The following is a 260,883-nucleotide window of genomic DNA, read 5'->3' on the forward strand; positions in this document are numbered from 1 at the left end:
TAGTGATAATGAGGAAGAAAAGACCAGGAGGTACCGACGGCTCTGGGAGTTATCAGCTTTGTACACGCACTGATCAACACTGGGGACATGAGGGCTTTCAAGAAAGAGATGGAGAAGCTGATGGACGACCCTTTGGGGATGGCAGAAAGACAAGATGAATTCCTAGGAATCAGCATCTACACATACGAGGATCTCAATGCGATCCTGAGGTTGCTGTTCAACAACAAGGACAGAGAAATTTTCAGACAAGCTGGGATCAAGGACTGGGAACAGAGAAATCCCCAGGGGGAGAGAGGAGATCAGAGGTGGCTGGACCAGAAGCCATCTTGGAACACCCAGACAGAGGAAGTGAGACAGAAAATTATAAACTTGAGAAATATGTTAATACAACATATCAGGGAGCCGGTGCTGAAGGAACAGAACATGAGCAAAGTACTCAGGGAATGTCAGGGAAATGACAAGACCCCACAAAATGGCTGGAAAGGCTCTGAAAGAGTCTAAGAATGTATTCTGGGACAGACCCTGAATCCCTGACTGGGGTGGTCTTGTTGAAGACCCAATTTGTGGCAAAATCATGGGAAGACATAAAGAAGAAATTGGAAAAGATAGATGAATGGCAGGACAGAGAACTGCAGGAATTGCTCTGAGAAGCCCAGAAGATCTACAAGAGAAGAGATGAAGAAAAGCAAAAGATTCAGGTGAAAGTGCTAGTGGCTGCAGTGAGGGAGGCACAGAAACAGGAACAGGTCAGAGACTTGGCAAAAACAGCACCGGCGAAGAAACAAAATCCTTCCCAAGGGAAGGGCTCAAACAACCAGAAGAAGGACTTTGAGTGCTACTACTGCAAGCAAAAAGTGTACATTCGGAGTAAGTGTCCCAACAAGGTCAAAGATGAAACTATGTTTCAGGAAGATTAGGTGTGTCAGAGGCTTTCCAGTTTGGGGTCTGGAATACCAAGGAAGCCCTTGATAAAATTGAGAGTGGGACCCCACAGGCAGGAGATTTGGTTTTAGTAGACTCTGGAGCTGAGCAGACCATGGTGCAGCAGTTACCACGAGGGTGCTTTCTGAGCGATGACGCAATGATGGTAATAGGAGCAAAGGGGGAGCCTTTTAAGGTTCCAATCATAAAGAATGTCGAAATAGAGATGGAAACTAAAAAGTGTATAGCAAATATATTATTGATAAAAGATGCAGACTTCAATTTCCTGGGAAGGGATTTGATAGTGGCATTGGAAATTGGTTTAGCAGTGCAAGATTCCCAGCTCAAGGTGAGATTGTATCAACTCAGCACTCAGGATGAGGAGAAAATTAATCCGAAGGTTTGGTATGTCCAAGGGGAGGCCAGGAGACTGGACATAGAGCTCCAAAGGAACGTTGAAGCTGTGCATGTCCTGGCACAACATCCCGATTTTGGCAGTGCGAAAGATGGATGGTAGCTACAGGCTAGTGCAGGATTTAAGGGCTGTGAGTCAAAGGACTAAGACACTGTTCCCCACGGTCTCGAATCCTTACATCCTGCTGAACAACATCTCTCCTGAGGACATGTGGTACAGTGTGATTGATTTGAAAGATGCTTTCTGGACCTGACCTTTAGCAAAGCACAGCAGAGATTACTTTGCATTTCAGTGGGAAGACCCAGAAATGAACAGAAAGCAACAACTCAGATGGACATCGTTGCCTCAGGGCTTCATTGATTCTCCAAACCTTTTCAGGCAAGCACTCGAACAAGTGCTGAGTCACTTTGTACCAACAGAGGGAACAAAATTGCTACATTATGTAGATGATTTGTTGATTGCAGGTCCAAGGGAAGAGGATATGAGGATGAGCACCAAGTTTAAAAGCTCATTAAACCTTTTAGGGGAAAAAGGACTAAAGGTGTCTAAGTCAAAGTTGCAGTTCACAGAGCCCGAGGTCAGATATTTGGGACATTGGTTAACCAAAGGGAAAAGAAGTTGGCTCCTGAAAGGGTGGGGGGGATTATTGCCCTACCACCCCCACGGACAAAAAGAGAAGTAAGGCAGTTGCTGGGGTTGATGGGATATTGACAGCAATGGATTGAAGGATACAGTGAGAAGGTGAAGTTTTTGTATGAAAAACTCACCACAGACAGAATCAAATGGACAGAAAAGGATGAGGAGGAATTTAGGGGTGTCAAGAACGCACTCACAGCACCACCAGTGCTGAGCCTCCCTGATATGAGACGGCCATTCCAGCTGTTTGTGGACGTGAGCAATCACACAGCCCAATGTGTGCTGACATAGGACTGGGCTGGGCTCAGGAAACCGGTGGGTTACTTGTCAAGGCTTTTGGACCCTGTAAGCAGGGGCTGGCCCACCTGCTTGCAAGCGATCATAGCTGTAGCATTGTTGGTGGAGGAAGCCAAGACAATAAGTTTTGGAGCACCTTTGGTAGTATTCACACTGCATAATGTGCGGGGTATACTACAACAGAAAGCAGATAAATGGCTCAAGGATGCTAGGTTGTTGAAATATGAAGCAATTTTGATTCATTCATCGGATTTGGAATTGCAGACAACAACCATGCAAAATCCAGCTCAGTTCTTGTTTGGGGAAGCCTCAGAAAAGCTAGTCCATGACTGTGTGGAAGCGGTCAAATTGCAGATAGAAATAAGACTAGATTTGGAAGAATAAGAATTGGACAAAGGGGAAAAATGGTTTGTAGATGGCTCAAGCAGGGTGACTGAAGGGAATAGGAAATCAGGATATGCAGTTGTGGATGGGAGAACAGGAAAAGTGATAGAGGCAGGCCTTTTGAACACAGGTTAGTCGGCACAGGCTTGCAAATTGTACACAGATCTGCGAGCCTTGAAAGGACTGAAGGAAAAAAAGGGAACGATTTTTGCAGACTCTAGGTATGCCTTTGGGGTGGTTCACACCTTTGGGAAAATTTGGGAGGAAAGGGGGTTGATCAACACACGAGGATGGGGACTGATGCACAGGGAATTGATGCAGCAAATTCTGGAAGTGATAAGGGAGCCACAAGAAATTTCAGTTGTCCATGTGAAGGGACATGAGGCAGGGATGCAGTTTCGGACCCGGAGAAACAATTTGGCAAACCAGGAGGCCAAAAGCCTGGCATTGGTGACAGTAAGGTCCCCAGAGATTGAAGAGATCAAGGTCCCAGACAAGCCTCTTCAACCCTCCCAAAAGGAGATTGAAAGTTATGAGAAAATAGGGGGAAAATTGGAGGAAGATAAGTGGAAATTACCAGATGGGAGAGAACTAGTCTCTAAAGGTTTTACCAGGAGAATTTTAAAGAGACTGCACCAGCGAACACATTGGGGGCTCAGGCTCTAGGTGAACAATTTTTGAAGTTCTTTGGGTGCAGAGGAATTTATGAATTGGCCAAACAAGAGGTACAGGGATGCCTGATCTGCCAGAAAATTAACAAGACTAAGGCGAGACAGGCAATCCTGGGGAGTTGCCCCATTGCATACCGAAATTTTGAGAGAATCCAAGTTGATTTTACTGAGTTGCCCAAAGTGGGAAAGTTCAAATTTCTGCTTGAAATAGTGGACAAATTAACCCACTGTGTGGAAGCTTTCCTCAGTCCAAGGGCAACAGATCAGACAGTGTCCAGAAAATTGCTGGAAGAAATTGTGCCCTTATATGGGGTAGTGAATTACATTGACTCAGATCAAGGGACTCATTTTACTTCAAAGATTATTAAGCAGATGGCAGAGGCACTAAGCATTCGATGGGAATATCACACCCCGTGGCACCCCCAGAGCTTGGGACAAGTTGAAAGGATGAATCAGACCTTGAAAATGCAGTTATCTAAATTAATATTAGAAACTCAGATGTCCTGGCTGAAATGCCTCCCTCTTGCCTTGCTTAATATCAGGACTATGCCTCACCCAGAAACTGAGCTCTCACCATTCGAATTGCTATATGGAATGCCATATAAGCACGGGATGCTGCTGGGACACCCCAGGTTGGAGGACAGCCAGATTCAACCGTATTTACTAGTGATAAATAAAAACCTACAGGAACTGAGAAAACAGAGGATAGTATCTCAGAGCACCCCTCTGGGATTTGCTGTCCACAAAATTCAACCAGGTGACAGGGTGCTTGGAAAAGTATGAAAAGATGTACCCCTCTCCCCTCACTGGGAAGGCCCCTTTCTTGTCCTTCTGACAACGGACACGGCCATACAGATAGCAGAAAAAGGTTGGACACATGCGTCCAGAGTGAAAAATGTCGAGCATCAGGAGGAGGCTCCCAAGTGGAGGATCACCTCTTCTCCAGGCGACCTAAAGATCAAGCTTCATCGTCCACATAAATGACCGAAGGGGACCGGATAGGTTGTATACTGTCAGACTGTGTGTGCTACCCGTTTGAACACTTCAAGTGTGAATATTGTCAAGGGGTTTTTGTTGTGCATTGTAGAAGGGGGCAGAGACCAAACGAATTGTGCACCTATTACAGCGACCTGAGGAGGTCGCTGGGGTGAGAGAGAAGGACGAGAATCTTGTTTCTTGATCAGAAGGCTGGATTTATTGATATATGATATATAATACATTATAACTATACTAAATAGAATAAAGAGGGAAGTTGCAGAGCTGCTAAGCTAAGCATAGAATAGAAAGAATGAATAACAAAGTTCTGTATCCAGGGAATCTGTCCCCGAGCTTGCTTCTGTGATTGGCCCTTAATGGTACACATGGAAACATGAACCAATCACAGGTGCATCCTATTGCGTTTCACAGCAGCTGATAATCATTGTTTACATTCTTCTTCTGGGGCCTTTGCTTCCCAGAAGATGAACAAATCTGAAAGAAAGAATTTCTGTGAAAAAATGTCTGCGACATGCACCCAGTATTTGGAGGAGGAGCTTGAGCTGACTGACCACAATCTAACCCTAGTCACAACTTTAGGTATTATCGAATTAGACTCACAAGAGTGGTTCCACATTTTTCAGAACGGTGTGTGTGGAAAGCTCAAATCTAAGGCAGAGATATTGGATGTGGAGTGCCAAAAGTCAGTCAAGGTACCGTGCAGCTCACATGCTGTCAAGATATTGAGGTGGGGCGCCTATAAGAGGAGGTATGCGGCAACGTCCAAGAATGTATTCTCTGAAGAATACTCCTGCTGCCACAAAGATGGTCTACCTCGCTGCTGGTGGCACGCCAGGTGGCGGAGGCAAAGGCAGAGAAGTGCGCCTAGTGGGAATCCTGATTGGCCTGAGCCTAGCCATGTGCGGGACACAGAGTCTGCACATTGAGGCCCTAATCCATGATGGAAATCAGAGCTTCGTGGATGAGTGCAGTGAGTGTACTCAGATGGTCCTGACTGAGCAAAGGGACAAGGGGATCTCAGCATACCAAGCCCAAAAGGAATGCATCAGGGAGTCTGGCAAGTACTGTTTGACAAACAGCACTCAGGTAAAATTGTGTAGAATGGGCAAAAAGATCCTGTGTTTAGATCTGAAGGCTGTGACACAGAACAGACAGCCAGACAAGCACAAACACCGAATAATGAAAAGAAATGTGGAGCCAATGTCGATCCCCATTTGCAGTCAATGTAATCGGACAATGTGGGTCAGGGGAAAGACGGAATCGATTTTTGTCACATATCATCCAGTCAATCCATTGTGTTGTGACAATTCAAAGTTGAGAACGTGGGTGATGAACAGGAAAATGTACTGGGTGGGAAGAAATACAAAGTCTGATAGCAAATTCACCATGAATAGAGAGCTGACCATATTGGATTTAGCACAGGCAAACAATGATAGAGTTTGCCTGCAATATGATAGAGCTGTCTGTTTTGCGAGGAACAAAGATGGAATAGATCCTGAGGGAAAAATGAAAGAAATTACCCAGGAACTGAAAATAAGGGAGTCCGAATTAAGAAAGAAAAGGGTGGAGCAAGAGAGGATGAAGACCCTGAGTGAACAGTACAAGCAGCTTGAGAAACAATACGCTGATGGGGGATTACCTCCCCCAGATCAAAACTTATTCATTGATTTGGTTCAAGAGATTGCCACCGAATTGGGACTGTCAAACTGCTGGATTTGTGGAGAGCTGAAATCAGCAGAGAAGTGGCCCTGGAAGGGTGAGAGTTTAGCTCTGGAAGAGCTTTTGAAATGGGACAATCCAAGGGTCTCAAAATTGACACAGAGACCTGAGGGATGGGTGTTGGACCAGTGAGTGATGGGAACAATCTGCATCAGTCAAGAAGGGAAGGAATATAGTGAAAGGGTGGGATATACTCTGTGTATAACCATTTTGTCGGTAAATTCAAATAGTAGGACCAAAGTCTGGCAACCAGAACCTCCTACAGGATGCTGGAGTCAGAAAAACGAGAGAAATTGTGATTGGAATGGTCAGATGGGACTTTACTGGGTCAAGAGTCCCAGAGCTAATCCGTATCAATCCTTGGGAGGGCTGAAAGAGTATTGGGGCAACCCAGCGAAAATTAATATCAGGTGGAAAGATCCAGATGGAATTGATTGGATTTGTGGAAAGAAAGCGTACAGTGAATTACCTCCCAGGGGGAAGGGATCATGCACTTTGGGCATGATCCGGCCAGTTTTCTTCACTCTTCCTCGAACAAAAAGCAACCTGCTAGGGGCCCCACTATATGAGACCTTGAACAGGGAGAGAAGAAGCTTGAAGAAAATGATAGCTGTCATAAGTAGCAGGCAAACTTGAGGGGAGGAAGAATAGACAGCAGCAAGGCTAATTGATGATTACAGGCCAGCCACATGGGCTCAGGACGGAAGCTATGGATATAGGACTCCAATCAATCTGCTGAACTGATTGATCAGGCTGCAGGCAGTGGTGGAAATTGCGTCAAATCACACCTCAGAGGCCCTGGACTCATTAAGTCAGCAGCACACTCAGGTACGGGCTTTTCTGTACCAAAATTGAATAGCTTTAGACTATTTGCTGGCCGGGGAAGGGGGAGCGTGTGGAAAATTCAATGAATCAGAGTGTTACATTGAAATTTATGATTATGGAGAGACCATAAGAGGTTTGGCAGCCAAAATAAGAAAGTGGCCCATGTCCCAGTTCAGAAATGGAATTCAATGTTACAGTCATCTTGGTGGGACAGATTATTTGACGGGGCCTGGTGAAACAAAATAATGGTTTTTGTGTTCTGTTCAGTAGCAGGAGTCATATTCCTTCCATGTCTAACACCTTGTTTTATTAGACTGATACATTCCGTGGTGCAGGGTATGCAGATAGCAGTAGTACCTGTGGACCTGGAGCTGGCTTCCAGAAACAGCATGTCCAAAATCATGAGCCTGGGAGAAGGAAAGTGTGCAAGCAGTGCTGCCAAAGTACTGGCAAAATTTGAGAAACAGGTCACACGCAACGAGAACAAATATAATGGTTATCAAGGGATCCCGCAAGGACAACAGGGCGTGATGAGAATTTAATAAAGCCTTCTCCTTGTAGGAGACCCGTAGAGGTGGAGGGTAGATGTAGAAATTAAATAGATAATAGTAATTTGGGTTGTAGAGGGAGCATGAATTAATGTGTTGATGTAAAAGGGGAGGGATTGTAATATACGTTGGGAAATAATTCATGCTATAAAAGAATGTATTTTATAAAGATTGTGAAATCCAAACGAGTCTCTGACCACAAGCAGCCTGAGAGGCAGACGTCTGTGTCTATTCGAATTCCAAAATTCCTGAAGGCGGCAGGAGAGCAATCAGCACTTAGTTTATGAATAGATTCACCCTGCTCGATGATCACCACCATCTTGAGCCATTGGAAGATACCTAAGAGCGATCATTGCCCTGTTGATAACATAGATCAAGACAGCCAGAGTGGTCAGAAAGATACATGTGAATACGCGACTTCCCGGGATTCGATCAATGCCAGCTGTCAACCAGGAAACAGCCTTTGTCCAGCTCTGCACAGTGAAAGAACCAACTATGAATATGCAGAGTTACAAAAGAAACTTGGACTCCTTTGCCTCAGGCATAATAAACTGTATAAAACATCCCCACTAAAAGTGGCCCTCATGAACAAGGGCGTGTCTGATGTGATAGAGGTTGGATCCAGATTCACCCAGCACCAAACCTGGGCTCAACGCTTTCTCTTTGGCTCTGGTGGTTTTGAGGACCATATTTTGGTGGTGGAAAAAGATAAATAAATCTTTTCTAATTTTTGATAATTAGGCTTTTGATTGATCATTTATAACAGAACTATGGGGAGAACAGAGGACATTTAAACTACAATAACATAACTATACATCAATAAAGCTTCTCTTAATATTCACACAATATTCATCCCTTAATTGCAAGAGCCAATCATCTCATTATCCATCGATAATATTGTTGTAGTGTGTTGTGTTATGTTAGTTTGCCCAGTTGCTCTCCCATTTTGTATAATGGTTCTGTCCTCAACTGTTTTCCCGCCACTGTATTGTCACTGTTGCTATGGTTTCTCCTGCCCTATGCCCTGTCAATCCCCTTGTTATATAAGTTCTTCTCCCCCTGTTCCCTTATATGGGAGCATACTCCTCCCTCCCTGGGCCCTGCCAGTCACTCCCTACTCCACCTATTTTCCAGAATGTTCCTTACTTTGGGAGCTATGATTGGCTGTGGGACCAGGGCCCCTCCTTTGTTATGTATCGATTGGTTCCCTTTTACTGTCTATTACCCTAAGTTCACTCCCTCTACGCCCTGGATTGGTTCTGGTTGAACCCCACCCCTGGATTCCTCCCCCCTTTATAACTCTGTTGCACTTGTTGTTCGTGGTCAGTCCCTGTTGGACTTGTGTTGGGTGTGAGTCAGATTGTCATTCCCTGGCTGGCCTCCGTCTAGGCAATAAACCTGACCGTCCCCAGAGAGTGTCCGTCTCTTGTCTCGTCATTCCTTGCAGCTTGGTATTGGACTCAGCGACGATCTCGTCCCCACGGACACAGCCCAAAAGCCACTGCCACCGAGGGGCGTCCGTAGGAGTGATCCTGGGGCCCTGTCACCGGGATTGACTCCCCACTGCTGCAGTGGGCTGTTGGCCGCCCTTGCTAGCCGGACGGACACTATTTAAGGGCTGCTGACTGCTGCATAATATCTGTAAACAAGTATCACATTTCCCTCAAAAGAAAACAAAATGCCAGTAAAACTTTTATGCAACAGTCTTCATTATCTTTAGATGGCTTTGGAAGGGTAATAGTTCTGTATTGTGCATCTCAAGGCACAAGAGACATTTTCAAACACAGGTGCAGACCAACAAATCCTAATCTCTGCCAGCAGACAAGTTCTATAGAGCATTCCCTCATCAGAGAATACAGACAGTGAGCATATTTCAACTCATGGCTCAGGTCCATTCCTTACCAGTCACTAGGGAAATAAACTTCAAAATACTCTGCAACCGTTGTAAAATCACTTCTGCTGCCATCCTGGACTTGGGACCCTGACAGTCTGGGAGCCCCCCCAGCAGTTCTGCCATGTTGCCAGCCCGCTCCTGGCTGGCAAACCTGTGTCCTCTGCTGCCAGCCCTGCCACGGGTCACCTCCATGGATCGGTCCCTGCCGCAGCCACCGAGACCCTGCTGCTCGTAGGGAGCGGTCAGACACCTCCCAGCCTTGACAACCCCAAACTTGGCGTGCCCAGCTGCTCCTGACAATCTTTTTCTTTCTCTCATCAACTTATCCTCTTTCCTCTTCAAGGAGGGCCCGTTCTGCAAGGCTTTTCTGGACCCCAGTGCGGCATTGAATAACCTCTTAACAACAATGTGTTAAGATACTTCCCTGCCTTTCATGCAAAAAACCTTCATTCACACTTCTGGTCTCTTCTAGCACCAAGATGTCATCACTTCACATTCTAACATCTCAGAGTTTCCTAACTACTTCTCTACTTCAACTTCTGTCTTTCTTCTCTCTCAATTGTAACCCTTATGGGATCGATATTTAATCCTCCCCTATTTCCTTCTCCAGTCCTAACTTCTTTGCTGATTTTTTTTCTCCATCCTCTTGGTGTAATTTCAAATCTCTAGCTCTCATTTTCCTATTTTCTGATATAACTCTCATTCTTAATTGCACTTGTAAGACTCTTCCCAATAAATTGCTACCTGCCCCTGGGACCAATAACACATCTCCCATCTAAATTTTAGTTTCTTCCCTCAATTACCGCATCTTTAATGACTAGAAATGTAAAACTTTCTCTTCTTGCCCCTGTTACTTTCACTATATGTTTGCTCACACTATAACCTTTTGGAACGTTTAACAGGCAGGTTCTCTCTCTCCCTGTGTCTATTACAAATTCTAATTCTTCTTCTCAGGGACTCACTTTTAAAGTTATCACCAGCTCCAGATGGTATTTGTCCCCCCCAAAAAAAATTAGAGCCTATGACTTTTTTATTTTTTTATGCGCCCATTTCTTTAAAGATTTTCAGATCTTCTGCTTACTTAGAATCATTTTCCTTTTTCTCTCAAGTTTGTTTATCTATTTATTTGGAATTTCTTCTTTCCCCTCTAAAAGCTGTCCCTCAAAAACCTTTTGTTTTCATATTTCACCTTTGATATGCTGTCTCATTTATTCTCTTGGTTATGTAATTACGATAACTACTAATGGGTTTGCTCCCCTCCTCATTATTTTAACCCCACTCAGGAGGTACAGTTGGCATTTTGTCTTCTCTGGGGGTCTCCGCAGATTATCTTTTTCTTAAGCTTTTATTTCAGTTGCTCTCATTAATTGCTTTTCTTCCTGAGAAAAACATTATTTTCATTACCAACCACATCTCTTCTCAAGTATAAATGTTTGGACCTAAATTTGGTCAAATTGTTCAGCTATGCCTATGGGATCCTCCAAATATCCCTTTTAATTATTTCTTAAAATTTCAGACCTCAGACGAAGTCAAAGGAGCATTTACAAACTCTGATCTGTTCCCTCTTATGAGAACCTCTCTTAATGGAAATAGACCAATCTCTTTATCCCATTCTTTTTGGATTTTTATCTTCTATAGCCTTTCTCCCGTATTTTTAGGAAGAATCAGGAGAGGGCTTTTTTCTAACTGAACTTTTAGTGTTGGGATAAGGTGATTCCTTTAGAGAGTTTCCCGGAGCAGCCGGAGCTGTGGTTACCAAGGGAATGGAGCTCAGGGCAGGACGGGGAGACTCGGCCCAGCTCAGGGTCTGGGGGCTCCAAAGGCGGGGTCTGCAGCCGGGATGGCCCGAGGGGATGGGCCCAGCTCAGGGTCTGGGGCTCCAAAGGCGGGGTCTGTGGTTGGGATGGTCCGAGGGGATCGGCCCAGCTCAGGGTCTGGGGGCTCCAAAGGCGGGGTCTGTGGTTGGGATGGCCCGAGGGGATCGGCCCAGCTCAGGGTCTGGGGGCTCCAAAGGCGGGGTCTGTGGTTGGGATGGCCCGAGGGGATGGGCACAGCTCAGGGTCTGGGGGCTCCAAAGGCGGGGTCTGTGGTTGGGATGGCCCGAGGGGATGGGCACAGCTCAGGGTCTGGGGGCTCCAAAGGCGGGGTCTGTGGTTGGGATGGCCCGAGGGGATGGGCACAGCTCAGGGTCTGGGGGCTCCAAAGGCGGGGTCTGTGGTTCGGATCGCCCGAGGGGCCGTTCCGGTGCAGGCCGAGCTGGAGCGTGGATCGCCCCCTCACGGCTCACGGCGGCTGATCCGGCACAGACAAAGCCGGGACTGACCCCGGCTGCAGCGGCGGGAGCCGACAGAGTCAGGGCAGCCGGGGATGGGACAGACGGGACAGATGGGACTCTCTTTCGGTGCGATCAGCGCGGTAACCACGGTGCACACGGCCGGACAGACCCCCAGCCCCGGCACGAACTGCGGAGCGGCCGCGGGCCAGGCGGCCGGACTGGGACAGCCGGACTGGGACAGACGGACTGGGACAGACGGACCGGGACAGACGGACCGGGACAGACGGACCGGGACAGACGGAGTGTGCCGGAGCCGGCACAGGGGCTGGGGGGGTGCAGCTGCGAACGAGTGGGGGAACGAACGGCAATGGATGAGGTAATTTTGTTCTCAGCTCTATACTTTCCCCGTTTTTCTTTTACTGCCTTTCAAAAACGTTATTTTCTTACAGCCTCCCCCCTCCCCATATACTCTTTTTCTTCTGGATTAAACGGTTTTTACAAATAAATCCAGAGCTTAACAAATCTAAACTTCTGCTTGGATACTTTGAAATGGTCGACGAGCCTTCTCATATTGTTTTTCTCATCACCCTTTTATTTATCTGTTGGCAAATTATACATGTTTCAGGTACTTGCTTTTCTACTCTAAAAGTCTCAGTGCACCCATAGTTCTTTTAAAAAAATGATCACACAAAGCCTGAGTATCCCACCGGGCTTTTTGATACATGTCCTCTGCTATTCCCTAGTAAGCGTTTTATTATCTAATTGTCTTCCATCAAGACGTTTCTTTTTCCCCGATTTATATTGTTCGCCACCTATCTTGTTTTAATTCCCTTTTTTTGCTTCTCTAAACTTTGGAATTTCCAATTTTTCTTCATTTGGAGTTAATATTAACTCTTTCAGCTCTATTTTCTGCTACATCTTTAGCTTCTTGATCTGCCAATTATTTCTTCTTATTTCTGGGTCTTTACCTTTTGGTGTCCTTTAATATGTATTATTGCTATCTCTCTTAGGTAATTTTAATGCCTCTAAAACCTCGAAAGTAAGTTTCTCATGTACTAATCTTTCTTCTTTAATTAAGTAATCTCCCTTTTTAAATTTTTCTTAAGGTATGTGCTACTCTAAAGGCATACCTTGAATCAATATATAACTCCTTTCTTTTGTGTTAATTTTTCTAATGCTCTTTTAAAGTATAGAATTCACAAGTTTGCATGTTTTTTCTCATCAACTTCTGCATACCCTGTATTTTACAAGGAGTTGTATTTCTGTTTGTTGACATAACTCCCAAAGTGCTGTCTTGGGGTATTTCTGGTGGTAATTTTTTTGCTTTTCTTTTCCTGTATCCACCTTACTGGATTTCTGTCTCATTTTTCAATTTTCTATCTATTCATCCCCTGCTTCCATTTTTCACTTTTTACTAACAATTTAAATACCACTTTTCTTTCAACTACTTACACCCAAAAAAAACCCCTTTTTCTCACACTGCTTTTCAATACAATCCACCTCCCTCCAAGGAGATATGGTAAGGCTTAAAGTGCACAATCTACATTACCTATACTTTCATTCGTCTCCATTCACTCACTTTTATTTCTCATTCACTTTCACACATTCCTTCACACTCTCAAGACAGAAAGTGGATCCTTATTGCTAGAAAATCACAGGTCCTTGTGGCCCCCTCTTTTGCTTTGGGGTTTACCTCCAGGTCTCAGTGTCACCAGGCCCCCTAGAAGGGCCCTGTCTCTGGCTGCCTCTGGTGTCCATTCCCCTGTGAGGCTGTCTGCGTGTCTTTCACACTCTTCAGCTACGGCCCCTCACACGCCCAGGGAACGCTAGCCTGGTTCGCAGGTCACTCACTCCTCTTCGGCCCAGAAGCCCCCACCCAGCCGGGAGCTACAGCCTGGTGTGCAGGTCACTCACTCCTCTTTCCGCTGCCTCCCCCTTCCCACCCGCCCGGGAAGTTGAGGCTGACTTTGTGTGGGTCTCACTCTCGCACACCACAAAACAACAGTAAGGTGCCTTTTACTTTCACATCACCTATTACAAGTTTAGGTGTTACTGGCCAGTCCCGGTGCTATTGGATATCCCTCAACCCAGCTGTGTTATCCAACCTCAAATGCTCTTGGGCAATTTTTCCCTCAATCCTGCCATGTTGTCCAATCCCAGATGCTCTCGGGTATTTTTCCCTCAATCCAGCTGTGTTGTTCAACCCCAGATGCTCTTGGGCATTTTCTGTCCCTCAACCCAGCAGTGTGGTATAACTACAGATGCTCTTGGGCATTTAATTTGTTTTGCTGTGTTGTCCAACCCTGGATGTTCTTGGGCATTTTTTATCCCTCAATCCGGCTGTGTTGTTCAACCCTGGATCTTGTTGGGCAAAAATTTTTCCCTCAATCTAGCTGTGTTGTCCAACCCCGGCTGCTGTTAGGCAAAATTTTCATCCCTCAATCTAGCTGTGTTGTCCAACCCTGGATGCGGTTGGGCAAAATTTTCATCCCCCAATCTAGCTGTGTTGTCCCACCCTGAGTGCTCTTGGGCATATCCTCACTCGGACAGAATTCTGCTCAACCCTGCTCTTGGATGCTCTTGGAATATAAATCCCTCAACCCAGCAGGTTTTAGGGGCCCCTCCTGTCCTGTTTCCTAGTGGATTGGGCTAGGAAACCCTGCTCCCTACCTCCGAGGGGTCCAACCCCTCCCTGCGACCCAGTCCCAGTTACTCCGGGGGATTCTTTCACTCTCTTACCTAATTCGCTTCGTCTCTTTACTGGCCGCTTTTCTCGCGAAAAGTCGGAAACGCAGCACGGGAGACTCCGCACTCACTTGGCAGGTCTGGGACAAGCAGCCCGCCTCTCATTGACACGCATTCATCCCCCTGTACCTGCCCCCCCGAGAAATACTTACCAATCCTTTTTCCTTCCCGGGTTATTCGTGCGCACTACTAGTCCTAGGGGGCCAATTACCGCGGTTGTAGGGAGCCTTTTTCCCTTCTCTTTGTTTTATTGCCTCCTTTTGTCCACAGATCGTAACCTGCGTCTGTCCGTCACTTCAGGGGAAGCAGAGCGAGGCTGCCAAAGAGGGCAGGGCGCGCCTTCCCCACTCTGACTCTCCTAAAGCACCGGCAGCGAGGTGTTAGCAACCATCCTCTGCTACCAAATTGTGAAAAACACCAATCACTTGCTTTTAAAATTTTTAAAAGTTTAATCGTAATAAAATGGTTAAAAGGAATAGTAACACAATTAGAGTAATAACAATTTGGACAAATTGAATTAGGACAATATGAGACAATAAAAAACAAAGAGTTATGGACGTCCGGGTACCTTTTTCTGGGCATCACAAGCCCGAAAAAGGACACCTATTAACAAAGGATTAATCCTTAAGAAGAATAGCCCGTTGCATATTCATACACTTTATACATTATGCATAAATTCCATTCAAACACAGGATTCTGTCTGGGCAGTGTCAACTTCTTCCTTCCAATCCTAACAGTGCCTCCAAGGCGGGAAGAAGTTCATTTCTTCTGAAAAGGCAATAAATTCCCTTTCTCTCATAGATTTAGGTGTCCTGTGGCTGCTATCTCGCTGCAAGCCCTTTCTGTTAAACAAAGCATCTTACATAGCATAGTTTCTATTTTAACAATTTTTATAACCTAAAATTATATTTAACACAGTACTTAAGAAAATTAATACAACATTATTTTCTAACACAACACATATAATATTCATTTTAATATTTGCAAAAAGCCAATCATAAAATACATGCATTTTTCACACTCTGTGTTTATAAATTGAGACAGAGCAGAAGAATGACAGGACTAAGGCAGAGCAATGGGGGGAAAAAAACAATAAAAAGACAGAAGACAGCAACAGGCAGCAGGCCAGAGCAACAAGAAAAACCAGGAAGAGCAGACCAATATAGAAACCAAGGAGTGAGAAAGTGGGATACTGTGAAAGAGAGAAGGATGCTGGGATAGAGACAATGAGAGCAACAGAGAATAACAGAGATATGAAGAACAAGAAAAAACAGGGCCAGCTGCCTGGAGTAATAAATATCAGGGTTGGGGAAACAGCAAAAGGATCACACTAATACATGAACAGCAAATTGGAAAGGGAAAGTGTGAGAAATCAGTGGTCACTTTTAAAATTTCAAAGGTTTATTAAACCTTAACAAAAATAAAACAAAGGACTGAATAAGACAAAATTACAATGCTGGAAGTCTCTGTGACCAGCAGCCACGTGTTTGTCTAGAAAATGGATGGTCTGCTTTTTATACTCTTGGCCCTTCCCAAAGTCTTTTCAGTCAATTCCTTCTCTGTCGTCCATTGATGGAGATCCCTTTTTACAACTTGATTAGCGGTCAGGTGTTGCCGTGCCGCACCTCCTAGTAACAAGCCTGCCCCCCCAAATGCCCCGACCAGTGACTACAGTACAAGGGGGAAGTGAAAGAGGACTATGGGGAGAACATATAACGTAACTGTACATCTATAAAACTTCTCTTTACTTACACATAATATTCATCTCTTAATTGTGAAAGCTAACCATCGTATTGCTTATTTATAACACAAGTGAGATCCAGAACTGAAACAAACAGCAACAGTTAGCAAAACAAAAGGATAGAGAGAAATAAAAGGAAGGAGGAAAGAGATAGGAATGCAGGAACACACTGCAGTAGACAGAGGTACAGAGAGGAAAAAATGCCAAAGAACAGGCCAGATAAATTGTGAAGAGAAAAGAGGCATATTCACCTCAGAACAAATCAATGGAGAAGTAAAAAACAGCTGTAAGCTGCAGAAGAGAGACAGAGGATAAAAAAAGGAGACAGAACTGGTGAGAGACAGAAGCATAGAGAGAAAAAGGAAAGGGAGTGTGGTAGCGTGATAGATGAGTAATGCGATGATTGGCTCTCACAATTAATAGACAAATATCATGTATATAGGTTTACAAAAGTTTTATTGATTTTTTGTTATGTTTTACCCCCTCATGTTGTTACCAAGGGACAGCTGGGTTGGGACATCTGGAAGGGCTGGCTTGTCACTATGGGGACATCTGACTTCCAGTCAGGATTTGAGGAAGAGATCTCCACCACTGGACAGCAAAGAAGGGGATGATGGACAGAACTTTGGGAGAGGTTAAAGGGTTAAAAAGGGGAAACATCCATTGTGAGGGGGGCTGAGCACATGGTGGGGGAAATCTTTTCCTCCCAGCACCGTAACCTTTTTTCTCTATTCAGTCTTCTGTTGTATTTTTGATAAGGTTTAATAAATCTTCCTAAACTATGAAAAGTGAGTAGCTGTTTCTCACAGGTAGGAAGAGGAAGCAAGACAAATAAGAGACAAAAAGAGAGGTATAGGGAAGCAAAATAAAACAGTCACAGCAGCATGTGAAAAAAAAGCGAGTCAGGAGAGAAGCAAAGAGGCCTTGAGACATACAAAACGGAAGACAGGGCCCAAGGGACCTTAGACTTACCTCAGCTGTGATTCTTGGATGATTCTTGGCACTGCCGGGAAAATTTACCAGTTTGAATGCATCTTTCCCCTTCTCACCCAGTGAGGCAGGCTTTCACTTGTCTGCAGAGACCTGCCGGATGGCCTCCAATTTTTATTTGTCTTTTTTATGGCCTCTCCAGTCTCTGCCACAGCAGCTCCTGTCTGAGCCAGTAAGTGCTCATCCTGTCCCTCTTCAACCTACGGCCTGGAGGGAGTAAGGCTGGTACTAAGGTTGGAAATTATATACAGTTTCAGTTTTTCATGTAAAATTTTTAAATTCTAATGTAACTTTAGTCAGTTTAGCTCGCTGTTGCCCAGGGAGAAGAGAATTGAAGTTTCTTTTCAGGGGACTGGTTCACCAGGTGAGGTCTGATGAGCTTAAACTCAAGGGACTGGAAGTAGCTCAGAAGATACACAAAAGGAAATAACCATTAACAACCATCAACATCAGACAACACTCCTGGCATGATCAGAGACACCTGCTCTGAGAAAACAGAGATAAGAATGAAAACCTAATTAGCATTGAAGGTGAAGAAATTCGTATCCAACAGGAAACCAAATATTAAGAACTGTGCAACTTGGAAATAATTGAGATTGAACCAACTAATTTCTATGGGTTTTGACTGTATAAAATACGTGAAAAATCGAGTAAAGAGCTGAGTCATTGAATTATTTTCTCTGCACAATCTGGGCAATGTGTGGATGAAATTATTTCTGTTGCACATCCTGGCCAGAACAACATCCTGGCCAGAATAAAGTAATGCCTTGATTCTCTAACACTAAAAACTTTGAAGAGCTGTTTTTGTTTTTCCTGCAGTTTCAGTGACACTAATGTGAAAAGTCTGTTCACTCTCCTGTGAAAATTTAAAAAGTTTAATAAAGGACCAAAGGAGACAAGGACTGCAGAGCAAAGGTTATTATGGCCGGGTGCATCTTGGCACTCAGCCAAGACCATGCCTGCTAGTTTGGAAACACCCTTTATACACTATTCTATTACATCAGCCTGTTACATATTCATAGGCCCTTATGCATAGTAAACTTTTTCCCCAAACTAGTTTACATGTTCCAAGAACTGTTCAGCATGGTTCCTCCTCAGTTCCACATTTTTAGAGCATGTGTATTCCTTGGTTGGGGTTTTAATCCATTCTTATCATCTCCTGTTTTGGGCCTTGATCCACACTGCCTTCAGACAGTGAGTGCTGATAGTTGGCATATCTGTAGCAGGTGTCCTCATCCTGTGTTCACTGGATGTTATTTCATCCAAGCAGGCATTTTAACACAAGCATACTTATATCAGCTATTTCACTAAGCTTAATTAACAACAGAAATAAAAACAGTATCTTTGTTAGAAAGTTACTTTAACATCCCACATATAAATCCATTTTAATATTTGTGAAAAGCCACTATTATAATATGTATCTATAACACTAACGACCCAAACAAGCCCCAGGCGGGTGCAGTCACTCGCATCATTGCCTGGGGATGCTTCGGGGAAGAATGGACATGCAGATGCTCAGCTGCGGCCTCTGGCAGAGGGAAAGAAGCAGCAGCGACTGTTATTACCGTAGATACCTTGCACGAATCCCTCATTCTGCAGGGGCTTCTGGGGGACACCTCGACAGCCAACCTGCCGCGTGGGGTGGCTAGTGGACACAGGGCAGGTTTCAGGGGCGATGCTGGAGCAGAGGCAACGGCACAAGGCGAACAGGGGCGGTCGAGAGGCTCAGGAGAGCTCTGGCCACATGGAGAGACACCCAGCTCTGGCCTCGAGATGTGGCCGCCCCCGCCCGGGCCGGCAGCCGCGGCGGTGGGCTGTAGCTTCTTCCCTGCCATCCGCGGCGGCCCCGAGGCGGCTCTTCCTCACTCGCTGAGGCTTTCTGTCACCTCACCGCTGCCGCGACCTCATCCCTCTTCTGCCGCTGCCACCGCCCGGCCCCACGCCCAGTGCTCTGCCACACCGCTCCCAAAATCCGCGCGGGCACCAGGCCCGGCGGCCGCGAGGGGGACTCAAACGTTGGGCGACAGCAGCGCTCCGACAGTAACGGCGCCGCAGTTCCGAGCTTTACACTCCTAGCGGCGCCGACATGGTGCCCCTGGGACGGCAGCGGAGCGCGCTTACCGAGAGGCGGCTCCCAGCCCGGTCCCGCACACGCGGGTTTCGCTGGGTACTTGCAGTACGGCAGTTTGGCCAGGGGGCGGCAGCAGGGAGAAACCCCCTTTTGCGGTGAACGCGCATTCGCGGCTTTCTTGGCTGCAGGAGCAGCTACTGACCGCACGGTGGCGCCTCAGCGGGGCCGCCTTGGGGGCACTGAGAGCGGGAGGACACAGCCGAGGAGCGGGGAAAGGACACGGAGGGAGGCGGGGAGATGCACGAGAAACACACAGAGATGACATACACCAGATCCACCCGCGATAATGCTCAGCAGACAGTTCATTTGGGATAATCCACACGAAGCAACCTCATGCGGCTAACTGACCCACAGTGGATAATCCATTGCAATACCCACCTCCAAACTGCACACACTTCACCTCGAATTTTCCCACCTGTCGTTTTCATTGCCATTTTGGAATTTTTTGCTAGTATAACAACTGGGTTTTTCTTTCCCAAATATTCAACTTGCCTATTTTCTAAAGCTTTTTCACAACATAAAAACCAAGTGACATTTACTTTTGGCTCTGTGCATGAAAATGTGGGGATTTTCCCTACATTTCTAGCTGCTCACATCTGTGCATCACAGGACAGCCCAAGCACCAAGCCCACTGCCAGCACCCTGGAGATGCTGCTGCTCTGAGCCTGTGCAGCATCCAGAGGGAGCAGCACAGCAACACTCGAGGGAACATGGGCAGTGCCACAAGCATTCAGCTTTCCCAAGAGCATAACATGAGAATACAGCTGGCTGCAGACACTTCATGAGGCTCAATTACATTTCACCATGGACACCTGATGAAGCTGATAAAAGATGCCAATTTTGCAATCGTGCGCATCTGTGCCCCATCCATCTTAGAAGACAGGTGCTCACAAGGCTGACACAAGCAGGCACAGTGGGAGAGGCCCCAGGACTCCTCTTCCCCAGGCTGAGCAGAGCAGAGGTTGTGCCCTCAGCCTCTTCTATGCCTCCATCACTCCAGCTTTTCCACTGGCATTGCTCCAGTGCCCATACTTGCCTGGACCTGGTGGTACACCATGCACACCGTGCCCAGGCACAGACTCCCCTTTCCTAAATGCCTCTTTCACCCTTCCTGGCACAGCCCAGTTGTGCAGCTGCCCTTCCTGACTGGACGCACTGCCCACACCAGCCCACCTTGTCCTCCAGGGCCATTCCCAATGCCACAACCAGTCCCCAGCTCCTTGGCTCCTGAAGGCCAGGCTGATGCTCAAGTGTCCCCAGCAGCCCATTCCCCTCCCGCTTAGGTCAGGCTGTCAGTGTGATCACTTGCACCCTCCACCTCCACAGAAAAGACATGGAGGAGAAGTCCCACTTGGACACTTAGTGCCAACACCCTTGAAGCCAACAAAGCTGGGGTAGCCCCTCAAACTGATCTGGCACTACTGGCTACAGGAGAGCCCAGCTAGCTCTCCCCATATCCTTGCTCCTCCCGCACATCCAGAAGCATTCGTGCAAACACCTTCGCAGGGACAGACAGAGCAGTCTGAAGGCTCTCCCACCCTTCCTCCTTGCCCTTCTGGAATAAGGCTGTGGTACTTGCCCAGACAGGAGAAGCAGGACCTTCTGGGGAGCAGGGCCTGGCACTGGCAGCATGGCTCCCCACCCTAGCCCCAGAACACTCCCCAGCAGTCAGAGCCATGTAGTAAACAGTTTAATTAACACACTGACAGCACCAGAGCCAGCCTGAGCTGGACTTTATCCGCTGCTCTGCTTGGCCGCCAGTCTCTTGTCTCTCTCTTCAGCAATGGTCAGGCGGATGCCCTTTCCACGGGGCAAGGAGATCCATGGCTTGTTGCCCTGCAGCAAGGGAGAAGAAACCACTTCACATCAGGAAATCCAGATAGCAACACAGCTCTCTCTCTCTCTAAGGGGGAAAGCAGCACAAGCCCACCCCTGCTCATGCTGGGTCAGGTGTACATGGTGATGGCACTGGTGCAGCAGAGGCCCCTAAGGAAGGTGCCAAGGATGCACAGGTCTACAGCTGCCTTTCAGTCACATCCATGAAGAATGCGCTTCAGCCAAAACCAAAACACTGTCCCTCCATAACCTCAACAAAGAGTCTTCAGGGATGGCAAAACAGCAGAGGTTTTCTGGGGGGCACTCGGAGTCATAGCAGCTGCTCAGATCACACCAAGTCTGAGCACTGGTCAGCCCCCAGCTCTCAGGTTTCAGGGCTGCTTCTTGAAAACACAGTCATTGCTAAAGTTGCAAATGCTTCTTCCCCTTCCCAGAGCAGGAAAAATACAGGGAGCCGAGTCAGAACTGAGGCCAGCACTGAAGCTCCACTGTGTGGGAAGACAGCTGCCCAAGGAAACAGCAAGGCTCTTTGTCTCAGCCAGCAGCTCCTCACAAGAGAGAGCCCCTCTCAAGAGAACCCCCCCACTTGGCGCCTCCACAGCCTTACTTTGCCAATAACGAAGATGTTGGACAGCCGGGTGGCAAAGCTGTTGCCGTTGGCATCCTTCACATGAACCACATCAAATGACCCAGGGTGCCTCTCCCGGTTGGTGATCACCCCAATACGGCCCAAGTTTGCGCCGCCGGTCACCATGCACAGGTTACCTGAGTAAGGGAATACAGGTGTGATAAGAGCTGGCACCACGTGCTGTGAAGTCCTTCCACTTGGGCTCTCTGCCCATTACCAAACATTCCCATCCCACCCGTGCTAGCACTGCTCACAGCTCTGTGACTGAAACTGTCTCTCATCACCAAAAGACAAGCTGAAGCACCTCTCCACCAGCTCGCTGCTTCTACCTGAGGCCTCAGAACTGCCAAGTCCCTGTGAAATGCTTCCCACTGCAGGAAGAATCCCCTGCTCCACCTCCAGGTGGACATGCTCCTGGGAAACAAACCCCTTCTCAAGGATGACACCGCTGCCTCCCTATTTCAGTGCAAATATGCCTAGCATTTAACTTCAACTGCTCTCCGCAGTGGGGAAGGGTACAGTGCTTTAATGTGATGCAAGACCTACCTGTGTCAAACTTAATGAAGTCTGTGATCTTGCCTGTCTCCAAGTCAATCTGGACCGTATCATTCACCTTGATGAGGGGGTCTGGATAGCGGATAGTGCGGGCATCATGAGTGACCAAGTGAGGGATTCCTTTGGTGCCCACAAAGATCTTCCTCACCTTGCACAGCTTGTACTGCAAACAAAACCCAACATCTCTCAGCTGAGGCAGCGAGCAGTACCTTGGACTAGGGAATTCTTGTACTCCAAAGAGCCACCAGCCAGCAGAACACCCAGACACTCAGGGCTTACACATGAGCCCACAGAGTGACCTGTCCAGCTCCCTGCCTCAGTAACTACTTTTGAACAGCTACCAAGCAGCTCTGCTACAGCCCCACACCAAAACACCTTTGCTGTTGGCAGTAGCAGCCCATCTTGAGCTTCAGCCTCCCCACAAACACTGGCTGCACTTTCACAGCCAAATCTTTACCAGGACAGTTCCCTTATTTTTCCCCAAAGCCTGTGAAACACAACAGAGACAGAGGCTGCATTTCTCCAGGACCGAACAGAGATCTGTCCCCTCAAGGGCACTGATTTCTCTCCTGCCTATCACCCTAACTCCCTCACAGCCTCTCTGGACCTCACAGATCAACACAGAGTAGTCATCAGAGAAGAACATCACAAGGAGAACTACACCATAGTTGGCTCCAGCACAGCCAGCTCTGCCATCCACACAGCTGCGTGCCTGCACAGCCTGCCTTAAAGAAGGAGACGCAAACCAGAGAGCGGCATTGCAGCTGAGGAACACCACGCCTGGGTTAAGGGATGCATGAGGAAGTTGCTCCCCAGCATCCAGGGTGAGTACGCAGTTTTGTTGCTCTGGGAAGAAGTTCAAGGCTTTTTGCCACAGACAGTTCCATGTTTCTAGTCACTGTTAGCTGGCAAAGCCAAGACTCCCCTCCACCCCAAAATTCTCTGATGCCAACAGCATCATCTCCGGCACCAGACAATGACCCTACAGCCATCTGTGAACTACTTCTATGTAACAAGGAGATCTCCCCCCCCCACACAGGCTTCACCACAACTCTGAGTGCCCCAATCCCAAGTGCAGCATAGCCTCAACTGTCAGAGAAGAGAGACATCAGCTCTCATTCAGGAGATACCAAAGAGGAAGGACTGCCCCAACCAAACCCAAGTGGGCCCACCCTTACACCACCATCAAAGCTCCTCACCTTGGCCTCCTCAGGTGTGATGCGGTGAACAGCAAACCGGCCCTTGGTATCATACACCAGGCGGAAATGCTCACCTGTCTTCTCAATGCTGATGACATCTGATTGCAGATAGGGAAATATAACAGCAGCTGTTATCAGCTCACTACCCAAGACCCTAACTTAGGATGAAGTTCACGCTTAAAAAGAAATAGAAACTGCTGAACAACACTTAGGGTGTGACTGATGAGGCTGGGATTTACCCTTGAGCAAACACTCACAATCTTTTGCAGGCAACAGACTGCAAATTAGCAAAAACTGCTGAAGGCTGGAATCTGAACAGCAAGGTACTCAGGTCAAGCAGGCACTTACAGGCTACAAGTATATGAGTATGGTACTCACTGGAGTGCACAATTCCAAACGAAGCAACCACTGCTTATATTTTCTTTAACTCCAGCAGGGAAACCTTACCCCTCAAATAATGCCAGCCCCACAAAACACTCTCCTTCCAGTGTAGAAGAGTTGCGTAAGGAATTGCCCCAACCCTACTCACCCATGAAGCCTGCAGGGTAGGTGATGTCGGTGCGGACTTTGCCATCTATTTTGATGAATCTCTGCATGCAGATCTTCTTGACCTCATCCCCCGTCAGAGCATACTTCAGCCGGTTGCGAAGGAAGATGATAAGGGGAAGGCACTCCCTCAGTTTGTGTGGGCCTGTTGATGGGCGGGGAGCCTGCCGACAGAAAGTTTCTGCTGGAGGCTCAAGCAGCATCAACCACCCCACAGAAGGAAACCATAGCGCCAAGAGCTCCCGCAAGACCACGGAAGGGCAGCGGCACAAAGCGCAGCTGCCACGCAGGCAGCGACCCAGCGACCGGCTCAAGCTCTCTCTTCTTGGTATTCACAGTAGTCTCTTTAAGTCCTGCCAGCCTCACAGAGCACAGTCCCCAACAGAGCACAACCATCCATCTCAACTCGGAGGTGGAAAAGCACAGCAGACAGATTAAAAGAGAACATTCAACGACCCTATCACATCCTCCGCAAACGGGGGAACACGAACGCTATTCACAAAGACCCTACCTCCAGCCGCGTCCAACTGCCCTTGTTCACGGCCGCCCGCACGCAGCACCCGAACACTTCTCCTGATGTGGCTGCGGCTGCCATGACCCCAGGCTCCACCTCCGACCCCAGACTGAATCCCAAACCCACGCCCGACCCCAGCTTTAACCCAAACCAGGCCGGCACTCACGAAGACGCCTGTCAGCTTGTCCAACATCCAGTGCTTAGGTGCAGCCACGCGCTTCAGATGCTTCTTGGGGCCGCGGGCCTACAGGACGGGACGTGTTAAGCGGTGTGTTACGGGCCGCCGCCAGGCCCTGCCCCCCCCAGCCATCCCTCCCCGGCTCCCTCCAACTCCCGTCCCCCAGACCCAAGCGCCGAGCTCCCTCCCGCGCTTGTCGCGCAGGGAGGGTGGCCACAGCCCGCGATGAGCGGCGGATGGCGGCGGATGGCGGCGGGGAGCCGCACCACCGCGCTCTCACCATGGCTGCGCTCTGCCGAGAAAGGGCGGGTGCTTCCGGCCCGCCGCGGAAGTACAAAGCATGGCGGCAGTGACATGCGTCTCCCCCTGGAGGCTCGGAGGTCCCGAGCCGCTCGCGAGGCGACAGATCGGGACGGCTTGTCCCTTCCCGGCGACCCCGACGGGGACACCCCGCTCCGGGACACGGCTCTCCGGGACTCCCCTGCTCCTAGCCGGGTGCTGTGGTCATCCCGGTCATCGCTGATGGCATGGGACAGCCCGCTACGTTCTGGCCCTGCGGTTTCGGAGAGCCCAGCCAGGGATAACACACCTGTGTCCAGACCTCTCCCTGCCCACATCTGCCCGCCCACACCTGTGTCTCCCCCCTGCCGCGGCCCCTCCCCGGGTAGAGCTGGGACCCCACGCAGCCCCAAACCTGATGCCGGGCCTTAGCGCCCACTACTGAAGGCGGCTCGGGGGTCAAGCGGTCCCAGCTGCCCTCCCCAGGGCGGCAGACGTGTCCCCACGGTGCTCCGGAGTTCCCGGGACAGTCCCAGGCTCCCGCATCCTGCCAGGCAGCCCGGTAAGTGCAACAGCCCCACACCTAGCATGTCTCCACAGCATCGCTCCCGTAGCAGGGTGTGGCTGGGACAGAGGTCTCATTCCCCAGGGTGACTCTGTCACCGAAAACGTCGTGATAAATGAAACTCTACGTTTAGATTAGAAAGCAGCATTACTTTATTCAGAGTGCTGGGTGAATAGAGGGAGCTCCACCTATCACACACACTTGCAACTTACACACTTTGCACACTTCCAAAACTTTTCATTATTTATGCACTTTACCAAAGCAATTAATGTTCATTTGCTATAAAATACATAGTTCTCTTCATTAATTAGTATTTTATCTTCTACTGGTTACAGATTTCTTACTTCTCATGCTCGTTAGCCTACATTTTCAGTCGTTATGATCTGTGAAAAATCTGTTCACTCTCCTGTGAAAATTTAAAAAGTTTAATAAAGGGCACTAAGAGACAAGGACCACAGGGCAAAGGTTATTTCAGCTGGGTGCATCTTGGCACTCAGCCAAGACCACACAGTTATCTTTGGGGATACCACTTAAATACCTTTCCGTTACATCAGCCTGTTGCATATTCATAGGTCCTTATGCATAGTAAACATTTTCCCCAAACTAGTTTACATGTTCCAAGAACTGTTCAGCAGGGCTCCTCCTTGCATCTGCCTTTTTAGAGCACGCAGATTCCTTGGTTGTGGTTTTAATCCATTCTTATCATCTCCTGTTTTGGGCCTTGATCCACACTGCCTTCAGACAGTGAGTGCTGATAGTTGGCATATCTGTAGCAGGTGTCCTCATCCTGTGTTCACTGGATGTTATTTCATCCAAGCAGGCATTTTAACACAAGCATAGCTATTTTACTACTATGTCTAAGTTTAATTAACAACAGAAATAAAAACAATCTTTGTTAGAAAGTTATTTTAACATCCCACATATAAATCCATTTTAATATTAGTGAAAAGCCACTGTTATAGTATGTATCTATAACATTATCTTACTATCTTTTTCCCAGATAAGACAATTGCTGAATTGTCTTTGTTAGTTTCTTTATCTCTGGGTCATGCAAAATGTTCTTGCAGACTATAAATTTTGCATTCCATGAGTCCAGTTTCAGCACTATGTCTCTCCCATGCTTAGTCCAATTAAGTGTATCAAAGTTGGTTTAGCAAAACTTAAAAGTTTTAGTAATTTTCCTGACTTGCATTCCCACAATAGCAGTTTATGAAAAACCTTGCTAAGTGCTTGGCTACGGTGGAAAATTACACTGTTCATGATTGATTAAAACAATTCATTAAAAATTTTAACTAGAAAAGTTACTAGGAAAGTTGTATAATTTTCAACAACAAGGATGGGAACATCATAAGCCGAGAAGACACACTGGAGCTTTGGGGGGCCCACTCTCCTTCCATCAAGGGCTGCTTCACACAATGTCCTTCGCCGAAATGGACAAAAGGCACAGCCGTGGGAACAACGATCCTTCCGGATTTTATTACACGGCGGCTGGAGACGCCTCGCCCGTCGGGCCCACAGTGACGCCGGCGCGTTTTAGGACGGGCAGCGCGGCCGCAGCTCCTTCTCCAGCCCCGTCCCACACTCGGCCGGGTGTCGAGCGGTCCCCGCTGCCGCTGCGCTGGTGCCCGGGGCGGCCGGGACGCTGCTCACTGGTGGGGTGAGGTAGGAGGCCCCCGCCCCAGCCGCGCTCCGACCGGCAGGTCCGACCGGGAGTCGAGCTCGTGGTGACCAAGCCAGAGCTCCGGCAGCTCGTCCGCCCTGCTGAGGCCAAGCTCCACCACCAGCGACCTGAGCACCTTGTCGGCCGGGTCCGAGTCGATGAGACCGGGGCCAGCGGCCTGGAGGGAGCGGCTTCCCGCGGCTGCGTCCCCAAGCCCTAGGCGAGCGGCGAGCCGGGCTCCGTGGGGCTCCAGAATCTCCCCGGGACGCGGTTCTGGACGTGGAACTTCTGCAGGCACAAGATGGCCCACAAGGTGGTTGGGACCCGCCTTGGGGGGCCACAGGGGCGGGGAGCAGGCGCAGTCCCTACCGCCGGCATCTCTTCGGCCCCGAAAGGGTAGCAGCGCAGGATCGCCACCACGAGAGGTCCTTCGTGCCCCGGGGAGGGGACTGTCAACAGCTCATCTCCGGCGTCCACGAGGACACTGCAGCGCTCAGAGGAACGCGGGCTGCCCCAGGCGGGTCTGGTACAGCCACGTGCCCGGACAGGGAGGGACTGGAACGGCGCTCCGGCTTGGCTCCCTTGCGTGGGCGGCAAGACGGCCATCCCACTCTGGATAGGGAATGTGAGTATTTCCACCCAAGAGGCATCTCACCTAAAAGCCACAACCCTTGACAGGGTTTCCTATTGTTTATTTTCCCAACTGTGTTCCTGAAACAGCTCCCACAGCTCTCACAAGGGCAGTCTACCTGCTGTGGGGACAGAGCACATGGGGCCCCGAGGTGGGTAAGAAGCAGCAGTTGGCCAGCTTCTCTGCTCCCTCATTCCTCGCATTTTTCCCTGGATGGGCAGTCCCAAATCCTGACATCTCCCCAGGGCACTGGGATCCTTTGCTAGAGCAATGGCAGCAGCAGCTTTCTGCCAGTGGTCACCACACAAGACTGGTCTCACCACAGCACACCACACCAGGCGCCAGGGGTACATGGAAGCAGGCAAGGGGTCAGGAGTCGTGGAAGCCACATCCTGCTGACCTGTCTCCATACCAGATTTCCTGTTCTTTCAATCAGCAGCGAAAAACAACAGAGCAAAAAACAAAGCCAAGGCCAGGCTGGGAACCCCTTTGTCTTGCTGTTTCTTCCAGCATAATCTAATTAAAGCCACAGGAAATATGCTTTCCTCCAGTGACTAGGCATCTTTATAAAAAAACAGCACAATAAAAAGTCCATGGGCTAGGAGAATGAGGGGACAAGGGCGACAGAGGCCAGGCTTCATGGCTCCTGGCACTCGGGAGAGTTCTGCTCCAGATACCTGTATACCTGTTGCCTTGCTGAGACACCTTGTGGCAGCTCTCATGGGGCACCAGAGCATCTGGAAGTTCATCCAAGATCTCTCAGAAGAGGAGCTGCCACAACGCCCTGCATCGCCCTTGACATTCTTGAGAGGCTCTCCAGGCTCTGGTCCCTCTGTGCAGGACTTCAGGAGCTCACAAATGGCTTTGCAGTAGGTGGGAAGGGGGAGGGGGGTGTGCTGTGGAAAAGAGCACTGGCAAGACAGGGTGGGTGGAAGAAGAAAGGAAAGAGCTGGAGGACTATTTCAAGTATTTTATTTTTTAAAAATTCTCAGTTAAAACCACAATGGCTGTGCCTTTCTGTGGGTAAGAAACACAACCAGGGTAGCTCTCAGGCTCTACTTCCCAAGTGGGCAGCTCTGAGGCTGTGGCCCTGTCAAGTAGGTAACACAGCACTGGGCTCCAGCTGGGGAGGGCTCACAGCTCTGAGCAGCTGCTCTCTTAAAATACATTTAAAAGCAGTTGTGAGAACAAACTGTGGTGTTAAAAAAGGAAGGGGAAAGGAGCAAGGGAGGCTCTCCCAGCACTGGACGGCTGTGGCTGGAGGGCCCACACTCCTGCCTGGGAAGAGCCACAGAGCTTGTGGCATCCAGCAGCTTTTCTTCTTTAAAGAGAAAAAAAAATTAACCAACCAACAGTACTTTCTTTGAAAGATTCCCTGCAGCCACAAATTTCATCAGTTGTTCACATAAATATGCTGTCTTCCCCACAGGAAATGCTCTTGCCTGAGCCTTCCTTTTCTGCTAAACAACGTGCTTCAGATTCCCTGCAAACAAAAGGAAGCAAAAAAGGGTATTTCCACTGATATTTTAGCCTGATGGAGTGACCTGGCAAGGGGTGCCACTCCCACGCCTGATGGACTAGACCATGATATGGGAATTCCAGCCTCAGCACAGATCTCAGTTCCTGCTGACCCCTCACTCCCTCTGCAGAGGCTGCTGCCCTCATTTGAGCCAGGCTTTGGAAATTACCACAAGGGGACCTTGCCAATGCTTTCACTATGCTGAATGCTGCTTCGGGATTTATGGACCAGCATCCGAGATGCGCATGCTCACTCCCTGCTGCCTTGTCCTTCTTTCAGGCTGGATTCACAGACAGGAGTGCACAGCCCTCCCCCACCCCTTCCAGCTCTGGAGTGATGCTGTTCCTCCTGCCCTCTTGGACATTTTCCCAGGCAAGAGATGCCCTCTCCCTAGGATTGGCCTGTGCTTGGTAATGGACACCTGAAGGCATCCACAGCCACTGGACTTCCTACCCTACTTCTAACACCAGCACACTGCAGAAAAGGGGTGCCAAGCCCCATCATGCTGCTCTGAGCCCCTCTTGCAGAGAGAGACAAGACAGATGGGTAAGGGCATTGAATGAGTTTCAGTGCTGGAGCTGGCAGAGCTCACCGAGCTGCCTGTCCTGGACTTGAAGAGCTTCAAGTCCTGCCTGCTGGAGACCTGTTCCAATTCCAGAAAGCTATTTCCCACAGCCTCCTCCTGGACCAACTGGAAAGACACAGACTGGATGGGTCGTCTGCAAAGGGGATAGGGAGGGAGCTAGCTTACAGGGAGCTCACAATGGGTGGTGATCAAGGGACTTTACATTGTCTTGCAGCCTGTCATAAGTGGGGTCCCCCAGGGACCGATACTGATACATATTGCTCAACATTGTAAATTACCTGGGTTGAAAACAACCACAGAACCCAACTGGGTGCTGCGGTGAACAGGTCAGAAGGAAGAGGTATCTTAAGAGAGTAGGACAGGCTGGAAGACTGGGCTACAAATAACAGTTTTAAGTTTAACAAAGGCAAAACCAAGGTCCTGCTCTTGAGATAGAAGGTGGCCAGTTCAGGCTGGGATTTGTGTGACTGGGAAGCAGCTTTGTGGAAATGGATGTGGGGATCCTGATAGGCAGCAAGCTGAATAGGATCCAGCAGTGTGCTGCTGCAGCAGTGAAGCAAACTATATCCTGTGCAGCCTGTATAGGAGCATTACTAAGAAAAACTGGATTATCTCATTCCAGGTCCATCAGACAAATGATGAGTACTGTGTCCAGTTATGATCCCCACAAATCACGAAAGACATGGACAGAGCAGAGAGGGTCCAAAGGAGGACCAAAAAGGTGATCAGATGCTGGAGAACCTGCCCAATGAGGAGAGACTCTGCCTGTGGAAGAGAAGGCTTAGGAGGGACTTAATCACAGTAATCTGTACTTGAAGCCTGCTCTGTAGGCTTCAGAGGACAGAAGATCTCTCTTCACAAGGAGGCACATGGAGAAGACAAGGGACAACAGGTGTGAGTTGCACCAGGAGAAGTTTCACCTTATTTTAAGTGCTTTTTTTTTACAGCAAGAACAATCAATCACTGGCGGAAACTCCCCAGGGATGTGGTAGCGGCCTCACTGTCAGAAGTTTTCAGGACATGACTTGCTAGGTAATCTTGCCTATGATCCCCTTCCCACGAAAAGTTTGGACTAGATGATCTTTGAAGTCCCTTAGAACCTGGGCTGTTCTATGATTCCAAAAAGGACAAGGCCCCATGCTCCCCTACCCAGCCAGAGCAAAGGCAATGCCAACTTTTGCTACAGGAACCCATTACTCTGTACCACCAACCCTGAAAATCCCAAGGGATGTGGGAGGCCAGTGACACTGCACTAATGAGCAGCCACGTGAATGTGGTTCATCTTTCCAGTCAGTGAGAAAGGCTCCAACAAGCTTTTCTGAAGCCCTCTCTAAAAAAACCTGTAAGCCTGAAGCAAACACACCTTTGATAGAGTTCAGAATTTCTTGAATTCTCTGTGGCTCATTGCGGTCTGGTCTGCAGCTTGGTGTGATCTCCAGCACATAATCAGGACCATACTCTGTGAAGAACTGCAGGGAGGAGGAGAGGAAAATCAACAGAGAGGCCTCTGAAGGCTGAGGCTAGAGAGAGGGCTCTCCATGGGTTCCTGTTTGTAAAAAGGCAAAAAAACGTTTCTCTACCTAAGGGCCACGTGTAGCTTCACTACATCAAGGTGGTACTTCAGCAGTGTCTGTGTCCACCTGGAGTTTTCAACCGCTTCCCAGTTCAAGGGATGGGAAGCAGAGCCAGTGAAGCAACCAAAAAGCAGTCAAATGTCTATCCCAATGCTTTATTTGGGAAAGCTGTTGACACTCATTTTACACACAGTTACCTGCAAATGGGATTTTTTTACTACTAAATTTCAAGTGCTGTAATCACATATCCTACTTGTCACTTCCCATCCTGCTGAACACTGCACTGACATGACTGTGAAACACCTGGGAAAGGAAAAATCAGTGTGCTGGAAGGATACTGTGTCTCTCCTGGCTGAGTGCTCAGACAGCATGCAGGAAATCTGCAGCACATGGGGTCGATGTGCTAACGCAGAATCACAGGTTACTGTGAGCCACTGTGTCATGAGTCTGGCCAAGACAAGGGTCAGTTTTCAGAGTAGCTGGGAGGAGGCATGGCCAGGACACGGAGGTTATTCTACACCATCTCTCATCATTGCTGAGGGCAGGGGAAAGGGACTCTTCCAGACATAAGGGATTCCTTCCAGCTTATATAATGTGGCAGAGGAAGCCATGCGGTTTTGTCTATTGTCAGGGGGCAGGGGTGTTTCTATGTGAATTGTTTTTTGTTTTCTTGTTCCCTCTGTCATTAGTATTGTCACTGTTATTGTTTAGTAAATTGTTCATGCTCTTAGCAGAAGCACTAAATTGGAAAGTACCATTCCTAAGACAACTTTAATTGGTGCCCAGTATGGGGCACAAAGGGTTGAGATAACAACAGATTTGTCCAGAGTGGGTTGGAAACAAATTTGATTCTAAGCATTTGTTCATATTAGGTAGAGAACCACTGGTCACAATGCTGCTTGGTCTGTTCATGTGGGTGTGGTATGTATGTGTGAGCATATATGTGTTCCTTGTGATGGTATTTTTCAGAGCAGGAGAGGGATCAGGACTGTTTTGTTGCTGTACTCTGTGATACCAGTTTATGAAATTATAACAATGGCAATGAGGGTCATTTGGGATGTGTATTCAGTGTTCCTTCTCCTACCCTTACCTTAGGCACTACCTTTGTTAGTCCATTAATAATAGTACTCAGCCTGAGGGAGAAACAGGAGAGGATGATTTTTCCCAACTTGTCACTCCCTCTTCCTCCTTCAGGCCTGTTACAACAACTTTTCAAGAATTTTGAATTCTCTTTGGATGTTACAGAAAGTATGTTCTTGTTGCTATGGTTGCTATGTCTCTTATGTGTCTCCTCAGTACAGCTGATAACATGTTTAGAGTCAGCGGAGTTCAAACCATGTTGAGAGTCAGGACAGAGATTTCTAGGAAGGTCATTCAGAGATCTGCCCCAAGGGTGGACAGTCATGAGAAGATAGAAAATGGGAGGAAACGGGCCAGCTTCTGGGGAATTCTCTGCTCCAGTGGTTTGGAAGTTCATCCCTGTACAACTACAGGACCCTAATATAGTGACAGAATATTTGCAAGGTGCGTTCTGTGTCAACTCCAGAGAGAAGCAACTTATTGGAATGTGCTGGGCCCTGGCTACTCTTTACCAGACACTGCTGGTCACGAGACAGAACCCTCAGGGGGAGGAGGAGGAAAGCAGAGCAACAGGCACTGTGGTCACTCAAACTTCAGCTGAAAAACAAAATTAAAGCCTTGAGAAGGCAAAAGGCACATCCTAAAGAGCTCTTTGAGGAAACCACGTAATTCTTTTGCCCATCCTCTCTGTTACTATCTGAGACTGGAGTTTACAGGCACATTAAACCCCTCACAGAAAGCTGCAGACAGCCTCTGGTTTTGGGCACGAGCACCAACCATACTGCTACATAAATGTCTTCACAAAACAGGACTGTGTGGCAAGGATGCTGTGTGGATTAGGCAGAACAATTGGGTCTTCTGCAAGGAGACAGGTTTTTCAAAGCATTACCTCATGATCAGGGATCTCAGAGGACAGTGTTCTCCCAAGGATGACCCCAGTCAAGTATGTCCAGCAGCGAGCGGTGTTGGCAAGGTTGTAACCTCCTGTTTCCAGCAAGAATTGGGATTTGAGGAGGAAGAGTGAGGAACGGGAAAAGAAAAAAAGAGATTTAGGTGGAAGGAACAAATCATGAAACCACTGTGTACAGGTTACATGAGTTCAGCTTATTTCCTCCACTCAAGCCATGCCCAAAACCTGCCTTCTGCACCTGCTGGCTACACAAGGCCAAGTCTGAATCACAGTGTATGCAAGAGCAGACCACTCAAACTGAACCCCAGTTACAACCAGCGTGGCAGAGGCCAGTCCTCCAGCCACCATCTCAGAGTCAGGATGAGCTCACAACCCCATGTGCTCAACTCTCTCCTGGCAACAAGAAGAGCCATTCTCAAGTAGCAGGCTGCAGCAGAAATGGGGGCTTCCTGCTTTTTAATACCAGCCTTTGACCTACGAAGCAAAATACACATGCCCAGCCATACCCTGGTGAGCTCTTCAGCACCGTCATGTTTGAAAGGACAAATGTGAAACTCATCACTATAACTTGCAACTGTTTTACACTGAAATGAGATTTCACAGTGAGCAAGAAATGGTTACCTACATGGTAAAGGAACATGAGCCCACAAGGAGAAACCTTAGCTGAAAGCAATCCTGCAAGAGACTCAGGTATGTTTTTTTCCAGAACAGAGGACTAGAAGAGTAAAGGGAGAAAAGCACTTTGACAAGACAGACCATATTATTCCGATATTCCCTTCTGTCTGCAGTGGGGTTTTTTTCCCTGCTTTTTTTTTTTTTTTTTTTTTTTTTTTACTCCTCCCCTAATTTCCACTTCAAATGCTTCCACATGCTCCAGTGGTGGACACTCCTTTGCTGTTTTCACAAGTGACACATAGTTGATCGTCATTTTTTAACAGAAGTTTTGGGTTTTGTTTGACAGGTGACATCTCCGGCACACTCACAGACAAGCCACAGCAGGACTGAACACTGATAACCTTTCCAAAACAAAGGGCATCAGGCACATTAAATATTAGCCTTAATATGCTATACATGATTTCCCCCATCTAAAAAAGGACAACACCTAGAGCTGCTCCGGCTCCAGTCATGGAGCTCAGGGGCTTTCCCTGGCACACAGGGGCTTTTGTGGTTCTGAAATGCTCTGTTAACATAACACCTGTCCTGTGCTCTCCCCACTGAACAAGCAGCTGATTAGGCAACACAACAAAGTCCAGCTTAGCTTCTGAGCTAAGAGCCCTGCTGTATCTTGCAGGCCTTGTCCCAAGCCCCTGCTTGAATCTTAATGAAACCATTCATCACCAAGTGCCCAAGATAGGTTTGGGAACACAGTGCTCACTTTTAAAGTGAAGCACCAAAGGGCTGATCAGCAGAGATGGGAATCAGAGATGTCACTGAGAAGTCAGGGTCAGTTTGTTGGCCTCTCCTCTTCTCCAGAGGAGCCATGCAGCTTTTAACTCAAGATCTGAGTCAGTACTGAGACTTGCACCTGTCAGTATAAATGATTTCAGGTGTGAGAAAAGAGTATTATGCCACAGTGCATCCTCCTGACACTGCCCAGCAGTCACCCTGCTAAACCCTTGCCAGTCCTGAGCCCAAGGGCAGGCAGGCACTCGAGGCAGGGTCACAGGAGGACAAACACATTTCTCTGAGAACAGCAGGATGCACTCACCTCCTCCCAGGACAAGAGTTGCTAGCTGCCACTGCAGGACATACTTAAGGCACTTCCCCACTCCCTCAGGTGTCATGTTGAAAGAGCACATGGGGTCTCCAGCAATGGTGTCCGCCCCCAGCTGCAGCACAACTGCATCAGGGTTGAAGGCAGCATACACCTCCTTCAGCACTCTAGAGAGAAGAGAAGCAGTCCAGTTACTGCCAGCACAGCCCAGAGGAATGCTGGTGGCATGGCCCTGGTCACTCAGATCCACCAATGCCTCTCAGGGTTTCTGCATTCTCTGCTTCCACCCAACTCACACCAGTTACACTACCTCTACTCCCAGCCTCTGCTCTGAGCCTTGTACCTCCACAGCAATTTTAGCTCTCAGAGCACTTATCAAAAGGCTGATGAATGCAAAAGCACCACTGATAACATGGCAGAGGGGGATCTAGTCCTCACCAGTTTAGTGGTAGCATCAAACTCCACATTCACAGTCTGCCTTTTGGCTGCACGATGGTCCAGGGGCTTTTCTGCCCTGTGAAAGTTATAGTGGAGGTCAGGGTCTGGCAAAACAACCACCCCGAACTCTCAGACACCTCTCACCAGGACAGGCCAGGAGAGGACAGGAGAAACAGAGGAAGACTGGCTAGGGTCTTACTCTCCTCTCTCCTGTATGGCTCTTGAGGCAAAACTATGAGGAGAAGCTCTGTGCTGGATGTAGTCAGCCTGCAAAAACCAGGATTGGACAGAGCTTCATTCTTCAAGCCCATTGTGGTTTTGGGAAATACAGGCAATTACCCTCAAACAACAGCTGGATGAGACATCCATGGTCATGTCCATGGACTGCCTCCCAGCCAGGATAGATCTCAGAGATCTCTAAGTCTCTTTGCAGAAGCTTCAGCTCTACACAGCTTGAAACCTATTGTAAGTTATCATGTCCTTCAGCTGTGAATGCATGCAGCAGGCTCCTCCTGAATGGGTTCCTGACCCCAGAGCTGCCTTTTGAAAGCATGTCCTCCAGCACAAAGAGGGCTGCTCTGCCCCAGCAATGGCAAGCACCAATAAGCCAACAGGAGGCATGGCCCCCCGCATGACTGCCCTACCGGCCTACAAGTTTAGAGAGGTTTCAGCCCTCAAGTGTTAGAGATGCTACCACATCCTGCAGCCCTGCACTGAGACTCCTCTCCCCTGGAAAAGAACAAGACCTGCAGCCCAGTTTTGACATGGGCAGCAGCTTGTAAGGTCCACCATCATCTGAAGGACACAGGGGACTGCCAGGAGGCAGCTCTGTCACTGTCAGATATTCAGCCTTCAGCCTTTTATTTTTCCAGCACAGACAGAAGGTGCTAGGAAAATGCTTTTAGCTAAGCCCCAAACATATGTTCCACAGTCAGAATTCAGAGCACTTACTTGAAGAAAAAACATCTAGCCCTAAGTCCACAGCTAAAAAATACTTGTCACTTCTCAGTCTCTCCTTAGATAGACACCTGTGGAGGTGTATCTAAGGAGACAGGCTAACCCATGGCAGAGACCCTTCCAGCCACCCACAATGTCTCTGTATATTCAGTTTGTCTAAGGATTCATACGAGACCTCTGAGAATTTAAGAGTCCATGTTCATTGTAATCAAAGGCTGCAACAGGGGAAGGGACAAGGCTTAAGAAAGGATTGTAATTAAAAACACTAAGCTGTGTAGTATCTTATTCTCTCTCTAAAGTCCCATCCAAGCCAGCTGTATCAGAGCAAGAGGGCTTACGATTCACAGATCTGGTAATATTTTTCATCCTGAATGCCATCTTGAATGGGCACATTCACGCTGTAGTAGCGACCTTTTCCCAGGCCAACATCTGTCACATCACCAGTGCCTGCACAAGAGAAACACCCCAATTAGAAGGGAAAGTAAAGCAGCAGCAAGAGACGCGTGGGGTGTCTCAAAGGCACGATGAGAGCCAGGACATTCAGCATGTGTATGAAGAAGTCCACTAGCCACCACCAAGAAAGGTGGGGTGGAGTGACCCAGTTCTATCCTTCACCCAATTCTGCCATGCAGCATCAAAGGAACTCTGCCTAGAGCTCAGCTACAACCAGAAAGGGGGAAATGCAAAACATGTAGCTCCCCCTCTTTCCTTCTCCTGGGTCGTGAGAAGAGACAGCAAGATGTGCTTTTACATCTTGTCTTTATGGAGGCCTCACCAGTGATGTGTGAACCAAATGAGCACAAACCTCACAAGTTCAACTTGCCTGGGAAAAATCCTGGTGAAAATTTGTGCAGAGAAACAGTCATGACCTTCGAAGTGAAACTAAAGGCATCCTCAACTCCTATTAGGAAATTGAAAAAAAAAACAACTTTCATGCATCATTTATATAAATGACAGAGTCTGAACACACTGAGTTGGTTGATACACACAGGCAGCAAGCAGAGAAGGAGCACCATAAGCAAAGCAGAAATGCAGATCTGGCTCAATACGTCTTCAGTCCACAGAGACTGGAGTTCAACTGCAGCAAAGATCACAACTGCTATGAATCTGGTAGGTCTCATGCTAATCAGTACTGAATGGATCTGAATATCTCACGTCACTACCCATGGTAGCAGCACTTGCCTGTGCTGCTAGGCCTGTGAAGCTGGGAGAGGGATCCAAGCAGGGCTCACTTGGCCAGAGCTTGGCTGTGATCAGAACCAGTGCTACTGGGCTCTCTTGCTTTTTCTCAATGCTGCTGTGGTTCAACGTGCCTTTTCCTTAAAGACACTATTAAGACAGCGGGCATGGAGAGGGAAAAAAGAAATAATAGGAAACTTAACAGAAACCAAATACAGGGAGAAAATGGAACAAAATTAAACACGTCATAAAATTTAGGAGAGCAGGAAATGTTAAATGGGGTGGAAACAATGTCCCTGAAGGAGGGAGCAGTTTCGGCAAGGCCAGCTTTGCCTCTAGATTTATAGCATCAAGCCTACTTTTAAAAGCAGCACTTACTACTGGCTACTTCCCTCTTGCTATGGACACTTTAACAATTAAACCCTGACACCAACTGCTCTGCCAGGATGGGAGACTGGGACACATTATCTGTTGCTTTAGGTACAAGACTTCTGCCCACACCCACAAGAGAAGTCTGAGGAGAAGCATTGGGCAAGTTTGTAAAGCAGGACAAGGCATAAATAGATTGGGGGAAACTCCACTGCACCGAAAGGAGCCGAAGCCATGGCTGTTGCAGCAAGTAAACCCCTGCTGTGCAGATAGGCCTTGCCTTCTCCCATTCCCTCCTGAGTCTGTGCAGCTGTGCTGTTTGCAGCCTTTGCTGGGCCTTACCATCTCCATGATGCAAATCCAAATCAATATAAAGGATGCGGTCAAATTTCTGGCGCAGTCGCAGGATCCCCAAGACAGCGTCATTCAGGTAACAGAAACCAGAAGCTTCATCCCTGTGAAAACAATGCCTGTGACATTGAATATTGCCAATGCAATCACCACTGATTTCAGCATTCCCACTTTGGCTTTGCAAGTGTCCACCTCACAGGGGCACAGAGGAGTACAAAAACTCAGCCCAGTAGTGACCAAGAGACGGGTCGGGAACAGTTCAAAGCATGGCTGGGAAGCACAGAGAACAGGACTGCTTGCCAACTGCTTCTCAACTCTGGGCTTTCTGGCAGCTGGGTGAGCATCATTCAGGTCTGCAGAAAGACACTGGTTTGAGGAGGGTACCTCTGACCACTGCGCTGTTGAACAAATAAAATGTTAGCTTTCTGCACCTGAGACATTTTAAAGAAGTTCAGAGCCACCTGACTCAAACCCACTCTCTCTGAGGCAAGAGGACAGTCCCCTTGGCCATTTTCCTGTGAGTTCTGGACTGACATAGATAGGCAGCCACTCCATCCCTGCTGTCTGGGTCACAAGTCCTGGGATGGTCCTGGCAGTGAAAGGCAGGCCCAAGCCAGTCACAGGATTCTCCTGCTGTTTTAAAGTCTCAGGCTATGAAGGTTAAGCCTCTTGCCAAAGTAACTTCCTCCTTTCTCTTCCCAGGAAAATGCAAATGGCATGTCCCACATGCAGTCCTCACGATACAGCTCCTGGGCTCAGCCAGGAGAGAGTCCCAGCAGCTAAACAGAGGACAGGTGTACCATGTAAAGATATATCACTGACATTAATCAGGGACAGCTTAATTGCTGGCATCAAAGGAACAAGAAAGTTTCTTGACTGCTACTCCAGCCTCACTCCAAAGTGAAGTCTCCCTCACCACTTAGCACCAGTCCACATGCTAAGTTAAATCTGCTCTGGATAGCTATTTTAAAGCGAAGCTTTATACTTGGCAACAGGAGTACCCAAATTCCTTTTTCACAAATTATATCAGGATACAAAATACACCTCTGGGAAATTCCTCTTGACTTCCAGTCACAGCACTCAGCTCATTCTCTCTGATATTTCCTGCTCAGCAACAGCTGGGAACAGTGAGGAGCAAGCCAGGAGTGGCACAACCACACTCGCTTTCACTCTCTGCAAGTGCCATGGAGCACATGTGTTTTCCAGTGACTCTCTTCATTTATGGTAATGCTGAAAATGGAGGTGTTAACAGGTATCCTGAAAATCTGACTCAACTGTGATTATGTACTTCTCCCCTCCCTCACAGCCCACAAGGAAGCTTGTCTTGAGCCCTCTCTCCATGCAGTAATACACATCTCTGAAACTCAAAGCAGAGCAGGACACCAGTCAAAAGCAGAGCAGTGTCGGAGCTGCAGTTCAGGACCAGCATTTGGGATTCTCCTCTGCTGCCCTAAATCCACCCAGCAAAGTTCTGAGTATCACTGCCAGAACAGAGGGTGAGGCTGCCTTGAGAAAACGCACTTACTCAGCATCTTACTCTCAACCCCAAAGGCATCCTCTGAACCAAGAGCTTCCAAAGCTCCAGGTCATTCCTACCTTTAGGACCCTGGAAAGAAACTAAACCACCAGACAGCAGGTGTTTTTGACAAAAGGAATGTATTTTGGTTTTTGACAAAAGGAATGTATTTTGCTAGGACACAGGTCCTAGAATCAAGCACCTGCAGTTTGGAGTCAGTCTGGCTGGACTTTCACATTGGACTGGCATCTACCCTGAACCATCACACACCAACTTACTGGGGTGACTGGGAAGATTCCTTTGGGATTGGTGAGTATTAAATGCCTATTTTTAAACAGACTCTTTGCTTCCCAGAACAGTGCTAATAGCTCAGCAGCAGCAACACTGCTAAGACTTTTTCCATTGCAGGCATTTTTTAAGCCATGCAATCCAGACAGAATATAACAGAAGATTTCCCAAAAGACATCAGTTCTGCATAGAGCGAGAGCTCAGCTCTGCTGAGTGCAAGTCTCCTTCCACAGCAAGCTGCAGCTGAAGCCATTTGCAGCCAAGTGCCCACCAGGAAATGGGCTGAGATGTATGAGTACACCTGCCCCAGATCTGCTCTGCAGCACATGACAGTGACAGCACCAGCTCTGGGCAGTGACCTGCCTCCTCTCAGGCCTCTGCCCTGCCCCCTGTTTCCTTCCTCTCTATCTCCTGCCTTCCCTCACACCTTGCTTTCTCTCCCAGCTAGATCACTGCACCCTGAGGGTTCTCAGGGAAGCTGGGAGCTAGGAAGCAGGGTTCAGACACCAGATGAGAAACCACAACGGAAGAATTGCTTTCTTACTTCTTTGCATGATGCCACCCTCCAGGCCAGTTAATTGCTACTTTGCACTTGCCATCCAGCAGGCACTGGGCTGCAGTGATGGTGGCTCCTCCCACAGCCGCTGCATACTCAAAGATCCCTTCAGTGGCTGGACAGTCGTAACCTGCAGGTAAGAGTCCATGTAAGAGTTTGCACCTCAGACACAACAGGCCTTTTCCTCCAGGGGAAGCACATTCCTTTTGTTGGAGTCTTCAAGACAGATCCAGGCTGGAGCAGCCTGTTCCTGAAGAACTGACCCCATGGAGGACCCATACTGGAGAAGTTCTTGAAAAACTACTACCCATAGGAAAGACTAGCACTGGAAAAGTACATGGAAGAGAGTGTCCTGCAGGAGGGACCCCACACACACATGGGGCAAGAGTGAAGAGGAAGGAGCAGCAGAGAGGTGTGAACTGACCACAACCCCCATTCCTTGTCCCTTTACACTGCTTGAGGGGGAAAGTAGAAGAGCAGTGAGTGAAGCTGAGTCTGGGAAGAAAGCTGGATGAGGGGGATGGCGATTTCAGTTTTATTTTGAATTCTCACTATCCTACTCCATTATTAATTGGCAATAAATTGAATTAATTTTCCCATGTAGAGTCGCTTTTACTGGTGACAGTAACTGGAGACTCACCTCCCTGTTATTATCTCTACATGTTCTTTTCCACTGGATTTTCTTCCCTCCCTCCCAGTGAGGGGGAGAGAGACTATATCTTGGTAAGCACCTAGCAAAAAAAACCCCAACCACACTACAAAAATCAACCCACTACAAAAAGCAACAATCCAAATGTTTTCTTGCACTCAGTTCATTTAAAAATGTGTCCTGAATCAACTTTGAGTTGTGTTTCTGGGTTGCTGAACCTACTGGTTCCTCACACCAATCTCACAAAAAAAACTACTTTCAAGTCTCTGTCTACCTGACCAGACCCTGGCATGGTCACTGACATACCTCTTCCCTAAAAATGGACATCCACAAACTAGCCAAGCCTAGATAAACTGTAGGTCTATGTCTATAATACGATCTTCACTTAGTCCTACAGCAGCCTCCCTGCAGCTGTTGCCCACAAAGCATGATATCAGGGCTGCTTGTCTTCCTGTAGACAGAGCAGCTTCAGGAATGTAAAGTCTAAGGCACACTCATGAGAGCAGCAAAGAATCTGCAACTCTGTCTCAGTTTGGGTCGCTCTTCCCATTCCTGATACCAAAGCTGCCCATAGCCATCTCACCTGCTTTACCTGCTGCATTTCTCAAGCTGTCTTAGGTCCAGGAGGGCAAGAGCCCTCTGCTCCACACGGAAGTCACCAGATTGCTCTGCAGCTGCTCTGGTCACTACAGTTCCAGGCCACTGTTCACACATGCCCTCCCCACAGCAGGCTTGCAGCAGCCAGTCCCAGCTCCAGCCCGAGGGCAGCATCAGGGTCTTCCATCCCATTCCAGAGCCTCAGAGCAGCAGACGGACCCAGTCAGCAAGAGACAGGCCAAGCTATACAGAGCAGCAAAGCGAGGCTAGCTCTACCCTCAGCTGGCACCAGGGAAAGTGCCAGCCTGTCAGATGACTGCTGGGGTTCAGCAACACCCTGTTAAAGAATGTTTCCTTTCAAAACTAAGTCCAGCATCCCCCTGAGCTCACCCCTCTAACTGCAGCTTCAGCAAAAAGCATCCTGGCCCTGGCACTCAATTAATCTCTTGCCTAAGATGTGCATCCTTACCCAGTCCATACTCCACAGACTCCGGGTGGTCATCATCCCCCTCCTCACTGACCTTCTGCAGGTGCTGCAGGTAAGCATCTGTGTGGAAACTCGCCATTTCCTCCATGGAGGCCACTTTTGGCTTGACTATCCTAAGCAGAGAGGAAGAAGGGATCACATCGAGGCAAGAGGATCCAGTGTTCAGCTGGAATATCCAGCTTTAGCCTTTACAATAAGAGCCTTCTTTTGGCTGTTACTGTTGTAAAAGCAAACAAAACTCCCTCTTCTTCTTGCACTGGGCTGTCACTCAAGTTAGAAAGCCACCCAGCTGAGCTGGAGCAGGCCATGCCCCTGGTTTGGGGCGCCCACCCCTGTGAAGAACACTGCAGGTGCTGCCTGCATTAACCTTCCCACTTTGCTTCAAGTTTTTTTTTCCCTGTTCTGCATGTTCTCTCTGTTTGTGCATTCCCCAGCATATCCAACATTCAGTTTACACACAGAGGAACTAATGGAGGGAAATGCCCAGGCCCAGCACAGCCCTGTGGCAGGACCTCAGCCTAGATCAGGAGCTGTGCAATGCCTCTCACATGCTGTGACCTGCACCAAAGCAGAGACCGTCACTGTTCCAAGCAACTTGCACAGCACCTTCCTGGGTCTGGGTGCTTTGCAGTATGCCTAAACAAATCCTGCAACACACTGAACCCTCCCCAAAACTTGGACAGTGGGAGCACGCACAGGCAGTGCAGCACAGCTCCGTTGCTACAGGAAGAACACAGGAAGCTCCCAGCTCCAGGCTGGCCCTGATGCTTCCGATCCCATGCAAGGGCAAACAGTCCTTCAGGTCTGCTCTATAATGATGCCTGCAGTCATTTCCCAAGCACACTCTACCAGAAAAAAAAAAATCTTTTAAAAAAGAAGTCTCAAAAAAACCTTCTGGTTGTGCTGAACTGGAGTACATTTTTTCTAAGATTTTATGAGAAGCTTCACAAGAGGGACTGAGCTCTGCCTTTCTTATTTTTCCCTTCACCTTGACGCTCCAGCATCAAGAGCTGAATGAGGAAGCAGGTACCTCACTTCTCTGCCCCAGATCTCATCCGGTCTTCTCTCCTGAATAGCACGCAGACCTCACAAAAAGTCTCTCAGATATATTACAATGCACCTAAACAATATGGTCCCTCTCTGCATCAGCACTGACTGATCAGTGGATCTGGAGCAGCACCAAGGCTGTCACCCTACTCAGGAGTCTCAAGCATGGGGGTGATACACACTCTGTAGAGAAAGCACAAGGCTATAAGTGCTCCACCAAACCAGGAGGTAACCATAAATTACACCTGCCATAATTACTGTAATCGTGTCCATGTAGCAAAACAAACATTTTCCTTTAATCCTGCAAATACGCACAGTGAGGGCTCCTATAATCACACCACCAGCAGGGACAGTGTGAAACTTGAAGTTACTCAGCACCTTCCAAACCTTAGTGGAGACTAAAACATTCCTTCACAGAAACGGGAGCACTTACTTCATTTGGTCAAGCAAGCAATATGCTTCAATCAGTGAATGCACCATGCTGGCCTAAAGAAAAGAATAAGACTGTGAGAGCAGGAAACACAAAGCCAGCAACCAGGGGCCCAAGGACTCGCAGACGAGGTGTGGCTCAGACTCCTCCCAGCAGCGACTTTCCCTGCCCGGGTCCCTTCTCCGGCCCGTGCCCATACCGTGTGAAAGGGCCTTCCGGTGTCCCGGGCAGAAGCACAGCCGCGCACGGCCTCCCGGGAAAGGGAATTGTCGCTTCAGTGTCCAAGCCCGCGGTGCCAGAGGCGATGTGAACGCACAGACGAGCCATCCCCGCTCTAACCCCACACTCCTCTCGCCAGGAGTTTCCCCCGCCTTCTCCTTTCCGACCGCCGTGCCGGGCGCCGGCTGCCCGCGCCCGGGCCTCACCGCTGTGCTCCCCGCGCCCCCTCGCCCCCGCCGCGGCGCTGACCCGCTTGGGCACTTTGCAGAGGGAGTCGCAGAGGGTCACGTACTCCGGGCTGTATACGTAGACCGGCGGCGGCACCGCCGCCATGGGAGCCGGCACAGCCGGGACCAGCGCCCGCAACGCCGCTAGTCAGGGCAGGCCACGACCGGCAGTTCCGGCCCCGCGGCGTGCCGGGAGCTGTAGGCCCGCCCCGCCATTATCCTTCCTCCTGCCGCGTAAGAACAGGCAGCCTACCCGTGTTAGAGGCGTTTTTATTGGGGTCTCCACGCAGCTCGGGTGGTGTTTATTCTCTAAGAATATAATTTTAAAAGGCCCGTGGCCTGCACGCAGCCCCCCACGTGGCGCCCGCCCTGTTCAAGGAGCCGCAGTTCAGGAGATGCCCGGGCCCCCCGACCCCAGGCAGCTCCCACCGGGTCCCTCGGGTCAGAGGGAGGCGCCGGGCAGGGGCTCGGGCCCTTTAAGGCTCCCCTGACGGGAGCAGGGATCACCAAGGGAGGGATTAGCCATGATAAGAAAGATGTGTGCTAATGTCTTTACAAACAATTCCAAGGGTGAGGGTACGGGTGTTAACGTCTTACAAATGGGTCTTAATGTTTCTACCCACTTCAAGCCACAGGTTTGTTACAAAACGCAGACAGTTTGATTCCTGAAACAGACAAATGGGTCCACACGAGCCTGAGTTTCTGAACTTTGGGGGAAAATGACAGGCTCGAGGGGAGAATATGTGGTAGACCGTTTGGGAAGGCTGTACCTTCCCAGTATCTCAGCAAATGGGCTAAGGAGGAGGGCAACAAGCACCTGGGAGTTTAAGATAAAAGGAAGCTGCACTTTCTGAAACCTAGAGAGAGAATATCCCACAGGCTGATGTCCCAGTGGACTCTCTCCCTTTATTTGAATAAAGTTGCAGGACTCCTCTGTCTCCTTTATGGACACTGGCTTTTCATAGCATGATCTTCCCTACAACCACATGTACAGAAGAGCTTCTGCCCCAAGAGACCACCTGGCTTTGAGGCCAAACCAACCTGGACATCAAAAAACACAGGCCGGCACAGAGGAAAACATCTGGCTTCGGAGCCAGCCATATCCACAGTGGAGTGGCCGACTTTTGCCTGGCAGCCACTCCTGCACTCACAGCCAGCCCAGGGTGCACCACAGGCTACATGGGCTGAGAGTGGCGCATGACACAGGCACTGTCACCCTGCCAGCTCGAGAGAAAAGTACAGCTGCTGTGCATCACCCTCTCAGAAGGAGCTCAGGCTGTGACATCTACCTGGCAGAATCCACATCTTCTGTGCTTCCTAGAGTGGATGTGGCTCCTCAGACAGAGCTCCCATGAAACCACACAGCCATCCAAGCCTCTGGGTGCAGGGACTGCCAGAGCCTTTCACTGGGAAGCAAGGCAGTGGTGAGAACAACTGTGTTCAGTGTGGGCCAAGATCTGCCCACCCTCGGGGCTCAGCTATGAGAGGATGTAGAAAGATTAAGGGGCATAAGGGAGTCTGAGAAAGACTCGTAGAACCAGGCTCTGCCCTGCCTGACAGGGGAACAGCCACCCCAGAATACACAGGTTCAAGGGGATCCTGTATGCTCCCTTGCCAGGTGAAAGCAGTAACTTAAAAGGAGTGGGTGGAGGCAAACCCCCTCCTTGCCCACCTTGCTTCCCCACATGCCTCTGTACAGCAGGTATGAATCTCTCCTGTGGAAGGCCAGGCAATGGATGATCGGATGTTAGTCCATCTACACCAGAGGTGTTGCCATGGCTGTGATACCCCCAGACCATGTCCACCTCTACAAGAAAGATGGGTTACAGTTATAGGTGACTCCTTTCTGAGGGTCCAATGTGCCACACAGACAGTCCTCTTAGGGAAGTCTGCTGCCTTCCTGGGGCCCAGGTTAAGCACAGCACTAGGACACTTCCCAGCCAGGTTCAGCTTCAGACTGTTATCCACTGATGCTCTTCCATGTGGGTGGCAATGAAACTGCAACACACAGTCCAAGGGCAATCAAAGGAGACTTCAGGGCCTGGGGATGGTTGGTAAGGGATTCTGGAACACAGTTTCTTTCCTCTGTCCTTCCAGTTGTGGTCAGTGACATTGAAAGAGATGGACTCAGTCTGCTGAATATATGGCTTGGTGGCCGACGTCACTGCCACAATTTCAAGTTTTTTAATGCTTTTTCTAACAAAGCATGCTGCGGTTAGATGGGATCAACCTTTCCCAAAGGGAAAGAGGATCTTTGCTCAGAGCTTTGCTCACAGACAGCTGTAAACCAGTCTTGGAGGGGGACATAGATGATATCAGGCTGGCCTGTGACAAGCCGTGGGACACTGCAAGGTCAGGGGGTGCAAGTGAGAATTCTTGGCCTGTTGCTCAACATGCTGAGTGTACTGGAGCACACCTGAAGTCTTAGGGAGGTGAACTAGGGAGTCAAAAGGGAACCCCACTTCCTAAAACCACTTTGTGGCATGTGATCCTCATTAGTCCAACTGCACCATCCTCCTGAGTGGGGGCTGACCTGCATGGTAGATTAGAGCAGGGATCTGCTATGTCCCCATCCTTCTCTGTGCCAGGCTGTGGGAGATGGAGCAGAAGCCAGAGATGAGCATTAAAAGCATGGTTTTGATTGCAGAGCTAACACTGAGTAGCCAGCTCAGAGCTGCTACACAGGGCATGAGAACTCAGGAATCTGTCACTTGGCCACTAGAACCACTGCCAGGGATAGAGTAGATGGCACATAAGGGCTGTCACTGGCATGTCCCAGCTAGCCAGAAGCCCTGTACTAGCAGCTTGGAGGTAAAAGGGATCCTGGCTACCATAACCTCCCCAGCTCTGCACACAGGACACCCAGCAGGGGATGATGGGCTGCCTGCTACCAAGCAGCACAGCTGTGGCTGGGCTGGACCATATTGATTTTGGATGTGCTGGGAGAAAGGCTCAGGCACCATCCCCTATTCCTCTAGCAAAACTTTTCCATCAGCAGCAGGAAGAGCAAGAGCCTCAGCCTGCACTAGCATAAATCCTGCAGATTTGGAATAATAAGCAGCACAGAAGAGGTTAAAAACTGCAAACCTGTTAGAGACAGGGAGAGTTTGAGCTGGTCAGAGAGCATTGTAATGCCGAGCACAAGAGTCTGGTCAGGGGAACCCTTTCCAACTCCCTCAAACAGAGGTCTTTCCAGGGATGATGAATCAGGAGGAGTCATGCAGACAGAACCTTCTAACACAAGCACGCTTCAAAGCTCAGCCTTTCCTTTGCTCTGCAGGCCACACAGGCACAGGTCAGCTTAGGACACATGCCTCCTGTGGAGTTCCTCAGAGGGCTGCTCACCCACCAAGAGGCCAGGGCTGGGAGGAGAGATGCAGACTGCCTTGCAAACTAACCTAGTGTTCATCTTTACAAGCTGTATGAAACAACCATCCCAGAGCACCTGCAACCCAGTGAGGAGCTGCAAGAGCTACTGCATGGAGCAGCCATCTGTGGGCAGAAAGTCGTACACATACAAGGCCACCGACTTGGACAGGTAGGTCATGGTGCCAAACCGGCCGCTTGGTGCACTGTCATACAGCAGGCTGCAGATGCCTGTCGAAGGATCCCTCTCCAGCATGTGCTCATCAGCACCCAGGGCTTTCTGGATTTTGAACAGAGAAGCAGAGAGACATCATTAGGAAAAAGGGCAATCCCATTATCAGCTTCCATCCCAAGTATTTTCTGTTGCACTCAGTGTGACACAATGATGATGAGGAGTGGGAGGAAGACACTATTGCTTTGCTGTGCCCCATGAACACAACAGGGAAAACACGCAGGGCTCTCCAAGTGGGTGAGCCCTGCACAGGTATGGGGAATGTAGCCAGCAGCCCTGGGTGAGGCCTGGCCCCTACCTGCTCCTCATAGAAGAGGTCATTTGCTATGTGCAAGATCTTTTCCACAGCTATGATGCCACCAATGGTGTGCACCTCCATGTCCACCAGCATGGTGAGCACTAAGATAGCTTCCACCAGCAGCTGCCTGTACTCTGGCTGGGGCACACGGTTGAGGACAGATTCCACATGCACAGCAAACTTCATTTCCCCTGGGGTCATCTGTGAGGAGGTAGAAAGAAGTGTACCTAAAGCACTGTATCACCTGCTGAACTCCTGAGCTGTGCTGGGCAATCACCCAGGGTAACCAGCACACAGCAACCCATGTGCCCCATCCCCCATTCACATGAACCTCCTACCTCTCTGGTTGTTGAGGAGGGAAGAACAAAGCCCTCCACAGAGAGACCATGGCACTGCAGAACAAGAAGGAGAGATCATGGTTATGGCTTGGAGAAGCATCATGCTAAGATACATAGGTCCAGCCCACGAACTTGCTCCCACTTGAGCACTGGTGCATGCTGCCCATACACCTCAGCGCCGCCTCCTGACTCCATATAGCATCACTCCTTTGCCATCAGTTCAGCATCAGCCAGAGCCCCCTGCATGGGGCTCTGCTCCCTGCCTCACCATGCTGAGGATCGGCTGTGCCCAGATCACCTTCAGCTGTGGCTCCAGCCATGCATTTGTCTGCTTGATGCATGAAGCACCTGAGCAGTTCCCCTCTGCAAGGTACAGGCTGAGGCACGTCCTACAAGACTACAAGGCAAGTGCACGTCTTCTACAGCTTTCCAAGGTCAGCTGCAGGCCTTGTCCCTGAAGCATATATCTACATAACATCAGGGACCAGCCCTGAGTGCCCAAGTCCCCTTGGCAAGGCTGGTGCCTGGGACCAGAGGCTCACATGCATGGAGAGGCACCAGTCTAACTCACCTTCTGCAGGACCTTCCAGACTTTCTGGTAGAAGCCCACAGGGACACGGTTAAGGGCCCCATCCAGCCGGCGCCTCCGCTGCCACTGGCCCTGCCGGCTGTCCGTAGTGCCCTGGTCTTCTAGCACCCTTGAAAAGGAGTCCTTGCCCAGCAGCTCTGTGTGCCCAGCAGACTGGGCAGACAAAACAAGAACCACAGAGACTGCTGCAAAGTTAAATATCCCACAGGAATGCAGCCTGCTGCTGCTGCTCAAGAGTTTGTTGTTTGAAGTAAGTTCTCCAGCCTCATTCCCAAGACAGAGCTGCTACCCCTGCCTTCAGCAAAGCCCACCTTACAGCCCCAGTTCCCTGTAGCATCCCCCAGAGCACAGCTCCTTCCTGCAACCACAAATAAGACAGACCCCATGTGTGCAGCCAACAAACATAAGTTACCAGAGAGGACCTGAGGGTGGTGTCTCCGGACTGCAAACTGAGGGGCTGAAGGAGAAAGGGAGAGATGGAAATGAGACCATGCCAGAGCAGGGCAGCAGTCACAGCAAACAGAGCAGCAGCAGCACAGATCACAGTCAGGGGCCAGGGCTGGCTGGAGACAGAGGGAGTTTTGAAAGGAAAGCTGCAGAGGGCTGCACATGCCAGAGCCACAGCAGCAGTGGGTTTGCACTGGCCTGCACATAGGAATAGGACTGCTACTGCTCTGCTGGCTTGCTCGTATGGGCAGGGATTTAGTCTTGAGCAGACAGAAGGACCAGTAGGAAGGTCACTGCCCACAGACAACCCTGTGTGATGTCAGGTTTCACACTGCAGCAAGTTGGCCCTAGCTGCTGCATCAGCCTGGCCCCAGCAAGCTCTGTCCTCTGTCTCTTTGATGACAAGACATGTTCTAGAGCTCAGGACTCCTCCTGGACATAGGCACAAGAGGAGGTCATTGACATTTGTAGCTGACCACAGGCCTCCTTCCCCAGAGAAGAAATAGCTGGGGAAGCTGCAGGCAGGACCCAGTGAACTGTCCAGCAGAGTCACTACTGGTCATGGCACTGGCAGCATCAAGCCATCCTGCTCAGCAGATTTTGTGGGTATAATGGAATGTATTTGAGCACAGCTTCCAGCTGGCTATAATGGCAGTTGCTTAGAGGGGAAGCCAACTCATTGTTGCAGTAGCTGAAGGAACCTTATTGACTTGTGCATGCAAGGAAGCTGCCCTGGTGCATGGCATGAGGGGCAAAAGCTGAGGCTGCAGGACCAGGGAGGCTTCACCTTACTCCCAGGCAGAGACTGCCTACGTTTATCCAGTTGCTGCAAGAGAACAAAATGAAAGTTCTGCTGTTGGAAGATGCCCACCAAGATGCTGGCCACACCTGAGACACCACATGGTCCTCCTCACCCCTGCACCTTCTCAAGCACCCCTGTGCTCCCACTGAATTGCCAGAGCAACCCCTACCCACTACCAGATTCACCCCAACTTTCCCCTCAGGACAGAACTGCAGACAAAATTAGCTCCTGGAAGCATCTGTGTCTCCCACTCTTCCATCAGCTCTGTCTGGTTTGTAGCTGGTTTTCACCCACAAGACCTGTCGTGAGTGGCCTGCACCACCTGCCCTCACCTGTTTGATTTCACTTTTCAGCCTGACGAGGCCAGTGCGCTCAGGCCTGGTGGTCCCGACAGCTTCCATGTCACAGATGGAGACAGCAGTGGTGAGCGACGAGTCCACGGAACGCACTGGTGGGGAAGAGAGGTCTAGAGTGGGCAACATCGCTCAAGGCATGGCCATCCCTTGTCCCTCATTGCTGCCCGGGCACTGGGACCTCTGCATGACCTTGCCCTCAAACATGATAGCATCACAGATCCATGAGCACAGTACAGAACTGCTTCAATTTAGATCCAACCAGGTCAAGTGTCAAACTAAGCAAAACTCAAATAGCCATGAGATTCGGGACTGATCCCAGAAATCACTCAGCCTCATTCCTTATGAAAGGCAGAACTTCCTGCTGGACCCCTCCAGTACTGAAGCATCTGTGCTGAACATGGGGGAGAACAGGTACAGCGCTCAAAGGTAGGAACAGGTAGATCTGGCCATGCTGTGCACTCAGCTTTGCCCTGAGATGCTCTCTGCTGCAACTCACCACTCCTTTCCACCCCAAACTCCTTGCCAGAAAGGATGTGGTAGAGGAGACTCTTCATGTCTGATGGGCTGAGATTCATCAGGTTCTCCGTGGCTTCTCCAGCTGGAAAGAAGAGAACTGTGATTTTGTAGCCTATCTCACAGTCCTCCTAGGACATTTCTACCCTGCATGCCATTCTGTGACCAGGGGGAGCACTGGTACAGGAGCTCATCCGGCAAGGACATACACTAGGCTCCTGATGTTGCCTATAAAATGGACTCTTCCCATGGCCAGCCCAACACATGCTGGGATGGAGACTGCAGTGCAATCACTTGTTTGTACTACTCAAGAACATGTCCAGCTGCAGACACTGGCACTTCCATGCAGGGTCTTGTCTTAGCCTGAGCTGCCCACTTTTAACAGTACTACTTTCTGGCTGACAGAGCCCTAAGCGTCACAGCACCTACCCCAGCAAGGGTGTTGTCTCTGCCACATGTACCTGAACAACACAGGGAGTGTGCCAGCTCTGTTGCCATCACCTGGATGATGAGCCCAATGCGGATGCGGAACATCTCAGCAAACAGTGCAGGCTGTGTGCGTATGTACATGGCTAAGTACACCATGATCTCCTAGAGGGACAAAGGCAGATCACCTCACTGCTGCTCACCAGGGCAGATAGCCAGCTTTAGGCTCCCCTGACACCCCAGCCCCTCACCTGGGTAAGGATAGACACACTGAGGTTCTTCTCACTGGCTTCATCAATAAGGTGAACAAGTTCCTCATAGGGGATTGGGCTGGGGTGTGGACAAACAGCAGAGCAGGTGAGAGGCAGCAGAGCAAACTTTGCATACCCCCAGTCTGTACAGCCCCAAGAGAAGAGATATAGGCTGGGGACAGCCACCCAGGACCACTCCTGCCCATGGACCCCAGAGCAGCAGGCTCACATCCAGACCCAGCCCAGCATGCTTCGGGAGAGAGAGGTGCCACACTCACGTGGAGATTGTCTTCTCACGTGGCTCTGGGGGCAGCCCCACTGTCAAGTGTTTCTGGTGAGATAGGAGGTCAGTACAGGCCTGGGGACAGAAAGGCAGCTGCTGTCAACAGCTGAGGGTTTGGGGGCTCAGCACAAGGCAGAGGCAGACAGAGCTGATGCAGTCATGGTTCTCCTGCTCACTCTGCTGCCTCCTCCCTGACAGACCTCAGCCTGTTAGAGGCTGGCTGTACAGCTGTTACCTCATCCAGAGCTTCAACTTTCTTCTTGAGGATACCAGAGACGTAGCGAATCAGGGCCCACTGGCGTGTCTCCCCCACCCGCACATACAACTCAGTGAGGAGCTCCTTGATGGTGGGGCCAGGCTCACTATCAAGCCCTGTGTGCCACTCGGGTCCCCTGTGAAGATGAAGGAGGTGCTGCGTTATGTCCAGCAATTTGTCTGTTGCAGCTTCCTGGCAAGCCCCCTGGGCTGTGCCAAACTCCTCTATGCACAGTGAGCCCTCAGGACACAGAGATCATCCTACTTGAGGATGTGGAGCATGTAAAGGATGTCTGCTTGTTCCTGCAGTGTGGGGCAGATGCGCAGCTGGTCCACCAGTGCCTTGCAGTCCACATTTCCATCCTCATCACGTGGCAAGTTCATCTCTGCATAGAGCGCGTGGCTCTGGAGGAAGGGAGACCTGTGCTGATGATTAGCATTACCAGCACCCTGCACCAAATGGACCCATGCATATTCTCCCTCATCAAACAACAGGACTTCCCCTTGCAATCCTGCAAGGACACTCTGGCTATAGCTGAAAGGATAGCTCAGTCTGGGAGAGACAGAACTCACCTTGCCATCCAAGTCATGCTGGTGGAGTGAACTCAGAAGCTTAACTGACTGCTGCGATGCCTGGAAGATCCTGCTGGGGACATACATCCCAACATCTAAAAAAAACCCCACAGGTTGGCAGAGACACATCTAGCCCCAGTCACCACTACGGTGCCTCAAACTACCTCAGACACTGACACTGCTCCCCACCCAGTCCTTGCAGAGAAGTTGGCTATGGGAGAAGGAGCCCCTGTCCACCCATTCAGAGGAACACCGCAGGGAGCTGCCATCCTTTATTGAGTTTTCATGGGGCTGCCCAGGCACCAACTCCAAGACACTCCATGGCCAGGACTAACATGATCAACATAAAGCGCCTTTGCCCAGGTAAAGGCTTAGTTTCTCTGCAACCCACGGGAACCCTAGCATCATACAGCTGTGAGAGCTCCCAAAGCACTTCAACCTCACCCCTGGGCTCAAGGGAAGATGTGGAGGGTGTTGGAGTTACTCACTCTGGACATGCAGGTCCTTGGCCTTGGATGCCAGGGACATGAGGTCACGGGTGGTGTGGACAGCAGCCCTGAAGCGGCTCAGCCCTCCCCGCTGGGTGGTCGGAGGCAGGTTTGACTGCGGAGTCGTGCGCTGCAGCAGGTGATCCAGATACTGAGCAACCTCATCATCGGTGTCCTCTGGAAGGGAAAGCAGCAGAGCAGGAGTTCAGCCACTTTGAGTCATAGCACCAAAGGCCCAGAGAGCTCCCACCTGTAAGAGAAAGCTTTGCTGGCTGCACAAAGTGACAATGTAGGGCCAGTGCTGGCAGCCAGGTAGAGTAATGGACAGTGCCAGCAGCCAGACACACAAAGCACCCCTGTTCCTGCATGACTCCTGCCTAGGACACTGTCTATCCTAAACTGGGGCTCTCTCCATGTCCCACGTTGACAAAGGAAGCAACAGCATGTTGCTGCAGCATGTCTCTGATCCAAGCCTGTGCAAGGACAGGAACGTCCCACTCAAACCCTGCAGGAAAACCCTCACACTCCTTCTCTCCAGGGAAGAAGTGGAGAGGTACAGCCAGAGGCAGCTTGTCCAAGCAGAGACCACTTACAAGCACCCAAGCACAGCAAGGGCATCTTCCAAGTAGGACTCCAGCAAGGGAGCAAGGCAAGGTGGGTTTGCAACAGTTATTTGTAAATTGGAGTTACAGGAAGAGTTATGGTTCCTGCCTTGCTCTTTGCCCAGCTTCAAGCAGCTCCCAACACCACATCAGGATCACCAGAGGCACCATGCACTAACAGCAACATGGAAGATGGTGCTCAGAGGCCAGGTCTCTGCTCAGTCAGGAGACAAAAGTGAGGGAATGCCCCTGAGGGGGGAACTGCCCCAGATAAAACACAGATGTCAATGCACTAACAGTGGGCCAGGGCAAAGTTATGCTGCTCTCCAACTGGCAAGCTCAGAGATGTGTTGGGCCCAGGAGACAAGCTGCTGACTGCACCTGAAGCAGCATGGCATCCCCTTTCCACCCCTCAACAGCATGGCTTGTGACAGTGCCTGAAGGCTAGGCTGGAAAAATCCTCTAAGCACCACCCTTGAGAACATTAACCTGGCTGCAGCATCTGACCACAGGAAATCTAAAATTTAGCATCTTTGAGATGCTGTTGAAAGGCCAGGCAGATCCTCGCGCTGGAGCTGGGAGGCAAAGCAGACACTTTGGACAAACCCTGATGCAGCCTGTAAGGAGGCTGCAGATGAAGTGAGAGAAGGGCAAGAAAAATGAGCATTCAGAGTCCCAGCAGTGCATTCACTAGCTGCAGGAGCTGCAGAGGTAAAACAGATAGTGGGAAGGCTGATGATGACCAGTGCTAGGTCACACAGGAGATGTCCAGAGGCCTGCTTGTAAGGGGAACAGCAAAACTTGCACCCTGCATGGTCCCAGCACAAGGTGGGGGTCCCTTATGCTGTGATGGGCCAAAGCATTCTCAGGTACTCTCTATACAGCAGTGAGGCTTCAATTTGGCACTCATGGGGGTAGGTCTGCCAAGGGGAGTGGCAAAGGCTTTGGGAAAAAAACAGAGATTAATTAGGTGGCTCTTCCCCACCACCTTGGTCAATGTGCTATCACCTTCTGCACTGCCATTTATGCATCAAAGACCCTCAGACACATCTCCCAAGCTGAGGCAGGCTCCTTTATCTCTTCTCCACATAGCAGCTTATGAAGGTCAGAGCTGCTCATTCCAGACAAGGTTGACAGAGAGCCAGATGGGAACATGGTGAAAACCCAAGCACATGAAGAACACAGCGGTGTATGCTGGCAGGGAGGCTGGGTGTTATGGTTGTAAGGGTGAGTTAGGCATTTGCCACCCCACAGCAGTGACTGGCCTGTTCTCCCTTACCATCCTCTGCTATCTGCAAGCCATGCAGCACTCCTAGGTGTCTAGCTTCTCAAAGCTGTCACTGCTGAGCCTGTAACTCATGGCAAAGACCTTACCCTCTGGCCCAGGGTCCATAAAGCTGAGGTGCGTTCGGCATGATGTTGTCAGGAACTCCGACAATTTACCAGTCTGAATTCTGGGCAAGAGATAGGAAGGTCACATGGAGAGGAAAGGGGAGGTGATACCCTTGGCTTTACCTCCTGGCTCCTGCTCTTTGATGGGGAGAGACATGTTCACCGGGAGCATTCACACACTGGTGTCTACTTTAGCTGCCTGCAACTCTTTCAGCTGTGGGTGGGCATGGAAGGGCTGCCCAAAAGCTATTAGAGAAATCCTGTAGCCATGGATTTGATGACATGAAGAGCCATGTCCCCTCTTTCATCTCCTCTGTTGGGACTGTAGCCCTAGGGAACACTGATAGCCTAGCACACCCCAGTGTATCTTCCCCAGCTTGCTCCCCCACACCCTATGCTCTGCCCAGCAGGTATCCTCATAACCAGGCTCTTGGAGGCCATGAGCCCTCTCCCTACTGCACTGCAGGAAGCTGCACTCACCTTGCACCACCAAAATACCCATCCTGCAGCTTTTGAAGCATTGCCAGCACCGTGGGATGGACACTGCTGCTGGTTTCATCTGTGTGGAAGATGCACAGGCAGTCAGGCCCTCATGCTCAAACTCGCCCCCAGAATGTAACCCAGGACTAGGTGAGCATTCAGACACCCAAAGCACCATGGCCAGACCCTTACTCTGGGGTATGTGGTCAGGCTGTGGTACCAAAAGCACCACCCAAAAAGGGAAATTCTTGACTGTCCAGGCTGGATTCAAGGAAAACCATGCCAGGATGCACTCCAGGCTCCACGGATTTCACCCTTGGCTGAAGCAGACAGTACCAGACAGCAGCCCCTAACAGCCCCCTGCTCTGTCTCTGCCTTTCACATAATGAAGCAGAAGAGTGGGCTGCTGTCGAGGTCAGGAGACACCACAGCAAAAGGCACAGAAATTAAGGGGATTTTAAATACACAAGGAGAGACAGAAAGGCCTTAGAGCACAACAAAGTCACTTTCCTACACCGGGCTCATAGGGAACCTGTGAGCTGCTGCAGGCAAGCCAATTCTGCTCTGTGCCTTTGCTCCTTCCAGTTTACTGTTTTCCCCTCTCTGTTGACTAGGAAAGCCTTTAGCAGATGCTCAGTCTTAGGGAAGAGTCAAGACACAGAAAGAGCACCAAGAACACTTCTACAGAGAAATTGTGGTTTTGGTCTTGCTCCCAAAAGGCCTTTCCACAAGCCTATTTGCCTGGAGCCTGAATACGTCAATGCCAGCAAACAGCCCTTGAGCTGCAGGTACTACTGCCTGGCAGACAACCCTGTTAGCTGCCAGGCCAGCTGCCCACTCAACATGGCTCCTCTGAGCAGTAAGCTCTGCACAGGAAACTACTAGCTGCTCCAGCCTCACCATGTCCCTGTTATTGAGATGGTCACATATTTGCCCACCCCCTTCCTCCTGCAGAGCCATTTCCCAGGGCTGCTCTAAGCAAATGCCTTGTCACGCTGGAGCATCTATACCGAGCATGGTGTGGGAGATGGGGAAGGTGATGGTTGGTCGCCCAGTCATCCTCCACCGGCTGCACAGGTAGGAGAGGTCTGTCCTCAGCATCTCCACAATCATCTTGTTGTCAAGAGCCAGGTAGAACTGCTGCTGGTCTATGAACTGTGAGGACAGCAAGAGACATGATCAGCCCTACATGTAGTCACTAGGTCCTTATGGTGCCACCTATGTCTTCCCACAGGCACACAGTCAAGCTAGCCATGCGGTGCCCCCAGAGGGCACCTGCCTTTGCACCAACAGCTCATCCCTTACTTGGCATCAGCTAGTACAGCCCAGCAAGGGACCCTCAAACCCCAGGGCAGCTACTGGCCACTAACAACTACGGGGACATAACTAACACCATAGCTCAGCAGCAGCAGCATCCAGCACCACACAGTGAGTCCATGTTGTGCCTGTTTCAAGTGAATATGCACTCCCCATAGTGCTAGGTTTGGATTACTGCTTGTTCCCTGGACACACGTCCCTGGCCTGCCATCAGCATCTTCCTGGTGTTCTCGTCAGGGTGAGCAGGGATTTTCATCCAATACTGATCATTAAAAGGCTCAAGCTGTCCCAACATCCACACAGCCAGGACCACCAACTGTGCTGCCTCATGCTACAGAGTTGGACTACTCCACACTGCCAGGCTGTTTAGAGAGTGTATCTTAGAACGAGTACCCAGCCATTGAAGAAACTTCCTGCCCAGTTTCATATCACAGAATAGCTAGGAATGAGCCTCTGCAATGTCACTCACCTGTGGGGTAAAGGTAAAGATGCTCTTCCTGATTTTGTAGAGCTTGGAGGTCCCAAGGACACCCATATGCCGGTAGGGCCGTCCAGTAAGGCACATCTGCTTGTTGCGGCCTGGGAAGGCAGGGAGAGGAGTTTTTAGTACAAGCCTTCTCATGAAAGGGCTGCAGCAGCAAGTAGTGCCAAGCATCTTGTTACCAGCCAGCAGGGAAATGCTGGTTTGAAGTTGGGATATCCCAGAACTGTGTGTCAAGCTGGTACAGTTCTAAGGGACAGTAATTCTGTCCCCAGACCTGCCCAGAGGAGTAGAGACATGGTGAAACAGCGACACACAGCCTGTCCTGACTTCTGCAGTGTCACAGCTTCTGGTCTTCGGGCACGTCCGAAGCAGGAGCAGTGCTAGAGCTGCCCGTCTGCATAGGGCTGGGCCCCCTAAGCTGACAGCTCTATCAGCATTCCAATTGCTCCTGGATGACTCCCAAGGCCCAGGATGGTGCAGCAACAGCATTACCCCTTGCTTGTCAGCTCTGGCAGCTGCCAGGCTGCTCCCCCTGCCCATGTCACACTTGGCCTTTTGGTGGCCTAAATTAGCTGCCAAATTAAATCACAGCAGATCAGGTGTCTCCTTTGGCCCAGGCTAAATCTCTGGCTCCTGCAAAACAAACCCCATGCCCAAGGGTTTGCAGCATCAAGGAGCAAGCATGCAGAGGTGAGCACATCCTCCCTTCACACTCAGCCCTGCCCACCCACCAACAACAGCCATACTGCCTGAGCTCTGGGCCCTCTTTGCCAGGGACAGCCAGAGGACGCTTCCCGGGTTCTGGCTAGCCTCCCCCATCCAGATCTGAATACAGGAACAGAAGACAACTCCTGCCCACATAAGGTTCAACATCTATCAGTCTCTTGTCTCTTCCTGGGGTGACTATGCAACTGCAAGCCAAAGCTCTATTCCTGTCACAATCACACTTAACAGCACTGTCTGCCACTTTGTTCCCCTTTGGCATCAGCGGCGTTATCAGGCCTAGAAATGGGCAGCAGAATCCTCATCAGCCAAGCAGAGAGCAGGACATGACTGTCTATGAGCAGGAGTGCCAGGCGTGAGACAGAGCCTTCTGCACCCCATTTGCTGCAGGAGCAGGGAGCCCAGCTCACCCAGCCGGGCATAGATGTGGCTGAGGATGCGAGCAGGCTGCACTCTGATGGGGTAGACGTCGGCCACAGTCTCCACGTTAATGCCTTCCTTCTGCAGGATTGCCTTGATCTCCTCTGTTTCAGCCAGGATACACACTGTGGATGGAAGACAGTCTCAGTGCAACAGAGGCACAAAGGTGTGTGACAACAGTGCCCCATGCCTTTGGGACACATACAAGGCACCATACCACAGAGAAGAAGCTGTCTGGGTTCCCTTGGGAACCAGTTCCCACTGCAGAAGTCTGCTTTGCTCCTCCTAACACTCTATACACACAAGTCTTCCTCACCAAGTGGCAGTAAGACAATTTTCAACCTCTCTGCAGAGGAGGCTGCAGCAGATGATAGTTTTGTGGGTCAACACAGGATGAAACAGAAGGACTTGCACCCCATCTTCCACCTGCCTTGCAAGGGCTGAGACTGGGCTGTATTGGCAGCAACCCATCAAGCAGAGTCACCCCAGAGGCACCTCTGAATTCTGCCCAGCCAGAGTCCTCCCCACCTGCAAGACTCAGGGGTTTGGGACTGGTTCCTTTCCCTCACCTTGGACCACCACATCAGGTTTAGGGACAGTCGCGAAACGGCGGTTGAGGGGATCTATTTCACCAGGAGCTAGAAACCCCTGTGGGAAAAAAGGTATAAAGAGATTAACATTTTATGGGTAGGGTAGAATGGACGATGCCTATGGACAACTCACCTTTAAGAGGTCCTGGGGGGTGGAGGTGACAACTTCCCCATGGTGGGTGGCAGCATTTGCACCTTCCCAGCTCAGAGCCTGGTCCCACAGCCCTCCCCAGCACCCAGGGTGACCCTACCTCAGCCATCAGACAACCCAGAATGTAGAGGGACTGTCCCCACATGTGTGGCAGCTTGCCCATGGGTATCCTATCCACAGTGTGTGGATTCCTGTATTCTTCATCCACCTGGAAGACAAGTCAGGAGGTCAAGAAGGGATCTATAGACACAGGATGCTGAAGGAAGCATCCTCACTGCGTCTTGAAGTCCAGCAGTTCAAGGCTTAAAACAAGGTCTGACAACAGCATTTGTCACAGAGCCAGGTTACATTCCTCGTCTCTTACTATGACTTCCCCGGGCATCTGTGTCAGACAACAGAGCAGCTGCTCAAGCCATGTTTGGTTTCTCAGCTCAGGCCATCCCACTAGAGCTGGCATGCCCCAGGAGCACCCAGAGATGCTTTCTGATACTGGTGAGGAGCAAATCTCTCCTGGATAACCTGAGCATCAGGAGGCTACTGCTCTTAGCCCAGGCCCACACAAATTCCCTCACCACTGATCTGGAGCTCAGCACCACCTACTCAGCCCAGGTCTGCTTGTCCTGAGCTCTCAGAGCACTCAGTCTCTGAGCAAGCAGATTGTCAGCAAAGAACTCTTGTGTGTGGGAACAAGAAATGCTTTGGGAAAAAAACCCCAATTTTTATCACAGTTTCATAACAGCTCCAAGCCATCCTTTTTATACATGAGGTTTCCATGCACTACGTGTGCCCCTTCACTAACAATTTGGGTTAAAACTTAAAACTTAATTATCTGATAATAAGACCAGGAGTTTCAGCACTGGACTTTCATGATCCTTGTGGGTCCCTTCCAACTCAGAATATCCTGTGATTCTGTAAGACACTCCTGCTTTCCACCATAGCTCAGGTTCACTCACCTTATCTGGTGGGACACTGTAGAGCTCTGGCAGCAGGTGTACCCCATTCTTCCCCTTGATAAGAACCCCTTCAAGGGCTTCCCGATACTCCTGCACCTGAGAAGAGAGGAGAGGAAATCTGCTGCCAGCTACCTGCTTCCTTCCTCCACACACTGCTCCTGCCAGGGAATTTTTTTCAACTAGCCCAGCAGGTCTCACCTCTCTTACCTGCTCCATGTTTCCACTGAAAATCCCATCAATCATCAAGTATGCCCAGAAGAGAGGCCACTCACACTCAATGTTCTCAAACAGCTTCAGCTCAGCAGGTTCATAGTAGAGGCGTTTGGGGTCCTGTAAGTGACATCGAGGCAGGTGGTATGTGACAGGATCCCCTCAAACTGACAGGGCTTCTCCTCCCTGTGAGACCCTAGCCTCAAATGTCCTCCCAGCCCTTATTTGCAGATAGCCAAGGAAGAGCTGAAAAGCAATTTCACCTCCAGCCTCTGTTTTCTCCACTGGACTACCCCCTCCTGAGCCCCCTGCACTGATAATGGAGAGACTTACCCTTTCTGGGGTCTACATCCCCTGTGCCATGCTGGGTCCCCTCTGCCTTGCCTGCTCTGCCTGAGCCTCTCAGCATCTGTCTCCTCCAGCATCATCAACCTGGCCCAGCCAGGTGAGAGGGCTTGGCCTGGTGACACAGGGCCAGAGAGGTTCCTTCATGGCCCTCCTGCCATGTGGTGCCACTGTGAGCCCAACGCAAGGGAATCTGTCAGGATGAAGAGCTGCCTGCCCAGAGCCCTCCCACCACAGTTCTGTGTGGTGTAGTGCCCTTTCTTCAACCTTCCCTGCTAACTGCTCTGTCTGCTGCAGAGAAGGGAGAGTGCCTTAGCAGACTATTCAGGCAGAGAGGACAGAAGGAACAGATATCTTCTACCTGGACTCCAGCCATAAGCTTCCAAAATCCCATCTGACTCCAGCTAGATGCATGCCTCTGCAGGCCCTGCTGTCCTTTCCATGCCTCACAGCTCCCCAGAAGTAAGTAATCCACAACTCTGCATGCTGCCAAAGCTCATAAGCATTGGGAACACTGGATTGGAGATGCTGCTCTGGCTCTGGAGGAGAGGCAGCCACACATACTGCCTATTATGGGCAGGTCTGCAGAGGTGCAGCAAAGGAGAAGCATTCAGAAGTACTCAAGACCAAAGGTTACAGGCCCAGCAGCTGGTGATGACTTAAGAGCCTCTAAATATCATTTCCTAGTTCAGCAGTTAACAAATGAGACTGCTGCTTACAAAAATTTCCTGTTTTCTCTCCCCAAAGCAGCTAACTCTCCACTTGCTCCCAGGGCCATTCTGACAGTACCCAAGCTGACTGCTGGTCTAGGAGAGACAGAATTAGCTTCGTGACCTCCAGAGCTACCTCGCTCAGGGATGATGCAGCCCTGGAAGAGCCCACCTCAGCAGGGCTCCCATGCTGGGCACTGGTCCCACCTTCTACCAGACTAAGAAAGACACACCACCGGGTCTCAGGATACAGGCAAAGCCAGTCTCTGGCCATCTGCTATGGGCGTGGGTGGGACATACCACCTTCCCAATGAGCTCTGGCATTTTGGGAAGCGTTGTCCAGACCCATGACACTGCCTGGGGCTTCTCAGGGCTCCTGTCTTCCCAGTGCTCCCTAACACAGCCTTTGTGCTGCATCCAGGCAGGCTGCTGCTTGGCAGTCAAGTTGTGCCAGGCAGCAGGGCTGAGGAGCCTCACCTCTTTGGGAGTCCTGTATCCATCCCGGAGGAAGCGGCAGCAGCCATAGCGGCCCTGGAAGGGAGGGAAAGATTGGCTGAGCAGAAGGCACAGTGTGAGGTATCTTGTACTTTCAATGCAGAATCAGGGGCAGGGTGTTTCCTTCAGCCAAACACCCCCTTCCTCACTCATCCAGCACTCAGGTGCCACAATCACAGCCTGGGGCCACAGCACACAGGGCTGCTTCTTTGCACACCCCTGCCACAGGTCATGGAGACTGGGACAGGACATGCCCCAGCAACTCCCCAGAGAACATGTTTTTGGGAAAAAAAGGGCTACAGCAGTCTGGACTGCAGCTGTCTCCTGGGAACAGTGAGACAAGGGCAGAGATGCTCACCTGCAGCTTGGTGATAATCTCCTGCTTGGTGATTTCTACCAGCTCGCTGTCCTCCACAGCAAATGCTGGGTAGGAGATGACAGAGAGCACACTGGCATCCACCTCCTTGGATGTGGAGGCCCTGGGCAGCATTGAGTGGAGGATCGACTGGGCAAAGGGGAAGGCAAGGTGGTTAGGCTGTCAGGCTAACACTGCAAACCCAGTAGATCACAGTTCCTCTGACAACAGTGTCATGGCCAAGGGGGTCTCACCTGGCAGTGCTGCACTTCGTCTGACAGCACCCATATCACTGACTGCGGGCCTCCCTTGGCTCCAAAGAGATCCAGCTCATCCAGTGCCTCCAGGGCAGCCTGCAAGCAGGGTGAGACACAAAGAGACATGTCCTTTACCTTGCTGTTCATTTGTAAGAGCTCTCATTCCATGCTAGTCCCTCCGTGTAAAGCACTGCCCAAATTTAAAGGAATTTGAACCCTGCTGTGGTTGCAGAACATCTCTGGTCAAAATGGGACATCTCCAGACATCAAAAGGGTCCGGGACATTTCTGCCACACACCCCCAATTAACTTTTCACTCCCAGTTCAGGCAAAATCCAGGCTAGAAGGGCACAGTTTTATCCCAGTGCACGAGAAAATAGGTTCCTGGGGAACCTATCACTGCATTGAGCCTCAGCAGTTCAACATGCCCAGCCTGCCCTGTCAAAAAGCAGCTCAGGGCCACTGGAGCTCCTCATCCCACCAGCCAGCATTGCTTCCCAGCTCACCTTGGCCATGCCAACAGAACTGGCATTCAACTCGGTGATGCCCTGGTTTGTCTTGTCCCCACGCTCCCATATGCCAAAGTCCTGTGAAGCAGGCACTGTTTCAGAACATACCCAGAAAGCCTTTGAATCCCACCCATCCATGGTGCTTCAAGAAGGTGCTGGTGTGGCTCAGGTGGAACCCACAGCTGTTCCTGGACACCAGTGCAGTATCGCCACCATCGGAGCACACCCCGCCTCCTCAGCACATGCTACCCACCGCAGTTTTGTAGGCAGCTTCGATGTAGAACACAAGGTTCTGGATAAAGTTGACTTCATCCAAGCTGTGAATTATGTGAAGGCCTAAAGCAGAGGGAAGAATTCACATTATGCTCCAAGCCCACAAGCATACTCAGAATGGGGCTGCAGTAACCCAGGGACGATTCCTCCCCACTGCATGCCTGCCCAACGGGAGCTATGTCCTAGCTGACTCCATCTCCACTCCCACCCCTTACTGGGCTGCACTAGGGCTTCAGACAAACGGGCTTTTGGAGAGACCAACATCAAGGGGCCCAAACCCGCCTCAGGTACTGTGAGCATAAGGAAACAGTGGGGGTCACAGAAGCCATTGCAACAGCTTGGTACCCAGGACGCTGCATCCAAACTGAGACTCTGAAGAACCTGAAGAGTAGCATGCTCAAAGCTGCAATGGGAGCCGCCAGCATTACCTGAGGCCGTCATTTGTGCAAGCATGAGGAGGTAGAGGGAGGTAGCATCCATCTGTAGGTGACCCCATTCGTGGTCTCCTACCACGGTGGCACAGGTGTGGGTGTTATATTTGGCATGCAGGCAGTCCCTGGTGCTCTGACTGTACTTGAAGGCCTCTACCTTGTCCACCTTGAGAAGGGCAAAGAGATGCAGGCATTCATTGAACCCTGTCTACAGAGAGAACTGACAGCTCCTGAGCCAAGGGCTGCCCCATGCCATGAGTGGAGCACATGGAGTCACGCCTGGCAGGGCAGAAATTCTGCAACCCCTGGGCTGAGCCCCACTGCCACAGCTGCACCATGCAGAGAGAAAAGGGTTTACCCCAAATGCCCTCAGGGAGGAGGAGCTGTAGAATCCTGCCAGGCCTCATGACAGGGAGCAGCTGGCAAAGGCTCCACTGACTGCCAGCCCACAACTTCAATCACACCCATGACAGATGCTCACTCAGAACTTATTTCAAGACTTGCTGGAAGGGAGCCTTCCCTCTGCTCATCAAGGAAGGCTGGGGAGGGCTGGGGGAGCTAGGACAACAGCCTCTGTGGTACAGCAGGGCTTTAAGGAGACCACATGACACTCAGAGGTACTTCCCAGCCCCTACCTGTCTCATCATGCACTGGAGCAGCCCCTGCATCAGCTTCACCACGCTCTGCAGGAACAAGGAAAATAGGTTTGTTAATCTCCAGGAGAAGCCCTGACTCAGGATCAGCTGGCCGCTGACCTTTGTGGGGCTCAGTGTCCGTAATCAGAGCCCCTGCTCACATTTTCACAGCCCCTGGGTGACAGCAGAGGGAAGATTTCTTGGTCTGCCAGCAAGGCCAGGTTGCCATGCTGTGCAGGAGGACAGAGGGCATGGCTGCAGGACATGGCTCCCCAGCCCTTGAGAAAACGTCTGTGGCCCCAGATCACCCCAGAGTCAGAGGTCTAGACCCTCTGGTTGGGCTCCAGTGTGGTCTGGGAAGAGCAGGCTCTGACATCCATTCCCATTGCCTCCCGTGTCGGGGGAGAGCCGCGTCCTCGTCCTCACTGCACTGCCCCTGACCCAGCTGTGACCTGTGGCTGACCAGACCGGGGTGACTGCGGTCCCCGAGTGACACCAGCCCCGCCCCCGGCTCCTGCTCCCTCCTACCTGCTCCAGCTCGTAGGCCTTGGCCTTGTCCTCGTCGCGGTCGGCATTCTTGCGGTAGGCTAGGCCAAGACCCCACACCGCCAAGATGCTGTACACGTTGTCCCGGACCCAGGCGTCCTGGTGGTCGGCGCTGGCGGGGAGCAGCCCCGTCACCGCGTCCTGCGGAGGGGATGCACCGTTCACACACAACTCCCTGGCCCAGCGGCCGGCGGGGCGCGCCGGGGCCCCGGGTCTGCTCCCCATTCCCGGGCAGGGTCCGCACCTGGTGGCGGAGGATGGTCTGCTGCACCAGGCGCCCGTAGCCGTCCAGACGTACACCCGAGTTGCTCCGGCTCCTCATGACGGCGGCTACAGGACGGGAACCGGCACCGGCGGGACGGCACGGGTCCTCTCAAAGCCCCGCCCCGCTCCGCCCCGGGGCACCGCCTGCTCGCTGCCGCCGACGGCGCTACCCGAGCACCCCTACAGCCCCTGAGCGGCCGCCCCACCCGCGTCGCCCGGCGCTCCTCGCCAGCGGTGGCTTCGGTCCACGGGGCGCTCAGTCCCGAGTGGGCAGGACCTGAAGGACATGGAGGCCCCGAGGGCGGGGCGGCGGGGGCCTTCGGCGCCCCCTGCCGGGCCAAGGCCGAACAACCCTGAGTATGGATACACGGCTGCAAGGACAGACACCCGGACGGACACACGGATAATCACATACACGGACGGACGCGCGGACGCACGGATACCTGTGCCGGTGTGGAACACATACACGGACTGGTGTGTGGTGTGGCGCAGGGACGCAGGATGTGTTCGCGTACTGGTGTGAGACTGTACAGACACACAGGCGGACACACCGATAGGTACACGTACCAGTGTGCGTCTGTACGGACACGCACACATAAGCTAGGTGCAGAGACAAAGACACGCATGTGGACAGAGGCATGGAGACGTCCATAGGTGTGCACGTGCACGTAGGAGCATGGGCATGCACACACATGCACACTTACAGGTGTGCACTTACACACCTACCTGCACTGGAACACATGCACAGGCAGACTCGTGTGCACACATACCTCCACACGCACACATGTGTACACAGCTATGCTTTGCTTTTCTGTGTGTCCATAGCACACAGAAATACACACACACTTGTGCACCTATGTACATTCACAGGTGTGCAAACCTGTGGATACTCACAAGTACCCTCACCTATAAGCACACATATGCATAAGCACACAGTCACACTTCCCATGCACATACACAATCATGCACATGGGCACACACAGGCTTACACTGCATACACCTGCATGCACAGGTGTGGGCAGACACGTGCATCATACAGATGTGCACCCACACAGGTGCACCAGCAGCATTTGGGCACACAGTGGGCTCCTGAAGACCACAGCACGCCTCATCCCAGGGACCCTTTTGGGTAGGTGGGGGCCAAGTGGGTGCTGCATTGGACTCTGCAGCTGTTGGGCGAGAGACAGGACCCCGCAGGTGCCATGTGCCACCCTGAGGCACACATGATCCTGTCATCCATGTAATCTGCCTTTGCACAGCTGGGCAGAGGCAAGAAGGTGCTGAACGTGGGCAGGGTGCATTAGGTTTATTTTCTGTACAGAGCATCTGGAGCAGCCCAGCCACGGCATGGCCCCAGGGAGCTAAGCAGCACAGTCTCCCCCTGGCCCAGCCCACAGGACATACGGCTGCTGGAGAGTCCTGTCCCAGCAGTGAGTGCACACTGTCCCTTGGTCTCTGGGGATTCTAGTGCGCAGTGGACATTCCTAGGGATGCTAGTGGCTGTCGGCACTCATACTGTGGTGGGGCACACCCCCAGCCCTGTGGGGCAGAGCAGCCAAGAGCACTATGCCAGGGTGTGCAGAGGAAGAGCATCCCTGAGCTGGAGGCAGCTGGATGGGGGGCCAAAGCTGGGCTCTGCTGGGGGGTGCCTAGGCTGGAGTCACTGGAACTGGAGGACACCACAATGGTGGGCACAGGAGGTCCCTGGTGGGCAGTGAGGAATAATGGGGTGGGGGTCCTAGAGTTGAGAACTCCCAAAGTTGGTGGGGTTGGGTTACTTGTGAGGCCCCATGGCTGGGGACATCAGAGTACAAGGAGCAGGCCACAGGGCTTGTAGGGATGAGACACATTAAGAGTCCCAGTCATGCACACAAGCCTAGGCAGGGGGTGATGCAGGGGATGAGCAGGGGTCCCCAGTTACCACAGGCCCTGCTGACACACTGAGTGCTGTGCCAGCAGTGGGCACCCAGGGGTCTGCTGCTCTCCATCCTCTAGAAGGGTGTTGCATGGGCCATCTGGGGGGCCACATGCCTCCCACCCCCTGGGGCTCCTGGAACACCCAGAAGGGCAGATGGGGAAGTGAGGAATGTCCTGAGTCACCTGGCACCTGCCCTTCATGCCAAGACCCCCCTGGAGGGCACTGTAAAGAAGCAAGAGGAAGGACAGGAGTAGTGCTAGGCTGATGGTGATTCCTGGGGATGGTAGTGGGGACTGCACTGGCCCTGTCAGCCATTCTGAGTGCTGAGGCTTCCATAGTCTTGCAAACTCCATCTGTCAGGTGCCTCCTCTCAGGCACTGCTCCTCTCAGGTAATGGCTCTGCACAAATATTTCAGTGGCCCTGGGCAAAGAAACAGCCCCAGCTGGGGGCTGCCAGTATCTCTGCAGGGCACCCATAAGGCATCTGGATTCTGGCTAGCACCGTTTGCATCCAGCTACAGTCCTGGCAAGGTGCCTGGGGAGCACCTGTTCTCCACAGCTGGGTGATCTCCATCCTGGTGCCCCTGTACTGTGCCCAGCCTAGATTTACCCCAACACTGCAAGGGCACGTGGGACACATCCCCCCTCTGCCCAGTGCCAGCCTGCAGGATGTGGGGTGTGAGGTGTGCATGCCCACTTAGGAGGGGCAGCAGGAGGGATAGTGAATGGGCACCCTGTGGAAACAAAACAAAGCCTCAGTGTGGGGTGTGGGGTTTGGGGCAGGGGAAGGAGCTCGAACAAGGCAGAAGGGAACAGGGATGCACTAGCTGGCCTGGGGGAGAGAAAGGGGCTAGCAGCAGCTCCACAGGCAAGATCCCTACCTGAGGGTGGGTTGGGGCACATGTCCCCAAAGCCAGGATTCCTGGTGGTCCCCAATGGAATGCCAGGCTGTGCCCAAGAGGCTCACATAGCTGCGGGATCTGCAGGAAGATCATCCCTGCAAGGTGCACCCAGGCAACAGGCCAGGGTCACTGCACCCTGCACCTGGCAGTCCCAGCAATGATGCAGGCACAGAGCTGGGGTCATCTGGGGACAGTGAATCTTTCCCTGAATCACTGCTCCTCCATCTCTGTGGCAGCACCTTTCCCACAAACAGCACAGAGGTGATCCTGATGCTGGAGCAGCCCCTAGGCACCCATGGGTACTCAAGGAAGGGGCCCATCCCAAAAGACTCAAGAGCCTGTTGGCACAGTGCATAAATGGACACGGGGCTGGGGTGACAAACTCCAGTGCTCACCCAGGTGAGCACTTGGTCCAAGGGGTGCTGGCAGCAGGTTGGGGGTGAGGGGGGCACTGGCATCTAGGGGTATCCAGGGCTGGGAGCATGCCCCTCTCCATGTCTTTTATCATCACTTGTCTGCATGAATCAACAGAACATGGTTAATGATTGATAGGGCTTAGATATGTGAGCTTCCAAAAAAGCAGATGTTCCCCACTCATCACCAAGATGTGGCTAGCTGGGGACAAGGGGCAAGAGAGAACCTGGGGCTCTGTGGTTTCTCAGTCTTCCAGGATGGGAAAGAAACTTTGAGATTGGCAAGAAAGGGAGGGATTGGAGTTGACAGCAGCCCACCCAACAGCAAACACGGGAAAAATAAAACTGCTGAAACATCCCCATGGAGCTTGGGCCAGCAATAACAGATGGGGCTGGACCCCAAGCAAGAGGAGACCCTGGCAAAAGCATGAGCTGTGGAGAAACAGCACCCAGGTGACAGCACTGGTGCCAAGGATGATGGCTGCCACCTATGCCTTGCTGCTCAAAGAATGGAAATTTTGCTCCAGCACTGCAGACAGGGCATCATATCCAGCAACAGTCAGGTTTGTTTGCAGATACCTACCCACAATAGCAACAGCAGAGAAATGCCTTGGCCATGGTGACAGACAGCCCCAGGAGACCTGGCTCATTGCTCTTCCATGGTCTCCTAGGACTTGCCCCATACAGAGGGATGTGGGGCATCTCTCATTCCCAGACCCATGGAGGCAGCTGCCTGCAGCCACATTTGGTCTCCTCTGCACTAGGGCAGGTCAATGCCCCAGGGGAGGCACTTCTCATAGGCCCTGCTTGAACCACCCCCTCCAGTGAAAGCACAAAGGCAGGGCACAGGGATACAGCCTAGTGCAACCTATCCCAGGGTGCACTTGCTGCACCCTAGGGGCAGTGCAAGAACAGGCCAAGATGGTCTTTAGCAAAATCAATCAATTTATTTATTCACAGTCAAGAAATAGAGAAGAGTCAGGCAGCAGGGGTGCTGAGAGTGGGACTGATCCTTCTGAAAACAGGGACATGCCAGGAGCCCAGCAGAGCCCAAGGCCTGTGTGACAGCAAGAGTGCAAGAAGGTAGAGAGACATCTGCAACAGGAATCTGACCTCTGGGAACAAGACCTGAGCCCTGCTAGAGGGCAAGCCAAGGAGCCAAAGAACAGGTGTGTCAGAGGAAACAGCAGTCAGAGCCCAGCACAGGCAGCTGCCTTTGCCTCTAGCACCAGAAGCAGAGATGGCAGCTCAGGTCCCTCCAGTTTTTCACAGCCCTTCCAGAGCAGAACTGCAGGGGAGGAGAGAGGCTTCCTCACTCCAGCCCAAATTCTCAGCCTGGTGAGATGCCTCTGCAGCTGAGACTAGATAGGGATGGGGTGCACGTGAGTTGGGAAGGAATGCCACAGGCAGGGTCACATCAGATCCTGACACCACCAATATGTCAGATGCAAAACACAGACACCTGGACTTCCTACCCTCCCTGCCCTCCCTCCACCAGGAGACTCCCAGCCACCTCCCAAGAGCTTGGTACTCCTGTTTAGGGACACAGCTCATATCTGAGAACATCAGGCCAAGCCCCCCTGCCCACCAAAACCAGGCAGCAGCCATGGGGGCTGCAAGAAGGACAGATGCCATGGGGCAACCACCCCAGCACAGGCTCCTGCCTTTAAAAACCCACAATTTACATAAAACTGTCATTGTAAAACCTCCCCACTGAGCAGCGCTGCATGGGGAGGGGAGATGAGCCAAGTGAGCCTCAGGCAGAGCAAGATAAACCCTAAAGTCCAGATCTGCAGGAAGAGGCAGAGCCCAGGGGTGATGTGCTGGGGCAGTGGAAATTACCGGCAAGTGCAGGACTCTGCAATCATGTTCTCATACTCCTTGTACAGGATGCCTCCATTGCGCTCAATCATGAGGACACTGATGGGGCTGTAGCGATAGGGCACACAGGAGGGCCGGGGCACATTGGCATCCACAAGCTGATGAACAAAACTCTGCACCACAGCATGGTTGGGTGCATGGAAGTCATAGCGGAGCAGGTGGGGACAGGTGCCCTTGCAGTAGCGTGGGTTGTAGCGGTGAGGAGCGATGATCCAGTGGTCCCAGCCCAGCTGTGCAAAACTGACAGGGAAGGGGCGGAGGGAACAGTCACTCTTCTCCCCTCCCTGCTCCCGCAGGTACTTGGGCAGGTCATGAGCCAATGTCCCTGTATCACGTCGGTGTCGGTGGGGCTCTGCTGCCAGAGGTGTGAACCCTGCCTGAGTGTCGTTAAGGTAGAGAAGGAGGAAAGGGTGGCCGGGGGCCACAGGGGCATGGTGGCCTCCTGCTCGGCCAGCACGCACACAGACATGCCGCAGTGCCAGGCTCCCCATGCTGCTGTTCCCCAGCACCAGGTAAGGGGTGACATCAACTTCGGCCCAGCCATCATGGGAACGGGCAGTAGGGCTGAGCAGCACCCTGGGCGGCTCGCCAGCCATCACCAGCTCCAGAGCACAGAGAAGGCGACCGTGGGCCAGTGACAGACTGGGCAGGTAGACCACAGTAGCTCTGAGGAGGTGCTCGACCTCTGGCTGGCCCTCCATGTGGTAGGTGAGGGCCTGCAAGTACCAGCGACCTGCAGGGAAGCAGTGACCAGTACCCTGTTAGCATAGTGCAGGAGGCACTGTGGAGCACCCCTTTCTGTCATGGTGCTGCCACAGTCCCACACAGCACAGCAGAGCCTGTGACACCCATCTGCCCCAGCACAAGGCAGAAGCTGCAGCAAACAGAAGCCATGAGACAAGGCTTGCTGGTGGAATGAAGGGCAAAGAGTCTGCAACATTTCCTATCCTCTCCACCAACACCATTAGCCTGGCAGAGCATCAGGCAGAGTAGGAAGGAGAGAAGGGCACACAAGGGCCAGCTATGCGCTTGCCCATCTCACCCCTGGGGCACAGCCTTGGACTCCAGCCAAGTGGAACCCCACAGCCAAGTGCAACCCCATCCTTAGTGCTCACCGGTTCCTTACCTGCCCAGGGCTGACCCCCATGGGAGCTGGCCTGCACCAGGCGGATGGTGTTGGTGCCTAGGCTGCGGCTGCGGCGGGGTCGCCCTTCGCGGTCAGCAGCACGCCGGTACAGATTCAGCATGTAGCGCAGGGGCTGTCCGCTGGCTGGCCCCGCCTGCCAGCCTGGGCTGCCTGGAGCCCGCGTTTGCAGGGCCTGCAGGAGGGGCAGGGTGGGGACAGCAGGCAGGGAGCCAAGGGGCAGTGGGGACTGGTTCGCAGCTTGGGAAAGGGGCAAAACAAGGAGAAGGAGGAGGCTGGTGAAAGGGTAGGGCATAGCCATGATAGGTGAGTGTCGGCAGGGAGCAGGTAAGAGGGACAAGGTGGGTGGGGCTGGCCAGCAGAAGAATTAAGGAGAACGTGCAATCATGCTTCTCCTCACTTGGGAGGCAGAGCTGACTGTGGGCACTCGCAAAAGGATCCCAGCGTGCTTCCAGCTCCTATCAAGACAGGACAACCACACCGGCTGCTTCAGCTTGGCACAGGAACAGAAAGGTGGGGGGAATCTGTATGCAAAAAGGGGTACAAATTCCAGACTAAAATCCAGACCAGGAGCAAAGCTGGCCCAACAGAGCCTGGCTATGGGAGCTGTAAAGGTGCTGGGGTAGGGGCGTGGGGTGAAGTGGGGTGGGAGAACCAGCTCACTCAGCCCACCTGCTCTCGGCTCAGCCTCCTCCTACAGGGAGGAGGTCGTTGCCCAGGCCCATTTTAAAGGCATGGACTCAATCAGGTTTTAAAGAGGCAGAACCTCCCTGGGTCCCAGGGGAGTGGGGCCAGACAGAGCCTGAGAGGGTGCTTTCATGCAATGAGAGTTCCTCCAGCTACCTCCACTCTGTGCTGACACTCCATCAGCGGCTCATCACCTTTGTGCCCATTGCTGCATGCTGGTCTGCATTGCCCCAAGCAGGCACACAGCCTGGAGTTCTGCTCCCCAACAGCCCCGCAGCACAGCCAGGCTGCCCAGTGCCTCACTCTATCCAGCTGGCACTAAGACACATGGGTGAGCAGAGTGACCCTGAGCCCAGCAGCGGTAAGTATGTCTGGGTAAGCCAGCAGTACCCCACTGTAGGCATCATCCTGCCACCACCATCACCATGCCTGCAACTTTGCCTACCTTGACCAGTTTCCACGTCTTTCTGCCAGCACCTGCTCAAAGCTGAGAGGTGAGTGTGATGCTCACCCTCTCGCTGGCATGGGCCATTCAAGTCACTTTCTGTACTGGGGACAGTGCTTGCCTGGGAAAGACCCTCTGGGCACACCACAGTGTGGTGTGGGCAGCTGCAGCAAGTCCCACCTCCAGAGCCCCTGGTGCTGTGCCCTGACCCACAGTACAGTGTTGCTCTCCTGCTGGGATGGAAGTGGCCAGGGGGTGAGCACACTGCTTGGGAATCACTGGTGCAGACACAGGGACATGGGGAGAGCTGGAGGGATTGTACTGGTGTCTGCTGCCCACTCTTTCTGGTGCCAGCTGGGCACAGTGCTAAGGGCTTGGAAGGGCTGTGTAGGGGTGTGTGTGGTGCTAAATGTGCTATGGGGCCAAGTGAAGAGCCAGGGCACAAGAGCCCTCTTGCCTGGCCAGACAGCCCTTGTTTCTCATTTGGGAAAGCGCACAAGGGGCAGACGAGCCAGTGAACATTGGGAAGTCTGGGCATGGCAGCAGCCAGTCATGATTTGGGGGCATTACAAGGCATGTGGGGTTGGGGTGGTGGACATGTCAGTGGTGGACATGTCAAGGCTGTATGGGGGGAGCTATGAATCTCTCCTGGGTGGGCTCTAGCACTACAAATAGCCCAGGTACCACTCCCCCTGTGCCCTGTGACACTCTGGCTGTACTGGTCTGGCTGAAGCTGGGCTGCACAGGGAGCAGGCAGAGTTCAAGACAGGTGCTTGTGGACAGGGACTAGCAAGAAAAACTTGAGACCCTTCCAGCACTGAATGAACCAGCCTGGCACTGCAAGCTGACCCTCCCAGGCCGTGGCGGGCAACCAGGGCTGCAGGCACTGCTTGCAGAGCAGAGCTTTCCAGGCCGGTTGTCTGGGAAGGAGATGAGTAAGAGTCATGGCCCCAGGCGGGAAGGGAGGAGCAGGACTCTTGGGAATCCATGCCAATCCACTCCCACCATCCCTGGCTGCTGTTGCCGGCTCTTCCCCCTGCCTCAATTTCCCCCAGGTGGTACAGCTGCCTCTCCTGGGTGTAGCAGGGAAAAGACAAGGGTGAAGAACGGCCAAAGTGCTAGGTATGCCCTAAGGTGCCCTGCAGGATATGGACAGGGTGGGGGCTGGCATGGGTAGGTCAGACAGAAGCCAGCAGCATGTGCTGGCCTGCAGGCAATGGAGCTTGGGGCACCAGTGTGACTACATGGTGGGGAGTCAGGGGGGTTGCATCACCCTACTGCCACCCCCTTGTACCCACCTGAGTGCTGTTGAACTGCCACTGTGCCAGGCTAAACTGTGCTAAGCAGTCCCTACTGGTGTGCGTTCCCAGTGGCACCATATTGTGCTGAACTGGGTCATTTTGAGCTGAACCTGTGCATGGTAAAGCTAAGTCAAGCCAGGCCAGGCTCTGCTGACTGAACTCTGCCAGCCCTGCTTATCAAAGTCAATCAAGCTGAACTGCCCTGAACAAAATTGGGCCAGGTCAAGTGGAGCTAAGCCAGATGAGACCCCTGCTTGTTCTGTGCTGTACCAAACTTAACTTTGGCAGCCCTGTGTCATGTTGAACTGAGCTGAGACAAGCCACAATGTGCCAACCCAGCTGAACTACACCGAGGCATGCCAGGCCGAGCCATGCTGGGTCAGTTAACCCATGCTGGCCCCCCTGCCATCCCACGTTGAGCTGAGCTGTGATGTATCGTGCTGCACTGAAGTTTGCCAGCCTTCCATTCATGCCATGCTGGGTTGAGCTGGACTGAATACGCCTGCTGGGCTGTACCAAGCTAAGCCAAGCAGCTCACTTCAGGTCCCTGAGCTAAAGGACGGCATGCCAAGGTAGTGAGTAGAGAGGTGCTGTGCTGTGCCATTGTGTGCAGAGCCATGCCATGAGCTGTGCTGAGCCGCGCCGTGTTGTGCCGTGCCGAACTGTCCGCCGCCGTCCCCCCGCGCCTCATTGGCGGCGGCGGAGCAGTCCCGGTGCGGAGCGGCCCCGCCCCGCACTCGCCCCGCGCCGCTCAGCCCGGGCGGGCGGGGGTGTAATTTCCTCCACAGTTCGGGGCCGGGCCGGGATGGGGCTGTAGCTGTAGCCGCCATGGAGCGGGCTGAGGGCCGGCCCGGCGCCCCCCAGTATGTGCATGTGCAGCTGCAGGGGGGCGCGCCCTGGGGCTTCACGCTGCGCGGCGGGCTAGAGCACGGCGAGCCCCTCATCGTCTCCAAGGTAGGAATAGCCGGCAGAGCCCCGTGTGGGCTCCGCGACATCCCCCCGCGAGGGGCCTCCCGCCCGTGGCGGGGCGCGGGAGATGGGAGGACACCCGGGGCGCGGCGCCGTCGGGGGTGCGGGGAGCCCGGGCCGCGGGGACTTGTATCCTGGCGCAGCGGGACGGGGACGGCCACTCGCACCTACGATCTCCGCGGCCCTCCACTTAGAGTCGCAGTGAAGAGTGAGAGCGAGAGGGGCGGAGGGACAGCCCGGGCCCGGCGGCAGGAAGAAATTCCTCTGGCACATCCGTTGGGCTGGCGTCGGGGGCGGCCCCCACATTCTCCCTCACGTCTTTCCCGGTCCCGTCCCGCGGGCTGTAGCCGGGGGAGGTCAGGCCCCTGTGTGCCCATCCGTCGGTGCCGCGCCTCCGGGCGTTCCGTGCACCAGACTCTGCGGGACGTTTAGTGCCACGGTGGGGGAACCATAGTCCGTCCCGTCATGCTCTGGAAGGCAGGGGCAGGACCGTGCCCGGGACGGGGTTGGCGCCGGGGTGCGATGCCGAGCGGAGCCCGGCCGCAGTCGGGAGCAAATGGTGAGGGTGACCCCTGCGGCCCCGACGTCTCGCCACACAGAGGGTCACCGATTCCTGCGGCCCCCGCCAGCGCATCGCTCCGCGGGGAGACCCGCAAGGCAGCGGCCAGGGGAACTCCAATAACCACCCCTCCGGCGTGCCCGGACGGGGTCCTGTCGCCGGACGATTTGGCCGCCTGCCCGCCCGGTGTCGCCGTCCTGCTGAGCCGGGGTGCGGCGGGCCGGGCTGGCGGCCCCGGGGCTGCTCCGTGCCTCGAGCCGGGCCGACTGCGCCCCCGGGCCGTTCCACGCCCTCGGCGGGACGCGGCCAACGCGGTCTGGCTGGGGGAGCTGGAAAAGTGGCTCCGGTCCCAGCCCTGCGCCCTGAGGTGGCACCGCCGGCGGGTGGGGAGCCGGGCGCCGAAGGAGTAACTGCCCGCGTGCCCACTCGCTGCTGGCCTTCGGGGTGATGGGTCCCCGTGGGTCCGCCGGAGGAGGGATGTTCCTCACTCACCACTTTTGAGAAGGGGATTGACTTGCGGGCCGCGGGGTATCGGCCCCCGCGCTCCCACGAACACGCAGCCACCGCGTGTGCTCGGTAGACAAAAGGGGCTTGTTCCAGCGCTTTGTGCGTTCAGGGGAGGGTCCCCCCGGGGTCACCGCTCCGCCGCTGCGGCCGAGGTGTGTGCGGAGAGGGGGCGGCCCTCGTCTGTGGTGCGGGGGGTGCGGGCCGGAAAGAGGAAGGGCGTCCCACGATGACTGAGTTTGGCCTCTGAGCCCACTCCGGGCAGGATCCCTTTCTGTGGCAGAGTCCCACGGCGGTGCTCACATGCGGTCTTAAGCCTTCCATGGGGCTGCAAACGCCCTCCGGCACAGGTTCCCTGAGCACGTCAGGGGCAAGGCGGGAGGTTGGTGTGGCGCAGGGTGAGCACAGCTCTGGCACTGTTCTGCTTGTGAGTCCTAAGACAAGTTTCTCCTGAGACAGGCAGACATTCCCGTGAGCCATCTGGTGCCCACCATCGGGGCCCAGAGCGAACTCCAGGGATGGTGTTTGGGAAGTGTCCTGGGCTGGCTCAGCCAGGCAGGGAGCAGGCAGTGGCGTTTGGTTGCCAGTGCTGAGTTCACTGGTGGCAAAGGCAGAACAAGGGGCTGTTTGTGCCAAATTTAGCTCCTTGTGAGTGATGCCAGGGCTGAGCCTGTCCATCCTAGTGCATGTGATGGCCCAGACATGGGTGCAGACCTAGTGGTGTCCTGCAGCAAGTGGGGACACCTTTTATCTCTGGCTCATCCCCATGGCGGTGGCAGGCAGGGCTGGTGGGCACGTGTCTGGACAGAGGACTGAGGTGAAGGTGCAACCTGCCTTGCATGCTCTGCTGGTGCCTGGTGGTGGGCAGCAGCATGGCAAGGGGTAAACCCAGGTGCTCCACTGACTGCATGGTAGGACTGGGAGCTCTCACAGACAGTCAGAGTCCCCTGCCAGGAAGGCAGCCCCATGGCTGACATCTGGGTAGGAGGGCAGCCTGCCTGCACAGGCAGGCACATTGGGCTGTGCCCAGCCTGGGTATGGCATTACAGTGCTAAGATCCTTGGAAAAATGGAAGAGCTGTTTGTTCTGGGCACAGCTATGCCAGGCAAAGCCATGGGGCAGTGGTGCTCTGGGAAGGAGGCTTGGCTGCCCCTGCCTTTCTCCCTCCTAAGGTGACATTTTGTCCAGGGGTAGTGGAATACCTCCTGAGCCCTGCCCAGCATTAGGGCTGGAAAGTGGTGCCCAGGGGCACATGCACAATGACTGACCTGCTAGGAAGCCATGTGTGCTCCCTGGCACTGAGGTCTGGCTGCTGCCCAAACTGGTTGTGCAGGCACTTTGAGCAGAGGTCATTCCCTGGCCAGGCCTGGGAGCAACTGGGCAGGGTGAAGAGCCCATGGGCAGGGCGGGTGCAGGAGCCCCAGCATGGGGCCAGGTTAGCTCTGCCGTGCAGGTGGCTATAGGGTCTTGCCACATCCACACTGGGCATGGGGCACCCCAGGTCCTGCCCCATGCACCTACATGCCCTGTGCTACTTCCACCACGGAGAAGCAGCTCCAGTCGCCAGCCCGGTGGTGTGGAGTTGGCAATCCCTGGCCATTGCAGTGGCAGGATGGGCAGAGATCCGTGCTGGCAATGGACACTGCCTAGCCCAGCCGGGCACTGCTTGTCCCAGGGCTGCCAGGACTGCACCTACCAGCTAGGGCAGAGGGCATGGGCCAGGATCTCATGTGCTGGCAGCACCATGGCTATACTTCCTCTAAGCATAGCAATACAGGGTGCCAGGTTCATTTTGGCCGTGGGTGTCAGGGAGGGTAGGCATGTGCCAGGGCTCAGCACTTCTACTATTGTCTCCTATGTGCACATAGGGTGGGATAGCATCCTTTGGGCATTGAAATCACCACGGGTGCCCAGACAGGCTCTATGTGGGGTTGGAAGCAGCAGCAGGGGGCTGGCATCCATGCTGGACAAAGGGCCCTTGTGCTGCCTGCGAGGGAATCTGCTGGGATGGGACATTTTTCTTTCTCTCCCCTCCCTGATGCCCTTGCTCAGAAATTCACGCGACCAGAGAAGGGGGAGAGCCTGGCCCCACAGATCCCTCTGTGGTGCCTGGGGCTCAGGTACCTTCTCGGAAGCCTCTTTCTCCCCTGACACGCAGTGGCCATGGAACATCCCCTGGGATATTCTGGGGGCTGTGCCCCTGCCCCCCTTGATGCCCCTCTCTGTCACCCAGGTGGAGGATGGGGGCAAGGCTGCACTGTCCCGCCGGCTGCAGCCAGGTGATGAGCTGGTGAACATCAGCGGGACCCCACTGTACGGATCCCGCCAGGAGGCCCTCATCCTCATCAAGGGCTCCTACCGCACTCTGAAGATGGTTGTTCGCAGGTTGGCAGTGCTGTGGAAGGGACACAGGGAGGGCCAGTGGGGCTTCACCTGCCTGGGGGACTGGCAGGAACCTGGAGGTGCCCCTTGCTGGGACAGGGTGGGGAGCAGCCCCTTTGCTGCTGTCAGCACTCCCGCTAAGTGGGCGTGCCACATCCAGCAGAGCCAGGGTAGTGCATCAGGCTCACCACCCCCTCGCTGGGCGGTATCCTCAAGCGTGGCCGCTCCTCTCCCTTCCTGCCTGCTTGCCTGCCTCCTGCCTGCCTGCTTGCCTGGGAAAGGAAGGAGAGGCAGGGCTGGGCCTTGCAGTCCCTTCCCCCCCCAGCCCCTCCAACTGCATCCATTCCCTGGCTGCATCCTGACTGAGTCCAGCTCCAGCAGCACTCAGGGGCAGGGACGGCGCAAGGGCACTGCCCAAGGGGCAGGGATCCCACGGGACTGTGCTGGGGCTCAGCATCATCCATGGTGAGTTTGGGGGTTCTGGGAAGTCCCTGTGCTGACCTGACAGCTTGCCGCTCTTATCCAGTCATTAAATGTGGCAGCACTTGGCAGTTGGGAGGTACAGGAGGTGGCTTCTGACCATGTCTGTGCAGTGGCATTTGTTGGGTGGGCTGGAGATTCCTGTGGATGCTGTGAGGGGTGGAACAGAGACCAGCACAGGACCCTTCCTAGAGACATGACGTGGCTGGTGCTTGCTGCAGATACTGAGGGACAAAAGAACAAGGGGGAAGGTCAGGCTTGCAGTGGAGACAGATGTGGCCCCAGTGTCCCTTGGTGGAGCTAATCCAGTCCCAGCAGAGATGCTTGCCTTGCTCAGGTCATTGCCTATGGGCTATGCAGGGGCTGTGTCCTAGGTCTCCTGTTAATGCGGCAACAGGGATGCTGCAGTCTGGGGAGCCCTGGCCAGCTGGGTGAGCTGTGAGATCCCCTTGCCCAGTGCCGGGTGCTTGCAGGACTGGACCCTCCTTGCTGCCATCCCCTTTGGGCGGGCACTGGCCTGGGGGGGACCAGGAAACCCCGTAGGAAGTGACTTCAGCCCCGGTTCCTTGGCCTGGCTTCCTCCCCATTCTTGTCCTTTCCCGCTGTTGCTCTTGGCAGGAGGAGCGTGCCCGTCTTCCGGCCCCATTCCTGGCATGTGGCCAAACTTGCCGAAAGCCGCCCAGACGTCCCCACCATGCACTGCCCGGCTGATGCCTTCAGCTTCTCCTGGCCTTCGGGGTGTGATGTCAGGTGAGACCCTGGGGGCAGTTATGAGACTGTGCAAGGGGAGAGGGCAGACAAGGACACCCCTTGGGTTGTGGCAGTGGGGGTGGCATAGGGGGTCCCACGGTAGTTTCGGGCATCCCTCCTCATCCTGCACTACCCTTTCCCCGGCTGTTTACTCCCGGCTCCCGGCAGGAAGGGGCGGTGGCTCTGCTGGAGACAGCCAGGAGCTGCTTAGTCCCACTGTCCCGGCTGCCAGAGCTGGGAGGTCTCGAGTGGCTGGAGTCACACACACCCTGTGTTCCCTGTGCCTGTTCCCCTTGCCAGTGCCAGGCAACTTTGGTGGTGGCCCCAACCCGGGGGTGAAGGGCAGGTTGGGGTAGTGCTGCCCTGTGCTCCGTTGTCCCAGGGAGGGTGTGTGTGGGGGGATGGGCTCCTTGGAATCTCTGTGGAGCTGGATGAGGGGCAGCAGGTGCCTGTAACACTGACGTGGGGCTAGGCAGCAGCAAGCTGTCCCTGCAGTGGAACCCACTGTCCTGGCACTGCAGCACTGACCGGAGCAGCTCCATCGGGAGCATGGAGAGCCTGGACCATCCCAGCCAGGCCTGCTATGAAGGAGACCCCTCACCCGTTGACCAGGGCATGTACCACAGTAAGCGGGACTCAGCCTACAGCTCCTTCTCTGCCAGCTCCATTGCCTCTGACTGCACCCTCTCTCTCCGTCCTGAAGAGGCCGTGTCCATTGATTCCAGCCTCCAAGGCCCCCGCAAAGCCCCTGACAGGCACTACCTGACCACAGGGGCTGAGCCATCTGCCAGCTGGCACCCTGAGGCCTGGCGGGCACCAGTGCCCCCCCAGCCCCCTGTCAGGAGGGACAGCCTGCGAGCAGCCCCAGCTGGCAGAGGGGACAAGTGCCAGGCCTCAATGTCAGCGGATATGCTGCATGCCAAGGGCCGGTGGATCTCTGACACCTTCCTCTGCCAGCGGGATGGGGAGGCAGAAATAGTGGGCAGGAGGAAACTGGCGCCATACCCCACAAAGGACTGTCTCTCTGCTGACCAGTATTACATGCTGAGCTCCCACCCGGACCGTTGCCCAGCTGAGCCACTCCTGGGGGAGAGCATGGAGTCTGACAACCAGCCATACGTGGATGACAGCATGCACCAAGTGCCTGATGCCACAACAGCAGGTGACAACCCATTGATGTCCCCTCTCAAGGGCCACGTGTCGCACCGTCACAGTGCTCCCGAGCAACTGCTGGCCTCCCAGTTCCGCTCTCTCCAACTGGGCACCAACAGCGGGCGAGCCTCTCCAGCCCCCAGTGGGCAACACTGGACCTTGTCTCCGCTGCATCCTGAGGGCAGCCGAGGGGGAACCACAGGGGCTGCCCAGGATCCCCCGCACTGCCCAGAGCCTGGCTGCCGCCCACCGCCCTGCCGCTGCTGCCCTGAGCTGCAGCAAGCCTGCGGGCAGGATGGCCGGGGGACAAGCCCAGTACTCAGCACTGAGGGGCCAGTGGAGGAGGAGAGCCGGGGAGGGGCCCGGCGGGCTGGGGGTCCTCCCCACCGCTCTGCTCAGATGCGCCGCCGCAGCGACCGCTTTGCCACCAGCTTGCGCAACGAGATCCAGCGGCGCAAGGCCCAGCTGCAGAAGAGCCGGGGTCCTGGTGCACCTCTGCCTGGTGAGGAGCCAGTGGAGGAAACTGAGGAGCCCCCAGAGGGCAGTGTACTGGCAGAGCGACAGCCTGCCCCGTCTGAGTGTCTCAGCTCCGCACCGAGTGAGGAGAGCAGGAACTCTGGCCGCTCTGCAGATCGGGGCATCCCCACTCCTGACCCAGCCCCTAAAGGGCCCTTGTCCCCTGAGCGGGTGGTGCCAACAGCCAGGGGCCGCTGGCGCTGGTCTCCGGAAAACAAGCTGCAGCCACAACACTCGCCCAGCCACAGTGAACTGGAGGGCTACAGCCAGGGCCCGGCGGCCTGCAGCTCCCCACCACCACGGGGCAGCGACGAAGCAGTCCTGCTGCCCTTTGCCGACCGCCGCCGGTTCTTTGAGGAGAGCAGCCGACTGGCACCACCCCGGCACAGCAAGCCGCCAGCAGGTGATCCCAGCACCTTCCAGCCCCCTGGCCCTGAGCACCGGGATGTCCGCCGCCTCTCTGTGGACCAGCCCTACAGCCCACCCTCACCCAGCCGCCCTGGCTCCGCTGGCCCCTATGCTGAGTGCTGCCGGGAGCAGCCCCACTGCTACAAGCCACTGGGGAGGCCAGGGGAGCTGGATTACCTGCGGGGCTTTTCCTACCCCTACGGGGTTCCCCTGCGCCCTGAGCCCTGCCGCTACTGTGGAGGGGACCTGTGCCCGCCACCACGGCCCCGTGGCCACACATGCCGCTGTCACCCTGTGTCCTGGGTGCGCTGCCCTGACTGCTGCTACCCAGCTACCCATCCTGGGCGACAGGAGAGTGATGCCTGGCCCCTCCGGAGAGCTTTCGTCCCAGTGAGTAATGCCCTGTGGGACTGTGCTGGGGAGCAGCACTGACACTCCCTTGCACCCCTGGACTATGACCCTGGGTTGGGGTGGGGGGTACTGTTCCCCCATTTGCCCTGCAGACTGCCTGCAAGTCTTCTGTGCCTGAATGGGGATGGGACAGCGGTGCTGGGGGATGGATTTCACACTGCCTCCTTCTCACACAGGAATTTCCTCAGGGTGAGTGGGAACCACCTTCAATCACCAGGAAAGTCAGCCAGTCCATCAGGTGAGCCCATGCCAAATGCCACGGTGCTGGGATGTGTGTGCCACTCAGTGGGGACCTCAGGGGATGTGGGGACTGCCTGGGGGATGTGGGGACTGCCATGATTTTGACTGGGATGTAGAAAGTGCCTCCCATACTTCCTTGGCCATCCTTGGCTGGTGCTCTTTGAGGCAGAAGGAGGCATGCAGGGCAAGAGTGTGTGAGGAGGTGTCCACAGCAAAGGTGGTCCCTCCTTACCCTTCCCCAGGGTTCTGGGGCCATCTCTGGGGAACTGTGCCCAGCAGATAAGCCTGAGCTTCTCCCACCAGTGTGACTGGATGACTAGCTGGGGTAAATGAGGCAGGGCATGAAATGGGCCTGAACTGCCAGATGGGTGACTATGTATGGGAGGATGGGTGCCTCCTTCTCTTCCTAGTGAGCTCTCCAGCTACCCACCCGGTTTCCCAAGGCTTGGCCCATTCCACACCTGCCTTGAGAGCACCGAGCCAGAGTGGCCACCCTGCTACCGGGCCACATCCACGCACGACCTCTTGTGGGATAGTGACCACCTGGCCCACAGCCCTGATAGCCCCCCGGATCCGCTGCACCACCCACTAAGGGGCAGAGCCTTCTCTGAGAGCCATCTCAACCTGGAACCTTCCAGCCCCTGGGGCTGCGACCAGAAGGACCTTTTCCGTGCCAAGCTGGACCCTCCCAGCATCCCCAAAAAGAAGGGCCCTCCACCTCCCCGCCCACCTCCGCCCGACTGGGAGAAGTACAGACAGCGTCGGGCATCCCAGCACCTGCCAGATGGTGCTGGGCATGGCTCTGCCTTCTCTGCTGCCCCAATGCCAATCCACAGCATTGCTGAGGCAGTGAGGGAGCGGTCACAGAGCCTCACCGGGGAGCAGAAAGGCCAGTCCTGGGGGCACACTGCTTGCCCCCCTGCTCCGTCAGGTGCCTGGCCCCGACCTGAGGCCCCCAGATCACTCCGCAGGACTCCTGGGACCGATGCTGCCAACGCTGAAATTTGCAGGCAAGTGGTGCCATGGCATGGGGGTGGGCTCTTGTACCCTGTATCAGAGCATCCTAATCCTTATAGCACCATGTGGGATTTTTGTGTTGTGAACTGTCCCTGTCCCTGACCTCTTTCCCTGGCATGGCTGTAGCCCTGAGGGGAGCTGACATGCCCTGGGTGGGTGTTGACAGGGTGTCAGGAGCCGGGGAGAAGCGGACAAAGATGAAGCGGTCTGGGGAGATGGAGGAGCAGCCCCAAAGGCTCATCCAGAACCAGGAACAGGGCCATGCCAGTCCCCGTGGGGTGGGTGAGTGCTCCCTGTCCCTGCATTGTGGCTCTTGCCCTGCCCTGCCGGAGGCACTTAAGCCCAGTTCTGGGGCAGTGGAGGGGGTGAGCTGCCAGGGCAGCTGGCCCCAGCCCCGCTGCATGGACTCTGAGGAACGACTGTGGGACGTGGCTGTCAGGGACCATTCCCTGGCCAGTGTCCTCGCCCCCTTGGCTTCCCCTGGCACCGCCAGTGAGGTGATGGGTGAGCTGCTGGTGGCTGGGGAGCGACCGGCCTGGCGGAAGTGTCTCCAGCAGGACTGGCACCTGGAGGCCCTGGCACAGGACAGGTAGGGCTGTCACACCACTGGGCCCCATACCAAGGGCAGGCTGACACCCCCAGTGCTTATCGTTGTATTTCTGTCTCCCCAGGCAAGGGTTTGAGCCCATCTCGCTGCCTCCCAGGAGTGCTGCCAGCTCCAGTACCTTCCCAGTGCACTTTGGTGTTGCAGTGGGCAAAACTGAGCCACTCAACAAGGTAAAGGCACTGCCGGAGGTAGTGGAGGGGAGCTCGGAGGATGAGGAGGAGGAGGTGGACCATGAGCTGGTGGAAAAGAAGGTACAAGACCCTGCTGGGAACAATTCCCTTGTGGTTCCCCACTGTCCTGGCCAGGTGCTCATGGAGACTGGGTGCATTTCTGGATGCTCACGGGGACTGAGGCATCACTGGTTGTTCCTGGGAGCTTGGGACATCACCAGGCACTCATGGGCATGGGGGTAATTGCTGGACACGTGCGGGTACCAGGAACATTACCATATACTCACATGGGCCTGGGGCATTGCCAGATGTCTCCAAGGACCAGGGGCATTGTCAGGTGCTTGCAGGACCTGGGAGTCTCACCAGATGCTCGTGGGGACCAGTGGCATCTACAGATGCTTGATGTTTGCAGGGGCTGGGATGTTCCCAGATACCCACAGGGACGGGGGCATCCATTAGGTGCACATGGACTCTGGTACATTGACAGATTCTTGTGGGGACTGGGAATTGCCAGTAGCTCATGGGAACCTGGGGTACCACAAGGTTCTTGTGTACTGTCAGCCCCAGCACAGCGCCCCTACGCCTCCGTGCCAGTCCCCTGATTCCATGGGGAGTGGCCCCAGTTCCCCCTGACCCCTTTGCTCTGGCAGCTGCAGCTGATCGAGAGTCTGAGCCGCAAGCTGGTGGTGCTGCAGGAGGCACAGCGGGGGCTGCAGGAGGACATTAGTGCCAATGGGGCACTGGGTGAAGATGTGGCTGCTCGCCTGCAAGCCCTCTGCACCCCAGGGGAGTTCGACAAGTACCGCCTCTTCGTGGGTGACCTGGACAAGGTGGTCAACCTCCTGCTCTCCCTCTCGGGTCGCCTGGCCCGGGTGGAAACTGCCCTGGGCAGCCTCGGGCCACACACCCCTGCTGAGGACAAGGTGGGCATGGGGGAGGGGACCCTCGCCCACGAGGTTTTGGGCTGCAGGATGCCCTGCCAATGCCAGTTGTCTTTCCCACAGCTGGCCCTGCGGGAGAAGCAGCGGCTGTTGGTGGCACAGCTGGAGGATGCCAAAGAGCTGAAGGAGCATGTGGGGCGGCGTGAGGAGGCAGTGGGTGCCATGGTGGCACGGTACCTGCCCCCTGAGCACCTCCAGGACTACCAGCACTTCGTCAAGATGAAGTCAGCCCTCATTGCTGAGCAGAGAGAGCTGGAAGAGAAGATCAAGCTGGGCCAGGAACAGCTCAGGTGCCTGCGTGAGAGCCTTGGCCAGGCCTCCAAGGACTGCTAGCCCCCCTACCCAGTCTCCCTCTGGGATCCTGGCTGTGATCCCAGATTGCTACCAAAGAGGATCCAGCCCCTTGTGGATTCTCCCGGTGTCTGTTCATCTGTCCAGCCCCTGCCTTTTATTTATTTTTCTGATTTACCAGGCAGGGGAGGGGGTTGCCAGTCCAGGTGCTGACAGGAGTTGTGCCACAGAGCTGTCATGAGCTCTGGCCACTCAGCAGCCTGTGGCCCAGCAAGACCAGATGGATGGATGCTACCACCACTCTCATGGGTCTTTCTGTGCCTAAGAGGTCCCTCCAGCTTGTCCTGGACACCAGTGCCTGTCTTGTATCTGGTGCTGCATCACATGCCTTAAACATCCCCCAGCTACTATTCATGCAGCATCTGAAAGGGTTAAACCATGCTCACTGACTGTCCTGTCTGTTTGCCCAGCTCTGTCCATCTGTGTGGGGGGGGAGCTGAAGGAATTTCAGCCCCAGCATCCTCTTCCTCCTCATTGTGTCAGAAACAATGGTCCCGGCCAGCAGGTTCTTAACCCACTCCCTGCTGGCTGAGAGACCACAGGGGGCCGAGGTGAGTGCCAGTAGGTGTTGTGTACCTGTGTCTTGGGATGGTACCCTGCCAGGGCATGGATGCTGGGACAAATACACTGAGGCCTGCGCTACTCTCTGTCACCAATGCTGTAGGCATGGAGACAACCCAGCCTCAACCAGCCCTCACCTGTAGCTTCTAGCTCAACACCAGGAGCGATTAATAGAGGAAAAACCACATTAAGGACAAAACAGGGTACCTGTCCCCTTCTTTCTGCTGCAACCGCCACAAATAGCACTTAGATGTCACCCCTGCCACTGTCCACCTGTCTCCAGGGCATGAGCAGGTGCCTTCATACTGATTTTGCGCAGGGGTTTAATGCAACCAGCAGGAGCTTGAGGCAGGGGGGTAAACGTTTTGGGGAGGCATGTAGGCAGCAGCGCTTTGGTGTGGCCCCATAGCTGGACAACCCAGCCCAGGGTTCAGGCAGCATCCATGCCTGCCTGTGAGCTCCAGCAGCAGCCCTGCTGTGTTGTTACCCCTGCTCTGGGCTACCCTTTAACCTGTTAAACACTACACTTCACACTTGCCTGACTCTACTGTGGGATGGTGCCTGGCAGGAGTGGGGTCCTCAACATTCCCTCCATCTCAACCACCCCAGAATCATTGCTAGGACCAAAGACTGCACCCCCTGGGGGCCATGCTGCTCTCGTGGTGGGGTTCAGCAGCCCTGCCTGCATGTTGCTGCATGCCATTGTATCTCTAACAGTAAAGCAGCAGCAGGAGCTGCACTTCTGTTCCAGCTGTCTCTTGCATGGTTTGTCCCTGTACCCCAACAAGTGGCACTGGAGCAGAGAGAGGGTAATTGCTCCAGCTGGGATGAATCAAGGCTTAGCAAGCTCTTGGAAGCTGAATGCCCCCGTGGCACAGGGGGCACCTGAAGTGCAGCTGTGGGCAGGGTCTCTTCTGCTCCCAGTGCTCTTAGGCTGAGTTGGGGCACGGGTCAGTGCCTGGACTCATCCTACATGCCGGGATGCATGTAGGAGTCACGGCGCTTGGGTAGTGGATACAGGGTTTTCCCTGGCAATCTCTCGGGGCATAGCTGCCAGAACTTTTGGGGCAGCCCCGGGGAGGGGGTGGCCGTGCCCGGGGGGATGTTCCCGTGCTGCTGCTGCTGCTGAGCCTGTTCCGGGTGCCCCGATTCACCGGGGTGCCTCGATTCACCGCGGTACGGCAGGGGGGTGCCCGCTGCCCTCCCCGGGAACTGCTCTGCTCGCCGGGAGCGCCGGCGGCCGCTGGGCGGCGCCAGTGTTCGGATGGGGCATGCGCGTGCAGGTGCGTGTGGGTGTGGGAGCGCAGGTGCGCGCGAACGCGCGGGGGGGGGGGGGGGGTGTCTAGCGGCGCGCGCGTGCGCAGATGTTGGGAGGGGCCCGGGGATGCTCCAGGGTGAGCACAAGTGCACGGGGCCAGTGTGAGTGTAGGCGAGTGGGTACACACCCCCACAGTGCGTACACACCCCCACAGTGGGGTACACACCCCCACAGCGCGTACACACCCCCACAGTGGGGTACACACCCCCACAGCGCGTACACACCCCCACAGTGGGGTACACACCCCCACAGTGGGGTACACACCCCCACAGTGCGTACACACCCCCACAGTGGGGTACACACCCCCACAGCGCGTACACACCCCCACAGTGGGGTACACACCCCCACAGTGCGTACACACCCCCACAGTGGGGTACACACCCCCACAGAGCGTACACACCCCCACAGTGGGGTACACACCCCCACAGCGCGTACACACCCCCACAGTGGGGTACACACCCCCACAGTGCGTACACACCCCCACAGTGCGTACACACCCCCACAGTGAGGTACACACCCCCACACCGGTGTACACACGTGCATGCACACAGCAGCGTGTTGGCGAGTGGCCGGAAATGTGTGGAGTGCGAGCATATGGCAATGCAGGGGATACCGGCACATGTACGTCAGTGCATACAAGTGAACATGTACACACAGTTGGATGTGTGCACATACACGTGAGCACACACAGCTGAACTCTTACATAAGTGAATGCATGCACACACCTCTGAGCATGCATGTTCTCATAGTTGAACACATGCCATATGTGTGAGTGCACATGTACAGGGCACAGATCCATGCAGCTGCACACAAGTGTTAGTGGCAAGTGGCTGCACGTGCAGGTGAATGCATGCACGGGGGAACTTGTCCTATGTCTGATGTGCACATGTGAATGCATGCCCACGTTTATAAGTGCGAGTTCATAGGGCTACTTGTGCAAGCCCTTGCATGTGGATAAGTGCAGGCACAGGGAAACTGTGCCCCATGACCCATTCAAAACACCATTGTCCCTCCATGCAGCTCCAGCTGCTGCCAGGTATGACCATCGGCCCACAGCATGGCAGCATGGCTGGCTTGCTGGACACAGGGACCCTCAATGCTGGATGTGGCCATGGCATGGGGTGTCCTGGGGATTCCTTTGTGAGACTCCAGAATTGCAAACAGAACCCACAAAGGTAGGGTAGCCCCTGGCCCTGGTGTCTGTCTCCCCATCATGATGATCTCTCCAGTACACAGATCCCAGATTTGTCCCACAATGTCCCGTACACCTGAGCTGGGGAAGGATGAGGATATGGCAGGTAGTGATGCTTTAATGAGAGACCCTTGCCACATGAGGGAGATGGGGAATCCTGGAGCATAAAAGTCCAAACCCCATAGTATGGTACACATAGTAGACCCCCCTCACTCCCACAGTCCATTACAGCCCAAAAAGGAAAGCCATGCATTGGGAAGGGACAAGAGAGCGCTTCCTGTCCCTGTACTGAGGCAGAATGGCCCAGCAGGAAGGAAGGGATATGGGGCTCTGCCAGCATGGAGAGCCCAGAGCAGCAGTGGGTGAGAGATGAGTGCAGAAGCCCATGCAACACTGTGGGATGGAAAGTGAGGCCGGAGCTTCTCTCCCCAGATGTTTGGTGGCACACCCCCTGTGTGCATGCATGTGTGTGTGCTCCAACACACATTCCAGGGCATGCTCTATGCAATCACACCTCTGTAGGGCTATCTGCATGCATGCACACCACAGAATCACAGAAAGGTTTGGGGTGGGGGGGATTATTGAAGGATATTCTGTCCAATTCTTCCTGCCATGGGCAGGGTTCGGGTTAGGGTTAGGGTTAGGGTTTTAGGGCAGGAACATCTTCCAGGGATGTCAGGTTGCTCCAAGCCCTATCCACCCTGTCACTGAACACTTCTAGAGATTGGCCAGCCACAGCTTCTCTGTGCAGCCTGTGCCAGTGCCTCACCACACCCATGATAAATTATTTCCTCTTTCTGTGTAATCCAAACACACCATAAATCACTTTATAACTGATGCCCCTTGTCCTGTCTCTACATGCCCTGTGAAAAGCTCTCCTTTTGGAACCTCCTTGATATACTGAAATGCTACTTTAAGGTCTTACTGGAGCCTCGTCTTCTACAGGATGAGCAACCCCATATCTCACAGTCTGTTTCCACAGCAGATTGTTTTCAGCCCTCAGAGCATCTCTGTGGTGTTCTCTTGACCCCCTCTAACAGCAGCACATCCTCCTTGTGCTGGAGACCCCTGATCTGGAGCCAGCACTCTTGGGCATGTCACCAGAGGACAGCAGAGCAGATGGGGAGAAGCTCCCTCCCTCATCGTGCTGCCCACCCTGCTGGAGATGCACTCAGGACATGGCCGGCCCTCTGGGCTGCCAGCACATTTGTGTGTGCGTGGAAGTGTGTGGCAGCATCTGTGTATGTGCTCGGCCGTGCCTCCATGTAACGCCATATGCCCATATGGTTGCATGGCAATGGTGCACACGCTCACGTATGCGTGGGGTGTGCGTGTGGGTATGTGCACAAAAATGTGCGTGGCCACAGGGTGAATGCTCACCTGTGCCAGCCGTGTGCCTGCCCTTGTCGATGTGGGGAATGCACAAATATGTGCACAGTGGTAGCGCACGTGCTCGCCCATGCCCACAAAAATCTATGTGCAGGCACGGGGTGCATGTGCTTTCCCGTGCCCGGGGTGCGCAGGCCCGTGTGGTCTGTGACTGCTCGTGCATATGCCTGTGTGGAGGTACATACGCATGTGCGGCTGTGATGCCTATGCATGCGCTGGCCCTGCCCACGTGGGTGGCGCATACACAGGTGCACTGCAGTGGTGCATGTGCTCTCCCGGGCCCATGCATGTATCCATGCGAGGGGAGCGTCCGTTTGTGCACGGTGCAAGCCGTGTCTGCCCGTGCATGTGCGAGCCTGTGCACACGTATGTGCGTGAGCACACCCACCCGGTGTGCCCGCCGCGCCTCCGTGGGCGGGCAGCGCACACGTGCGTGCACGTGCTCTCCCGTGCCCGCGCGGGTGCCGCACACGGATGCGCGCGGGGGCGCGCGGGTGCCCGCTGTGCCCGCATGCTCGGGGCCGTGCGTGGGCCGCCCGCGCCGCGCAGCAGCGCCCGCCGTGCCGCGCAGGCCGGGGCTTGCGGCAGGGGCAGGGCCGGGGCCGCTTGCGGAGGCACGTCCTGGCGGGGCCGGGGGGCCTGCGGACGGCGGGCCGGAGAAGGAGCGACCTTGCACCAGCGGCGGCGGCGGCTCGGGTCGTGAAAGGTGTGTGCGGGGCGGGGGGCGCTCCGCCTTCTCCGTCCCGGGCGTGCTGCGGGATGCTCGGCGGGGATCCGGCACCCGGCAGCCCCGGGGCTGGAGGAGGCAATACACCCGGCGGGGGGGGGCGGGGGGGGGGGCGCGGGCCGCAGCGCTGCCCTCGCTCCCTCCCTCTCCCCGCAACGCTTCTTGCTGCGCCGAGAGACGGCACCGCGGTTGCCGGCAGCCGCGGGGAAGGGGGAGGGCGCGGCGGAGCCGGCCCGTGGTAGGTGCGTGGGGCCCGGCACGGCGCCGTGGGGTGGCCCCTGCCACCCCCAACCCCGCCACGGCAGCCCTGCTGCCGTCCAGGCTCGCTTGTCGGGGTAGGTGCCCCCACCAGTCCCTCCTCAGCCTTCGGGGCCGGCAGGGATGCCATGGGGACGGCTTCCCCCGCATGCGGGAGCCCCGCGCTCCCCCATCCATCCCAGTCCAGCCGCAGGCACCTGCTCGGGGCTCGCGAGCCATGGGCGCAGGAGGTTCACCCATCCCTTTCCAGCTGCCGGAGCCAGACGGATGGCGGGGTCCGGCTGCTGCTTTTCATGGAGATCCCTGTGCTGTCCCCGGCCACGCAGCGCAGCCCAGCACCTCGGGGGTGGGCAACAAGGAGAAATAGCACAGGCTGTGGGAATGGCTTCCACCCCTCTATGCACCAACGTACCAATGCCCGAGCATGGGGCAACCGCAGTCTCCTGTGCCCAAGTCAGGGACAACATTGGGATGCCAGGTAGGCTGAGGAATAGTTGGGACAGTGAAAAAAAAGGCAAGGAAGGAAAACTTTGCCTGCAAGGATGCCACCCTGAGTGTCATTTCTGGGCAAGGATGCACCATCTCTCTTGATTTCCAGGGCTGCACCTCCCAGCTAGCAGAGCCTTACAGGATGAGGGGGCATGCATGTCTCTTCAGGGCTTTTCCTCCATTCCTATGTGTCCTTGTCCTCTCAGGGCTGTCATCAGGGGCTGCAGAGCTCTGACCCAAGCCAGATTGGAAGATGGCTGAGAAGCTGGTGCCTGGGGACCTATTCTCGAGGAAGACCCGGGAATCAGTGTCATCTCTGGACTTGGACAAGTTGACACCCATCTCACCCGAGGCTGGTGGTGAGGAGTCATCCGACAGCGAGGGCGAGCAGGAGGACAGTTCTCACAAGCTCATCCGGAAGGTTTCCACCTCGGGGCAGATGAGAAGCAAGGTCAGGGGTGGGGGATGCCGGTGGTGAGGGGCTGGCTGGGTGTGGGGTCACTGCTGAGGACAAGGCAGGGGAGTTTATCAGGGTGTAAATGGGTACCAGGTTCTTGCTGCTGGCAGGCTTGACCCAGCCACAGCTGGGAGGATGTTGGCCCCCTGCGTCCTGTGGGAGGGCACATAGAAACATGCAAACCTCACAGTGGTAGTGTCAGCATTGGTCCCATGGGGCTGTGAAGCACGGATTTCATCCCACTATTCAGGAACAGGGTCTCTCCCATACCCAGAGAGCCCCTACCACATTGCCTTCATGCTGCATTTGTATCCCCTGGGTTCCCCTTACCTGTCCCTGGAAGAAGAGGACTCTTTTTAGGATGCTCCATGGATGCTCTGGGACTGAGATTTAGGGTCATGACAGTTTTGTAGGCTCCTCGGATCCCACACCCTGCTGCAGGCATTGTGTGTGTAGGGCTTGGTGGGTGGCAAAATGGAACCATGCATCTTTCCTAGTGCCCTAGATCAATTTGGCTGTGCCAGCTCCCCTGCAGGTGCCATTCCCACAGATCTAGTCCCCAGTGGTGGTTTGCTGGACAGATGGGAGCACCTTTGAGGTCAGACGTGACACTCGTATTTCCCAGCCATTAGCATGACAGCAGCTGGAGTATGTGTGTGTGTGTATCACAGTTTGCTCAGAAAAAGCTATTTTGATAGCTTACAAAATTTACGAGATTACCCCTACAAAATACAGGGTGTGGTGCCTTTAGCCAGACAGGAGTGCGTGGTCAGAGGTCCCAGGTCAGGACAGTGAAATGCAATGCTGGCAGAAATAACCTGGGCCGAGTGGCCAGGTAGGATGTGAGGAGAGAAGGAGGTTTGGGGGGACATTTTGGGGAGGGAGGATGCAGACACAGTGCTTGGAGGATGCTCTGGATGACATGCTGATCCTTTGCATCCACCTTTCAGCTGTGGGAAGGAGGTGGTGGAATGAGTCAAGGCAGTGCCTGCAGTGTTGGGCGGCACACGGGGGCTGCTAGAAATCCCCCTACAGCCAGCTTCCCGTGCCAGCCTCTCCTCAGTGGGGATTTGGTGGCTGTGCTGCTCCGGCACGGGGAAGAGCTCTGAAAACACAGCATAGGAACGTAGTTGTGGAAAAGAGGGCTATTACTGGACTCTGGTGTTGGGTGCTGAGGGCATGAAGGAAGGGGAATGAGGCAGTGTGGGTCTGGTGGCAGCTGTGGGGATGCTTGGATCTGGGGCAGGCTCCCCTCCTGCTGTCCCTGTCTTGGCTGTTGTGCCAAGCCTCGTGTACTGGTATGAGGTGGGGCAGAGGATACCTGCTCAAGGGTATGGAAATTGCATGCTCCCAACCTAGCACTGTGGGGTTTTTCCACTTGGTAGTAGAGACTTCTGGGGCATGGGGCACTGAAGGGGCTCTTATTGAGTCCCTCTGGCTGCTCAAGGAACATACCTCAATTTTCCCTTCTTTGAAGCGGGCTGGCATCAACTCTGCCCTCTCCAAGTTGGCTGCCAAGTGGGTGAAGAGGGCTATGGTGGTGCAGGGTGTTGGGGAGGAGGCACAGTGGGAAGCCAGGCCAGTGTGCAGGATCATGGGGATGCTTAGTTCTGTGTAGGAGCCCTCAGCACCCTTCTGGAAGGGTGCTGGAGTTTGCCATGAAGCACTTGCCATGCTGTGGGGCACAGGGACATCACAGGGAGCCATCAATGCCAGGAACCATGAGGGGAAGGGGCAGATGGCTGGGCTATGCCCATGTCCTACAGCAGCAGCACAGGAACACGAGCATGCTCTGAGCCACAGCCCAGTCGCCAGAGCCCCCCATACCACAAGCAGGTTCTGGACTCGCTGCTGACAGGCTGCACGTGGGGAAAGACTGTCTCCCTGCCTGCGGTGGTTGCTGCCCATATCCTGCTTGGCATCAGCAATTAGCCATGCAGGAGGTCATGCTGTGCAGCGTGTCAGGGGAGGCAGGTGGCATGATGGATGAGCAGGTGGAAATGACATGTCTGGGTTAACAGCCCATGGAGCTAGGGGAGAGAGTGAGAGCTGGCAGGGCTGGAGCTGAAGGGGCCTGAGAGTGAGCTGTGTATGCCTCCCCTGCCACTTCTGTGTTTTCAGTGTTGTGGTTCAGTGTTTTTCCCGAGGATGCCTTTGCCCTGGTCCAGAATGGGCAGGAGTGCACTTGCCAGCCTGGCATCTGGTTGGATGGACTCCATCCTTTCCTACGGAAATGAGGATTTTTGGATGGCATTGTGCAGTATCCGTGGATCTCTGGGTTTATATGAGTCCAAACCCAGCTCACTCAGGACCCAAGCCCACACAGAACCGCATGAACGAGATAAGTGACAAGAAGCGCTCCCTGCCACGTGGGTCAAAGTGTCCAATTTATTAGTGTGGGACAGATCACCTCTGGTGTCGGCGACCACCCAGGCAGCAAAGAGGGCGTGCCTCACCTGCAGTGGGGTTTTGTGCCCCAGGTGGTGGGGGCGGGGAAAGAGAACCACGGTCAATGGGAGCGACATCCGGGAGGGGTGAGGGGAGGGACCATCCGTGGGACAGACCACAGGCATACAGAACCAAGTTATGTGAGGGGAACCCATGTGAAAGGGGGAACATGCCATTCACGTGACCCAAAAACGTTTTTCCCCAACACCCAGTGTAACTAAATTCCTATTTAGTGCAATACAACAACAACATTGCTGCTGCCACCCAGGTCAGGCTTACAGCCCTGACACGGCACATGTGCTGCCTGTCACTCCAGCCACAGCCACAGGGTGTGTGCCATGGCAGGCACCTTCCTGAGTGACACCCCTGTCTTGACATCCTCGGCACCCAGGTGGGGCTGGGGCAGGGAGAGGGAATCACTGCCTGCACCCCAGGGACAGGTACCTAAAGAACACAGTTTATAAGGGAGAGTTCAGTGCCAGAGTGGCAGCTCCTGAGACAGCAGGTGGTGGGGTGTCAGGGCTCACTGTCATATTTTGGGTCAAATGTGGTGGGTGGGGTGCTTGAGAGGGTCTATAGGAGCCTGCTATGTTGCGGGGCTGGGAAAGGTCAGGACCCCCACCCCATCCACACTGACTGGGGAGGCCTTGGTCTCTGGTGATGGAAGCAGGCAGCTTCTCCCACTCCAGGGTGTTGTCCAGCCCCTGGGACAGGAATAGGTGAGGATCATTTTGGGATCTGTTGAATCCTTCTGATTGCTGCTCCCCAGTTCCAGTGCTTCTGCACTCTGAAAGCTCATGATCACATCCCTTCGTCAAGCCTCCACATCAATCACATCCCCCCCACTCCACACCTCCAGGCTGGAACTGTGCACACCCTGTGGGGTGCTTTGTGCCAGCATTGCTGTGGGGGCAGCGAGGTCATTGTGCTCAGTGACAAAAACAACTGCCAGATGCAGGTGTCCCTACTGGAGTGAAAGGCTCCAGGATGGATGGAGTCTTGCTGACATTCTCCCCCCACCCCCCCAATCCTCCTCAATGCATCTGGGGGCTGCCGGTTGCCTGTACCAGGTTTTAGGTGTGCAAGTGCAGAGTGGGAGGGGGATGTGATGCTGTTTCCCAGCACTGGTCTCCTTAGGGCTGGGCTTGTAGAGAAGGTGAAGGGAAGAGAGGGCCTGGTTCTGGGGCTCACCAACGCATTTGAGTTGATAGGGGTGGTGGGTCACATCCTGCTCACGTGTCTGGGGCATTCATTCCCCGGCACTGCCTCAGCACAGGCTCTCCCAGCAGCTGCCTCCCAGAGTGGAGGCAGAGAGTGACCCAGCAGTGCTGTTTGGCTCAGCAAGTGACAGGTCCTGGGGTGATTGCACCCAAGCTGGGAGGTAGGGGCATCAAGGGGAACACAGCGGGGTGCATGCCAGGGATCCAGGGTTGCCCGTGGCATGGGAACAATGTTCATGGCCATGGTGAGCAGGGGTAACCATGGCTTGTCTGCTGTTTGGAAAGGGGAATCCTGTTCCTGAATTCCTGATCTTGAGGTACATCACAGCTCTTTGGTGAAGCTGAGGGACCCACCAGAATCCTCCCATGGGGCTCAGGGAGGTCAGTGGGGTTATTGGTACCCCTGTCCTTGCTGCAGGTATTGAGCACCCTGCAGGCTCAGAGTGCCCCAGGAATGAGGTAAGCTGTACCTATGCATAGTGGGGTGTTGGGCAGGTGTAGGGAGCCTGGTGAGGCAGTGCTATAGAGCCAGGCTGTGGGGAATGTTGCCCACTGAGTGCTAAATCCTGGCCAAAAGATGAAGAAAGAAGGTAGAGCTGGCTGGGGCCAGGCCTGGAAACCTTTCTTCTGCAGCAGAAGGGTGGACCACAGCTCCTGGGCAGTGCACCCTCTAGACTTGACACTGGTGGGACACTGGAACATCTCTCATACAGAGAGAGCCTGGGAGAGCTGGGACTGTTCAGCCCGGAGGGGAGACTGTAACCACGGAGTCCCTGGTTTTTGAAAGGGAGGGTGCAGCAAAGGGGGAACCAGGCTCTTCTCAGTGGTGTCTGCCAATGGAGAGAAATGAAAAAATAGGAAATTGCACCTCAACACAAGAAAACACTGTCTGAGACCAGAGAGGCTGGGCTTGCTCTCATTAATCAGGGCTCACCAAGCTGGTGCCTGGGGTGTGAAGATAGCCCCACTGTCACTAGCTGGATGTTTGTGAGGTTACTCAAGCACTCTGCCCTCTCCATGCTAACTTTTTCTGTTATGTGAATGTCATTGTTGTCCATCAGCTCTTTCCCACTCCTGCTGGGCAGAGTGGGAGGGCTGTTCCCACCAGCATTGGGGCACAAGGTGTGGGGGTGAACTAGTAAAGGTTGGCCTGATGCAGGATGCTTGCACGCATGATGCTTGGGGACCGATGTGGCTGTAGATAGGGAAGGATGACCTCATTTCTAAAAAGCAGCTGCTGGATAATGTGCTCTAGGTTCTTCTAGGGGCTCCTTTCCTCATTCCTCTCCTCCTGTTAATTGTCTGCTGCCTTTTAATGGTCTTATGGGCACAATGTGAGGGCATGTCAGGACTGGTGCTAGAATCTCCTTTTAAGCATCCACCCAGCACAGGGAAGGGATATTGTGGTTGGTCCTACAGTGGCAGAAAGCTCCATCCTCTGGGAGCAGCTGAACTTGTGGGGCCATAGCACCTGTCAGGCACCGAGCCCCTTGACTGCCCAGTGCCAGAAGAGCTCTGCTGTGTCACAAAGCTTGATAAGGTTTCCAACTGACTCCTGCCTGTGGGGTGCCTAGCAGCTGGTGGAAGCCCTGCAGCTGGGCTGTTTGAAGTCTGCCAGCTTTGCTCTGCTGTCCTGGTGCCTGCTGGCTCAGCTGGGGGATGAGCTCTTATGCAACTGGACCCCAGCTTGTGCCCAGTGGGCTGCTGCACTTGGAGCAGGAGGGTGGCTGCCTGGAACGATGCTGGTGCAATGCAGGTCGGTGTGTTGACAAGTTATCCTCTTTCCCCTCTCCTCCTATTGGGTGAGGCATCGTGTGGTCACAGGGACAAGTATGTCCCTTCAGGAGTGGTGTAGTGGCCAGCTGTGTGGGCAGATAGTGTGGTGCTCAGGAGCCACATGTATGGCATTCCTGGGTAACAACCTTCCTGGCTCTTCTCCAGGCACCGCTTCGCTGTCCAAGCCGATCCCAGCAGGAAAACCTTCCTGCCCCAGCTGTGGTCCGACCTGGATTCACAATGGGCTCTTGCCAGGAACGGTGGTGACAGAGCTGGGAGAGGGGGGTGACGGAACAAAGCAGCATCCTGGGGCTCTGCTTTAGGGCTGAAGCAAGGGCTGGCATTTCGGGTTGTAGCCTGACCTGGAAGAATCCCTGGACTGCCGTTCAAGCCCCCTGCTTGTGCTGAGCACACAGGCAGCCTGTGGCATGATGGCCTCTGGAAACCTGCCCAGTCCTGGCACAGCACGTGGCTGGCCATCCTCCCAGGGCCATTTTTACCTGTGTCCTCTCTGAGGCTCTGCTGCCACTTCAGCTGCATCTGACCTGGAGGTGGTAGTTTGTCTGCAGACACTGTATGGTTTAATTCTCATCTTTCCCTTCCTGCCCTGTGCCTCTGGGATTCCCTCAGTGCTGGTGCTGAGCCCCCTGGGCTGGAGAGAGCAGGGAGGAACCTCGAGATGGGGCAGTGGAGTGCTGGGACAGAGCCCGACAGGGGAGATGGATCTGGCTGATGCTGGGCAGGTTATATGTGGCTCTGGGTGTGCCGCCTTGGTTGCTGAGGTGAGACCAGCTCTGGCTTTGCTGAGGCTCCCTGCAGTGCTGCCTGGGGCTTTCCAGAAAGAAAAGCTGTGGTTGGGGTGAGTGGAGTGGCTTGGGTTGGTTTTAGGGTGTGGGTGGCACACTGTGTTTTACAGCTGTGCAATGACTAGTGCAGAGCTCCCAGCCCAGTGAGCCAGCGCTCCCATTGTCCCCAAAACTCTCCAGGAAGAAGAGGCAGTCCCTGTGCTACAGGTGCTCAGCTCCAGCTCTTTTGAGCTCTAGGGTACCTAATAGCCACTTACTATACAATTGTGGTGACCCTGGTGCTCTGGACAGGGCTTTGGGGAGTTGGCACAGCAGGGGTGATGCCACCCTGGCATGGCCTGTCTGCCCTTGCCATTGTCACCCCTTTCCTGTTTGCAAAGAGGAAACCCTGGGCTCACCCAGCAATGCTGTGCAGCATGCATTCCCACTGTGTGGCTGGGCCTGCAGCTGGCCTTGGCCATCAGGTGCCTCTCAGGTGTCCTTCTGTTGTTCATTGCAAAAGCAGGGGTCCAAAACCGTGGAGCCACTTGGGAGCTGCTCCCTGCCCCAACAGCTGGAGCAGGTCTCAGCTGGCTGAGACCCATGGTCAAAAATGAGCTAGGTGGGTGGCTTACCACAGTGAGATCCCAAAACAGCCCTCCGTCACCCCAGACTTGTGTGCCTGCCCAGGCAGCATGGGACAGCTGGACTCCAGGGCTTATTTTGGAAAGGGGACCTGCCTTATTTTCCCCTGGGAGGGGTTGTCTGGCCCCATGTGGGCACCAATGGAACCTGTACCATGTGGCATCACACACCAGGGATGATGGAGCCTGGATGGGCAGCGGCTTACCTGAGGAGTTGTGCAGCAAAATGCTGCACATGGCAACACAGAGGGCTTGGGCTTTGATGCCCAAAGCAGCCTGAAAGGGTGGCTGTGGGGAGAGGTGCCCCCTGAGCTTCTCTGCACCAATTTTGCTGCCCCGTGTTGGTTTGGCTAGGGATTAGTCTGCACTGGTGGAAAACTGAGGCAGTCTCCCCAGCCGGGGTATTGGAAGTATTGTGGTGAAGGTGGGAGAGCTATCACGGGTGTGGTGGTGAAGGTGGGCGAGTCTGCTTTTTAAGGCAGCTGCATTCTGTCCCTGGGACGGCCAGGGCTGTGACATCTTGGGGCTGGGTGATGACTTTTTGCTACTGTCAGGAGCTGCTGCTGCTGCTGGGGGTGTTTCAGCTCTGACCCTCCTTCGCAGGAGTGGGTGCCACCCTCCTAGGCAGCCCGTCCTTGCTGTGTCCTACCCCCAACGTGGCCCTGGAGCCAGGCAGGGTGCCCATGCCCAGCTGGCCTCAGCCCCGGCTGTGATAGCCCTGAGGCGCCATCATGGACCCGCCCCTTCTTCCTTCTCATTGTCATCCTTTTCTTCCAATGGCCTCCCCGCCCTTCACCGTCACAGCTCCTGACACCACTGCTCGCTGTCACACACTGCCTGTCCTGTGCAACAACAGCGATGACTGCAGCAAACATGGAACCTGTGCCTGATGAGGGCAGCCAGGTGTGGTGGATGTGGTGGTTGGGGCTGGATCCCCCCGGGCTATGGCAGGACCCTGGCTTGTCCCCTGGTGTGGGACAAGGACTTCTGGGTGCATGATTTGTGTGCGGGTCTGAGGTCACAGCTGGACCCCCCTGGAGGGATCCCTGTGCGCTCTCACAGCTGAGAGGCCAGGACAAGGACTCAGTGGGGTGCTGGCACCGGGGACCGCTGGGCTCTTTGAGCCTGCACTGACATTCCGAGGCACCATGGTGATTGATTGACCGCAGCCAAACTCTGCAGCAGTCTTGGGGAGTGATAAAGGCTTAGAACATCCCTCTTCAAACTCCAAGCTGGAAGAGAGCAGGGAACAATGTGGTGGGTGCCCCAGGGAGGTTCAGGAGGGTTATGCATTTGGATAGTTGAAGCTCAGGGAGCACCCCAGGTGGGGTTTTAGCTTCTTTGTGAAGGCTTCTGCTATTCCTGGTGGTTTGGCCATCTGCTTCAGACCCATGGGGCAGTAGATTAAGGCTGAGACCTGGGGCTGGTGTGTTTGCAGGCTGATGGGTGCCTGGCTGCCACCTTTTGCAGCACATGGGTTGGCACAGGAGTGCAGAGCCCCGCCATGCTTCCCTCGCTGTGCCCTCATGCCCAGTGCTAATTTGCTGTTAAATGGGGCTTGTCATCATGTGCCTGGATTGGATACAACCACTGTGGCAGCTAATTGCAGAGAAGCAGCTGAACAGAGCTGCCGGTGGTGTTTAAAGAAGATACAATCATAGATGAGGCAGTGCCAGAGCATCTCTGCCACCTCTTTCAGGCTCATAGCCATGTTGCAAACACTAATTAATTGAGTCTTGTAAACACCACTGCAAGAAGGGTAAATATTGGCAGGTGCTCTGTTTCGGCAGGGGGCAGAGAACAGGCAGCCAGGTTGCAGCGATGCACTGGGCTGTAGGGGATGCTCTGCCTGCTGCAGGCTACCCTCAGCCCCAGGTTGTCCTCTCCAGGGGCTGTGGGGGCAAGGCAGAGCTGGCTGCACTCCGGCTCTGCTCCAGCTCTGCTCTCCAAGCCGGCTGGGGCCGCAGTGCCCAGGTAATGCCACTTTGAGGATGCAGTTGCTATCTCTGGGGCACTAGTCTCCTCTTAAAGGAAGCTCTGCTGGCTCCAGTTCTGCCCTTGGCTTCTAGGGAGCTGCAGCAGGGTGAGGATCTCCAGGCACTACCCTGGGGATGGAGAGGAAGAATCAACAGGGGAGCCTCTGCACTGCTGGAGACCTGCATCTTCTAGTCCTGCCATGCCCAGCAGCCTCCTTCCAGATCACACAGGCAGTGCCCAGTGCCCAGGCGATGGTAGGCAGGGAACATAATTTGCCCTGCTACATGCAGCAGAGAGTGAGCCCCAGAATGTCCAATCTGTGCTCCTGGGGACCTGGGGACTGGTGTCACAGGGGAAAATGGTGGCTTTGGTGATCCTGGGGGGCTACAGGAGCTCAGGACACTGTGGTCTCTGCAGAAGAGCGTAAAGGAGGGGCTGTTGCTGAAGCAGACGAGCTCCTTCCAGAGGTGGAAGAGACGATACTTCAAGCTGCGAGGCAGGACACTTTATTATGCTAAGGATGCCAAGGTAGGCTGGAGGGTGCTTCCAACATGCCCAGTTTGGGGGCGACCTGAGCTTGCCAGCCCAGGAGGGGACAGAGATCCCTGCCTGGTGGACTGGGGCTCTGGTTCCTCCCTCGCAGTCCCTGATCTTTGATGAGGTGGACCTGTCTGATGCCAGTGTGGCCGAGACCAGCACCAAGAACATCAACAACAGTTTCACGGTGAGGAAGGTGTGGGGCTACCAACTGCACCCTGTGGAGACCTTGGAACTGTGTGGGGAGGCACTACAGACCTCCCTCATCCCCCTAGAGCCACGGAGCACTCCATGGCATCGCCTCCTGCTGCTTGAGGCGGCACTGGTGTGCCAGAGATTGCTGGGGTCTGTGCTGGGTTCTGGCTGGCCTGGCAGTGGCCTTGCCAGAGAACGTGGGGATGGTGGCTGTTGCAGGTGATCACGCCTTTCAGGAAGCTCATTTTATGTGCGGAGAACCGGAAGGAGATGGAGGACTGGATCACGGCCCTGAAATCTGTCCAGAAGTGGGAGATACATGAGGTGATGTGGGCAGGGTGCTGAATGGATCTGTATTTCTGTGTGGAGTGTGTTTCCCTCTGTGTGCCTTTGATTGCCAGTAAAGAGCTGTTGGCCTTGCCATAGCCCCACAAGGAGGAGAGGAGTTGAGCTGGGGGGACTCAGGAGGCCGGGAGAGAGGGAGTGCCGGCTGAGGGTGCCAGGCACTGATGGGGCAGGGCTGTGTCTCCAGGCCACACAGTTCAACATGGAGCACTTCTCGGGCATGCACAACTGGTACGCCTGCTCTCACGCCCGCCCCACCTTCTGCAATGTGTGCCGTGAAGCTCTTCCAGGGGTCACCTCCCATGGCCTCTCCTGTGAAGGTCAGCACTGGCATCCTGCTGGGACGTGGGGAGGGGTTGGCATCAGGGCAGGGCAGCCTCTCAAGGCTGGGTCAGAGCAGGAGTGGTGCAGGGTGATGCCCACTGCCCAGATGCAGAGAGGTTTGGGACCAGGGATGTGCATGCTGTGGGGACCTTCCCTGCTCCTCACTGCTCCTCCCCATGCAGTCTGCAAGTTCAAGGCACATAAGCGCTGTGCCGTGAGAGCCACAAACAACTGCAAGTGGACAACTCTGGCCTCCATCGGCATTGAAATCATCGAGGATGAGGATGGGGTAAGCAGGGGAGTCCCTGTCAGGCATCCTGGCAGGACAGATCCTCCATCAGAACTAGCCTTGCTGTGCCCAAATCAGGAAGCAGGAAGAAACTGTAGCTGTCCCCTGCACTGTACGGCCTCTGGGCTTGGCTCTGCAGGGGCGTAGCTTGGGGACACCTCCTCTGGAACCCTGTATCAGGATCCCTTTTTGCTGTCCAAGGGGGGTCACCTCCAGACATTTTCTGGGGATATGTCTGCCCTGCCTAACATGCTGATGGCTTCAAGCAGCCAGGTGGGCAGGGGTGAGAGGACATGGGAGGGGTCCCAGACCCAGCTTGCCCTGCTAAATGGCACTACCTCCATGGTGCTTGTGGAAAGAGGTTGCCTATGATCTTTCCCTGAAGTGTGAAGGATGCTATTGGTAGCTGCTTTTCTCTGCAGGTGGCCATGCCCCATCAGTGGCTGGAGGGGAACTTGCCTGTCAGTGCACGCTGTGCTGTCTGTGACCGCACCTGTGGTAGCGTGCGGAGACTGCAGGACTGGCGCTGTCTCTGGTGCAAGGCCATTGTAAGGATATACCCACACACCCTGTCCTCACCCCTCTCCCAGCACAGACAGCACTGCCCCTCCTGTGTGCATCTCTGGGAAAGCCGATGCTGAGACTTTGGTGCTGCGTCCCCCTGCTCTGCTGATACAGGCATTCCTGCGTTCCCAGGTTCACAGTGCCTGCAAGGAGCTCCTTGGCAAGAGGTGCCCCCTGGGCCAGTACAAAGTGTCCATCATCCCGCCAACTGCCTTGAACAGCATCGATTCTGATGGTGAGTTGGGGAGGGCACAGGGCTGCTCTGGTGGGGGGGACAGGCTGTTTGGGATAGGGCTCTGTGCTTTCTGAGGTCTTCTGGAGGCTTTGACTTGTTGCACTGTGCCTGTTTTGTGGGGCAGCAGGAACGCTACCTTCAGTAGGCTCCAGAGTCAACGCCCTTCCCTTAGTTGAAGGCTGTTTGTTGCCTTGCACTCTGTTTCAGGGCTTGGTGGTGTTCTGTGGGCTTTGGGGTGGCATTTCTTGCCTGCATGTGGCTTTAGCTGCTCCTGCCAGGTCACCACTTGCAGTGGCTGAGGACATGGTGCCTCTGTGCTGGGATCAGCAGTGCCGACCCTGTACCCCTGAGGTGGGCTGTCCTCTGTTGCACCTCAATGGTTCAGCATCTCTCAAGGCAGGATAAAGCTCTTGCTTGGGTTATTTCTCAGTGTCTGAAGCTCAGCTGCTTTTTTGGCAGTGCAGAGCACAGCTTTGCCCTGGCACGGGACACTGCAGGGAGAAGCCATGTGGAGCGTGGGGGGACCGCCCCAGCTGTCTCCTTCTCTTGAGGGGCCCAGCTGGCCTCCGCTGAGTAAAATCTGTTCTTCTCCTCCGGATATTTCTTTCTTCATTCTTTACTGCTTTTCACCACTCAGCTCAGCCGGTGGCTCATTTGCCTTGTTACTAATTGGGATGCTGTCAGGGTAACCATCACGCGGCTGCTCCTCAGCTCCAGAGCCTCGGCTGCTGGTGGCTGATCCCTGGCAGCATCTCTGCCCTGTCCCTCTCCAGCAGCACAGCCATCCGTGGCTGTGGCTGTTGCCCACCAGACTGGGAACAGCTTAGCAAGGCCTCAGTCCCCCCTCGTCCTGCCATGCTGTCCTGCTGCAGCATATGAGTGCTGCTGGCAGCAAGCTTTTCCACTGCAGCCCACGCTCTGACTCAGCAGCTCTCAGTGCTTTGTGTTCTGCTGCGCTCAGCTGGGCTGGGAGTGGAGATGGAGCAATGGCCAGGCAGGAAGGGGGGGGCTGTGGGGATGTTACCTCCATGCTCCTGCTGTGGTGGGGGTGCTCATGGTGGCAGCCCATGGGGCTCTAAGGGCAATAGCTGTGGGGCTGGTGCCAGTGGCATGATGGCTGATATGGTCCCTGCTGCAGCATTGCTTGGTCTGCCAAGGGAAGAAGCCTGCAGACACCAGCCAGGGAACTGGGATAGCCAAGATGTGCCTGAGGCAGGTGCGGGCTCTGGGCCAGCTGTCAATCCTGCTCTGCCTTGGGCACATTTCTTTCCCCATCTCATTTCTTTAAAAGCATAGTGCTTCCTCTTTCCTCTGCCCCTCACCATCCCCCGGGCATCCCCATCACTGCCCCTCCTGCCCCAGCACCCCACAGATTGGGCTTGGCACAGATGGAGTGTTCATACTCTGCTCTCCTGAAGTGTGTGTGGGCAGTGAGAGCTGGGGCTCGTGTTTGGGCTTACTGCAGGTTTCTGGAAAGCCACCTGCCCCTCGACCTGCTCCAGCCCTCTCCTGGCCTTTGTCAACTCCAAGAGTGGGGACAACCAAGGTGTCAAGTTTCTGCGCAAGTTCAAGCAGTTCCTCAACCCAGCCCAAGTCTTTGACCTCATGAATGGGGGCCCACACCTGGGGTAAGCACCAGCCTGAGCACCCTGGAATTGCCTTGCTGGGATCCCAGTGGGCAGCTGGCACAGCACCTATTCCCTCTCTCCTTGCTCGCCAACCAGGCTGCGCCTCTTCCAGAAGTTCTCCACCTTCAGAATCCTGGTGTGTGGTGGGGATGGCAGCGTGGGTTGGGTGCTCTCTGAGATCGATGCCCTTGGCCTCCACAAGCAGGTGAGTTGGGAGTGCCGGGCATTACTAGTGCAGGTTGGCACCATCCCCACCACTGGGACACTCTGTGTTCCCCAGGTGCTGCCAAGCAATGGGCACAGCAGAGTTGGGGGTGTCACAGGTGCCCCTGGGGGCTGCTCTGAGCCCCCCCACTCTGCCTCTCTCCTGCAGTGTCAGCTGGGTGTCCTGCCGCTGGGGACTGGTAATGACCTTGCACGGGTCTTGGGTTGGGGCAGCCTATGTGACGATGACACTCAGCTGCTGCAGATCCTGGAGAAGCTGGAAAGGGCCACCACCAAGATGCTGGACCGGTGAGCAGGGCATGGAATACATGCCTCTTTGTCCCTCCTACCCTAGCATCTCTTGGGAAGCCTGTCCCAGTTCCTTGCCTGTCCCTGTGCTAGGGGCCCAGGAGATGACAAGCAGCCATGGTCTCTGTTTGGCAGGTGGAGTGTGCTTACCTATGAGGCCCCCAAGCAGTCCCCCTCAGCATTGAAAGAGGAGGAAAATGGGGACTCCGACATCCAGGTGGGAACTGTTGGCATTTGGGGGCTTGAGATGGGGAGGGCAGGCTGGAGGGCAAGTTCCTGTTCAACCCAATTCAGGGACACACAGGGAGGCGTGGCACAGGAAGAGGTTATTCTGGGGGTCCCTGGGGACTGGGGCTCTGAGGGGGCTGGAGTTAGCTGCATGCAGTGAAATGAGCCTGGCAGGTCTCAGCCTGGCATATGCAGTTGGGAGCAGGCAGAAGGCGAGGTAGAGCTAGCCTGCCTCTGGACAGCTGCTTTGGACTCTTCTGTGTGCTCCTGTTCAGCCCCTTGCCCCAGTTTCCCTCCTGATGTGACTGACCTTGCCTCTGCCCAGCAGCAGTGGTGGGGAGTGGGCTGAATAAGGGCTGATCATCCACAGTTCAAGGCTGGCTGGGCAAAGCTCCATCCCTGAGCGGGGCACATGGCAAGGTGGCAGGTGTCCAGCTGTCTCCACCTGTGTCCCCCAGGTCCAGATCTCCCATTACGCGGACTCTGTTGCCTTCCACCTGGCCAAGATCCTGGAGTCAGACAAGCACTCAGTGGTGATCTCCTCTGCAAAGTAAGGAGGGGGCTGTTGATGGGGGTGCCAGGAGCCCCTTTTGCTGGGCTGGGTCCTGTCCTCAGGACCACTGCACCCCCCTCGGCCAGGCTGTCTCAACTGGCCTCCAGAAGCTGCCGGCTGTGCTGGTGCCTGGCAGATAATGCTGGCTGTGCTGGCCTTCTGGAGCAGCAGGTGTTACCCCAGCAGGCGCCCTGGCTGGCATCTGTGCCTCACTGGCCATGCTGTGCCCCTCTTGACCTCCAGCCACTTCCCTTGGCAGGTTCCTCTGTGGCACTGTCAATGACTTTGTGACTGAAGTTGGGCGGGCTTACAAGAGGGCGACGGAGAACAAGCAGGAGGCTGAGCTGATGGCACGGAAGGTGTGTTGCAGGGGAGCTGGAGGGTTGGGTCAAGCTGGTGGCACAGCCTGTGAACAGGGGATGGGCTGCTCCGCAGGCCTATGCTCGTTGAGCATGTATTGGGGTGTGCCATGCTTGGGGTGCCCAGGCATGGGGTGTCCAGGTGCTTGGGGGTAATCCAGGCACTCATAGTGCCCAGGGAAGCACCCAGCACTGGTGGGGGGCAGCAGCTTGTGGCAGGTACTGAGTGGGGTGAGTGTCCCACAGTGCGCCATGCTGAATGAAAAGCTGGACTCATTGGTGCGGGAGCTGAATGAGGAAGCTCAGGCCATCATGGTCCCTGAAGAAATGGCACAGGCCACCCACGCTGATGTCAAGGACCAGGAGAAAGCTGGCAGCTTCAATCCCAACCCCCAGCCTCGCATCTTCAAATCCAAGGAGCAGCTCATGCTGCGGGCAAACAGCCTGAAGAAAGCCCTGCGGCAAATCATTGAGCAGACAGAGAGAGGTGAGGGAGTGGTGGGACGTGGCAGCTTCCCTGCTGCTGCAGCAACCTGGCAGGGGCTGTGAAGCCACACTGGGTTGGTGCTGGACCCATGTCTTTGTTCTCCCCTGGGATCCTTGGGATGGCAGCAGTGGCCCCACCCTGGGCCCTTCGAGCCCACAGGCCTGACACGAGGAGGGGCTACAGGGCTGCACAGACTCCCTGTCATGCCCCTCTTTGTATCCAGCTGTGGATGAGCAGAACAAGCAGACCCAAGCCTACCAGGGCAGTGTGGGCCCTAGCAAGGACAGCTCGGAGGAGTTCAACAAGGAGGAGGAGAAGCTCAGTAAGATCCCAGCAGGGCATGTGGCATTTTGTGGGGGCATGGGGGTGAGCTGTGGGATGGGCTCAGGGTGAGAACCCATGTGGCAGCTACCTCCCTGTCACCCTGGCCAGGCTCCCGGCGGGTGACGGTGACCTCTGCATCTTCCTCCATCCTCCTGGAGCGGCCAGACACCTTTGGCAGCTTGCAGTTCCCTGAAGACCCCAGCACCCTGTGAGTCAGGTGTTCTGCCTACCCCGGAGACCCTGGCCCACTCTTGCTGCCCAGGAGCAGAGCTGGTACCATGCTGCCCCTTTGAGGAGACTGCTGCTCACCAGTGTGGCATCCCTGGTACCAGGCCCTCCTTGGCCAAGCAGTGCCCATGCTGGGGGATCCTGCCTGTGGATGGTGTGGGATCTCTGGCTGATGCTTTGATCTTGGTGTTCCCACCTGCAGGCAGGTCCTGGCTGTGCCATGATGACTGAGGGAAACTAGCAGTCATCCCTGCTAGTTTTGTTCTGGCTTTCCAGTGCCAGCCACTCTGCTCCAGTGGGTGTTACAGCACATCCTCTGGTGCCAGCCCAGAGTCACCGATGTGTGGCTGCTGCTCAACCTGCTTTCCCTCTTGCTGATTTCAGACACTTCTTGGAGAAATGTGTCATGAATAACTACTTTGGCATTGGCCTGGATGCAAAGATCTCCCTGGAGTTCAACAACAAACGTGATGAGCACCCCAAGAAGTGCAGGTTGGCTGGAACCCCTAGATTTCCCCCAGGAAAAAACATGTACCCCTGGCTTTCCAGTGCCATCAAGTTGCTGGGAGCCATGGGGGTGACTCAGGCCTACTGTGTTGGAGATCCTTCCTGCAGCAGATTTTGTACCTGCATCCATTGCTGGGATGAGCACCCCTTGGTGGCAGGCTGCAAACACCTCAGAAAGGGTGAAGACCTGAGGACTCGGTGGGATTTACTTGCTCTGCAGCTGGAGAGAGGGACATTGCCATGCTGGCGTGGAAGGGTCGAAATCTGGGTGCAACATGCTGCACCTTTGGCTTTTCTGGGAGGTAGCAAGAATTGAGGAAACTAAGGTGGGGCCAGCCATCCGGGACTGTTCAGCACAGTGCCCCAGGAAGGGTGTGGAGCTTGTGACAGGCAGTGGGGAGCCCACAGCCCCTCATCTGTTCCATTTTGCCCCACAGCAGCCGCACCAAGAACATGATGTGGTATGGGGTGCTGGGCACGAAGGAGCTCCTGCAGCGCACCTACAAGAACCTGGAGCAGCGGGTACAGCTGGAGGTAAAGGGCTGGGAGAGCAGGGAAAGGGTGGGAGGGGCAGCATTACAGCAGATCCCCAGGCTTAGCCCTCTCTTGCAGTGTGACGGGGTGCCTATCTCACTGCCCAGCCTGCAGGGCATTGCTGTCCTCAACATCCCCAGCTATGCTGGGGGCATCAACTTCTGGGGAGGCACCAAGGAGGATAATGTGAGTGTTAGTACCATGAGATGAGTTGGGTGGCGTGATGTCCTTTCCCCAGTCCTAAGATACCCCAGGGCTAGGGTGTCCCTGCCTTGGGCACACACGGGGGAAAATGGATGTCTTCATGTGTAGTGATCCTCTACAGAACTTTGGGGCTCCATCCTTTGATGACAAGAAGCTGGAGGTGGTGGCAGTCTTTGGCAGCATCCAGATGGCCGTGTCACGGGTCATCAACCTCCAGCACCATCGCATTGCACAGGTAGTGGTGAGGTACCCTGCAGGGCCACAACTAATGCCTGAACACTGTTGGGGCAGCAGTGGAGCCTGAAGCAGTGTGGCTCTGCTCAGCCTGGCAGCTATTGATGCCACCCCTGGGCTGTGTGCCCCACAGTGCCGCGTGGTGAAGATCACCATCCGGGGCGACGAGGGCGTACCTGTGCAGGTGGATGGAGAGGCCTGGATCCAGCCACCTGGCATCATCAAAATCCAGCACAAGAACAGAGCCCAGATGCTGACAAGGGACCGGGTGAGATTGAGGAGCTCAGCAAAACCATGCTAAGGGACATGGGGAGGTATGACAGTCTCAGAGGGGCCATGTCTGTCCCCCGCAGGCATTTGAAAGCACCCTCAAGTCTTGGGAGGACAAGCAGAAAGGGGAGAGCTACCGAGCAGCCACACGGCCACGGCTCAGCTCCCAGCAGTCCATGGAGTACCTGACCGAGGAGGAGAGCAGCCTCTTGCAGCAGGTCTCACGGGTTGCTGAGACCCTCATTGCCAGGTCAGACTGTGGGAAGGGGAATATAGTGGGCACAGGAAGGAGGGAACTGTACTGTCGCCATGCTGTGCCCAGCCCAGGGGAGCCCTGGCAGCTCCAGCCCCTGTCACCCACAGGATCCATGAGGCAGCCAAGGCTCACAAAGCCATGGAGCAGGAGCTGGCGCATGCAGTCAATGCCAGCTCCCTGGCACTGAGTGAAGCCCTCTCCCACAAAGCTGCTGGCACTTCAGAGGTGAGTGGGGACTGGGAGTGTAAGGCAGCCTTTACCCAGGCCCCATGGGGGCCTGCTGCTCAAGGGGTTACCCCCTCTGTGCCCCAGTTTCTCAGCAGGAATATGGCTGTGGAGATGGTGCTGAGCATCAAAGAGCTGTGGGCTGAGACCAGGGCATTCCTGGATGGGAAGGCGGTGAGTGAGGGACTGGAGAGCACCCAAAGCCCCTCAAGGCTGCTACCTCTGGGGGTGGCAGCAGGGTTGGGTATGGGCCCTGTCCCCCACAGCTGGACTCACCGCAGGAGGAGGAGGCCCTTCAGGGCCCTCTGAGTGTGCTGGGCCAGGAGCTGCAGCGGCTGCTGGATATCCACTGGCTGGGCCCTATTGCCCACCCTGCCGAGGAGGTGGGTGCACAGGGACCGGGGTCTGGCACAGCCCAGCCTCAGGGAGCTGTAGCATCCCACCAAGCCTGGCTTCTCACAGGAAGGTGCCAGCAAGGGAAGCTTTAAGCTTCGCCTCAACATCCCCAAGCCCAGGAAGGAGAAGGACAAGCTGCAGAAGCAGAAAGCCAACAGTGCACTCCCAGGTAAAGTGAGCAGTGTGCCAGGGAGAGACAGGTGGTGCAGTCCATGCTAGAAAGGACCCCCCTGTGCTGTCCTATCCCTCAATCTCCTATTCCGGGAATGCTGGGGAAGAATCCTCAGGAAAGGGGAACGGGGCTGCTTGGGAGTGGCACCCTTGTCACCAAGAGCCGCTTAAAGCTTTTTCTGATTATCAGACATGCAGAGCACCCCAACCCCATAATTCCTTGGCTAGGGGGAGAAGGGGGCTCTGGTACAGCTCAGACCTTTGGGTAAGTCCCTTGTCCACAGCTGGGGGTCTGGTTGTGGGGGAGCAGCTCAGGTGCTCCATAAGTAAGCCAAGGAGAGGAGAGACCTCTGCAGCCCGAGCAGGCTGTGGCCTCTGGCCCTGCTGGAGTCAGGGGTGGGAGGGGGTATGCTGTCTGCTGACCACAGGCTGCCATCACTGCTGCCTGCGCTGCTGTGTCCCACTGCCTCCACAGGCCCCAGCAGCCCACCACTGTGGTTTTCCTCCCTGCTAGCAGACAAGTGGGGCTCCGAGGAGGTGGCAGCTTGGCTGGAAACGCTTGGTTTAGGGGAATACAGAGACATTTTTGTTCGGCATGACATCCAGGGTTCAGAGTTGATTCTGCTGGAGAGGAGAGACCTTAAGGTACAACCCCCTTGTGCCTCCTGAGGGACTCCCAGCCCTGGGGAGCATGGTGTCCTCCATCCCTCCTCTCCCTATCCTTCCTGGTGGCAGGTTGGCCCTGCATCTGGTCTGCAGAGTTGAGCTTGTGCAGCTTCTGCACAGGGGAGGGAAGCAGGGGAGGAGGGTGGCCTTGGTCCTCCCGCTGTATCAGCAGCACCCGACCCTCAGCTGCATTCAGGCATGGGGATGTGCTTTCAAGAGGACAGTGGGCTTCAAGCAAGCACTATGCTCTAGCAAGGGAGAGCATGGGGAGCTGGACTGTGCCTCATCCTACACCCTGTGGCTTGTCTACCAGCAAGGGCCAAGAGCTGCCCCCTGCAAATGCATCACCTCCTCTTTCTCTTTCCTGCAGGACCTGGGGATCACCAAAGTGGGCCATATGAAGAGGATCCTTCAGGCCATTAAGGAACTCAGCAACCTGCCTTAGGCTGACAGCAGGGCAGCAGCCCAGTCCAGGTGCTGGGTGGGTGCTGCCCCCAGAGAACAGGGGTTGGGTAGGGGAACAAGTCCCTGCCCTTGCCCCATATGTATGGAGCCTCCCCGCTTGCCTCGCTTTACCACTCTGTCCCGAGTGACCCTGGAGCCACTGCTTCTCCCCCAGCCTGTGGGGCTGGAGACACTGAAGCAGAGGTCTACCCTGATAGGTGTGTGGTCTGACCACCAGTCCCACCCCGTCAGGGTCAGATGGTCACCTGGGGCAACCCTCTGTGTGCTCAAGCTGGAGCCAAAGCAAAGTTTCCCCTTCCCCATGTGGGTATTTATGCTGTGTAAATATTTGGAGAGAAGATACTGATTGCTGCTGCTTGCATAGTGTCATTACTAAGGGGAAGGTGGGGAGGAGGGAATTGAGAATACCTTTCCAGCCTTCCCCCCGAGCTTCCTGCTCCCCACCAGTTGCCATGCTCTCACCCTCTGTCTCATCACAACACATGGAAGTTACATTGCTGGGGCTCCAGTGCCAGCATGTACAACAAACACATTTTATTAACAGCTACACATGACTTTTTTCCCCCCCCCGCCTCTTCCTCAGTTAAAATTACTATTACTTATGTACATGGTACCACCCTGCTTGAGGGTACCCCATTATTTACAGGCTTATTCACAGAGTAGGGCTAGGAGCTAGTGAGTGTCTCCTCGAGCTTGAGCATGTCCATGGGGGTGACTTTGGCAACCTCAAAGAAGACCCTGGAAGGAACACATTGGCTTAGAGCTCCAGCACAGCCCACACCCATCCACCAGTGCTCCCAGATCCCTGCAGAGGCCCAGGGTGCACGCCGGTGGTGCCACTCCCTGCAGCAGGGACAGGCCTGAGACAGAGCCCCATGACTCTCACCTATGTGAGTACTTGCTGCGCACAGCATTCAGCTTGTCACGGGGCTGGTATGTGAGCAGGAAATTCAGCCTCTTCACCAGGGGGTGCAGGTCCTGGGCACTGTACCCACTGTAGTACTGCAGTGTAGGGGTCTGCAAGGGGACAGCAGGGGCTAAGCTGTGTCCTCAATGACAGGACAGTCATCATCATCCCTGATCAGCATCCAGATCTGACCACAGCCCTAGTGCATCACCCCACTCACTTTCCATTGCAGTGCCTCCCAGGGTGCCTCGGCAGGGACAGTACTCACCCAGCCCCCAAGGTTCTTCATGGTAAGGGCCAGCAGCAGGCAGCTGGCAGCCAGCTTGGAGGGGCTCTCGCGGGCATAGTCGTACTCCTGCAGGGTCATCTCGCAGAGGAAGCGGGCCAGCGTCAGTGTCTCCATGGTGGCACGGGCACACTGCAGCCGGAGGGCAGGGAAAGGCTCAGCCTTTTGAGCAATGCTGCTCCCCTTCCCAGCCTTTCTAGGACCTAGAATACAGCCTTTGGGGCACAGGTCAGGGATTACACACACCCAGCCTGTCACAGACCACCATCCTCACACCCTGAACCCTTTTGAGGGGACCTGGACGAAGTTTCCTTGCTGCCAGCTGGGAGCCTGAAGCCCCAGTGATGTGAGTCACTGTCCCCTGCAGCCAACAGAAGGGGTGCCTGGGGACACCCAGCCCACCCTCTGAATGCACTCACCTTGGCAAAGCGCCGCAGGAAGCGGTAGGGGATGGGAATGTTGATGTCGAACTTGAGGGTGCTGAGGATGCTCATCTCCATAGCAATAAGCTCCTCTCGCTTGTAGGCATCATCACAGATATAGAGGAAGTCATCCACACATGGTGGGCACCGCTCCTGTAGGGGCACAACTGCTCAGCACCCCAATGGGAGCTCATCCTGGCCTCACTCAGGAGATCCCAGCCACCGCCACCCCGCAGGCCCTGTGAGTGTTCACGTGCTGCTGGACTCAGCAAGGACTGTTAACACCCTGTGGGACTTTTGTCATGTCCATACTCCTCCAGCCCTTGGCTTGAGCTCCATGCCTGCATTAAGTAAACTAGGGTGTCCTGATGGTCTATGCAGAGCAGAGAGAAGCTGGCTTTCCAGGGACACCAGGACACAGGTTTCAGCCCATCATGACTGTATTTGCAGCCCTTGGGACAGGAAGGAGGAACATGACAGACATGCCACCCTGGCAGCTCTCAGGGCAGTAACCTGGCCTTCCCTAAACCCCCTCCAGGGACCATAGAGGCACAGCCCCTCTGAGTCTGCACCCCAGGAGAGCACACAAAGAGTCACCTCAAATTTGGAGGCAATGAGGATGGCAGTGGAGCCGATGAGCTGCAGCTTCTCTCTCATGCTCACCACCTCCACCAGGTAGTGGTCTACTAGCTTCACAGCCAGGTACAGTGTCTCATGGTTCAGCTCAAAGTTCTCCTTCAAGAATGAGAGTGGGGGTCAGAACAGAGTGTCAGACAGAAGTTCGGCCTGGCCAGCCCCTTCCAGGCCTCACAGAGGCCAGGGGTACCTATGGGCCAGGCTTAGAGGGAGGGATGTATGTTCATCCCTAGCCCACACAGGAGGAGGATCAGCTCCACACTGGGAATGCTTGCAGGAACCTCTGCTAGCACAGAGGTCACACATGCCAAAGGCAGCACAGGGGCTGCTCTGCAGAAAGCTGTGCCCTCTCACCTGCACCTCCACCATCCAGTCCACAAGGATAGCACGCATGTCCCCACTGATGTCTGTCTGCTTCTCCATGTAGTCAGGAAGCATGAATTTTTCCTGCCAAAGAGCCAGCTGTCAGGGACACGGCAAATATCTCCACCTTCAAACAAGCCCCTTCTCACCCTGTGCAGTGGTCAGAGCCTCTGGGCAGTCAGTGGCCCTGCCTGCAGTCACTCCTTCCCTGGCCAGGGCTGTCACCCCCTGGACAGGCATCACCCACCTCTCTTTCCCGCATGTATTCAAAGATCTCCTTGGCATACTCTGCATTGGCGTAGGGGTCACCCAGCTGCTCCTTGTCAATGTCCTCCACTGCTGGCACCTGCTGGTATGGAAGAGGCAGCAGTAAGGGGGAGGCCCTGCAAGTGCCAGTCACCTTGCTGGGGCAAGGCTGCTGCTCCTCTGCACACCCCTTTTCCACCTGCCTTCATCACCCTGCAGTCCCTGCCCCACTCTTTCCCAGGGGATGATTCTTGAAGGAAGATGGTGGTGCACTTTGCTCTCCCCTCCCCAGCTTTCCATCACCCTGGCTGAAGTCTCTCCAAGGCCCAGAGCACCACTGGTGGCAGCCACAGAGCGGTGCTGTGATGGGCCTGGGGCAATGCTGCAGCCCAGGGTCCCTACCCTCTGCTCAGGGGGCTTCGGTTCCTGTACAGACACCGGCTTCTCTGGCACAGGATCCACTTTGGGCTCTGCAGGAGCTGTTGGGGGAGTTTTCTTCGTTGACCTGGGAAGGAAAAGAGCATAAATCATTGCTGGGAGAAGACCAAATTTCTTGGCTGAAAAGTGGCCTTCCAGAGACTCTTGCTGCTTCAGGAAGGGGCAAAACCACCCCTGAAATATCCCCATAGACTCCTACAACCACTTAGGTTGGAAAAGACCTTTAAAGATACTGAGGACAACAGTTCCCCCAGCACTGCCATGCCTACCACTAAACCATGTCCCAAGGGCCACATCCACATGACTTTTAAATCCTTCCATGGAAGGTGACTCTACAACTGTCCTGGGCAGCCTGTGCCAGGCCTGGACAGCCCTTCTGGGGAAGAAATTTTTTCTAATATCCAACCTAACCCTCTCCTGCCACAACCTGATGCCATTTATAGAAGATCTACTAGTTCCCTCCTGCATCTAGCTCAGCTTCCATCACCCAAGGGAAGCCCCTACTACTTGTCCCCATGGGATAAGTTTGCAGCAAACCCCTGCCCCCAGCTACTCACTTTTTTAGGTTGATCTCATTATTCTTGGCCACCCCTAAGGTATTATGTGCCTTCTGCGCCTTGGGTGGAGCAACCTTCGCAGACTCCTTCTTCCCTGCCACCACCTGGTTCTTGCGAGCCTGTTTGGTCAGAACAGGGGCATACAGGGGCTGCACAGCAGAAAGCAAGGTATGCCCTGCAGGGAGACCTCTCCTCTTCCTAATGGGCATGGGGGCATGCCCCCCACCATGGGGAGCTCACAGGGGGTACCAGAGCCCCCACCCTCACAGAAGCACTCACATTGGTGATGTCTCCAAACGCTGATCTCTTCTTGGGCCCGCCCTGGGGTGAGGACGAAGACCGCTTGGCATGACAGCTCTCCTCCTGCAGTAGAGGCTGTTAGAAGTTGGTGGTCAGCTGCCCCACAGGAGCCCCCCCTACAGCCCTCGCTTGGCTCCGTGCTCACCTTCTCAGGATTGACGTTCTCTGCAGCAGGCCCTGCCTTGCCTGCTCGGGACTGCTTGGTGCTCAACACCTTGGCATTGCGTGGCAATGGCATCCTTTCCCTCGGTCTCTGTGAGCAAGCTGGGGACAAAGCATGATGTGATGGAGGCTACTGCCCACCTGCCTCCAGGGATACCCTCCTAGCTTGGGGCAGCACAGGGGGAGGTTTATCCCTCCTGGGGGTTAGCACATCAGTACTGATCCCTTTCCTGAGCACGGCAGGTGGGTGGTGCCCCAAGACAAGCCCAGGCTCGGGACAAATCTGGCTAGAGGTGCTCCCAGGGAAGAAGGGACACAGACCCCAAAGACCACCACCGAAAGCACTCTGCTGGGTGAGATGGCAGGGGGGACAGGCAATTCCCAGATTCCTGCCTCCCAGAGAAGGATGCAAGGGCTTGCACTTCCTCGGAGAGCTGGAGGTCTTGGAGATCCCCACTCTCCCACAACCCTCAGGATCCCCTGGGGGAGTCGGGAGTCCCAAAGTTCCCCTCTCTCCTGCATCCCCCGGAATTCCCAGGGAAGCTGGGGATCTTGGAAACCCTTACTCCCTTGCATCCTCCAGGGTCCCCACGCCTGCCATCAACTACGGGCCCCAGCGCTGCCCGCTCTCCCGCAGCCGGGGGGGATCCCCCCAGTCACCCATGCCCGGGATGTCTCCTCCCCACTCACCCATGCCCGGTGCGCTGTGCCGCACCTCCGGCCCCGGCGCTTTTGAAAGTAGCAGTTCGGTAGCGGCCGGCCAGCACTGGCCGAGCCTCGCCCAATCAGTGCGAGGCGATGCCAGGCGGCGGCCAATCGGCGGGCTCAGAGGGATGCAGTTGCTAAGGGGCAGGGCGGCAGGGTTTAAAATTCAACGCCGATGACCAATAGAACGGCGAGCATGCGGCAGGGGCGGGGCGAGCGCCGAGCCGGGCGGGCAGCGATTGGTGGGAACGGGCGCCGTTTAAATCCGTTCTGCGGGGCCGTCGTGGCGGCCGGGCCGCAGAGTGGGGGCGGCCGAGGAGCGGCCCCGGCCTTGCCGTCCTTCGGGGCGGGTGGAGCGACCTCCGCGGGCTTCTGGCTCCACTGCGTCCACCGCCCCCGTCCGCAGCCGTGGGTCCGAGGCCTCGGGGGCTGCCCTTTCCCACCGGGCTGGGGGACAGGGTGTTTTGTGGGACAGGGTGTGCTGGCCGTGCACCTTCCTAACCCAACGTCGGGAACAGAGGGCTCGGATCGCTCGGATAATCACAGAACAGTTTGGGTGGGAAGGGACCAAACTGTCCCTTAAGCTTAAGCTCAACCCGTTCCACCCCCTGCCATGGGCAGGGACACTTTAGACGAGCTCAGGGTGCTCCCCATCCAGCCTGGCTTTGGACACTGCCAGGGATCCAGGGGCAGCCACAGCTTCTCTGGGCACTCTGTGCCAGGGCCTGCCCCCCCTCGCTTCTCACAGGGAAGATATTTTTCTTATGTCTCGTCTAACCCTAATTTCACTGTCTGAGGTAGCACAGGAGCAGCGTTCATGTGGTGTCGTACGGGCATGACTGACCAAGTTCAGGGTGAGGCTCACTGGGACTGCCCCATCCGCAGTGACAGGGTCAGAGTTACCAAGGCACACGCCAGAGTCACTGTGATATGGGCTTGTACGAGATACCGGCCGCTCATCGAACATCTGCTGAGGGTAAGAGCACTGCACCTGTATCAAGGACCAGCCTTGAGGCATTGCAGTTCCTGGGGAGAGCCGTGCCATGCAGCCTGGCTGCCGGGCAGGGAGAGCTCGGAAAAGGCTTGCTCAGGCTGTCAGTTGGCTTGGAGTCAACTTCATGTATCAGGAAAGGAATGCAGGAGACTGTCACTCACACCCACAGCTTGCTTTGTTCCTTGATAAACTAGTCCTGGAAAAGCCACCCACTTTTCATGGATGAGACACATGATCCATGTTTGTATCCTTGATGCTCAGTGTATCACTGCTCCTTTGTGAGTTTCCAGCACAGTTCTTTGCTTTCATGCCACCACCATGCAGTGGTCCTGTGCCCTCAGTAGCTCCTGGGGGCTTTAGCACTACACTGAACTCTAGCACAAGTGAAGCCCCCGCTGAGGTGAACTCAGCAGAGCACAGCACTGCAGCAGAGGAGAGCTTCCCTTGGCCACCAGATTCCCAGAAAAACCTTTCAAATTCCTACGTTTAACCAAAGAAAATCCTTTCAGATAAATGCACACTCACGTGCTGCTGTTGTGGGTGGAGCTGATGAACCCCTGGCTAGGGAAATACGGCAGTGCCAGCATCTGGGGGGATTTAAACCTGCTGCCCAAGGGCTACGTGGGCAGGATCAGGCACATGGCTTGGCTGCATGCGGGCAGCTCTGACACATCTCCAGCAGAAAGACCTGGATCATGGACAGCCAGGAGCAGAATTCTGCTCACAGGTTAAGTGGAGGTTTAAACCTGGGTCCCACACATCTTGGGTCCCTTCAGTCCCCAAAACTGGTCAGAGTTGCTGCAGCCCCAGCCCACCTTGTTCCCTTCTTGGCCATTTGTCCTCTCCAGACCCAGCTCCCCCTGTGTTACTGCTTCCCCCGTTGGCCTGGGGGCTCCCTGGGGCTTGCTTGCTGTTGGTTTGGGATCCTGTGGGATCCAGGAGCCTGCCTTTCCCTGTGCATGTTAAAGCAGTGCAGAGCCCAGTCAGAAATACAGATTGGGTGCATACTAGCCAGGCAGAGCCAGGACACATCCCACTGCCAGTGGTTATCCTGTGGGATAAGATCCTCAGCCAAAACTCCCCTCCAAGTCTGCCCACAGCCCTGTGGAGGCTGGGATGAGCTGCCTGCTTTGGGACAGGTTCACGTCTGCCTATCCTGCCCAGGCTTGGCCCTGGGAAGCAGGCTTTTCCAGTCTCCAAAGCACTGCCATGCTGGTGCTCCTGGAAAAGCTCTTGGGAATCCCAGCCCTGCTTCAGGGGTATGACTCCCACCATGAAAGCTGAAATTGCCCCTGGACGTGGGGTGTGTGGGGAAAAGATGAGGAGAGCAAGAAGTGCCAAGGTGAAGCCATGGGTGTGCAGCAGGAGCTGTGCCAGCTGTCCAAGTATTGAGGCAAGGCTGTGGCCTCAGTCCTGCTCACAATCTATGGATGCTGGGGGGCAGCTGGAGGTGAGACCTCCGCAAGCTCTGCTTGGGCTCCGACATTCCCCTAGCAAACCCCCAAATCAGGGAGAATGCAGGTCCTTGGCTCCTCTCGCTAGACTCCTGCTGTGTGCTGACTCAAGAGCATTTGTGCCTGGCATGTCCCTTTCGTGAGGAAAGCTGGGTTTCTGCTTCCATCGAGACTCTTCCCACAGCACTAAAAGAGCCTGTGCTGCCTTTTCGAGTTGGAGCAGACCCCAGCCCCAGCGTGGCTTCCTGGCACTGTAGGACTGCTGAGAAGCCCCTCTGCAGGGTATCTGGGGAGCTTTGCTCCAGGATTGCTTGCCAGAGAGGAAGCCCCAGGCTGAAGAAGAGCAGCGAGGATAGGGAAGCATCATTCCTGGGTCCCAGATGGACTGCTTTTCCCCTTTCCCTTCCCCTTATTCTTTCCTGTGGTAAAACAGGCCCAGCTTGTTGCCTTCCATGGCCTAGTGCCAGAAGTGCTGATGGGAGGCAAGGTACTTCTCTGCACAGGAGGGCTGAACTTTGCTTTGTTCTTTTTCCCCTTTTCATTATTAATGACCAAGGTCAGGGAGAGATATTGTGCCTAAAAGCTGTTGCATTTATTCACTGGAAAAAAACACAGCAAGTTAAAACTTGGGGTCTCCTGCCACTGGGGAAAATAGAGAGGAAAGCACAGAGCCACAGGGGATGACAGAGCTCCTGAATGCCTGCAGGTAGTGAGAGCCTGTGGTTATGCTGAGCTGCCAATGGCTCCAGCCTGGGGAGCAGCTCCCTTGGCACAGAGGGCTGCATGGCATGCACCCTGGGGGGCTGTGCTGGTGATGCCTGCTGTGCTTGCGCACCCACTCCACCTGCCTCTTCCTATGTCCTGGCCATTCCTGCCTCTCTGCTGCTGACATAGTGCCTAAGTGCAGGGTGTGTTTGCAGCACCAGGAGTGGAAGCCAGTACCCAAGGAGAAATAGGAGCAAGCAGCTTCAAAGGGCTCAGGATAGGCTTGGCACAGCTGATCAGGGTTAAACTCTAGAGCCAGACAATGCAAGCTGAGAACAGGGAGGTTAGGTTAGGGTTAGTGGCATCTGTGGCAAAGAAGCCCATGGCCCACAGAACCATTACACAGCCCCTCATCACACTGAGAGTCTGCATGTCACACCCAGCTGGTGGAGCAGTAGATTGATGGACACACTGGAGCTGCCATGACCCTGCTGCTGCTCAGGATGTCCAGTCACCCCAAGGAGCCTAAACTCTTATGTCTCTCTGATGTTGGATCCCATGGAGCCTGCACCCCTCTGCTGCACTCCAGCCATTTTCTTCCAGTTCTTATTTGGTGGCCGATTTGATCTTGTGTATGGCATATGGGCTTGACTCCTTGGGCATCCAGATCTCCCCACTGTGGTCCTGGTGCTCCACTGCTCCCTCCATCGCTGCCGTCAGCTCGGGGCCGAAGATGCTGTCAGTGGCCCGGTAGGTGCGGGTGAGGCGGCGGAAGGAGGAGTCTGAGGAGCTGTCATCAGGGATGTCTTCATCCTGCTCATCCCGCAGCTTGGTCCTGCCCAGCTCTGAGCTGCTGCCCAGCTCTGGGTCTTTGAGAGCCTCCCCCACCTCCTGGAGGAAGGTTGTTTTGGGGCTGATGATGCACAGCAGCAGCATGAGGCCTCCTGAGACTCCACAAAGAAAGTAGAGGGCAACTTTCTCTGGGACACCTGAAGGGAAAAGGAAAGAAAGACACCGGGGTACAAACTGCTCTGCAGTCTGCGGGGTATCAGTGCCTGCAAAGCCCCTCTGCCAGGCATATGGGAGTAAGAGGAGGGGAGCAGGGATGCCCTCACCACCCAGGCTGCAGAGTTAGGACAGACCCTGCCCCAGTGATCATGGAAGTGTCACCTAGACCCTCATCAGCATCCACCAGTCCTGAAATGGGCCTTTCCCCAAAGGAAACCTCCACTGGGATGTGGGGTAGGCAGAGCAGGGGAAAGAATAATCCCTTGTGGGATTAAATGAGTAATTTCCTCTGGCAAGGGAATTTTTTGCCTGCAGAGAGGTGGTCTCCATCAGGGCCTGCAGACAGGGCAGGAAGGAAAAGACCCACTGGGTAATGCGGCCTGTTGGAAAAGGAAGGTCCACAGGCAGGACTGTAGGCACACCGTGACTCTTGATGCTGTGGGTCTTTGATGCTTGTTCCGCCTCTGAGCTCCCACTCTACCTGTCCACCCCAAACCCAGCAGGGGTGCTTGGTGCCCTGCTCCTTTGTGTGCCTGTTGGCCCTGCTGGAGAGGTTTGGGGTCTGGCTGCCTCTGAGATGAGCCCTGGGTTGAGCTGGGGCCATCCGTGATGTCAGCCACCCCCCCAGCCTGTCCTGTTTCCTCAGGTACTGCATGAGACCCAGGGAGGGCACATACCCCAAAGGTGAGCAAAAGCTGCCAGAGAGCTAGAAAAAATCATGCGGTCTTCCTGGAGCCTGGAGAACCTGGGCCCTTTGTACCAGCCACCTGCAGTGACAAGGGGGTGCAGGCTCAGGCACGAGGTGCTCTCAGTGCCCCGTGTCCCGGGTGCCTGCTCCTGCCTGTCCTTCCCCATACCACACTCCATCCTTCCTGCACAAGTGTCTGCTGTCCACAGGGATGACCCTGTGTGTCTTCCTCTCCCCTGCTTTCAGTAGATGCCACCTCCATCCCCTCAGAATAGGCACTGACCAAGGGATGGTTTCCACCATGGGACAGGGATGCTAGGCTGGTACCAGGGATGCAGACAAACCATGGAAGGGCTGGTTCACCCCAGCACAGACATGGTGTCACACTGCTTGTGGTGTAACCTTCTTCCCCCCACATTACCGTGTATGTAGTCCGAGAGCAGGAAAGGGTCCGAGGTGTCAGGGCCCACCTCCTCCAGCAGCTGCTTGGGCACTGCAAGGAGAGCACACACCAAGCATCACCACCCTGCTCCTCCCCTGCAGTCCCTGCTTCCCTGGGGGGTCCCATACCCCTGCCTGCCTGGCATGGGGTGGGCAGAGACACTCCACCAGTGGCCCCCGGCTCTGTGGGGAGCTCTCACCACAGGTGTAAGAGACTCGCAGCTGCTTCTTCATGCCAGGGAGGCACGGGTCTCCGAAGGTGGCCTTGTCAGCAGCCACAGTGCAGTTCCCCTTGCGGTGGCACTTCTTGGAGACCCTGCGCAGAGCATCTGGAGCCACACACTCTGCAGAGACATGAGGCATGGACCCATGGGCAGAGCTGCTTGCCTCTCCCTGCTGGGCATCAGCCAGCAGAGGCCAAGGGACACAGGTACAGCCCAGTGGTGGACTTGTGCCACACTCTGCATGACTCCTGCCCCATTTCTGTCTCAAACCATTCTGGCATACCTATATGGTGTTCTCCAGTGTTCAAGACATCACATTCTGGTTTGCCCCGCAGGAATCGTCCATAACTTGCAGAATAAATGGCCAGGATGGATTTTGGTCGACACTGCAGCCTGAGCTTGTCATTCTCGCACACGGTCTTGACCCGATGGTTCCCTAGAGAGTGACATCGCTGAGTGCCCTGATGCATCCTGAATCACCTCTCTTAGGCCAAGGGAAGGGTTGAAATAGGGCTGCAGGGTGCAGGAGCAGCCATGCTCTCCTCCCTGCCCCTTTCTGAGCAGCTGAGGTCAGGGAGAGCCCATGCCCAGACTGTGCTCCACCTCACCTGGCCGGCACTTGTAGGAAGCGATGAGATACTTGTGTGTCCCAGGGCATGGGTCTGGCCCAAAGACCTGGCTGTGCACTGAGAACTGGCACCACTGCTGGTCCTGGCACTCAGCCAGCAGCTTCTGGAGAGCAGAGTGGAACACGTGTGAGTTGGGTGAGAAGTCCTGAGGCTGTTCTCACATCCTGTGCATCACTTTCATCACCATGCTCAGGGAAGTGGCCTCACCCTACAGAAGTGTCCCATAGCTGCTCCTGCCCACCCCTGATGCAGACATCCCAATTCCAGTGCCTGTTCCTGAGCCATTTCCCCTCCTGCACCCACTGACCTGTGTGTCCTACACAGCTGTTACTACCTGTGCTGGCATCCCAGTAACATAGCGTACTGTACCGTACCGTACCGTACTGTACCATACCATACCATACCATACCATACCATACCATACCATACCTACCATACCGTACCGTAATATACCATACCGTACCGTACTGTACCATACCATAATATACCATACCATACCATACCATATCATACCATACCGTACCGTACCGTACCGTACTGTACTGTACCATACCGTACCATTCCATACCGTACCGTACCATTCCATACCATACCATACCATACCATACCATACCATACCATACCGTACCGTACCGTACGGTACCATACCGTACCATTCCATACCGTACCATACCATACCATACCGTACCATACCATACCATACCGTACCATACCATACCATACCATACCATACCATACCATACCATACCATACCTACCATACCGTACCGTAATATACCATACCTACCATACCGTACCGTAATATACCATACCGTACCATACCGTACCATACCATAATATACCATACCATACCATACCATACCGTACCGTACCGTACCGTACTGTACCATACCGTACCGTACCATAATATACTGTACCATACCGTACTGTACCGTACCATACCATACCATACCATACCATACCATACCATACCATACCATACCATACCATACCATACCATACCGTACCATACCGTACCATACCGTACCGCACCATAACATACTGTACTGTACCATACCGTACCATACTATTCCATACCGTACCGTAACGTAACATACCATACCATACCGTACCATTCTGTACTGTACCGTAACATACCGTACTATTCTGTACTCTACCGTACCGTACCGTACCATTCTGTACCGTACCATACCATACCATACCATACCGTACCGTACCGTACCGTGCCGTGCCGTGCCGTGCCATACTGTGTCGTGCTGTGCCATGCCGTGCCGTGCCATGCCGTGCCATGCCATGCCATGTCGTGCTATGCCGTGCCATGCCATGCCATGCCATGCCATGCCGTGCCATGCCATGCCATGCCATGCCATGCCATGCCATGCCATGCCATGCCATACCATACCGTCCCACGCTATAACGGACCGCGCGTCTCTAACACCCGTGCCGGCGCGCGCTGACGCAGCTCCCTGGGCTCGCAATGTCCCCGCGGTCCGTGCAATGTCCCCGCGTGGCCACAAGGTGGGGACGAGCGTTCAGCCACGGGCCGGTCGGGCCCCGCCCGTGCCCGAGGCGGCCGCGGCTCCTCTCCCCTCCCGCGCACGGGGCCGGCCCGCGAGCGGCCGAGTTGGGCCCTGGGCTCTGCGGGGAGCCCCTGGGTAGCCCGGCCTTGGGTGGCTGTGGGACTCCCTGCCCCTCCTTTTTCCCTTTTTGTCCCCACAAGTCCCACAGCAGTGGCTCCGTAGCGGAGCAGAGGCTGCCGGCAGAAGTCAGGGGTTTATTCCCTTGCTGCTGTTTCGTGACTCCAGCCCGGGGATTCCAGCGCCCACAACGGAGCGTCTTCTCATCTCTCATTATCCTCCTCTGTCCCTGTCCCTCCCGCCCAGCTCAGGACTGAGCCTCCGCTTGGTCTTCACTGCCTGCCAGAACGGAAATTCACTAAGGAAATACAAGCAATCTCTGTTCCCAGTTGCTGCCTAAGCAGAGCTGAGCTTTGGCCGCAGCTTTGCTCTCTTTGCTCTCTGCTCCAGACATCCTTGCTCCTTAAGCAGCAGCATGTATTCCAGCCCCGTGCCAGCATGGCCACCCTACCTTTACCCAGTATAAACCTGAGCTATACAGACCTGCTCTCAGACCTGCCCTTCGGTTTCCAAGCACCTCTGCCAGGCCATACTCTCCATCCTGCAGAGGGGGGGATCCTGACTTGTGTTTGCAGGATGGCTCATAGGACCAGCCTGGTGCTGTGCCAGCATGGTCTGGCTTGGTGCTTGCAGAGCTCCTGGAACATGCAGAATCCCAGAAGGGGATGTATGGTTGGAGCAGGACCAAGGAGGAGAGCCCTGTGAGCTCCTAAGTAGGGCACTGGCTCTTTCCCTTTTCTTGTAGGCAGCTGCAGTCACTGGCTTTGCAGCAGGTTTGCCCCAGCCCTAGCAAGGAGCTGGAGCAGGGTCTTAGAAAAGCAGCATATGAAATGATGTCCCCATCAAGGGACATTGGCATTAGCTTTGGGGATGTTTCATCTCTTTTCTTTGGTCAGCCTCTGCTTTCCTACCCTTCCCCTGCACCAACTGCTGCCATCAAACTGGCACCCCTTTGGTCTGCTTCACTAATCCAGTCCCTGGGACCTGCCAGCACAGATGAGAGCTGCTTCTGGCAGCTGCCTACTGTGTGTGCCAACCCCAGAGGATGCAGCCACAGGGGTGAGTGCAGCATCTCAGGGGGTCCTGTCCCATTTCATGAACCCAACAGCCTGGCTATGGCACTGCCCCTCTCTCAGAGGCCAGCCCCAGATTCCAGGGCATTCTCTGAGCCTGCTGCTTCCTGTGGGATTGCTCCAAAAGCCATCTCAGGACACAGCAGTGCCGCCTGTGCCAGGCTCTACTCTGGAATGCATGGCAGAACATCTCTTTCACCCTTAACTTCCAAAAATGGTCTAGGAAAAGGGCCCCACAGTGAATGACAGATGATACAAAACTGAGAGGAACTGCTGACTCCCTTGTAGGCAGGGAGGTCCCATAGAGAGACCTCAAGAAATTAGAGGACTGTGCAATCACCAGCCACAGGAAATTCAACAAGGGAAAGTGCTGGATTCTGCACCTGGGAAGGGGCAACCCTGGGTGTATGGACTGGGTGTGTGCTGTGGGTCCTGGTCAACCACAACCTCAATATAAGTCAGCAGTGACCTAGCAGCCAGGAGGGCCAACCTTCTCCTGGGGGGGCATCAGGCTCAGCCAGGCCAGGGAGGGGATTGTACACATCTGCTCTGCATGGGGCAGACTCACTTTGAATACTGTGTGTAGTTTTAGTCACCATAACATAAGGAAGATATGAAACTATTAGAGACCATCCAAAGGAAGGCAACAAATACTGTGAAGGGCCTTGAGGGGAAGCCTTATGAGGACTGGCTGAAGATACTTGGCCTGTTCAGCCTGGAGGAGTCTTGAGGGGGTCCTCATTTCAATCTACAACTTCCTCATGAAGGGAAGAGAAGGAGCAAGTACTGATCTTTCCTCTGTGGTGACCTGTGACAAGACCTGAGGGAACGGGCTGAGGTTGTGTGAGAGCAGGTTTAGGCTGGACGTCAGAAAAAGGTTCCTCTCAGAGGGTGGCTGGGAACAGGCTCCCCAGAGAAGTGGTCTCAGCACCAAACCTAACAGAGTCCAAGAAGTGTTTGTGATTCTTTGATTCCATTATTCTATAATCCTGATGCTGATGAAAACCTCCTGAGGGAATGGTGAGGCTGCATTGCCTGCAGCCCCCCAGGCCAAGCAGGCAGCTCAGTGATGTGGAAACAGAGGGTTGTGCAGCCTGGCCCCGGGATCCCTCCCTCACCAGGTGGGCAGTGGCAGACGTGCACTCGGTGCTCTCCTGGGAGGCGTTGCCGGGGCTGGGGCAGAGGTTGGTGCTGGGCACTCGGCGCCCATAGAAGGCCCCGAGGATGCTGATGGTGGTTTTGCGAGGGCAGACGATGAGGAGCTGCTCTCCATCACAGGTGTGGGCAGTGTGGTTCCTCAGCACCTTGCGCAGGTACCCTGGAAGGGGAAAGCAGGGGTGGCATTGTCCAGAGGAGACACCAGGGCCACAGCAGTGGTGGCACTTGGGCACTCAAGTGCTGGTGGCAGTTTGTATATCTTGGGATGAGGCACTTATGGAGTGAACAAGATCAGAGAAGAACAGCAGCAGAGAAGATGGGCTTGCAGCAAACCTTGCATACAGCATTGCTGCCGGGAGCCTGGAAAGCAGCACAGAATAGCTGAGCTGGTTAGCAACAGGAAAGGAAAGATGGAGGCAGTACAGCAAGTCAGAGAAGATGGACAAATTCTGTAAGGAGTTATCAAGTGTTTAGAGAAAATTAGGCTTGTTATGGGGCCATGGTGAGGAGAGAACAAGTGTGAGCCAGAGATGGTGCCCCAGTGACGATCCCTGGAGTCCGGGTGAGGAGGATGCTCTCTGTCACAAATCTGTCACAAGTAGAGCCATGAGCCAGATGAGAGAAGGGTCCAGGGGCTGCTGCAAGCTCCCACAGCTGGCCGGGTCAGTATGGATGAGTGTGAGCCACAGAGTCATCACTTGAGCCCAGCTGACCTCAGGTCTCTGCTGAAGAAGCCCAGTGTGTTGCTGCAAACTATTCCTGGCCCACAACCCTTTCAATGGGAACTGGCCCTTCCCTCCTTGAATTCCCATCACAGAATGCTTCTTCCTTTCAATCCTGCCTAGTTCATGTCCCAAACTACTGCACCTGTTGTTTTCCCTACAGGGGACAACAAAGTGGGACTGTCTGGGGCAGTCTCTCCAAGGGCTTAACATGCAGCATTGGCTCCAGTTAGCATTGGCTGTACTGGATGGGCAAGGAGTCTGTTTTAGTAAGAGCTTTTCAAGCTGCCAGGTGCTCTGAGCAGACACCAGTTGCTGGAGAAGACTGAGGAAGCAAGAAAAGCTGACAAAATGTGATGTGTAGGCCCTGAATGAAGCACTTTGCATCTTTGAATAAAACAAAACGAAAGAGGAAGCATCATAACCAAAGGGGAAGCATTATTTTGAGGCTTGGGAGACTGCAGCAGGGCAACATGGGGCTGCTGAGCAGATCACAGACCCCAGACCCCAGCTCTGGAGTCTTTGGAGGAACTTGCAGCTCAGCCCCAGGCCAGTACTGGGGCCTAGGGCAGGACATGCACCCTGTCCCCCAGCCCCCAGTGTGTCAAACTCCTCCAAACCGAGACAAGAAGGTGGGAGCAACCCCCCCACCCCTGCAAACTGGTGCCAGGCTCAGCAGCACAAAGGGCCCCTTTGACCTTCAGTGCTGCCACTAACCCTTCAGCATCTGCAGTCAGCATCCCTCCCTGGGATGTCAGCGGGTGCAGCTGGGAGCTGCCTCCAGCCTGGAGTGAATCTCTCCCTTGGCATTATCCCTCACAAACTGGGATGAGCAAGTGGGTGGCCACAGCATCCCAGAAGCAAGCCCTCAGTTGCCTCTCTGCATGATGGAGGAAAGAAGAAAGGAGAAGTACAGGAGGGTAGATGGCAGTAGACAAGGTGCTCTAGCCAGGTCAAAGCTCCAGATGCAAAGATGCTCTTTGAATGGCACAGAGCTGGATCAGACCCTTGGAGTGCAGAGCTCATGAAGAGGGGACAGGACAAACTGTCCTGTCCCTCTCCTCTGGTTGCCCCATATCACTGGATGCTGGGGCCTGTGAGGGGCACAGGACCCTGCCCAGGCTGCCAGCCCCCATCCCCTTCCTCTGCATCAGCCCCATACCTGGCAGCAGTCAGATGCTCCTGAAGGTTTCAGAGCCACCCTGGCCTTGACCTCTGCCTAGCACTGACTCCAAACCCAACCCATACCCAACACTGCTGGATGTAGGGCTGTCTAAACTCCCCACTGCTGGGCAACCTTGGATGCAGAGGGCTCAGACAAATCCTAGGGATGGCAGGCAAGTCAGGGGAGAAATATGAGAAGAAATGGATTTCCCCAAATCCAGCCTTGAGGCAGCCACCCTATTCTGCTGTCATGCCAGCTGCAGGCACCAGTGGTTTGTATTTTAAAATTGAGGCTCAAACATTGCCATGGGTACAGAGGTTTCTCCATCACACTCTTTTGGGTCAGTGAGCAGTTGTGAAGATGGTTTTTGGGTGGAGCCATGTCAAGGAGGCTGTAGGCAGACTTTGTGAGTGATTCCTGCCAGTACAGCTGACTCAATCTCCGGTGCTGTGGTTGTGCCGTTAGCTCTGCCCCGATGAAATCACATCCTCCTCACCACAGCCCACACTGCAGCATCAGCCCTGCACCCACCTGGGCTCAGCTGAGGAGACGGAAGGCGTGCATGGCTGTTTTCAGATGATCCCTGGGGAATGCCTGGTACCCAGCCTGCCTGCACCTGTCCTGACTGTTCAAAGAGCTGGGACAGAAGGGATCCCAAATTTCTGCCTTGTCTACACCTATAAGGTTCACTGGCACAGCCCTGGGGAGAGCTTCTGCCCCATGCTGTATCCTCTGGCAGGGGACCCTGCAGCACCCCTGCTCATGAGTGCTCTAGCTGGGGCACAGCCACCAGCTCCATCTAGGGACCAGGTACAGCTTCAACCCAACTCTTCCCTCTCCTCAGAGCAGGGAAGGCTGGCAGGGTAGCCCTGAATGCTCCTTCAGCTCTACACACTGCCCAGCACCGAGGACATGAGCAGCGTGGCTGAGGGGATGCTCAGCAAAGCTCAGGGACTGGCTTGATGTTTGTTTCTTTGAATTTCTGCCTGCAAACCGTCCGAGAGAGCTCAGCGGAGCTGGGGAGCCACTCTCACGCACCCCAGGGCTGTGGGATGTGTGCAGTGTGTTTTCAGAGAACACCGCGGTGCGGAGATGAAGAAGTCTTAGCATTTTGGGGAAACTCACTCTGGCCTGCCATAGTTTATACCTCACTTGTCCCTGCCCCACCAAAGTGCTGTCGCTTGTCTCTCCCATCCTACCAGCACAGTTCTCAGCATCCCCCTCCCGCCCGCCTTCGCCCTGACTCACCGGACAGCTCCGGGCTGGCCTCCAGACGCACAGCAAAGCAGAGGAGGACGGCGGTCACTGCCGGCCGGAGCAGCCCGGCCATGGCCCGGCCGCCGTGTCCCACCGGCCGCTGGCACCAGCCGGGGCTCGGCGGCGGGCGGGGCTGGCGCTGCGCGGGGACAATGGCTCGCTTCTCTGCCCTGCCCGTCCCGGCGCTCGGCGGGCACATGGGCACTCGCCCTTAGCCTGCTGCCCAAGGCCAGAGGCTGCTCGGGACAGCTGGGTCACTCTCAGCGCAGGAACACTTCCCCCAGGGCACCCTGTTACGGGTGAGCCGTGCCTTGGCATCCCAGTGCTGGCAAAGAAACTGACAGCCCCTTCCCTCCTGCCTGTTCCCCCTGGGCACAGGAACAGGGCTTGACAAGGTTTCCAAAGTGCCCCCAGTTTTCTGCCAGACACGGTGAGACAGAAATCCAGATAAATGTGTGCTGTAATCTCAATCTCGGCAAATGTCCGGCCATTCACTCTGTGAGGAGGAAGGGAAAGGCTCCTTGAAGTGCCTCCCAGGCGGCTGTTCCTGCAGAAAAGACAAACACCCTGCACCCGACAATGTGGGAAGGGACCTCTTTGCTGCCACGTTTCTGCCCCCCGGTCTCTGTGGGGCCAGGTACTGGGCATCCTCACACCTTGTGAGGAGGGCACCGTGTCATACTGTGCCTCCCACCTGCAGGACTTAGATCTGATCCCTGCTTGCTGCTTCAGCTGGAGGGAAATGCCGTGGACTGACTGGAGCTGCTGGCTCTTCTCCCGGCTGAGATCAGCAGAGACAGCAGCAGCTGGCAGTGCCAGGAGCCATCACAGCTCTCAGAGGCTCAGCACTGCCCCGGCAGGGGTAGCTGGGGAGGCTGTGGCAGCAGTGGGTGCTGGCACACCTCACCTGGGGTGCACAGCACGAGCTGCGTGGTGGGCGTTGAGCTTGTGGTGGAAGTAATGCCATGGCCCTGGGGGACACTCACAGTGCTATCAATACATACCTCTTGATTATGGGAGTATGAGTCAGAGTGTCCTGTCCCATTGATTAGGGTTCCAAATTCTCCCAAAGTTTTGATGGGGCAGAAAAACATTTCCCACCCCCTGCAACCCCCAGTGTTAGCACCACTCTGGGCTGTGTAGCAGGACCAGGGGAAACATCTTTGTTGGGGAGTCAGCTCCAGGGGTCTGCAAAATAATTTCCTGTTCTAATTACCTTGGGGGAGATTGCTGTCTGATCAGGGGTTGATTATTTGGGGAAAGCTGGAGCTTATCTGAGCTGGGGGGGGGCTGGCTGAGTCAAGCATTGGGGATCCCCATTTTGTGCAATGGTACCAGCTATGTGGTCTAGGGTGCAAGACAGGTCTTGCCTAAGAGTTAAGCCTGTGTGTGCTGGGAAGCTATCTCTGCTGTCTCTGCAGCCAGGGTGATCTGACTGCAAACAGTTCCCTCCCATCCTGGGAGGAAAGCAAGCTGTTCATCCTTCCTGCAAAACAGCCCAGTTCCAGGAATGGGGCCCTGCTGAAGGTCAGCCCTGAAGACCTCCCATCCTACCATCCTGCTAAGCACCACATAGCTGGGCAGCTGCCAGGGGCACTGTGGGGCTCCCCACTGCTCCCCGGCATGCTTCAGCATCTTTTATCTCCTGCCTAGCTTAAGATTTTGCAGTCCTTCCCACCCAAGGGCTATGCCCCACCTTCAAAAAGTCAGTGACATGTGCCCAAACTGCTCCACTCAGCTTCCCTGAGCACTTGCCCCGTGCAGCCCAGCTCCTTGCAGCAAGGGGTGCTCAGACAAGCCACACAGGGATCCCCTGAGGGTGCCGGGCTGGGAGAGGAGCCCTACGTTTCCTCCGGGTGGCTGCCTGTCATAATGCAGCTGCAGAAGGCAGCGAAAAGGTCAGCCAGGTTCACCCCAAACTGATAAAGAAGCCCTGGGGTACTGGACACCAGCATGAGGGTGGGAGAGTGGCAAAGGGCCAGGACTGGAGCAGCAGGAGGAGCAACAGGCAAGACATTTCCTCTATAGACCCCTGCTCCCAGCTGGGAAGACTTAGCAGCAGTGCTGTGGACTAGAGTTGCTGGGGATGCCAGCCCACTGCTCAGAGGCACTGGAGGAGCACCTGGGTGGGTGCGATAGACTCTGAATGTGACCAGATAGACCCGTGCTGAGTCACGTCTTTGAGGCCCTGCAGCTTCCTCCCTTGCTGGCGGGTCCTGGCACACACCCCATTGCTCCTCCCTTCTCAAAAGGAAGAAAAGTGTGAGCTCCAGCCCTCTGCGGAGTAAGAGCAGCCAAGAGGCCCAAGGCACCGGCCCTCTGAAAGCCTTCCCCCATCAGAGCTCTGCAGGGCACAGATCCACTCACACAGCAGCGTGCGGCCGGCGGTCTCTCCCCACACTGCAGGAATGGACAGTCGGCAGCACAACACCCCCAAGGAGCCTGAGATCGAGCTGTTCGTGAAGGTGGGTCTCAGGGAGGGCAGTGACTCTTTGGCTCATCCTCACCAAGATCCAGCTGGGTGCAGGTTTTCATGTTCTGTGAGGCTGGAGATGGGTACTGATTTCAGTGTCACTCGCCACAAGGGCTGGCTAAATGGTTGCCCAAACAGGGGGACCACACGGTGGTGTGGGGACTGTGGGGACTGTGGGGATTGTGGGGACTGTGGGGTGTCACACTCAGCAGTCTGAGAGATGCCCTGGTCTTGTGATGGTTGTGCACCCCAGAGAAGTGGCACTGGTGGCAGCAGCATGATGAAGGAGTGGGAACACACATGCTTCTCAAAACCCAGATAAGACAAGCCCCAGCCTGGGAACAACAAGCAGGAGGGCTGGCAGCAGCCACTTCAGCCTCTTCTGAGGGCAGAGTTATGAAACAAGCATGGCTGGCTTGGGGAACTGGTGCGGGACTCCACATGTGGGCAAGATGGGGCAGCACCACGGAGGGGTATTGGCTGAAAATGGTTTCTGTTTTTTTTCCTGTTAAGCAATTTGCTGAACCCTTTCCTTGGAATAGTTTAACTCTCAAGTTCAAAATATCTGCAGTGGCCATGGGCAGTGCACAAAGAGAGGAGCCAAAGCTGGTGGCCGGTGACTGTGTCTGCCCACAGCGATGCCAGGGGCCCTGCTGACAATGAGAAGGAGGCAATGCCTCTCTGTGCCACCTCATCAAGGTTTTAAGGGTGGTTTCTCTGTAGGCACTCGGGCCCATGGGCTTCATTGCTCTCCTCCTGGGGCAGTTTGGTGCCCAAAAGGTCAGAGACACCAGCTTCCTTGGCACAGGCACCCAGCAGTCCTAGGCACTGAATGGTGCCTTCCTTGGGTAGTAGTTAGACATATTTGCTAGAAAGGATTATCTGAGCCTTCCCAGGAGAGTTCTTCCCCTGTGCCAAAATTGTAGCCACAGCACTTCTTGATGGACATTGAGCTTTGCTGAGCTGGGTCTGGACAAGTGTATTCTTGGTAAAAGTAATCTGCCTTGAATTCTCTGCTTAACACTTTTCCTTGAGACGGCTGGAAAAGAAAACACATGAGGTGGCTGCAATGGCAGCGGCACATTCTAGGGGATTTTCAGAGGGAAGTGAAACAGAAAACCAGCAGCATCATCAGGACTTCCCCTGTGCTGTAATTCAGCGTGAAAAAACCCTCCTGGTTTGTCTGTTCACAGAAAAGTTGATGCTGTGCCTCCCCCTCCCAGCACTCAGGACTCAGTTTTACTTTTAAAGACACGGTGGCTCTAGTTGCTGGCAGGAACCTTCCTTTGCCTTCAGCACCTCTCCAGGCTGGGAATGCCCCAGACACAGCTGTTGCTGTGAGCAGTGGCAGCTGTAAATCATGGGGAAAGCCGGTGCTCTCACAAGCACCTACTGGTACAGCATGGCATGGCATGGCATGGCACGGCACCCTGCCTAACTTTCACTTTGGCACACACTGGAGTTACAATGGTAAGGATGGACAGGTGCAGAGCAAGTCCCACTTTAGCCTGGGGTTGGGGTGGGTGGTTTCCAAGGGGCTGGCAGTTTCTCACCCTGCCATGTCCCTGGCAAGAGCATTGTCTTGTTGCCTGGGAGGCTCTCCCTGCCTGGGAGGAAACTCTGCTTTGGAGCTCTACCAGGCATTTAGCTGCTTTCTGGCTCTCGGGGTGGTTGTGGAAGCTGTGGTAGGTTCCATGGGGACTGAATATTTAGCAGTGCCCCAAGCAGGCAAAGCTGTTTCCTCCTCCCACTGCATTTTAAGATTGTTTCACCATGGGGAAACCACAGGAACTGTGAAGTAGCTTTGGGGTTTCAATGCCCTATGCAGCCTAGTGACGCCTCAGAAAGTTGGGGCTAAAAGCCTGCAACCCTCCTAGAGATTCTGTGCTAGTCCACGCTGGGTTTCTCTATCATCTGAGGGTAAAAGATTGAGGAATGTCAGTCTGTGCCCTCCCCCCGCCCAGTTCCTGCGGCAGCGGGAGGAGCAGCCGAGGCACTTTGGGGAAGGAAGTGCAGAGCAATGACTCCCCCTGCTCCGTGCTGCTCTGCGGTCGGCAGCGAGGGACGGCACATGGCTGCAAGGCTCCTCTGAGGGCTCCCGGATCCCTGAGGCTCCCCCCACGGCCCTTCCAGAGCCTGATGCTACCACAGCAGCTGGTGGAGCTCCCCTCCAATTCCTCCAGATAAGGGTTTTGGCTCTGAGCATCCTGGTACAGGCCTGATTCTTTCTTCCGGCAGAGGCCATTTTGATTTTCTTTCCACTCTAGTCCGAAACTCCTCACCTCTCTCTTTTGAAAAGGGAAGGGGGAAGACCAGCCTGACCAACTCAGACTGGAGACTGGAGCTACCAGACAAGCATGGGAAAACCTGAAGCAGGTGACCAGAGTCTATGCCCAGAGCAGGCCGTGCGACAGGCACCCCTCCCCTCAGTGACCCCCAGCCCACCCTGCCCCACCGCTGTCCCAATGCCCACCAGGGCTGTGTGCTGCCATGGCTGAGCACAACAGCTCCTGGGGGCACAACAGGACAAAATACGCCCTCTCATTCCCAGCCTTGTGACAGGCCAGGGCAGTCGAAGAGAGTGCAGCTGGCAGGGAGAGCAGGGAGGAAAGCATTGGTCCTCATGCTAGGCCGCCACAAAAGCACTGGCTGTGCTGTTGATTCTGGAGATGCTCCACAGCATGGCCGTAGTTTGGGTCGTAGGTGGCAGAGGTGCTGGGGAGGGGCAGCAGAGATGCCTTGTGCTCTTACCCATGGGCAGCCCTTGAGGCTCTTCTCTGACTCTCCCCTCCAGCTCCTTCAAAGGAAGATTGAGACCCAGTTACACTCCTTTCCAAAGAAGCTCTATTTGCTATCAATGACACAGGATGTTCCTGAGCTGTAGCCCCTCTGGGAGTATTTGCTATTAATACACACTGACCAGCCTCGTGTAGATTTCAGTTTTACTGTTGGGCACACGTCCTAGGGAATCAACGTTTTTCAGTTCCCATTTCGTTCCTCAGATTTCATGACATAAAAAGTACTTATTAAAAGTAATTTTTGGTCCTCTGGAAGGACTGAAAGGTCTTGGCATGATGGAAAAACAGAACCCCTGCTCCAGCTTACTACCTGGAGTATTGGAAGATTGTTTTGATCCTTTACAGTCTCCCTAAAGGTGAGTTTGATGTCAGTGTTCTCTTCCTGGAGAAGCCGTGCACTACATATTCCACAGGTTTTTGAGTGTCTGTGGTGAATTGTAGCACCTACCTCCAGCCCAGGAGAACCAGGCCCAGGTCTCTGTCTCTCAGCCATCCTGTCTTATGGTCCCAAAAGAGGTGTGAGCTCTGGAGCCATGTCCAGCTGCCCACCCTGGATGTTTTTGCTGCTACTTGACTCTGCCAGATCCTCTTAAATCTCATTGCCCTCCTGCTTAACCTCAGGGCTGCAGCTCACTATCAGATATCAAAGCAGAGTGCAGAGCTGCCCACTAAGGCTCATGTCTCACCACACACGGCTCCAAGGGAGCAGCATCCTTCTGTAATAGGGCTGGCATGAGCTGTGCTGCTCCTCCCTGCCAGGGCAGGGTGGCCATGAGCTGGAGCACCACACCTCACATGCAGCTTAGGAACCTGGTAATTCTCTTAAAGAAGCTGAGTTTCCTGTGAGCCATTTTACCTCTTACCACAGCACAACTTCCATCTCACAGCAGCATCTCAGCCAGGTTTTGTGAACAAGAGAACTTGCTCTTATCAAACTCCTCATAAGGTGTTTTGGTTGTTTTTGCGAAGGATATTTTCAGCTGCTACATAGCAAGGCAATGTGCTTCACTCTGCCTGTGTCTGTGCTCATGCAGAGGGGCTGCAAAGGGTTCCTTTAGCAGCTGACAGTCCGCTCTGTTTCCTCCCAGTGCTGTGTGGGATGCCAACACAAATTCTCTTTGGCACAATCCTCCAGCCTGGGGCAGGCTGCTGGGTGGCTCTTGGGCTGGCCACATAGTGCCGGGGTTTGTTAAACACACACGAGATGGGAGGCAGACATGATCAACACATGAAAACAAATTGCTATTTTCCTGGCAAACATGAGCTCATTTCCCTTCTCCCACTGTCTCCAGACTGGCGTCCTAGCCAAGAGGACCCTCCCTTCCTCCCCATCCATTAGCAAACACTTTCTGCCTCCTTCTCCACTTCCTCCCGGCTTGATCTCACATTTCAGGGAAGGATCCAACCCCTTGCATCCTGAGTATGCTCTTGGTGGCCCTCAGGGCCCTAGCTCAGGGTGGGTCCTACAGCTGAGCCCCCCGGAGTCGGGAGGGGCTCCCTGCAGTGTGCTGTACCCAGTGGCTCTGCAGGTCTGGGCACCCGGTCTGTGAAAGAGTTAAATCTTCATTTTTCTGCTTTCCTGGCAGGCTGGTCTGGATGGAGAAAACATTGGAAACTGCCCCTTCTGCCAGCGCCTCTTCATGGTGCTCTGGCTGAAAGGGGTCAAGTTCAATGTCACCACGGTGGACATGACCAGGTGAGGTGGCACTGAAGCCCTGGGCCAGCAATGGGGTGGGATAGGCCCTGCTCAGCTCTCCCATCAGCACTTCTTCCCCCTGCCTGCTCTGTAGCCTGTGTGTCACTGCACAGGGACAATCACTGCCCACACACTGCCCACCTCACTTGGGCAAGTGTAGGTCAGCACGGACTTGGGCCACCTGCCAGTGTGCATGGCCCAGGGACTCCCTGTCCTGCTGGATGTGAGGATGACTGATGGACCACTGGGCAGATCCAGAGGCTGGAGAGCACTTGTCAGCTCCCTGAAGCCAGCAGAGCTGGGAATGTTCCTGGTCCTGTGCTACCTCCTAGTCCCCACCTCTGCTGTGGCTGCTTTCCTTGGGGACTGGTGGAGGCAGATCTGCTACAGGCTCTGAGCCAGCTTGTTTTCTCTGCTCCAGGAAACCTGAAGAGTTGAAAGATTTGGCACCGGGCACCAACCCACCCTTCTTGCTGTTCAACAAGGAGCTGAAAACAGACTTCATCAAGATTGAGGAGTTCCTGGAGCAGACCCTGGGTCCACCCACGTAACTGCAAACTCACTCCTTCCCCATTTCGGGGCTGTCACAGTGTTGTCCAGGGCGTGGCAGATTGGGGAACTGAGGCAGGGTGCCAGGAGGTGCCCCAGGGCAGCCCGGGCAGGCGGATTCCCCCCAGCCCCTGAGCCTGCTCTGCAGGGCAGCCCTTTGGTGCTGAGGGGCTGGGTCCCCTGGGCAGGGCACGGGGACAACAGGAATAGAAAAGAGGGGGAGGAAATGCACCAGCCATTACACCCCTGCTCTGGGGGCAGAGGGGAAACATGGGGAGGTCCCTGCAGGCACCCTGGCACTGGTGGGTTTGCCACTAGCTGTGGCAACCGGTCTTGAGGTAGAGGGGAATGTGAGACCCCATTGCTTGTTTATGTTCAGTGCACTCAGCTAATGAAAGCAAATGCCCTTGCTTGACAGCAGCAATGCAGGTGACCCATAGGGTGGTTGGGGAGGTGGTCTTCCCTGAGCTCACTGGGGAGCCCTCCAAACCAGCCTCCCCAATGCTCTGGGTGGCTGCAGGCCCCCCACTGCTGCAGAGGAAGCTCAAATACATTTGTCACCTGCCTCCTTGAATGTGTCTGCCTTGCAGCACACCCTGGAACATGTCAAACAGAAGACAGTTCCTGAGGAAGTCATGGGGAGCTCCTGGCTTCCTGAGACCCCTCTGTGCCAATGTGTGTCCTCTGGGCTGGGCCAGAACTGCCTGAAGGCAGAGCTCTGCCCTGGGGTTCTATTGCCACCAGTGTTCCCAAACTGTGGAGTATCTGCCCTGAGATTGTGTCCTGGCAAACAACCCAGATAGAAGACACAGCTCACAGGGTGGCAGCTGCAGTAATTTACATCATCATGATTCTCCCACAGACAGATGAACATCCCCTGCATCCTCCAGTACCAGCCCTGGGCTCTGTGGCCCAGGAACTGACACTGCTGTATCCCTGCTCCGTTCCTGCCTGCACTGACATAAATGTCTTTTCCAAGGTATCCACACCTGAGCCCCAAGTACAAGGAGTCCTTTGATGTGGGCAGTGACATCTTTGCCAAGTTCTCAGCATACATCAAGAACCCACGCAAAGAAGCAAATATCAGTAAGGACTGGGGTTGTTGGACTCTTATCAACCATGCTGCAGCACGAGAAATGCTTTTGTCTGATGGCAAATCCTGCCATGGGCTTAAGGTTCCTGCTGCCTGCCTCACCAAAACCTCCTTGGGAAATGGAGGGGCAGAGGGGAAGGATAAAGGCAGTTCTCTTTTCCCTGCACAGGGATAACAGCAGAGCATAGGGTGATGCTGCTGTAGTCCCCTGGGATCAGAGATGGGCCAGGGTCAATGCTGTGTCCTGATAGTGTGGCCCCGAGGGCTTTTTCCCTCTCTGCAAAACCTGTGGGAGGCTCAGGCAGCCCAGCACAGCCTAAAGCTTGCCTGGGAATGCAGGGCACACACTCACTACTCTTGGTTTCCCACTCTTCCAGATTTTGAGAAGGCCCTGCTGCGGGAGTTTCAGCGCCTGGATGTTTACCTGAACACTCCTCTCCCAGAGGAGATTGACCAGGATAGCGTGGAGGACATCACCATCTCCAAGAGGAAATTCCTGGATGGAGACCATCTGACTCTGGCTGATTGCAACCTTCTGCCCAAACTGCACATCATCAAGGTAATACCATTGGCCCCCGCGGCCAGGGTAGGGGGGGTACCTGCTCCAAGAAGAGTGGACAGGGAGTCCCCGTGCCAAAGCCAGAGAGTGAGTCTCCCCCAGTTCTTGGAAGTTTCAGCCTCCTCCTCCTTCACTCTCTTCTAGATTGCAGCCAAAAAGTACCGTGACTTCGAGATCCCAGAGGACATGACGGGCGTCTGGCGGTACCTCAACAATGCCTATGCCTGTGAGGAGTTCAGTCACACCTGTCCTGCAGATGAGGAGATCGAGCACACATATGCCAGCATTGCCAGGAAGATGACCTAGCCATAGGGAGGCGTGGGGTGGCAGCATTGCCCTGGCTCAGCCCTCCAACTCTGCAGCCCTGACACAACCAAAACCAGCTGATGGAGAGACTGGAGAGGGTTTACAACATCGCTAGCTCCTGCCTTTCAGAAACAGCACCTTGCTTCACAGCCCCTGCCACTGCCTCCTCCTTCTGTGCTGCTGGCTGCAGCCCCTGGGCACCAGCAGTGCTGACCAAATGTATATACTGCTCCCATCTGGGTGTAGCTGCATCCCTACTCCCCGAAAATGTTTCTCACAGCCTGTGACTATGTGTCATGGGAAAAGCTGAGGACTAGCCTCCTGCAGTAGCACTTCCTCATCAAGACATGACACCCCCAAATAGCTAGGCCAGCCCAGCCTCCCCATTCCCATTTGTCAGCCCTGCGTGGTCCCAGCCATGCTGTGCTTGTCGCGGGATCCCGGTGCTTCCCCTGGGCTGGAGCTGTTTGTATTTGCCTCTTGCCAACCTGCTCAGCACCTGGGGCCGGCATTTGGACAGCCCTCTCTTCCAAGACATCAGCTCCCTCTGAAGACACGGAAAGGCTTTGCCCATCACATTGAAAATTGTGCTCACTGTTGAGGGCTGTGACATGGGTCTGACTCCCAATGGGACATGGGGGTAGGTGGGTGCTGGGGGTGATGCCTGGTGCAGCAGTGCCAGGACCAGCTATGGGCAGAAACAAAGGGTCAGGGGAGCTGCAAAGGGCCTGAGGATGAAGGGCTGAGGATCAGGGCATCCCTCCTATGACTGCTAGCACCCAGGGCCATGTGCTGCTAGCTGCAATGGCTCCTCCCAGCTCAGAAGTCTTTGTGCTTCGCCAAACCCTGCAGAGGGTGCAGCCATGCTCTAGCTCCATAGCCTCTAGTTCCCACCAACACTTCTGGCACCTGAGGCTGGGAGCAGCCACAGGGTAGGGCACACGTTTGGTTCCCACACTGGAAAGTCCAGGAGAACAGACAGCAGCTGTTTGGCAAAGTGCTGTGTCTGTGGAAAGGTGTGGGCAGTGCCCCTTGGCTCAGCTTGCCTTCACATCCTGTGTTGCTGACATGAAGCATCAAAGCTGCTCTGCACAGCCATGACATCCTATGTTCCCCCTCTGACACTTCCAGCTTCCCCAGGACTCCCACCAGACCTTGAGAATTCAGCCAGCCCTCCCTAACCAGCCCCAGGCAAATGGATACTGTACAGTGGGCATGGTGGGTTCTGTGGGAACTGAAGAAGCGAGCAGAGCCTCGTCAGCCCTCACTGCCACTTTCCTCTTTGCACTAAATGTGTGTCCTCACAAGCCTGCCTCAGATAGTGCTGGGTTTGGGGACTGGGTCTGTTACTAATGGGTTTTGGTTTGTTGTTTTTTATAAACTAAGAATAGCAATAAACTATATTTTAATATGCCTTTCTGGTGTGCTGTCAGCCAGGCACGAAGGCTGCTGGCATAGAGGGTGCTGTGCAGTGGTGGGGGCTTTCCTGCAGTGGAAACTCCTCTGAGGTTTAGCAGAAGTGAAGCTGTAGCTGCAGACTGCTGGCCTGGATCACTGGCTCAGATCAGCCCAATGTGGCTTGGTGCACGGGGCTCTTCCTCCCTGGGGGCAGGACTTGGCACTTCTCCTTGCTGACCTGCACAAGGTCTGGCTTTTCAGAAGCTCTGCTCTTCACTGTGGTGTGTTGTGTCAGTGGGAAGCGCTGTGGAAGGCTGGGCAGATTAACCCTGGCTCCAGTGGGGTTTGGGGGTTGATCAGAAGAGAACATGAGGCCAAGGTTTGGACAAAACACATGGATCCATGCTTTCTTTTTGCATGATCTTCCTTCCTGAGGGCTACCACCTGTCTTCTGCTCTTTTCACATCTCTGCAAGAGGGCAGTGACAAAGCCTTTGGGCACCTGGGCATCCCAAGCTGATTCTCAGTGCATGCTCCAGTCCCTGGAGACAGGGCTCAGCCAGTGGCAAGGCTGGTCCTCTGCTGCCAAAAGCTTCCTTGCTGGAGCAGTATTGGACCTTGCTGGCATTGGGAGGAGCCTCTCCTCTTCATCCCAGAAGCTGGCTGTGCAGTTCCTCCTGGAAGATGTGTCTGTGAGCTCCAGGTGGCTGATGTAACCCTCGGCTCCTCGGCTGGGGTCATCAGGGGACACTCCTGGGGTGGATGCCCCTGCAGACAGGAGAGGTCAGTCTGGGCTTCACAGCAACAGCAAAGTGGCACAATTCAGAGCAAGTGCCGGGGTCCGGGGAGTTTTGGAGAGGGAAATACTCATCCTTTCTCTCTGGAAAAAAGGCAGGCAGTGATGGAGGCTGGTGCTCCAATGTCCCAAAACATCATCCAGGAGACAGGGTCATGAAAGATGGCTTTTCTGAGAGAACAGCACTGAGTGGTGCACACTCTTCCCAAAGCTGCAGGTACAGAGGCAGCCCCCAGCCGCTGGCTCTGTCTGCTGGGACCTGGCCCAGTTCTCCTATGTTGAGGTTTTTCCAGTTCCCATTAGAGATCTTGTTTTTTTCCCCTGACTTCAGTTTCAAATTACCATGCTATCAGCCAACCAGAAATGCTTCTAATTACTTCTCTTCCCCTGGAAGGCTTTAATTCAGAGAAATCCAGCCAGAATGACCTCAACCAGGCCCTTCTTGTTGTGACTGCAACTCGTGCCCTACCTCACTGAGCACATTTCCTAAGGGCAGTGGGGAAGTGACTGACAGGCAGAAGAACATTTTAAACTTTCAAGAGCTTAAAATCCTGAGGTGTTATTCATGGAGGAGAGGAGACAGGGCAACTTGTTCTGTGCCTTTCCCTACCTGCACTGAGGCTGGGGCTCAGACAGGTTGAACAGTGCTTGCTCCTTAGGTGCCACATGGAAAGTCCCTCTGAAGTCTTGGCATGAGATCCACGTTTCTCAGTCTATTGTGTCCTCTCATCTTATGGGGTTGGACATCACAGTGGGACTTTCTTGAGGAAGACAGGACAGGATGATGAGCAGCCTGAGCCTCTATTATTTAATCACGAGGCTGACTGTGACCTGCTGACCACAAAACAGAGGCTCTCATTTCTCATGGAGTCGTTGAAGGTGCATTATCCAGAGATCATTGGTTACCTCTGTTTGCCAGTACCCATCTGTCAGGCATGGATACAACTGGAAAACAGTTGAGATGAATCTATCATCCATTTCAAGTGGGCATGCCACCCAGATGGGACTTTTCTCCTAACAAAAACTTTATCTAGCCTGTTTTCCATCCTCTGGAAAACAGAGGATAGAAAAAAATCAGAATCCTGCCAGGTTTCATGACACAGAATGAAAAATCCTGGAGACAGGCTCATGCCATTTGCTGTGGTGCCACGAGAAGGAAGCACACAACCCCCCCACCCCAAACTCAGAGTGTATCATGAGCCAATATGCACCCAACTCAGAGGGCAGCTTGCTGGTCCTGTCTGTCACCAGGAGCATGAATGATCCCAGGGGACAGAGAGCTACTGGAGCAGTGTCAGGAGGTGAGAAAGTGTTAAGCTGAGCTGCTGTTCCCATAGGCTGCAGGACCAGAAATCCCCTATCCCCGTGCATCTGAAGGATGGGAATCACAGGAACTGGCCCTGTGTCACAGACCCTGAGAAGAGCAGTGGTGAGTGGTGAGGACAAGACAGGGGAGGTTGGCCTGCAGAATAAGGGGACCTGGTGACCAAGCTAGATGGCAGAGTCTGTCAGGTGCCCTTGGCTCCTTCTGAGTGCAGGCACTTGCCACACATCCCCAGGTGAGGGCACACCCAGACCAGCACATGAAGTAGGACCAATTTTGCTACCGTCTCCTGGGGTGACCTGAATGTCCCAACCAACCTGCTTGGGTCCCAATCCACTGAATTGCAGGAAAGCTCCTGCATGGAGAGAAACCACACAGGTCTGAGCAACCAAATTCACTTCTCTGCAGCCTGTCAGCTCCGCACCCCTCTTCATGCATATCCTCTAAACACACCACACTCAGGCTCCAGCCTTTGGGGCTCTCACAGTCCCCACCCACATCCTGCTCATCTTCCCAACCCAGGCAAGCAGCTCAGACCACTGAAGGGAGGTGCAGCAGGAGTCAGCGGTCTGGAGGCTGCAGCTCAGACCTGTCAACCTACAAAGTCTTTTGGGGCTGAAGGATGGGGTCCAGCTGTGATGCTGCTGCTCTGTGCTGCTTCAGGGACCTACCTGGAGCTACAGACCCATCACAAAGGCAACTTGCACAGGGAGGCTGAGTGACAGGGCCTTAGCGAGGTCTGAGGTCTTTGCCATATACACAGATGGGCCGGACAGCACTTGAGGTGGCTGTGAGGATTTGGCACGGCTCTGGGCTGTCCCAGAGAAGTGGCAGGGCAGTTGCAGTGACAGGCAGGAGAGAAAGCAGACAGAGCAGAGTGGGCACAGGGTCAGAGCAGACCCTGCTGTTTGCAGCTCTGCCTCCCATGGTTTTCAAAGTCTAATGGTCCTGGGTACTGCCATCCCACAAAATATAAGAGCTTGATTTTCCCCCATCATTTCAGAGCCACCACATCTCTCGTGGCTGTCAGGTACAATGGTTCCCACTCAGTGACTGTGAAAGCCCCATTAGCCTCCGAAGAGCAATTTTCCAGTGTACACCATTTTCATAGGCTGGCAGCTCTGCTCTCTGAGAATTAGTAATAAGAAATACGCTCTTGCACAGTCCTAAACCCACTGTTTCTAATAAAGAGCTGTTTGCAGCGGCATCTCTCTTGTTGCTTTGATCTGGCACCAGCAGAATCTGAAAGCACCACAGAGAGAAGGAAGGAGCAGGGGATGGATGGTGGTGAGTCAGAGCTTTCAGCAGCCCCCGCAGCAGCAGCTGCAGGCACAGCGCTGTGCTGAGGGCCTGAGCCACCTCCAGAGATGGCATCTGACCCACGATGACAGTGCTCTGGGGTGGGCTGGCTGCCTAAGGCCCAGTCGCTGGCTCAGCCCTTTCCAGGCTGTGGAGGGAGCATGGAATGCTGAGGGAGGACCCTGCTGTGTGCAGGTGACTGAGGCTGCAGTGGTGATGGAGGGACTGCTCCAGGGTCCTGTGCAGACCTGCCTGGGGCTGGGGGCTCACTCCTGACCCACGTCCATCCTTCAGCACAGTCCAGTTCTGTTCAGCACACAACAACCTGCACCAAAGTGGGATCTAATTCAGACACTCCACCCAGGCCCCACGCTGCACACAGTGGTGACAGGTCTCTGCTGGGACATGCTGGGACCTCACCCCGCAGCGAATGTTGCACGTTCTCTCTGCGATTCTGCAGAAACCCACATGCTACTCACACCTCTGAGGCAAAGCAGAAACCCCTTCTTGCATCCACTTGGAAACTTCAGCTGCTGATGGCATCTTGAAATGTCACAACCTTTCTGTCTTTTTCCAGTCCCCATGAACAACTCTTTTATATGAGTGGGAACATTCCAGCTGTCCAACCACCCCTGGGCAAGCCCCTGCTGTAGTGAGTGACTGCTAAATGACCCATGGGGACCCCAGCACCCTTGTCCAGCCACAGAGCTGGTCCTCTTCAGACTTGCAGAAGTGTAGTAGATAGGGTTAGGCGCTCGGAAAATCTCGCGATGTCACGGAAAGCAGTAGAATTCCTCTCCCCCTAACGCCTAGTGATAAAGGATCACCCAAGAATGTAGTCCCCCCTAACATTAGTAACTTTCTACTCCTTATTAACCAATTACAGTAAAGTAAGACCCCCTGACGTAGAGAAAAAACTTTCCCAGTTCAAAACCCAACGAGACGGGACAATAAAGGTCTTGAACCATCCACCATACTGGTGTCTCTGTGTGTTCTTGGCCCGAGTGACCCTGGAGAGTTTGGGTTGCCGTGCCGTTTCCTCAGAACCACGTCGCCTCGCCTTGCATCAGAAGGCAACACAGAAGTCTGGCCAGCTGTGGCCAGCTGTGATCAGAGCAAGCTGTGATCAGATCGTGCCTCAGTGCAAGCCCAGGTCCCACAGCACAGCAGCTGTGGGAGCCAGTCTGGTCCCATTGCACTGGTCCAACGTCCTGGCAAACCACCCAGGATGGGGCTGGAGCAACATGATGGACACTGCTGGGCCTGGACAAGCTCCTGCTTGGGATGTGGCTCCTGCCATGAGCCTGTGGCACAAACAGCAGCTCTGACTGATGCTCCTGCTAAGAGGTGCCTTGCCTGGGACCATGCAGTAACCTTCCAGAGTAGCGTGGGGTTGGAGGCCCTGTGAGCTATGGGGGTGAGGCAATTGATCAAACAGGGCTGCAGGCATGTAGGGCTTCACCCCCATGACCTTGAGGCAGATCAGAGACTGTGAGGGACAAAGGAGATGGCAACTGGACACCAACTTCATAGGCAGAAAAAAGCATATGGGTAATATATGTGTTCCTCAAGTAACTCTTGGGACTGTCTCTTTCCTTTTTTTTTTTTTTCTTTTTTTTTTTTTTTTCTTTTTTTTTTTTTTTTTTTCTTGTGTGTGTGTGTGTTAATTCAGCTCAATTTCTTCAATACATGACATGTCCTCACATTGGCTGTGAGAGATTGACCTGGGCCAGATGCCAGACACAGCCCAAAGCTGCTCTATCACTCTCCCTACAAGGTGCTGATCCCCTGTAGCAAACCTGTTTCAGCTTGGTCTCCTCTTTCCATGGGGCCACAGGTCCTGCCTGCCAGGAACTTGCTCCAGTCATGATCTTTCCATAGAGTCATGGCCTCCTTTGGGATCCTCCCTGAACTGCACGTGGATTTCTGCTCCCCCACGGACCCTTGTGGGCTACAGGGGCCAGCCTGCAGTACGAGGCAGGGATGGACCATGGCTGGGGTGTCAGGAGTGACAGGGTTGGAACATGGCCCTGCACAGCCCCAAAGGCTCCCTCAGACAGGCAGCACTGTACCTCCATCCCCTCCACCAGCTGCCTGGACACTAGACACCAGTTTCTCACCTGTTCCCAGATCCAGAGTAATTTTGTGAGTCCAAGAGCCTGGATTTGTCACTGCATTTTGACTCCACTGATTCCAGCTTGCAACACAGCACAAGGAGGTTTCCCCTGACCTCTGCAGCTTCAGGCAATGCCTCAAAACACATCCCGGGGGGGGGGAAAACCGCAGGGAGGGGCTTCTCAGCCATAAATCACCCCAGTGCTAGCAGGAGGAATAATAAATGTATCCCATGGTGCTAAAAAACAGTCTTTTCCCACCGGAGAGCAAGACAGAGATTGTGGGTGCAATTTTCTGCCTGGAAAACCCCAAGTTTACCCTGTACTTTTCCTGACTGCTGCACAGGGAAGGGTTGTGCTGGGTCTGTAACACAGAAACAATGAATATAGAAGCCAGTTTTCTAGAATAAATTAGTGATATTTAAAAACAACTCCAGCACAGAACCAACATTTCCACAGAAGTAAAAACCCCAACATTTTTTCATTAAAGAGCTTTACAAATATATATGTATATATGAGTGTTACATTAGTATAGATACTGTACCATACATGCACACATACAGACAGATCTCTAGATAAGAGTTTTGGGGGTTCAGCGTTGCTCCATGCTCCTTATTAGGTGTCTCAAGAGCACCAAATCCCCAGAGGAAAGCTCTGGATCCCGCCCGTCCCTGGCGGCCGTGCCCGGAACGCGCCTGTGCCTGCCCTTGGAGCCTGCCCGGTCCCACCCGCAGCCCGCCCCAGCAGGCTGGGACAGACAGACAGATAGACAGACAGACAGACGGACAGACACAGACAGACCGCCGTTCCGGCCGGGGAGCTGCGGGAGGCGGCCTGGGCTCGGCTGGGCCCGCTAAGGCTCGCTGCCCGCCGGGGCCCGGGGCTCGTAGCCGGGGAAGGGAGCTGCCCGCAGGCCGCTGCGGGGCGAGGGGGGCAGCGGGCACGGACACGGCTCGGCCTGCCCCGGGGAGCCTCGCTGCACCCTGCTGTCCCCTGGTTCTGGGTCAGTCCCGCCGCCCCGCAGGGCCTGGGGAGCACAGGGGCGCTGCCCTCCCTCCGTCTCCGCGCTGGGCAGGAGCCTCACGGAGCTAAGCCGGATCCAGTGCCCAGCCGTGCCCAGACTCTCCTGCAGGCGCTCCTGGCTGCAGCTTCTGCTCGGCACGGGCAGAGGAAGGTGGCTGTTTGCTCCCAGAACTGGGCACTGGCATTTAGAATAAAGCTGGAGGTGCAGGGGGAGCCATATTTTAGGAATCTGGCTGTCCCTGTCACCTATGTAACTGTGTCCAGCCAGTCCCATTAGCACCAGCTGCTCTGGCAAATCATCCCCATCACCTGCCTCCTCATCCTTCTCCAGCTGTGAGGGGACCTGAGAACCTAAGGCATGCCCCAGCTGACTGTGGGTGCAGGACGGGTCCCTTCCCTCAATGCAGTCTGGGCCAAACCCGTTGGCACAGTAGCCACTCACATCCCGGACAAGGCCTCGCAGGAGCCGTGGGACCGTGGCTGATGCCTGCACAGCTGTGGATGGCCCGTGGGAGGGGAGCACAGTCTGCAGGAGCAGGGCCAGTGGGTCCTCCTCAAGCTGCAGTGGAGGCACCTGCATGGCCACATTCAGCTCGCCGTTATGGAGAGCCTGCAAAAACAAAAGCAGTGACATGGTCAGCCTCAGCTGGCTAAAGCCCTGCCAGCTAAGGGGTTGTGACAAACTATGCTGAACACCAAGGGCTCCACTGCCTGAGACCTCATCCTCTGCTGTGACCCATGGCTGGCCAATGCCCTCCACCAGTACGTTCTTCTTGGGGGACTGTGGTTCAGATGGCAGGGGAGACACCTGGGTACCAAAATAGGCTTGGTGATGTGAGAGTTGGAGGAAAGGAGGTGCTGAACCCTTGCAAATGCAGGGAACCCTGGCTTGGCTATGGCTACACACAAGGTGGAAGTTGGAGGAGGATCATCACTCACCAGTGCTTTTGGGAGGCACATCTCCTGAGGACTGGGAAAGACATGCAGCTGCACGAAGCACATCCCAGCCACACTCAGCGGCAGCAGCAGGAAGAAGGCACTCAGCACAGCAGGGACCCATGGAAAGCCTGGCAGGACATCACAGCAGGCTGAGGGATCACTCAAACACATCCCTCCCGCCCCACTCTCTGTCAGTGCTTCCCATCCATGTCACACTGGGATGTTTCAGGAGGCAAGCCCAAGGCAGATGACAAGAAAGCATCACCATGAGAGGTCCCCACTGGGCAGCACCGGGCCACAACCCTGACCACAGTGGCTGGGGGTGAGGTATTCACACCTCCACATAAGTTTGTGCTGTGAGCAGGATCTGAGATGCCACTGTGCCAGCTGAGTTGGTGAGAGTGCTCCCACCTGAGGGGGCTGCTGGAGTCACCAGGCACTGCTCAGCCTCCTGGCTCCGCTCCCTGGCAATGTCTGCAGCCACCGTCCGGACACAGTACTGTGTGCTGGGCTTCAGGTGCCCAAAGGTGCAAGGCACTTCCTCACTGCTCCGTTTGCAGGGCACCTGAAAGCAGATGGAACAGGTGGCCATAGAAGCTGGAGGTGGGGTTTGTGCATGGCTCCACTGCTCTGTGCAGCCTCAACATCCCACTTGCCCCATGGTCCCTCCTCCCAGGCATCTCCAACACTCAGTTCTTTGCCCCAGGAGGTGTTCAGGTCTTAGAGCATCTCCTGAAACACCTGTGGCATCACTTTTCATCTGAACAGAACCAGTCCAGTTCTTTGTACCCAGGGGAGGGAGGTGGTCTCCTGCCTTGCTGAGGTGGGAGCCCCAGACTGGGGTTGCACAGCACCTCACACCTGCATGTGCAGCCAGGTGTGGGCAGGGCTGCAGCACAGGCACCCCCACACCACTACAACCTGACATGGTGGCTTTGCTGCACCAGGAAAGCTTCTGCAAGCCCTGCACCTCTGGGCCCTGCCCAGCTAGCACACAGACCTGCTGGACAAGCAGGTCCCCCTCGTACAGGTGCAGCCAGTACCACAGCTTCAGCAGCACTCGGTTGACTGGCTTGTAGGAACCAGTCCTTCTCTTGTAGGGAGTGGGTGGTGTGATGATGTTTACGCTGAGGATTTGGTCCTGGAGCAGCCAAGACAGCTTGGGGGGGCCAACAATTGCTGTAGGGAAGGGGAAAAAAAAAAAAATCAAAAATTAAGGCCTTCAAAGGAAGGCAGAGATCTCGTTTCTCTAGGAATTATATTTTTCTGTCTGATATTCCCCTCTCAGAGCACAGAAGCTCCTCAGGTCTTGCCTGATGGCATTTTGTGCTCTGAAACCAGCTCTAGGAATGGCAGCCACCACATCTGTTTATTACAACAACTTCTCTGATGGAGGTCAGAGGAGGGTCCTGAAAATTTTCTAGCTCCAGAAGACTGCTAGGTTTTTTGGACAGAACAGCCAGTCTGACTGAGAAGAGGCACATTCCCACACCAGGCAAACACAATAGTCAGGATGAAAGGATCACCAGAGGGTCTGCCCGTGCTTCATCCCAGACCATGACAGGGGAGGAAGATGAGCCTTTCAAAAGCCAAGCCTGGAGGCATAGCCTCTCTCCTGCCCCATCTCGCTGCATTCCCCAGAGACCCAAATTCTCACGGTGCCTTGCTGGCCCGGGGGCCTCCTACCAATCCCCTCACTGTGCCTCCTCTGTCCTTCTGCTCTTCACCCAGCTATCTTCCAGCAGCTCTGCCTTATCCCTTTCCTCTGGTTAGGGCTCTTGACTCTTTTCCCTCCAGTATCCTAATGTGCTTTCCCACTGTATCCCATCAGATCTCTCCAAGGTCCCCTCTCCCCATTGGCTCCCCAGGAAGAGCCCAACTGGAGAAGCTCCCCAGTCCTTACTGTCTCTGTACAGCTGCAGCTCGCTGGAAATGGCCCACTCGGACTGCTCACCTCCGGCCACCACTCTCACCCGTGCCCAGTAGATATCATGAATCCTGTCAAAATACAGCTCACACACACAGGAGTTTCTGCTGTTCCCCCCATAGGCACCTGCCTTGGTCCAGTTTGAGGTTCTGCCCAGGGAGAAAGCACAGGGATTGCTTCTTTTCAGCATGCTCCCAGCCCAAAGGGAGGGCAGCCCAGCCACTGCCATCCTGCCTGGGTGGAAAGCGTAGGGAAGCCCAGGCATCAGCCAACAGCATCCCCAGGATGTGTGAGGAGGGGCGTCCCTCCTGGGGACAGATGGCATCTGGCACTGTGCCCTGACCTGTGCTCTCCACGATGGAAAACCACACAGCTGTGGCAGGGAGAGCCCCCCAAGGAGTTGGGGCTGTTGAGGCTCTGTGCTACAAGGGAAACTGAGCGAGGGGTGATAGCTTGAGCCTCAGAGAAAGGTGACTGTGCGTGGGAGGCGTCTTGGCAACACAAGAAGAAGATAGAGTCAGTGGTGCCCAGCAAAAGTACAAGAGGCAGTGGACACAAGTTGAAATACAGGAAATCCCATTTAGCATAAGGGGAAAAAAAAAAACCAAATCCAAAACCCCAGTCCAAAAGCAACCCCTTAGTTTGTTACTGGGATAGTGACCAGGAAAGGGACCAAGCTCTCCAAGGGTGTTGTCCTGAAGTTGTACAAAACCCACCAGGACACACTCCTGAGTTGACCTTGCATGTGCAGGGGTAGGACCAGCCAATCCCTGCCAATTCCACTGCTCTGTGGCATTTACTGCCAGATAACAGTCCTCTGGCTGCCAGGGGTCCCCAACAGCCTCTGCCAGGGTGTAAGAGGACCAGACCCCTTCACGCCCTCCTCCCCACCCACCTGTTCCTCCACTCCACCTCATAGGTGGCAGAGCTGGGTGAGCTGGGGTCTGGCTCCCAGCGCAGCAAGACGTGGAAGTTCTGTGCCTCCAGCCTGACGCGCCGTGGCCTCAGTAGTGTCCCTGAGGAGGGAGCAGAGGGGTATGAGGCAGTGTCCTGCAGGGTCACCTTGTGGCACAGGTTCCTCAGCTTCATCCCAGCACAGGCAAACTCTGACTTCAAAGCAGGTGCTCAGCAGCTGTATCCCCCCAAATTGGTCACACACTGAGAACACCCTCTCCACACTTCTGCCAAAGCAGAGACACAGCTGACAAAACAGGAGAGACAACACCCTGACACAGCTGCTGCTGACCTGGGGGTTTTCTTTCTCATCACTGCTTGACAACCATTTGGGCCTCTCCTCTTCACAGGTACCTTCAGTAGGTTTGAGAGGTGTCCTTGTGCCTTCTCCGGCCCTGCAGCCAGCCCCCCCCAGACTGTGGTGACAGCTTCAGCACTGGCTTACCCTGGAGCAGGGAGCAGCTGGCCAGGGACAGCAGCAGGAGCAGGGCAGGGCTCATCCTACCACAGCTGTGCTGGGGGCCATGGAAAGGGATGGGTGTGCTGGAGCTGTTCTGCTACCCACAGACATAATGTGCTGCTGGAACCTGGGATTAAAAACAGAAGCTTCAGCCAGTGACACTGCCCCATGGAGCCCACATGCCTATTGTGGCACAGAGGTGTCCACTGTGGAGGGCAGGGGACCTTCTGCTGCATTCTGGGGGTGCCACAGGGCAGGTACCCTCAGGGCTGTGGTGGTAAGTGGACCCACAGGGACAGTGGGCAGCTGCCACACTGCTATGGCACTATGCACATGCTGCAGCAACCTTCTGTTGCACCCACCTCTGGCACCCCGTGGTGAGAAGTCACACTGCCTTTGTCACCAGGATGTGGGTCTGAGAAAGCTCCTCACCTGAGGCTCACGCCACTGGGGAGGTGATTCAGCGCAGCTCTGGGCATGACTCACACTGGCACAACCTGTGACACCACTGCCAGGACACCCCCAGCCATCCCACAGACTCCCCGTACGGGGAGGGCACCATGCGCGACATCACCCACACAGCAAAATGGGGCACAATGAGCGCTGTAAGCAGAGACTCAGACTGTGAACCACAGCACAGGCTGGTCCAGCTGGGCACCTGTACCTGGCCAGTCCCTTCTTACCTTGGTCTTGCCCCACCATTCAGCCACCAGGAATCTTTCCCTGCTCTTGCTGGTCACGGAGGTAATCTTCCTCTCCTGGAGCGGACTGCAAGGGCTTTGAGGCTACCAACACCAACCTTGTGGTTGTGGGGACACATTCCCCCATGAAGGTGGGGAGCCCAGGGCCACCTCCAGAGGCAGAGGGGTGGGAGCACCCCTGACCAGATGGGACACCAGTGGGGCTGCTCACCAATGTCACTGCTTCTCACTCTTCCCATTTCACACCAACTTTTCACCATTACAAGCGCAAGCACCTCAGCACGTGAATACAAAACATTGCCCCCATGTTTTCTCTGTCCCTTGCAGGATCAAGAGCTTGAAACAAGGAGGAGCAGTCAACAAGCAGGGACATGCAGCTGCAAACTGTGGGTGAGGGCTGAGGCAAGACTTCTGAAACACCAGAGCTGAAGCACAGGCAGTTGGTCTAGTCCCCCCTCGCTGAGACCAACAAGAACTCTCCTGGCTTTGCAACAGAGCCCATTGAAGGAGGCAGTATTTCTGCCTGAAGGGAGAAAGAGCCTCCAGGGTTGTTCCTGGGGCTTACAGAGGCACAGAGCTGGAGAACTGATGGAGACCTGAGGACTGGCTGCCTGTGCAGGCAGGGACAGGGCTGCTCTCACTGCAGAAGGCAGCACAAGGGAGGCAATGCTTCCCTGAAGCAGCAAGGTGACTGCAGGCCAGTCCCTGCTAGCCCCCCTCTGAACCCCAGCACATCCGTTCCCCTTCTGCCATGGCCAGAGGAAAAATCCCAGCAACTCTCCCTCCATTGTGGCATTAACTGAGATTGTGGGGATTAACCCCCTCTGCTCTGCACATCCTCTCCTTTTCTGTATCCCTATCACACTACCCTGAAGCACCAGCATTCCCCCCAACCTTGATCCAGCATTTCCTCTCTGCCCCTTTGCAGTATCAGAAACCTACCTCACCAACCACTGTTAAACACAACACCCTCAGCTCAGCAACCTCACGTGTGGCTCCGAGTGTTCACTGGAAGCGTTACCACGGTCTGCTCAGCTGCCAGGCTTCCTCCAGATGGGGGACAGTCCGTGTTGTCTGTGCCACCACGCTGGGAGGCGTGATTTGACTTGGGTCGTTTGTACCTCCTTTGCTGAGCCAGGGTTTGTTTTTTTTCCGTCCTTGCTTCCTCATTAGCAACGTCCCAGCTGGGCACGGGTGCTCAGCAGTGCCCTCTGCACACCAGAGCCGAGGTACAGCCTGTCCCAGCACGCCATCCCAGCAGATGCACTACCCCGGCACGGACCATCAGTGGTGTGGGGACAGAAAGGAGCAAGGGCTCAGGACAGGGGTAACACATGGCAGGGCAGACACAGGTCAGGACATCCCAGCAAAACCAGTAGCAGGTTTTATCCTTGTCAAGAGCAATGCTGCGGGCTGGGCACACAGGGCTGGGCCCCCTTTTTGCCCTGGTGACCATGAGGGACCTGCACGTGGCTCTGCACCACCTCAAGAGCTCCAGGCCTCTGGCAGCCCACTGGGACAAAACAGCTGAACTTGTGCTTCCCAAGAGCTGTGCAACCATTGCAGGACTAACAGAGCCATTGGGCAACATTGTGGGGCTCATAAGCACCATTCAACTCTGCCCAGGGCCCAGCAGTCGCTGTCAGCCTGGGCACTCCAAAACAAGAGCCCTGGAGTGGCCAAGTGCCACCCCGGGGAGCAATGCCAGCATCTCCACTGTTGTCCCTGCACCACTTCAATGGCCAGCAGTGCTGGGTAGCCCTGACACATCGCTGGTAGAAATGGGGCTGGGGCCTGGCAGGAGCTGGAAGGCAGACAGCCATGAGGAAAAGGACACATAGCCACAGTAGACCGGACAAGCTCTTTAATACCTGGCTGAATACCAGTGCTGAAATGCTCCCAGCTGTGCCTGACAGCTGCACACACTGCAGAGCCCAGCATCCACCACCGCACAAAGCGCTGTTGGTGAGGCAGGCCTATGGCTCCTCCAGCCCCCCTCCCTTTTTGGTCAAAGGGTGGGGGCAAGCCTGCAGGAGACTGGGAGGACTGGGGGGCTAGCAAGCCTGGGTGCAACAGGCACAGTCCAGCCCTGTGGGCAGGGTCAGTCCAAGGAGGACCCCCACGGGCCCAGGCAGCCCTGAGGGGTGCTGCACGGCTGCCCTCTGCAATCTGGAAGCACGTCCTCTGCCCAGCTCTCACGCAGCGCTTTGAAAGCAGAAAGGTTACAGAGCTGGCCAACTCCACGGTCTGGAAAAGGTGGGTGGGTGCCCACTGCAGGCAGGTCTCTCCCTGACAAAGGGTGCCACAGGGATGAGGACTCGGTGGCAGTGGTCCAGCTGTTCCTGTGCTGGAGACACCACCAGCCGCTCCCAGCAGGGTGCAGGGGGATGCAGAGGGAGCAGGCAGTGCCATGATGGGATCAAGCATCAGCACTTGTCACTGCCTCTGTCCCTGTCGCCCAAGGTTAAACTTCCCCTGGCAAAACCCATCCTCCAAAGGCTTTCTCCAGGTACCGGGCCACCGCCAGCGTCAAGTGGTCGTTGTAGGAGGCCGCCACCAGCTGGATGCCCAGCGGCAGCCCCTCGCGGCCCAGCCCCAGCGGGCACTGCGTCACCGGCAGGCCCAGGACATTGAAGATGGCTGCAAGAGAGAAGGGTGGATAGATCAGAGCGAGCACAAACTCTGGGATACATCACTGCCTGGCTCTCCCACCCTGGGCAGGCAGCTCTGCCATACACAGCACCAAGATCCTGGGAGCTGGTGCTTCATGCAGCAGTGCAGAGACATGGTGACAAGGGACAGCACTGGCCAGAGATTCCCAGCGCCACATCATGTGTATAAACAGCATTCATGAGGGATGGCATACACTGTGGCATGCCAAATTTGGGACATTCCTGTGCCAGGCACCAGCTCTCCATCACTCCACAAAGCAAGGCAGCACTGACACCACATGGGAACCACACAAGGGGCCCCAAGCTGTACCCCAAGAGATGGCAGGCTTCAGGTTCCTGCTAAACCCCAATATCACACACAAAGTCACACCTGCCCTGCTGTGGACAGGCACCTTTGGCAAAAGGTAAAAGATGCCACATGGTATGAAGCACGACAACCCTCACTCCAAGAAAAGACACGTCTCTTTGCTGCACAGCCCACTGTCAGCAATGCAAACACTTCGGATACAACACCCCAGCTGCCACAAGGAGATCATTTTGGTAGCCCTAGCCGCAACCCAACAGGAGTCAGGGCTGCTCACCTGTGTAGGCAAAATTGAAGGGCATGCAGATTGGGGAGTGGTGCTTGGGGGCGATGGTGGGGTGTGAGGGGTAGAGGAGCACCCCATCTGGCCCCAGCAGTGCCTCCATCTCCTCCTGTAAGCTCTTCCCCATGCTCACCAGCTTGGCCTTCCCACTGAGGTTGAGGTTCACCAGCTTCTCTGTCAGCCCCAGGGCTGCAGCAAAGGGTAGAAATGGGGACAAGAGCATATGAGAGGACTGTGGTCTGTGTGGGGCAGAAACAATGCCTAGCCACATGCAACATCCCCAGCTTCTGGGGTGGCCCCCCAAGTACCCCTTCCTGCCAGAAGCCACAGCAGATTGCCCCTAGCACAGCTTTGTGGGCACCATTCCCCCAGCTCTGCCAAGGGACAAGCATTCAGCCTGCCCCTTCCTTCCAGCTTTTCCAGCCAGTGGAGCTGAGCAGAGCTGGCACAACGACCCCAGCACTCATTAGACAGCAGCACAATGGTGTTAATTAGGATTCTGTAGTACCTGCTGCTATAAAACAAGATCAGTGCAGACCCTGACTGAGCCCTCTGAGCCCCAGCAGTTCTGGTGTGGCTCACAGCAGAAGTGAACCCTGCCCCCAGCTCCATCATCCTCACTTCTTCCTCCAAGGTACCCACTCCCATCTATCAAAGATCCAGACTCTAGAGCTAGCCTTCAAAACTAGGCTGAAGCTGCTCAGGGCAAACCCCGAGTTCCTTCACTGGGCATTGGAAGGGCAATACCTGCATTTAACAACCTGCCCACCCCAGCACTGCCTGTGCACTTCCCAGGGCCCCTGCCAGCATTACCGATAGCCGGGAGAGTGTGAGAAGACATCCCCACGAGCCACTTCACCAGCTCCCACAGCGGCCACACTGGCTTCCCATGGTCCCCCAGCAGGTCTGTGAATCTTTGTGGCTCCTGTAACACACCCACTCCCCCTGTCAGCAAAGCCAACATGCAGCAGGGAGGCACAGGCTGGCAATGGACAGTGAAATTTCAGTTATCTCATCATCCCAATGTGAGGTGTTCTCGCTTTCACACAGGAGATGCCCATCAGGTGCTCCACAGCTGACACTGATCCAAGGCAGCAGCAGGAGCATTTTTCCCTCCCAGAGACAGCAAGGAGATGGAAGAGCCTCCCCAGAGCAGCACCCAACCGACACAATGCAAGGGATAATGTCCCAGAGGCATTTCCTCCTGTGATACGACGACTGGACCTGGAAGAAGGAGGCAGAGGAGCCAGACAAGCCCTCCTTGGTGTGGTGGGGTTGGGCTGTTTCATCACTGCCTCTGTGCCAGGAATGCATAAGTTATGACACTCCCAGAAGTTTGTTTTATTACAAAGTACTTTCCTGCATGCACAGATATAGCGCAGCAGCTGCAATGCCAGGGAAGAATTACACAAGCAGGCTCCTGCTGGAAAGCTGCTAGTCCCCTGCCTGTCTTGGCATCCCAAAGGGTGTTAATCCCAGCCTACAAGTCAGAAGACACAGCGTGCGGCAAAGAGCAAGGCAGGATGCCCCCTGCTTGGTTGACTTACCAACCTGCATGGAAAAGGTCAACGTGCCAAAACAACCTTCCCCCTCCCAATTACCACATTGCTCCTCTGCTGAGAGCCAGGGCCTCAACCCACAGGACAGCAAGGGAGAAGGTGCTGTGCAACTTTAGAAAGAGGTGAAAGGAGACCTGGGGGGACACATGGAGCAGGGAAAGCCCCTGGGTAGGTTTGGGAAGCCTACAGCTCTCCACAGCTGGCCCCGAACAGCTGTTTCTTCCCTGCTGCCTCCAAAGCTGTGCCTCTGCCAACTCACTCTGACACACCTGTCCCTCACTGTCCTTGGATGACATCATGGCTGACCAGATCTGGAAAGAATACTTCATCTTGTGGATTGCCACATGCTGAACCCGGACCCCAAGGTCACTTTCAAGGTGCTCCACCACCTGAAGGGAAGAGCAAGGACGGGTTGGTTTCCATAAAGATTTGACACCTGCCATCAGCCCATGGAAACTACAGAGAAGAGAGTAAGGGGACCTACTTGCAAGATCTTCCCCTTGTGTCTTCTTGAGCCCCGAAGAAGAAAAAGTTCTTTTTACTTTTTAACCCCTGAAAGCACAGGACTGGGATGCAAGGCTGCCTCCCCAGCCCTTCATTTTGCCAGCTCCTGCAGGAGCCACACACAGAGCAGCTCTTTCCCCTCCCCAGGGCTCCTTTGACTGGTCTCCCCAGGTTCTGTCTTCAGGCTCACCCCAGTGAGTACCATCCTCTGCTGCTTCCTACCTTCTTTTGGGCCTGCAAGATCTCCTTGTCCACAGGTGATACAAAAATAGACCCGCCATCATGATCCATGCAGTGGAATTTGATTTTCTCCAGCGACACTTTCTCATTCAGTTTCAGCCTGGGAAAGAAATGGTGCTTTGTCACAAATCCATCCCCAGCTCCTCTGCCGCTGCTAGAGGTTCTCACACGCTTGTTATGTGTCCTCAAGAGACCCTGCTCTGTGCCCCAGAGTGGCAAGGTGAGACTCTGAAGACACAGACACCTGCTGCCCACAACACATCCAGCTGCTCACCTGCCCCCTCAGTCCTATCAAGTTTCTGTTGGGAAAGTTCCCATTTCTCCAGAAGCACCTTGTGACTACAAACCCTGGCTGCGGCCAAGGTTGGGATTGCACAAGAGCATGGGAAAAAGCAAAGTGGTAATGGAGAGAGCAACAGTGTGCAGGCTGTGGCAAAAAGGAGGGGTGCTCCACGTGCCCCATCTCCGCTCTGCTCCTCACTGGCACGCAGCATGGCTGCACTTGATTGCACGGACCAAAATCTGAAGGAACTGAACTGGCCATGATGTGGGGATGGAAAACTCCTCATTCAACAACAGGAAAAAAGGTGCTGCAATATCCAGGAGCAAGGCCAGCCCTGGGAAGGGTGTATGGGACAGAGCTAGGAAGCAGCTCACTGGTGAAGGGGCACCTATCAGTCTGCCCACGGCTGCCAGTTCCTGGGAGCACGTGGGTGCTGGGAAGGGCAGTCCCAGAAGCCAAAGTCCTGCTGAAGCCAGCAGCAGAGGAAAGAAATCAGAAACAAGCAACTGGGCGGGGTGCAGACCTGTCTTGTTCAAAGGCCTCATACACTGTGAGGACCACAGAGCTGCTGACTCCAGCTCAGCAGCTTGGAGAGTGGGAACAACTCACTTGCTGACCCCAGGGCCGGCCATGACTCTCAACACAGGCTCCAGGTCCTCTGCGTAGCGGCACATGGGCCCCGTGCACAGGTAGCTGGTGCGCACCCCCTGAGCGTTGGGGAACTGGCCGTCGTTGGGCACCACCCCTGAGAGCAGAGAAGTCAGACACTGCCCTGAGTATTGCCTCCAGATGGGGACAGCCCTGCTGGGGGGTCTTTGGGTGCACAGAGACACGGTTCCCCAGGGACTGTACACCCCACAAGTGCTGATGGCAAGGTTCTCGGGGTGGGGATGGGAAGAAAAGCACCCAAGTCAGGACACTGAAAGACAGAGAAATATCCCAGCAGATCCCAACCTTGTGAAAACATCCCATGCTGAGGATGCCATACTTGGGTTAACCCCAGCCTGTCTCCCATGTGCCTGGCATTCAGCCATTGGGGTTGGCTTCCAAACTGCCAACCCCAGCTGTGCTTCCTCAACAGGCTTGTCCCATACAAGAAGTTACCTAACTCCTTACAGCAATCCCACCAGCGTCCAACATAGAGGTGTCCTGAAGGGGTTCATCCCACAGCCCCCATTCCACCTCATGGTGTTTCTGCTGGTGGGGAAGAGGAGGAGACCCCAGCACCCACCTTACCTGTTGTGGGTTTATGGCCAAAGACTCCATTGAAGAAAGCGGGCATTCGGATGCTGCCACCGATGTCAGAGCCGACACCTACGACTGAGCCGGCAGCTGCCAGGACACTGCCCTCCCCACCTGCACACGAGAAAACACGGCAAAACCCCACAGATTTATGGTGCAAATCATCCAGGAAACCAGGAACACCTCACAGGGAGGGTGGGGGCCTAAAAAGCAAGAGGGGTGGGGGGACAACACCTTGGCTTTAGTGATGGGTAGGGGATAGCTGGGGTACGTGGGCCAAAGGGATTTGCCTGCCAAAGTACAACAGGGCAGGCTGAAGCAATGCCAAATGAAACACCCAGAAGAGGCAAAGCAGCTAGACCTCCCAACAGCCTACAGCAGTGCCCAGGAAAGAGGCCTGTAAGCTCTGCAAGAGCCCAGGGACACGTTAATAGCTGTGTGCAGAGACTTGGAACTCTCCCTCACTGCATTTTAACCTGCCACTCATGCAGGACCGTGCCGAGGTGCTGGGGTTCACCTGAGCTGCCGCCCACAATCCTCTGCAGGTCGTAGGGGTTGTTGGTCCGCCCGTAGACCCTGTTGCTGGACTCGTACCACATGCAGAGCTCGCTGCAGTTGGTGACACCCAGCGGGATGGCACCTGCCTGCTTCAGCCGTGACACCACAGTGGCATCCGAGGTGGCGATCACATTGCGGCGGTTGACCAAGCCAGAGGTGTTGGGCATCCCTGTGGTGCCAAGGTCAACAGGAGGGAGGCATCAGGGCCAGTGCCCTGAGATGACCCAGAGCTGCAGGAAGCAGGTAACCAGTGAGGGCTGCTCCTCTGAAGCACCTCAAGCTCTGTAGCATCTGTGTGCTACAAATGAACACAAACGCAGAAGCCCAGGCAGAGCCTGGTGCAAACCAGGGAAAGGGAGACTACTTCCCTCCAAGCACCTGCCACAGCCACCCACCACTCTGGGGAGCACATCAAGAACTGGAGGCATAAAGATAAACCCACCATAAAGAGAAAAGGCCTCCTTAACGGTGATGGGAACTCCCAACAAGGGGAACTTCTCCTCCAGGCAGTCATCGCCAGGACTCTCCGCAAGCAGCTTATCGACCTGCCGGGCTTCCTGCAGGGCCTCCTCGAACCTGCAACAAAGCACCCGGCCATGTTCTGGCGCTGGATCAGACAGGAGCGGGGTCCCCGCAGGGCGGGTGGACCCCAAGTACGGCAGGAACTTGTGGGGGGAGTGAGACTGCCTGGTCTTTACCGGAGCCGGGAGCGGCATCCCGGCCCGGCGCTGCTGCGGTGGCGGCGCGGGGATCCCCGTGCCGCCGGCGGAGCGCAGCTGTCGGGCTGGGGCCCGAAGGGAGGCAGGCGGAGAGCCGCTGCCTCCTCGAGGGTGCCTCTGCCTCCAGCTCACCTGTCCTTAACCACGGCATTGATGAGGGGATTCACCTCCTTGATCCTCTCCACGTACGCCTCCACCACCTCCACGCACGCCACCTGGGCACGGGGCACAGCGGGTCCCGCCGTCAGCCGCGGGCGCTGCGCGGACCGAGACCCGCCGCCCGCGCTCCCCCTCCCCGGGCCGCGGGTGGTACGTGCCGCGCGCGGAGAGCGGCACCCCCGCTGCCCGCGCTCCCCCTCCCCGGGCCGCGGGTGGTACCTGCCGCGCGCGGAGCAGCTCCGCGAGGCGCCGCGCGGGCAGCAGCAGGAGCGCGCGCCGCGGCGGCGGGACGGCGCGCGGAGCGGCGCGCGCGGGGCCGGCGCGCGGCGGCGGCAGCAGCGCGAGCAGCGCGAGGCAGGCGCGCGACAGCAGCCGCAGCAGCAACACGAGACAGCGCTCCGCGCGCGACAGCGCCATGACGGCCCTGCGCGCACCGCCCCGCCCCGCGCGGAAGTGACGTCAGGGCGACGCACCGCCCGCGTTGCCGTGGCGACCGCCCGGCGCCCGTGCCGGTGCCCAGGGGCCGCGGCGGCCCGGGCCTCCCCGGGAACGCGGCCGGGCCCGGCGGGGCGGGGAGAAGGGCGGCCTCGCCCGCCTTGTGCCTCGTGCGTGGCGCTCAGGCCCGCTCTGCCCGCCCCGGGCCGGCCCGCTCCTCGCTCCGGGACAGAGGCAACGGCTCGGGGGCGCACACGGCAGGCGAGCTGCGCTGGCGCCAGGTGCCGGCGGCGCTCCCGACGGGCGGCGTGTGCGGCTTAGCGAAACGCGCCCCGGGCAGGGCTGCCCTGGCAGCCTCACCTGGCCGCTTGCGGCGGCAGTCCGAGGCGCCGGGCTGAGCCCAGCAGCCGCAGTGCCTCGGAGCTGCCCGCGGGAATGTCCCGTGCCGGACGGGGAAGGAGACGCTTCCCTTTCCGACAGAGGTTGCCCGTCCCCATCCAGAAGCCTGTCCTCTGGGTCAGACTGTGCAACAAACGCTCTCCTGGGTGTCTAACGTGGCTACGGGACATTAAGAACTATCAGTTTAAGGTTGACGTCAAATTATAATGTTCTTTTGCGGTACAAACACGAAGCCTCTTTCTTGAGCTTTTCCCTTATAAAATACAGCTCTTATCACACTTATTTTTAAACACACTCTGAGGTGTTCAGATGCTTGATTATGGAAACAGGAAGAGCACTGTATAATCCTCAACACTCAGGGCAAAAGAATTGGTAATGCTGGGGAAAAAAAATACTGTCTTTTAAAGCAAGGGTTTAAGCAGCATGTGAGCATTACCACATCTCTTCCCTTCCACACAGTTGGCAATTGAATTATCAGCACAAAGCAAGGCTACAAAGGGATACATTTCTTGTGAAATTCTTTTATGACCGAATAGTCAACATATCAGCATTTATAGAACAATCTGCAACACACACACCCTAGAAAGCCATCGGCCGACCTCTGTCCCCTAAAACCTAAGCTGACACCAAAGTCATCTTGATAGTAGTTCTTTTTTCACAATCTTATCAAGGATACTTTCTTTGCTCCCTGCCTGATGCAGGGAGAGGAGAGGAGAGGAGAGGAGAGGAGAGGAGAGGAGAGGAGAGGAGAGGAGAGGAGAGGAGAGGAGAGGAGAGGAGAGGAGAGGAGAGGAGAGGAGAGGAGAGGAGAGGAGAGGAGAGGAGAGGAGAGGAGAGGAGAGGAGAGGAGAGGAGAGGAGCTGATAGGGGCTCCCTCAGAGCTCAGGAGTAAGTCAGGTGTCCTCTGTCTTCCAGAGCTAAAATAGTAAAACTCCTCTGAACTACCCTCCTGAATGTAATCTCAGCAATTTTTGTCAGTTTCTTCTCCCTCAAACTCTTAGTGGATTTGCTGTTTCCCCCCCTTCAAATCCTGCCCAAATGTTGGCAAATAGGGGTACAAACCAAAATATTTCTGTCACGGGTCTCTGCCTGTGTTGCTGCTCTGCAGAAACCTTCCCTAAGCTCTGGCATTTTCTTTGCTGGAAAATGTCTTCCTTAATCTTTGTCTTTTTTCAAGAACAGAGTTTTGGAATTCACACTGGATCAGCTGCTGCACTGCTCTCTGTGAGCTCCTTTTGTCCCTGCTTTTCCTGTTGCTCACCAGTGCTGTCCCAGATAGCAGCTCAGGCTGCTCCTCCATTAGGTCAAGGTGAGGAGTTTCCTGGGAGCTGAGCAAAAAGAATGGCTGCCAGAGTTCATCATAGCCCAGTGGAGCTCTGTTTCCATGAAAAATGGAAAAAATAGGATACAAGGTGCTCTAGAAATAAAGCAGTAAGGTCTGGAAACCTAAGGTTGAAGTGATTTGGATTGTTTTTCAGTTACCATAACCAGCCAACCAAGCGAACACCACTCTAGATGCACACTTAGAAGCCAGTTAATTCCAGTCTGATTGCCAAGAGCATGGAGGCTCAACAGAGTGAAGCTCACCCATTCAGACCTGTCCCACCAAGGAACACCAGCTGCTTAGAATCCAGGTCTTCCACTCTGGGAGTTTATGCTTGTCATTATCCTCAGTCACTTCATTACAACCAAAGGCGTTAAAAAACACAAGAGGTTATCAAGGACACATGGAAAGCTGGAGTGGTTCTGCTGGCTGTGTGGATGTGTTGCAAGCACTAATTGCCTGGGAAGCCATGGAACAGGCTTTGGCAGCTGAGTGGGAGGCTGGCGGGAAGAAGAGGTGTGCACTGATTGGCAATACCACAGTCTGGCTGCCTTCACAGTGTTCTCCAGAGCTCCTCTCAATCTAGTCCCCCATGCACAAAAAATACCCTTTTGGAAATTAAAAGAAGAAAAAGAACCTGATAGCACAATTCTTTGTGAAAGGAGTCCTTCAAATCTTATCCTTAAAATAATGTTTCCAAAGAAACCTGGGGTTTGTGCAGCACATGGGGGGAGTGGGAAAGGATGTTTAAAGGTTCGGGTTTAAACACAGCAACTCAGATGCTTAATTCCTCGCTGATCCCAGAAAAAAAACCCTGAATGTGATGGCAGTTCCTCCAAGCCTGCCCTTAGCCAGATCCACCACGGAGGGATTCTGTGCTCTGCATTTCCATCAGCTGTCTTCTTGCATGCTGGCCCGGGATCCATAGCAGATGTTGGGCACCCATGCTGCTCACCTGAGGCTTTGCAGATAAAGATCTCTGACCTCGCCTTGCTCTCACTGAGCAGGGGGCCTGGTGGAACACAGGAGGTCCCCAACACCTCATTCCTGGAAGGGCAGGAGGGCATGGAAGGAATCCCATCCTGCCTGTGTGAGAACACAGCAGCTGGCACTGCCAGGGTCCTGGGCTCTCTTGTACAATACTGCCATGAGATCAGCACCCACGGATGCTGGGGCAGGGCAGCTGCGGGCAGGGCAGCTCAGGGCTCTCCCGGCTTGTCCTCGGTTCCGGCACGTCTGCGGCGGGACCGGGCCGAAGCAAGCCTTGCACAGCTGCCAGACACACTGCCGGGAAGCAGCCAGAACCTCCTGCAGCCGGGGCACAGCCTCTCTGCAGGGCAGGCTGCTGGGACTCGGGTGTCGCGGGCCTTCCTTGTGCGGAGCACCCCGGGGTCGGGACCGTGCCACGGGAGGTCGCTCTGCCACCGCCGATCGGTGTCGCTGGCCCTGCCCCGCAGGGCCGCAGCTGTTCCGTCTGCACGGAGCCAGGGTACACTGTGTTCACTCCGAGTCCTTGATTAAACAAAATGTTTATGCGTGCCTCTGCTCCAGAAAACATCTTGGCGGCTGCACGCAGCTTGTTTGCTGCTGCTGCTCCAGCTGCACTGGAATTGGGGCAGGGTCTGTGCGATGCTTCAGGAGCCAGCTGGCCTTCCTGGGACAGTCCCCAGCCCAGGAACACCCCATCTGTCCCCAGTGCCTGCACCCTTCCATTGGAGGGACCTTGTCTGCTGGAGACGGCTGTGCCCCACATCCCCTTGGTGCCAAGCAGCGCTGCTGCCCCTTTGGAAAGGCTGGGCGGGGGCATGCTTTGCTTCTTTACCCTGAAGGAGTGACACCCCCCTCACAAATCCACCACCCATTCCCCACTTAAAGCAGGGCTTTGGGGTGCATCTTGAAATGACAAGAGCAGCTAAGCCATTTCCTGGGCTCCACAGTGCCTCCAGCGGAGCAGAACACTCCGACACTGCCTTCCTGCCATCCGGCTGCTGCACCCACTGATGATGGCTATGTACAGCACCATGGAGTTGGGTGGGCACAGCCAGCCCCGTCTGGGGCAACCGCAGGGGCTCCCAGGGCCTGACTGCAACTCCATGTCCCCTGCCTGTTTAGCCAGTGTCGTCCAGGATGTGCCTGCTTTCTTCCCTGACTGAGGGGCCTTTGTCAGTTGTGCATATCTGGAGTTAACTGGGAACAGGCTGGCCCTGCTGTGTCATCTCTCAGGCATCATGCAACCGCTGGTCTGTGCCTGGAGGGCAGCCCTCAGCCAGATGTGCTGTCACCACAATTACTCTGTTGCTCCAGCTGATACCTCCAAACCCCTTGGAGGGAGTGGGCTATCTCCCTCCCCAAGCCACATACCCTGTGAGGATGGAGGAGCATGCCCTGGGTGAGTGGGGAACCAGCACGCTGAGATCATTTACAACCCTGCCAGGGGAGACCAAGGGAAGGATTCTGCAGGACTGAAAGAGGGCCAAGACCAAAGCTCACAGCTCTGTCCTTGAACTCAGGAGACCAGAAAGGAGAAGGTGTTGATGGCCACTCAGATGACATCAATCCACACCAGACTCCCAGCCTGGAGTGTTTCCCAAGAGCACAGGCTGTCAGCAGAGTGGGTTGCCCAAGCAGCTTGCGTGCCCCTGCCAGGCTGTATGCCATGGCTCTTGCGAAACGGTGTTGATAAACACTCCAGGGCATGCCAAGTCCTGCAGGATGACAGCTGATGTGCTTGGGCTGTAGTGAGTGCCAGCACAGTGAGAGGAATTTTCCACTCCTTTGTGGCAAATGTGCCTGACCCTGGTGGGGGACTGTCCCCAGCAAGGCAGAGATTGTCTGGTGTCCCAGCTGGCTTGTCAGGCTCAATAAACCCCCTATTCAAGGGCTGTCCTTAGGCACATGGCAAAGCAAGGGGTGGTTGGGTGGCCTGGTGGCACCCTACAGGGCTGGGTTAGGGCCCCACCATCCCCAAGGAGACCCTACCACCCCCATTTCACCATGGGGCTATTCCTGTGTCCTGGCAATGAACTGCCTCTTAGCTTCCCCTTTCCAAGCATATTGGCCAAGTTGGGTGAGCCATATGCTTCTCCATTCCCTGCCCCAAGGACTTGCGTTCCTGTGATTCTGGTCCTCTTTCCATATTCCCTGAGGGCAATGGGTGACCCTTGACAGGGCCCTCCAAGCTGCCTCGGTAAGTTCTGCCCAGATGTGTCTTCTAGCAAGCTGGAAATGCCTCAAAGACCAGCAGATTTGTGGTATGGTGTGCTCGGACCTGTGCTGGCCAATGTTTGGTAATTACCATATGAAAGCCCAATTTGATTTGACCAGTGTGTCCTGGAGCTGCAGTTCCTTTCATCCATGCTGCCATCCCACAGTGCTCTCAACAGAAGCATGAAAAGCTTGTGCCAGGCAGCACAGCCCAGGACAGTGCACCTGTGCATGCTGCTACATGTATCCCTGTCCCCCAACACAGCCTGCAAATGCTGTGCCCTCAATGGCAAAGTAGTGAAACATCAGCCAACACCTGCAGAGAATGGGGGCTCACAGGTCTCACAGGTCTCTTGTGAGGACGGTATGTTGGGAATGAGAGCTGTGGGATGATCCTTGCCTTGCCTTGCCTTGCCTTGCCCTGCCTTCCTCCGCTTCTATTTCTCTCCCTTGCTTCTCTTTTGCTGCCACCTGGCCATACCTCTGCTGCCACCCTGGCGCTCCCTTGCTTATCCTTCTGGTATCTGGGTTAGCAGCAGCAGAGATGGGCTGCTCATACCATTTCACATCTGGCTGCTGCCCTGTGCTATGCATGGTGGCAGTCCCAGCCCAGCTGGGCTGTGATGGAACAACACCACTGCTGTGACTGATCAGGGTCCCCATGTCCCTTCAGCCTCCAGGTCACTGGGTACTGGACCAAGGCACTGTGGGAGCCGAGACAGTGACAGAGTGATGGGATGCACTTGCTGAGGGTCCTTTTGGGAGCACATCCTGGGAACAGGCACATGCAGGGCTCTGCTGCTGTGTGGGAACCTGTGCTTTGGATGGACAAGAGGAAGTGGCAAGAGGAAGAGAGAGTTAGGGCAGCACACACGGGAACACTGCTGTCTCTTGGCCCCAGCTTGTGCCATCATGGCTTGTGCCTGTGGGCAGAGGTGACAGTGACAGCGCAGCTTTTGGTGCCTGCACCTCTCCATTCAGGAGAGACAGAGCTTGGGCAAAAGACGGCAGCAGCAGCGGCAGCGAGCCGCGTCCTGCCCCCGGCTGTTTGGGACATGCCGTTCTCTCAAGTGCCGATAAGAGCAATCAATAATAAAAGCAAGCAGATGGAACGCGAGCCCGGCCTCCAGCCAGCGACCTTCAGGAGCTGGGTTACTGGAGCAGGCGCAGGCGTTCCGGCAGCGGAGCAGCGCCGCGTCGGGAGCCCGTGCAGGGTAAACACGGCTGCTGCAGCGTTCGGACAGCGCTGCCCGAGAGCGTGGCGCGGTCCCCGGCCCCCTGGCATGCAGCCTGACAGCACCGGGCACCGCGGCAGCCCGGCACACGCCGTGCAGGTCCGTGACGAGCCGGGCCGGCGGCCAAACTCCGCGGAGCGCGGGCCCGGACGCCGCCGTCCCTGAACCCGGCGGCCGCGCGCATGCGCACGGGGGGCACGGCCGGCCGAGCCTCCGGAGTAACCCCGAGGGCTTACATAACCGTGAGGCTGCACAAACATGACCCACTCACCGCCCAGCTCGGCGAGATAAAGCAGAAAAACAGCAACCCCAGCCCACTGCCTGGACACAGCTGGCCCAGGCTGCTTGGGGCTGTGATGTGGGAGGGTCGGCAATGTCCTTGCCAAGCAGCTGTGTGGCTCTGGAAGGGCCTGGAAAGTTCGAGCTGGCCCAGCGCCAACATGGGCGTCTGCCTTCTAGCAGGTTCTGTCTCTTTCTGAGCTTCTTGGAGCTGCAGCGAAGCTCAGGGTTTTGCAATTTTCTGGGAGACAAAGGGCTGTGGGGCCACATAAAGTAACACCTCCTGCCCCAAGTGGAGAGTACTTTGCCCCCAGGGACAAAACAGCCTTTGCGGAGGGGATGCAGAGGATCCCAGCCTTTAACGGGAATGGCCCTGCCTGGTGCAAACACAGGCTGTTTCTTTGCTGCCCAAAGAGCACTTCCTTCTCCTGAGCATTGACATAACAAGGAGTTCGGGATGTGCTATCTCATGTCCTCTGTTTTGGGGACAGAACAGCATCACTCCCATCAGTACTCTCAGTGGGAGGATTCTGGCCATGGCACAGGTACTCCACAGTGCTGGCAGGCTCTGTGTCCCTCACATTCTTCTCTCCCCCTCATGGGGCCTCGTCTGTATCCCCAACCTGAATGTGACAGTGGCTGATGTCAGCTCTGTCGGCTCCATCTGGCAGTTCCTGCACTGCTATGGCCATGTGTGACCCTCTCTGGGGTCACCCTAAGCTCACGTCCTGTCCCATCAACTTCCCTTCTGCAGAAGTCCCTCTCTATGCCTTTGCACCTCACCTTGCCCAGGGCTGCAGCTGGACCAGCACAGGAACCTCCCCACTAGCAGCACATGGAGGAGCTGCCTTGGTTGGGCTCTGGAGAGGTGAATGCTGCTGCTGCCACAGTTGGGAAGATGTGGGCATCACAACTGCCTTGTGGAAGGCCAAGTCTTGCACAGCACAGGTGGGTGGGAGAAGAGGCACTTGCTTCTCTGTGCAACACGGGGCAGCAGGTGCTCCAAGGCATGTGCTTCCCCATCTGGATTGTGCCCTGCACATTGCTCCCCTTCCTCTGGGCAAAACAAGACAACTTTGCCAGCCCTTTGAGTGTCTGTGGCAAAGACCCACTGAGAAAAACCCAAAAATAACCTAGAAATAGTAGAGGAGGAAAATAAAAGGGGGAGGAAAAATAAAAGGGGGCTCTTTAATGCTTAGCCAACAGCAAAACCAGTCATTGCCTGGCAAAAATGAGAGAGGAACTGAGAGTTAAAATAAGATCTGCTTGCAGAGAGCCAGCCTGGGCAGCCATGTTCTCAGGTTTCCTGCAGGCAGGAGCAATGTGCTGCTGCCTGCGTGGGCTGAACGTGTGGGAACTGTATTCCTGAGCCACATCCAAGGTCTGCACTCCTCCAAGCTCCCAGTGGGGATGCAGGGACCCCTCCCTACACCAGCAGGATGCTCTCCACCACTGCCTGTGGTGGACAGCTGCCTGTGGCCCCAGGAGTCATTCCCCTGCAGAGGATAGTAGGATGGGCTTTCTCCTGATATACTGGGTATAGCTGGTGCCACTGACTGCGGGTTTGGGATACTGGGCTTCCAGCAGTTGCTGCTATGGGGAGCAGGGATGTGGCTGGCAAAGCCTGGGAAAAACAACCAGAGTGAGGGAAGCCAGGCTGTGCGTGTCCCCTTCCTGGGCCATCCCAGCTGTGGGATAGCTGGTAGGCTCCTTGTGTGGCAGTAATGGGAACAGCCTGCTCACTGTGCTGCTGCCCTGGGTCTGACCTGAGAGCATCGCTGCTGCCTCACCAGGTTTCACTGCAGGAATGGGCAGCTTCTCACAGTGAGTGCAGGGAACCAACCCCTTCATCCCATTCATAACAGCCAGGCATGCAGACTATGGATGCCTGTGGCTTTCACTTGGAAGGTGCTGAAAGCAACCAGAAAACAGTTATATAAAAAATCATTTACAGAGTCTAGTCAAGTGGATCCTGCATAAGCCCAGCACATCCCATCCCTCCTGTGGCATGCAAGGCCAGCTCTCTGGGGCAGGAGCAGCTTGCTTAGGACAGCCAACAGCTCTGCTGGGCCCTCCCCATCATGGATAGCAACCAAGACAAGTGCTCTCCATGTCAGAAGTCTCTCTTCTGCTTGACCTCAAACACACCTGCAGGCCTGGAGTAGCAGAGGTGGCTCTGATGAGCTCAGCTGCAGCAGTGATAGCTTATCTCTCACTCTGTGTCGTGGCCATGGCTCTGCTCCTCTGGTGGAGCAATGTGATTGCAAAGTGGTAAATAAAACACTCTGGGCTCTGCTCCTCCTCAGCACAGAGCAGCCACATCCCTTAGGGGACCTCTGTTATGATGTCCAACCGGCCAAGTCCTGCCTTTGGAAGCTGCTCCTGAGCCCACAGGGAGCAGTCTGGGTGGCTCTGCCCTCCTGATGCCAGGAAAGCCCAGAGCACTGAGCATCTTGACTGCTTTGGAGGAGTCCTGTGGGTGGGAGCATGGGGTCTTGATGAGAGTCTGAAGGACTGCGCTCCATAGGAGTCTGACCTCAGTGCTTTAAATTCTGTGGGCTGGAATATGCATCTGGCCTGTTCCTCTTGTGCTCCTGCCAGGGGCTTCCGAGGAGTGCGTGGCAGTCATGAGCGAGCAGAGAAAATCAGGTGGTTTGTGTCAGGCCAGAGTGTGTGAGAGTGGATGGAGGGCATGCTATGGGGATGCAGAGCAGAGCTGGAGTCCCAGGTTTGTCCCCAGAGCTGAAGATCGAACCTTCCCTTGTGTCAGGCAGGTCAAAAACTAGTCTGCCCTGAGCCTACAGGAAAGCACATGATCCTGCAGCTCTTGTGCGGCTTCTCACCCTGGGCATGGTATGGCAGGTGCACCATTTTCCAGGACTCTCTTCTAGGTGAGGGCAAACCTCACTGGCTGTCAGAGCCTGCCGTCCTATCTAAAACCTGTCAGGGACGTGTCCCACCCCATTCCCTCCATTGCCTGCACAGTCCATAGGGCTGTCCTTGTCAGCCCTGGGGCTCTCCCCAGCCCCTGCCCGTGGGAAGGCAAGTGAGCAGCAGGAGAGCTGCTTTGTGGGACCTGGTGGCTCCAAGCTGGCTCCAGGTTGTGCCAGCCCTGGGGCAGTTTATTAGGACCATGGTGTCACAAGTTGGGCACCCAAGGGAGGAAGAGCGCTTGCCAGGCTCCCAGGGCTGCCTGTGCCCAGAACACAAGCTCTCCGAGAGGCATCTGGACCCTGCCCCATGGACGCTCACTCACCTGCCTGTGCCTGGGCCACCCACTCCTCCTGCTCTGCCCTGTGCACAGGGACTGTGCCCTGAGTCAAGGCATGATGCCCTGCAGCACCCCTGGCTCCCTGCACCATCTCTGACCATAGCACACAGTATGACCAAAGCATCTGGAGCCCAACAGGGCTCTGGGTCAGTCCTGTTTATGTCCTCACCTGAGTGAGCCCCAGCCTTAACAAGTCTGCAGCATTGTCCTCTCTGTACCCAACTGGCTTCTGTTCCATTCTTGCCTGTCCTTTCTACTGCTTGGGTTTGCTGCCTCCCTCTCCTTCCAGGGCAGCCATCACACTGCTTTCCTTCCCCACCTCACCTGTGCCAGCTCCTGACTGGGCCACAGCACACACTGCTCCTTGCCTGCTGCTCAGTCTCAACCTGGGAAGATTTAATCCCCTGTGTTCCAGCACTGGGAGAGGGGTCTGAGCAGACTCCATGATGCTGTGCTTGTCTCCTGGTCCTCAGACAGAGGATCAGGCCCTCACCACACTCCCTTGGACAGAGGCAAAACCTGTGCTAGTGATTTGGCCTCAGACCAACCTTGCATTTCTCCCTGTAGTTTTTTGGAAGCTTCCAGTTGCTGCTGGGAATTGGGACCCTTAATCACTGGTTGGGAGGTGTGATGCAACCCAGTGAGGGATATTGGGACCAGCTGTGGCAAAATGGCCTTCCCTTTGATCAAGTAATGGTGCCTCCCCTTGTGGGGTGGACTTTGTGCAACTTGAGGGAATGTGAGAATTCTGTCTGCACAGCCCGGAGTCTCTATTCCCAGCGCTACCATTGCCAGGAACAGAGGAGCAGGGCACCCTCTCAGGATTCTCAGCATCGCCTGTTCTCTGTTCATGGCAGAGCAATGTGGGCCTCATGCCCTCGCTTCAGGTGGTCAGGAAAGTGAGGCAGAGCACTATGCCGCGGTCTGGACCCTCTCAGGCTCAGGTGCTGTTTGGACCATCCTGGTCCCCAAGGAGGTGACACCTCAGTGTTGCAGCCCCAGCTGTCCCTTTTACCTGGGGAGGTGAGGCTGCCTGTCCCTGGAGAGGCTCGGGTACTCAAAGGTGACCTGAACCCACTTCCCATCGCTGCCCTTTGGCACAGCCCTATGATACGCTCCTTGGAACAGGGCTCGCAGTGGCCTTGTCCCGTCCTGTTCCCTGTCCCAGTTCCCAGTGGATGTGTGTTAGGCTGCTACGGCTGTGCCGGGGGGTGGTGGTGTGGGATCCTTGCTCCTTCCCCAGCCCGAGCTGGGAGCAGGGGGCAGCCGGGAGCTACCTGTGCTGTGCTGTGCTGGGCTGTGCTGGGCCGTGCTGTGCTGGGCTGTGCTGGGCTGTGCTGTGCTGTGCTGTGCTGGGCTGTGCTGGGCCGTGCTGGGCTGTGCTGGGCTGTGCTGTGCTGGGCTGTGCTGTGCTGTGCTGTGCTGTGCTGTGCTGTGCTGTGCTGGCTGTGCTGTGCTGTGCTGTGCTGGGCTGGGCTGGGCTGTGCTGTGCTGTGCTGGGCTGTGCTGGGCTGTGCTGGGCTGTGCTGTGCTGGGCTGGGCTGTGCTGTGCTGGGCTGGGCTGTGCTGTGCTGTGCTGGGCTGTGCTGTGCCGTGCTGGGCCGTGCTGGGCTGTGCTGTGCTGTGCTGTGCTGTGCTGTGCTGTGCTGGGCTGTGCTGGCCTGTGCTGGCTGTGCTGTGCTGTGCTGTGCTGTGCTGTGCTGTGCTGTGCTGGGCTGTGCTGTGCTGTGCTGGGCTGTGCTGTGCTGGGCTGGCCTGTGCTGTGCTGTGCTGGGCTGTGCTGGGCTGTGCTGTGCTGTGCTGGGCTGTGCTGGGCTGTGCTGGCCTGTGCTGGGCTGTGCTGGGCTGTGCTGGGCTGTGCTGGGCTGTGCTGGGCTGTGCTGGCCTGTGCTGGGCTGTGCTGGCTGTGCTGTGCCGTGCTGGGCTGTGCCGTGCTGGGCTGTGCTGGGCTGTGCTGGGCTGTGCTGCCCGTGGGCTGCCCTGAGCGCCAGCCATGGCCAGGAGATGGCAGCAGCCCCTCACCCTGTGCCAGGCTTGCCTGTGGGGCTGAGACCCCTTCAGAGAGGCGTTTCTGCTGCTCTGTTTCCTCCTCTGGCAGCGTGAAGAAGCAGAGCTTGGCCCTGGGCTGGCGGGCAGCCGGGTTGGAGGGGCTCCAGGGACACTTTGGGGTGAAGATGAGGGGACAGGATGGCTCTGAGCAGCACAGCAGGGCTGTGGTTTAAGCCCTGCACAGCACTGAGGTTTGAGGCAGCAGCGCGTGGAAGTCGGAAAGAACAAACTGTTCAGCTGCCAGCCCTTCCAGCTTCTGCTTTCGAAGTTATCTAACAGCCCAAACAAACACGAAAGTGCTGGCTCAGCCACAGCTGGCTGGCCTGACCCGTTCATGTGGGACACAGCCCATCCTATTCCTAATCCTGCAGCCCAGCCTTGCCAGGTCGTTGTTTCTCCATGGGTGGGTAAGGGGGTCTGCTCCCCCACTCATCACTGCAGCTGTTCAACCCCTTCCAGTGCCACCACTGATGCCTCCTGGGCAGCTTCTTGGGATATTACTGCAGGGATGACTGGTGGTCACTTGTCTCTGCAGAGATGGACAACCCCATGGCTCAGAAGCTGCCTTGCACTCTGCTCGGTCCTGCTCAGGCCGAGCAAGCAGCACAGGAGTGCTGTGGAGATGCCATTTGCAAGGGGCAGGGAGGTAGGATTGACACAGAGGTGCCATGGTTGATCTGTGTGTAGAGGAGAGCACTGACCCACCATCACCGAGTGCTTCAGTGCACCCACAGCTCTGGAGATGAGCACAGGCTGCAAGACCCACATGGTTCAGCCATGCATGGGGACAGGGACAAGCCTTCATGTCCTCAGTCAAGCTGTAGGAGCAAGAAGCTGCCAGGTTAAAGGATGCAGGAGGAGGGATGCAGATTGTGCAGAGGGGGACTGAGTGCCTGGAGAGCCCAGAGCAGAGTTCTGTGGGTGACAGAAAGGGGAAGCTGCGGTCTGTGACCAGCTCTGACAAACAATGCTGGGCCGCGGTGTCTTGTCACACTCACCAAATTCACACGCGAGGGGCGGGGCGGGGGGTGCAGGTGGGAGGGGGAACGGGGAAGGGGTGGAGAGCTCTGTAACGCGGAGTGTCCTTCAGCCTTCCTTCCTGTGGCCACGGGCTGAGGGTATATAAACAGTGGAGCTATAATTATCTGGGGTGGTGAGCAGCACTCCCAGCTGCTGGCTGCCATGGGCACAGCTGGAGACAGCCGTGCAGAGCTCCCAGGGCTGGCACCCAGCTCCACTGCTGCCCATCGCAGCTCTCCCAGATTTCTGTCATAGGGTAACTGCTTTCCATTGTGTTAAGCAGATCCAGGATGCTCAGTGTTTCAATGGGCAAAATGGACACCTGAGAGTTTCACTGAACTTTAGGAAATTTGGGCCAGAGGCGCTCCAGGATGCTCTCAGAAAGCACTAATGCCCATATGAGTGCCTTGAGTCTCTGGGTGCAGGCAGATGGTTCACCTGAGCACACCAGTGCATGTTCACCATGGGTGGGAGGAGACGAGAAGCAGGAGAAAAGGGTCAGGGCAATGCTGGGAGCTGCTGGGGGGGGGGGGGGGGGGGGGGGCTAGGAAGGATGAGAGGGGGTTTTAGCAGGTCCTTGTGTTGGAGAAGTGCTGGGCCAGTGCTCAGACCGGACAGAAAAGGAAGGACCAGAGTGAGTTTGGAGTTTGTTCCCTGGAGCAGATGGAGATGTGTAACCTGGAGTGGAGATGGCTGTGTCCTCTGGGGCATACTTCACCTGGTCCCTTGTGTGGCTTACATCATCCAGGTCAGGCTGAGGTAAGCTCCAGTTTGGGCCATGATTTCTGGAACTCGTGGGAAATGGTGAGCAGGGAGTGAGGAACTAAGTTACTGTGTAAAGACACCTGATCATTATGAAGGGCTCAGTCCAGGCCTGGCTGGCATAGAAAGTAGTTGGGGTTAGTTTGTGCTTAAAATTTACAGCCCCTCCAGTGTCCTCACCCTCAGCTGAGCACAGTGTTTGCTTTTTCTTCCCTGCCTGGACTCCAAGACTGACAAGTGCTGGGAACATTCCATGTCCTACACTAAAAAAACCCCAAAAGACATGCAAGAGAAAACAATGTTCACATTTGGAAGCAAAGAAGGAATCCATCATTTCAAAACCAATCCACACTTGGCAGGGAGCTGGGTAGGGAATGGAAACAGCCACCTGAGCAAGCTGAATGGGTCACCAAAGACATTCTGGTGGCCCAGCTGGGCTGCCTGGTTTGGGGCAAGTGGTCTTGCTGGTCACCCTGGGAAGCCCAAAATATGCCAAATTGAGGGAGAGGTTTTGGGGTATTTTAGGTTACTTTGGAGCAGGCCATCAGCTCTTGAAGAGCTTAGCATTGGTGAACACAGGGCAGGAAGTGTCAGGCAGTGGCTCCAGTGTCAGTGGTGACTTGTCACAAAGAGGCAGGCTGGGTCAAGCATGGGCACATCTCCTCCCATGGAGGGTGAGCTCCATGCCACCGACTGGGGTGGTTTGGGCTGGCTCTGCCACCCTTCAGTCACATCCTCTGTCCTGTGACTGTGGATTCCTGGCTCCAGTGCAGGCTTGAGCCATTCACATCTCCTGGGGATCTCAGCCCCAGCACAGCACACTGCACAGGAGCTCCTGGATGAGTCCCAGGAATGTGGGAGGGCTGGCAGATCTCACCTCCTGCTTGCCTGATCTCTCACCCTGCTGAGCACCGGCTGAGAACAGCTTCAGCCAGGGACAGAGGGGAGATCCAGAGTGCTGCATCACAGGTTGTTGCAGCAGGGACACCAATGACAGGGAACCAGCAGTTTGGCAGTGACCACGTTCCCTTGCAAGGGAGAAGGGGACAAAGGATCGTGTGCAGACTCCAGCAGCGATTGCAGGCACAGACGTGGTCCCTGTGGAAGGTCTGCAGCAGGGTCAGGGTGAGGAAAGCCCCTGCTCAGGGCAGTGGCCGTGCTGCTGCTGGGAGGGCAGCCCATGCTCCTGCTAAGTAGCTTGGGAAGCCAGCCAGCACCTGCAGCCCCATCTCACCTGCCCTGCTCCTCCTCTCCTGTGGGGAAAGACAAACCTGGGGTTAGCTGTTCCTTACACATTCCAAATACTTACCTCCCAGGATTCCTGCTCTGAAGGACTTTGTTGATGAAAGACACAAAGCTGGAACAGACTGTTTGGCTGATGAAAGACACAGTGCAAGTTGCCAGCAGTGCAAGTTCCCCATGTGCTTGCATCAGGCTCCCAGGTTTCACTGGGGTAAGGCACAGGGTGCTGGCTATTATCCTGTTTGTTTCATTGACCTCCTGTCCCAAAAAGGGATGAGGAAGAACCTGCTGCCATTTTGTCCTTCTGGGGAGACTGGCAGGGGAGCTGGAGAGTACAGCTATATTCCATGGGTGCCCTGAGAACAGGTTGTTCCCCTCAGCTCCATCACTGGGACCAGAGAGGGGATTTGGCCCAGGGCTGTGCAAGATCTGTGGCTGGAGGGTAAGGTTTGAGGAGGATGCTGAAGCTGGAGTGGGAGCTGATGTGTCTCTGAGGGAGACAGAGGCATCACCCTGCAGCATCAGCACTAGTTCCTCTGTCCAGCACTGGTTCCTCTGTCCAGGTGAACACCTACCCACATAGGCTGACCAAGGACTTCTCCATGAGCATGGGCAGATGGTGAACCTTTCCCACTGCAGTGATGCAATCCTGGAATCACCCCTGAAGATGCTCGTCCAGACTCCACTTTCTGAGCTGACTCACAGTCTGCTTTCATCCTGGAACACCCCGTGCCTGCAGGGTGCCTTTCCCAAGCATCTGTGGGGGCGAGAGTTCCTTGTCATCCAGCCCTGCAGGTATCACACATCCCAGAGGATCCGGGGGCCTGCAGGGCCTGCATCAGCAGCTGGGGCACATCGGGGTGCAGGCTGGGCTTGTAACCCAGGGCATCAGCAAAACATTTGTCCTTTCCCTGCCCTGTGGAGACGATGGGTCCCCAGGGCAGAGGTGATCTCCAGTTTGTGTGAGCAGCATGCTACTGAGGATGAGGTGGTCTTGGCAGAGGGATCCCAGCAGGCATTTCACAGTCCTCATTTGACTGCCTCGGGCTTGGCTTAAACATGGGTTGTCTCCAACCCAGTGAAAAGAGCTTCCCTGATGAGATACCATCACTTCCTTGGTAGGACTTTGAAGATCATTGTGTGTCCCTTTCAGCTCAGGGTATTCTGTAATTCTACTCCCTAAGAGCTTCTCTGTCCTCAAGGACCTGCCCCTATCACTCTCTGCTGAAGCTGATCCCAGAGGGAGGTGTGCAGTGAACCCCACCTCTGTGCCTCTCTTTTACTTATGGGTTGTTTTTTCCCAGCACAAATACATCTGGGCTGGCTCATGGGCTCTGTTTTCTTCCCTGGGCAGAGAGTTGTGCCAACAAAGCAAAGTTTCTTCCTTATCCCTCCCCTTTCTAATTATTTCCCCATGAATCCAATTTCACTATGTCCCGGAGCAGGCTTGGGTTCCCTGTTTACATGAAGTTGAAAACAAGGGCTGAGGCACCAGCTGTTGGCAGCAGAGCATGTCCTTCCTGCATTGTCCTTGGAGCATAGTGCAGTTTCCTGGCTTGGCTCTTCCAGGCGGTGAGACTTGTGCTCCTTCCTCCAGTAACGAAAGACATAGGAGCACCCATGTTGGTGCAGCAGGGCCCCAGGCAGGGGCCATCCCTTTCCTGTGCACCCTGTCTGGCTTCTTCTGGGACAGCCCCTGCTTGGGGTTCCTGTGGTGCCACCTGTCCCCACTGCTGGCCCTGCCTCTGCCCTGCCACAGAGCTCAGATGGCCTGGGCATGCAATGGCCTTGGCAGCTTAGCACAGCCCAGAAGAGAAACAACAAGCCTCTTTGAAAAGAGGTTCCTTTGACTGGATCTTTTTCTGTTTCATGCTGGGAGGCCCTGGAGTGAGTCTTTGCAGAGGAGCAGCGTCACCTGGTCGGGGGAACTGAGAGACACACATGGCAGATTAGGGGGTGCAGCAGCCCTTGACCATGCATCCCAGGCCAGTCTGGCACTGTCAGAGGCAAAGATGGTCCCCACCAGCAATGGCCACACCCTGATGATCACCCTCTTGTTGGAAGGAGCCAGCTGAGAAGTGGTGACAGTAAGGACAGGATGGCTCTGGGAGGTGCAATGTCACATGCCATGGTTTCTCTGGTGTCTGGTGAGGCTGCTGCCCAAGCTTGCCTGTTCCTTGCCTGCCCATTATGACCATGGAGAGATTGTCATTCATCAGGTCATGGTCTAGCAACATCTGCTTGTTTTGCTTGTGTTTAAGGGAGCGCTGTGGTCTCCCCTAAATCTTGTCTCCAGAGAGGGGGATTGGTGCACCAGCCCTCTGCATCCTGACTCCGGATGCACAGCAAGAGCAAACTGCTGTCTCACCTTGTTGGTGGCCTCGTGCCCTGTTTGGCCAGTTCTGACATGACTGACATTGGAAGGCACCTCACATGGCATCTCCTGGTGGCAGAGGGTCTCTGGGTTGCTCTGTGCTAGGGAGCCCACCAGGTCTGAGCGTGCCCCAGGCTGGAGGGGGTGCTGCCTCTCCTGCTTGCCCACAGCACTCAGAGGCACCAGGGTGGCTCTGGGGTGCCCAGGCCCTTCCAGTGTACAGCTTGAGGGGCTGCATGGCACAAATCACATCAAAGGGAGATGGGACAGAGAAGGGCTTTTAGGATGGAGCTTTTAGGATGGAGCAGGGATTTGGTTATCAGGCAGAACTGTGGGAAGCAGCTGGCTCCTGTCTCCCTGGCTGCCTGGGTGCCATCCAGCCTCGACAGAGCTCAGCCAGTGCTCCCAGCACTTCCCACACACTCGGCCATCACACAGACTGTTTGGGATGGCTCTGGCACGACCTGGCTTCAGGGAAGCCCAGCCCTGTGGCTTGGGCTGTGCTTGGTCACCAATGGTGACTGCAGAGCTGTGGATGCTCCTGACTCACAAAGGCCTTTCTGTCTGAGGAGGGCTCGTACTGTGATTGTCCCTGTCCCAGATTCAATGCTTTTTCACACACTGCTCATCTTTCCAGGGCAGTGAAAGGGCCTTTGTATGCCAGCACAGTGGCTCTGTCCCCATGCAGAGTCTGCCTCTCACTCCTTGGATCACACTGCATTGTTTGCACTGGGTTTGACCAGACCATGAAGTATCTTCTCATGTTCATCTATCCTCCTGGCAGAGCTGTCTAGCTGGCACTGCCAGGCAGGGAAGGACACTTGTTGGCTGTCACCTCTGCAGGTAGGGCCTCTGTCTGCATCCCTGCAGCGGTGTGTCCACTGTGTTCCCACAGCGCCATGGGGCAGTGCCACTGCCTGTGTCCATGCAGGTCTGTGCTGTGATGTGGGCTGGGGCATGATGACTGTGCTGCTCAGGGGTGCAGACCTCGGGAGAGGTGATGTTCTGGCAGGTTGGGTGTCCCCTAACAACTGTGGCAGGGTAGGAAGGGCAGTGTGAGCCCTCAGGCTCTTGGGCTTCCTGGGCATGGAGCCAGGAAGCTGGAGCAGTTGCAGTCAGAGATGACAGCAAGGGAGGGCTGGAGCACGAGGCACAACAGGAGTGCAGGCTTGGGAGAAGGCCAAGGCACAGGTTTGTGCTAGCAGCAGAGGCTCTGAGTAAGGAAATCCCCTTTTATTGCCTAGTTTGTTCTGGCTGGGCTCAAGGACAAGGATCTGAAGGTTTCCCTTGAGCACCATCACTGGCCCCAGTACATGGTGTCCGCCTGCCACAGAGCCCTGTGCGGCTGGAGCCAAGTGGGGCAATGCTGGGCGCAAAGCTGTGTCTGACACCCCGAGCCCACCCAGCTATGCTGCCTGCAGCTGGATCCCGGGGATCTCACAGCCCTGGGAGGGTGTGCGTGCGCACGTGTGGGCACACATGCTTTGTGCACGCAGCTCGGGCGCACAGGATCTGAGTGCCAGCATGAGAGTGGGTGTATGTGTTTGTGCAAGCAGCTCCTGTGCACGGCTCCGCCCTGCGCCACTCGCGGTGAGCGCTGCAAGGCTGTTCTCTCTTCTGTTATTCCTTGACTGTTTTTTTCTCCTCAGATGCCAGCATTTAATCATTTCACACCCTGGGAACATCACTGCTTTTTCCTGGCAGCCACGCTGGTGCCGTGTGTGGGATGGGGGATCTGTGGAGCTGCAGGCACGTGGTCTCGGTGTTGTCCCCTCAGCGCAGGCATTCCATTGCTGAGGGATGTGACACGATGTGCTGGTTTGGAAATGTCCATCTGATGGAGCCATATGTCAAGACCGGGGCCAGGGGACACTGAGTTGTGGGCACCGTGGCTTTGCTGTGTCTGGGGATGGAGCCTGGGCCCCACAGCCCTGCCCACTGTCAGATGGGCAGGGCAGGACAAGGGAGATGGGATGTCAACCCTCTTTTGGACACTGCACCAAGTAGGAGAAAAGTCTCTTTCCCAATATCAGCCACATGCTGCTGTTTTCTAGTGGGAGAGAAAACCACTGGCTGCACACGTGTGTGCCAGCACATGCCTCAGCCCAGCTCATTCTGTGCCCCCAATCCTGCCATGGCCCCAGGCTACAGCAGCACATGTCCTTGCAGGTCACCTCAGCCATCAGAACATGTCCAGTGGCAATTCTGTGACTGATGGGGCACAGACAGGGACCCTGCTCATCCTGTCAGCCCCTCTCTGGGGGCCTCCTGCCACCTGTAGCACCTGTTTTCTCCCACCTCCCTGCCTCTTTCTTAAGGTTTCACCCTTATTTCAACAGGCAAAACCATCCACCTACCATGCACCTCCCCTCCCTCTCTGAATCCAAGCTATTCTTCCTCTTGTTTTCAGCCAGCTACTATCCTGGAGTTAAAAATAACAAGGAATTTACAGCCCTTGACCTTGAACTTGGCCAAGTGCTTCCACAGATTGCAGTGCTTCCATTTTGTGCAGTGTCAGCAGAGTGCTTGTTGGCTCATCCTGGATTTTTCTCCATCTCCACAAGTCTTTTCCCCAGGGCACAGTACTGGGATGCTGTCCAGACTGGCACCGGCCGAGAGGGATGCTGTGAGCTGGTATGTAAGAGGGGTGGGGCTTCACACAGTCAGGGTGTGATCCTGGAAGTTCAAGTCCCCAAGGTGTCATGGGATTTGGGGCTTTTGTCACATCTTTTCACATTCTGTCTAACGACATTTCCTTTGCTGATGTTATTGGTGTAGATTTAGAAGGGTTCCCAGATTTTCTCCTCCATAATTGGGAATGCAGGAAACTCAAAGGAAACTTGTTCAGTGTCATTGTCGTTAAAAGGAAAATCGGAATTGTCACTTAATGCTGGGATTCCTGCAGCCACAGGCCTCGACATGGACCCCCAGCCCATATTTGCAGATCATTGCTATTTCAGGGACATGACGAGTGTGTACGTCCCTGTGGCCCTTCATGTGCCTCTGAGGTGAGGCAGAGCTGCTGTGATTTGGGCAGGATGCTGTCATAAGGGGGTGTGATGGAAGCAGGGAAATGATACAGCTCCACCACACCTCTGGGTGGGACACAGATGCACCCTCTAATGCCCCAGCTGGTGTGAGACATCCAGACCCCTTGCTCTGCCCTTTCTGCCCCAAAAAGAGGTTGCGGACCATGGGCTGTGTACACACCCCAGGAGGGGATGGAGAGGGCTGACAACCCACCTAGGTCAGCATGGACCCAAGCAGGCAGCAGAGCTGCATGGATGGACCAGTCTTTGGGAGCACCAGCCCCTTGCCAGTGGTAGGGCTGGGACCATCGCCTGAACGGGAACGTCCTGCACCGCTCCTGGTGCTCCTGACACCAGTGTCAGTTGTGACATGAAACTAGGGGGATATGTTCACCCATCTGGATGGATGTAGTGGAGTGTGACTCAGCCTTCTGCTTCCCATGGTAATCCAGTTCTGATGAAGGGTTCTGCCAGGTCGCCCAGGATCGTGTCCCTGCTGTAGGACGGGGCTGAGTCCTACTGTACAAGGGAAAGCATGCAAGGTTGTGCTGTCCTCTCCCTGCCCCAAATTAGCACACAGCCCACTTGACTGTTTCCTTGTGGGATGAGTTTGGAGTGTCCATCATTTGAAGAAGTAACATTGATATTACTGCAGGCTGACAGCACAATCCTTTCTGTGACGGAAGCCCAGAGCCCCTCGGCAGCTTGGTGTGGGCTGGGCCAGCACAACCTGCTGTGCTCTGCCTGGAGATGGGCACACAAAACTGTTGTCTGCAGGTGCTGCTTGTGGCCTCCCTGCTGTTCACTGTTGGCTGCCAGTGTCCCAGCTGCTCGTGCTGGTGTCAGTCGTGTGCCAAGTCTATCACTGTGGCCTTGGGTGCCAGTGGGTCCCCAGAGAGCTGGGCTGGCTCTCGCCTGGTTTAAGCATCCCAAGAGGTAGCAGCTAAATTGGCCCTGCATTTTTCCATTGTGGCTGTTTCCAGTGCCTGCTGTCTTATTCCCCACTTGGTCTGGGGAGGCCAGGACAGGCGAGCTGGAGCTGTCTGGCTGTGGAATGCCACGGAGTCTGGGGATGTGGCACCAAGGTGCCAAGCAGCTCCCAGCAGTCTGCAGAAAGGCTAGGTGTGCTAGGCAGGGCAAAGGAACTGTGGGGAGAGAGCAGGCAGTGCTGCTGGTGTTGTTCAGGGGACACTGCCTGGGTACTTTTTGCCTGTGTTGTTTCCCAGAGCAGGGGCAGTAAGGTTTGGCTTTGGGAAGGGAGCCCACAGGGAGTGGGAATGATTCATTGACTGAATTAAGCAGATTTATGAGGTTATTTTTCAAACGTGTGTGTCATGCCATCCTGGCTTGGCTGCACCGCAGCACTGCTGCTAGGGCAGAGCCTGCCAGACCACAGCCCTTCCAGCAAAACAACTCTAGTGGGCAGCACAACTGGGAAAAACATAGCAGCACTGGCTTGCTCTGCACGGGAGGCCACGCATCCACACATCCCAGGGCCAGGCTGCTGCTATTCACAGTCACTGAGGAGCCTGGGCAGGGGCAGGGACAGACCAGGGCTCAAGGAGTTTGAGCTGCAGTTGGGGATTTCAAGCTGGAGAGTAACTTGCTGGGGAAAAGGTGCAATTTCTCCTTGTTCCCTTGTTTTGCAACATCTGAGTTGCCTTACCAGGAGCTGAGGGCCACTGTTCTGCAGAACAGATGTCCCATTGGGCACTGGATGCCATTGGGGCCACAATCCATCTAGGAAGGATGCACTGCAGAGCTGTGGTGTCTGTGAGAGGTTTGAGACTGACTGTGGGGTCATGCCAGTCCATGGGCCCCAACAGGGACAGTGGGAAGAACTCAGGAGGTGCAGTGCCTGTGCCCAGCACTGGGCTAGGGTTACGGGACCCACAGCTGGGGTTGTGCTTGGGTTATTCCAAGGAGTGTCCATGCCTGAGGAAAGGATACTGTTTGAGGATGGTCCAAAGGAAACCCTCATCCATTCCTTTGGATGCTCCAAAGGAGACCCCCAGGCTGTTTCTCAGGTTCAGTTTTCTACCAGCACTACCTCTTAGCCATGAGGGACCTTCCCATCAGCAGTGAGCTCCCCCAGAAAACATCACCCCTCCAGCTTGGATGGAACTTTTGGTGTCCTCCCTGCAGTGCCTGCCACACCCCAGAGCCATCACAGCCCTGTGGCACCCCCAACCAGGGACAAGCCTGTTTTGCTAAATGAGTATAAAATGAATCCTGGGACATTCCTGCCTAAGAGTAATTTAAAATCTACTAAAAGAGGTTACAACCTTCCAAGAAATATGTCTCTGGGAAGCTGCCCAGTGGAAAAGAGGACAGACCCAGAACATCCCAGCAGTGAGGGAAGATTGAAAACAAGCTAGGAATAAGAAAATGACTGTAGATATAAACATGCCAGGCAGGGCCTCAGCCTCTGTTCTTTGGTTGTTGTTGTTGTTTCTAAAGCTTTGATTTGGAAACTTGCTGCTATTTATAGCCCTCCCCTTTCCCCACAGTGGTTACTGTGCTGATCCCTTCCAGATGCTGGCTCCTCACAGACCTGTGCTTGGCGGGGCTATTGGGAGCTGGGGATTATTTTGCAGCATTGCAAATCTGGAGATATGAAGGGGAGGGGTGAACAGCCTCAGCACCTATGTGAGGGTGGGTTCACAAAGCACATGGCAGGAGTGAACCCACACAGGCACCACGGCTTCTGAGCTGCAAGAGCAGCTGCTGAGGAAAGATTTTTCCTGGATCCATTCTTCAAAAGGATGAAGGAATCCCCTACCATACAGCCCCCAAGGAACCCCAACATTCCTGTAGAGCGTGGATGTGCTCTTGGCAGTTCCTGGTGTAGACAGCCCTGGTCCCTGGGACATCCCTGTGATGTCAACATCTCTGTCCACCTCCAGCAACATCTTTCCCCATCTCAAAAGGTTGAATGAGTTGTAGGAATCCCATGGAAAATATGAGTCTGGGCTTTCCTGCCTGTGAGAGAAGTTTGGTGGTGACTCAGTGGCTGGTAACCAGGGCAGCAGCATACAAACAGGCAGTATGGAGCACGAGGGGGGCAAGGGGGTGCTGGATGGAGTAGGAGGAGTGCTGGAGACTCAGGGCAGCTGGCTCCTTGCCTGGCAATAAGGAGGCTCGGGGTATCTGTGCTGCTCCATGATGGCATGGGGGTTCAGGGCCTGCTTGAGAGCCACCAAGGAGAAGGTACTTTGTGATTCAGAGGAGCAAGACAAAGGTTTCTGGAAGCCTGATGCTGCTGTGTCCCGGTATGGGCACAACAGAGATTCCCTGGGATAGTCCAGGCCCTCCCAGCTGAGATGTTGAAGCCCAGGGAGAGTCAGGGGCTCTGGAAGCAGCTGTCCCTTTGTTTGGGTGCATTCAGTGGGTGGCAATGGGCAGCAGTAGAGCAGCTGTGATTTTGGGCCTGGTCTTTTCTTTGCCTTCTCAAGAAAACTGCTCCTGAAAAGCATCACAGCACAGCTCTGGTCTCACCTCCCTCAGGATTCCCCTGTTCACGAACCGATCAGTTTTAAAACGCCTTCAGCAGGTTCTGGGTCTGTGTGCTGGGACAAGCAGAGAGACCCTGGGGTGCCTGGCTGCGGGGGACACTCTCCCAGGAGTGCCCCTGTACACCCAGCTCTGCAGAGGCAGTGTGGGGACAGCCCAGCCGGGGGACTGGCCCGGGGCTGGAGCTGGGGAGTTGGGGGAGTTCTCCAGCAGAGCAGGGCTAGGGAGGGAGAACTGGGCACAGGGAGTTTTATGCAAGTTTAATAGAGGGGGATTAACATTCTCCAGAGATGCTGTGAGGATTTCAGGATGGCTGATCCTTGGGAGACATTGTTTGTACCCCCAAACCCACTCTCCTGATCTCTCCCCTGGCTGGTGAACCCTGGATGACTCCAGCTCAGCATCTCCCTGGATGGTCTGGCAGTGAATCAGGATTAACCTAAGGGTGCTGGGAAGCGTTTCACCTGTGAACAGGATGCTTAAGGGCAGCAGCGTCCTGGCCCTTGCTGGATGCCCTGGCGTGCTCAGGATGGAAAGCGAAGGAGGCAGAGGGAGCCTGTGCAGAGGTGGCTCTGCCTGAGTTACTGTCACTCGCACAGCGGGGACACTGCCAGGGGAGCTATTGGCTAATCCAGAACCGGGCTGGAGAGCGGGGGACACCCCATCTCCGAGCCTAAACGTGCTAATCGTGACCCAGGCTGCCGGATGGGCGTTCTAGGAAAGGCAGAGATGCCCAGGCATGGTGAGAAGGGGAGGTCGGGCAGCAGGCGGGGCCGGTGGCCACCTCTGAGTCACGGCCGGCTGATGACGTCGTGTCACCCGATTTTGTGGGAGGAAGCAGCAAACGCTGAGCTGTCGCCACAGCAACTGCTGTTTTCCTGCCCGCCTGGGGAAATGATGATCCCATGGGATGTACGTTTTTGGGCTGGTCCCTCTGCCTTGCACACACTCCTACGTCTATCTCGGGCTACTCGCTGGGCTGAGTGGGCAGCGGTATTTTAGGGCTTTTTGAGCTATTTTGGGCCGTGCTGTGCGGGCAAGCGGAAGTGACAGGTGTTGGTTCCTGCTCCCAGAGCAACGGCCGCAGTGGGGATGGGGCGGCCGGGGCGGGGCAGGGTGGAAGGCAGCCAAAGGAGAGCCGGGAGGGCTGGAAAGATGCTCATGGCTGGGCAGCATGGTGGGGAGCTGGGAGGGATGCTGGAGAGGCTCCTCAGCCTCCCAGGAATACCGCCCTGGTGCAGGAGCTGTGGGATCAGCTGCTGTAGTGCAGCAACTTGTTTCTCAGCCCTGGGGATTTTTGCACTGTGTTTTGTGAGGTGCTATTTCAGGCAGGCCAAGAAGCGGGTTGTTTTCCGAGAAACTCCCTGGCTCCAGCAGGCAGGCATGTATGTGAGGGGACAGTGCCATCTGCCTGCTGGGAGAGCCGGCAGTGGGGCGGGGGCACCGCCATGGCACTGGCAAGGGGCTGCAGAGCTTCAGCGTTAAGGACGGACAAAAGGAGCTGCTGGGCTGATCCTGTGAGGAGTGAGTAAAACAGCCTGGAACGACCCGCTTTGGAGCAGCACACCCGGGTCTGTTTCCGCCTCTCCGTGTGAGCCTGGGCACATCCCTCCCCAGCACTCCCTGTGCTTGGCAGGGGCCAGCAAGCTCCCACTGCGAAAGCAGAAGTTGGCCCTGGCCAGGCCTGGCACAAGAGGAGTGAGTGGCAGAGGCAGCTGCACGTGGGGGCACGCTGGGCAGCGCGGCCACCGCGCCACCAGCCTCATGCTTCTACTGCTCCCACCCATCTCGGTAAACAAGTCCCGGGAACAGAGATCTGAGTCATCATCCGCCAGCTCAAAAACACCCAAACATGGTCATGGCCAAGCAGCAGCTCCTCCGTGGGCCAGGCGTGGAAGGGGCTGCAGCAGTGGTGCAGTGCCTGGGCACAGCGGGGTTCTGCAGGACCCTGCAGTGAGGATGCAGCAGCCCTTCCTGGGACAGACAGAGTCATCAGTGGGACAGCCCGAGGCTTGAGGATCTCTGTTATCCCATGGCTATGATGCACCCAGCTGGACAAAAATGGGGATGGCCCAATCCTGCCAGCCCCCGGCATGTGGTGTGCATCAGTCCCTGCGGCACCAGGGGCACCTTCCGAATCTGCTCCTTGTCCAGGGAAGGATACAACAGACATGGCAAACACATAAAGAGACCAGTTTAAATAATTTTTTAACAAAGTCCTACTCTGCATGTATTACAGCGACCTGAGTGGGCCGCTGCTGGTGAGAGAGAGACGGTGAATCTTGTATCTTGATCAGAAGGCTTGATTTATTAATATATGATATAATACATTATAGTTATACTAAAAAGAATATAAAGAGAGGTTTGCAGAGCAGCTAGCTAAGCTAGGAAGAGATAGAAAAGAACCCACAACAAAGTTGTGGCCAAGGACTCAGTCCCCTGGCTTGAACTGATGATTGGCCCTTAATTATAAACATAGAAAATGAGCCAATCAAGGTGAATCCTATTGCATTCCACAGCAGCTGATAATAATTGTTTACCTTCTCTTCGGGGGCCCCTGGCCTCCCGAAGATGCAGAAATCCAAAAGGAAGGATTTCTGTGGAGAAATGTCTGCGACATGCATGACTGCGCTCAGCAGCAGTATAACCCTGCTGGGAACAGAAGCTTTTTGGGTGTCCTAAGGCATGTCAACTTGGAGACCCAGTTCATGGGGTCAGAGCAAGGTAGGGGTGGGTCTGGACTGGGATCCAGCTGTCTGTGTCCACCTTCTAAAAATACAGGGCATAGCACATCTGGGCTTTCAGCCCAGGGGCCCTCCTCACCAGACTCCATCTATGCCAATGAGGCATCATCTGAGGGATCTGTTAGACCTGAAAATTGGGAGATTCCCAAAGGAAACAGTTTGCAGAAGCACAGTGCCTCTTTCCATGTTTACGGTTCATTAAAAATAAGCACTCATTTCTGATGCAAAAATTAAGCTTGAAACGGGAAGAAAATGTTTTGCATTTGATGTATCTGGGAGTTGATCCTTCTTGGAAGAGGTTTTGGCTGGAAAGCCCCTTCAACTTCTTCCAGGCCCCAGTGCCTTAGTCAGTACATGTGAGGACATGTGTTCCCCACTTGCACATGATCCCTCACCAAGACATCTGGATGGGATGAGGGGGATTCAGCTGAGGGGGATTCTGAGGACTGCGGACCCAGCTTTAGCAAATACCCTGGAACAGATTGCCCTGTGCTGCTCACAGCCGGTGGCAGAAGGTGTGGGAGCTGGTGAACACACCCAGGCTGAGCAGGGCAACTTGCAAGCTCGTGGGAGGAAGAGGAGGAGGAGGCTGAAGGCTGAGCCCTGGCAGCATAACCTGCTAGTGATGGGAGCATCCCAGGATTGGGGTGCAATGAGATAGGCTGGAAGCAGGGGTACCAGGCCAGCCTCAGGGTTTGGTTCCTTCCCTCAACCTTTCCCATGAGCTGTACACCACCATCTGTCCTGCTGCCCTGTGGAGGTAGAAAGGGAAAGGCATTTTTGGCCTGGTGCCCTCTTGTCACTGCGATGGGAGCAGCAGGCAGAGAGCAGCTGTGCTTATTTAGTGCACTGTGCCTGGCTCCTGGCACCTGCCTCCTGGACACCACAGGGCTGAGTGCACTGTGGTGATAGGCCTGTGGCTCGGGTGGGGGTCAGATGGCCATACACCTCCAAGCTCTCTCTTCTCACGAAGCCCTGTCAGCTTTCAACCCCCAGCTGCTGGCCCCTCTTGGCCATGGGGACTGAAATGTCCCCAGGGTGGTGGCAGGGGCTGGTTCTTCCAGCCCTAGGCAGAAGTTGGTGACCCCAAGACACAGGGCACAGATGCAGCCTGAGGGTGAGCACACTGGCTGCCAGATCCAGGCCCTGGTTAGACACCCACCTCCAAGAGGGGAATTTTGTCTTCTTGCCTGAGTTCCTGCAGCCCTGGAAGGTCTATGCTGGCCCAAAGCCAGTGCCTGGATTAATTAGTATGTGGCATTCCCGTGCTGCAGCAGTGCTGTTGGCAGCAGCCTCTGGCTGCCTAATTGCGCCCAGTGTGTGTGCAGAGTGACCCTTGCCCCTCTCCCTGGCCAGCCCTGCCACGGGGCCTGTGGGTCGCCTGCCAGCAGGGTTTTTTGTGGGGGGCAGGCAGAGGGGAGCAGAGCCAGGTCAGAGCTGTTAAAATGATGCGTTCCTTCTCTGTTTCCCCAGTACAGGAATTCTGAGCGGTCACAGCCTCAGTGGTTCAGGTACTGCTGCCCCTCACAGTCAAGGCACAGGTTCTCCATGTGTGCCCGCATGTCCCCACACTCCTTCTCCTAGGCAGGACTGCGTGGACTGCAGGCAGACCTGCTGCTGCCACAAACCCCTTGGTGTAATGCAGGCCTGCCTTGGAGCAGGGATTTGCTTCTGAGCTGAGAAGGACCTTCTTCCATTCCATGCAGCGATACAGTGGCAGGAGAGGTGTGAGCTCTGTCACGGCTGCACTGGAGGTGGTGAGGCACAGCTGGGGCTGCTAGAAATGCTGCGGGTGCTCCCAGGGTGCTCAGCCCTGTGAGAAACAGGAACGGCCCTGCTCCCCCATGGCATCCTGAAGGAAGCAGGCAGCTGGGGCAAAGCAGGAGGGATGGGTTCCCTCACTGGGTGCAGGCTGTGCTGGGTGTCTGGGTGGGTGCTGGGTGCTTCTCTAAGTGTGAAATTATAGAAGACTGAGCAGTTACAGGAAGCTGGGGAATGTTTCCCTTTGTCCAGGACAGCTGCTAAGCTTTTGGTTAATATTAGCTCCCAGGCACTGCTTCACCACCCCAGGAGTTTTGGCGCAGCCGTTTCACTACCTAGGAGAGCTGGCAGTTCCAGCTGTGCAGCAGAGCCCCTCCAGGACCTGGAGGTTGAGAATGATCAGGTGGCATGGAGGGAGAGAGGTGGGCAGCATTCCTGCTTCAACTTCCTGAAGGAGCAAAGCCCGGGCCCTGTCAGCTGGGCTGGGCTCCAGCACTTTGGGTTTAGCTCTCTGGCAGCACCAGCTCTGGCTGGAGAGGGGCTGGCACCAGACTGCTGTCCCAGGGTAATCCCTGGCCCTCTGCAGCCCACAGCCCAGGCCTGCTTGCTACTCCAACCCTTAATTCTCTAATTCTCTAACAATCACTCCTTAATAGTAGCCTTTTCTGGGGTGGGAGGAGAGCTGGAAAGCCACGTGGGCCAGTCCCATGACCAGGGCATCCTCCCTGGCAGAGTTGTGAGCAGCGACACCCACTCTGGCTGTACCCCAAAGGACAACACACCAGGCTTTGGGGACAGAGCGAGCTGGTCCCTGGCAGGGACTGACCTGGGGAAGAGGCACAGCCCTGGGAAGAGCAGGGAGCTTTGGAACTGTCAGCTCATCTCCAGACCCATCTGTCCTCTTCAGTCCTGGAGCATGTGTGGAACAGAGCACAGTCCCGGGCTGTGGGCCCTGGGGCGAGGGGCAGGCTGCTGTGAATACCCTCAGAGAGGGACAGAGGCTTGGCCATTGCCTAAGGCACTTCCTGCCCTGGGGCATCGCTTTCCCACTCCAGTGACAATGGTGATGATGCCAGCAGTGATGCAGTGGCAGCCAGCTGTAGCTGTTGCTGTTATTGTAATTACAATAATAACAATAATAACGATAATTACCCAGCTAAGGAGCCTGCATCCTCTGCTGCTCAGTGCTTTGCCCTTCAGGCTCTTTGCCTGGGTCCTGGCCCTGCTCCCCTTGGTCCCTGAGCCCTTCTACTGTGGAGGGACCAGAGCTCTGGGTGGTGTCAGCACCAAGGATTTCTGCCCCATATCTGCCACTGGACCCAAATTCCCAAAGTGCAGCTGCAGCAGCTTGCAGCTCTGCTCTGTGTGCAGCAGGGTCTCGCCTGCACCTCCTGAGCCTTCAGCCACCCCAAAGGCTGCCTGGGGTACCTTGAGGCTCTGGTCCCACTGCGCATGGAGCCAGGCATGTGCCTTAAAGCACGTGTGTGTATGTGTCAGTGCCATGGCTGCAGCGCTGAGTATGTGTCCCTGCGTGAGTGCAATGTCCCACAGTGCTGGTGACACCAGGGCCAGCAGCAGCACCACCACTGCCATAGCCACAAAGGCTCCCTCTGCCAGGTAGCCCAAGCCCATGTCTTATGTGCCCCCAGAGCTGCCCCTGCCTCCTGGCACTGACCAGGGACCCTGGTGTTTGTCCAAGCACTGTCCCACTCAGCCCAGAACACCTTTGAGTCTGTCTCCCTGGAGTCACACCCCAGAAGTTTTCTGCATCCTCCTGGTTAGACAGCACGGATCCCTGCCACTGTGCTGTCTGTCTGTCTGTTTTGGGCTTGTGGGAGTGCAGCTCCTGTGTCCCGCAGTGACCCGCTCAGCCCGCCCGAGGCTGCCCTCATTCCTGGCCATCAGTGCAGGCTGTGCTTGTGAGCCTTGCTTTGGCCCCTGCAGTGCTCCTGTCCCTGCTCCACCCCAGCCACTCTCAGGCCTGAGCTCTGGCGAGGGAAAGGGGGCGCTCAGAGAGAGAAGGCACCTGACTCCCTGGCCCCAGCCCCATGGGGACCCCGGCCATGCTTGCCCGTCTTCCCTGCCACTCCCTCTTTCTCCCTCTTTGTGCCTGGCCAGGGTCGTGGGGACCTGAGGCAAGAAGGGCTTTGATGTGCAGCTCTGCTTGGTGCCACAGCTTCTGGGCACAGCGGGCTGGCACCAGAGGGGCCTGGGCCAGGCGGCCACTTCAGAGGTGCCTCTGGCTTACATCCCAGCATGGCGCTGCCTTGTTTGTGCCTGGTGAGGCCAGGACAGTCCCCCAGAACTTGGCTCCTGCTGTGATATGTTCCCAATAAGGCTTATGGAGAGCAGCAGGGCCAGGGGAAGCACTGCCCCGGGAGATCAGGCCTCATGTTACACAAGAGAGCAGGTGCTGCCCTGGGGATGGCGAGGGCATCGGGGGGACAGGGAGACCCTGGGGGTGGCCCAAGAGGCCGCACAACTACAAAGCCTCTGGCTCCTGCATTGCTGTAGCCATCCAAGAAATTGGTTTAATTGGGAGCTGCCAGGGCAGGAAGCTGGTCCCAGCTGGAAGCCACGGCGCCGACACGCAGCCCCGTGCCCTCGGCCCCTTCCTGCTGCCAGGCACGGGGCAGGGGCTGCTGCTGCGGCCGCGTGAGCGCAGCCCGGGCTGCAGGAGCTGCTCAGTGCTCTGGGCTCAGTGCTGGCCTGGAGACACCCACAGCGAGCTCTCCTGCTCTCTCCTCTCTCTGTAGCTGTCGTTAGGCTGATGGAGCCCCTTCACACCAAGGTGGGATTGCACTGCAGCTTGGACCTTATTGGGACAGAGACAAGGCCCTGCATGCCCTGTGCTCACAGCTGCTCACCCTGCACAAGCCCCTGTGCTGTGCATTCACCCACGGGCGTTCCCGGCCTGGCAGTCACCTCGCTGATGGAGGCCAGACAGACAGAGCCCAGCCTGGACTCTGCCTTTGCCCCTGCCCTCTCTGAGCCTCGAACCTTCCACAGTCCAAAGGTTCCCTCCTGGAGAATGAATTACAGACTGCTGGCAAGGCTGCAGCCATCAGCCTCACACTCCTCGGAGCTCCAACCCAGCTGCAATGCCCCTGCCACCACATCACCTTTGTCACTCATGGTCAGCCCATGCTCTGGGCGGCTGGAGAGGAGGCCAGGGCAGCTGAGGGCTTCCAGACCCACAGACAAACCTTCCTACACCCTGGCTCAGGCACCTTGGGAGCTTCTCCCAAGTGCACGGGGCTGTTCAGCATCACAGCAGCTCTGCTGTGATGACGCTTCTACCAGAGTTTGCTCATTGAAAATGGGACTATGCTGATGTTCCATGTTCCAGAGCACCAGAATGCTCCCAGCAGGTCAGGAGTCCCATTTCATGCCTCTAGGACCTTTGAGACAGGACATTTAGCTATGTTTGGCTCAGAGGTGGCCAAGGACTATCTTTAACTTTGACAGTGTATCTTCTGCTGTGGGCACCAAAGAATTACTGAATTGACTGATAGGAGAGTGCAGGAAGGTTGAGAGGGAAGTTTCTCCAGGGGTGGAGAGGAAGAACTGGAAGTGTTGTGCTGCTTTGCACTGTGCAAGTACAAACAGAGCCCATCCATTCTCCAGGAGAGCAGGGGCTTTTTGCAGCCCACTTTTTGCTATGTCTTCCAAGACCTGGGCACCCCTGGTGCCTGCTGCCGTGAGCCCTTCACCTGAGGTCCCCTTCTCTGAAATGCCAGGGTGGCTGCACAGCAAAAAGCAAAGGCCAAAAAATCGCTCTGGCTTGTGATCCCAGAGCTGGGAGATCTCCTGCCATGAAGCCAAGCCCCAGCCCTGCCGGGGTTACAGCCACCAGCTGCAGCAGGCCAGGCCCAGGCAGGGCAGTGCGGGGCAGAGCAGGGCTCAGACATGACAAATAAACTTGACCACTATGTGGCAGAACCAGCTGGAGTGGCCTTATGCCAGGGCCCTGACCTCCGGTGCAGCAGCCCGTGACCTGTCCCGTGGCAGGGGCCAGTGTCTCCAGTGGGAGCAGAGGGGCCATCACATCTGACTCCCAATGGCAGTAAGATCTTGCTTTTGCAGCGGCAGGGAGGGCCTTGGGGCCTTCTGGGGTTCTGCTCTGTCCCACTGCAGCAGACCACCAGCTGGCAGTGGGGTGGCCCCACACACCTTGGCTGTCAGCAAAAAGCTGTGCAGAAGTTGTCAGGACCTGGCACCCTGCCTCGGCCAGCATAGCCAGTGTTTACTTGGGGGTGTCATTTGTGTTCTGTTACTGTCCTGGTGGCTCTTGGGTAACCTCTATCCTGAGTAATCATTGACTGGCCTGGGAAGACTGGCAGGAGACACTTCAGATACCAGAGAGACCTGAGTGCTGAGCTCAGGGGAAAATGTCCATGTCACTGTCTGGAAACGGTGTAAACCTGGCACAGGGCTGCCCCCAGTGTCGCCCATAGCAAGATTAGGAGCTGTCTATGCCTGCCTCAGCACGGCCTGCAGGCAGCCCTGCGCTGGAGCGGCAGTGGGATTTGGAGGAAGTAGACGGAGAAGTTGGCCTTACCCAGGGTGCAGGACAAGCCTTGTCCCTCTGTTCTGCCCTCTGCTCTGGGAGCCAGGCAGTGTGGGCAGCTGCTTCTGCAGGCAGGGCACCACCCAGGCAGCTGGGGACTGAGACAGGCCATGGGCAGCCCCCAGATGTACAAGATAAGCCACTCATTTGCAAAGCCTTCTCCAATGGAGGCAACCCCTTTGTGACTTGTGTTCTCTTGTAAGCCCTGGCAAAGTCTGGAGCCTGGCGCCCAGATTTCCCACACTGATTTTCCTGGGGATTATGCTGTTTCTAATGATCAATTAAAGCAAATTGGCCAGGTCCCCCAGGCCCCTAAATCCCAGTTAATCCCTGGCACCTTCTGTAACTCCAAGTGCTCATTCATTAAATGGCAGTCCCATGGGGAAGTGTTTGCTCCAAGCGTGGCTCTTCCCACATGAAACCTTCCGGGTCTGGGTTGTTTGTCTGGGTTCGAGAACTTGCTGTTTCTAATTGTTTATTCTGGTGCTGTTTGCTCTGAACCAATCTTCCTTTCTTGGCTGGAATGAGGAAGTTCACTTTCTCAGGAACATTTTACTGCTTAGCTGCCTCCTTATCGCCACTAATGATCCCATTAACTTCCTAAGAGCTGTTGTGCTGGCTCTGGCATGGACAGGCAGGAGGCATCTCAGGTTGTTTGTGCCTTTTGCACTCTTGTCACCCTCCTGCATGACCCACCTGTTTTCCACCTGCCTCAGCAACTTTTGTCGACAGTATCTCCTGCTTTTCCCTAACACAATCCGACACACTCCATCCCCTTCCCTCTTCTCTCATCCTCTAAGCTTGTCTCTTTGGGGCTGTTTGACCTTGTTTCTACCTGGGAATCTGAAGTCCTTTTGCTACAGCAGTCCCACTCCCACAGCTGTCCCAGCCCTGGGGAGTGTCTGTCCCGAGGATTACACACAAAGCCACCTCACCACGGGTACAAAGCTGTGGCTCCCTGTGTGCTGACCCATGGCAGAATGGGGGCAGATGGCTCCTCACTGGGCTCCAGCTGGGTGGGGGTGACAGAGCAGCCAGCATGTCTGGCTCCCAGAAGCATGACACCCCTGTGCCACAGCTGGACCCAGCCAGACCAAAGTGTCACAGAGTCATGGAATCCCAGAATGGTCTGGGTTGGAAGAGACCTCTAAAGGTCATCTCCTTCCAGCCTCCTGCTATGGGCAGGGACAACTTCCACTAGACCAGGTTGCTCCAAGCCTCCTCCAACCTGGCCTTGAACACTTCCAGGGATCCAGGGGCAGCCACAGTCACTCTGGGCACCCTGTGCCAGGGTCTCACCATCCTCATCATAAAAAACTCCTTTCCTATATCCCGTCTAATTCTGTCCCACTTGTCCTATCGCAACAGGCCCTGCTGACAGGTTTTTCCCTCCACAGGACTTGACCAGGCTGGGGACACAGCTGAAGCCCACAGGGCACAGGCCATGGCATTATTTTTATTTTTGCCAATGGGAAAACTCATCCTGCAGCATAGGAGGATGTAGAAAGGACACCTGAGGACTGAGAGAATGAGCCAGCTGCTCTCCTTAGGCATCCCCAGCAGTGCTCAGGGCAGGGACAGGTGCTGTGCCAAGGGCAGCTGGTGGTGGTGAGGTGTCAGCAGGAGTGCAGTGCACCCTGTGTGCCCAGCACGCTGGGATGGCTGCGGTCTTGCTGCCAGGTTACTGCCTGCTGTTTGTTTCACTTCCTGATACCAACAAATGTCTGTGGCTGGGTGTCAGGGCAGGGTGCTGGGGACACAAACTGCCAGGGAACACCGAGTATCCATCCCAGCAGCCCTGCCCCGGCCCCTGCCCTGACAGGGAGCCCTGGGCACAGGCAGCCCCTGCCCTCTGCAGCCGGCTGGGCTTGCTCCAGCAGGTCCCCATCCCGCTGGGGCTGTGGGGTTGGCAGTGTTCCTGGCAGGGGGGGACAGCCCTGGCACCTGTGATGGGGCCAAAAGCCCTGAGGGGGCTGTGGCTGGCACTGCTGGCTCCTGGCCCAGCCCTAAGCAGAGGGCACAGGCCTGGGCTGGCTCCCCAGTTATGTAAGGGCGGCATGGCACTGGGACAGCACCAGCTGCTCCGCCAGGACTGCCTGTGCTGTTTTGGGATGTGCTGCCACTACCCCACAGGTGCCAGTGCCCGTTGGGCTGGCAGTTCTGGCAGAGGGCACAGTGCAGTGTGCCTGTGGTGGGCAGCCCTGCCAGCAGCTCCTGGCATGCGTGTGTGCTGGGAGCAGCTCCCTTGCCTCTGCCTGGGCCGTGGCCTGCCTGAAACCTCCTACCCAGCTGGGACTGCTTGGAGGCATGCTAGGGTCTCAGCCTGACTCGACCTTGGGAAAACCCCCTGTACAGGGAATGTGAACAGAGGGGAAACTGAGGCACGGCAGAAGGGTGGGTGAGCTGTGGGAATGGGCTGGACGAGGACCCTCAGCTCTGGTGCAGCTCCTCTGTGCCCTCCACCCACCCTGCTGCACAGGTTCTTGGCGGGTGGGCTCTGCATGCTTGGCTTGTTGCTGGTGCATCCTCACACTTGCATCTCGCCCTCTGCAGCTGTCCCAGCTGGGGCAGGGTCCCAGTGCTCATGGAATGCTTGTGCAGGTGTCCTGGGAGGCTGCTGCACACAGAGTCCCAGCACCGTGGCTGCCTGTGTAGGCTCCAGCTGGGTCTTGCTCTCACCATGCACCAACCCCCATGGCACTGAGCTGTGGCTCGCTGGGGCTGGCACCACGGCTTGTGCCACTCTCCAGTGAGAGCCTCCACTGTGCAGCACAGCTTCCCCTTTGAGAGGGCCCAGGCCTGGGCAGCTGTGGGGGGCTGAGCTGGATCCATGGGGGTGCGGGCACCAAGGAAAATCCCACACATGCATGTGTGGAAAATCCCACACATGCATCTGTCTGCACAGCTCCCGCAGGACTGGGCTGGGCTGGGACATGATGTTCGATTTGAGGAGCAAGGAAGCACACAGTGTTTGAGACACAGGGAGGGATGTTGCATAAGGCCCTTCTGCCTGGCTGGAGTGGAATCTCCCCAGGAAAACACAGTGAAGGAGTGAGAATATGCAGGGCTGGGGATGTCTCCCATATATCCTGGCCCTTGGGCAGACCCTCAAATTCTGCTGCCCTCCCTGTGCTGCTTCAAACCCCCTCCCAGGTGCTGCTCACCCGCGCTCGCTGCACTGAGCATCACCCACACGGGCTTCCCACCCTCTGCAGCAGCTTGCACCTCCCGAGCCCTTTTCTCTGTCATTCCCCTGAGCTGAGCCAGTTGAGGTGGACCCAGGGCTGGGCTGGGAGACCCTGGGGGCCAGGGGAGGCCGGGTGCGGGATGTCAGGGGGTGCAGGATGCCGGGGTGCTCGTTAACCCCTGCAGCACCGTGGGGCAGTGGGGAGGTGGGGGCCCTGCAAGGGCTGCCCTGTGCCATTGGCTGGCACTTTGTCACACCACGCCACAGGACGGGAAAGGCTCTGCCTACCCGTGGGAGGAAGGCTTTGCTCTGAAACAAGTGGTTGGGAGCGGGTGGCTGCAGTGAGCGCGTTTTGCCACAGCCTGTCCCCGTCTGCCTCTGTGCTCTGCAGGACCCCAAGGCTGTAGGGACGGTACAGAGGACGGGGAGAGGCAGCAAACGGGACTTCCAACACCATCACTGCTCCCCTTGAACACAGCTGGATTGAGGGTGCAATTAAAACAAATGTGGCACAGAGCTCATTGCTGCAGGCCAAAGCTTCCCCAGCCAAGAGGGGCCAGGATGGCCGGACCATTTCCCAGCACCCACCGTAGTGACCTGGACAGTGCAAGCACAGCTGGATCCAGCTGCCCTTCCTGGAGCAGCTGTAAAACCTGAGAGGCTGGCAGCACTTGGGGGTCTGCTGTGTGTGTCCCCTACAGGCTGCTGCAGTGCCTGTGTGTGCAAAGGATGTGTATGCACGTGGTAGAGGAGCCTGAACCTGTTTACACACACACAGAGGAAAAGTTATTAGACACACAGGGAAAGTCATCACACACAGGCACTCACAGGGCACATGTGTGTGCCCTTGCACTAGAGCACTTGCAGGGCTGCCTGCACAAGGCTGCTGTGGGGTCACCGTGTTGAGACAGAACAAGGAGGAGAAAGCCACCCAATAGTGATTTCAAGCCTGTAGCCTGTGTTTTGCTGTTTACCCAGCGTTTCCAGGGTGCCAACCACCCCCAGCTCTGTGACTCACACAGGGCTGGGACTGAACCTCCCTCACAACAGCAGAGACACAAAACTGTGTGGAGCTGTGCTGCTGCAGCACAGGGTATGGCCAGCTAGCTGCTCCCCAGCCCCAGGCACTGCTGGCCCAAGGAGGGCTCTGGATGGCCCAGATGTGTCTCTAGAAAACCCCACGGGAGGATACTGCACCTTGCTCCACACATCCTGCCAGCCTGGGGCTCTGCACAAACACCTCCAGGCTTTAACCTGCAGTAGCCATCAACAGCCCCAGAGATGGAAGGTTTGCACATTTTTTTGCCCTCCCTCACATACCCCATGGGGTTGAATCAAAAGCTGGCCGTGCCCTAGAACAGGGTTGGGGGATTCCCCACCTCTGTCCAGCACTGTCCAATCCAGATGACCCAGATGACTTACTCTCGTATTTTGAGATTATATCTAATGTCTTGAGATAGCCCAAAATGAAAAAAAACCCCAACCAAACAAAAAATATCAATGATGGCTGTGAGAACAAGAACACCAGAGGAAGAGCACAGCTGGGGGTACATACAGCTCCACACAGCCTGACAAGAGCCTCCTTTCTGCTTGTGCCCCCAAGTCGGCCCTGTACAGGTGAGACACAGGGAACAGAGACCTGCAGGTTCACAACACTTTTCCCTACCACACATCCAGCCCCTGGAAGGGGCTGCTGCCTGCTCACATTTCCAAAAACCCATCTTGGCTCAGCCAGGGTCATCTTAGGGGAACTAAACCCCACTGCAAAGGTGGGGAGCTGCCAGGTTTTCTCAGCTGGAGAACAGCATCAGCCCAGTATCCTCACCAGTCCTATTCCAGCAATTCCCAGTCCCTTCCCCACTGCCACCACCCTCCCGCCCCTTCCCAGCCACAGACACAGCTTGGGGCATGGGTATATATAAAAAGTAGAGTTTATTGCCATTTCTATCTAGATTTACACAACAGTGTCACCGCTTCTGACATCAAAAGCAATGTCCCGTCACATCCCAGAGAACGGGCCAGGGACAGAGGGGAGCCCAGGAACACGGGCTGGCTCCTCCACCCCGGTGGGTTAGAGCACAGCCTGCCTTGTGGCTCTGCCCAGTGCTCAGTCCAGATCCTCCCAGTGCTGCCGCATGGTTCTGTCAGGTGGGATGCCAGAGAGGAGTGAATCTGCCCCCTCCTTGGTGCCACTCTCAATAGCTGGCTGTCCACTGCCAGGTGCTCACCATCCCAGTCCGCCTTCGAATGCCCCAGATGTTGAGATGGGCATGGCTGACCCAGAGCGGGCACCCCACAGCCTCAGAGGCACCTCGTGCACATGTTCATACATAGATACAGCTACAGAAGATGCCCAAACTAACAAAACAAGCTTTTTTCCTTGTAATCTCCACACTGCTGTGCGTTCAGCCACGGTCTACGTGCAGCTGCCACCCCTGGTGCTGCTCAGTCTGGGTTGGGTTCCAGCAGGCTCCTGGGTGGCTCACGGGACACATCTGCTTTGCTCACTAAACATGGATTTCCCTCCAGTGCCAGGCTTTGCCAGAAAGAGACACCCCCTGCAGCATGCAACCACGGCCTGGGGCCTGGCGTGCGCTCCTTCCAACCGCAGGTTACCGTCATGGTGCCAAAGACTGCCCACGCCTGCCGGGACAGGCACCCCAGATCTCCTCCTGGCACCTGGGGGGCGGCTGGATGGGGAGGGGGGGCCAGCTGCCCCTGTCTTCCTCGCAGAAGAGCATCCTCATGACGGAGATGGCCACTGGCTCTGTGGGCTGGCCAGGGCTGCCCGAGGGGCACGGCGCAGTGCCAGGGTCTGGCAGTCCTTCGTGTGAGATGAAGGTGGAAACGATTTTGCAGGAGATTAAGTAGAAAGAGTTCTGTGGCTCTGCCCACCCCGAGGACAGAGCCACCTTACACCGCAGAGCCCCCGGAGTGCTGAGCCGGGGCAGCCACCCCGGGGCTCTGCTCCTCAGGGCACAGCACCTCTGCTGGGAGCCGCGACTGGAACTTCTCCAGCTGCTCAGGACTGGCCAGGGTCTTCAGGAGGCTGTTCTCACGCTCCAGCTGGGAGTTTTTCTCCAACAGTTCCTTGATTTGCTCTTTCAGGACCTCCACTTCCTCCCGCACGGCATACATTAGATGATTTTTCACGAGATCCTGCAAAAGGCCAAGGAAGAGACCAATTAATGGAGAGTTAATGCTCAAAGGGTTGATCCCTTCTGTTCCCAAGTGCTGGGACAAATGCCAAATGGTGCAGAAGCTTTTCTCAAGGACCATCCCTCCCCACCCCAGTGCACTCTCGGAACCCTGGCCAGGGCTTGGTGCTCATCCAGCATAGCTCCCTCAGCCGCCATCTCTTTGGTCTCTCTGCATCCAGAGGCACTTTCCAGCCCCCTCACCTACTCCGGCATTTGGGGGGGGCTGAAGCTCCCGAGCACCCAGGGAACGGGAACCCGGCTCGGGCAAGCCCAGACCCCGAAAGTTCCCCTCCACGTCCACCCTCGCTGCCGGCGCACTGCGGAGCCGCTGGAGCCAATGAGCTTCGCGGCGGTCGCAGACAAAGAGGAGCTGTGCCTGGCAGCGCCATGGGGAGCGGGGACCCCGGTGGGCAGAGGGACCCCCACCCTGGGCCGAGCACCCCCCGGGAGCGGGAAGATCACCCCCGCGCACAGCACCCGCGGGGTGACGGGGAAGGTGCGGGGAGGAAGGGGCAGAGCTGCAGCTCACCATCGCCTGCTCGATCTTGTTGTCAATGGCCACCACGCTGGCTCCGGAGGCGCTGGAAGAGAGCGAGAGGCCGAGGGTCAGCACCGAAATCCTCCCTTCCCCAGGGGTCCGTGCATCCGCGACACCTCGCCCCCAACCAGCGGATCGGGGCGTCCTCCTCCCCAAGGGAATTCCTTAATTCAGGCACCGGTCGCGTATGTCCTTTGCTCCCGGAGTAGCGATGCCCCCCCACCTCATCCCCGGGGGTCGCAGCAGCACCCTCGGGCACTGGGACGCCCCTTCCCCCAGATCTCCGCGGCGAATGGCGGGGACGCAGGGCGCACCGGGGCCGCCCCTACCTGTTGTCGAGCTTCACGGAGACTACATCCCCCCCGAGCAGGGAGGAGAAGAAGGAGATGGAGAAGTTGTGGAGCTGGTAGACAGCCACCTCCATGGGGGACTGGTACATGCCGGTGCTCATAGCTGCGGGCGCAGGGACACACACTCGCACAGACGGAGCAAAACGCACTGCCAGGGCCTTCCCGCCGCCCTTGCTTATATTGGCGGCGCCCGCCTTGCCGGGAGGGGCGAACGCGGCGGAGACCGCCCGTCGCCCGCAGCGCCGCGCCGGGGGCTGCGCCGGTACTGCCCCCTACTGCCCCCGGTACTGCCCCCGTACTGCCCCGGTGCGGCACATTGCCCCTCAGTACTGCCCCCTCACCCCGGGTACTGCCCCCTACTGCCCCCGGTACTGCCCCCGTACTGCCCCGGTGCGGCACATTGCCCCTCAGTACTGCCCCCTCACCCCGGGTACTGCCCCCGGTACTGCCCCCCTACTGCCCCGGTGCGGCACATTGCCCCGGGAACTGCCCCCTCACCCCGGGTACTGCCCCCGGTACTGCCCCCGGTACTGCCCCGGTACTGCCCCTCAGTACTGCACCTCTCTGCAGCCCCTCCGCCCCTTCCAGTTCAACCACAGCACAGCGCCGTCCAGCGCAAGGACCCTGCGCTTCAGCACCGTCCCCCCCAATCTGCACACCATTCCACACCCCTCGTCTGTTGCAAGCAGAGTCCTGGGACCCCCGGCACCCCTCGTACAACCCCCCATAGCCCACAAGCCTCAGCATCCCGTTCCTGTGCTCCTGGGCATCCAGGATGGGGATTCAGTCGGGGGGACACATGCATCTGCTTGGGGGCCGGGAGAAGGGGTGAACCCGGTCTGCATTTGGAGATGCAGCCTTTAGGTCCCGCACAGTAAGGCCCCGTGACTGTCAAAGAGAGGCAGGAGGGAAAGGGGAGCCATGGGCATTCAAAACAGAACCCGGGTGGCAAAATAGAAACGTGAGAGAAAAACAGAAAGGGGCTGCTAAAAACCGGGGTGAATAAGAGAAACAGGTATGTAAAACAAACGGAAACAGGAGGGACAAACAAGATAAACGAGAGCAGAGAAACAACCCAGGCGTAAAAAACAACTCCAGGAGGAAAAATGAAAGCCTGCACGCAGAGAAAACCCGGGATGCAGAACCAACCCAGGGTATACAGAACACACCCTGAAGTTGCAGAACAGCTGCGGAGTGCAGAACAGCCCCCAGATACAGAACAAAGCAGAGGTACAAAACGAACTCGGAGTACAGGGCAAAACAACCCCACGGTGCAGAGCCAAGCCTGTCTGCAGAACAAGAAATCTACGGTGCAACACATTGACCTTGGTTGCACAACAAATTCGGGCTACAGAACACGCCCTGGGTGCAGAACAACAACTAAGGGATGCAGAGCACACCTGGGGTCCAGAACAAAATCGGGCTCCGTAACAAACTCGGGAGCACCAAACACCACCAGCCCAGGGCGTCAGAACAGTCCGGGGTCACAGAACAGCGACACGGGGCGGGGCGGCCGCGCGGAGCCCCGAGCGCTCCGGGCACCGAGCGCGCCCTCGGCCCGGCGGCCCCGCCCAGCGTTGCATAACCGGGCTGCGGGAGGGCGCCCCCCGGCGGGCACGGCCGGCACTGCAGCGGCTGGGGCGGGGTCCGCAAGGCTGCGCCGAGCGGCGTCCCCGTGCGCGCGCCCTGCCGTGTGCACGACGGGTCCTTCCCGCGTTCACAGACAGATTTATACACAGAGCAGGTGGGTCTCCTCCGAGAAGTGGAAGCAGCGCCCCTAAAATGCCCCCAGCACCCTAAGGGCTGGGCTGGCACTGCCCACCCCGTGCTGCCTCCACTGCCCTTGGCTGCCCACTTATCTCTGCCATCTGGATCTGGGAGGACTTTGCTCAGTGGCTGCCTGCTGCCCCTGACCCCGGGACCTCATTCCCTGCTGGGCGTGGCGAGGCTGATGCTGGATGGCAGACCCCACGCACGGCACAGTATCCAAGAAAGAGTTAGTGCTGGCAGGGCATGTGCACTCCAGGGATGCTGCAAAGGACACTCAGCACCCCGATCCAGGGGGCACTGAATATGACTGGCACTTGGCTGTTGGGAGAGGCCAGCGAACCCTGACTTGTGGGTGTGCTGCTGTGCCCCTTCCTCGAGCAGGGAGGGAGAGCAGAGTGGAATTTCCCCATCAGAAAGGGAAACTGAGGCACAGCGCAGCACACCTGCTGCTGGGAGCAAGACCTAGCCAGGCAGCTCCCCACAAACCCCATCTCAGAGCAGAGTGAGGATGCTGTGCCATCTGTGAACTGCAGCCGGGGCATATGTGGGTGCCCTGGGACATGCGGGTTTGATGTGGGGATATGAGAAAGCATTTTCTCCCTGGTGGGCCCATCTGGGACCTGGGGGAGGAATTGTGCACATCCCCCTGTGTCAGCACTACTCCGGCCCCTGCAAAGCTGCTGTGCAGGGGCTGAGCAGGGTGCTGGCACTGAAGAGAGTAGGCAGGTGTCTGTCCCCCAAGCCCTGAGGCTGGCCTGTGCTCCTCCCCTCACCCACACCAGGCCCGACTTACCAGTCCCTCCGTCTGAAGAGGCTCGGGGAGTACGGTGGCTGGAAGGCCATGCCACCCTGACCCTGCTCCAGCCCCTCTGCTCCAGATGCTGGCTCTGCCTGTGGCTGCGTGCCCCCAGCTCGCAGTGGCAGAGACAGCCTGGGTGTTGGCTGCATCCAGGGGCTCCAGCCACAGGGTAAACACGCTGGGAGATGACCTCAGCTGCACTCAATTGGCCCTTTCAAGGCCAATGGCCAGTGTGCCATCCCGAGCTGCGCGGGTGCCCCCCTCCCTGGGGAGATGAAAGGCCTCTGTGTGCACTTGCCCCCAGAGTGGCCGGTGGTGGGCTTGGTGGCAGCCCCTGGAACATGGATTTGTCCCCCCGCTGGTACAAGTCCAGACCACCCACACCAGGGGATGTGAACTGAGTTTGCCACGGCAGCTCATGAACCGTGCTGCTTTCACAGGGGAGAAGACAGGAGAGATGGGGAGAGCATTTTCTCCTACAGTTGGGCCACCTCCTGTCTTCTGCAGAGAGCTGTCAACAGCAGGGAGCTGGGGTGGCTGGAGCCCAGCCTGCCCCAGCCCTGGCAGCTGTGCCTCTGTGTCACACCTCCTGCAATATTGCCCCCCCCCAGTCCTGGTTCAGCCTCCTTCCCAAAGGAAGCCCTAAATCATGAGTGGCAGGGACCGAGGGCTCCAGAGCCAGCACACCAGAGCCTGCCTGGCAGTCCTTGTCTCACAGCTTGAAGTTCCTGGTCCCTGCCTGGTATCTTTCTGATGCAGCACTCAGGCACCAAGGACTGAGAAAAAACCCCGGATATTTCTGCAGCTACTGGAGGGCAGCTAGAAAATGCTTTGGGGGAGATTACGTCAGGTCTGCCACCTCCAATATTTTTCCCATGGAGCTGGGACTACTGCAAAAATAAACTGGACTAAGTCACCGATTTCCCTGCAGTCCTCCTGGGTCTTTCCAGCCAGCACTGCTCAGGGCATGGGTTCTTCACTTAGGCTGGGCAGGATCTGTTGGCCTTCGAGAGGCCGCAGCAAGGGATGCTCTGGAGGATGAAGAAGCAGAAGTTTCTTTCCTGGCATTCAGTTAAATGGGGGATCCCTACACAGGCGATCAGGCTGGGCAGGGGGCTGCAGCCCCCTCGCAGCCCCACACCTCACATGGGGGCTCCTGAGTGTGTAGTGGGGTGCACACAACCAGGGTGCACCTTGCAGCCCCTACAAGCAAGTGCTGCCTGCACATGTGCGTGCACACACAGCACAGCCACACACCCATGTCCCCTGCATGCACACGTGTGTCTGCAGCCCACACGAGCGTGTGCTCTGCACACAGGGGCACACCCTGCACATGCATGTGCACCTTGGTGCACCCTGCTTGCACACATGTGTGAGCATGTTAGTTTAGTACCTGGAGCTGATGATCTTGAGGGTCTTTTCTGACCTGTGACTCTGTGACTCTGTGACACACACTTTGTGCTGCTGCTCTGCGTGAAGATGCACGAGCGCTGCTGGCACCCCCTGCACACGCTGCCCTGACTAACAGTGATGCCCAGCCCTGCCTGCACACCCTGCCAGCGGCACAGGGCACAGCGGGAGGGCACCCCCAGCGCTCAGGCATCACCTGCAGCCCTGCTGCCTCCTCCACAGTGTGAGCAGCAGGCTCCCAGCTCTGCTGCATCCTGCTTGGTGCCAGCTCTCTCCAGGAGTTCCTCTGAGCTGCCCCAATGCCCCCACAGCAGCAGGGTCCTACACGGGGCTCCAGCTGCACCCCAAGTGGTGAGGGGGGCCCCTTCCTAGCACACCACAGCCCTGGCCCTAGCCAGGCTGCTAGCAGCCACCTCCTCTCCCATCACCTGCTCCTGCTTCTCCAAGCACAGCAGGGTGGGCAACACCCACCTTGCTCTTCCCAAGGAGCAGGTCACCATGGACTCCCAGTTACCCCATGGCACCAGTGATGGGTGCTTGGAGCAGGCTGGGCAAGAGGGGACAATGGTGTGAAGTGCATCCCTGAGGCAGCAGCATGGCAGCTCCTGCATCTGCACACAGTGACAGGAGGGTCATCAGGCTGGGCCCAGCTTGTGTCTGTGGTTATTTTGGTAACAGCGACAGCAGCCGCAATACAGGGCAGTTGTGACACTAACTGTTGTGCTCTCTGGGGGAAAAAAGCACCCACAGTTGTCATCAAGCAGTGAGGAGAGGTGGTGACACCAGCCAATGATGATATCACCCCAGCAGTGGCCCTGCAGGACACCCCAAAGCTGCCAGCAGCCCCTCAGCCCTTACACAGCCTGTTCCTCAGCCCAGAAGGTGCCAGCCCCCCTACTGGGTGACACAAAGTGACAACCCCCTCCCCAGCAATGGGACTTGGAGCTCTGCAGCCACCACAGAGCTCCGCCAGGCTGGAGCAAGGGGTGACAGGGAGGAGGACGAGGGGATTATCTCTTGCTGCCTGGCATCCTGCACCTGCACAGTGCTGTGGGTCAGGGGACATGCCCTCTCCTCACAGCCCCGGGGACAAGCTGTGCTTTTGTACTGAGCCCTGTGTGTTGGACCTGCTCCAGGCATTGCAGAGCCACACACTGAAGGATGCTCCTGTCCTGGTAGTGGCCAATGGAGCTGGAGGGGTGGCTGGGGCTTCAGGAGCAGCCCTGGCTCCCCAGACTTGGCTCTCCCCCTGCTCCAGGCTGTGCTCATGGCTCCGTGGCACTTTTCCTGGCTTGCTCTCTCCCAAGGACTCAGCTCAATGGGAGGAAGGCCCTTCAGAGGGTCTGAGGCGTGGGAAATGTTTATAGCCTGGCCTCAGAGACACTGGAGAGCAAACTGGGAAAGGCGCAGAGCCAAGGCTGCCCAGGCTGCTCTGCAGAGCCAGATCTCCTGCTCCAAGGGTCAGAGCAGAGTGGGAGAGGAAAAGCTACTGCTTGCAAACACAGCTAAGAAAACTCTGCCTGTCACAGCCCCAAATCTGCAACTATGGTGGTACCAGCCAAGGGGCTGGGAATGCCAGCACCAGGGCATCCCTACCATGCTCTGCAGGAACGGGGGAAGTGTGGCTGGGGACACTGGTGATGGCTGGGGCCTGTGGGTGCCTCTGGCAGGAAGGGCTGGCTGTGGGACAGGGCCGAGGAGCTCCAGGTCTTGTCCAGCAGCTCCATCCTGGTTCTGGGAAAGGAGAGGTAGTGCTAGGGGCTGCCCAAGGGCAAACAGGCAGCTGAGTCTGCCCTGGAATCCCAGGATCCTGAACAGCAACTGCCTGCCCTGTGGCACTGGCGTGGGGCTTTTGTGCCAGTCCCAAGGGCTGTGGGCCTAGCACTGCCAGAGCACACCGGTTGTCCAGATCTTGGTTTCCTCCTCCTGGGGATTCCCTGGCTGAGCTGCTCCCTGCAGCCTGGGACTACCCTCCAGCTCAGCTGGTGCCTCCTGGGAACTGTGTGAGACACACAGGAGCCCCATGCAACCAGGAGCCCTGTGACATGGGGACCCAGGACATGCCCATCAGAGCCTTGGAGGGGTCACAAATCCCCCAACTCAGGGCACGTGCTGCTCCAGAACAGCAGGTAACCCCTTCTGGGCACACCTGGATGTGCCTGGGCAAGGATGCACCCCCTGCCTGCAGAGCTGGTGCTGGTGGCCTTGCCTGGTCCCAGTCCTAAGCCAGGGGACACCAGAGTCACGTGCGGCCCATACAGAGGTGGTGGCCCCTGCCACGCTGGGGAAGCCCAGAGACGGTTTCAGTGAGGGAAGGCCAGAGGGAAGCTACCCTTGGGAAGGCTGACAGGGAACATGTCCTCCTTCCCTTCATGCCCAATGGAGGCAGAATGAGCTCTGTGGCCACGGGCAGGGGACACAGGTGACCCACCCCACCAGGCAGCAGGCATGGGCAGGGATTGCGGTGTGGAGACTCCTCCAACCTGTCAGGCTGGAGGCAGTGTGGGGTGGTGGAAGGAGCCCTGGTAGGCTCCTGTGTCCAGCTGTGGGGCTGACTGCTTCCTCTGATAAAGGTACTTGGCTGTACTCCCAGTTCTGTTTTTTTCTAGCATGCGAGTGCACACCCTCAAGCCAGCCTGCTGAGAGCTGCAATTTTTCTTTAACTTTGTCTCTGGACCCTCTTCTTCCTCCTGTGCCCCTAGCAGGAGTTGCCTCCCAGCAGTAGTGTGAGGACGGGAGGTAGAGAGGACCCAGTTTCAGCCATGTTGGAAGCCAGAGAGGACCCAGTTCCCTTCTCACCATGTTGGAAGCCCCCAGAATCACAGCTTCCCCAGGCATGCTGGTATAGGAGAGGAAGAGGAAAAAAGGCTCATTGGGTTATTACCAGCCCTGGATCCTGTGGCCAAACATCCTACCTTGCTGGTGTTTGTCAACACCAGCCCCGTGCTGCGCTGCCAACCCAGTGCAGACACCCTGGTGGGTACCCTGCCAGGGACTGTGGGGCACCCTCGCTCCTCACTGCTCCCCCCAAAGGGTCCCACAGCTGCCAAGTGCTGAGGTGAGAGTGCCAGGCATAGCACAGCCCAGTGAAAAACTTGCAGCTTTCTCTGAGCACCACGCCAGCTGTTGGGGCAGTGCAGCTAACCTCCACCATGCTACCGGCTCCCATGGACCACAGATGCCCAGCCCCAGGGAGGATTGCAGGCTGAACCCTTGTCAGAGCTTTAATCCACAAATCTGTCTGCAGAGCAAAGTGTTTCACACCCAGGGGCCGGGCTGGAGTGCTGTCACTGAACTCAGTGTTATCGCTCCCTGCCTACCTGTGCCCTGCCCCGGCGCTCCTGCCAGCCACGGCTCTGAACTCAGACCTGTCCTTGCTTCTGAACTTACTGGGTCATCCTGGAGAGCCCCAACTGCATCACCTCCATGTCCTGGGTGCTCTTTTCGGGTCCACTTTCAGGGCAGTGGGGATAGAGCATAGGTGGCTGCAGCACTGAAGGGACGTCCCACAGCACAGGGGCTGGCGGTGCCCTCGCACCCCACAGCAGGCACGCAGGGGCTGCCAGCCCGGGCTCTGCCCCCCAGCCCCTCCTTCAGCTCTGCAGGGATCCTCAGCCCAGAGAGGAACCCCAAAGCTGGGCCTCTGGCATTCTCCAAAAACAGTCCCAGGCCCCTTTTCAGGCAGGAGCAGGCGCTCCAGAGCCCTGCTAGGTGCTGGCAGCTGCTGCCCTGCGGCGTGCAGGAGTGCCCGCTCACTAATTGGGAGGCAGCTCGTTATGTAATGAGGACGGAGGCAGGGGAGCTGCGGGAGCTGTGCAGCACACCCCACGCTACCCAAATCTGCTCTTCCAGCCCAGAATAAGCCCTGTTTATGGAACCCCTCAAGCCCTTCTCTGGCCCCTTCCGCAGGTGCTGGAGCCTGGTGCTCTCTTGCCTGGCCCAACGCTCGAGGGGAGCCCCAGCAGGAGCCCCAGCAACCCCTCAATAGCCGAGGGACAGCTGGACCCCAGCCCCGCAGAGCTGACCCGGCAGGGGCTGGGGCAGAGGAGCTGAGCTCGGCTGGCACCCACAGCAGGTCAGGCAAGGACATGGAGGGCAGCACGGCTCCAGCAGAGACAGTTATTAATACCCTGCCTGGCCTTTGCGTGGAATCCCGGGCATTTCAAATCAGGACCTTCACTGAAACCCTGCCGTCACTGACATTTCAGAACAATAACAACGTGAAAGACAATCGGTTCCTGGCAGGATGCATACCTGTGGTGCTGCCGAGGCTCTCTGTGTGCCCAACCTCAGCAGCCAGCCATCACCTTGCTTGTGCCAACCCTTGGGAACAGCCTGAGAACACCCCCTGCCTCCAAACCACCCGGAGCAGTCCTGCTCCTTGTCACAGGCATATCACTGTGATGGTCTCACTAAAGGACATGGAAATGTCTTGTCCTGCCCCATGGCATCTACCACCCTCTGCCAATCTGGACAGGGCTGCCATCCCCAGGGAATTGCAGGTGAGGCAAGGACTGGATCCCACCCTGATCCTGGAGTCTGAAGGGCCCAGAGTTTCTTCTCTGCCACTAGAGTTGTTCTGCAGCAAAAGCCCCCTCAAATATATATATAAAACTCAGCACACAGACAGAGGATGATGTCCTGTCCCAAAGCCAGCCACGCTCAGCACCTGGATAAATATAACTCAGAGCTCATTTGCAAAGCATCGGGATGGGTTGTAGCCTCTCTCGCCTCTCCAGCCCTCTTCCCCCAGAACACACCCTGGGGTAAAGTTGGAGATGATGACCTCAGGAGACTTTTCCAACCTAATGGGTTCTGTGATTCTCTGCCCTCTACCAACAGGGCCTCAGTCCTCCCCAAGGGCAGGATCCACCTGGAGCCTCACTGGCCTTGGCAGTGCACATAAAGCACATGGACCCATACATGGTCACGTCCCCTGGGCACACACACAGCTGCCAGGCTCTGACAACATATATCCCAAGCCTTTCCAAGCCCTTTGGTCCCATGCAGGTCACGATGCTCCCCCAAAGTACAGAGTCAGCTTTAACCCTCTTTGTGCTGGGCAGTGGCCAAGGAGGTGGCCTCAGGTCCCAGCACAGACGGTCCAGAATCAGGCCGTGTCTCACCAGGAAAGGATAATGTGATGCTGGAGAGAGGAGGCATGATGCTGGGATCAGGGCAGAGCCCTGCAGCCTCCTTCAGCTCCAAGCTCTTCCTCATCTTTACAGTTCAAAGCTGGAAAAAATCCTGTCCAGCCTTTTCCCCATAGGGCCATGCTGTCATCCCTGCCTCACCTTGGGACACCTACTTCTGCCTGTGCAGAGCCAAATGCCTGCCCTAGCAGATGGGTAGTGCTGGAGAATCCCCAGAGAACCAAGATGACAGGCTGCTGGGAAGCTGACGTTGGCATCACCAGACTGGCTCAGCTGTGCCAGCCCCCTTGGCCATAGCCTTGTGGTCAGGGGCAAATGATTCCCTCCCAAGGGGCTGGAGGGGCTGAGCATGGCTCTCCTGTGCTCCAGAGAGTACTGAGAATATCCTTCTGGAGGGAGCTGGGTCTTGCAGGAGCAGGCAGGGACGGGCATGGTGCATGGCATGGCACAGGCTGCTGCCAGCCCAGTGTGCTGTGGCACAGCCCCTGTGAGCCTGGTCTGCTGGGCCGTGGGGTGGGGGTCCCAAGGTATTGAGATGCCCATGGTGGAGACCAAGCTGAGCCAGCTGCCTGCCTGACATCTTCCCGAGGGTGGCAGCATTTGGGTATGCCAAAGTAAGCACCTCCCAGCAGTACAAGCTACTCCCTGCCACTGAAACAACATCTTCCCAGCACCTCAGTGGTGTGCAAGGCTTGCAACCAACACTGCAGGCCACAGGTCAGGCCATGTGCATCTCTGTCCTGTGGGAGCAAAGCAAAGAAAGCCCTGGTGCATGGCTCTGGAGGGCATGGGGACCCTCCTGGCCCCCTCCATGGCAGAGCTCAGAGCTGTCCCAGGGCCAGAAGAAGGAGAGTAGCACAGCTTGGTCCTACACCCACACCTCTCTCATGCTCACTCATGGCCCCTCTCCCCATCAATGTGTCCTTGTTGCTTCAGCCCACTCGACCAGCTGGAATGCTTGCCCTGGCCCTGCCACCTCGGGATGCCCTTTATGCCCTGGCTGCTCTCCTCCTGCATTGCTGCTGCCAAGTGACACCCGACAGACAGGAACAAGTGGTGCTGTGACACAAATGCCACGCTGCTACTGCTGCCCTGGCAGCTCTTGCTTGCTGGCCTGCCCTTAAATTGGGAAAGGCAGTGCTGCCCTTGCTTTGCCCAAATTTGTGCTTCCCCCACCCCTCACACAGAGCTTCCCTGCCTCCCCGTGACTCCCATGGCTTGCCCAGGCCTGGGAGAAAATTGCCCTCAGCTGCTTTCATGGCTCAGACCAAAGGATGGGTCACTGCCCAACCTGTTGGGTTGGGCAGCAGCTCTGGCAGTGCCTACAGATGCTGTGGCTATGCAGAGGTGTCCCCTCACAGCCTGGAGCAGGATGGGCACAGGCTGGCCAGGCTGCCACGTGTTGCCTAGGAGTGGCTGGTGTGTACCTCCTCTTCCCACCCAGAGCCAGGCAGGTCTCGCCTGGATCACAGGCTAGCACACATCCAGGGGGCTGCTTCCCTGCAGGGCCGACCTCCTCCCACCCCCCTGGCTCCCCTCAGCCACCTGGCCCAGGAAAAGGTGGTCATGGGCCTGCTCCCCTGGCCTGCACTCAGTTGGGCTTGTGTTTGGGTCTGGGATAAAGTTGGCATTACAAAGGGATGGCAAAGAGGCACTACAGAGGGACAGCTTTCTGCCCACTTCACTGGCACCTGCAGGGAGAAGGTGTGCCCAGCCAGGGTGGTGGCAGCTGCCCTCCCTGTACCTGGTGCTTCCCTGGCACTCCTGAGACTTCCCTGGAAGGCAGTTTAGGATGCCCTGTGTGAGGACACGGTAGGGAGAAGCCCTTTCTGCACAGGATCCTGTGCACTCCTGAAACAGCAGGGCTTTCTGCAGGAGCATGAGCCCTGGAGGCAATTGGTCCAGAGCATGCCTTCCTTGTGCATCCCTAATAATATCCCTCCTGTGAGCAAAGGGTATGGAGAGCCTGGCAGGGACCACCCAGCCAGAGAAATCCCCAGAGACAGGTTAGACATGCTGAAATGTGTGTTGTCTCAGAAGCCCAGCACTGATCTGACTCTAACTGAGTTGTCTCCAGCCAGGCCCAGAGCCAGGCTCAACTCTGGGTTTAGGATCTTGGGCATCCCATGCTGTCCTGGATGTCAGCTACATGTGAGGATGTGTATCCACACATCTTTCCCCTCCTCCTGTGCTACTGTAGGAGCACGTCAGCCAAAACAATGGGCACCAAATGGTTTGGGTTCCCTGGTGCCAGCAGCAGGGTGCCCTTATCAGGCATGTTATCGGGGTGTTCCTCTGGCACCCACAATCCTCCGCTGCGTATGCTATCTCCTCTTGGATGTGTTGGCTCATTCCCCAGAAGGAGAAAGTTCAGGCTGCAGCAAAACAACTGCAAACACAGGTGTGGGCACACCTAGCTCCAGTGCCCGGGGCCATGCACCCAGCTCCCCCATGCTGTGCCACCTAGGGGTGGCAGGGGATCACCCAGGCAGCCTCCACACCGAGGTGCCCGGACACCGGGCATGACAGAGGGACACAGCTTTGCACCACAGCACAGCACAGCCCGTGACAAGCACAATGCATGGAGCTTCTTGGGACGCATCACACAACAGGCAGCAAGGAATGCCAAGGCACACTGACAGCGAGAAATCCCTGTCCCTTGGCATCTCTGCTCACTCCCTGCCTCACCAGGAGCACCACAGGTGCTGCTCCAGCAGCGATGAGTTTGAAAGCAGCCTGCAGTGCCCGTATCAGTGGCCTCTGGCCCACAGGCACTGTCACCGACTGCCCCAGCAAGCCGTCCAGGCGCTTGGCTCTGACCCCAGCCCTGGTAGCCCGTGCTAGGGACAAGGTCTTGCTTCCCCCTTCACCCACGGTGCCAACTTGCTGCAGCCTCCCGGGGAGGAGGAGAACCTCTCGCTCCTGTTCCTTCTCAGCGGGGCAGGTTCGCTGCTCCCCGTCCTGGCCAGGCACCGGAGCCTTGGCAGGTGTCCCAGCTCCTCCCTTCCCACCTGAGCAGCAGCTCGGCGTTATGTAAGTGCAGGAAGAGCAGGGCCGGCTCGAGGCAGCAGCTCTCGGCGTCAGACGCTGCTGGGCGAGGAGGCGGGAGCGCGCCGGGGCGGCTCACACGCGTGGGGCAGCCACGTGGGAGCCCACCCGCTGCCGCGCAGCCCGGGAGCGCGCCCACGCCGCGTGTGCTGGGAAGGGGATGCTGAGGTGTCTCTGAACGCCTGGGTGCCGCTCCCCGTGCGCAGCACCCACCCATGGCGGAGCAGCAAGCCCCAGAGCCGCTGCCCGCCGTGCCAGCCAGGCAGACATCTGTACCCGAGGCACCGATGGGCCACAGGTCTCCTCAGGGTACTGGATGTGTCCCACCTGCTGAAGACACTGGAAGTCTCGGGCACCTGCGGCACTACTGGCACAGCTCAGCTCTCTCGGGCTGAACTGGGGAGACCCAGACCTGCTAGCCCTCACACATGCTGCTCCCACACAGGGTGTCACCAGAGCCAGCCCCATACTGCGCCAGTGCAGGACCTGAGACAGCTCTGTCCACTCCTCCCCTCTGGGGTTCACCTCATCAGGGCTGGGGAGCCTCCAGAGTGGCAGCCCCCAGGACCCCCCGTTCAGCCTCCTCTGTTCTCACTGCTAGAGGAGGGAGCAGGGCAGACCCCGCAGTTCTGCCTCCTCAGTCTGCCGGGGATGGATGGGAGCAGCCCCCAGCACGTTCAGTTGGGGGACACAGGCAGTCTGCCCAGAGCAACCCCGAGACCAGCTCGGATAGGGCAGAGCCACTTTCCAGGCACGGGAAGCACCACTCCAGGCCAAACCTGTGTCCACTCCGGGGGAGGGCCAGGGGAGCTGCTGGAAGGACAGGAGCTGACATTGGGACTCTCAGACTCCCTACCCAGGCTCTCGGTGACACTCAAGATGGCTTTCGAGGCAGCACAGCTGCTTCCCAAGGAACCTGCTGCACTCTCCACGCAGGATGGGGCCGATGCCTGTCTGTCGCTGGACACTATCCATGCCCCTGCGGGCACTGTCTGTGTGGACAGAGGTAGCCAGGGAGATGAGCACACGGTCCAGCGGCCAAGACACACAGCTGGGGGCTGTTGTCACTGCCCGGCAGACACAGGGCACCACAAGACAGGCACGGCAGAGCAAAGCCACCCGGACCCGCACCCGGGGACGGGCTGGCACCACGCACAGACTCCGTGCCAGACGCGGCCTCTCCCCACCCAGATTCCACCGCCGCCGACACCCCCGAGCCCGGGGGTCACACGAGTCCCCTTCTCTTGCCAGCTCGGAGCCCGCTGCCCCGGGGCACTCGGCCCCCGGCAGCTCCCGGGCTCCTGGCGGTGACACCCACCTGTGGAAGAGGAGGAGGATGGAGAGCAGGGTCTGGTCGATATTCCTGTTGCAGATACCCTGGTTGAAGAGGTAGCAGGGGTCCCGCACGACGGGTTCCAGCGAGTCCTGGCGCATGATGGAGCTCAGCTTGTCGGTGTTGAGGTTCTGTCGGACCAGCTGCTCCCGCAGCTGCCGGAAGCTGCTCACGGTGGGACTGCCCGGGTTGTTGTTCTCGCCCCCGGCCCCCTCCTCCAGCCCGCTCCGGTTGGCCAGATCCAGGCAGCAGCTGCAGCAGTCCAGCCCCACGGGCGACCGGCACTCCTCCGTGGGCGACGAGGACATCCCGGGGGGCCCCGTGCCTGGCCACGGCGGCGGCGCCGGGGCCGCTCCCGGGGCCGCGGAGGGCGAGCGGCTGCAGGACGTGCCCGGTGCCGAGCGCCGCGAGCGGCCCCCGCCCGCCCCGCTCCCGTTCCGCCCGCCCCGGCCCCGCCCCGGCCCCGCCCCGGCCCCGCCCCGGCCCCGCCCCGGCCCCGCCCCGCTCCCGTTCCGCCCGCCCCGGTTCCTTCCCGGCCCCGCTCCGCCCCGCCCCCGCTCCGCCCCGTCCCCGTTCCGCCCGCCCCGGTTCCGCCCCGGCCCGGCCCAGCGCATCCTGCCTCCGCTCCGCTCCTCGCCGCTCCGCCCCGAGCCGTCGTTCCCCGGCAGCGCACCCACCCCGCGCCTGGGGCCGGGAAAAGCCGGCCAATTGTAACCTGAGGTGACGTGGGGTGACGAAGGGCCGCGGTGCCCCTTTCCCGGTGGGGATCCTCGCCCCGCTCTGTGCTTTCCGGGGGTGGCGCGGGCGCTGAGGAGGCTTGCGCTGCCCGCGGCATCACTCCCTGAAGCATTGGTGCGGGCAGCCCGCATGGCCCCGGAGACGGGACAGGAAATAGAAAAAAGGGGATTAAAGGTCCCAGGATGGGAGGAAAAGCCAGGAAGGACCTGGCTTCACTGCTGGGAACGTCTGAGAGCTGCCTCGTCCGAAGCCAAGCCAGGCATGAGTGGAACGCACGAAGCCTGGGGGCTGTGGATGTTGGGCACATTGAGAGTCTCGGCAGATGCCTGGGGGTCGGGGATATCCCAGGGGAAAAGGGACTTCTAGAAGGAGGAGAAGTGGCTTCCCGGCACTGCTGCATCTCAAGGTGAACACTTCTGCCACCACTGAACCGCACTGGGGGCTAGTGAAGAGTGAAGAGTGATTGGGGCACATGGTGCTGTCCTGGTGGGGCTGGGGTATGGGACAACACCTCAGGGAGGTGGGGACCACTGGCCCAGGACCCTGGGAATGAGATCCGTGAAGGCCACAAGGTACTGGCTTTGAAGAAGTGCAGAGATGGGGTGAGAGGGAGGCCGCGAGGTTGGGCTGGTGGTCAGTGAGCCCCAGGGACCAGCCCAGGTAGCCCTCACCCTTGAGAGAGATGAGCAGCTGGGAGCAGGTGGGGAAGGGCTGGGCAAGGGTCCAAGGAAGCAGAGCTGCCAAGGGGAGGAGCAGGCAGGCTGGGGAAGCCCGCCAGGGGCAGGCAGGATGTAGGGACAGCAGGTGGGTCTGTACAGCAGGGTTGCAACAGGGCTGGCGGAAGGAGCTTCAGGAAGCAGCAATAGGAGGATTGCAGCATGTCTGAAGGGCACAGGATTGATAAGAGGTAAACCAGGTCAAAATCTGGCCGGGAAAGCCACTAGAGCACTTGAAGAGCAGAGGTCCCGGTGGCAGCGCAGTGCCCACCAGCGTTGTTAACGGGGTAGCTGCTGCCACTGAAGAAGTGGTGGGAGCATCCAACTAACATTCCTGTTCTCTGCTTAGCATGAAGAAGGAAGATGCATGCCATGAGGATGAAGCAGTTTCCAGGCCATTAGTAACCTGGAGACTCATGAGACTCCCAGATCCACCACAGATCCACAGCTGGGATAGCGGCCACGGCGAACTTGGGCAGGGTTTCCCATGCCAGACCCCATCGGACCTGGCGACCGGCGGGATCCGACTCCCGCTGGAGGTGGCACCAGCCTGGGCTCCAAGTGTGGGCAGGGGAAACTGTCAGCCCTGGAACGATGCTGAAAACAAGTGAATTCCTAAAGGACGGACAACCCACAAGCTGCTCCAGGAGTGTCCTCTCCTTCTATGCGCTGGTGGATGCTGAGGGCTGTTTTTGAGGTGCTTCCTCAGCCCTCCTTGTGGGCTATGAGGGAAGGAAGGGAATTGAGTCATACCCATCTGCCCTGTAGCAGGGGCTAGTGATGTTCCTGGTGACCCCATTGTTGCGAGGACCCAGGGAAACAGGAGGGCGCTGAGATTTCTTCCATCCTTTGGGTTTCAGAGCGGCCCCCGCGAGCTGCGCCCCGGGCGGAGCGGAGCCCCACGGTGTGGGTGGGTGCCCGCGGGCCCGCGGGAGGCTGCTGCCATCCCGTGGGCACACAGGGAAGGGCGAGCTCAGGGCTGGCACCCCTTCCTCGGCCCCAGCTCCCCCAGCGGCTCTGCCCCGGGCCCCGACAGTGCTGGAGGTGGCTTCGGCACAGGTCGGTGACTCCTCCAGGCTCCTTGTGCCTTCTGGCTGTGCCTTCTCGCCCACGCCCCGCCAGCTGCACCAGAGCTGCCACACAGGGCTCGGGGCTGCTGCCCAGCCATCAGCTCCTTGCTCCTCATCAGCAACCAGCACACAATCATGGGCTACCACCTTCTCACGTGCAAGCCACGATGAGCTCTCTAAAGCCCCAGATCCGGGAGCCACATCCTGGTTCAAGGTGATCAGCTAGTGGTGGCAGCTGGAAAGTAGGTTTCCTATGTTTAGCTCTGGCCTTTTTGGGTCCTGCTGTTCATGGGACTGGGACAGTGCTAGTTTCTGCACACCTGCTTCCCTCAAGGGCACCCACGGTGCTCCACACTCACACATGTCATGGCAGCCCTAAGCCACAACTGGCACAGGGTAGCATGCTGGAGAGAGTGAGGACTCAGCTGGCTCTGGGGCAGGGCAGGGACAGCTTTAGCCCAGAAGCCTATTGCACTCAAAGGGGCTCCATGTTAACCCCTCAGCTCTGAATGGGATTCCCTACCCCTGGCTGAAATGCAGGGTGTTCTGCTCCCAGCTCAGGGCAGGGACTCCAGTCCTGCCTCAACTTCTCCTGCAGCCCCCTGGACAAGAGGGGGTAGTGGACTGGGAAGGAGAGAACAGGGGGAATGTGTGGGGCTGTGGGGGCCTGGGTGCAGCCAGCCCTGTGCCAGCCATGTCTCCAGCCATGTGCCATCTGTCTGTCTGGTGCCTGTCCAGGTCCCCCAGCCACAGCCCCTCTCCCCAGTGCTCACTTTGGGAAGGCCCTCCCAGTGGAGAGAAGAGGCAGCACCCTGCCCTGTTCTCAGGTGGTATCCAGATCACCTCTGCTCCTCAAAGACCCTGCTGCAGCTGGCTCAGAGCCAGGCAGGGCTCTGGGTGCAATCTGCCTTCCCTGTTCCTTGCCCGTTGGTGAGGTGGTGAGAGCTGGCTCATGCCGCTGGGCCATCTGCTCCAGGGGAGCCCACCAGTGCCAGGCCCCCTGCCAGGCGAGCCCCCTGCGCCTCCACGGGTGCTAAGAATAACCAGCGCCGTCAGCAGCCTCGGTATTTGCAGCACCGCCAGTGCCACCCCCATGCCAGCCTGCTGGGCACAGGATCCATCTGCTGCCTGACGTAAGTCACCAGCCGTGGGGGAGATGGGGGGGCAGTCTTGGGGGCCATGTGTGGCTCTGAGGAGGGGTCCTGTCTGCCTGCCCCCCCCCCCCCCCCCCCCGAGCTCAACAGGAGGCTGTGTGGGACATGGAGGTATTGCTGCCCAGCACCCAGCATGGGGAGCTGCCTGCCTTTCTTTAGTCCTGCTTTTCCCAGTGTTCCACAGACACCCTGTCCCCAGCTCTGCAGCACCCCTGGGAGATTGGGGCAGCCCCCAGGGCTGGTGCCAGTGGCTCTGCCTTCCTGCCTGCAGAGGGATGGGGAGCCAGCAGGCTCAGTCACCTGGAGTCTCCATGAAGGGAGATGAGCCGGCCCAGAGGTGGTGCAGAGCAGTGTGTGGGGCAGCTCCCCTGAGCACCAGAGCAGCTCTTTCCCCTGTGTGTGGGGCCACATGAGCTTCATGTGTTGGGCAGAGATCTGCAGCTGGCAGAGGAGTGGGCTGGGGATGGCTTTAGCTGTGGCCACTCTGTTATTGGGGGGTCCCACCTGGACTATTCCCCAGGAATGCAGAGCTACTGCTTCTCCTCTGGGACCTATATGAGCTGCATTTGCCCCTGTGCCCAGGCTCTGAGGAGAGGATTCTGCAGGGACACTGTGCTCCTACCAAGGGCAAACAGTGCAGAGCCTTCTTCCCAGGCAGTGATGGTGAGCCATGCAGAACCAGGCTGGGATGGTTTCTCTCTGTGTGACACTCCAGTAAATCATATAGGATATGCTGACAGCCTGGGCCAAGGCAACCTGTGGCATGTGGGGCTCCTTGCTCTCCTTTTGGCACGGGGACTCACACAGCCCCGGGAGTGGCCCTGGGCACAATGGTAATTGTCCAGGGGCATTGCCTACTGAGACAGAGGGTAGTGAGCTATTCCAACACAAGGCTTTTCAGCTCATTGAGGAGAGATTAAAACCAAGCTGGCATTTCCACGGGATTGATGAAAGCCTGGGGTTGTCTGGCAACAAAGCGGTAAAACTTGCTGTTCATCCGCATGGCAAGCACTAATTGGCATCGAGAAACCATCTTCAAGCTCTGTGAGGAGCGCAGCAAAGGGTCATAGGAGCTGCAGGGATGCACTGGGGGAGTATTGAAATCATTATGGCACCCAGGAGTGTGGGTGCTGCTGGGAGAGCATGGGGTGGGCAGGCAGGGCTCAGCTCTGTGCCACTTCGCCTGTTTGGAAATTGGGGTTTGGAGTTGAGCAATCTCTGCCCGTGGTTTGAAACTGGGGGCACTCCCTGCAAAGGACAGGTGAGGTTTGGGGTAGAGGTTCAGTAGGGATGGAGCCACACTGGTCGTTTGGGCATTTTCAGATTTAAATTTTTTTCTTTTGTAAAATAGCCTATGCTTCCCTCTGGTGGGGAAGAATTGCTATGCCAGGGGAATAAAGTCTATGGATGCAATTAGACATGTCATACCACAGTGAAAAGCCCTCCCTGGATGCCCACAGTGGCTGTGGGTGATGAGCCACCTGTTGTGCCACCCACAGGTAATGCCCCTGTCTCCTGTGCCTGGAGCTTTGCACCTACCTACTTTCCTGCCTTCATTCCTAGCCTGTGATTCTCAACACGTTCCCAGGCGTCAGGGAGGTTGCTCCCCTCGCTGGTTTTTTGTTCCTGCTTGGCCCAGGTGAAATGAACCCAGAGGGCCCCAGAGCTGTTGGCTCTTGCACCACTGGAACAGAGGACACGGCATGGTGGAAGCTTGGGGAGGAGGTGGGATGGCAGGGTGTGGGATGTGGGATGCTGGACCCCACTAGGATCATCCCAGGTCAGGTGCAGATGGGGCAGCTGAGTTGTTGCAGAGGATACACAAGGTGGTGGGAGCCATCCCTCCTTCCTGCAGCGGACTCAGGAGCACACAGCCTCCCAGGCACGAGTGTATGTGTGTGTGTATGTGTGTATGTATGTGTGCATACTTCCCTTCCTCATCCTCACCTCTGGGGGGCTTCTCTGTGCTCCAGCTGGTGTTGGCAGTCATGGCAAGTACCAGGAATATATTATTTTTGAAAGAATGTACAAATATTCAATGAGACATTACATCTTTCCTCCAAGACTCGTTACCTGCCTCCCCACAGCAATAAACTCCAGTTTTGAACGTTTTGAATTAAGAAGTGCTTTTGGCTGTGAGTCCCTCTTTCCAGCCCTTTTGGGGAAGGAGGAGCAGGGTGTGCTCAGGAGGTGAGTGCCTCAGGGCTTGCCAACACACCCACCCTGCCAGCTCAAAGCAGCAGCAGTGGATTTAGCCTGAGGTGCTGTTGCCTGGCACCTGCTGGTCCTGCAGGTAAACCCATTACTGGTGCCACCACAGAGTGGTGATGTCCCACTCCTCTGGCAGGGCTGCCTGGCATGTTGCTGGAGGTGAAGCAGATACATCCCCCTCCAGGCTCATCTCTGGGGATTGAAGGGTCACAGGATGGGAGCACAGTGGGCTGCAGGTATGTTTGTTTGGACTGTCCTGGCTCCTCCTGGCTGGGTACCAAGCAGGCCCTCAGACTCTGAGCCTTGTCTGGAGGGATTTTGGGGATGCCACCGTGCTCAGACCCTTCCCTCAGCCCATTTCTTTTGCCCAGCCTCCTATACCTGTCCTCAAATTCCCATGGTGGGCATGCAGCAGGTAGGGAGACCTTGGAGACCTTCTTGCCCTGGAAATCTGTGGCAGTGTCTCAAGGAGCAGTGCCTGATTTGGCCCTCACCTGTGGCCACCCTCGAAGACACAGGAGCTTCTCCTTCAGTCCCTCTTCTCCATCTGCCCCGTGCTCACAGCATGCTGGCACCAGGCAGGGAATGGTGTTTGCTCAAGGCTCAGTGTAAAATAATCCCCCCCACCCCTCTCCTGGGGTTGATGAGTGCCTCCACCTTCAGTTTGTCCTGTGAAGGTGGAAGAGCCTCAGTGTCAAAAGTTGCTGCTGGAGGAGGTGTGACACAGCAGCTGGGCTTCCAAAAACACCTAATTTGGGATATTAAAAAATAATCATCCCTGCAAAGCAATTCATTTCTCTGGAAAGCCCCTGCAGTTTTGGAATCGTTTCTTCCCTACACTTGTTAATTTATGGGAGACATTTTAAGTGTTAATTTACAGGAGAGATTATAACTTATCACAAAGCAGAAGCAGAAAAGCCATGGTTACAATTTCCAAGTCTGACTTTAATTAACACCACTGATGGGCTGCCGAGCTGTAGCAGTACCAGGATCTGCCACACAGTAAATCCTGCCTGAAGCACTCACTCGAGTGACCGCAGAAATGTGGGCTTTATTAATATCAATAAAGTTGCTTTATGGCAATTTAACAATTTAGTCGTGCTCAATGCTTATCCAGTGGATGGCCAGGTGAGTGGAGAAAGTCTTGCCCGTGCCAAGTTTTCTGTGGCCAAGGATGAAGATGGAGGCTGGCCAAGCTGTGGAGATGAGCTGGGCCTGTTCTGGCTGCAGGAATCGAGCACTGACCTGTGGCTCCAGCTGCCTGCCCCAATGTGTCTCGGTGCTGGGGTCTGTGGGGACGGTCCCACTCACAGCCTGGCCAGGGAGAGGCAGCACTGCCTTGCTGTGGTCACAGGGAGATGTTCCCTGGCCGCTCACTCCCTGAGACGCAGCCTCGAGAGGGGCAGCCCCGGGTGTGTGCAGGGACCTTCTCGGGGGGCAGCATGTACAAGGGGCTCGCAGCTCCCTGCGTCTGGCGGCTGTGCCCTGGGTGGTTCAGCAGCAGCACAGCACAAAGAACCAAGGCAAAGGAATAGAGAGGAATCACTTGCTTGAGTTCCAAGGAAGTTTATTTCCCCAGGGGAGTCAGGGACAAGCGACCTCAACTGAGGCCAAAAGAACTGCTTTTAAGGAAGGGAGGGAATAAGGGGAGGACACAACTTTTCACCTACAGGAAGGCATTAGGGCAGGGGTGCACGGTAAGGGCTATCTAATAGAAGCCAAGAAGGGGAAGGAGCAAACCTTACAATCCAATCTTACTTTGAGGAAAGGATGAAGGACAGGGAACATCCAGAGTAAAAAGGTGTGCTATCTTTGACAGACAGGGGTAAGACAAGGGAATGAGGGAGGTACAAGCAGACTGACAGGGGGATTGACATACACTTGGTGGGAAAATCTTGGGGTAAACAACTCAGGATTGAACCATCAGGGAAGCCAAATGGGGTACGAGGAACGAACCATTACAAACTTATAATAAGGAATATTACAGAAGAACAAACTGTAAAATAACAGACTACCACAGAAAAGTAAACCTGTCACCCCCAGATCCTTACATGCTGAGCTGGCTGGCGTGGGGCAGTGCCATGGCAGAATGGGGGGCCTGGCTGCACCAGGGCAGTCGGGGGCTCCGAGCAGCAGCAAGGGTGGACAGTCCTTCAAGGTTACATAGAGAAGGAGCTGTACTAATTAATGATGTCCCTGTGCTGCTTTTGGGGAGGGAATGAGTGGAGCTGCGTGTCCCATCAGTGCTGGGGCAGTCTCCCACTGTGGAGATGCCTACAGTCATCCTGGGACTAGAAACTCTCTGCCATCTTCTTGGCAATGACACCAGAATGCACCCCTTGGAAGATGGGTAGGTGGCAGGAGCTAGAACATGATACACACACTGAGCTCTCTTCTGGAGGGTGCATCCCAAACCCTGCATCCAGCTGCAGAGTTGTTGTGGAACCAGCTGTGCTCCAGTGACACCCACATGGCTGACCTGTGCTGTCCCCCACCCAGATCCTTCTGGGAGAGGACATCCTGCTCTGTACAGCTCACCTGTCCCCAGCTGCAGGTGGTGAGATGAGCCGGGACCCGTGACGGCCAGCAGGTGCGGCAGGTTCGGGGCAGGTCCCTGTCCCTGCTCACAGCACAGGAAGAAGCAAAGACGCCTGTGTGCAGACACTGAGAGGCGTGCGAGAGCAGCGGCACACGGGGACACGGACACACGCGGGGGTTCCCCGTGCTGGTTCCCCGTTTCTGTCTCCATCCCCGGGCAGCAGCCGCGGGATGGCAGCAGGGCCCAGCGCTGCCGCCAGGGCCGTGGCTGCAGGAGCGGCCTGTGGGGCCCTGGGGAGCCTGCGGGGACCAGAGGGGGGGCCGGGCAGGCCCAGCGGCAGTGTCCCGGAGCCAGGGTGTCCTTCGTGGAGCCCGGTGGGATCTGAAGGGGAAGGATGACTGCTGGGCAGCGATAAACTGGCAGAGCCGGGGAGCAGAGGCAAGGAGCAGCCTGGAGGCCGGACCAGGTGGGCAAGGACGGGTCCCAACCTCCCCAGGGGCGGGGGCACAGCACCCACCTGCCCAAAGGCGAGGGCTACGAGGTACCACAGTGTAAGGGATGCGATCATAGAATCATAATTTTTGTTGGCAAAGACATCTGAGGTCACTGAGTCCAACAATTAGCCCCGCACTGCCCTGGTCCTGTTTGGCCCACAAAGCCTCCTGAGCCTTTGATCCCAATCATTATAGACGTAATGAAAGCACTCCGGCTGCCATCCCTCTGGTGGCCGCCTGTGCAAACACCAGGGGGGAGAGCAGCCCTAAGGAATTAAAGTCTTCCCACAGATTCTCTAGCAAACGGCTTCTGATCCTACAGATGGCCTTTGCACAGGAGGATACCTCTGCACAGGCATGAGCGCAACCCCCCAGTCTGATTCAGGTGTTTCACACCTCTATCATACTTCTGGACTTGGCAGAGAAAATAAGGTCCCAGGCTGTTGGCTGCTGGAACCCAGGAGAACATGGAGCTCTTTTGGAAATGCTTCCAGTGAATGAGGGATGCTGCTGGCTCAACTGCAGAGGGCTCTTTGGATGAGAGAATGAAGGCTCTTTGCATCCATTGAAATGTCCCAGAGACGGTTCTGGGGTGATGACGTGCTCTCACAACTGAGAAGGGTTGGGAAAAGCACTCAGGGCAGCTGTAGCTGAGGACAGCAATGACAAGAAAGATCCGGGCCAGCATGGCAAGGTTGGTCCTGCTGGCAGCAGAATCCCTTGTTCCCATGCTTTTGAAAACAGGAAGCCAGTCCCAGGGAGATGGTGGGGAGGAAACCATGAGGGAGGAGCTCTGTGGACCCCTGGACCTTTGCAAAGGGCTCCTTGTTCCCACCTGGATTTCTGGTTCTGCTTGGACTCTGTGAGCTGCTGAGCTCTTTTTCTCAGGCAATGTCCCTAAGCCTCAAACAGGAATTAATGGGCTCATGAACGGAATGTGAGTCTGAGTGGTTTAGGGAGAATGTCACTTCTAACAGCTGGCGTGGGAACCAGGTACATGAGTGGCTGCAGGAAGGTGGTGGGTGGAAGAGCAGAGTCCAGCCTGGCTGCAGCTGTGTGGGATTCACAAACAGCCCCAAAGTGCTCATGAGGTAACTGGGGCACTGATGGGATTGGCACACTGTTAGCAGTATGGGGATTACAAACTCCAGGGCTAAGTAAACCAGGTAGCACAGGCTGTGCTGTGATGGGCTACTATTCAACCAGCTGGGAATTGCTCATCAGAAGCTGGTGCAGAGCAAAAGAATAAACAGCATAAATAACTTTAGAATGAGGTAAAAGTTTGTTATAAGTTTAATGTAATTAAGGTAAATTAGTCATTACATAATGGTGAGACATGGACATGTAACAATGCCCTTTGGGTCAGTCTTATTTGCGTGGCCTTTATGAGTAAGAGCTGCTGGGATCCCTCTGTGGTGTAAGTGGGTGCACGATGAGGGGAGCACCTGCACCCTAAGTGATTGGACTTGTGTTCCTGAGCACAGCCTCTCTCACTCTCCAACATCCAGGCTGGGTTTCCTCAGGGACAGGAATAGTCTCAGCACAAAGAGAGAAGACAAGGCAAAATGCTTTCCTGTCAAAGCCTCATTATTCAAATTCAAGCTCCTCTTCAAAAACCAGAATGTCAAGAAACAGCACAGCTCAAGCACCAGTGCTCTCGTGGGAGAAATGTTAAAAGTGGGATCTTAAGTATCTAGTTTCTGTAACACAGGAAAGCCTTAGGTTGGTTGTGCCCTGATGGATTCCCCAGGATGACTTCAAAGGAGCCTCCCTCCCCAGCCCCCAGCTCATCACCGGTGTGGGGTTTCATCTGAGGAGCCAAAGCCCAGGAGACAGAGAGGAGCCCCTTAGAAGCTGAGGTCCTGGGAGGCCTTGGAGGGGTGGTTTTGGTTTCAACAGCACATGGTAAACCTCATGCTCAGCCCTTTCCATTTCCATGCTGTGTAACAGTCTCCCTGCTGCTCGCCTGAGTAGCGCAAAGGTGCCTGGCCAAGGTAGTGCCCCCAAGGTGGGGGGGGCACAAATGACCTTCCTTACCCCAAAGAACTTCTTTCCTTGAGCACTGCTTTGGGAGATGTGTGAGCAGGGAAAGACAGACCTGGTCCCTGGAAGGACAGCCCTGGTCCCAGACCCTCTCCTTGGAAGAACATCCTGCCTGCTCCCTGTTTGCTCCCTGGGGGACAAATAGCCCTGTTTGTCTGCTGCAGCCTGGCTTGTGCTAGATATCTTGCAAGGCCTCAATTTAAACAATGAGGGACTTCTGATCACAACCTGACACCAAATAAAGGACAAACCTCATACAGCTGAGCTGGGCTGTATGTCCATTGGCAGTGTCGTGCCCTTGGGAGGCTGCTTGGGAATGCGGGCACTCCAGGGACAGCAGGGAACAGGGTGGCTCACAGGTGGATAGTTGTCTCCACGGGAGGACAGAATTCCCAGACCCAGACTGGTGCTAGGGCTCTGGCTGTCCCAGGGCTGTGTCTGGACTCAGCACTGCTGTTGCCCACAGGAAGGGCCTTGTTCCCAGGTCTCTGCTCCCATATTTCAGAGCTGGGGTTTTAAGCCCTTGCAATTTCCCAGTGAAGGAAATCCCTTGGCACCCTGATCTTTGGCACCCTTTGAGTGCTTTGCGGCATTCCTGGGAAGAGGGGTACCTGGCTGGGAAATGAAGATGATTTTTCTGCACTGTGTTCCTGTGGGCTCACATAAACCCATTCTAAACTCTCTGAGGATCCAGAGACAGGAGTGAGGAAGAAGGGCAGAATTCAGCCCTACCATCAGAAACAGCCCTTGCTTGGATGTATTGTCAAGCATCCTCAGGGCTCATCAGGGGTGGGAATAACCTGCTTTTCCTTCTCTACTGCTTCCTTTCCATTAGCATCAAGTTTCAGCAGTGTGCTGGCACCATGAGCTTTGGCTGCTGCTGTCTGGGACACTCCTGTGTCCATGTGAAGTCCTGCTAAGGCTGACCTGGAGGGGACTTCCTGCCAGAGCATAAGGACATGGACCTGAGGTGACAGCAGACATCTTGCTGGGTGAGAGCTGCCTTGGTCAAGGTTTGTTCAGCACAGATTGTTTTGTCCATTAATTGCTGGTGCATAACCAAGGCACATTCAGCATCAGGTGTATCCCACACAAGGGGCCTCAGGAGATGCTGATGGACCTGACACATTGAGCAGAGTCAGCCTGGTCCCTCTTGCCCCTCGTGATGTTGGTGCATGCTCTGGGTATGCCTTCCCAGTCTAGGACTCCTCCTGGCTCTCCCACATCTTCTGGTGCTAAGGAGGGTGTCAAGGGCCACGCTGAAGCATGGGGCAGACTCCCAGTCACCTCTGCCTCAGAGCAGTCCCTCACTATTGTCAGAGTGCTGCTCCGGTGTCGCTCCTGCAGAGCTGCGTGCCCCAGCTGTGTCCAGCTCTGGGGGCACGTGCCCCCCGGGGACAGGCTTAGGAGGAAGGAGCTGGTGATGCCAGGAGAGAGACACCAGCTCATGCTGCCAGCTGGATGCCTCAGCATAGCCAGAAAATGGCACCAGCTCCCAGCATTGGGCCCCCACCCCATCCTGGGGCACGGCTCCAGCCATCCTTACAGTGTAACTTTCAGGCTTTTAATTAAATGTCCATGAAACACTCATTCGAGATGCTTAATTTAAAGTGAGAGCTAATTAATTTTATGGGCCTTGGCCACCTCTGTTTCATTTCTGAGTTAATTCCTGGGCTGTGCTGGTGGAGGTGCAGAGAGCAAGGAGTCTCTGGCTCCTGGGACAGTCTAGACAGCCCTAGCTGTGAGTGTGGCTGGTAGCCCAGGCAGAGCCTGGTGGCCCTGTGTGGGGCTGGTGGCCCTGTGCAGGGCTGGTACCTCACTCAACCTCCTTGCCAGGCTGGCTCTCACTCCAGCTCAGCTGAGCAGGAGGAAAATAGGGCTGAGTTGGGCCCCTGTCCCAGCTGGTCCCACAGGGCTGGACTCACACCCAAGCACCCCATTCCAGGGACAGGCTCTGCTCTGCAGCAGTGTCCCTGCTTCCAGGGACTGGCTCAGCATGGCCTTGCCTCACGCATTGTTTGCCAACCATGCAAGAACCTTTTCCCCCACTTCAGAGCGGATTTGCTTTCTCATGGCTGGCCTCCCCAAGACCCCCAGTACCTTTGCAATGATTCCCTTGGCCATGGGAGCTTGGAGGAGCTTCTCCAGCAGCATCTGCTCAGCTTGGGGATGCTCAGAGCACTCTGTCCAGCCTCCCAGTCCCAGGGTGTCCCTGATTATGATCTCATTGGGAAAAACATAGAGGGGCAGCCAGCCTCCACCTGCTCCCTACACCTGTAAGCCAAATGGCCACCAAGGGGGACAGCAGTGGCACTTGGCAGAGCCCCTTGCTGCTGGCTGCAAGGACGCTGGGAGCCAGCCCACGAGACCTGGAGAGCAAAGCTCCCGCCACGAGCAGCCCAGGGCTGAGGAAGGGACAGAATTCCCTGCTAGAGCTGACACCATGCCTGAGGCATGGGAGGAGAAGGTAGGAGGAAGGGGTGGCCTGTCTCTCCCATGCTTCAGACCCACTGGGAAGGGGCTGTGGGTGGCTCTGGTGAAGGTGTCCAAGTATCCAAGTACTGGGGTCCTGCTGGAGCCGCTGGCATGGTGACCCCATGCCTGCAGAGCTGCATGTGCTGGTGCCTGCACCACAGGGAACACAGATGGGTTGTTTTTGAGGGCCTGGCAGACCTGCAGTCTCCTGCTTTATGGCTGACTGTAAAGGGCCTGCTATAAACTGTGATTGAAAACATGAATCATCTCACTAATTAAACAGAGTTAATTCCATGCCAGGAAATCTGTCTCCTTGTCAGGATCTTTGTTTTCAAATGGGAATAAATCTCAGGCAAAGCTAAAGATTGGCTCCTGAACGCTTTATCACCAAGCAGCAGTGATTTATCCTGCGATTTACCATGGCACCAGAGAAAGAACAGAATTAATAATAAATATTCATTTCTAAGCCACATGTGATAGTTTGAAAGACAAGTATCTTCTAGCGAAGGCAGGAACCTCCCTTGGAATGGAGAATGTAAAACCCCCCTCTCCGAATTATTATAATTTTGAAATTAAGGGGCTCTTAGGTAAAGATATGAGCATAGGGATAATAGTTCTTTACTAGTATGTATAACAAGGCAAACAAGAGGGCATTCAGGGTTCAGGATTCCCGGGCACTCAGGGTTCGGCATTCCCGGGGCACTCAAGAGTTTGGGATTCCCGGGCACTCGGGGTTCGGCATTCCCGGGGCACTCGGGGTTCGGGATTCCTGGGACACTCCAGGTTCGGGATTCCCGGGGCATTCGGGGTTCGGGATTCCCGGGCACTCGGGGTTCGGCATTCCCGGGGCTTTCGGGGTACGGGATTCCCGGGGCACTCGGGGTTTGGGATTCCTGGGACACTCCAGGTTCAGGATTCCCGGGGCACTCGGGGTTCGGCATTCCCGGGGCACACGAACAGATGTTGCTCGGTCCCTCAGGGCTGAGCTCCAGCAGTGACGGTGATTTCTCCCCGCAGTAAGCAACAGCCTGCCCGTCCTCCTACGCCGAAGAGCAAGAGAGCAGCTGCCCCAGCTCTCTCTTTTTACCTGCTCCCCATCCTAGCGGTACCTCTGCCCCTCAGAGAGAAACTTTCAGAGAAAAAAAAAAAAGGTATAGTCAGATGCTCTATTCTTCTTCGGACTTCAGACACAGTCTTTTGTCTTTTTTAATTACCCATAAGTATCCGTAAGTACCCACTAGTTAGTTTCTTAGCAACTTATAGGAAAAAAAATCTCTAAGTAAAATAAAAAGAAAAAAAAAAGGAGGCAAAAAAAAAAAAAAAAAAAAAAAAGAAACTCAACCCCCAACACCACACCAAGCCTGGAAATGTCTAAACACCCACCAGAGCAGCATTACCATTCCACGTTCGATTTGGCTCTGAGAGCAACTCGCCAAGGCCAGCCTGGTGTGGTGAGGAAGATGAGGGCACTTTGGCCACTGCCCTGTCTGGCAGGCTCGGTCAGGGGGGGTTGCAGGGGGGGTTGTGTGCTCCTCCCACGTCGGCTGGTGAGGATGACAAGGAGGGCCACAAAGAGAGCTATCTGTGCTTTAGAGCTTGTAGCAAAGCATCAATCGATGTGCTGCCCTACTCTGCATTGCACTGGTTCCTGCTGAGAGCAGTTTGGGTAAGGGGGGCTTGATGCTCATATCCCCTCTGAATCACCAGACTCTGGGCATGGCCTGATTCAAGGTGGGAAGGAGATTCTCTGGATAGCCTAGGTTTCAGGAGAGGTATGCAGGTAGCCCAAGTCCCCATCCTGACCAGGTCTTTGTTCACTGTGGCCATGAGCCTCTCTCCTCCTGTCCGAGCAAGCTGGGACTCATGCTGTCCTCATGGGGCATGGTGTACCCACGCTCTTTGCAAAGAGCCTTGGCACTTATGCATGACAGTAAATCCCTGCAAATGCTGCTTGCAGATTTCTTTCCAGTGCTGGGAGATCTGGAGGACCACATCACAACGGTAATGTTAATATCACAATGGTAACATCACTATGGCTGCAGCACTGTGCAGGTACAGCAGCCTATGGTGGGCTTTTTCTAGTGGGGTCCTGTGGTGGGACCACAGGTTCTGCCAGCCCCCAATCCTAAGGCTGTGCCTGGTCCCACCAGCTCCCATTTGCTTGTAGTGCCTCATTGGTATTTACAGAAGGTTTCCAGGGAGTTACCTCACATCCACCAGTTAGTGTCTCAACAATGACAGAGGCTGCATAAACACTGGAACAAGGCATGAGCAAACAATGACAAATAGTGCAAGGTGTTCACCTAGGAAGATCCTTTGACCTGTGTTAGCAGCATCTGCACAAGGCAAGAGAGGATGTGGAGCAGCTCAGAGCAGTGGGTGCTGCAGCTGAAGCCAGATGTTCATGTTACTACAATGAGGGGGAAGGAACCCCAGCCCTGAAGGAACCTCCTTCTCCTCAGCCTGCGCTCTCTGAGTGGATTTATTTGCATTCATGTCTTTGCAGCAGCTCAGCCAAGCAGCCCACAGCATGCTTGCAGTCATGCAGAGTGGACTCAGCAATGGCAGCAGGAAGGACCATTATGGTGGGATGTGACTCTGTGTCTTAGGTTGGAAAATGCAAGATGTGGCTGGGGGTGTGTATTCTATTACCATCTGTATTAGACATGGGGCAGTTATCCTCTGTTAATTGGGCCACCTGTTAAAACCAGGTGGGGCAGTTTTCTTTCTCTCTCCCACACCAACCCTCCCTGCAGGAGATCTCTGCTGTCCATGGCCACTGAGTGTCCCTGCAGGGCTGATCCAATCCCAGCATCCCATGGGGAGCTGCTCCGCCCAGGGGAGGAGCCAAGCATTCCTACCTGGGCACAATCTGAGCCTGGCACAGCACAGCAGCCTTTGCCCCCTGCATTGCCAGAGGAGCAGCTTTCTGCTGCCCTGCATGGCCAGAGGGAGCCCAGGCCCATCTGCAGCAGCCCTGGAGCTGCAGAGGAAAACTCCCCCCTTGTGCAGGATCCCTGCTGCAGCAGAGCCACAGCTGGCACTGCAGGAGGGCTGAGCCCCCCTGGTATGGGGCTGGGACACCGCCCTGGCACACAGGGGGCAGGGCATGGTCTCACTCTGGCAATGTTGTCTTGTATTACTCACATATCTTTGCCAAGATAGAGAGCTCCTTAATTTCAAAATTGTAATAATTTGGAGAGAGGGGGCTTGCATTTTCTGTTTCAAGGGAGGCTGCTGCCTTCCTTAGCAGACACCTGTCTTTTCAAACCAAGGCACTCTGGGATGCCAGAAGAAGCTGCTTACAGCTGGGGCTGTAGTGCAGTTGTCGTGGAACATCCCCAGATTGGCACATCCCCAGATTGGCTTGTCCACTGTAGATGTGGCCCCAAGCCCTCATCTGGTTTATAGAGGGTACCAAGTAGGGATGTCACTGCCTCAGGACCATAGGGCTCACCAGGATTCTGGTGGTGCATCCTTGTGCACTGCTGTGCCTGTATCCATCACTGCTTGAAGGCTGTGGAGAGACCAAACCCCTCTCAGCTCTGCCAAAGGCTTGGGGCTCCATGGAGGACCTGCAGAGAGGACTGGGGGACGTGCTGTGTCCCCCACTACCTGTTTGTCCTGCAGCAAACCAGGTTGGGATCTCTTCTTCACAGCCCAAAATCCCAGCACTACCCCAGTTGTTTTCTGCTGCCTTCAGAGCACTGGGGGGAAGGATGGGGGCTTGTCATTGTCAAAATGATGTTAATTGCCTGCTCAGACTTCCTTCTGCAGCCCACTCAGACTTCCCCTGAGCCACTCCAGTCCTGACAGAGTCTGCAGGTGCACTCAAGCCCGCTTTGGGACCTGGGGTACATCTCCATCCCATTCCAGAAGGGAACTGGGGAGCAGCCCCCTCTTGTCACTGCCCTGGGTATGACTGGGCACCTCAAGACTCACACTGAGAGAATGGGAATCAGGGAAGGGTTTGCACCCACATCCACACCCATATCTACACAGATGTGAGTGAGTGTGCTGTGACCCACCATGGCCAGTGCAGGGACAGGGATGTGCCACTGGGCACGGGGACGAGCATGTTTTGCTGCAGAGCGTGGCTGACATGGGGCTCTGCAAACCAGCTCTGCCATTCCAGGTGCTGGGTTTGCTCTGAGTGTCTTTATCCAGCAGCAGCAAACAGCAATGAGGTAATTAGAGCTAAACCATGGAGTGCAGCAGGAGAGCACTGCCCTGCGCTGCCGGGAGCTGTGCTGTGCTTGGAGTTGCTCTTCCCACAGAACTAGGCCTTGTCTCCTGCACATGTGCTGATATAAAACCTGCTCCCTCGGTGATTCTGAGTGACAGGAAGAAAACAACTTTATTACCTTGAAAAACCACCAGCACTCATCACTTCTGCTGCAAGGCAGATGGGCACTGCCAAGAGTGAGAACCAGCTCAGGAGCAGGCAGTGGCTGGGGGCAACTGGAGAGAGATCTGGCAGTGCCCTGGGGCAGCAGAGCTGTCATCAGCAGTGCAGGGAGCTGGGGGGCTCTGAGTTGTGCCTGGGCTTCCCAAAAAGCCCTTTCAACACCTTACTCCCTTTCAGCTCAACTACCTCCAATCTTCAATCCACAACTTGTATCACTGCCAGATGTTTTCTCCTGCTTTAAACAAGGGATTTTCAAGGAGATGATTTTCAAAACCCATTTGTATAGTGAAGAGCAGTAGATGAGAATATCACTGACAGTACAAAAGGCCTGGGAAGGATGTGAATGCTGCTGGAAAAGTTTTTTAGGTGAGTAGATGCTCAGGATTATTTTGCCAATGTTTTCAAAGCATATGCCATTTATGCACAGGGTGCTCTAAGTCACCTGTGATGGCCCTGAGGGGCTCAGTTCTTGCCTCCAAAACACACAGAGGGACTTATTAGAGAAAATTTTAACAAACACTTTTGATGGTTTCAACAGTTTCTTGCTGTCTGGGAGACACATCAGTGTGTCCTGGCCAGAGCATCAGGCAATACAACCTGCATTTTTTGTTGGCTACTACTAATAAAACAGCTTCAGAAACGGTTCAAAGGGTCACAGTCATCAAGAGGTCACTTGTGTTGTTCTAACATAGGTCTGGGGTGAAAAGGAAGGTTTGGGACCCTGGGGATGATGACATCCTAGTGTGCTGGTGAGGACTATGAGGGCTGTGGGCCCTATAGGTCCAGGGGTAAGTACAAGGATGATGCTGTGTGTGGCCAGGATGATGCTGTGCATGACCAGGAGGCTGCTGTGTGGGGTGCAGGGGGGGATATGGCTGCAGCACCAGTTAGGCTGGGCTCTCTGGTCTCAGGGTGCTGGCAGAGCAGGCTGACCAAGTGTTCTGGGGACCTCCACAGCCCTGTGCTCACTTTCCCCCCTTCCTCTGCACCCCATCCCATCCCTGTTCTGTTTCTGTCAGTCTCCGGCTGTTTCAAGCTCTTTTCCAGGGTGGGCTGTCAGGCTGGCTGTGGTTTGAAGCAGAAGCTCCTGACATACCATAAGCACGTGGTGAATGGAGAGAGTCTGCAGGAGCAGTGGGAGATGTGGTGAAATGCTGCGGGAGCAGCTTTGAGCTGGCAGCAAGGTGGGAGCCCCTGGAGTGAGGAGTGGGCTCTGTGCAGTGGCTGCATCCCCTCAGCACCCTGAGCAGGAGCCAGCTGCTGGGATACTGAGAGGCTGGGCTGGGGCTTGTGGAGGAACTGCAGCATTTGTAAAACCCTAGCAATGTCCTTTCTGTGGTGAGAGCCATCAGCCTTGCCTTCACCCTGCACCCACTTGTACCTCCATGGCGACTGGTGGTAGCTGGGGACAGCTTTACCCTAAGACCAGCCATGCTGGGAGGCAAAGCTCCTGCACCTACAGTGCTGGGAATGTTGCTGCCCTGTTTCTGTGCTTCCAGCAGGCACCATGGGCTCCCTGCAGCAAGAAGGGTAGCTAGTGGTTCTTCTCATCTCCTTCCTGCACAACAGCATGGATTGGCAAAAGTGGGTCAGTAAGGGGGTGAGATGTGCTGGTTCCTCTCTTCTGGGCTTTAGCTCAGCAGCTGGGAAGCCCAGCACCCTCCGGCAGCCAGAGCCTCCCGTGGCTCCTTGTGGGCTGGGGGAGATGGAAGAAGAGCAGCGAGTTCCAGATTAATTGCAAGTTCAATGACTGTGTACATGAATATTTAATTATCTACATCTGCCATGAATATGCATGATATGGAGATGTGAATGGGAGTCAGCAGAGAGGTGGGTTTAGGCAGGAGAGCAGAAGAGGTCTGGAGTGGGAGGAAAAACTGGAGCCAGCAGCACCAGTTCCCAGGGAACCCACTTGTCCCTGCACTCTGGCACACAGGGACACCAAATGGGTGGAGCTGTGAGACTGCAGGGGACAGCCTGGGGCAGGCAGCATGGCACCAGGGTGGTGTTGGCACCAGGAGTGGTGTGTGGCACCAGGGTGGTGTGTGGCACCCAGGGTGGTGTTGGCACCAGGGTGGTGTTGGCACCAGGAGTGGTGTTGGCACCAGGGTGGTGTGTGGCACCCAGGGTGGTGTGTGGCACCAGGGGTGGTGTGTGGCACCAGGGTGGTGTTGGCACCAGGAGTGGTGTGTGGCACCAGGGGTGGTGTGTGGCACCAGGGGTGGTGTGTGGCACCCAGGGTGGTGTGTGGCACCAGGAGTGGTGTTGGCATCCAGGGTGGTGTGTGGCACCAGGGGTGGTGTTGGCATCCAGGGTGGTGTGTGGCACCAGGGGTGGTGTGTGGCACCAGGAGTGGTGTGTGGCACCAGGAGTGGTGTTGGCACCCAGGGTGGTGTGTGGCACCAGGAGTGGTGTTGGCATCCAGGGTGGTGTGTGGCACCAGGGGTGGTGTGTGGCACCAGGAGTGGTGTGTGGCACCCAGGGTGGTGTTGGCACCCAGGGTGGTGTTGGCACCAGGGATGGTGGGTGCCCGCGCTGGTGAGACCTGCTGGCTCACACACATCTGCACTGTGCAGAGCAGGCTTATTCCTTTTGGCAGGGAGAAGCAAGGACACATTGAGAACTTCCCTTTGTGTTTGAGAATATATTTATATTTCCCAGCCCTCCTCAAGGACAGGATCTCTCAAAGAGCTCCAGAAGTGCCCCAGGTCACCAACAGCCAGCAGATGCTCCACAAGCCAGGCACCCCAACACCCCAGCCCAAGGCATTGCTGCCAGATAAGAATAATCTTCTCACAGGAAGGAATTCCTCCCTGTGGGGATGCTGAGGCCCTGGCACAGCATGCCCAGAGCAGCTGTGGCTGCTCCATCCCTGAAGTGTCCAAGGGTGGGTTGGATGGGGCTGCAGTGAAACAGATGCAGAGCAAGGTATGCCAGGGAAAGCCTCATATCCAGTTCCTGTGGGATTGTTATGGGGATTGGTGTTGCTGGGGCCAGGCTGACAGAGGTGGGTACTGGGGTGCTGTGTATCTGTCAGCATGGAGCTTTTTATTACTTGTAACTACAGCATGAAATAGCTTTGTTTTGGAGTTTTTTCTGGCATTAGGAAAAACTATTATGATATGGGGACGAGGCTGTTACTCTCCTTAATTTTCTCATCAAGAACACTGTTGGTGGCTCCTGGGGCAGAAGGGCCATGGTGGGGGCACATCTGTCACTGTCCCCTGTCTCTCTAAGACCGCCCAGCACCTGGGCATCCCCGTGAGGTTGCTCTGTGCCAGCCAGGTCTGTGCCATGGGGGGTGTTACATCTCTTAAGCTTTCATGAGAACAGCTCAAGAGGAACAAAATATACTGCCCCAAATTCTCTGGAAGGATTATTTTGGTTTAAAACAGCATTTCACATCAAAATACATGAAATATATACTCTAGCTTCCTCCCAAAGAAGAAACAAATGTTTCCCCCAGCCCAAGCTTTGGTATGAATGTGGTGGTGAAGAGCCAGTGCCTCCCCAGTTCCCAGCAGATGGGGATGTGCAGGGAGAAGCTGGCTCTGGAAAGGGCTCCCAGCCGTTCCTGGAGGATGGGAGGAGAGCTTGTCTACCGACACCCCAATGCTGCTGCTTTTCCTCTCCAGCCCCTGTTTGAAAGGGATTAGCTGAGAACATCAGAAGCATTTGCTTTCCAGGACTGTTTGATGTTCCCTGGGGCTGGCTGTGTGTTCCCTCTGGAGCACACAGAGGAGGGCACCCGTGTGCTGCCTTAGCTCCTCACAGGGGCCCTGCTGGGCCGCGAATTCGCTCTGGGGCTGCAGCTGTGGCCACATCCACTCCCAACCAACAGAGCCATGAGAGGGTTGCAGTGGAACTCAGGGCTCACTGGTGGCTGCTGCTGTGGCAGAGGGTCCCACCAACCCCACCATGGCCACTCATGCCATCCTCCAGCCCCTGTCCCTCCCAGTCCCACCAGGGAAGGCATCTGATGGGTCATTGTCAAAGGGACTCTTGGGTTAGGTCTCCTTTTCCCTGCTGCTTTTGCCAAGGTGTAGTAGGCAGTATTGATGCTGAACACAGTTCTTGGATTCTTTTAAGCATTTTGTTTCCCTGCACTGCACAGATTGCAGCACTAATCTTCTGTTCTGAAAAATCATTTAATATTTCTGAACCCACCATTCCCCCACATTTCTTCTCTGGAGTCCTTGTTCCTCATGATGTCCTGTCACATGCACATCATTTCTGTAGAACAACAATCTTTGAGAAGGAAATAAATTACATCCTTTCAGTTCTTCAAATAACAGGAGTTGCTCTGAGAGTTCCGGGATTATATTTCCTCCTTCAAGGTTTCTATGCAAAGTGATGTTGCTGAGGGATGGACACAAAGAGGAAAAGGCATTTGCCACAGAGTGTGCACCTGGCTTGGGGCTGGCAGCAGCAGCTCACAGGTGAGCCCCAAGGGGTTTAGAGAGTGCCAGCAAGCCCAGGGACAGGGCAAGGGCAGGACCACAGCTGCTGGCAGCTGCATCCATCAGCCCTGTGCCATTACATCAGCCCTGACCACCAAAAAGCCTGGAACCTTGCAAAACTCCTCTGCTGAAGGATCTGGGGCCACCTTCCCCCAGGAATGTGCCTGTGTGACCTTGTAAGGACCCAGTGCCAGGACACACTGGGAGTAGAACTTGCCTTTCTGCTTTGCCCAGTCAGCTTTAACCCAAATCCTCTGCAGTGTGTTTGGGGATACAGCTGCACACCAATGCTGCAGCAGCAGGGCACAGGGAGGGGACAGGCAGGACATTGAATGGAGTCAGTCAGACTGAATGGACAATGCTCAGGGGGAGACCTCTGGCCTGAACCAAGGGCTTGGACTTTGCTTCTGTGTTTGATCTTTCGCCCAGGGAATCAGGGAGGAAGGGCAGGATTTTCTCTGGCTTTGGCAGCTTCTCTTCCTGCTTTTACAGATCTAGGTTAATAAATAAATCAGTGCAGCTTATTTTCCAGCCCAGATCTTCTGGTGCCCTGGTTTGCTACACTGATGGGTTTGTTCCCATCAGTGAGAGGTGGTAGGTGAAGGGCAGTGCACCCATGGGAGACCAGATTCCCTGTGTGCCCTTGGGCCAGACCAGTGACTCGGGATGTGCTCAGGAAAGTGTCACATGGATTAATGGCACAGTGGCCCTGGGGTTGTGTCTGGAGCGGTGCTGTCCTCTGCACCCCTGCCTTGGGAATGAGGGTGTCCATGGAACCCCTCCAGCATCTTGTAAACTTGCAGCAACAGCACCTCTGGTGCTCAGGTGTGGCTAAGAGGATGAACACACCTGCTTCTGCCTCTGGAAGATTAGGGAAGAGGAGGACAGGTGCTCATCACCAGTCCCTTGAAAGTGGCGGGTGCAGAACTACCTGCACTGGTGCTGCAAAGAGCCCACCTGCAGCACAGAACCACTGGCCCTGAGGAGCTCAGAGAGCTCAGCACGGAGCCTGTCCCCCTGTTGGGGTGCAGGAGAACAGGGCTCCCCCAGGGGTTCCCTTCCATGTGCCCAGAGCCCAGCTTCCAGCCCAGTGCCACTGGGGTACCAAAGACCAAACCCATGAGACCTTTCTCAGCTGGTAGAGGCTGCTTGTGAGCCAGAGGGGATCACACTGAGGGGACACATTGCAAGGGGACGCTCTCCTTGACTCAGTGCTGTCCGAGTGCTCTGTCAGTGGGCTGCAAGGAAAGAGGGGGGGATTTCAGGCTGCTGGGGTTTCAAACATCAATAGAAACATGGCAGATGTACAGAGTGGTGGGAGCCAGAGGGGAGCAGGACTGGCCAGGGTGTGGGTGCAGCTCCACTCTGTGCAAAGGATCCAGCTGCTCCTGCCTTTGCTCCGGAGCCAGGACGCCTGTGCCTGTCCTGTGCACGGCAAGATGCTGAGGGGTTGGGAGAGGCTTGAAAGCCAGTGACAGGAGGGTGGGCTTGTCAGGAGGACTCACATCAGCCTGTGAGAGCACAGAGGCACGTGGCAGGGTTGCTGGGCTCAGCTGACCATGGGCATCGCTGCCTCCAGGCTGCTGCCGCCGGCGTTCCCAGCGCTGCTCCTGCCTCTCGGGCTCCCTCCCGGCTCCGTCTCCTCACTGGAGCTCCTGGGGCCGCCTTGGCTGGAGGAGCACAAACCCTCGCTCAGGGACAACAAGACTCCCTAGAAACCCATCCTCTAGAACACAGGAGCTGTACGTGGGGCAGAACTGCTCCCTGCTCCCAGAAAACTCACCTGGGAGGAAGGAACAAGCAGCCCACATGACCTTGGTGCAGGGAGAAAGGTTCTGCCGGGTCTGGGAAGGGGCTGACACATGAAAAGTGCATCTCTGGCCCCCAGTAGCATCATGTTCTCTTACAAAGGTCTTTAAGACCTTTTATTCAGAGATTGGAGACAGATGGCTCAGTCCACTGTGCTATCAGGGAAGGCAGCCCGGGGGGCGGGGGCCAGGACACAGACCCTGGTGCCACTGGTGCTGTTGGTTCCAGGCAGTGACGTGGGCAGCAGAGGAGCTCAGGGGGCAGACAGCTGCTCTGAGGCTGTGCTGTGCTCTTTGTCTCACAGCAGCACAAATGCTCTCTCTCTCTCCTGCTGCTCTCTCACCGGTCACTGACATCAGAGCCATCAGCACTGAGAATATCAAAAGTTTGGGAAACTGCTGGGGTGGGAATGTTGGGGATGCTGGTCGGAAGGGTGGGGATGTTGTGCAGCACAGCCCTTGCTGCCAGGCTCAGCTGCTAACATGCCCCAGCAGTATCCATCAGTGATCAATGGGTTACTTCAGTGTCAGGTGAAGGAAGAACAGGATGGGACAGAGTGGAGAGGAAGCCCCACACTGGCCTCTTGTGCATTAAATCATGCCACGAGTCCTCAGCAAACCTCTGCTCCACTGAGCATGGCACCTGGGAACCTCAGTGGGTAAATTGCTGCCCTAACACTGCACATCCCATCACTTTTTTTCAGGAGCAAGCATCTCTTGTGAGAGGTCATTCAGTACCTGTCAATGCTGAAAATGTCTCTCCTCAGAAGCACACAGCACGCCTGCTTGCAGATCCCACCCAGGAATGACTGCCAGGGGATGTGGTGGGAGGAGGTCACAGATGACCAGGACTGGGCATCTGTAACCCATGAACTGTGCAGGTAATTGAGTTCCTTCACAGCTGCCTCTCCCTATGGACAGGGATAGAGGTGACTCTTGGCTCACGACCTGTGCTAGAGTTTGGCTCAGCTCCAGCCTATGGGCAGCTCCTGGCTCCAGGCTCTGGGCTGTGAACAGTCCAGGAAGGGGGAGAACGGGGTCAGTGCAGAACAAGCCCTGCTCACAGTCACCATCTCCTCCCTGTCCTTGGACCCAGCCAGTACAGATTGAACCAAGCTGAGAAATCAGATGGCTGAAAAATAACCTTTCTTTCTTGCCTTTCTTTTTCTTTTTCTTTGGGTTATTTCTCAGCTGGGTTTGTCCCTGCTCTGGTTCACAATGCTTTGCCCCTGCTGTGGGTCACAAAGGATTGGGCACAGCAGAAGAACAAACTCCTCAAACTGTCCCTGGAACCATGGGAGGTCTGTGCCAAGCTGTGTCAAGAGGAACAGGCGCATGGGCTGGGGGCCAGTGTGATAACCCCAGAGCTTTCCAGCCCAGCTGACACCCTCGTGTCCTTCAGACAGCACTGAGGGAATTCCAGAAGGGATAGGAGGCTCTGAATCTGGGCTGCAGGCAGAGGCAGAGCCAGTCCTTGGGGCACAGACAGCAAGCTTTGGGGTTTGTACCCTGGGGTATTGGAAGCTGTGGCTGCCCCATGCCTGGAAGTCTTCAAGGCCAAGTTGGACAGGACTTGGAACAACCTGGTCTAGAAGACAGTGTCCCTGTCCATTGCAGGGAGGTGGAACTGGATAAATTTTAAGGTCCCTCCCAAACCAAACCTGTCTGTGATTCCATGATTCTATGATTTGTATAATGGGATTTGTACTCTGTATTATTATTTGTACCCTGGGATATTGCTGTCTGAGTTTTTAGACATCCAGCCTGAAAACAAGGAGAATACAAGTGCCCACCATCTGTTACCAGCAGCATCCTTCCCCTGATTGTTTGTGGTTGATGCCAGTCACCAGTTACCCACTCGACATGTAAGTGACTCTAATTGAAATTTGATTCTATTTTATGGCTGACATAATCCATATGTGGTTTAATTTTCTATCTTCTTTTTCAGCTCCAACGATTAAGTCAGGGCTGGGGAAGATTTGAAGCAAAGTGGCAAATATTGACCCTTCTTTCCTAGAGCCCATCCTGCCCTGAGCTGGGTCCCTGCACGGCCAACCAGGGACCTCAAGCAGCCAAAGGAAAAGAAGGTTTTTGTTACCTGAACAAAGTGTCTGCTCAGCTGGGTGTGCGGTGACCGGGTTTGTCTCCCAGACACAAGGGGACTCCAGCAGCCCTGGCTGAGGGCTGATGACCATCCTCATTCTGCTCCTGCTCTGACAGCGTGGCCAGGCTGGGGCCCATGGCACTGTGGAATTCCTGACATGTTCCCAATGTTTGTATTTTCTCAGAGAATTCAGTGAGGGCGTTAGGTGTGAAGAATGGATCTGCCTTGGAAAGGGAGGTGTTACCAGGATGGTGATCTAAAAGGAGTCAGCAGAAACATAATCAGAAACCAGACTGGAACTAAGCTGAAATCTTTTTGGTTTTAACCCTGGGGACTGCCATGATGCTGCAAAGCAGCTGCTCTTCCTTGGGAAACAAGGAGCCAGCTCTCCTGTATCCTGATGGAGAGGGATCAGTGCCAGGATCACAGCAGCACCAGTAAAGAGGGCTGGTTTTTGGACTCTCACTCAGTTCTCTGATACTCAGTGTTCCTCTAGACCAGGGACATGTAATCTGGAGACAGGGGCAGCATTTCCAGCGGGCTCTTTGTGCATGGTTCCCGGGGTTCCCTGCCTGGCCCTGGCCCCAGTGCAGGTGTGTGGGATGGCCAGTCTGACACAGCAGCTCCACAGCCTCCATCTCGCTGTGCCATGGACCAGTGTGGAGGGAAACAAACCCAGTGTGGGCGAGCAGCAGAGCCAAGGCCAGCACTCCTGGGTTTTGCTTTGATGTGTGTTTATTTCCAAAGAACCTGGACTGAAATTAAAAACCTGGATGGAGGAGAAAAGGTTTTTAATAGCAGTGGGTCTGCTCTCTTCTGGTATTACCAGCACTGGCAGAGATTTGGCCTTCCACACAGGCTGCCCAGCAGACTCACAGCCCTTCCTATTCCCCGCTGCCATGAGATATTGCTCTGGTTCCCAGTGCCACATGCCAGCCCAGCTGTGCCTGGTTATGGTGGTGGCAGCTTTCTTTGGGAACAGATGGCTGACTCCCTCAGCCCTGGTGGCATTAGCTCCCCTGTCCTCCTCACTAATATTCACGTGTTTTCCCCTCTCCTGGGGCTGCTGCCCCTCCATGCACTCCAGTGAGGGCTCCCAAGGGCTGGAAACATTCACAGCCCACTAATGAGGACCTTTGTCCCTGGTCTGGCTAACAATTAGATCTTGCTTCAATTAGTGCAAGAGAGGTGACCATAGCTAGTCAGGCCTGAGTCCTGACGGCAATTTCCCTGCTGGCCAAAGGAGAAAGGAAACAGAGGTGCCAGGGAATCCCTTCTCTTCCTGCACACCTTATCCAAGCAGCCCCAGCCACATTGCCCTCCCCAGACTTACAAATCATTGAGCAATGGGCACAAATTCATCTACTACATCAATTAAAACAGCACTTCCTCATATTTTTTTCAATTGCAGAGAAACAAAAACAGTGCTAGGAAGGTATATAATTATGGCTTATGATGGCAAATTTTACATCTCTAAATTGGAGTGTTTAATTCAATTAGCCGTTATAAAGCTCTCATTTTGCCCTTCAGATATTAATAAACTCAAGAACTTACAACTCACTGTATTTGCAGCTCTCATCACCCCAAACTGCTGTTATTTATATGTTTCTAAGCTGTTTCTAAACAGAACAGATTTTTATTGCTCTCTGGCCCTATGCCCAGAATGAATGGGCAAAATTTTGGGGAAAAAAATTGAAAACTGAAAACTTCTCTTTCTGTTTTTATCTCCTTTGCCCATTTCACTGAGGGGTGCATGAGCTGTGATAAAAACCCCAGAGGTTAATGCAGTGGGGTTGTGTCTGAAACCATTTGGGAATGTCAGAGAGGAGCATCCTGTGGGAGCTGGACAGGAGCACTGCCCTCACCCCGTGTCTGCCATCATGACACTGCTTTTGGGAGCTGCTTCTGGAAATGGGTTTTCTCTGACCCCTTTAGGTTGTGTGCTGTGGGGCAGGGCTGCAGCACACATGGACACAACCCAGCCCTGCCAGCACAGGGGCCGAGGTGTGCAGGCAGAGTTCAGCAAACAGGGTTGCCAAAGTGTGTGTTTGTTCACACTCTCTGGGGATGTTGGCTCAGCAGCCAGGCCCCAGAAGGATTTTATTCCCAGGGCTCCGAGATGACCACAGGGTGATCTCTGGAATGACTCAGAGCATGCTTGGCTGAGCTCAGGCAGCTGTGCCCAGCTGAGCTGTGCTGTCATGAGATACAGTCCTGGAGGTCTTGTCAGCTTCTTGTTTTTACTTGTGGGAAATTGGGATAACTGGGGGAACCCAGGCTAGAAACCATCCGGAAACCATCTGTGATGCTCCTGGAAGGCTCCCTGCCGTTCCCTGTGGCTCACCATGTCCAGTCCCCGGGTGCCCACACAGCAGGATGCTCAGGTGCAGGAGGTTTCCCACACACACTGGTACAGTCAGGCCCTCTGTCGCCCCTGAGGAAGGCAGTGCTGCATTAAAACGGAAAGAGGGAAAATTCAGGTTAGATATATGGAAGAATTTGTTCCCTGGCAGGCCCTGGCACAGGTGCCCAGAGCAGCTGGGGCTGCCCCTGGATCCCTGGCACTGCCCAAGGCCAGGCTGGACATTGGGACTGGAGCACCCTGGGAGAGTGGAAGGTGTCCCTGCCATGGCAGGGGTGGAATGGGATGAGCTTTAGGGTCCCTTCCAACCCAAACCATTCCATGACTCTCTGTCCCCAGAGGTGTGTGGATAATGGGGGTTTTGGAGATCACCTGCCTCGCAGAGGTTTTTGGAGCCTGGTTTTGCCTGGTTCCCAAAGCTACAACCCTTACTGGCCACGCTGAGTCAGTGAGGCCCCTGGTTTGATCTGTGCCTTACAACTGAGTCGAATGGTGGCACGTCTCAGGTCACTGTGGCTGTGGGCAGGTGTCAGGGCTGAAAATGGGGGCAATCTGCTGTGTGCCAGTGTGGAGCCCCAGGCAGGCACTGCCTGCACAGCCCCACACACTTGTCTGGGAGCAGCGCCTGGCAGGGCAGAGCAGGGGGTGGAGATGTTTCATAACCAACAGCAGTGGAGGAGATGAGGAGTTGGACACACATTGCTTCAGACATGCTTCTGACAATCCTCTAGCTCCAGACTCTTTCAACTTTAGCTGGAAAAGGTTGAGCTATTAGTTCATGGTGCAGAAGAGAACTGCCCAGGGCTCGTGGGGCCAGGAGGGTGATGTGAAAGTCAGAGAATTCTTTTGTATAAATGTTCTTTATTTTCCACTCTTTCCCTAAGTCCCTGAGGCTTTTCAACTTTTAAATCTGTACTCTTGTGTGGCAGCTGCATTGACCAGCTCTGTAGTGTCAATAACCCATGTCACACAGCATTCTGGAGGGCTCATTGGCATTGGGGAACACAGCAGCTCATCCTGGTGCTGGGATCCACTTCCAGAGTTGTCTTCTAACCTAAACTGACTTGCATGCATAGGATGGGAGCAGTGGGAATGCTGAGGACTGGAAAGAAGGATCAGTGTCAGACCAAGCTGAGGATCCAGGTGAGTTGGAGCCTTGTGAAAGAGCATCACTGCTGTGAAAACAAGCTGCAGAGAGGGGCTGGGATCCAGAAGAGCAGAGGAATATGTCAGTCTTGGCACAGTGAGCTCTGAGATGGGCACTGAGTGTGCCCTGGAAAGGCTCCTTCCAAGCAGGAGGCACCTGTGGCACTTCTGTATCCCTGTTTGAGAGAGGCAAGTGTTCTGAACCAATGTTGAACAGGTTCAGTAAGAGTATCAGAAATGAGAAAGCACATGAGGACCAGTGATTTGTTTGAGGAGTTCAGGCAGTAATTCTGTCGGCAGGTTATCAGAAAAAAGTGCTTTGATTTGCAGAAATTCCTTCATGATTCTCAGTTATTCAGAGCGCATTGTGCTGCCTCAGCACTGCGGAGGGAGCTCTGTGCAGTGCTGGCTGTGGTGGTGCCCTGGTCCCATCCTGGGGGCTCAGATCATTGCCTGACATGGTCCTGTGCAACAGCTTCTGACCAGGACTCCAATGCAGTGAGGGGAAGAGCAGCAGCATCCCATCCTGCCTGAAGAGCTTTCCTTGGGATTTCTCACACCAGGGATGTGTGACCAAAAGTGTGACAAATGATTGAGGTGATGCATGTCTGCTGTCACCCCAAATGGTAAGCTGGTGCGGCTTTCTGAAGTGGGAAATTACCTCTGAAGTGGGAAAACCTGCTTTTACAAATGTTTCACAGAAGGAGATTAGCAAGTAAGCTGGGGACATGAGGTACATCCAGCTGTCAGAGCAACTGTGGCTGCCCCATCCCTGGCAGTGCCCAAGGCCAGGCTGGACAGGGCTTGGAACACCTGGGGACAGTGGAAGGTGTCCCTGCCATGGCAGGGGTGGAACTGGATGGACTTTAAGGTCCCTTCTGACAAAAAGCATTCTGTGATTCTGTGACACCTGGGAGGGGCTTTTTGCCAGCTGCATGGTGGGTCCAATCAAAGCTGCCAGCTACAACCTCAGCATGCACAGACCAAGGAATTTTTAAGAAAGCTGAATAAAATGTGCAGCATGACCATTGCCATTCCTGAGTCACACGTCAGTAGCACGGCTCTGAATCCCAGCCTCTGCCAGATGGATGCTGGGCAGTCTTGGTCAGCACCACAGCACTCACCTCTGTCTCCTTCCTTAGCACCTATCTCCACATTGTGTGAGATCCTGGCATTGTTTTTACTTTGTTTGCAGAGATTTTGCTAAGGAATCCCCAGCAGTCGAGTGCTACACAGAGCACTGGGGTGAGCAGCTCATGGGCATCAACTCCAATTGGCCAGGCCAAGACACCCATGAGGGCTTAAGCTGCCAGCCCCAGCTGCCCCACAGAGAGCTTGAGCCTGCCCCACACATCCTCCTTGAGGGCCAGACTTTTCTGTTGAGGCCCACTCACTGTCTATCATTTTTGACACAGCCACGAGGACATTCAAAAATGCTTTTCAATGAAAACAAAACCCAGCATTTTTGTTTAATCTTTTGGTGCTATCAAAAGCTGCTCACTGCCCTATTTTTAGCTCCCCCAGAACAAGCTGCATGAGCTGTGAAAGGAGCAGCATGTTGATGAGGGGCAGTTATTGAATGCCAGCCTCCCACTGCTCCCCCACACAGGCTGAGCCCAGCAGGGCTCCACACTGGGAATCCCTCACTCACAGGGCCCCAAATGGGGGTCTTGGTCTCTCCTTGCTGTCAGCATGAAGGGCGAGTTGGCAAAGACCTCTGAGGTGTATCTAGAGCTCTTGGTTCCTCATCAGCATCTCCCTGTTGGCAGAGAGCAGTCCAGTGGAGCCCAGCATGCCAGGGCATTCATGGATGCGCTCAGCCCCTGCTGAATTCATTCTGCCTTTGGCTCAAGGCTTGAGCTTAGGTGTGCTGGGAGAAATTCCCATTGTGAGTCCTTGTTTGGGAAAGAGCTGCTCCCTGGAGAGTTTTGTCCCAGTGAATCACCCTGGAAGGAGATGGCAATGAAGCACAGCTGGATGTTGGGGAAGGGCAGCACTTTCAGCTCCCTCAAATATGCTACTGAAGAAGGAATAAGCTTGACCCAGATACATGAAATAACACAGTCCCTGAAAAAGCACTGCAGCAAGAGCTAGAATTCCACATTTATTAAAAAACCAACTTACTTGCTGTCCACAGATACACACCCCAGATCTAGGAATGCACTGGGATACAATGGCATCAGCATGGGCTGAATCCAGCTGATGCACTGCCATGGCTCTGTGCTGGGGCTGTGCCAACACTGCTGCTCCACTTGCCCTCAGCATTGCATCTTTTTTTCCTCTTGAAGTCCAGTTTGGGCAGAAAACACAGGAAGCATCTCCTATGCCAGACACCTGACAGCCCTGGATTAGTGCTGGGGATGCAGACTGTGCACTGGAACTGGAGACAAAAAATGCCTCAAATTAACTCCTCAAAGCCCAAATCCTGGAGTTTGCAGCACCATAGGAACAGTGATGATAATTCCTGAAGGTTTATGCTCCAGGTCTGGAAGGGATGGGCTGCCCATGGCACAAAGGATTTCTAAGTGTTTCATGCTGGCCATCCATGTCTGGTGTATTCACTTGCTGTGCACATCTCCAGGACACCTACTTGCCCTTACCTGGGTGTGTTTTTTCTTCTTTGCAATGACTCTTCCCCTAATTAGGAGCCATAAATATGATTCTACAAAAATTTAGGTTAGGCTCCATGTGTGATGGAGGGAGGACTTTGTACAGACAAATCAGCTTTAAAGCTGCAGAGTGGAAAGGGATCTTTGCAGGGGTTTTAATCCCAGAATGTTTCAGTTCTTTCCAAAGAAAGAAGAGAAAAATGAAGAGACAAGGAAAGAACCATCCACACATCTCTTTTAAAGCCACTAATGGAAGATTCCCCAAGGTGCCCAGTCGAGCTGGAAATCCTCCTGCATCACTTCTTGATAGCTCCTGTCTCTGCTGGAGTTGTTATCCCAGACACGTCTGTGTTTTGGCACTCAAGAACTGACAGACATTGCTGGCACCCAGCTGGACCCAGGCTTGGGGGTCATGCAGACCCCTGTCTCTGACCCATCTTTTCCCTAGGTGTGCCCAGGACAGGTGAAGGTTTTCTCTTTTTCTCTTTTCTCTGACTGGCATGGTTAGTGATGGAGCCAGTCCAGCTGAGACCTGTGCTCAATGCAGTGGCCATCGGGGCCAGGAGGGACAGGTGGGTCTTTGCCATCCCCGCACACCTGAGCTGACACAAAGGCACAAACCATGTCCTGCTCCTGCCTTCCCCTTGCCACGGGCTGTGGGGATGTGTGATGTGCACCAACAGCTCTCCAAATTTCCAGAGGGCTCATTTTATGCCCCTTCTGCATTTCCTTGGAGGGGTGCATTGATCAAAGTGTTTTGATCAAAAGGTGTCGGAACACTTGCAGAGATCAGCTTAGAGCCTTTTTGTACCGTGGGTACGGGAGAGACCCCACAGTGCCATGCTGCACCCACAGGACATGAATACAGAACAGCCCTGTGAGCACCAGCAGAGCAATGTCTGGCACACTGAGCAGGGGTGTGTGTCCCAGAGCACTCACTGCACCACAAGCAAGTTCATTAGCAAGCAAGTGGCCCATCACTTAATCACCTGTGTGGTGTTATTGACCTTGTGTCCAGGCACAGGGAGGGAGGTCACATTGTTCCCAGCACCCTGCTCTGGGACAGTGTGTTTTTGCACTGGGAGAAAGGTGTAAAAGCCTGTGGTTGCTCATCTCAGGCACTGCCAGCCAGCCCCAGACAAGCAGCTTGTTAGTTCTTATCTAAAACCAGAAATCTGGATGGAAACCTGAAAGCAAAATACCCCAACCCTCTGAAAAATGTCTAGAACAGCATCAGAGTGTTTCCCTCTCCAAGGCAGCAGCCACTGGTAAATGAGTATATCAATAACAAATGGAAGATGCATCAAAAAAATGAATAGTTGAAGTTTCTTTGCCCCGGCAGGTCTGCCTCATCCCCTCATGAAGCCAGGACGTCACACGAGGTGGCTGGTGGTACTGGCAGGAGATGCCCACAGTCTGCACAGAACTAGCATGGGAAGAGCCAGTGGTGATTAATGCCTCGCACTTCACCCTAGAGGTCCCTAAAGCCTCCTGTTTGGTGAGTGTTCCAGCACCTTTGGTGTTGGTCTGGCTTTGTTCATGTCTAAGTTGCAGTAAAACTGCCAGAGGGGGTACTGGAACACTGTACAGCTCTGTAGGCCATGTGCAGGGCTCTGGGCTCTGTGGGGAGGCAGCATCCCTGTCTGCCCCCAGGACAGAAGCAGATGTGTCTCCCAGGCAGCTGCCATGGGCAAGGATATCATCTTCCCGTGTATTTCTGGTGGCTCTAAAAAATAATTCCAAAGAGATCTTGGCATCATCCTCACTGTTTTTCTGAGAGGCGTCCCACAGCAGGGACCCCTCCACCCCTGCAACCAGTATGGTCTGACCAAAGGGTGAGTGTTGTGTTGTGTTTGTATTTGGCATGTTTATTGTTTGATTTGTGGTTTGGTAGTCCTTTTGGGTTTTTTCTCCCCCTGTTTTTAGAGTGACACAGACCTGCCTTTGTTGTTTAATTGAGCCAGGTGTCGTTTATCTGTTTGTTATTTAGCTATTCCCTGCCAAGTTTCAAATCTGCCCCCGCTCCATCCAGTTGTTAACCCCTCCTATCCCAAGCAGTTTTCCCCCCTTGAAATCCTTCACTGGTTTATCCATTGTATTCCCTGCCCTGTGTTCCACCTGCAGCTCCCCTGATTAGCTGAACGTTGTATCCTCCCTTGAGACCTCCCCCCTTTATGAGCTGCTGTTTGCCCCCAGTTTGGGGCTGGGACCCCAGCACTCGGGGAGTGTCACATGAAATAAAGCAACCCCGAGCCCCCAGCCCGTGCCGTGCCCCTGTGTCCCTGCTGTGCCTCCGCTGAGAGAGGGGGACTGCCACCCTCCCTCTGTCACCATCCAGCCGGGACACGCGAGGAGCGGTGACATTCCTCGTTATCCACAGGCACAGGACTCCACCTGGGATCCATCCAGCAGCTGTGGCAGGTGGTGACCATTCTCCTGGTCCCTTTTCCAAGGGACTGAGTTGATTCCTGTGAGCCATGGAACACATGGGTTCCTGCTCCCCACGGCTGGTCTTGTGGCATAACTCCCTGCTCCTGCCCATGCTGAGGCTCCTCAGGCAATCTCACAGCTGCCCTCCAGCCTTTTGAAGAGTTGAGGATTTGGGCCAAAGGATTTTAACTGCTGAAGGCAAGTCATTCAAATGGGACCACAGCTCCTGGCCAGGGACAGGGAAACAGCACATGTGCTGCCTCTGGAACAGGCTATGGAGTATCCTCTGCCCACAGGAGAGCAGCAGGAGGAGGAGGATGCTGTGTAGAGTACGGGATGAGTCCTGGTGGAGCCACAGACACTGAAGTTAACTCCTACACTGGGATGTGTGGCTCACTCCTCCTGCTTGGCATCATTCCCAGAGGTTAACGTGCCCTTCAGGAGGCCACATTGACCCCTGCTCAGCCGGAGGCAAAGAGCACCCACTGCTGTTCATGCTCTAGGGCTGCTGGAGACCCTCTGAGCCCCACATGCCCCACACACAGAGCTGGGAAGGGAGGGGAGGGACGGGACTCACCACAGAGGGATCAGACTGTGCTGTGGCCGGCCATGAGGGTGCTTTCCAGGAGCAAAACTCCTGTGGGCAGCAGGCTGACGCCAGTTTCGGGGCTGGGAGGTGCTAGAGCTTATCCTGACTTGCCCCACACAAAGCCAGGCAGTGATCCCACCTTGGTTCCCCTCAAAGCACCTTGGGTCTGAGGTATGTAGGGTGTCCAACTCCTCCCCAGGGTGCTGAAAAAAGAGATGAGCCAGTGCTTCAAAGGCAGCCCAGAACTCCCGGGGTTCTGTAGGTGATTCACTGCATGTAGGAAGCCCCTCTCCTGCTCCAGTGCTGCGACAGATTGTGCTGCCAAGCCCAGCCAGCCCAGCTTTGGCAGCAGGACTGGTGCCAAGAATGGGGAGCAGAACCATGGCTGAAGACAGGATCACCACAGGCTCCCAGGGGCAGGGCTTAGGCCAAGTGCTGTTGCACGGCCACTTATGTGCTGCATCTGGCCACTGAACAGCAAAATGCCTTGAAAAGGCACTGGCTGGGGACAGGCAAACTGCCACAGGAATGCATGTGTCACCTGGAAAACACAAAGCAATGTCCCTGCACCCACATTGCTATAGCTGGACAGAACAGAGCAAAATTATCTGTAAAGGCTTATCCACAGCTATCCCAGCATTTAGGGATGCATTGTAGACTTTCCTGGGAAAACATGCTTAAAAATTCTAATCTGAGCCTTGTACTTATCTGACCTACTCAGCACCACATGATCTGTGCAGCAAATCATCTGGATACCAAGTAATTACAGCCTGGTGTTAATAAATGAGCAACAAACTCATAATTATCTGCAGGAGTTTTGATGAATGATTTTTGGAAAACCCTCCATGACTCTTGCTAAGTTTGGAAGGACTCAGATCCATCTGTGCCTGTGGGATGAGGCAGTGGGAAGGAGGGTCACGCCTGGCACAGCGCGGGGCTGCCGCTGATGTCCTGGCTTACAGGGAGAGTTCTGTGCCCCTCGAGGTCTCTGTACAGCCCCAGCTCTTGGTTCCTGTGGAGCAGGGCAGACAACCCGTGCTTCTGTGTGCAGAGCACAGGGACAGTGGCACTTGGGCTGGCCCTGGGTGGCTCTGGTGGCCATCCAGTGCATCCACCTGGTGTCCATCCAGCCGGAGGGGCAGGGCAGGCACCAGGGTGAGGGGCTGGCAGGGAGCTGCCCTGCAGTGCCCTCGTCCTGACTGGCTCCCAGCATGGCTCCTGCCGCGCTGCAAAGCCAGGAGAGCTGCCTCACACCCAAAAAGGGCTTGGCACCAGCTGATCCCAGCCAGAGATAATGGCAGCACCGGGAGGGAACCCAGCCAGGGCTGATCGTGGCGCAGGCAGCGGGCAGGGCTGTGCAGCACTGCTCTGCAGGTGTCCAGGGGCACTCCCAGGGCCTCTGGGGGATCCTGCTGGGGAAAATCCCACTGGTGACATGGAGGGGGTGAGGCCACCTTCAGCCAGACCTTCTCCTGCAAACATCCCTGTGCTCATCCCCGCTGTGCTCAGCACTGGGTTAGGTCCCCCTCAGGTGACCCTGGGCTCTGGTCCCCCAGCCCCACATCTCTCTCTGTGTATGGGGATGGAGATGGAGATGAAGGCTGAGGATGAGGCCAAAGCACACATCAGCTCAGCTCCATCGCCTCAGTCTCCCATCCGTGGTTTGTGCTTGGGCTCAGCACACACCCAGTCCCTTGGGACTTTTCTGGGTTGTGCTGCTGCTCCCATCAGGACAGGCAAGCCCTGGGAGCATGTGGCATTTTGTGGTGATGCCCTGCAAAGGCTATGGGCAGCTCTGGAGCTCCTCTGCCCACTGCAGCCCACCTGAGGTTCCCCCATCTCCTGCAGAAAGCCTGGGGAGGAGCTGAGTTCAGCCCAGCCCATTGAGCACCAACCCCTTCCAACAGCAACATCCCCCAGAAAAGCAGCATCCTGTGCTCTGAGCCACTCTTCTGCCCTCCTGAGCTGGTGGAAATACTTTTTGCTAGACCTGTAAACCTTTGTGAGTGGCTATAAAGTTGCAAAAACTCACCCAGGGCACTGCAGTGGCTGTGAGGACTGACCCAGGCCCTCCCTGGGGCTGCCTGCTGGAGGGGGCACCAGGCAGCACAGTTCTGAACACTCTGCTCGCTATGGAAATGAATTGAAAGCAATTTTTCCCTCCCTCTGTCAAGCCAGCAATGTGTTCCCCAAACACAACTCTCAGTTGGCTGATGGGTGTCTCAGAGGGCTTCTTCACTGACAGAGTGAAACACCTGAAGCAGAAGTGCTCTCCACAAGTCCTCATAGCCCTGATTTGTGATGATTTATCCTTGGCAGTGAGGCAGAAGCCATTAGGATGGATGTGCCTGTGAAGGAGCACATTTCTCGTGAGAGCTGCAATTGCAATAATGAGCTGTGTGAGAAGGAGACCAACTTTTCCAGCAGCAGCAAAGCAGTTCCACAAACCTCGGGATGCAACCAGCATGAAGGGACTGTGTTGGGAAGTCTGCTTCCATCAAACAAGCATCAGATCTCCTTAACACCTCATACTGACATTCTCTTTGCAACTGTGAGTTGCTGGGAAGGCAAGAAACTTGCCTTACTTTAAGTAGGTGGTGAGGTATGACAATCCTGCTGGAGCTTTAAAAGTAACAAAAATAAGTGTGAGTGCCCTGCTCTGCAGGAATTTGGTGCTGGCTGAAGACTGAGATGCTCAGATAGCTGCACAAGGGTTTGGTCAAGCAGGAGCCTCTCTGGAAAACAAGGAGATAAACCACCTCCATAACAACTTCTGAGCCCTTAGATGTGAAGTTTTTACCCTTTATCTCCATCCAAAAGAACAATATTTTTGTTTTGCCATGTCAGCTGAGAGTGGGGGCAGCCGGGGTGACCAGGCAGCTCCCCACACTGATCAGCTCAGCTCTGGGTCCCATCTCTCTGGAATGAAGCACAGGCTGGTGGTGCTCAGAGCTGGTGGTAGAGATCCCACCACAATCCTCAGCAAATGGTTTGAGTTACTAATCACCCTCCTAATGAGCTGAGTGCATTGTGTTTCCCCTCTGAACTGCTGGTTGATGCTCCCAGCTCAGCTTTGTGCCAGACCTGTGCTGGGTGAAAGAAGCTTTTCCCACTCAGTGTCAGCTCCCCTCGCAGGTTTTCACGGGCTGGACTGGTGTCACTGTGTCCTCTGCTATAGGAAGTAGCTGAAGTTTTGAAGCTTCACCAATGCTTTTCAGCTTCTCTGCATAGTTTCGGCTCCCATAAGGGATGTCCCTTCCCTTCACCAGCCCCAGCACCAATGCAGGAAGCAAGACAGTCAGTGTATGTGTACACCTGTGCATGGTTCCATCCTCCACCTCCTCTTCTTCCTCCTCCAGACTTCAATTTCCCATCAGGCCTGAACATCCCTTTAATTTGGAGCCGGCACACACAGCTCTGCTCCCGAGCCCCATGCCTGCCGAGGGAGGAGCAGAGCAGCAGGCACTTGCACCCTGTTGGACCTGCTGGGCCTGCAGGTGCCTGTTCCACAGGGAATTCCTCTCCTGACACCGGGGAGTCACAGCTGGCTGGGGGAGGAGAGCGGAGGAAAAGGGGCTGGAGCTCAGGGAGGCTTCACTTGAACCTCACACGTGGACCTGAGGGCTGACAGCCTGTCCTGAGGGGGCAAACACACTCATGGGCAGGGTCCTCTCCCACCAGAGTCAGCCACATCCATCAAGGTCCTTGTCACCTCATGCAGCCTCACTTACTGTGCTTTCAGCATCAGTTGCTCTCCCAGCTCCTCTCACTGAACAGCAGCACATCACGTTATCCTTGAGATGAGCTTCTCTTGCTCTGATTTGCATTTTGTTCTGTTCTGCATGGCCTGCCCCAGTCTCATCTGACTGGCTTGCCACAGCTGGACACAGTGAGGCAAGCTCCACTCTCCAGGCTGCCCAGAAGCTCTTGGCCTCTGTCCTGGCTGAAGAGGAGCCAGCTCCCTGCCCAGGGCTGTGTCCAGCTCTCTCCCCGGGTTTCTGCTGTTCCTAAGGTTGGCTGCCTCCCGGGAGGCCTGCCTGCTCCTGTTGCCCAGATAAACATCTGGGCTGCAGGCTCGCCCTCCCCACAGGGCGCCTTGCAGCAGCTCTGCCTGTGCCCCTCTGTGAGAGACTGTGGGCAGCCAGCCACGCTCATGAGCCAGTCTCGAGCCTCTGTTCCACAGCCTGATTCTGTAACTGCCCTCAGTGTGCCTTCTGCTCCCTCCTCTGCCTCAGTAACAAAGACAGTGCTGTTTAGGACCATGAGTTATTTACTGAGGGTGGGCAGTGGGCACAGGACAGCCTCATGGGCCCCCCGCATAGGGATGGGCACCTGCTCAGCCAAAACAGGGATCCTGCTCTGGCAAACCTCAGCCCTTGTCTTTCCAGTTCCCTGCCCAGCATGTGCTCCCATCCAGAGGTGCTACTGTGAACCCCAAGGGAGGATCTGCTGTCTTTTGTCCCTCCTTAAAATCCCTCAAGCTCAGCATTCATTTTTCTTCTCTCTACTTCCAGCTCATGAGGTGTGAACAGGGAGGAGGAATCACTTGCTGGGTGCTGCAGGCAATGGAGTAGGGGAATATATAAGCTGGAAGAGCACATCTTTCCTTTTTGGAAAGTCTTTGATGTCCTTTGAGTGCAGATGATGACTGTTGAGGAAATTCTGAGTGCTCTGAATTGAGCATATTGCTTTTTTCTGGTTATAAGCCTGACCTAGGTCTTACTAAGTGCATATTTACTTTGTTTAATTGCTAAGATAGCCTAATGCTGGGGTGAAAAAACTATAGCAGTGGAATACCTGTTACCTGTCAGTGTGTGAAGCTCAAAGAAAGTGGGAGGTTCATGCAAACATGGAAGGGCTGCCCCGAGTGTGTGTGAGCCGTGAGCTGGGAAGGGGGAATGCTCCTTGCAGCATGGTGAGTCAGGGCAGCCCTGGTGATGCCGGGAGCTGGCTGGGGCTGAGGAAGGCTGGTTTGGCTGCTGAGAGCTGGCTTCTCTTTTGCACAGCACAGGGGTTACCTGAAACATTCCCCAAGCCAGCGTGGTCACTGTGGGAGCCTCGTGACAGCAGCCTGAGCTATCCTTGGCTAGGACCTGGTGAATGCAGGCGTGGTGTAACCTCCCTTTCCCTTTGTGCTATCACAGGGATATGTGTGCACAAAGGGACATTCTCAAATGCAGCTTTGGAAATATGTCAGAGGAAGGAGAAATTCTCATAAAAACGCATTAGAAATCTCTGGGCTTTGAGAGCCAGCATTGCCCTTGGAGGCTCCATTGAGCAGGTCCAGCAGCTGAAATCAAGTTCCTGGGGAACACTCCAGCAGGGCTGCCCTGCTCCTTGCAGTGCATGTCCCACTGAGAGCAGTGCTGTGCTCTGGAGTGCGTGCCCTTGGGAGTAACTCCTGTACTTCCTTCTTGTTTTATTTCCTACTCAATTGATTGTTTGGGGGGTCAAAATCGTGTCCTTGGGTATGGAGGCCAGTAAACCATCTGGGAAAAGCTAACCCCACTCCCCTGGAGGGACAGCCCTTAAGCAACAACCTCTTGGTCATGGCAAAGAAAAGAGGCTTCCTCCAGAATGCATTGTTGTCGTATGTTGATTCCATGTATCCCATTGGCCTTTCCCCTTAGTTCTGCTCCTGTGCCCTCATCTCGTTCATTCTGATGTCCTGCTCCACCCCTCGCTATCCCTGTATAAACCCCTGCTCTCTGTGCCTGAATGGGTTCTTGGGGCCTCGACCTCTCTGCAGTAAGAGCTCAATAAAGACCCTGTGGGGAGCCCCAGAGCAGGGCTCCATCCCTCCCTTCTGCCTGTGGAGCCCCAGAGCAGGGCTCCATCCCTCCCTCCCTTCTGCCTGTGGAGCCCCAGAGCAGGGCTCCATCCCTCCCTCCCTTCTGCCTGTGGAGCCCCAGAGCAGGGCTCCATCCCTCCCTCCCTGCTGCCTGTGGAGCCCCAGAGCAGGGCTCCATCCCTCCCTTCTGCCTGTGGAGCCCCAGAGCAGGGCTCCATCCCTTCCTCCTGCATCACTCGTGGCTGTGGCAGCGAGACGTGCCTGTGTGCCCAGGATGTCCTTTAAAGCCTCTTCTCTGGGAAGGTCGGGGCACTCGGCCACCTGTGCCCACCACAGCCCTTGGGTGCAAGGCTGGACAGGCTTGGGCCCTTTCCATCCATGGGCTAGTGCAGGTGCAGCTCAGGCCAGCACAGCCAGCTTTGTGCATGGGATGTTGTGCGGAATGCAGAATTACAGGGGTGTGGCACTGACCCCTGAGCTCCGCAAGCATCATGCAGGTTTTTCCCACATGAATGTGTGACAGTGGGGACCCAAAGCCCAAGGATGCCAGGGAGAAGTACAGGCAGGGTGTCATCCCTCTGCATGCCTGACCTGACTTGGGAGCCTTTTCCTTGGCACAACAGGTCTTTGTGAGCAAATCTGCTGCTGAGCTCCAGCATGGGAGAGTGCAAATGGCATTGGCAGCACAGAGATGTGCAGGAGATGGCTGGAAACCTGGCTGGATAGTTCTCACCTATCAAAGCCTGCCTCCCTTCCCTCTTGAGGGTCCTGGGGGACGGAGGCAAAGCAGGGGATTGCTCACAAACAGGATGACACAAACATCCTGTGACCCTTCTGAAAGAGCTGGACTGGATTAGGGAGCATCCAGGGTTGGTTTGAATGCAGAAGAGGGATGGACTTGGGAAAACAGACTTTCCTCTTCAGAAATCAACCTCAGAGCCTGTGAAATAGCTCATCTGGCTGCTGGGGCTTTGGCAGGTCTGTCAGACCACGGGGCCTTCATAAAGGTCTTAACGCTGCCACTGAGCCCTTGCGTGAGGATGAGGCATCGCTGTCATCCAGCAGAGTAAATTCCGGGGCGGGTGAGCGCTGCACCTCCCTCGCCATGGGAGAGGTGGAGCCGGTGGCAGGCTCTGAAATTCCAGGCCTCAACATGAGGTGGTGCACAGCATCCACTCCTATCCCTGCCCTGCCGCTCCCTTCGCAGCAGGATGCCTTTGGGGAAAGCTGGGGATAAAGGAGGTGCTAATGAGAACTGGAGAAAAGAAACCATCAAAATGTATAAAAGAATCGAGAAGAAATTCTTCTGGGGGAATTCATCCACCCAGCCCTGCTCATCTCCACGCTGCCTGCCTGCTCTTCAGAGGGAGTGAGAAGATGGATACAGAACTTAAAAGGATTTTTTTCTTCTGTGCTTTCTACTGGAAGAACAAATTTTCAAGGGGGAATCCTGCTTTATAACCTCGTGTTATTTATTCAGTCGGCATCCCAGGCACATGGCACAACTCAAGTGTTTCCATTCCTGTCTGTGCAATGAGGATGTGAGTGCAGACCAGCCTTGGGCGGGAAAATCACAATTCCCTGAGTCCAAGCAACACACTCACAGCCGTGTGATGCAGGAACTGAGGTGGTCCCTATTCAGAATGCACAGGTCCTAGAAGGGCTGCTGAGCACTTGCCACTCTGACAACGACACTCCTTTGCAGGCAGATGATCCCCCCACCCTGGACTACTACATCAGTGTGAGGAGGTCTACCCTCCTGCTGCCCTGCAGCTCATTAAAGAGCCATTTGAACCCTACCCCTTCTGTGTTTTGAGTACATGCACAGACACGACACCACAGCAATTGTAAATATTTTCCCAAGGTCACCTCTGCCGATTAATGCAGGATCCCAGCTAATCCAGTACCCATCAGGCCTCGAGGGAGGCTGGCATCTGCAGTGATCCATGAGGAAAACTGTCTGAGGGACTAGAATATACTGTGTCTCTGAGCTATGATCTGATGTGTCCCAGCCCACTGTGGGCCTTGGCATTGGGTCTGTTGGGCAGCTGGAGCCGCAGCTGAGCACACCCAGCACAGCCCTCGCCTGGGGAGCGCCAGCAGCAGCCACATCCTGCAGGGCAGAGCAACCACAGGGGCTGGTCTGCACTGGGCAGCCCCACAAGCTGGTTCCCAGTGTGCACAGGAGACTCTGAGCCTGATCCCTGCTGTGACACCCCTGCAGCTGCTCCCTGGCCCTGCTCACGTTGCAGTGCGGCTGGCACTGGAGCTGGGAGCTAGAGGGACGTGGGCACACCATGGAGCTGGCCAGGCCACCCCTGCGCGGTGCCACCATCTGGGCTTTGTGGCTTTGTGGCTTTGTGTCCCTGGCTGCTGTGGGAAGAAGGCTGAGGCTCTCAGAGATCAGGGCTGAGCTGCCACTGGTATCTGACTGCAGTGAGTGCTGGGCACTCAGGCTGTCACCCAGAGTCCCTTGGTGGTGGGACTTTGTTGTGACCTCCAGCCATCTGCTCATTGTCACCAGTCTCAGTTTCCTGCAGCCTAATGTGCCATGTCTGGGGGCTACATTTCTCTGCTGTTGCCCAGCCACGGGCTCCAGCTCTGCTCAGAGCCTGAACCCACCCTCGGCTACCTGCTGTGGGCTACGGGTGGCTCTGAATTTGGAAAAGTGTCTTTAATTTCCTGCCTGTCCAAGGGCCAGAGGATGGGGCTCTGGTCAGACTGTTCACTCACCTCTGCACAGGCACATAGACAAAGGCCGGTCCCAGGACAGCTGTAGATTCTGTGATTTGGCCACAGCTGCCTGGGCTGTGCTTTCACTGCTGAAAATCAGAGATGGGGTTTAATGCAAACAACATGGTGCATATGAACTGCCCTGTTGTCAGACTCTGCCGGAAGCAAGCATTTGTGATCTCCCTGCACAGTGAAGCAGGTGAGAACCGGGCCAGCCATGGTGCAGGAGGCAGCCTTGGCTGCTCAGCGGCCTTGCACGTGTCCTGTCTCACTGGAGAGCCGCAGCAGGAGAGCTGCCGTGTGCCCGGTGTGCCCTGCACAAACACGGGGTGTGCGTGCGCGCGCGCGCGTGTGTGTGTGTGTGTGTGTGTGTGTATGTGTGTCTGTGTGTCTGTGTCTGTGTGTATGTGTGTGTGTGTCTGTGTGTCTGTGTGTGTGTCTGTGTGTCTGTGTGTCTGTGTCTGTGTATGTGTGTGTCTGTGTATGTGTGTGTCTGTGTGTGTGTGTGTGTGTATGTGTGTCTGTGTGTCTGTGTCTGTGTGTCTGTGTGTCTGTGTGTGTGTCTGTGTGTCTGTGTGTCTGTGTGTCTGTGTGTCTGTGTGTCTGTCTATGTGTGTGTCTGTGTGTGTGTCTGTGTGTCTGTGTCTGTGTATGTGTGTGTCTGTGTATGTGTGTGTCTGTGTATGTGTGTGTCTGTGTGTATGTGTGTGTCTGTGTATGTGTGTGTCTGTGTATGTGTGTGTCTGTGTGTATGTGTGTGTCTGTGTGTGTGTCTGTGTGTCTGTGTCTGTGTATGTGTGTGTCTGTGTATGTGTGTGTCTGTGTGTGTGTGTGTGTGTGTGTGTCTGTGTGTGTGTCTGTGTGTCTGTGTCTGTGTGTATGTGTGTCTGTGTGTCTGTGTGTGTGTCTGTGTGTCTGTGTGTGTGTATGTGTGTCTGTGTGTCTGTGTGTGTGTCTGTGTGTCTGTGTGTGTGTCTGTGTGTCTGTGTGTGTGTCTGTGTGTCTGTGTGTCCGTGTGTGTGTGGGGGGGGGTGTGTCTGTGTGTGTGTCTGTGAGTGTGTGTCTGTGTGTCTGGGTGTGTGTGTGTCTGTGTGTGTGTGTGTGTCTGTCTGTCTGTCTGTGTGTCTGTCTGTCTGTGTGTGTGCAGTGACGGTGGCACTCAGGGCTGTGTCTGTGTCTGTCTGTGTGTCTGTCTGTTGGTGTGCAGTGACAGTGGCACTCAGGGCACATAGCAGCCCCTGCTGCTCCCGGCTCTCTCCCGGCACCTCCCCCAGCACCTGCCCGGCCTCACCTTCAGATGCACCAGGAGCCTGGATGTATTTTTCCTCAGGTTTATTTTTAAAAGACGGCTCATTTTACACTCTGGGCAGTCTTCAAATATAAATAACCTGTGCCACATGTCTCCATATTACGAAGGAATAAATTACAGTTCTGATTCCCCCTCCCATGTTTCCCTTTGATGTTAGTGCTGTGGGTACATATATATGTGCACTTCGCAAGTAACAATCCACCCAGAGCTGGTTTGCTGTATGGAGAACACTGGGCGGGACGTCCCTTTGTGATGCTGAACCAGGTGGTGAAAACCCCATTTAATTCATTTTTCACTTTGAAAAAAATAAATGTGTTGAAAGACCCGCTGTCAAGGTAGCAAGTCTCACCATAAACACATGGACATACAGTGCCATCCATCGCTTGGGAACTCACAGCTCCCCACATCTCACAGGGACACACACTGCCCCCCATCCCATGGGAACACGCGCTGCCCCCACCCCATAGGGACCCACACTGCCTCCAAACCCACAGGAACACCGAGTGCCCTCCATCCCACGGGAACACGCTCTGTCCCCTGCCCACAGGGGGCACACAGTGGCACCGATCCCGTGGAGCACACAGTGTCCCCAGCCCACAGAACATGCACTGCCTCGAGCCCAGAGCGGCACC

The 260,883-nt window shown here is 55.4% G+C and overlaps 13 protein-coding genes across 23 annotated transcripts; 3 read left to right on the forward strand and 10 right to left on the reverse strand.

The window, feature by feature from the left end:
• Nucleotides 1–20,862: 20,862 nt before the first annotated feature.
• On the reverse strand, nt 20,863–24,938 carry RPS4X (ribosomal protein S4 X-linked). The gene is made up of 7 exons (XM_058814036.1): nt 24,925–24,938; nt 24,633–24,710; nt 23,936–24,116; nt 23,407–23,504; nt 22,199–22,370; nt 21,632–21,789; nt 20,863–21,024 (listed from the first exon to the last, which is right to left on the reverse strand). Exons 1-7 carry the CDS (start codon nt 24,925–24,927, stop codon nt 20,923–20,925), a joined length of 792 nt encoding a protein of 263 aa, XP_058670019.1. The 5' UTR covers nt 24,928–24,938; the 3' UTR covers nt 20,863–20,922.
• A 3,257-nt stretch (nt 24,939–28,195) lies between these two features.
• HDAC8 (histone deacetylase 8) lies at nt 28,196–44,634 on the reverse strand. 2 transcript variants are annotated; one of them, XM_058814034.1, is made up of 11 exons: nt 44,495–44,634; nt 44,030–44,082; nt 42,532–42,662; nt 40,805–40,946; nt 38,448–38,560; nt 37,381–37,458; nt 36,896–37,004; nt 35,157–35,329; nt 33,428–33,522; nt 31,248–31,353; nt 28,196–29,262 (listed from the first exon to the last, which is right to left on the reverse strand). In XM_058814034.1, exons 1-11 carry the CDS (start codon nt 44,576–44,578, stop codon nt 29,240–29,242), a joined length of 1,107 nt encoding a protein of 368 aa, XP_058670017.1. In that variant the 5' UTR covers nt 44,579–44,634; the 3' UTR covers nt 28,196–29,239. The 2 variants fall into 2 exon arrangements, with proteins under 2 accessions (XP_058670017.1, XP_058670018.1); XM_058814035.1 differs by lacking the exon at nt 44,495–44,634 and adding an exon at nt 44,226–44,338 and having other exon boundaries at nt 28,198–29,262.
• A 2,006-nt stretch (nt 44,635–46,640) lies between these two features.
• PHKA1 (phosphorylase kinase regulatory subunit alpha 1) lies at nt 46,641–65,958 on the reverse strand. Of its 2 annotated transcripts, XM_058814033.1 has the most exons (34): nt 65,811–65,958; nt 65,549–65,707; nt 65,021–65,068; nt 64,383–64,551; nt 63,935–64,017; nt 63,679–63,759; nt 63,171–63,269; nt 62,920–63,066; nt 62,544–62,597; nt 61,009–61,131; nt 60,802–60,897; nt 59,949–60,056; nt 59,677–59,755; nt 59,098–59,232; nt 57,950–58,059; nt 57,174–57,318; nt 56,164–56,242; nt 55,666–55,745; nt 53,690–53,866; nt 53,202–53,296; nt 52,894–53,033; nt 52,609–52,765; nt 52,369–52,448; nt 52,091–52,169; nt 51,875–52,004; nt 51,397–51,498; nt 50,877–50,992; nt 50,530–50,568; nt 49,708–49,752; nt 49,278–49,448; nt 48,707–48,760; nt 48,369–48,569; nt 47,991–48,118; nt 46,641–47,061 (listed from the first exon to the last, which is right to left on the reverse strand). In XM_058814033.1, exons 1-34 carry the CDS (start codon nt 65,886–65,888, stop codon nt 47,034–47,036), a joined length of 3,615 nt encoding a protein of 1,204 aa, XP_058670016.1. In that variant the 5' UTR covers nt 65,889–65,958; the 3' UTR covers nt 46,641–47,033. The 2 variants fall into 2 exon arrangements, with proteins under 2 accessions (XP_058670016.1, XP_058670014.1); XM_058814031.1 differs by having other exon boundaries at nt 46,641–48,118.
• Nucleotides 65,959–70,563: 4,605 nt separating this feature from the next.
• Nucleotides 70,564–72,715, reverse strand: BMP15 (bone morphogenetic protein 15). The gene is made up of 2 exons (XM_058814310.1): nt 72,071–72,715; nt 70,564–71,677 (listed from the first exon to the last, which is right to left on the reverse strand). Exons 1-2 carry the CDS (start codon nt 72,387–72,389, stop codon nt 70,902–70,904), a joined length of 1,095 nt encoding a protein of 364 aa, XP_058670293.1. The 5' UTR covers nt 72,390–72,715; the 3' UTR covers nt 70,564–70,901.
• A 2,592-nt stretch (nt 72,716–75,307) lies between these two features.
• Nucleotides 75,308–87,214, forward strand: SHROOM4 (shroom family member 4). 3 transcript variants are annotated; one of them, XM_058814074.1, is made up of 10 exons: nt 75,308–75,475; nt 78,787–78,938; nt 80,034–80,165; nt 80,687–82,631; nt 82,829–82,890; nt 83,303–83,902; nt 84,076–84,498; nt 84,581–84,767; nt 85,337–85,609; nt 85,691–87,214. In XM_058814074.1, exons 1-10 carry the CDS (start codon nt 75,350–75,352, stop codon nt 85,958–85,960), a joined length of 4,170 nt encoding a protein of 1,389 aa, XP_058670057.1. In that variant the 5' UTR covers nt 75,308–75,349; the 3' UTR covers nt 85,961–87,214. The 3 variants fall into 3 exon arrangements, with proteins under 3 accessions (XP_058670057.1, XP_058670058.1, XP_058670059.1); XM_058814075.1 differs by lacking the exon at nt 78,787–78,938 and having other exon boundaries at nt 75,337–75,475; XM_058814076.1 differs by lacking the exons at nt 75,308–75,475; nt 78,787–78,938 and having other exon boundaries at nt 80,053–80,165; nt 80,661–82,631.
• A 1,512-nt stretch (nt 87,215–88,726) lies between these two features.
• LOC131564090 (basic proline-rich protein-like) lies at nt 88,727–91,553 on the reverse strand. The gene is made up of 4 exons (XM_058814349.1): nt 91,350–91,553; nt 90,827–91,234; nt 90,430–90,522; nt 88,727–88,732 (listed from the first exon to the last, which is right to left on the reverse strand). Exons 1-4 carry the CDS (start codon nt 91,551–91,553, stop codon nt 88,727–88,729), a joined length of 711 nt encoding a protein of 236 aa, XP_058670332.1.
• A 571-nt stretch (nt 91,554–92,124) lies between these two features.
• On the forward strand, nt 92,125–112,237 carry DGKK (diacylglycerol kinase kappa). 3 transcript variants are annotated; one of them, XM_058813945.1, is made up of 29 exons: nt 92,125–92,363; nt 101,637–101,747; nt 101,863–101,943; nt 102,171–102,275; nt 102,484–102,616; nt 102,803–102,909; nt 103,332–103,457; nt 103,606–103,708; nt 105,174–105,336; nt 105,433–105,541; nt 105,710–105,849; nt 105,985–106,066; nt 106,536–106,627; nt 106,890–106,989; nt 107,236–107,476; nt 107,700–107,798; nt 107,909–108,008; nt 108,413–108,520; nt 108,973–109,069; nt 109,148–109,255; nt 109,395–109,508; nt 109,641–109,775; nt 109,861–110,027; nt 110,141–110,258; nt 110,346–110,432; nt 110,525–110,641; nt 110,721–110,823; nt 111,301–111,470; nt 111,862–112,237. In XM_058813945.1, exons 1-29 carry the CDS (start codon nt 92,166–92,168, stop codon nt 111,934–111,936), a joined length of 3,489 nt encoding a protein of 1,162 aa, XP_058669928.1. In that variant the 5' UTR covers nt 92,125–92,165; the 3' UTR covers nt 111,937–112,237. The 3 variants fall into 3 exon arrangements, 1 of the variants encoding a protein (XP_058669928.1); XR_009275324.1 differs by lacking the exon at nt 111,862–112,237 and having other exon boundaries at nt 110,346–110,641; nt 111,340–111,464; XR_009275325.1 differs by lacking the exon at nt 111,862–112,237 and having other exon boundaries at nt 110,346–110,641; nt 111,343–111,457.
• Nucleotides 112,238–112,460: 223 nt separating this feature from the next.
• On the reverse strand, nt 112,461–116,992 carry CCNB3 (cyclin B3). Of its 3 annotated transcripts, none has more exons than XM_058814229.1 (12): nt 116,964–116,992; nt 116,257–116,375; nt 116,091–116,174; nt 115,812–115,930; nt 115,219–115,321; nt 114,818–114,916; nt 114,562–114,654; nt 114,169–114,306; nt 113,569–113,724; nt 113,132–113,281; nt 112,843–112,973; nt 112,461–112,694 (listed from the first exon to the last, which is right to left on the reverse strand). In XM_058814229.1, the coding sequence occupies exons 1-12, from the start codon at nt 116,965–116,967 to the stop codon at nt 112,622–112,624; spliced, it is 1,269 nt and encodes a 422-aa protein (XP_058670212.1). In that variant the 5' UTR covers nt 116,968–116,992; the 3' UTR covers nt 112,461–112,621. The 3 variants fall into 3 exon arrangements, with proteins under 3 accessions (XP_058670212.1, XP_058670211.1, XP_058670213.1); XM_058814228.1 differs by having other exon boundaries at nt 114,818–114,919; XM_058814230.1 differs by lacking the exon at nt 116,964–116,992 and having other exon boundaries at nt 114,818–114,919; nt 116,091–116,186; nt 116,257–116,370.
• Nucleotides 116,993–120,060: 3,068 nt separating this feature from the next.
• Nucleotides 120,061–130,331, reverse strand: LOC131563760 (protein eva-1 homolog C-like). Its single transcript, XM_058813879.1, has 8 exons — nt 130,124–130,331; nt 126,949–127,148; nt 123,101–123,224; nt 122,776–122,928; nt 122,469–122,612; nt 122,249–122,320; nt 121,817–121,906; nt 120,061–121,120 (listed from the first exon to the last, which is right to left on the reverse strand). Exons 1-8 carry the CDS (start codon nt 130,329–130,331, stop codon nt 120,738–120,740), a joined length of 1,374 nt encoding a protein of 457 aa, XP_058669862.1. The 3' UTR covers nt 120,061–120,737.
• Nucleotides 130,332–132,384: 2,053 nt separating this feature from the next.
• LOC131563761 (chloride intracellular channel protein 2-like) lies at nt 132,385–141,015 on the forward strand. Its single transcript, XM_058813881.1, has 6 exons — nt 132,385–132,597; nt 136,990–137,099; nt 137,521–137,646; nt 138,628–138,734; nt 139,119–139,300; nt 139,445–141,015. Exons 1-6 carry the CDS (start codon nt 132,541–132,543, stop codon nt 139,604–139,606), a joined length of 744 nt encoding a protein of 247 aa, XP_058669864.1. The 5' UTR covers nt 132,385–132,540; the 3' UTR covers nt 139,607–141,015.
• Nucleotides 141,016–146,961: 5,946 nt separating this feature from the next.
• On the reverse strand, nt 146,962–153,612 carry LOC131563888 (uncharacterized). Of its 2 annotated transcripts, none has more exons than XM_058814088.1 (8): nt 153,483–153,612; nt 151,825–151,966; nt 151,321–151,441; nt 150,402–150,574; nt 149,499–149,677; nt 148,910–149,063; nt 148,499–148,626; nt 146,962–148,169 (listed from the first exon to the last, which is right to left on the reverse strand). In XM_058814088.1, exons 2-8 carry the CDS (start codon nt 151,877–151,879, stop codon nt 147,390–147,392), a joined length of 1,590 nt encoding a protein of 529 aa, XP_058670071.1. In that variant the 5' UTR covers nt 151,880–151,966; nt 153,483–153,612; the 3' UTR covers nt 146,962–147,389. The 2 variants fall into 2 exon arrangements, with proteins under 2 accessions (XP_058670071.1, XP_058670072.1); XM_058814089.1 differs by lacking the exon at nt 153,483–153,612 and adding an exon at nt 152,202–152,830.
• A 73-nt stretch (nt 153,613–153,685) lies between these two features.
• FAAH2 (fatty acid amide hydrolase 2) lies at nt 153,686–161,480 on the reverse strand. The gene is made up of 11 exons (XM_058814350.1): nt 161,172–161,480; nt 161,037–161,119; nt 160,628–160,761; nt 160,145–160,354; nt 159,622–159,741; nt 158,995–159,130; nt 158,085–158,202; nt 157,628–157,747; nt 156,613–156,724; nt 155,794–155,988; nt 153,686–155,180 (listed from the first exon to the last, which is right to left on the reverse strand). The coding sequence occupies exons 1-11, from the start codon at nt 161,478–161,480 to the stop codon at nt 155,005–155,007; spliced, it is 1,713 nt and encodes a 570-aa protein (XP_058670333.1). The 3' UTR covers nt 153,686–155,004.
• Nucleotides 161,481–199,376: 37,896 nt separating this feature from the next.
• On the reverse strand, nt 199,377–215,420 carry TSC22D3 (TSC22 domain family member 3). Of its 2 annotated transcripts, none has more exons than XM_058813865.1 (3): nt 215,048–215,420; nt 201,191–201,242; nt 199,377–200,620 (listed from the first exon to the last, which is right to left on the reverse strand). In XM_058813865.1, exons 1-3 carry the CDS (start codon nt 215,368–215,370, stop codon nt 200,375–200,377), a joined length of 621 nt encoding a protein of 206 aa, XP_058669848.1. In that variant the 5' UTR covers nt 215,371–215,420; the 3' UTR covers nt 199,377–200,374. The 2 variants fall into 2 exon arrangements, with proteins under 2 accessions (XP_058669848.1, XP_058669849.1); XM_058813866.1 differs by lacking the exon at nt 215,048–215,420 and adding an exon at nt 201,529–201,702.
• Between the last annotated feature and the right edge of the window lie 45,463 nt (nt 215,421–260,883).

Source organism: Ammospiza caudacuta, chromosome 14 (assembly GCF_027887145.1).
Source record: "Ammospiza caudacuta isolate bAmmCau1 chromosome 14, bAmmCau1.pri, whole genome shotgun sequence".
Classification (NCBI taxonomy): Eukaryota; Metazoa; Chordata; class Aves; order Passeriformes; family Passerellidae; genus Ammospiza; species Ammospiza caudacuta.

What these genes read in the sequence shown, in the direction of transcription:
- RPS4X (XM_058814036.1), bottom strand. An exon ending in CTACCCTGCAGGCTTCATGG is followed by an intron (nt 23,505 to 23,935) that starts GTGAGTAGGGTT and finishes ATCTGCAATCAG; the next exon opens with ATGTCATCAGCATTGAGAAG. An exon ending in TCACACCTGAGGAGGCCAAG is followed by an intron (nt 22,371 to 23,406) that starts GTGAGGAGCTTT and finishes TTTTGTTTGCAG; the next exon opens with TACAAGCTGTGCAAGGTGAG.
- HDAC8 (XM_058814034.1), bottom strand. Translation starts at nt 44,578, where the DNA reads ATGGCGGCGGTGCCGCCGCCGGTCTACGTATACAGCCCGGAGTACGTG. An exon ending in GTCTGTGGAGTATGGACTGG is followed by an intron (nt 40,947 to 42,531) that starts GTAAGGATGCAC and finishes TCTTACCTGCAG; the next exon opens with GTTACGACTGTCCAGCCACT. An exon ending in GGATTTGCATCATGGAGATG is followed by an intron (nt 37,459 to 38,447) that starts GTAAGGCCCAGC and finishes ATTTCCTAATAG; the next exon opens with GAGTTGAGGATGCCTTTAGT.
- PHKA1 (XM_058814031.1), bottom strand. Translation starts at nt 65,888, where the DNA reads ATGAGGAGCCGGAGCAACTCGGGTGTACGTCTGGACGGCTACGGGCGC. An exon ending in TCTGGAAGGTCCTGCAGAAG is followed by an intron (nt 48,761 to 49,277) that starts GTGAGTTAGACT and finishes CTTGTTCTGCAG; the next exon opens with TGCCATGGTCTCTCTGTGGA. An exon ending in CCTCCTCAACAACCAGAGAG is followed by an intron (nt 48,570 to 48,706) that starts GTAGGAGGTTCA and finishes ACCTCCTCACAG; the next exon opens with ATGACCCCAGGGGAAATGAA.
- BMP15 (XM_058814310.1), bottom strand. Translation starts at nt 72,389, where the DNA reads ATGGCTATGCCCTACCCTTTCACCAGCCTCCTCCTTCTCCTTGTTTTG. An exon ending in TGGGGGTCAGCCCTGGGCAG is followed by an intron (nt 71,678 to 72,070) that starts GTAAGGAACCGG and finishes GCTTCCCTGCAG; the next exon opens with GTCGCTGGTACTTGCAGGCC.
- SHROOM4 (XM_058814074.1), top strand. Translation starts at nt 75,350, where the DNA reads ATGGAGCGGGCTGAGGGCCGGCCCGGCGCCCCCCAGTATGTGCATGTG. An exon ending in AAAGTCAGCCAGTCCATCAG is followed by an intron (nt 82,891 to 83,302) that starts GTGAGCCCATGC and finishes TTCTCTTCCTAG; the next exon opens with TGAGCTCTCCAGCTACCCAC. An exon ending in GCCAACGCTGAAATTTGCAG is followed by an intron (nt 83,903 to 84,075) that starts GCAAGTGGTGCC and finishes GGGTGTTGACAG; the next exon opens with GGTGTCAGGAGCCGGGGAGA.
- LOC131564090 (XM_058814349.1), bottom strand. Translation starts at nt 91,553, where the DNA reads ATGGCATCCCTGCCGGCCCCGAAGGCTGAGGAGGGACTGGTGGGGGCA. An exon ending in CGCGGCTGCCGGCAACCGCG is followed by an intron (nt 91,235 to 91,349) that starts GTGCCGTCTCTC and finishes TGCCTCCTCCAG; the next exon opens with CCCCGGGGCTGCCGGGTGCC. An exon ending in AGGCGCGGCGGGCACACCGG is followed by an intron (nt 90,523 to 90,826) that starts GTGGGTGTGCTC and finishes GCCTGCACATAG; the next exon opens with ATTTTTGTGGGCATGGGCGA.
- DGKK (XM_058813945.1), top strand. Translation starts at nt 92,166, where the DNA reads ATGGCTGAGAAGCTGGTGCCTGGGGACCTATTCTCGAGGAAGACCCGG. An exon ending in AGCACCATCGCATTGCACAG is followed by an intron (nt 109,509 to 109,640) that starts GTAGTGGTGAGG and finishes TGTGCCCCACAG; the next exon opens with TGCCGCGTGGTGAAGATCAC. An exon ending in GCTGAGACCCTCATTGCCAG is followed by an intron (nt 110,028 to 110,140) that starts GTCAGACTGTGG and finishes TGTCACCCACAG; the next exon opens with GATCCATGAGGCAGCCAAGG.
- CCNB3 (XM_058814228.1), bottom strand. An exon ending in CGTTTGGAGACATCACCAAT is followed by an intron (nt 115,931 to 116,090) that starts GTGAGTGCTTCT and finishes CTGACCAAACAG; the next exon opens with GCTCGCAAGAACCAGGTGGT. An exon ending in ACTGGATGGTGGAGGTGCAG is followed by an intron (nt 114,307 to 114,561) that starts GTGAGAGGGCAC and finishes TCATTCTTGAAG; the next exon opens with GAGAACTTTGAGCTGAACCA.
- LOC131563760 (XM_058813879.1), bottom strand. Translation starts at nt 130,331, where the DNA reads ATGTGCCCGCCGAGCGCCGGGACGGGCAGGGCAGAGAAGCGAGCCATT. An exon ending in GGCCAGCCCGGAGCTGTCCG is followed by an intron (nt 127,149 to 130,123) that starts GTGAGTCAGGGC and finishes TTCCCCTTCCAG; the next exon opens with GGTACCTGCGCAAGGTGCTG. An exon ending in GCTCTCGGACTACATACACG is followed by an intron (nt 121,907 to 122,248) that starts GTAATGTGGGGG and finishes TTGTCACTGCAG; the next exon opens with GTGGCTGGTACAAAGGGCCC.
- LOC131563761 (XM_058813881.1), top strand. Translation starts at nt 132,541, where the DNA reads ATGGACAGTCGGCAGCACAACACCCCCAAGGAGCCTGAGATCGAGCTG. An exon ending in ACGCAAAGAAGCAAATATCA is followed by an intron (nt 138,735 to 139,118) that starts GTAAGGACTGGG and finishes CCACTCTTCCAG; the next exon opens with ATTTTGAGAAGGCCCTGCTG. An exon ending in CCAAACTGCACATCATCAAG is followed by an intron (nt 139,301 to 139,444) that starts GTAATACCATTG and finishes ACTCTCTTCTAG; the next exon opens with ATTGCAGCCAAAAAGTACCG.
- LOC131563888 (XM_058814088.1), bottom strand. Translation starts at nt 151,879, where the DNA reads ATGAGCCCTGCCCTGCTCCTGCTGCTGTCCCTGGCCAGCTGCTCCCTG. An exon ending in CAGCTGCTCCCTGCTCCAGG is followed by an intron (nt 151,442 to 151,824) that starts GTAAGCCAGTGC and finishes CTCCCTCCTCAG; the next exon opens with GGACACTACTGAGGCCACGG. An exon ending in GCTGCAGCTGTACAGAGACA is followed by an intron (nt 149,678 to 150,401) that starts GTAAGGACTGGG and finishes CCTTCCCTACAG; the next exon opens with CAATTGTTGGCCCCCCCAAG.
- FAAH2 (XM_058814350.1), bottom strand. Translation starts at nt 161,480, where the DNA reads ATGGCGCTGTCGCGCGCGGAGCGCTGTCTCGTGTTGCTGCTGCGGCTG. An exon ending in GATTGTGGGCGGCAGCTCAG is followed by an intron (nt 159,742 to 160,144) that starts GTGAACCCCAGC and finishes TCTCGTGTGCAG; the next exon opens with GTGGGGAGGGCAGTGTCCTG. An exon ending in CCAAGGACAGTGAGGGACAG is followed by an intron (nt 156,725 to 157,627) that starts GTGTGTCAGAGT and finishes GGTGTGTTACAG; the next exon opens with GAGCCACAAAGATTCACAGA.
- TSC22D3 (XM_058813865.1), bottom strand. Translation starts at nt 215,370, where the DNA reads ATGTCCTCGTCGCCCACGGAGGAGTGCCGGTCGCCCGTGGGGCTGGAC. An exon ending in ATCCTCCTCCTCTTCCACAG is followed by an intron (nt 201,243 to 215,047) that starts GTGGGTGTCACC and finishes GCTCTCTTCCAG; the next exon opens with CGCCTCCGGAGCCAGCGTGG. An exon ending in ACAAGATCGAGCAGGCGATG is followed by an intron (nt 200,621 to 201,190) that starts GTGAGCTGCAGC and finishes GGCCTTTTGCAG; the next exon opens with GATCTCGTGAAAAATCATCT.